Raw genomic sequence first — 283,217 nt, forward strand, 5'->3', positions numbered from 1 at the left:
AGACTGCCTGATGAGAATTTCTGGCTTCGGATCTGGACTGGTCATTACAGGCCTGCACTCCCTTCTCCGTTCAGCTGGCCCTACTGACCTGGCCTCTGTCTCTGCAACACTTCATGTTTTAGCCTTTCAGGTGAAGGCCATCTCTGAAGCCATGGGTCCCAGGGATATGGGATACCACCAGTTTCTAAGGATGAAGCAAGGCTAGTAAACAACCTAGTCTTTTTATTTGCCCAAGGGCAGCTGTAGCAGGCATGATGTCCCAGATTTCCAGAAGGGATGGAGAAAAGGGGGGCACAGTCTTCTGTCTACTAGGTGCTGCACACCCAAACCCTGCTTGTTTCAGGTTGCACAGGCTGAGGCCCCGCCCCCTCTGTCTAAGGTTGGGCTACTTCCTTCCATTCTCTACAGAATGAGTTGTAGGCAGCCTGGAGAGTATCTCAGGAGCCCATCTGGTGGCCTATGTGGGGGGGAGGCCAGCCAGGGTCAAGGGCTGGGATGGGGTGGGGGACAGGAGGAGGGGTGTGGCTAGGAGAGCAGCTGCTGGGTAGAAGGGAGGGAGGTGAGTACTGAATAGGGGACCCCAGCTGGGGTTCCATAATAATACCAGTGGGGGACAAGCAGAGCCTTCTGTGTCCAGATGGGGAAACTGAGGCGGAGGCCCCTCTAATCTCTGGTGATGGAGGGGTTTGTCATCAATTCCTCTAGTCCATCCATCTTCCCCATGAAGACGTCTGAGGAACTGGAGTGCCTTCCAGGCAGTCACTCAGTGCTTAGACACACCAAGACACAGAAGTGGCCAGCAGCTGGGTCACCTGGGCATTGAGCCCCTCCACTCCTGACACATCGCAGAAGCACCCTCCCCCACCTCAGCTGCTGGGAGGAAGGTTGGGCTCATGCGGTTACCCTCCCTCCCTGCTCACGTGCCTTGCCCAGAAAGGCTCATTTTTAGCACCTGGCCTCTTTTCCCTGCCTAGAGGAAGCTCAGGGGTACAGCAGGGAAGGAGGCAGGCAAGGGGACCTGGGACCTGGAAGCAGAGCCCAGGAGAGCTGTGGCTGTCCTGTGCTCCCCTTGCAAAGGTGCCTGGGCTAACACAGGAGCCCTCAGCCGCCGTGCAGTGTGGAGATGAAGAGGATGCTGTCCTGGTCCTGCAGCTGGTAATCCAGCTCCCCCTGGGGCAGGAAAGAGGGACAAGGGACCATCAGAACATGGTCTAGCTCACTGCCAGGTGTTGGGACAAGTAGGAGAAAGGTGGCTGCTCTAGGAAAGAAAAAACAACCTCACCAGAAAACCCGACACATCAACTCTCCAATCTCCAGGAGGGGTGAGCTCCCTTCCCTCCCTAGCAGCCATTCAGTCCCTCCTCATGGGAGATGGAAGACAGGAATAAGATCATCGGGGGCTGGGGGTGGGGGCTAGGGGTGGATGAGGCAGATTTCCCAGCCCCCCACCTGGGCTGATCAGAGGCCCAGGGTTTCCCACTGGAGCAGGGAAGGCAGGGGCTGGGGAGGCGTGTCACTGGAGGTACTGACCAGCAGTTCCCAGTCGGCATCATTAATCAGCACCAGGATTCCTGGCCGCCTGTGGGAAAGAGGGCAGTGAGGAGCAGAGAGTGGAAGGCAGGAGGCTCACTCAGTCTGTGGGCTGCACGAGTGTGGGGGAACCTTTCCTCCGGATTTCCCAATAAGTGGAGGCCAGTCTGCATGGTCGGGTAACCAGGTAAGACACCCATGGTCTTGAGGGTGTCTTTAAAAAAAAGGGGTGGGAGGCAAAGGTCAGCATCACCTACCACCCGGGCTCCAGGGAAGGCGTTTTACTTCTCTGAGCATCAGCTCTCTTCATGGGAAATCAGGGCCAGTTTTAATGCCTGCCCCACAAGGTCTGCTGAGGGGTACAACAAAATGGTATGCAGGGAGGGCTTGCTTGCAGCTATGTCTCAGGACCAGGAGGAGCCTACTTTACCCAGTGTCTAATCTTACTCTCCTAAAAGAAGCCTCCAGAAGCCTACCCTAGGCAGGAGCAAGCTCAGCTCTCCTGGGTCAAAGAAGGCTGCCAGCAGCACCAAGCACCTGAGTGCTTGAGCGTCAGTCCCGGCTCCTACTGGCAACAGTCCAGGGAGCACTCATGTCCTTGCAGGTGGCTTCCAGGACTGCTGTGCCAGAAACTGGAGGCTGGAGATCAGTTGTAGGCCATGGGGTAACCTATGCTGGAGGCAGAGCAAAGAGTCTCGCAGTGGCCCACCTCCTTTACCCGGGCCATCCTTGTTTAGAAGTGAAATGGCTTGGCATGAAGAACCCGGCCCTTTGCTGGCAGGATGGGGAAGCTATGCGTGTCTGTGTGGACTCACTTCAAGGGCAAAGAATGGAAATGGAATGTTGTGAGCCTTTTTTAAATGTAACTTTTAACTCTGTGTAAGTGTGTGTAGCAGGCGCAGCAGAAGCTGAAGCAGCCAGAGCTGCAGTTACAGACAGTGGTGAGCTACCTCATGTGGGTGCTGGGAACCAAACGCAGGTCCTCCGGAAAAATAGTGCTCTTCATTTCTGATCTAGCTCTCCAGCCTGTGTTTGAGTTTTAAGACAGGGTCTTGCTTTTATATATATATATATATATATATATCTTCCAGATTATCCTCAAGCTTGTGGATTCTTCCACCTGAGCCTCCCCCTCGCCCCAAGACAGGACTTCTCTGTATAGCTCTGACTGTCCTGGAACTCACTCTGTAGACAAGGCTGGCCTTGAACTCAGAGATCCACCTGTCTCTGCCTCCCAAGTACTGGGATTAAAGACGTGCACCACCACAGCCTGGCTTGAGACATGGTCTTACTATGCAGCCCTAGCTATCCTGGAACTGTCTATATACACCAGACTGGCCTAAAACTCACAGAGATCACCTGTCTCCAACTACCAAGAACTGGGATTAAAGGTGTGCCACCATACCAGTTAAAATGGAGTTTTTTAGTCACACTGGTCAACTTTGAGGGTTCAATCAGCCACAAGTGGCAGCAGCTACCACCAAAGAATGCTTCTGTCATCAGGAAGAGGTCTATGGGACAACTGTCCTAGATCAGCATGAGGGAGACCTTGGGCAGTATGGCTTTCTTAATAGTTTCTGTGCAGAGAATAACTGATGCCCAGGGAAGCAAAGGGACTCACCTAAGTTTCTGCATGTGTCATGTCTGTGTAACCAGAAGCATAGTTCAGTTTTTTGGGAAATTTTCCAAGCTCCGTTCACATGGGCTTTTAAGAACCTCAGACAGGGGCTAGAAAGGTGGCTCGGAGGTTGAGAGCACTGCCTGCTCTTCCAAAGGTCCTGAGTTCAATTCCCAGCAAGCACATGGTGGCTCACAACCATCCATAGTGAGATCTGCTACCCTCTTCTGGCCTGCAGGCATATATGAAGGTGAAGCACTGTATACTTAAATAAACAAACAAACAAACAAAAAAAAAAAAAAAAAAAAAAAAAAAAAAAAAGAACCTCAGCCAGCCAGCCTAATGTGGTAATAAGAAAACTAGAGATAGACCTGAGTACACCTCTTTCCTCAAAGGAGTACGAGAAAGTAGGGACCAGAGGACTCATGGGGATGAGACATCAGAACCCTGGACATGGGCTAAGGCAGCCTTCCCTCCCTCCCTCTGCCCTGCTCAGGGACAGGTGGAGGGGGGGAGGGGGAGGAAGAACTCACACACTGTCTCCCTGGATGAACAGCTCTGGCCGCTCTTTTAGCAGATTCTTCTTGATCCAGACAAGGAGGTTCCGGATGTCCCCTAGAAAGGAAGGCACAGAACAAACTAAAGTCAGACCCAACTCCTTCCTATGCTCCCAAGCCTTGCCTGGCACTAAAGTGAACACGGGGCTCACTGGGCACAGAAACCTGATCAGGAGAGGCCAGTGACCTGTCAGAAGGGTCTTCAGAGGAAGTGGCCAATGACACAGCTGAAGACACAGTGGGTCTCACAGGGGCTGGACAGATGGCATACTAGTTCAGTTCCCAGCACCCACACTGGGTAGCTCAAGGCCACCTATGCCTCCAATCTCAGGGACCCAATACCCTTCTAAACTCTGCATGCACTTACACTCAAATGGTTAGTCCTACATATATGTACACATAATTATAAAGAATTGAAAAAAAGGGAGGGGGGCTGGCCTTGGTGGCACAAGCCTTTAATCCCAGCACTCGGGAGGCAGAGGCAGGCAGATGGCTGTGAGTTCAAGGCCAGCCTGGTCTACAAAGCAGGTCCAGGACAGCCAAGATAACACAGAGAGACCCTACCTCAAAAACAAAACAAAACAAAACAAAACATATAAACAACAAACAAAAACCTTGGGGACTGTGACCGTGGGGGCTGAGCTGATGCTACCTCAACAAGGCTGCTTAGAGGGCATGAAAGAGCCACTGCTACCTTTCTCTCTTGCCAGTCCAGCTGGAGGGACCTCAGCTTTGCTCACGGGCAGGGTCTGCATATATTTCCCTTTGTAACAGAGAAAAACAATTGCTGAGCTGATAACATCAGTTAATTTCCTCTAGCAGAGGGAGAGAAGGCTCCTCACAGGCAGACACTGACAAATCACTGCTCACTACCCCCACTTTTGCAGAGCCCCAGAGGATGGCCACCTCTATTGGCAAGGCAAGAGGTTCTGGGCTGCAAGGGCCTCTCCTGTTCTGCTGAACACCCGGAGGTACCTCTTGTGGGATGGGTTCTGGGTGGCACCAGTCTGTGTAGCATGTGGCCATGCTCTCCAGGGTTACCTGTCCCTTCCTAGGAGCAGAGGGATCAGCCTATAGCAAACAGACTGTTCTGCATCTATAAACCCCTTGTGCCCAGGACCATCACCACCTGCTCTTCACTCAGATTGTTCCTGGGGCTCTTAGAGGTCCTGCTCTCAGAGGTGACTTGAGAACAAAGGTCCTAGAAAACAGCTGGCATTTAGGAAGCCCTAGGGGGACTGTCCCGAGTCAGTGTCTTAGAGAGGTCTGCTGCCTTTGACAGTGCCTGAGACAAAGCTCTGAGGCTAAGCGGAAGCAAGGTGAGAATGTGGCCTGAGAAGTCCCGCCTAGAGCCCAAGACCTGGAATAGAGGGCTGCTAGTACACAAGGAAGCTCCCTCTGCCCCCATGCGGGCTTCACACTACAATGCATGTGCAGGTCTAGGCTTGAGTAGGACCAGGAGGTGAGAAGGTGCAGTGTGGACCTTTCTGCTGGACACAACCACCCCACAGGGCAACATGCAGCATTGTTCATGGACTAAAACTGTCATGTCCCCAGTTTTAAATTCCTTTTAAACAAAGCAAATGTGCAGTCCCCAAGGCAAGGAGGAAGGGTGCTGCCTCCCCCAAGCTGCCCTTGGACCCTGTGGGCTCTCCCTCAAGGCTCAGGTTGTAAAGGCTTCCCCTTGGCCATGAATCCCCTTGGCCTCCATCTTGGCACTGTCTGGTGGGCCGCCAGCCCATACATCTTATGGCCGTTCGATAGAACCACTGGAGTCTGACACATCCATCAGCCGGCCTCGGCAGCCAGGGCTGTGTCTGTGTGCTTGGACACAGGAAGGAGGACTGGGAAGGTTTGCCCAGTGACCATAGGCTTTATCTGACAGTTCTGGCTGGCTGGTATAGAATCGGGATTCTCCTGGGGAACAGCCCTGGCTCCCTTCAAAGAGAGGGTGCTTCTGCTCCACTCTAGATAGTTTGGGAATAGGGGAGGGCTAGTGGTCATGTTGGGGTCATCCACGTGATGACACTGTCATGGACTCCCAGAGGGGTGGGCTGGGGGATGAGTCTGCTGCCCAGTGCTGGCTCATTTATCATGATGCTCCTATTTGCTGAGGTCACTCCCTCCCTCTTTTGCCTGCCCCCCTCCAGGCCCGCCCACATTTTTGATAGCTTGTTACCATGGTGAGCCTGCTGCATCACAGCCGCCTGTATTGTCCCTGTGCCTGGATTTGGGGGTGGGGAGAGGTGGAACTCATGGCCCCCTTCTCAGGCTGCAAGGGCCACTCAGCCTGGCCTGAAACGCACCCCGGGGACATCTTGCTTGGCTTGCTGAGGCCCAGACAATATGCAAATGGGCTCCGGGCCAGATGGTCGGCTTCCAAAGGCGCCCAGGGGAGGAGGAAGGGTTAAGCAGAGCCAGGGACTGGTGGCTTGGGGTGGCCCTGGGATAGATGGGGTAGAGAGCTGTACTTTCACCTTCCCATAGTTACTTCTCACGCCTCCTGAGCCCAGGTCTCTCCTGGGACTGCCATTCACAAGACAAACATTTATTGAGCAACTACCCTGTGCCAGGCATTAGGGTGATGGTGGCCAGCAAGATGGAGGCAGAGCCTTCCTTGTGAGAGAGGGCAGCAGAGGCGGCAGACATTACTTAATTAGCGGTGGTGCGCGCTACCTCCTTTGGGAGCAGGAAAGGCCTTTCCAAGAGAGCTAGCCTGCAGGATGAATGGGCGTGGGTGGGGGAAGCTTTCCCGACAGAAGGAAGCACATATGGAAGGGGCTGAGGCACCATGCAACTGGCAGAGTCAAGGCAGCAGGTTGGAGAAGGCAGGAGATCAGCGCTGGAGGACCGCCCCCCCCCCCCCCCCGGCCCCGGAGAAGGGCTGCTCTGGATGAGGGGGCTCCCTCCTCCTGATGAGGTGAGCACCCCCTGGCCCCATGTCTCTGTCCTGTGGAGTCTGAGGGCTCAGCGATGTTGCTCTCACACCTCTACCCCAAGATGCCAGTGGAGCAGCAGAGGGAGGAGAAGATGAAGAGCATGGCGGCTGGGACTGGGCAGTGCAAATTGTTTACAAGAGCCTCATGCAGCCAGACTGGCCTTCAACCTGCTGTGTAGCCGAGAACTCCCAATCCTGGGGGCTCCGAAGTCTTGGCTGGAATTGCAGATGTGCATCACCATGCCTGCTAGTTTTAGTTTTGAGTTGGATTCTGTATATAACCACAAGAAAGGAATCCTCAGAGCCTCAGCTTTTTTTTTTTTTTAAAGGGGTGGGGGGTGGACAGAAGAAACAGCCAGGTGCAGTGGCTCCAGCACTCGAGAGGCAGAGGCAGGCAGATCTCTGTGAGTTCGAAGCCAGCCTGGTCTACAAAGAGAGTTCCAGGACAGCCAGGGCTACACAGAGAAACCCTGGCTCAAAACACAAAACAAAACAAAACCAAAAAGATTTAAAAAAAAAAAAAAAAAGAAAAAAAGAAAAGAAAAGAAAGAAAGAAAAAGAAGAAAAGACTGCATGGTCCTGGGCTGGAGAGATGGTTCAGTGCTTTAGAGTGCTCGTTATTCCGGAGGACTAGAGTAAGGTTCCCTGAGCCCACACTGGGCACCTCACACCCACCTTCAATAAAGCTCAGGGTGTCTTTTTTTTTTTTTTTTTTAATATTTTACTTATTTATATTATGTATATAAGTGCCCTATCTACATGTACATCTGAAAGCCAGAAGAGGGCATTAGAGGGTATAGATGGTTGTAAGCCGCCATGTGGTTGCTGGGAATTGAACTCAGGACCTCTGGAAGAGCAGGTAGTGCTCTTAACCTCTGAGCCATCTCTCCAGCCTGTGCTCAGGGTGTCTTAATACCTACCGTACTTCTGGTCTTCTCAGGCAGGTCCTCCCCGCCCCCTCTCTCATATACACACATATATGAAAATGAAAAATTTAAACATTGAAAAGAGAATGTGGCTGGGTGTGGTGGCACACGTCTTTAATCTCAGCACTCAGGAGGCAGAGGCAGATGGATCACTGTGAGTTCAAAGCCAGCCAAAGTGAGTTCAGAATGTGGATCTGGAAAGATGGTTCAATGGTTAGGAGCACTAGCTGCTCTTGCTGGGGACCCAGGACTGATTCCTAACACCCACATGGCATTTCACAATCACTTGCAACTCCAATCCCTGGAGATCTGATGTCCTGTCCTGATCCCCATGGGTACCAGGCAGGCACATGGTGCATACACATATAGACAAAACACCCACATACGTAAAATTAAAAATGTTTTTGAGAAAACAATGTGTTGTTATGAGATCAGGTAAGAAAGTCCATAACATGATTCCTACAGCTGTGCCTAGACTACCAATGATCCCTGAATCCAGGGAAGAAAGTGGCTTCTCTGGACTCTCCAGTATGCTGGCTTTCTACACGCTATGCCCATCGCCCAGAACCCTAATCAGATACTGCTGGGTCTTTCTGTAGGATGGTATATTCTCCAGATATCAGTAACACAAATAGAAGATGGTAGAGCCAGGCAGCGATGGAAGCAGAAACAGGTGGAGCTCTGTGAGTTCGAGGCCAGCCTGGTCTACAGAGTTGAGTCCAGAACAGCCAGGGCTACATAGAAAACCCTTGTCTCAAAAAAATCAAAAGAAGGGGCTGGAGAGATAGCTCAGTGGTTAAGAGCACTGACTGCTCTTACAGAGGTCATGAGTTCAATTCCCAGCACCCACATGGTGGCTCACAACCATCTATGATGTGATCTGATGTGCATTATATACATAATAAATAAATAGATTTTTTAAAAAATCAAAAGAAAAAGGAGAGGGTGTGGAGCCCACACACTAGTCTATTTCCCAGGTTTCCCAGGCTGGCCTGAGTTCCTGTCTCAGCCTCCCACGCAGTGGGGCTACAGACACATACATGCCACTTCTCCCACCATCTTCCTCCCATTTTTGGTGTCCGGAAATGTAAGATGCCAGTGATTGGTCAAGCTCCCGGGCAAGCTGTGTGGGAAGACTCACATTCCAAGGCTGTGCATGCCACAGGCAGCCACACACTCAAAGCTGGGGAAGAAGGAGGTCTCTAATGCAAGCCTTCCAGTGCAAAAGGCCCCTGGCCCGCAGTGTGGGCACAGCGGGGAGAGGAGCGCCAGCTGTGAGGATCAAACAGGGAAGGCTCACACTGAGGGCAGGAAGGCACAGCACCTCAGTGCATTAGTACCATTCACGCTGACAAATGTGTGTAATAATCCACACTCCAGAGCGCTGCTGTGAGGACTAAGGCAAAATGGCAGCAGCAGGACCCTGGCATCAAACACACAGGGAACACTCCTCAGACAGGTGCTCTAAGCTGTGGACTCAAGTGAATTGAGTCCTCATCCTCTACAGCGCCAGAGTCCTCACCTACAGGTGGCCATGCTGTGCCTTCTAGGAGAACAAGTATGACGCCGTTCGCAGGGCTAGCCTCGGTGGAGAAAGCCAGTGATCGCGCACTGGGAGGCTGAAGCAGGAGGAGCAGGCTGTCCCTGGCCACCCAGCAAGTTTACCGGCCAGCCTGGGAGCCACAAGACCTTACCCAAAAAATGACTTAGTGGGGGTCACAAAAGGGAAGGACTACCTCAAAATGGTCTTGGGTAACCTTGAATATAAATTTTTTTTACAGGGTGAGGGAGACAAAACCAGGACAATCTCCAGCCAGACTCCCCTGTAACCCTTCCTTGTTTAGGAGACACTGATAACCCATACCGGCAGGACTCCTTAGAGCAGGTTCTCAACCTGTGGGCTGCGACCCCTGTGGTGGTATAGCAGCCCGCCTATCACACATCTACATTATGATTGCTAACAGTAGCCAAACTACAGTTATGAAGTAGCAACAAAATAACATTATGAAGCCGGCACGGTGGTACACACCTTTCATCCCAGAGGCAGGACAACCAAGGCTACACAGAGAAACCCTGTCTCGAAACACAGACACAGACACAGACACACACACACACACACACACACTTATGGTTCGGGTCACTACAACATGAGGAACTGTATAAACGGGTCACAGCACTAGGCAGGTTGAGAACCACTGCCTTAGCGTGTCAATACCAGCCCCGCAGAGCTGGGGACTGACAGTGAACCCTGGCTTCAACAGGGCCTGAGCCAGCCTCTGTGAGCACAGGGAGGACAGGTCAGTCTTCTGCCACTTCTGTGCACCAGGCCTGCTGGAGCACAGGAGCCACACCAACAAATGTTTTCTCACTTCCACCTGGGCCCCTAAACCTCATCCGTAAGTTAAGCTGTCCCTTCCCTATCAAGTACACCAGCTCCACGGCAGGAGGGCTCTTCGGGGATTCCCACCCTAGGCCTGAGCTAAAGGGAGAAGAAAGAGCTGGCTGGGAGGAGTGAAAGAGCAGAGGGTGGAGGGGACCTCAGAGGCTGCATTTACAAGTGAATGGGGGCAAGAATGGAGCAGTTTGTGGGCTAAACTGGCCTCAGAAGGAGGTTTACAGATGTGTGAGGGGACGCTCCTCATTGTTTAATTAAGCAGAAAGTGGATCTTTTCAAAAGCAATTTTGCACAGGGACTGGGAGGGGAGGGAGGAGGAGGGAGGGAGGAAAGGGATCAGCAAACAGGCCTGGAGAGCAGAGAAAGGAACAGCTGGCCCCAGAGAGGCTGTGAAATGCATGCTAAGCAGTTTAAAGCGCCCAGGAACTGCTGCTCAGCTCCTGCCCTCCCCTGCTAGCTCCCCTTTAACTGACTGGAGCAGGAGTGGAACATGTCCATGATGGCGCAGCAAAGGAAAAGGACCAGCCTGGGCTACACAGAGAGCCCTCCTTTGTCAGCCAGTCACCGAGCCAACTCATCAACCAGTGCAAATGGCAGCCACTCCTAGGTCAGCAATGAGCAGGAACCAGAGTAAAGATGTATCAAGGACACTACCAACGTCACCGACAATGAAAGGAGTCCTACTCAAGTGCCACCTGCTGAGTATTTAGTGAGCGAGTGACAAGGGATGGAATTGTGAAAACGTGTGTATTTTTCTGTCAAGCAAACTTAGGAGGAAATAAACCATAACTTGTGGTATTTTATTTTGGATATAGTCTCATGTATCCCAGGGCTGGCTTTAAATTGGATATAACGTTGAACTTCTGCTTATCCTGCCTCCACCTCCTGAGTGCTGGCATTACAGTGTCACACACCTCACCCAGTTTTAGCCCTGACGGGGCTGGAAAAAAGAGCTTTGTGCATGCTAGGCAAATGGTCAGCCCAAACTGGTTTGTTTTATTTTGTTTTTTTTTTTGGGGGGGGGTTACTCTGTGTAGCCTTGGCTGTCCTGACTTGCTTTGTAGAACAGGCTGGCCTCGAACTCAGAGATCTTCCTGCCTCTGCCATCCCCCAAACTGTTATCTTAACTCCTTTTTTTAACTGGACATGGTAGTCCACACCTTTAATCCCAGCACTTGGGAGGCAGAGGCAGGTGGATCTCTGAGTTTGAGGCCACCTTGGTCTACAGGGTGAGTTCCAGGACAGTCAGGGTTACACAGAGAATCTCTCAATCTCTCTCTCTCTCTCTCTCTCTCTCACACACACACACACACACACACACACACACACAACTCCAACAACATAAAAACTCCTTTTGTTGTTTTTTGACAGGGTCTCACTATGTAGCTCTGCCTGTCTTGTTCTTTTTTTTTTTTTTTTCCCTCCAAGTTTTATTTATTTATTTATTATGTATACAGTGCTCTGCCTGCATGCACAGCTGCAGGGCAGAAGAGGGCAACAGATCAAATTACAGACTTACAGATGGTTGTGAGCCACCATGTGGTTGGTGGGAATTGAACTCAGGACCTCTGGAAGAGCAGTCAGTGCCTCTGAGCCATCTCTCCAGCCCATATTCTTTCGCCCCACCTCCCCTTTTAAAAATAACATACTTACTTTTATTTTATGTGCATTAGTGTGATGGTATCAGATCCTTTGGAACTGGATTTACAGATAGGCATGAAATACCATATGGGTGCTGGGAATTGAACCTGGGTCCTATGGAAGAACTGACAGTGCTCTTAACCACTGAGCCATCTCTCCAGCCCTATCTTTTTCCCCTTTTATTACTCCCTCCCTCCCTCCCCCACCCAGAGAAAGGGTTTCTCTTATAGTCCTGGCTGTCCTGGACTCACTCTGTAGATCTAGCTGGCCTTGAACTCACAGAGTTCCGCCTGCCTCTGCCTCCCAAATGCTGGGATTACAGGCGTGCACCCCCACACTCAGCCTACATTTCTTTTATTATGTATGTGTGTGTGGCTGGACAATGGTGGTGCACACCTTTAATTCCAGTGCTCAGGAGGCAGAGGCAGGAAGATCTCTGTGAGTTCAAGGCCAGCCTGATCTACAGAGTGAGTTCCAGGACAGCCAGGGCTATACAGAGAAACCTTGAGTTGAACCTGACCTCCCGCGCCCCCAAAAAAAGACAAGGTCTCACAATGTAGCCCCCCTAGCCTGAAACTCTCTATGTAGACCAGGTTAGCCTCAAACTTAGAGATCCACCTGCTTTCCTGACTCTGCTTCCCAGTGCTGGGATTTAAGGTGTATACCACCACGTCTGGCTTGTATGAGTGTTTTGCCTGAATATGTGTTTGTCAGTGTACCTCATGTGTGCCTGGTGCCCACAGAGATCAGAAGAGGATCTTGAATTCCCTGATACTGGAGATACAGATATGTGGGTGCTGGGAACTAAACCTGGGTTCTATGCAAGAGCAGCCAGTGTGCCTAACCAATGAGCCATGGGGTCCAGCCATTCCCCATGTGAAGACCAGCTTCCCACCCCTTGCAGAGCTGGCCAGCCACAGCAAGGAGGGAAAAGGATACTTCCCAGTCTCTTCATGCCTTACTACCGGCCAGGGGGGCCCTAACCTTTCCACTTATACCACATGGCCCCAGAGAGCAGCCAGGAAATCCAATACTCACAGGGTCCGTCTTGCCCAGGCAAGGTGACTTGATGTTTTTTTACTCCATCAAACAGGAGCTCTGCACCACCTCTGCAAAGGAAGGCCAGAGAAAAACAGCTGGGTAAGTGACTGCTCATAGGACCAAGAGGAGTCTGATAACTGCGGTCTGGGCTGGTGATTGATGAAAGCTGAAGAGATGCACAGACAAGGTTCAGCAGCAGCAGCCGACTGACCACTGCCTGCCTCTCAGCATGACCTTCTACTGTGACAATGAGGATGGGAACAATCTCCACTGTTAGTGCAGCACCCAAGTCTGCCCTGTGCTTTGCTGCTCTGCATTCGTGAGAGGCAGGTTAGAACGCGGAGGTAGGACAGAAGCTTCAGAGCTGCCAGCCCACCCCTGCCTGCCAGTCACACCTGGCCAGTCTCTTTTTTGGTTTTTCGAGACAGGGTTTCTCTGTGTAGCCTTGGCCATCCTGGACTCACTTTGTAGACCAGGCTGGCCTCGAACTCAGTGATCCCCTGCCTCTGCCTCCCGAGTGCTGGGATTAAAGGCGTGCGCCAATACGGCCGGCTCCACTTGGCCAGTCTTATTTCCACTATTGCTGAGCCACTTTTCTGGGGTGCTCTGGAGACCCTGTGCACTTCTTACCAGGTAAGGGTGGAAGGAACCCTGTTCCTGCTCAGCACCATGGCACTACTGAGCACGTACAACAGCCACGGAGGCCGAGAGAGCCCACTGGGCTTCACACTGCTCAAGAACATCACTTTGTCAGTTATAGCATGGCCTCATCCCAGTTTTTCCTCTGGCCATCCCAGCAAAGGAGGGAGGAGGCAGACATTGTGAATTCCATCTGATAGAGTGGACTAAACCCAGAGAAGTCAAGTAACCCCAGAGACTTTTTTTTCAGAAAGCCCCCAAGGGCAGAGCCTGGTTTGTTTCTGTGTCCCACCCAGCACCTGGCCAAGGGACAGTCAAGGCAGCAGAGATGCTCAAAGCCAAGGTCAGAAGCCAGGATTTCTGGTGTGGGCGGTAAGGCCTTCAGTGCCCCACACTACTTCTTCTGGGTTTCCTGATTCCCAGCTTACTTCATGTGGGGCTGCTCTGAGAAGGCCATGACAGACTTTTGGTGGATGTGATGTTTCCTACCCCACCACTCTTTTCCAATCTCAGGGAACAGAGATGTCCTGAGGCAGCCACACTAGGAGGCAAAGGCAAGGCAAACATTGTCATGGGGGAAACATGGGGCGACTGTCATCTAAACAAGGTCATGCTTTGTTGATGCAGAAGTGTGGAGGGGGAGCAGAGGCCCATCTGTGGCTGTGTGCAGGGCCATTTCAGCTGCAAGCGCACACAGAACCTCCATTTATCCCCTTCCAAGAGCCTCATTTTCTGCTGGGTAGGGGTTGGCACATGCAGCAGCTGGGCTGGGGGAGGGTGATAGGCAGGAGGTTCAGGACTTGAAGGGCAGAGAAGAGGGGTGGGAACAGGAGGCAAATGATCCAGAGTGGCCAAACCTGGTAGTGCCAGGCGCCTAGGCCCAGCCTGTTTTTCCTCCATAGACAGATGATGAGCAAACCAGTAAGGCTTTGAGTGAGCTAGGCCCTGAAGGAGGGCTTATACTTCAGTCAGCACACGTGCAGTGAGAGAAGCACACCTAACCTAGGGGCTGATTTAGGGAGGCAGATATGGGGGCTGTTGGGGCCCCAGAGACCTGAGGCCACATTCTATTCTGTTTTTGCAATTCCAACTTAACCAAGATACCTCCATCCTCTCTCAATACCCCAATTCCTGGTGCTAATACCAGTGGCAGGTATACATTTCTCTAGTTGCTTTAAAAACTATACATCTACGTAAAAGTTAGCCATGGTATCACATGCCTATACTCTAGCACTTGGGAAATAGAAGGAGAAACAAGGGGTCAAAGACATCTTCACCTACATATTAAGTTTAAGACTAGCTTGTGTTTCATGAGACCCAACCAATAAGCCAACAACAACAACAACAAAAATCTACCCATCCACATTGAGTTTCCATCCCCCTTATGGAACACAAACAGGCTTTAAATGAAAGAAGGCCTGGCATAAAGCAGGAATCTAAGTCATATTTGCCACATCGATAAATATGACTACCTCTCCCAATTCTCTGACCTCAATATCGTGTCCAGCCTCCCTCCCCAAACTTATGGAAAGGGAATCTCACATGTAGGTCATGACAACCTGGAAACGAGGTACCCCAAAACACACCTGTACTAGACTTCCAATTCTGTGTATCGGCAAAGCCCGCTCTGCTGGGCCAGAGTGGCTCAGTTGGTAAAGTGTCTGCTGTGCACACAGGAAGCCTTGGGTTCCACCGCCAGCACTGTATGAACGGAGCATGATGGTACATGCCTGGAATCCTAGCACTGGGGAGACGGAGGCAGAAGGGTCACAAGTTCTAGGTCATCTGTAGTGACCTACTGAGTTGAGACAGGCCACCCTGGATACCATGTCCAAAAAAAAAAAAAAAAAAAAAGAAAGAAAAAACCAAAAAACACAAATAAGCCTTTTAACCCAGTGCTGAGGCAGGTGGATCTCTGAGTTCAAGGACAGCCTGGTCTGCAGAGCAAGTTCCAGGACAGTCAGGGCTACATGGAGAAACCCTGTCTCAAAAACAAACAAACAAAACAAAACAAAACCGCCTCTGCCAGCAACAGTCCAAGAGGCATGCCATAAAATGATAGGATTGGTCCTCACAAGAAAAAGATGAGAAGCCTACAAAAGATCTTAACAGAGGTACTGGTACCAAGAGGATCACATCTGCTCAGGGCTTGGAAGCAACAGTTTCTAGACGTCTAGGAACAGTGAGGAGAGAATGATAGGCACTGTAGCTCTTCTGAAAATCCTCTCAGATTCATAGTACAAGATGAAGGATAACTGTCAAATGTCAGTTAATCAAAGGTTACAGGTAAAAAAAAAACAAAAAACAACACGTAAGATGACAGGCAGGGAGGCACATGCCTGTAATCTCAGCATTCAGGAAGCAGGAGGATCGAGAGTTCAAAGCCAAGCTACACAGGTGAACTCTGTCTCAAAAAAAAAAAAAAAAAAAAAAAAAAAAGAAAGAAAGAAAGAAAAGGAACGGAAAGGAAAGGAAAGAAAAAAAGAAAAGAGTTCAAAGCAAGCCTCAGCTACATAGAAAGTTTGAGGCCAGCCTGGGCTATATTATGAGCTCCTGTCTCCAAACAAAACCAAAATGGGAGGACAGAGGGAAGGCTTCTGGGTTTGGCAAGCAATTGATTGATTTATGGAAGGGTCGCTCACTATGTAGCCCAGCCTGGCCTCAAAATCAAAAGGCTCCAAGTGCCCCTGCATTCCAAGTGTTGGGATAACAGACAAGAACCAGCATGCCCCGTGAAGCTGCAACTCTGATGGGTCACTTATGTGGGAGACGTGGCAGGAGACGGACAGGTGGGTAAAGGACGTTGTCCTGTCTTGCCAAAGCTCAATATTACTCTTAGAGGCAGGGAAGGCTGAAGCCAGAAAAGCAGCAACTGTGTAGCTCTGTAAGCTCTGGAGGGCCAGGGCTTATTTACTTTATGACTTCCTCACTGTTGCCAGCACAGTGTCTGGCAGATAGAATGCACCTCTACTGAATAAGCACCATGTCTGACTCACTGAGAATAAAAGGCAAGCTGGCTATGGATAAACATTAACACTGAGTGCCTGTAGCCCCTTCCTTTGCAGTTCTGCTGAGGCTGCGCAGGGCATCAGGAAGCCACCTCTTATCCCCTGGCTGGGAGGTGGGAGGGTATGGTGTTAGCTGGGCTAAGGATCAGAGAGGCAAAACAGTCAGGAGGCCAGACCAATGTAGTTCTTTTTGGTTTTGTTTTGTTTTTCAAGACAGGGTCTCTCTGTGTAGCCTTGGCTGCCCTGGACTCGCTTTGTAGACCAGGCTGGCCTTGAACTCACAGCGATCCACCTGCCTCTGCCTCCCGAGTGCTGGGATTAAAGGCGTGCGCCACCACCGCCCAGCGTACCAACGTAGTTCTAATTGGATCCAGGGAGCCAGACAGTATCATCAATTAAACTGCACTTAACATTCATGAGACTACCCCCTTCCAAGGGACAGAAATGCTGAACACTGTAGGCAACAGACAGAGTGCTATTTATCTTTGTATCCTTGGTGTCTGGCTCACTGCCTGGCCCATGGTAGGCACTCAATAAATGACTAGCCAATGAACTATCCAGTGAAGGGAACACATAGAAGGGATGGGGGGCATCCCATGGGAAGAAAGGCATTTCCCTTCACATCAACCCTGGCTTGTTCTCTCTCTCTCTCTCTCTCACACACACACACACCTAGCTTTTCCATATGATTCTAGAAACAACCAGCAACCCTGGCTTGTTCTCTCTCACACACACACACCTCTAGCTCCTCCATAGGATTCTAGAAACAACCAGCCATCTCTGGAGGCCTCAGTTCTGTGTCTGTCCTCAGCTCCTAAGTCTGTCTGCTGCAGAACTCGAGACCATGACAGACCTTCCATGTGCTGAAAGAACAACGTAGGGCTTTGAGGAGATTGTCAATCCTCCCCGTGTTCCGCCAAGTGATGATTCTGCAACTTTCTACCTTGTGCGAAATATACTGCCAACGTTGGTGGCGCGGTGTCTTATTTATGCCCTAATCTCCTCTCAACTCCAGATGTGCAGAAGGCACTCACCAAACTCTTACGCCAGAAAGTCAAGTCTGATTAAAAGTCCCGGGCTTGAGAAAGAGAAAGGAGTGCTGCCTTGGCCGCACCTCTTCCGAGAAGAAACTACGAGTGTATTTGCTGCCAGGAGACAGAGCCGAAGGATTATTCAACAGGGAGACTCGTGATCCCCTTAGTAACCCAAATGTCGGACAAGGTGGGTCCGGCTCGGAATGACGCCGGTAAACCACACTACAAAACTACCTGTTTATTTTACTGTCAACGCCTCCGAGTCCTACATGACACCGACCAAGGCGAGGGCCTCTCAACCTCGGCAGGTCGTGACAGGTCCAGCGTTTCAGACCCTATGGCTTCGCTCTTTCCCCACGGAGCCCCGGCTCTCACTCACCCGAACTCCACCTCCACACATAAGGGCGCCGCCATGTTGAGGAAGCCAAGCTAACGGGATACGCCTCTCAACTTCCGGAGCGCCCACTTATTTCCGGTCGCTGCCAAGCAACGTGAGCGGAAGAGGCGGTAGTTTCTCAGCTATTGGACAAAGGCGCCGGTGGTGTAGGCTGGGTAATTGTTTTCTCAAGTCTTTTTGCAGACCTAGCGGTAAAAAACAAAAACAAAACAAACAAACAAACAAACCAACCAAGCAGGAAGGAAGACGGCAAAGGGGGAGATATTCATCTGCGTCCGATGGCACAATTGTAAGCCACGTACAATGTTGATCTTTCATTGGTCACAAATCTGTTTTCAAGTCAGGCGTGATGGCGCGTCTATGTGAGTGCAAGGCGGCCTGAACTACATAGAGAATTCTAAGACATCCAGGGCTACATAGTAAGAGTCTGTCTCCTTGGGCTGAAAGTTCGAGGCCAGCATGGTCCACAAAGCGAGTCCAGGACAGCCAAGGCTAACACAGACCCTGTCTCAAAAAACCAAAATAAAATAAAATAGAAAAAGGAAAAGTATGGTGGCCAGGGCCTTGCATCCCAGCACTCAAGGAGCAGGCTTGTTTTGTGAGTTGGAGCCAGAGCTATGTAGAGAAGTCTTGTACCAAAAATAGTAACACTGAACCAGGTGGTGGTATAGTGCACGCCTTTAATCCCAGGACTCGGGAGGCAGAAGCAGGTGGATCTTTGTGAGTTCGAGGCCAGCCTGGTCTACAGAATGAGTTCCAGGACAGCCAGGGCTACACGAAGAAACCCTGTCTTGAAACACAAAAAAATAAAATAATAATAATAAACAATAATACTAACACAGGCTGAGAGATGGCTAAGAGGTTAAGAGCACTGACTGTTCTTCCAAAGGTCCTGAGTTCAATTCCCAGCAACCACATGGTGGTTCACAACCATCTATAATGAGATCTGGTGCCTTCTTCTGTTGTGCAGATGTAATTACATGCAGGTAGAGTACCCTATACATAATAAATAAGTAGATCTTTAAAAAAATAATAAGAATAGCTGGGCTTGGTTGCGCACACCAGTAATCCCAGCACGGGGGAGGCATAGGCAGGCCGATCTCTGGGTTCGAGGCCAGCCTGGTCTACAAAGTGAGTCCAGGATAGCCAGGGCTACACAGAGAAACCCTGTCTCAAAAACCCAAACCAAACCAAACCAAATCCAAAACAGAAAAAAAACTAAATGTTGCCAGGCACAGTGGCGGCTCATAACTTTCATCTTAGCACTCAAGAGGTGGAGGCAAATGGATCTCTGTGCATGCAAAGCTAGCCTATCTATATAAATTTCAGGACAACCAGGCCTACAGAGATTCTGTCTCAGATGAAAATACGAATAAAAATAAAGCTGGGTGGTGGTGGCGCATGCCTTTAATCCCAGCACTCAGGAGGCAGAAGCAGGTGGATCTCTTTGAGTTTGAGGCCAGCCTGGTCTACAGAGAGAGTTCCAGAATACCCAGGGCTACACAGAGAAACTGTCTCAAAAAACCAAATACATATTTAATAAAAGAAGTTAAAATAAAGCTGGCCAGTGGTGGCTCACACCTTTAATTCCAGCATGTGGCAGGCAAAGGCAAGCAGATCTCTTGAATTTGAGATGACCAGCCTGTGCTATAGAGAGAGTTCCAGGACAGCCAGGGCTACACTGAGAAACCCTGTTTTCTTTCTTTCTTTCTTTTTCTTTTTTTGGTTTTTCAAGACAGGGTTTCTCTGTGTAACCTTGACTGTCCTGGACTTACGTTGTAGACCAGGCTGACCTCGTCGCACTCACAGTGATCCTCCTGCCTCTGTCTCCCAAGTGCTGGGAGAAAAAAAAGGTTGTTTGTTTGGTTGGTTGGTTTTTCAACACAGGATTTCTCTGTGTAGCCTTGGCTATCATGGACTAACTTTATAGACCAGGCCAACCTTGAACTGTTTTGTTTTTTCTTCAAGGCAGGGTTTCTCTGTGTAGCCCTGGCTGTCCTGGGCTCACTTTGTAGACCAGGCTGGCCCCAAACTCACAGAGATCTACCTGCCTCTGCCTCCTGAGTGCTGGGATAAAAGGTGTGCGCCACCACACCCAGCTTTTTTTTTAAAAAGTTTTTATGAACTTTTATTATTATACTTTTCATTATTACATTTTTATTACATTTATGTGTGTGCGTACGTGTGTTCCTCTACATGCCACAGCCTATGTAGAGGTCAGGTTTCTGGGAATCGACTCTGTCCTTCTGTCTTGTGGGCCCCTAGAACTGAGCTCAGGGCAGCAGCTATTTTTTTTTTTTTTTTTGGTTTTTCGAGACAAGGTTTCTCTGTGTAGCCTTGGCCATCCTGGACTCACTTTGTAGACCAGGCTGGCTTTGAACTCACAGCGATCCGCCTGCCTCTGCCTCCCGAGTGCTGGGATTAAAGGCGTGCGCCACCACGCCCGGCTGGGCAGCAGCTATTAAGCCATCCCACACTCCCAATGTTAAAGTTGTTTCTCTCTCTCTCTCTCTCTCTCTATCTATCTATCTATCTCTCTCTCTCTCATGATTCTTTTCTTTTTAAAAAATATATATTGGGAAGCCGGGCGTGGTGGCGCACGCCTTTAATCCCAGCACTCGGGAGGCAGAGGCAGGCGGATCGCTGTGAGTTCGAGGCCAGTCTGGTCTACAAAGCGAGTCCATGATGGCCAAGGCTACACAGAGTAACCCTGTCTCGAAAAACCAAAAAAAATAAAATAAAATAAAATAAATAAATATATATATATATATATATATATATATATATATATATATATATATATTGGGGTTTTGCCTGCATGTCTGTATGAGGGTGTTGGAACTGGGGTTTCAGACAGTTGTGAGCTGCCATGTGGGTGCTGGGAATTGAACCCGGGTCCTCTGAAAGAGCAGCCAGTGCTCTTAATCTTTGAGCATCTCTCTAGCCCGCTCTTTCTTTCTTTTTCTTCTGGGACTGTAGTTGTACGCTCCATCATGCTAAGCTTAACACCTCTGGTTATTTACTTTTTCTCTTTGGTGCTTGGCATTGAACCCAGGGTCTCATACACACTACATACATGTTACATTACTGAGGTACATGCTCCCCTTCCCCTCTCTAATGTGTGTGTGTATGTGTGTGTGTGTTTACAGGCCAGGTTAATCTTGTGTCATTCCTCAGGAACCATCCATCTTAATTACAATTTCTGAGACAGGGTCTCACTATGAAGCTCTGGCTGGCCTTGACTTCAATATATATAGACCAGGGTGGCTCAAATTTACAGAGATCTCTACCTGCCTCTGGCTTCTGAGTGCTGGGAGTAAAGGCTTGGGCTAGCTACTAAGCGTGCCTTTTCTTTTAAGATTTATTAAGAAGGGCTGGAGAGCTGGGCGTGGTGGCGCATGCCTTTAATCCCAGCACTTGGGAGGCAGAGGCAGGCGGATCGCTGTGAGTTCGAGGCCAGCCTGGTCTACAAAGTGAGTCCAGGATGGCCAAGGCTACACAAAGAAACCCTGTCTCAAAAAAAAAAAAAAAAAAAAAAAAGAAGGGCTGGAGAGGTTAGGAGCACTGGCTGTTCTTCCAGAGGTCCTGAGTTCGATTCCTAGTAACCACATGGTGGCGCACAACCATCTAGAATGAGATCTGGTGTCCTCTTCTGGCCTGCAGGTTTACACTGTATACCTCATAAATAAATAAAAAAAGATTTATTAAGGAGGGGTTGGAGAGATGGCTCAGCAGCTGTACTGGCTGTTCTTCCAGAGGACTGGAGTTCAATTCCCAGCCCCCATATGCTGGCTCGTCGCAACCATCCAAACTCCAGTTCTAGGAGGTCCTAACAGCCTCCTCTGACCTCCTAGGGCACCCGCTACATACAGGGTACACATACATATATGCAGATTAGGGTAGGCTGACGGGCCAGTGAACCCTGAGGACCCCCTTACCCCCACCTCCCCAGCACTTGGCTACAGAGTGAGTTCTCTCCTCAGTCCTTCTTTGCACTGTTTTTAGATTTCTCTGTGTGTCAGAATGTTCTTTATATTCATGTGGACACCTGCTGAGAGCAGAAGAGGGCGGATCCTTGGAGCTGGAGTCGCAGGTTATCGTGAGCCACCAGACATGGCTGCTAGGGACCACATGGTCCTCAGAGAAAGCAGCAAGCACTCTTAATCACTGGGCTGTCTTTCCAGCCCCTAAAAATCTTTTTTTAGTAAACTCCAGCTTTCTCTCATACTGACTAGTGCTGAAACTACTAGTATAAATCAAGAATCCATGCTAGGCAGTGGTGACACCCGCCTTTAGTGCCAGCACTTGGGACGCAGAGGCAGGAGGATCTCTGTGAGTCCAGGACAGCCAAGGCTCCACAGAGAAACCCTGTCTCAAAATAAATAAATAAATAAATAAATAAATAAAATAAAAAATAAATAAAAAACCTGGAAAGAAAAGAAGAAAGGGCCGGGCGTGGTGGCGCACGCCTTTAATCCCAGCACTTGGGAGGCAGAGGCAGGCGGATCGCTGTGAGTTCGAGGCCAGCCTGGTCTACAAACTGAGTCCAGGATGGCCAAGGCTACACAGAGAAACCCTATCTCGAAAAACCAAAAAAAAAAAAAAAAGAAGAAGAAGAAGAAGAAAGGGGCTGGAGAGATGGCTCAGAGGTCAAGAGCACTGACTGCTCTTCCAGAGGTCCTAAGTTCAGTACCCACCAACCACATGGTGGATCATAACCATCTATAGTGTGAACTGATGTCTTCTGGCCTACAGAAGTGCTGTATACATAATAATAAATAAATAAATCTTTAAACAAGAAAAGAAGAAGAAGAAATATCATCATCATCCAGGGCTAGATGAAGCTCAAAAGTTAAGAACACTGGCTGTTCCAGAAGACCTGGGTTTATTCCCAGAACCTACATAGTGGCTCACAACCACCTGCAACTCCAGTTGGGGCAAGAATCTTCTGCCCTCCCTCCTGTCCTCCAACAAGACTGTGCAGTGTACACACCTGCACACCAAACACCCATACACATAAAATAATAAGATACTTTTAAAAAGAGAGAAAGGAAGGAAGGAAGGAAGGAGACTGGGCTCAAGCTGGGCATGGTGGCATATGCTTTGTTTTGTTTTGTTTTTTCAAGACAGGGTTTCTCTGTGAAGTCTTGGCTGTCTTGGACTCCCTTTGTAGACCAGGCTGGCCTCCAATGCTCCCCCCCCCCTTTTTTTTTTTTTTTTTTTTCAAGAGACTGGATTTCAGTTGGATGTGGTGGCCCACACCTTTAATCCCAGCACTAGGGAGGCAGAGGCAGGTGGATCTCTGTGAGTTTGAAGCCAGCCTGGTCTACAGAGTGAGTTCCAGGACAGCCAAGACTACAAGACAAACCCTGTCTGGGAGGGAAAAAAAGAAAGAGAGAAAGACAGGGTTTCTCTGTGTAGCCTTGGCTGTCCTGGAACTTGCACTGTAGACCAGGCTGGCCTCGAACTCAGAGAGATCCATTTGCCTCTGTCTCCTAAATGTAGGGATTACAGGCATTCCTGTCACCACTGCCTGGTGGTTGCATATGCTTTTAATCCCAACACTTGGGAAGCAGAGGCAGGTGGATTTTTGTGAGTTCAAGGTCAATCTAGTCTACATAGTGAGTTCCAGGCTATCTAGAGTTATATAGTAAGGCTGCTCTTCCAGGGGACCCAAGTTCAGTTCCCAGCACCCACATGGCATTGTTAACCCCTGCAAAAGAAGAAAAACAAACAAACAAAAATTCCAGTACTGTCTGGTTAAAACAAGCTGTATTTCAGCCTGGTCTACAAATCGAGTCCAGGACACCCAAGGCTAACACAGAGAGACCCTGTCTCAAAAAACCAAAAAACCCAAAACAAAAACCAAGCTGTATTTGGAGGTGCACAGGGACTAGCACAATGGCTGCCTCACCTTAAATTGGGATTTCCGAGTTCAGCTCTCACTGGCTTTTTTTTTTTTTTTTTTTTTTCCTTTTCTTGGTTTTTCGAGACAGGGTTTCTCTGTGTAGCCTTGGCTGTCCTGGACTAACTTTGTAGACTAGGCTGGCCTCGAACTCCCAGCGATCTGCCTGTTGGGATTAAAGGCGAGTATGCCACCACCACCTGGGCCACGCCCTCACTGGGTTTTGAGAGCCCTTTTTTGGGAGAGGTTAGGGCTGATAAATACAGCTGTCGATAATTGGCTGTCAGCACCTGGACAGAGGAGGGAAAGGTCTCAGGCGGCAAGTGCAAGAATAGATCCCGTGGAAGGGGAGTCTTCCAAGGTACAGAGACAATAACAATGTGGCTCCTGTTTTGGTTTTGCAGCAGATCACACCTGTCTGTAACCCAAGTTCCAGGAATCCCACACCCTCACACAGGCATGCATGCAGGCAAAACACATTTTAAAATGTGCACATTAAAAAAGTGTAAACCGGGCCACCACGCCTTTAAATCCAGCATTCAGGAGGCAGAGGCAGGTGGATCGCTGTGAGTTCCAGGCCAGCCTGGTCTACAAAGCTAGTCCAGGACAGCCTGGACTACACAGAGAGACCTTGTCTCGAAACAGCACCACCACCACTACCACCAAAAAAAGAAAGAAAGAAACAACAAAAGTTCAGCATGTGTTTCCTCAAGAAGTGCGCTCTGAGCCCTGCCGTGCCTAGGTCCAGCGGCTTGACTGCTGGAATACACCTCGTGTGTTCCTCCCATTTCTCGGATGACAAAACTGAGTCTCAGAAAGCCTTGCCTTCGGGATCCTACCCCTCCCCTCTGCTCTTCCCTTAAGGCCTGAGTCTCAACCAAATAACTTTCCCCTAGTATCTCATGCAGTCTAGGGTCTGGGGCCCCAGCCTGCCTGCCAGGGCGTAGGCCTCCATGCTCTCTGAAGCTCCGAGGGAAACAATGGCGGGGTCGCGGGCAGAGGCGAGGGCGCGGGTGCCCCCCTGCCCGCCGCCCTTTGTTTTCCCGCCTGCCCCTTCGCGCGCCCCGGGAGGCTGGGAGGCGCCTCTCGCAGGCTTCCTCCTCCCATTCTTGTGCTAATTGGGTGTCAAGCTGAGATCAGTGAGAAAGAAATCCGCCCTGGCTCGGGTTAAACTGCCGCCAAAGACGAGGGCTGAGCCCAGAATATGATTAGGCCTGGAGGAAGCCGCGGCCCGGGGGAGGGGTGGCTGTGCTTTGAGGCCCCCTTTGAAAGTCACTCGGTTGCCCCCCTCCCCCCGCCCTCGCCACAGCCGCCTCTATGGGCCTCTGGAAGGTATTTAACCTTCTTCCTAGGAATTGAAAGAGATAGGCACGCATTGGTCTGGGCAGCCACTTGCCTGTCCCGAGCGGTGCGGGACCTCCAAGGATGCCGGAGGCTGGCCCCTTCCAGCAGCGCCTGGTGCAGGGGGAGGCGGGGCGGGGCAGGGCGGGTGGGGGCGCCTACCTCCAGGCTCTGTGGTGCCTACAGAGGCTTTACCCGTCCTAGTCTCTGGTTCCTCATCAGTGGGATGAGGATAAAATCGTACCTGTTCTATGCTTGGTGGCCGTTAAAGAGTGTATGAGGGAGTGGTTGACCTCCAGTCTCTGGAGACTTGAAATGCCATCAGGAAGGGTTCACTCCGCACGCCCTTTCGGCAGTGCCCCCCCCCCCAACCATGCAGCTCCATTGGCCTTACCGGTTTTTATTTGTTAGGCTAATTATTTTTAATTACGTGTATATCTTTGTGTATGTGCATGTGTGAGTGCCGTGCCTGCAGGGTCCACAAGAGGGCATCAGATCCCCTGGAACTGGAATCACAGGCAGTTTTGAGTCACCATGATGCTGGCTGGAAACTGAATTCATGTCCTCTGCAAGAGCAATAAGAGTTCTTTTTGGTTTGGTTTTTCGAGACAGGGTTTCTCTGTGTAGTTTTGACTATCCTGGACTCGCTTTGTAGACCAGGCTGGCCTTGAACTCACAGCAATCCGCCTGCCTCTGCCTCCCAAGGGCTGGGATTAAAGGCGTGTGCCACCACCACCAGGCAGCAATGAGTTCTTAATCTCTGGGCCACTTATCTAGGACGTTGTTTGTTTTGTTTGGTTGAGACAAGGTTTCTCTGTGTAACAGCCTTGGCTGCCCTGGACTCTGTAGACCAGGCTGGCCTCAAACTCACAGAGATCCAACTGCCTCTACCTCTGGAGTGCTGGGATTGAAGGTGTGCATCACCATGCCTGGCTATATTTCAACCACTTTGATAGCTTTTTCCAGCTTTTTTTTTTTTTAAGATTTATTTATTTATTTATTATATAGACAGTGGTCTGTCTGCATGACAGAAGAGGGCATTAGATCACATTATAGATGGTTGTGAGCCACCATATGGTTGCTGGGAATTGAACTCAGGACCTTTGGAAGAGCAGTCAGTGCTCTTAACTTCTGAGCCATCTCTCCAGCCCCTCTTTTTTGTTTTTTGTTTTTTTTTGTTTTTTTTTTGAGACACGGTTTCTCTGTGTAGCCTTGACTGCTCTAGACTCGGTTTGTAGACCAGGCTGGCCTACAGATCACAGTGATCCACCTGCCTCTGCCTCCCCAAGTGCTGGGATTAAAGACATGCACCACCACACCTGGCTAAAATAAAATAAAAAAAATTTTAAAGTAGGTTATATTTCAGAGGGTAAGAGGAAAAGGCTAGCCAGTCATGATGGCATATGCTTGTAATCCCACTATTTGAGGAGGCAGAGACAGGTGAATGTTGTGAGTTAGAGACCAGCCTGGTCTACAAAATGAGTCCAAGACAGCCAAGCATACCCAGAGAAACCTTGTCTCGAAAACAAACCAAGATTTATTTTTATTGCATGTGTATGAATGTTTTGCCTGCATAAATATATATATTTTATAAATGGGTGCTGAGAACCTAGGGTCCCCTGCAGTAGCAGAGCAGCAAGCTAGCCACTGAGCCTTCTTTCCAGTCTGCCCTGCCTATCTCCCTTGACAGTGTCTCACTATGCAGCCCTGCCAGGCCTGAAACTCACTATGTAGACCAGATCGACTTGACAATACAGAGATCTACCTGCCTCTGCTTTCCAAGTGTTGGGACCAGAGGTGTAAAGAACAGTGCCCAGCTGGTCTACTGTTCTTCCTGGAATGCTTCCTTGAAAGGCCCCCTGTTGCCAAGCACTGGTAGCGCCAGCATCATATTCCCAGCACCTGTAGTGCTGGGAGGCAGGAAGATCCCTCCCTGTAAGCCACAGGCCAGCTCAGGCTACACCAGGAGAACATTCCAAAAACAAAAAGAGAGCAGTGCACCTCTGTGCCCCCAGGGCACACCTCAGTCGGTCCATCTGCAAGCGCCGCCACTGCTCTGCTCCATGAAGGTGGACCGGGGCCCAGATCTCGCTTCCATGGCAGCTTTTTAGAATCTGCCGGAGTGCACTGAGCAACTGTCAAGTACTCAGTAGGTGTGAGGAAGTGCCCGACAATAGCAGCTACTGTTAGTTAGCTTTACAAGCGTGTGCTGAGCTACTACTGTGTGTACGGAGAGGGCTCGTCAGCAGGGTCTGGAGAGAAATCAGATGCGGGTCCAAGAGCTGCCAGGCCCTCAAGAAGGGCTTGGAAGGAGTCCCAGTACAGAAGTGGGAAGGAAACGGCTGTGTTGGGATGTTTTGTTTGATGACATTATTTATTATTGACTATGTACAGGAAGGACAAGCTACAGAGTCAGTTCTTCCTTCCCACCGTGTGGGTACTGCTGATCACACCTAGCCTGACAAGCTTGGCAGCAAGCATTTTTTACCTACTGAAGCATTTCACCAGCCGGTTTTACTTGTTTGTTTTTTTGAGACAGAGTCTCATTATGTAACCCTGGATGGCCTAGAACTCTCTTTGTAGACCAGGCTGGCCTTGGAATCAGATATCTCACCTGAGTGCTAGAATTAAAGGCATGTATCACCATGCCTATTCTTTTGTTTGTTTGTTTTGTTTTGTTTTTCAAGACAGGGTCTCTCTGTGTAGCCTTGGCTGTCCTGGACTCGCTTTGTAGACCAGGCTGGCCTCGAACTCACAGCGATCCACCTGCCTCTGCCTCCCGAGTGCTGGGATTAAAGGCGTGCACCACCACCACCCAGCTATTTTTTTCTCATGTACACTTATATGTTTTGCCTGCCCATATGATGTATGTATGTTTGTATGTATGTATGTATGTATGTGCACCATATATGTGCACTGCTCAAGGAGGCCAGAAGTTTTGGAATCTACTGAAACTGGTGCTGGGAACTGAACCCAGGTCCCTTATTTTGCTTTTGAGATGGAGTTTCTCTCTGTAGCCCAGCCTGGCTTGGTCTCATCGAGGTCCTCTCACCACAGCCTCCTCAGAGATAGATTACAGGTATGGGTCACCATCTGGCTAGATTTTGGGGGCGGGGGGCAGGGGTGTTTCAGAGACATGCTTTCTCTGTGTAGCCCTGGCTGTCCTGGAACTCACCCTGTAGACCAGGCTGCTCAGAGACCCATCTGTCTCTGCCTCCTGAGTGCTGGGGTTAAAGGTATATCCCACCACTGCCTGGCAAGATTTTTTTTTTTTTTTAAATACTTTTATTTTCTTTTTCTGTGTAGCCTTGACTTTCCTGGACTCCTTTTGTAGACAAGACTGGCCTCGACTCAGAGATCCACCTGCCTCGGCCTCCCTAGCACTAGGATTAAAGGTGTGTACCGCTCATTTTTTATTTTATGTGTATGGGTGTTTTGTGTGCATTTGTGCACTGTGTGTGTGCAGTGACAGCAGAAGCCAGAAGAGGGCATCAGAGTCCCAGGAGCTGGAGTTAACATGCTGGGAATCAAACTGGGTCCTCTGGAAGAGCAGCTAGAGCCCTTAACCACTGCATCATCTTCACAGCCCGTGGTGTGAGAGTTTGACAACAGAAATGGTTCTTTTTCTCATCAAGCCTAAGTCCTTGGAAGCCTAACCGAAAGTCATCAGAGACCAGCCTTGGGATTCAGAACGTCACAGCAGCTCAGTGGTGAGTCAAAAAAGCACACACACAACCCCCCTTCTGCTTCCTCATGTGCCAGGAATGCAAATCTTGAGCCCCTTGCTCCCTCTGCTGGCCATCTTTGGCATAACACCTAGCCCTGTTTCACACCTGCCCTTGTGTATAGTTCTCTGACCTCTCTCACTTGGTTTGCTTTCAGAAGTATTTCAACTTCAAAGTGTTCCCGGCCGGAGGCACCAGCATTTCTCTCTTACCTTGGCCACCCAGCCCCTGAGTTGTCAGCTGCAGACCCAGGGTGTGGCCCAAAGCAGGCTCCACAGGTTTGTGTGGAATGGCACTTTCCGTCTTCCTGCTGCCGTCTGTACCATGTGGCAGGGTGGTGGTGCAGGGAGGAAAGCATGGGCTGGGGCTTGCATTCCAGCCCCCACCACCCACGTGACTCAGAACCCCCTCAGTCACCTGCCTTGAGATCCAGTTTGGCTCCTAGTACCCATCGCCTTTAATTCCAACTCCAGGGAGTTCTGAGGCCTCTGGTCTCAAGTCTTGTCCACATAACCACGCATATAATAAGAAACAACAAAAGGCCGGCTGGTGGTACACGCCTTTTTTAATCCCAGCAGGGAGGCAGAGGCAGGAGGATCTTGAGTTCGAGGCCAGACTGGTCTACAAACGAGTCCAGGACAGCCAAGGCCACACAGAAAAACCCTGTCCTGAAAAACCAAAAAAAAAAAAAAAAAAAACAAAAACAAAAACAAAAAAAAGAAACAACAAAACCACTCAAGCCAGGCATATGCTGTTCATCACAGCACTTGGGAGGCAGAATGACCTTGACTTCAAGGTCACCCTCATCTATATACCGAGTTAAATGCCAACCAGGACCACATAAAACCATCTCAGAACTCCCACCACCTCACAGATACAGGGTGAAGGTGAGGACACTAGTGGAGACAGGTCCCAGGGCGTCCACTCTGGGTGGTTGGGACCTTTTGCGCTTCCTGCGGATTCCCAGGCTGGGGGACTCTGGACCACAGTGCCGCTGGCTGCTCAGCGTTGTCCAGGCAGGTCGGACAGTCTGTCTGTCTGGATGGAGACATCAACCTAAAGGAGCCTGTCAAGTCTTCGCTGGAGCGCAGACACCTCCGGGACCAGATGTAGCCTGGCACTGGGGGTGGGGTGGGGTGGGGAGCAGCGATGCCCAGGCACTGGGGCACAGGTAACAGCCCTCAAAGGCCCTCAGTACCCCCTTACTTGTAACGTGACGGCTCCCCTTAGCTTTCGGATCCTCCCAATCTCCCCGTTATTCAGGAGTCTGGGCCACTTTGCCCAAAACTTTTTTTTTTTGGGGGGGGGGTTTGGTTTTTGATACAAGGTTTCTGTGTAGCCTTGGCTGTTCTGTAGACCAGGCTGGCCTCCAACACACAGCAATCCACCTGACTCTGCCTCCCAGGCACTGGGATTAAAGGCATGCGCCACCACACCATGCCCGGCTCTGCGTGCTTTTTTATAAAGGTCAACTTTGCAAGTTTAACATCAGATTTTGGGGGGGGACTGCTCCTAAGGAGGTATGGGGGGGCAGATCTTTGGGAAGGAGGAGGGGTGTGGCAGCTACTGGCCTTATCCCACAGGCTAAGTACAGGGGAAGGAGGTAGGCAAGGAGCCAAAGTAAGAGGAGTCAAGGCAGAGTTTATTGGCCCTGAGCCTTCCCCTCAGGCCTGCTCCGCCCAGTCAGGCTAGGACAGATGGAGAAGGCAACACAGACTCACAGACAGGCGGGAAGGCTGCATCTGAGACAGACACCCCCCTACCCCCTCCCCCCCGCCCTCCCCGAGACAAGAACACAGGGAATCTGAGGAACAGGAGTGTGATCCTGACTCCTTGGTACAGGGGCCCAGCGGCCACATGCTGCCCTCCTTCCCCAGAGGCGCAGGCAGGGATAGGTGACTCTTTGGCAGCTCCGAACCAGGACCCTCTGTGGACACTGGATGGCTGGCCACTTGGCTTCCTTCCTGAGTCTGGAGGCTCTTGCCTTGGCCTCATTTGTAAACTCCCTTCCTTTCAGAGGGAGCCTGGCTACTCTGCCACTCCCTGCCCCACTGGACTGAAGACATCATCATCCTAAAGGGCCTGTCAGTAAGCCTGGGGCCCAGAGGCCTCGCCTGGACCAGAACACAGAGCCTGGACGTGAGACTTTCACAGAAAGCCTCAGGAGCATTGGGGAGGCGGCAGTGAGTCACTTGGCAGTTTGGGAGGGAGGGGATCAGCACCTAGGGGCGGAGGTGCGGGCCCTGCTAGCTTTGGTCTGGCATTGCCCAGGACCCGTCTGGGGTGGAAGCTGGGCTCTGAATCCAGTGTCCTCTGGCCCTCAGAGGGATGCAGGGGTTTCACAGCTTCTCCTCGCCTGCCTGGATGCGGGTATAGGCTTCTTGGTCCAGGGCAACATAGCAGCCCTTCCGGGCATCCAGATAGAACAGCGGGTCTTTCACAAGAGCGGGGTCAAAGCCTTCCTTCCGCAGCTCTGTCTTCTGGAACTTGAAGGTCCCTAGAAAGCAGAGAAGAAAGAAAGGTGTGGCCTACAAGCACTGCTCCCTCCATCTCCAGACAGTTTTGGCAAGGGGTGGCAGGGGAAGGTGGACACACGGACACTGCTGAATGACAGCAGAGCTGAGCAGAGCTTGGATGCAGAGGCTGCAACATCTGGAAGCAGGTGCTCAGCCATATTCTAGGATGTGTGCCTTCTTTTTTCTTTTGGTTTTTCCACATAGGGTTTCTCTGTATAACAGAATCCTGGCTGTCCTGGACTCACTTTGAAGACCAGGCTGGCCTTGAACTCAGAAACCCTACCTGCCTCTTCCTCCCCAGTGCTGTGAGTAAACGTGTGCACCAACATGCATTTGTTACTGATTTATGGGCCCAAGTCACACAGCTAGTAAATGGTGGAGCTAGGATTTGAACCTAGGTATGACAGAACCCCCATCCCTGTATCTGCTAGCCTCGGAAATGTTAGCTATTATTCCTGACAGAAACTGCGCTCTCCCTCAAACTCCCCAATCCAGACTGGCCTTCTGGCTTGCTCTGAAGCACAGCTGGGGGATTTATGAGTGAATCTAGGCCTCCAAGGGCATTTCCACTTCCACCTCATGCTCTTGGTGGGTGCCTTGAGCCCAGACCAGCCTTGGAAAGACCAAGAAGCTATGTGAAAGAGAAAAACCACCTTGGGTGAGGCTCCTGGACCAGCACTGCTGTTATGTAAGTTCCTAACTCTACCTCAAATGCTCAGTCCCTCCAGAGTGCCACCACGGTGGACAGGACAGACGCCAAACATTCCTACCAGCACAGGAAGTACTGCTGGACAGGGCTGTAGAAGAGAGCAGCTATGGCCTCTCAGCTCAACTAACCACCTTACAGTTGCGTTCAAACCCCAAATCACTAACCCCAGAACTGTGACCTTTACAGAGACCTCTGCATGTAGCTCATTCTGCATCAAGGCACCGAAGTCACGTGTTCAACCCTCAGGCAGTTTAGTCTCAGGCAGTAAGGAGAACATGGGTGGGTCTATATTGGAGTCTCCACACAGGGAACTCCTGAGAGCCACCAGTAGACCAATAGAAGGATGTCACTGTCCTACCATGCAACCATAGACCTACAGCTCACTCTCAGACAACACCAACTCCTGAGACACCTATAGTGCTCTGCCGTTCTACTCCCAGCAGCTGGACATCTCTGTGGAACCTTACCAGTTACACCCTGCTCAGCCACTCTGAAAGCTCCCTACTGTTTCCAGGCTATCCGACTTCCATCCTGTAAGATCCTATAAGCTCCGGGTCCCTCATGGCTCTCCTCTCTTACCCATGGTTCACTACTCTGGTGCATACAGAGTTGGAGGTCTCTTCTCCCCCCGTTCAGTTCATCGGTATACCACTGTATGCTCTGCTATTAATTCACTTATTACTGCTTTGCTGTGGTGCTGGCAACCGAACTTAAGGACCATGTACTCAGTAATTCATACAAGCTCTATCACTGAACCCTGTCCCCAGTCTCTTGTGCCTTGATCTCAAGTCCACTTTGTTTTTTGCTGCTCTGTTGTTGAGACAGGGTCGTGTGTATTGTAAAGCAGGGCTGGCGCATCAGGACTGCAGGGTGTGTTATGACATCCAACCCGTTCCGTATCTCTAGAATTCCTTTGGAATGTTTCTCCTCTGGGTCTACAAGATTCCAAGAACCTAAACCCTAACCAGACTGGTGTCTCTGAACCATAGTATGGCAGCCATGGATTGGTGCTCATTCTAAGGTACACTGAACCTTCTCTGAAGGTTGGGTTTGCACATTTCCACACAGGAGGGCAGCATCTCAGTCCTGGGGCAAGGCTGTGTGTCAAGGTCAGAGAGCAGCCAGCCCTGGAAGCCAGGGGTTGGAACCAGAGACAGACCTGTTTTGTGCAGCTCAGGCAGGAAGCGCAGGAAGATGGGACGGGCGTACAGAGGCAGCTCCTTTCTCAAGGTCTGTGCAAAGCTCTCCAGGTCACAGTTGCTGGCGTGACTTGCCACAGCAGCCATTCCTGCTCGGCCCTCAGTTCCTGGGAGAAGGAGGGCACGGTCAGTGGTTGGCAGCGTCCTGACACGCCCACCATCCTCCCCACACGTACCTGGCACCTCAACACCATACACTGCCACATCTGCCATATCAAGCAGGCGGCTGAGTGTGCCCTCCACTTCTGTGGTAGACACGTTCTCCCCTTTCCACCGGAATGTGTCCCCTGTGCGGTCCCGGAAGTACAGGTAGCCCAGGTCATCCATCACCAGCACGTCACCTAGGAGGAGGCAGTGAGTCATGACGGGGCCAGCGTAGCTACTGACCCAGGTTGAGCCAGGCACCCATCACTGAAGCCCGATGGTGTGTGCTATCATAGGTCTGGGCTCGGGCGTCCAGGGATGTGTTCTCTGAAGCAGCTGGAAGCTCTCATTTCTCCTGTCTCCTCTGGAAGGGGCGGCAAAGAGCAGGGGGCTCACCAGTGAGGTAGGCTTGGTCCCCCTTCTTGAAGACGTCATTGGCAATCTTCTTGTTGTTGGCACCCTGGTTGAGGTAACCATCAAAACGGCGCAGGGGGTCCTGCTGGATGATGCGACCCACCAGCTGGCCTGGCTGGCCTAGGGATGAGAAAGCAGGCAGATGTGGCCTCCTCTGCCTGTCTTGTCCCACAAAGGCACCCTGCATCTTGAGCAGACTTAGTGCATGCTGCCTGTCACAGAAATGTCCTATTTATTGGCTGTGCTTGTAGATCAGTCAGTAGAAGCATGTGTCCTTAGCATGCACAAAGACCTGGATTCAACCTTCAGCACTACCACAAAAAACAAAACAAAACAAAAAACCTTAAACAGCCAGGACCACAAATGCCCCTTTGTGTCCCGGATGGGAGGTGGCTGAGAGCAGGGGCCATCTGTCAGTGGGGAGGGTCCAGTGAAGCAATCCAGGGAAGAACAAACTCTCAACACACACAGGCTCTACTAGGCACCTGGAGAAGCTGGCACCGCTGAGCCTGGGCCCACCCTGGCTCTCCTCAGAGAGCTGCACACTCTTTACCACACATAAGCCTCAGGTCAACCCAGGTCAGGCACTGCCATCAGCCCTGTGTGAAGTTGAGGAGCTTGTGTATGAGGCCGGCTGTAGTACAGTGTGGGCTAAATGCCTAAGCCACAGTCAGTCGCAGGTGACCAGGGCAGCCTGGGAGTGGTGGTGGTGGTGGCCTTCTTAGGAAGGCATGCAAATGGCATGGTAAAGTGACGGCAGTGGACATGGGAAATGAGTAAAACAGAGCCCACTGCTCAGAACAGGTTTTTCTGTTCATCCACACTGGCTGACTACCCTCCAAGACCAAGACCTCTCCCCTCAAATGCTCAATTCCCTTGGGGGCAGACCTGGTTGACAAGGAATGCAGACGCCATCGGGTCCCCGGATCAGTTCCATGGTATCCTCATTGACTCGTACCAAGCGGATGGGGTACACAAAGGACAGTATGCGGCTGTTGAAGCCACAGGCCCCCACCTGCAAAGGCCGAGAGACTTGGGCTCCAAGGTGTCCCCAGTAGACAATGGGGCTGGAGGGACCCTGGTTGGTACCCACTCTCATGCTGGCATTCTGCTTACCCCCCTGCAAGCCTAGGGCGTATTGTGGCCCATCCCCACAGCAGCCTTATGCGCCCCAATCTGGACCTTACCTGGCTGTCAAAGTTGCCCAGGCTACAGTTGCACTCAGTGGCCCCATAGAACTCGGCCACCTGGGGGATGTGGAAACGGCTGGAGAAGTCGGTCCAGATGGATTGACGAAGGCCATTGCCCAGTGCCATCCGCACCTTGTGCCGAGACTCAGTCTCACGGGGTGGCTGGTTCAGGAGGTAGCGGCAAAGCTCGCCAATGTACTGTACAATCTGGGATGGGCATGGTGTGAGTCCATGCTCCAGGGAGGTGGCCCCCTTCATCACCTCCCCACCCTTCCAGCCCTCCCCACCAGGGGCGGAACAGTCCCTTCCCTCTCTGGGCCTCAGATTTCCCATCTGAACCAGGAAATGTTGCCCAAGGAGCCGTTCTGAGCAGTGTCAGCTGTTAGATGCTCCAGTGTGTGGGTGGCAGGAAGGAGACAAAGGGACGAGGTTGCTCGTGCCTGTCCCTTCTCACTCACTGTGCAGTTGTACTTGATACAGTCATCCCAGAACCGGGAGGCTGAGAACTTCTTCCGGATCACCACAGTCATGCCATGGAGTAGGCACTGGCCGATCCCCACGATATTTCCTGAAGTCAGAGGGGCCTGGAGGCTAAGGCGATGGAGACCCGAGCCCAGAGCCCTCCTCTCATTCAGGCTGGCCTTTTTGAGATGGGTCTCATATGCTCCAGGCTGGCCTCAAACTCCTGATTATCCTGCCTCTGCTGCTCCAGCGCTGGCTTGCAGGGATTCAGCACCACAACCGACAGGCTGCTTCTTCTCAGGCCCTCCCCCTGGTCTCCTTCTGCTCTGCTCTGCTCCACTAACTGGCCACCCCTCTTCCCTCCCTCCCGTGTCTCTGCAGTGTCTGTGGGATCTAGCCCACACTTTTTATTTATTTTTTTGGTTTTTTGAAACAGGGTTTCTCTGTGTAGCCCTGGCTGTCCTGGACTAGCTTTGTAGACCAAGCTGGCCTCAAACTCATAGTGATTCACCTACCTCTGGGATTAGAGATGTGTGCCACCACGTCCGGTTTAGCCCACACTTCTTAGACTGTCCCAGGTCTGCACACCTACCATTCAATCAAACATGACTGCTCTCCTACCTAGTCTCTGTCTCCTCTGGCGGGGGGTGTCTCCTCAGCACCCACCGCTAGTATTCCTGTGTAAGACGCTTGTGCTGCCTGCCCTTTCTAAAGTGAAGGTAAAGTGTCTTCCTGAGCATCAGGTAGGCTCCCGATGTCCCCCTGTCCCCTTCAAACACACAGACCTTCTTCAATTCTGACCTTGGAGGTCAGAATGACGCTCAAGTGTCCCCCTCGTGTCCCTGTAACCAAGCAGCGATCCTGAACATGTCTACAGAAACCAACCTCAACACATAGTAGGCATCTCATGTAACCACCGGCGGACAAGAGGTGGTGGCAATGGCCCTGCCTGAATCTGAACCCAGATTTGAGCTCTAGTGTAGAAAAATGGGGCTCCTAAAGACACAGGGCACTGGCAGCTGGGGGGCAGGCGCAGGCTTACCTGCTGAGTGGTAGAGGGGGAGGCAGTCATAGACAACGTCGTCAGGCCGCATGCGGAATCCGTAGTACACCAGGGCGGCCATACGGAAGTACCTTCAAGGGTACAGGGCAAAGAGGTCAGAGGGACCCTGGGCCGGCAGGAGGATGCTCCCCAACCCTCCCTCCTGGCCTCCATCCTCGGCACTTGTCCCTTACCTGCTGTGCACCACAATGGCAGCCTTGGGGAGCCCCGTGGTGCCCGATGTGTAGATATAGAAGAGCTTATCTGAAGGAGACAGACACGCAGTGCAGGTCACCGAGCGGCCAGCGCAAGACCATGCAGGGGGTGGAAGGGGCATGCCCATCAGCCTATTGGCACCCTTTTCCAGGGAGACCTCCTGATGACCTCAACAGCACCCACCCTCCCAGGCCTCCCCCTGAGCCAGGCTGAGTGAAGGAGCAGATGACGACAGAGCTGGTCCCTGCTGAGTGGGACATGCGGATGAAGAAGACACACCAACACCAAGCCTAAGCATAGGAGCACAGGGTGGAGAGACCAGGCAACACCAGCTGACTCGGCTTACAGGGGCAAAGGTGGTACCAAGACGGCTTCTGCAAGGAGGGGATGCCTGCTTCAAGGCTTGGCTGCGAAGGCAGTGTCAGCTGGGGGCGGGTGGTGGTATACAACTTTAATCTAGCGCTCGGGAGGCAGAGGCAGGAGGATCTCTGAGTTTAAGACATAGTGAGCTAAAGGGCAGTGAGAACTACACAGACAGATACCGTCTCAAAGAAAGGGGGCGGGGGCGCCCCGCTGGGCAACGTGGCCTTTCATCCCAGCATCTGGGAGACTCCCAGCAGAGGAGCAAACTTCTGTGAGTTCAAGCCAGCCTGGTCTACAGAGTGAGTTTCAGGACAGCCAGGACTACGTAGAGAGACTCAGTTTCAAAAACCAGGAAAAAAGGATAAAAAGGAGCAGGTTTTATGGCCACTCTGCACCAGGGATGTCTATTTGCCCCACCCAAAGATGCACTGTCAGGAGGCTCAGCTCTATCGGGGTGTGTGTGTGTGTGTGTGTGTGTGTGTGTGTGTGTGTGTGTGTGTATTTGTTTCTCTGGAAGTTAAGAACTCCACTGGATGATAATGACAGCAACCACCTCAAGTGGTGTAGCACCTGCTGTGTGCCAGCCCTGGGCAGTCTGAGGGCACAAGGTTGGACCAGCCACAGTCCCTGCTGAAAGTAGCTTAAGAAAGCAGTTAAGAAATAAGGGATAGGGGGCTGGAGAGATGGCTCAGGGGTTAAGAGCACCGTCTGCTCTTCCAAGGGTCCTGAGTTCAATTCCCAGCAACCACATCGGTGGCTCACAACCATCTATAATGTGATCTGATGCCCTCTTCTGGCCTGCAGGTGTACATGCAGGCAGAACACTGTAAATAAATCTTTTAAAAAAATTTTTTTAACCTAAAATAAATAAATAAATAAACGATAGGAGAGGCTCAGCAGGAGCAATGACATGTCACAAGCCCTTCCAGCCAATACCCTGCCTCAGGGCTGACTTTCAAAGTAAACCCATAAAGTAGATTGCTGCTTTCCTTTTTACTGCAGGGGAATGAAGCTCAGAGGGCAGGTCACACAGGGAGGGAGCAGAGCCAGAACAGAGTTCAGGTGGCACCAGCAGCCCGAGCTTTGAGCCTCCACGTGGTAAAGCAGGCCGTGAGAGCTCAGGGAAGAGTAACAAGAACAGCAGCTGGAGGGCTGGCAGGCACCAGGATAGAGGAAGAGCCAGGGAGGCTTCCTGGAGGAGGGGGCAAAGGTCAGGACCTGGCAGAGCCCACACTCAACAAGCTGGAAGGGTAAGCTGAGGTTCTCACCCTCCTCCTCTCCACCTCAGCTCCTGGCTGAGACTCAAAGCAGGCTGCAGGGTGCACCCAGTCCTACACACGAGGCACTACTGTGGGTGACTCCACAAATCCAACCATTTCACCTTACCTGAAACCACATCATATTTCCCCGGATGGAAAAACGGGAGGTGCCACTATCCTGGCCATGAGGCCAGTGTTGTGTTTTAGGACATTTCAGACCCTACCCGAATAGCGGAAGGCCCACCTGTAAAGCCCTTGTCAGGGTGGCTGGGCAGCTGCTTCGGAGCATCTTCTAGTAGAGGGTCCAGATGCTCTGTGTTGGCGGGCACTGTGCTAGGCTCCCAGGGACCAGAGCAGAAGAGGCTGAGCGAGGGGTCCAGGCTGGCATGAATCTCACAGACAGCTGGAGGGGAGACACTGCAGGTCAGCAAGCAGGCTAGGAAGCCCGTGTGCCCAGGACCTTTGTCATACAGGGCTGACTGTCAGGAACACTGGCAGGTGTGAGGAAGTGGGTGCAACGCATGCACTCCCCATGAACTGTGAGTAACCACACAATGCTTTACCCATAGGGTGAGGCTCTCACATCAGTCCCCGCCTCCCTGCCCTCCAACCCTATGTATTTGGCTATATACTGCTATGCCATCCAACCTCCTGCTTCAGCCTCTGAGTGCTGGGGTCACTAGTACGACATCATGCCAGCGACCATCGATGCCAGTGACCATCAGTCCATTTACAGGTGGGGAAAGTGATGGTGAGGATGGAAGAGATGGCACCATCTCACACCAGGCCTTCTGTCAGGGACCAGTTAGAGGACAAGAGCTGAGCAGAGGCCCCTACTCCCAGGACACTTTTTCTCAGGCCTCCTGGAGCCACACAGACTCTGTTTACCCTGGGCATGAGACAATCCTGGCCTGTTGGTTCTGCTTTTGCTAGCATTAAGTTCTTGCTTCAGTGCTAGGAATGGGACCCGGGGCCTGGCCCACGCTAGGAAAGAGCGAGGTCCTCAGTCTCTTGGGCTTCCCTGTGTCTCACCCAAACTTCTCTCACTGCTGTGTTCTTCCTTCTCCACTTGGGATATCCTAACACCTTTCCTAGCACCCCATGACCTCAGCAGTATGAGAAGAAAACAGGGAGACAGACTGTGGACCAGCCCAACATCAAGTCCTTAGCCCAGCTGCGTTTGTAGACTCTGGGTGAATGCCGCATTTCCCTCCGAGCCTGTCACATCATCCAAAATCCAAGACACCAGTCTTCACCCTCTCCTCAGTCTCAGTTAAGATCAGAGCTGCACAAAGCGCCACGCTCAGCACTTTCCGTCCCTGACTCAGCAATAAATAAAACCCAGGTCTGAGAGGAGAAACTGGATTCCTGTTGGCCTTGTACTGCAGGCGGGGAAACTGAGGCTTAGGGGATCTGTTATTCATAAAGGCTTGCCTGCAACCCTGGCAGGGTCCAGACACTCTGCTGCCCAGCGACTCACACCACCTCCCACAGGGCTAGAATGGAGTTGTCATCTGTGCAAAGCCCCATGGGTCCCCCATTTAGAGCTCACCTGAAGCCATCTCGCTGCCAAAGATAAAGGCTCGTGCCTTTGAGGTGTCCAGACAGTGGCGCAGGGCATCGCGTCTAAGGTTGGTGTTGATGAGAGCCGCCTCCACACCTAGCTTGGCCATGCCCAGCCAAAGCCCCACAAACTCATTACGGTTCTCCATAAACAGGGCAACTACATTGCCCGAGGCCAGGCCCCGGGCCTGCAGGAAGTTGGCCACCCTACTGGAGTAGTCATCCAGCTGGCGGAAGGTCCAGTGAGTGTTGGTGCCCTCGAAAATCAGGGCTGTCTTGTCCGGGTGGCGCCGTACCGTTGAGGCAAACAGCAAGGGCACTGTCTTCCGCTCCCGAAGGTACCGTCGGACCTTTGCTTTCACCTTCAGGAGCACCATGCCACCGCTGTGTGGGAGCAAAGAAGCCATGAGTGCTAAACTAGGCAGGCTGTGCTCTTGCCATCTCAGCTAGCTGCTGTCCAAACAGCCCAAGTCGCAGGAACCAGCTTTTGTTTTTCTTTTTGTTTTTTTTGAGACAGGATTTTTCGGTATAGCCCTGGCTGGCCTTGAACTCACAGAGATCCACCTGCCTCTGCCTCTGCCTCCCCAGAGTGCTAGGAGCTGGGATTAAAGGCATGTGCTACTACATCAAGGGTTCCACTCTTTTTTTGTTTGTTTTTGTTTTTTCGAGACAGGGTAGCTCTGTGTCGCCTTGGCTGTCCTGGACTCACTTTGTAGACCAGGATGGCTTTGAACTCACAGCGATCTGCCTGCCTCTGCCTCCCAAGTGCTGGGATTAAAGGCGTGCACCACCACGCCTGGCACTCTTACTCTCTTCTAAGTCTGCTGTTCTGTCAGAAGCCCAAGGCCATAGTCTAGACTTCTAATCTGGAGTCTCCCTTGGCCCTCACTGCCATAGGAAATCAGGGACGAGTCTTTCTGCCTCTAGGCAGAGCCAGGTATCTGTCATATATACTACTTTGTCTCCTAGTCCTTCTCCATGCTGGGCCCAGGGAAAACAGCCAGTGCTTGTGGAATCATTTTCACGCCCAACCCTGAGCTGCTAACTTCTATGTCTTTGTCAGTTCCAGGTCCTTGGGCTGTGCACTGCCCTCCCTCTGCCACCTACATAGCACCTTTCAAGGCTTCCCTCCAGGAGACTTCCTGGATCCCTAGCCCAAGTTCCTTGTCGAAGGCTCCCACAGCTCCTGTAGGGGCCACCTGATACCTCCTTTTATAGTCAGCCCAGACTGGCAAACACGATTCTAGGCAAGGCTCCCTGTTCTGGGTACTACAAGACAGGAGTGAGGAGGGCTGCGAGGGTCTCTGTAGCAACGGCACTGGTGGTTTAAGGAGTTACTTCAGTGTTTCCTCACCTCCTGACTAGTCTGAGCTTTGCAGATGGAGTCTGCCTTCTTCCTCTCTGGCTTCCAGAGCCAGCCTAGCACCTGGCATAGAGCAGCTGGCGGTGATTTTCCCCCAGCCATCTAACTCAGGGCTCGTGCTAGCACCCAGCACCACCCTGGGCTCTCTCAGGCTGCGGCAACCTGAGAAAAGGTGTCCTTTCGCACTGGGGTCTACTTCCATAAGCCAGTGTGTTTTCAGAACCCTTCCCGGACATCTCTTCAACAAGCCTGCCCCAGGTCAAGAAGTCTCCCGGTTTAAGAGATTCCTTGAGAGACTTTGACCTTGGAGATGAAAGAAAGACGAGGTAGGACTGTCAGGGGAGAGATGTGGAAAAGAAGCTATCCCTCTGTGAGCCTGAGGTCCTAAACTGGCAGGAATGTAATGGCTGGGAAAGCCCAGCACAGTTGGGACCCCAAGAAAGGCTGGATATGGTACTCACAAGACATCGCGCTTGATGGTTTTGATGAAGAGCCGGATGAAGCGCCAGCCGCCAGACCCCAGGTATAGGAGCAACAGGGAGAATCCCACCTGGGTCCAGGGCAGTTTCAGCACCAGCTTTGAGAACAGTAGCACTCCCACCAGAGACGCCCCAAGCAGCATTGTGACCTGCGGGTGCAAGGTGGTTAGGGGGCTTAAGTAACTCTTTCTTTAGGGCCTCCCACCCTGAGACCAGCAGCCACTTCAGTACGACCCCAAAGGGTCAACCTAAGGGGATTGCTTAGTCACCTCAAAAGAGGTGGCTAAAACACGGTGGAAGGCTCTGGTGCCATGTCAAGCTGCAAGGGACTTGCGGTGTAAAGATCTAGCTCCTATTCCATCTCAGGCCACCTGGCCAAGTGACCTTGGGCTAGCCCTTTTTCTACTTCAGGCCACAGCCACCCTTTGGGTTAATAAGACTTGTTCTTAGAACCTTCCCAGCCCAGGTAGGACAATCTACTCACCTACATTCAGATACCCTAACCAAGATGGCTGCAAGCCTCTGGCTTGACTCCTCTCCTAGGGACCCCAGGAGATGACAACACCTAAAAGGGCAGCTACTTTGGGCCCTGCACGGTCTCTGGCTACAGACTCTAAGCAGCGTTGTGCCTCTACTTGGTCCATAGAGGGCGAGCCAACCAATGGGTTAGAGGCAGGAGGGGCCTGACAGGTGACAGCCCAGGGATAAGGTGGAGGATGACTGTCCGACAGGAAAACGATCCCGGAGCACACACCTATACCCACACACTCAGCAAACCACTCAAACGAATCTTGGGAGAAGAAGGAGGACGGCTGTGTTGAAGTACAGGGCAGAGATTAAGGCCGAGGTTCTATTCCTACTTCGTTACAGATTTAGTGAAGAGGACAGCTAATGGATTGTTTTTCTTGGGGTTTTCCTTTTTTTTTGGGAAGAGTTGAAGGTCAAACATATGAACCAGTCTGAGTATCTCCAAGCTAGGAGGTGGATGGACCACAGGGAACCCCTATATAAGACTGCCTTCTGGCGAAAAGCATTAAGCTACGGGTGGGAGGGCTATTGCTGATCGCTAAGATCCTTAGCCCTTTGACTTGCTAGACCCAGACAGAAAAGAGGCTAGGAAGCTGGTCCAAGATCGCTTAGAGAGGAGACAGGACAGGAGGGATGCGCGGACCGACCTGCCTCTAGACAGCCAGGACATCAGAGCGCAGGGCTGGGAGAGCGAGGGCGCGCCCCTCAGCCGGAGCCGGCGCCGCCGTCTCTCCCTGCTCGGGCAGGCACGTTTTCCCCCTCGCTCAGTTAGCCGCTGTCCCCCGCCTTGGCTCACCCGGCTGCGGCTGCGCCGCGCGGCGCCCCGTCAGGATGCGGCCCGGTTGCGGCAGCGGAGTGCGGAGCGCTGGGGGCATCGGCCGCCCCGGGGCACACACAGCCGAGCCTCGGTGCGCTTGGCCCACTCCGCGCTCTTGTAGGGTCTGTACCTCCGGCGCGCTCCACCCCCGCCCGCCTCCCGCACCTGTACCGGCTGTGCCGGCCGGCAGCACCGCCTCCCGCGCCGTCCCCGCAGAGTGCGAGCTTCTGAGCCGGTGCAGCTCAGCGCAACTCAGCCCCAGCGCTCCCGACACCGCCCAGCCCCGCCAGCCCTGCGCACGCCACTGCCTCCGCTGCCGCCCGGCCCTCTGGGAGTGGTAGGTTGGGCCGCACGGCATGCTGGGAGTCGTAGTCCTGGTAGCCTCGCTTGTTCTGGCTGCTGAAATTGCTCCGTTCAGGCAGTGTGCAGATCTGCTCCTTGTCATCCCTCTCTGCAATTCTCTGGACCAGGAGACCCAGAGAGTATATATTCACCAGCATGGCCATTAGAGAATCCGGAGCCAGAGCTGAGGCCCAAGTAGTTTAAATTTGTTTGCTTGCTTATTTGTGTTGTATGGAGGCATATGTCAAAGCCGTTGTGTGGTCAAAAGACAACTTGTGGGAGTTAGTTCCGTTCTTATACCATGCAGGCTTCAGGGATCAAATCCAGGTCATTAGGCTTGGCCCTCAGGCATGGTGAGAAGCACCCTCCCTGAGCCATTTGTCAGTCGTGTTTGTTTTTTGAAACAGGATTGTCACTCTGTAGTAACTTTGTCCTGAATTTTTGCTGCAGTCAATCTACTTAAGCCCTGAGTGCTGGCATTGCAGGCATGAACTATCACACTTGTCTTGGAATAGAATTTCTAAAAATAATTAATTTTATTTGCATTGGTGTTTTGCCTGCATGTATATATGTGAGAGGGTGTCGACTCCTCTGGAACTGGAGTTACAGACAGTTGTCAGCTGCCATGTGGGTGCTGGGAATTGAACCCAGGTCCTCTGGAAGAGCAGCCAGTGCTCTTAACCGATGAGCCATCTCTCATGAAAGAAAAGGCTGGATTCTGGCTGAGGTAAACTGCCACAAACCCTATTTATGGACTCTGGCAGAATACACATTGAGCTTTTATTTTTTATTTTTCAAGACAGGGTTTCTCTGTGTAGCCTTGGCCATCCTGGACTCACTTTGTAGACCAGGCTGGCCTCGAACTCACAGCGATCCGCCTGCCTCTGCCTCCCGAGTGCTGGGATTAAAGGCGTGCGCCACCACGCCTGGCTCCACATTGAGCTTTTAGATCATCCCAGAGTGACCATTTACTCCAGTGTAGTATGACTGTCCCCTGATCATGTTTAACGTTTTCAGAACTGAAGAGCCAGGAGTGGCTGCTGCAGAGGCTTTGCAGATAAGCACCCCTGAACACTGTTTCCCTTGTAAACCCAGGGCTTGGTCATACCACCTGCCTAACCGTGGGCGAGGGTTCAGACTCATAGCCCATGGGGTTCAGAGCCTCTGTAAGGTTTTGGGGTGACTAAGAACCCTGCTCATCTATTACTGCCACTTGTCCTTAAATAGCTCCTTAAATGACTCAGCCAAATAAAGTTTGTAAAAGGGGAGGGGAAGTCTTTAAGGTTTGTTTATAGGTGTTATAGATGAATTTTTGGGTTGATGATAATTTGGGCCGATTTGTTCAGGAGTGTGTCCTTTAGAGGGCCGAGACAGTAAGTTTTTTTTGGGGGGGCGGGGGGATTCGTTTCGAGACAGGGTTTCTCTGTGTAGCATTGGCTGTCCTGGACTCGCTTTGTAGACCAGGCTGGCCTCAAACTCACAGAAATCTGCCTGCCTCTGCCTCCTGAGTTTAAAGGCGTGCACCACCACACCCGGCTCAAAGATTTATTTATAATTTATACAGTATTCTGCCCAAATGTGCACCTGTACACCAGAAGAGGGCACCAGATCTCATTGTAGATGGTTGTGAGCCACCATGTGATTGCTGGGAATTGAACTCAGGACGTTTGGATGAACAGCAAGTGCTCTTAACCTCTGAGCCATCTCCCCAGCACGGGACAGTAAGTTAAAGGGACATCTCCAGGGCTATAACAGAAGGTAGTAGTGCCCATGTTTATAGGCATGGGCATTACACACCAACAGGGGAATTCATGTTCTCAGCAGAAAATTCAAAATCTTATGTGTTAAAAGTGGGCTATAGGGGGTCAGGCATGGTAGCCCACACCTTTAACCCCAGCACTTGAGAGGCAGAGTCAAGTGGATCTCTGACTTAGAAAACAGCCTGGTCTACATAGTGAGTTCTAGAAGAGCCAGGGCTACATAGTGAGACCCTGTCTGTGGGAAGGACTGTAAGCTTTGTCACAGGTGAAAGCAGTCTTGGCAGGCTTTGTCCTTGGAAGCACCACAGGTACTCCCTGAGATTAACCTTGAGATAGACTGGGTGGAGCCATCCTGGGCCTGGAATTCAGGAAGGGGGCCTGGGGACTCCACCTGGACTACTGTGTTTCTAATCAACCCTCAATGGGAGAGAGAGGCCTTGGAGAGGACTGAGAAGAGAAACAGGTTGAGACCTGGCTTGAGCACACGTGGATTGGGAAGAGGATCAGTGAACAGGCCAGAGACACCTAGGGACCCATCCCGTGGAACAGATACCTGAAGGTTCACTTTTGTTTACCTTTAACCTTTTTTCCCTTTTGTGTAAGCTACTTGGGTTGTATAATAAAGTTTAATTGTTAAAAAACAGAGCCAACACTGTCTCAAAAACAAACAAACAAACAAATGACCTCTCTCAAAAGTGAGTTTGGAGGCTGGGCAGACATGGTAGCACATACATATCTTTATTTCCAATGCTTGGGAGGCAGAGGATCTCTGCAAGTTCGAGGCCAGCCAAGGCTACATAGGGAGACTTTTGTCTCAAACAATATGTATATGTGAATATGACTCTAGGGCTCACCTCACTGCATTGGTCTGCAGATTCATGAGGCAGTGCTGGCATATTTATTATTACAGTTTATAGGCTCTCTGACCACAGAGAGCACATAAATGTAACTCTAGGAGGGTTTATGGCTGCCTATGTTTGGATTCATTGTGAAATATATAGGGTGTCATGCTAGAGCTGGGCATGTAGGCTACTTAAAGAGCCCTGCCTAGCTTGCCCAAGGCCCTAGTTTGAGCTCAGCACCAAAACAAACAACCCAATCAATCAATGAAAAAGTCAAGCAGGCCTTTACAGCACATCCTTTTCTCCACTACCGTGGGTGCACATGGCCCCTGTGGCACACACACACTTTTAGTCTCTACGCTCAAGACCCACAGGCAAGCAGGTTTCTGTGATTTCAAGACCAGCATGTTCCACATAGTGAGTCACAGGCAAGCCAGGGCTCCAGAGAAACCTTGTCTCAAAGTCAACTGAAAAAATCAGGGCGCTTCGGAGCCGATGCAGGAGGAGAGAGCACTTGTTGCTCCTAAGGACCTAAGTCTGGTTCCCAGCGCCCACATCCAGCACACCACAATTGCCTATACCTCCAGCTCCAGGGATCTGATGTCCTCTGTTAGCCTCTGCAAGCATGCGTACACATCACATGCATGTATAAATAGAAATACATTTTTTTTTTTAAAGGAAGGATGGACCAGGCCAGTCTAGGCCACATAATATAGCAAGACTGTATCAAATAAAAACTCTGGGTAGACAGCGGGCGAGGTGGCGCACGCCTTTAATCCCAGCACTCAGGAGGCAGCGGCAGGCGAAACGCTGTGAGTTCAAGCCCAGCCTGGTCTACAAAGTGAGTCCAGGATGGCCAAGGCTACACAGAGAAACCCTGTCTCGAAAAACCAAAAAAAAAAAAAAAAAAAAACCCCAAAAAACAAAAACAAAAAAACTATGGGTAGGTTGGACGAAGTGACGCATGCCTTTAATCCCAGCACTTAGGAGGCAGAGGCAGATGGATCTCTGTCAGTTGGAGGCCAGCCTGTTCTACAAAGCGAGTCCAGGACAGCCAAGGCTACACAGAGAAATCCTGTCTCAAAAAACAAAACAAGACAAGGTATCTCTGTGTAGCCCTGTCTATCCTGGAACTCACTCTGTAGACCAGGCTATCCTGGAACTCAGAGAGCCACCTGCCTCTGCTTGGATTAAAAGTGTTGCCACCACTCTTGAGTCCCAGATGCCTTTCTAAAATCCTACAGCTCTTACCTTCCTGCTACAATGGACTGAAACTGTGAGCTAAAATCAACCATTTCTCCCTTACACTGCCTTTTTTTCCCCAGACAGGGTTTCTCTGTGTAGTCTTGGCTGTCCTTAACTTGCTTTGTAGACCAGGCTGGCCTCAAACTCACAGCGATCCGCCTGCCTCTGCCTCCTGAGTGCTGGGATTACAGGTGCACGCCATCACGGCCTGGTCCCTTACACTGCTTCTGTCCCTATTTTACCTCAGGGGTTGGTGGGGGTGGGTGGATAGGGGGGTTCACTGCAGGGCTCTGCTGCCCTAGTTCTTTGAATTTCTCCTCCTTTGGTGTTTTCTCTGTAACAGCTGCATGGGAGGCCAGAGGGTCTGAAGAAAGCCTTGAGAGGCCTTTGTATGCCAGGCTGAGTGTCTGTCTGGTCTTGTCACTTCAGCAACAGGCTCTGGGACCCCATCTGTTCCACATGAGGGAGCTAACATGAGCGAGTGTTGAAGCAGTAAACTTATCAGGAATGGCTCTGTGGACTCCCAGGGCCTGGCTCAGAGGTGCTAGCTAACCAGCCACGCCCCATGTTTACCTCATACACTTTCTGCTCCTTTGGCAGGAGGAACTGAGGGGTGTAGCAATCCTCCTACTTTAGCTTGACTTTGCCAGTGGGGACTTCAGAGCTCTCATAGACCTTCCTGCCAATGATAACGTCTATTGCCCAAGTGCTCATGATGTACCAAATGCCACCGTGGGCCATCTTATTGAACCTGCCTTATGATGTGCATTTAAAGTTGGGAAACACAATTTCAGGAGGTGAGGCTGCTGCAAAGACCGCCAGGAGGTCAGTGGTGGGCTGAGGCCTGCCTTGGAACCCTTGGTGTCCAAGCACAAACAGGGCTGTGCCACTTACGGTGTTATGTGTGTAGCTGTGGTGTTGGGAGATCAAACCCAGGACCTCATGCAGGCTAGAGGAGTGCTGTACCGCTTATTTATTTATTTTGGTTTTTCGAGACAGGGTTTCTCTGTGTAGCCTTGGCCATCTAGGACTCACTTTGTAGACCAGGCTGGCCTCGAACTCATAGCGATCCACCTGCCTCTGCCTCCCGAGCGCTGGGATTAAAGGCGTGCGCCACCACGCCCGGCTTGTACCGCTTAGTTATAATCCCCAATACTTCACTGTTTATTTATTTATTTATTTACTGAGACAGGGTTTCTCTTGTGTAGCCTTGGCTGTCCTGGACTCTTCTTTGTAGACCAAGTTGGTCTTGAACTCAGAGACCTGCCTGCCTCTGCCTCCCGATTGCTGGGATTAAAGGTGTGAACCACCATGCCTGGCCTTTAATTTTTTTTTTCTAAGAGAGGGATTTGAAATGTAGGTATAGCTGTCCTGGAGCTCACTCTGTAGACATGGCTGGCCTGGAACTCACAGAGATTTACCTGCTCCAGCTGGGATTAAAGGCGTGTGCCATCACCTCCAGACCATTAAAAAAATCTGTAAAGATTTATTATTATGTATATAGTGGGTTTGGTGTTTGTTTGTTTTTTTGCTTGTTTTGTTTTTTCGAGACAGGGTTTCTCTGTGTAGCCTTGGTTGTGCTGGACTCGCTTTATAGACCAGGCTAGCCTCGAACTCACAGCGATCCACTTGCCTCTGCCTCTCTGGTGCTGGGACTACAGGCGTGCACTACCACGCCTGGTTTGTATAGTGCTCTGCCTGCGTGTACACCTGCAAGCTAGAAGGGGCACCAGATCTCATTATAGATGGTTGTGAGCCACCATGTGGTTATTGGGAATTGAACTCAGGACCTCTGGAAGAGCAGGCAGTGCTCCAGGGAATCTGAAGTCCTCTCTTAGCCTCGGCAAGCATCTCTCCGGTGCCCATTTAAATTCTTAAAAAGATTTATGTGTGTGAACATTTTTGTGGGCATGTATTTATATGCACAGTGTGCCTGGGACCCACAGAGATCAGAAGGCAGCATCAGAGCCCAGAACTGGAGTTAAGGTTGGTTATGAATCACCACATGGGGGCTGGGGATTAAGGCCTTGTCTTCTGTGACAGCAACAGGTGTCCTTTAGTGCTGAGCCATCACTCCAGCCCATCATTTTGTTTTGCATGTATGAGTGCGCTCAAACTATGGCACATACATGATGGTCAGAGGACATAAGAACTTGTAGAAATTGGTTTCCACCTTCCACTATGTGGGTTTTTTTTTTTTTTTTTTTTTTTGAGACAGGGTTTCTCTTGTAGCCCTGGCTGTCTTAGATTCCCTTTGTAGACCAGGCTGGCCTCGAACTCACAGCGATCCACCTGCCCTTGCCTCCGGAGTGGTGGGATTAAAGTCGTGCTCCAACAAGCCACTGTGTGGGTCTTGGGGATGGAACTCAGGTCTTCAGGCTTGTGGCAATGCTTTCACACTTACAAGCCTCTAACAAGCCCTGTTTAGTTGTCGTTGTTCCAGTTTTGAAGTTTCATTTTGGGTGAGCACATGTGAGGACGCGGACATGCGCATGGTGTGTCAGACGCTGGCAGACACCTCATGGGGACTGTTCTCTCTACCATGTGGGGCCTGGGGCCTGGAATCACGTCATGAGGCTTGGTGGAAGTGCCTTTACTGCTGAAGCGGCTCACCGCTCACTTGCTTGGCCTTCAGCAGGGGAGGCAGGAACAGCTCTTGGCTCCTCTCATCATCGTTCCTCTCCTGGTGTCTAAAGCCTGGCTTAGAAAGAGAAGGGACTTGCTGGTTTCCTGTTGGCTGGGGACTTGATTCCTAGACTGTTTGACTTCAGACCCAATGACAGTGACAAGCAACACCAGACTAGGCCTGATGAGAGCTTTATTCAGACAGCAGAGACGCCTTCTACTCTCGCCCCCCCCCCAACTCTTCTCAGGGCTTTGGAACAGGATGTAGTAGTGGCCGTCAAGCCTTCAAAGACAGAGTTTGTCAGAATGTTCTGTCAAGAGTAACCATCCAGAAGAGAGGCTTCAGACGCGAACAATCCAGTATGATCCCAGACAGCTGTTCCAGGCACACGTACTTTTGGATAGCTCACAGCACCTGCCTGGGACCCCACTGCCCTGCCTGCTCTCTCCTGGGCTGGACCTCAAGGCACATGACAGCAATGCCTATAAAAATTATGATAAAAGACTCTCTGAGTTCAAGGTTCAAATAGAAAATCAAAGGCAGTGCAAGGCGCTCCCTTTGGAGACAAACCCCCAGAAGGCAGTGTGTGGCGAGGCAGGCTCAGGCTACAGCAGGCCCTGGATCTGTTTCGGGGGAGGACTGATGCCCAGCTCCTCCCGCAGAGCTGTCAGGGACTGCTCCCAACGCTTCTCGTAGTAGATGTTGAGGACGCATGGGGCCCTGCGCCCGTTCTGAATTGCCCAAGGGATCAGCTCAGACAACAGCACTGGCAGGCTCCTGGAGGGCAGTGGAGGGAAGAAGAGACACACGGTCCCCAAGGGCACAGCAGACCCACGCAGACCCCAGTGAGGAAAGCCAAGCTCCCACGCCTCATGGCACACGCCCCGCACATGATGAAGCTCAGATTTTGTTTTGTTTTGGTTTTGGTTTTTTGAGATGGGGTTTCTCTGTGTAGCCTTGGCTGTCCTTTGTAGACCAGGCTGGCCTCGAACTCACAGAGATCGCCTGCCTCCGCCTACCGAGTGCTGGGATTAAAGGCATGCACTACCACACCCGGCTTAAAGCTCAGATTTAAATATAGCGCTGTCCAATTGCACAAAGGTCACCTTCACGTTGACCCTGCTCATTCTGATCCAGTCCTTGAGGCCTGGCCCGAGAGACCCCAGGGTTTACTGACTCAGTTTCCTTTTCTGCCCCATTCTTCCCATGTTTGCTTGCTGGAGAGGCATGAGGCACCTGCATGCTCACCCCCACTTCCTGGAGTCCCAGGCCTTCTGAGGTCTCCCTCCACCCCCAGAAAACTTACTGAGCACGGAGGCGGAGGGGTCCGAAGAGTGCTCCCAGGATGCACATGGGGAGGCCGGTCTGCACAGCCTCAAACCACTTTACCACAATCTCTCCTAGAGGTAAGGGATGGGGTAGGAGGTGAGCAGGCGAGGGGGGTCAGTGAGGCTGGAGTGGCCCCAGTGAGGCAATGCTCTTTCACACCTCTAGGGGTCATTTGGTGGCGTGTAGTCCCATCCTATATGGGCTGTGGGAAGGCCCAGGACAGGAGCCATGGGAACAGCATGCAGAGGCGGTCTTACAGGCCACAGGCGGTGCTGTGGGTCTCAGAAGTAGAGATCTTTGGTATCTAGATGCTGAGACAAGGGCCTCGGGGCATGGAGGAGTGAGGATGCATGGCAGGGATGCGACCAGGATGCACATGTAACACAGAAGGCAGGAACTCAGCTGGTCAGTAAGGAAGCATAAACAGTGCCCTGCCTGGAAGAGACCTGGTAGGGTACCCTGCCATCGCCCGCACAGTTGGCTGTGCTGCCGACACTCACCCAGCATAGTGGTGGGCATCCCCAGCAGGGTGTGGAGCATGTCGTGCACCTCACGGTATCTCTGGATCACATAGGCTAGTTCTTCGTCGTCCACGAACCGAGTAGGTGCTCGTGTATCTGGAGAGACCCTCTGGCAAATGCAATCCTTCCCATCAGTCCCCAGGGCCCAGTGACCTGTTATTAGTTCATTTTCAGCTATTCCCACCAAACTCATGCCCTATCTGAGAATCCTGGTCTTTTAAAAAATTTTGTGTGTGTGTGTGTGTATGTGTGTGTGGTCTTGTTTTTTGATTTTTTTTTTTTTTTTTTTTTGAGACAGGGTTTCTCTGTGTAGCCTTGACTGTCCTGGACTCATTTCGTAGACCAGGCTGGCCTCGAACTGACAGTGATCCACCTGCCTCTGCCTCCGGAGTGCTGGGATTAAAGGCGTGTGCCACCACGCCGGCCCTTGTTTTTTGATCTCTAAGGTTTTTCGAGACAGGGTTTCTCTGTGTAGCCCTGGCTGTCCTACACTCACTTTGTTTTTTTTGTTTGTTTTTTCTGAGACAGGGTTTCTCTGTGTAGCCATAGCTGTCCTGGACTCACTCTGCAGACCAGGCTGGGCTCCAACTCACAGCGATCCACCTGCCTCTGTGTCCCTGAGTGCTGGATTACAGGCGTGTGCCACCATGCCCGGCTGAATCCTGTGGTTTTTATCCACACCTGCCAACAGGGAAGCCTCAGGTAGGAATTATTGCCACCTCCACCCCCACCTACTCAAGCTCAAACAATGTTGGCAGCCTGCTGGAATCTACAGCTTTAGTAAGCATGTTTTGTAAAACAGAAAGTTCTGGGAACATCTTAAGCGCTAAAGAGATTAACTTGGCCAATAAAGTGATTATTGTGTAAGCATGAGGACCTGAGCTCCACCTCCAGTGCACGCGCACACACACGCGCGCGCGCACACACACAGTTGCTGAACTATAAACTTAAATGGTTGCAATGGGGTTGGGGTGTAATGGAGTTCAATTGGTCAAGTGTGGGCCTGGTACTGCCAGGTGGTGCCAGGCTCAGTGGCACACAGCTGTAAGTCCAGCAGTTGGAAGGGCAGAGGCAGAAGGATCAGGAGTTCAAGGGATTAAGCAATATAGAGAATCTGAGGCCATCCTGGGCTATGAGCCTGCCCCCAAAATCAAAATAAGTAAGTAAATGCCAAAATGCTATTAAGCTAATTCTATCTGCTTCCCTTTGCTTGTATTCAAGGGGCTATTAGAAAGCTTTAGATTCCCCATGAGGCCTGAGGACAGGGTTGGTCATTTCACTCACCCTTGTGACTCTGGTGCCAGCGCCCTGCTATGTGACAACCATATATGAAGTCCTTTACATACACTGTCATATTCTACCCTTACAGTAGTTGATGTTATCACTAACTTCAGGACTAGGTGAGAAAAATGTGTCAAGGAGGATAAACTGTGGGGCCCGAGATCGCACACACAGCTGAGGCAGCTGCAACAAAGTCTGTTGGTCTCCAAAGCCTGTAGCCTTGACATCCATGGTCAATCCGCCACATTAGTGGCCTGAGGATCTGTCCTCTTTCTGTGGAGGATTTGTGCAGGGCTGAGACTGGCAAGAGAGGAGGAACAGTACCTCTCTCTGTTCCTTTGACTTGCCAAAGGCAGGCCACACCTTTCAACAATGCCAACCTTCGCTCCTGTGGCTTGACCCTTCACCCAGATCTCTGTAAGGCTCAAGGTGTTCCTTCTCATTCTGTGTGGTTGATTTCTTTGTCCCAGACTGCCACCACACTAGGGAATGCTGGGTAAGATGCCTAGGATGGCCGTAGTAGACAGCCCTCTCTCCCCAGTAACAGGACTAAAGGCTGTGGGGAATGCAGAAGCTGTCCCTCCCAGGGTGGCATTTGGGGCTTCTCACTGATGAAATAACCTGCATCCAGGTGAAACTAGGGCAAGCGGCTGCCCTGCCAAGGCAAGGTGCTAGGAGAGGCCAGGAGGCAGGCTGCTGTCTCAGGGCAATGCCTTTACTGAGCAGCGGCTCTCACTTGCTCATCGTCTTTACAAGGTCCAGACATTTCAGTTTGCTACTGGGTGGATGAGGGAGTCAATTGTTATTTAGGAGGTATAGGACAGGGACGCTGCTAAAGGGCCTCCAAGGTACAGGACAGGTTCCCAAGCAAGAACCGCCCAGCCCACGGCAATAAGTCCAGGAAATCTTGTTCTAGAGTGACTTCTAGTCAACCTTGTCCTCCTTCAGCCTGGCTGGCTTCTGGCCAGAGAGCCACTTAGCTTCAGTGAGATGTGCACATGATGGAGGGACGAGACAGGTGGAATAGGACAACCATATTATAGTTCTTTGTTTTGAGAGAGGGTCTCTGTGTAGCCCTGGCTGTCTTGGAGCTGTGTAGACCAGGCTGGCCTCTCGAACTCAGAGATCTGCCTGCCTCTGCCTCCTGAGTGCTGGGATTAAAGTTGTGAACCATGATGCCTCGCTCTAAGGTTCTTTTATCAATCAAGTTGTGTTACTACTTTTTTTAAAACGTCCCAATGATGTTTAATGGCTCCTGTTACAAAATGCTGTTTCTTTCCCAAGGCCCCAGCACAAATATCAGCCTATTCGTTCCTGATTCCTGGTTGAGAGTTTTGTTTATCTATGTACTTACGCTGGGGCTCAGGGCCTTATGCTCGCTGAACTACCACTGAGCTATACCCCCAGGCCCTCCAATGTTTTGTCAGTTTCTTCTTTTAATATACGATGGCTGTTCTCACATGTATATATGTCTATGTACCAAGTGTGTGCCTGGCGCCTACAGAGGCCACAGAGAGTGTTAGATCCCTTGGGAGTGGAGCCAGAGAAGACTGAGCTGCCATGTAGGTGCTGGGGACTGAACCTCTAAAAGAGCAAGAAACTCTCTTATCCACTCAGATGGCTCTCCATCCAGCTGTGTGCCTGGTTTTTGTTGTTGTTTTCCAAGACAGTGTGTCTCTGTGTAGCCATGGTTGGCCTTGAGCTTAGAGATCCTTCTGCTTCTGCCTCCCTGTCTGCCTGTTTTGTTTTTTGTTTTTCGAGACAGGGTTTCTCTGTGTAGACTTGGCTGTCCTGGACTCACTTTGTAGACCAGGCTGGCCTCGAACTAAGAGATCCACCTGCTTCTGCCTTCCTGAGTGCTGGGATTACAGGTGTGCGCCTTTTTTGTTTTTGTTTTTAATAGACAAAATCTTGCCATGTAAATATGAAAAGCATGGTCACTCCCTACATAGCCAAGGTTGGTCTTGAACTCAGTGGCAACCCTCCTGCCTTAGCCTCTCAAGTACTGGGCTTGTACATGTACATCAAAGTGCTTGACTTTCTTTCTTTTCTGACACATGTGTTCATATGCATGTATGATGTGTGTGGTGACCAGAGGGTGCTGTTGTGTCTTCCTCACTCTCCACCTTAGTTTCTGAGACAGGCCTCTTAACTGGATCTGGAGCTCCCTGAGTCAGGTCAGCAGGCTGGACAGCGAGTCCCTGGGAGCAGCTATCCCTACCTCCACAGTGCTAGGGTTACAGCAATGAACTGCCAGGTCTGGCTTTGCACATGAATGCTAAGGATCCAAACTCAGGTGCCCATGCTTAAGCAGCAGGCAGGGTACAGCAGAACCATCTTCCCAGGCCCTGCACCATCCTCTTAGACAGTCTTGGAGCTTGCAGATTCACCAGCTTAGCATGCTCTTTCCCAGAACTCCACAGAACTGACAATTCCCAACCCTTCCAAGTCTCGCTGCCGAGGTCTTTCCTGACTGCTGTACTGGCTCCCTATGCCACGCACACAGGATGATGGGTAGCAGGTGCAGAGTAGAGAGTTTTTCAATAGTTGGGATCCCCATAGCCTCTCACTGTCTGCCTTGCCAGGTGCCAGAGAGGACCACACTGGCCACACACCACAATGGTCCAGAGGACTCTGGGATCCAGAGGACACCACCCTGGGTCGCACTGGGGCTGTGAAGTTATCAAGGTTTCACTGCTCTGTGCCCGAGTCCTCATCTCTTACAAGAGGATGACAACAGAACATACTAGACAGGGTCACTGGAGGATCCAGACAGATCACGTACCAGCCTGGCAGCTGGCCTGCAACAGGACCTAAGTACCACCACTACTTGGTGCTGGTATTTGGGATGACATTCCTAGCCTATGGGCCCATCCCATAGAAAAATAGCAAAGACTGAAGAGCACCTCTGTCTTAGTTGGCAGCCTGGCCATCCTCCCGCCCTCGGCTGTATCCTCCCATGCCACTCCTCTGCCATGATTGGATGCACAGGCTGGAAACTCACGTTCACGTCCAAGAAGTGAAGATACTCACGGCCCAGGGAGCCTTCGGGAAGGCTCTGGAGCTTGCTTAGGTCAAGGGTGGACAGGGAGATCCGGGGACGATCTCTGAAAGACAGGAGATAGGACTGGGAGTGTGTCAGCCAAGGCTAGTGAAAGGGGTACATAAATGAAGTTGGGGTGGACATAGGGCCACAGGACATCCACGTAGCCACAAGCCCTAGTGGACCACTGTGGTATTAGGGTCTGTGGAGACCATCACAAACCTTCAGAGGCATGATCTAGTCAGAGAAGGGCCACAGACGTGACACTGCAGGAAGGAGACAGCAGAGCACCTTTGGAGGCATAAAGCTAGCCACTGAGAGCTTAATGGAAGCAGTCTTGAGGCTGACACGGGACTAAGACACCACATGCGTCTTAGTACATGCCTACATATGTGTAGGTACACACATATGTTCCTGTGGACCATCCATGGTCCTCTGAAGAGCTCCTTATAGGATGAGTCCTGACACACCCTGGCCAAATGGCAAGGCAAAGTTGGGACCTACTGTAAGATCTGGGCACCCTCTGGATGGTTCTTCATCTGGTCCCTGAGGAATGTCAGGGTTCCGCATCCTGTGGTTTCTCCTAGAACTGCAACCATGTCTGAAAGGACAGAAATGGGCAGAGTTGGAGGATGGAATGTTTTTGTTTGTTTGTTTGAGACAGGGTTTCTCTGTGTACCCAGCCTTGGCTGTCCTAGACTCGATTAGTAGACCAGGCTGGCCTCGAACTCACAGAGATCTGCCTGCCTCTGCCTCCCGAGTGCTGGGATTAAAGGTGTGCGCCACCACTGTCCGGCTGCTATTATTCTTAACATTACTAATTTATTGGTGTATGGTATGAACCACTTTCCTATCCAATTATCGAAACAGATTATCATGTTTACACTAATTACTGCTGGCCCTGAGATTAAATAGTGATGAAGGTTGATGTAACTAAGCTGACAGAGAGCTTGCTTAGCTCACTCAAGCCCCAAGTGTGATTCTTAGTATCATGTAAAATGGGTATGGTGGCACACACACGTGTAATACTGCCGTTTACGGGTAGGGAGACAGGATGATCAGGAATTCAAAGTCATCTTTGCCTACATAGTGAGTTGGAAGCTATCTCAGCCTCAACAAAACAGCCATTTACCCCCAATTTTTGAGATAGGGTTTCTTTGCGAAATAGCCCTGGCTGTTCTGGAACTTTCTTTGTAGACCAGGCTGGCCTCAAACTCACATAGATCCACCTACCTCTACCTCCTGAGTGATGGGAAATTTTTTGTTTTGTTTCTGTTTTTTTTTTTTTTAATTGTATTTATTGCATATGAGTGCTTTATCTGCAGAAGAGGGCATAAGATAACATTATAGATAGTTGTGAGCCATCATGTGGTTGCTGGGAATTGAACTCAGGACCTCTGGAAGAGCAGGCGGTGCCCTTAACCACTGAGCCATTTCTCCAGCCCTTGTTTCTGTTTTTTGAGACAGGTTTTTGTTTTGTTTTGTTTTGTTTTGTGTGCATATCCTTGGCTCTCCTGGACTTGCTTTGTAGGTCACAGGCTGGCCTCGAATTCACAGAGATCTGCCTGCCTCTGTCTCCCTGAGTACTGGGATTACAGGTGTGCACCATCACATCTGGCTAAAACAACACCTTTAAAAAAAAAATAGTGCTGGTCACTAGATAGGTGGTCCTGTATACACCACTTCATGTCTTCTTTACTTTCTCTGAACAAAGACTAGCTATGTACTGAAGAAGATGCCTGTTGTTGTTGTTGTTGTTTTTGGAGACAGGGTTTCTCTGTGTAGCCTTGGCTGTCCTGGACTCGCATTGTAGACGAGGCTGGCCTCGAACTCACAGGGATCGGCCTGCCTCTGCCTCGCGAGTGCTGCTGGGATTAAAGGCGTGCGCCACCACTGCCCCGGCAAGAAGCCAGTCTTAAACTGATCCAGCAAAGAAAATCCTGAAGGCTGTCAAGGTCCTTGACCTTACCAAGTTTACTACCCAGTGAGAATGTTGTAATGTGGAATGTACCTAAGTCATTCAGCCCACAGATTAAGATGCTTGGATGACAGACTCTCCCAAGATTACAAAAAGGCAGACCTGTAGATTTTATACTTCTTGCCTCTTCTCTTCCCCCTGAGCAGCAGATCCGTAACAGTGATTTTTGGCTAGAACCGTTCCTGAGGACGCAGCCAGGTTCTTTTTTTTTTTTTTTTTTTTTTTTTTTTTTTTAAATTAATGCCAGGTTCTTTAACAGAGGTCATGACAGGCCCGGGGAGCGAACGGCCTTACCATGGCGATAGGGATTGTAGAGCGCCATCCCGGCGGAGCCCGCGGCCAGCAGCATCTTTTGCAGCGGGGTGGTGGGGATATGGTCTGGGTACAGCAGACGGGCGCCATGGATCCTGGCCCTGAGTGGCACATCTGCGTGGCAGGAGAGGGGTAAAGGTGAGAGAAGCCGGGTTCCTCCAATCGCCGCGGACACCCGGGTCAGAGCGGCTCACCTACGGCTGGCCGGGAACCGCGCGGAAGACCGTGGCGGAAGAACAGGGAGCGAAGCAGCGAGGTCGCCATGGCAGCGGATGTCCACTGTGGGTGGGCGGGGCTCTGCTGGCACGACGGAAGCCGGAGAAGTCAAAAGACTCTACGGGGACTGGACTGCAGTCCCTGTGGCTTTTTTTTTTTTTTTTTTTAAATCTGAAATGCAATATGGACAGGATCATGAAAAGGAAAGCCACATGGTCTGTTTGCCACCGACGTACGAGAACTGCTGTGAGCCAGGCGTCATATGCCTGTCAACTCAGTTCTTGAAAGCTGGAGACCGAAAGATCAGTTAGTTAGTTCAAGGTCCTTTGAGACCTTTTCTCAAAAACCCAGTCCGGTGTGAATTACCCCTGTCACTGTAGCACTTGGGAAGTGGAGATAGGAAACTTGGAAATTTCGGCAACATAACAAGTTTGAGGGCAGCTTGGGATATATGGGAAAAAAACAAAACTCTTGAAACGGATTCCAAAAAGAACATAACCGAGAGCTATGCTGTTCAACATTCGGCCCTATTTCTTTCTCCACCTCATAGTTTCCTCCGGATAACAACAAGAGGAGAACCTCTTCCGGTCGCGGGAACTGCGGCGCCCTACAGTAGGGACCACATTTGTTACGGAACCACAAGGCACTTCCGTTCGCATCGCAGCTTCTGGGAGATGTGGTCCTGTTGAGCTCCAGCCATGGGGTCTTCTGGCCTGGCTCGACTGCAGGGCCTCTTCGCGGTCTATAAACCTCCGGGGCTGAAATGGCTGCACGTGCGTGAGACCGTGGAGCTGCAGCTGCTTAAAGGTGCGCGCTTCAACACGACCCCTTGGTTCCGCGTTAGCTCCATCCCGAGTCCTGCGTGGCTATGAAGCCACGTGACCCACGTGCCTGTTCTTAGCGGTTTCCTCTTGTTTATGGTTCGTCGCTCCCACTTTCTGCTATTTTCTGTTAGAGAAATGCATTCAATAGTATTGCTTTTCGCACAGTTACTATTATAGAGTTAGAGTTTGAACAATTTTTTTTTCTTGGCTTTTTGAGACAGGGTCTGATGCAATTAATTAATCCGGCCTTGAATTCTGAAGTTCCTGTCTCCACCTGTCAGATGCTGAGGTCGCAGGCACGCACCACCACACAGAGCTTGAATCAACATTCTTTCTATTTTTTTCCCCTTTCTTTTTCCTTTTTAAAAACAACTCTCATGTAGCCTCAGATTTGCTATGTAAGCTGAAGATGATACCCTTGGACTTTTGATCGTCCTGCCTTCGCTCCCGAGGGCTCAGATCTCATCTGTGTACCACCACTTTCCATTACTGGGTGCTGGGGATGGGGAGGCAGGGCTTTTTGCAAATTGTGCAAACAGTCAAGTGTCTCAGCTACATTTCCAGTCTGGTCTTTCTTATGGACTCCTGTGAGGGGGTTTCCTCTTTTCTCTCTTTACTTTTCTTTTTGTTTTTGTTTTTTGTTTCCAAGATAGGGTTTCTTTGGGTAGCCCTGGCAATCCTAGGAAATCTCTCTGTAGACCAGGCTGGCCTCGAATTCAAAGATGTGCCTGCCTCTGCCTTCCCAGTGCTGGGATTAAAGGTGTGTGTCACCACACCTAGTTTCTTTCTTCCTTTTTTTTTTTTTTTTTTTTTTTTTTTTTTTGGTTTTTCAAGATGCGGGTTTCTCTGTGTATCCTTGGCTATCCTGGACTCGCTTTGTAGACTAAGCTGGCCTTGAACTCACAGCGATCCGCCTGCCTCTGCCTCCCAAGTGCTGGGATTAAAGGGGTGCGCCACCACGCCCGGCCCACCTAGCTTCTTAAGGCCTCTTATTCCCTACAGTACACAGATCTATCTTCCCCTAGGGGTTTGGAGAATACTGACTTGCTGGTGTGTTCTTTTGTGTTTAGGTCTCAATGCAGAGAAGGCGCCTGCTCCCGAACAGCGGCGTGTCCGCTTCTTGCTGGGCCCTGTGGAAGGCAGCGAGGAGAAGAAGTTGACTCTCACAGCCACCAGTGTGCCCACCCTCAGCACTCACAGACTCGGTAAGGCAGAGTCCGGCAGGATGCTACTGGCTGTCGTGTCACAGGAAATCCCTGGCCTGAGGTAGATTTCTAGCCCAGGGACTGGCCACTTTTCCTAGGGAAAGCAGGGAAGATTTTAAGGACTTGAGGCCTTACCGGCCATGTGGTTTCCTCAGCACTGCCCAGCTTTTCCCATCTATATATGTTAAAGGAAGGAGTGAGTCTTCTCTTACTCCAGTTAAGACTGGAGAGCAAAATAGCTATTGGAAGCAGTTGTGCACACCCGTGTGTGCACCACAACCCGTGTCTTCTAGGGGACACTGAAACAGAAGGGTCAGTCCAGCTCAGGAGTTCCAAGCCAAACTGGGCAGTACAGTGACACCCAGTCTCAAAACAAAGCAGACTTGATGCTCTGACCTGTGGACTATAGTCTGTGGACTCCTAACTATTCTAGGACTCTGTATGGGAAAACTAAGAACTTCAGGTAGACCCGTGTAGTGATTCAATACCTGCTCTGTACTAAAAACCATGTTACCTTTCTCCTGACCACAGTTCAGAGAGGTAGGTCCTTTTTGTTTGTTGTTGTTGTTTGTTTTGGGGGTCAAGGTTTCTCTGTGTAGCTCTGGCTGTCCTGGACACGCTCTATAGACCAGGCTGGCTTTGAATTCACAGAGTTCCGCCTGCCTCTGCCTCCCAAGTGTTAGAATTAAAGGCGTGCACCATCGTGCCCGGCTGGTAGGTCCTCTTTTTAGAAACCATATGATTTGTATGTTTGTGTGTACATGTATGGATAATATCGAGGCGTTTGTGTGGAAGTCAGAGGGCATCCTTTGAGAGTCACTTCTCTCAGACCACCTAGGATCAGACTGACGTGATCACGCTTGGCAGCAAGTACCTGTACCCACTGGGCCACCTCACCAGCCCTTGTTTTTGCATTTTGAGACATAGCCTCCTGTAGTCCAGGCTGGTCTTGAACTCACTACATGATTGAATATGACCGTGAAGTCCTGAGTCTGATCCTTTTGGCTCTGCCTCCCAAGTGCTGGGACACGTTAGGCTGTATTCAGTCTTTCAGCGGTTGAAAACCTGAATCTGGGGCCAGAGGGCAGCGTTGTAGACAGACAGACCTAGGTCCCGCCGTAGGGAGGCCACAGACTCAGTGGGAGAACGGCCAGCTTTTCCATTAGCAGACACTGTGCAGACAGCCCCGTAATCTTGATGTCCGGTGTAATGCCTGGCCTTGAAGCCTCTTGTGGGGAGAATGGTGATCCGCAGAGTTTGCTCTTTTTTATTTTTGTTTTTCGAGACAGGGTCTCTCTGTGTCATCCTGGCTGTCCTGGACTTGCTTTGTAGACCAGGCTGGCCTCGAACTTGCAGTGATCGCCTGCCTCTGCCTCCCGAGTGCTGGGATTAAAGGTGTGCGCCACCACACCCAGCGGTTGTAATAAGCAGAGTAAGAAGACTCTTGGGTTGCCCTTCCTGTGGAGCAGGGAACCTGCAGAAATAGGCCTGAGCCCATCTTCCTTGGAGGGGAAGGCTGGGAACCCAGCCTGTCATTCGAGCCCCTAGCTGTTCTGTTCTGGCAGTGAAGGCCTCACGCCAAAGCCATCCCCGGGATTTAATAGTTGAGGGGATGAACTGGTTTTGTTTTGTTTTCCAGTACGTGGTCCAGCATTCACAAGCCTGAAGATAGGTGTCGGACACCGCTTGGATGCCCAGGCTTCTGGGGTGCTTGGTAAGTGATGCGCTCAGCCTGGGGACGTGGTGCTCTGGGCTTGGGAAGAGTCGGGAAGTGATCTGAAGGCCAGCCCCTGTCCTGTCCGCCCTGACTCTCTCACTGCTCCCCTCTCCAGTGACTCCACATGTCTCATCAGCTGGGCCGATGATTTGGTGCAGGGGAAAGTATATTCCAGTTCTGTCAAGGGATTCCTGTGGCTCAGGGCCTTTTATGGGCGTTTATTTACCGCACCTGTGGCAGATGCTGTGTGACGTCATGAGTAAAGAGGGCAGGACTGGAGCTGAGGTCACCTGGCTGGCAAACGCCCACGGTCCCCAGAGGAGCCACCGTCAGGTTAGGGTGCAGCCAGGCATGTGGCTCTGTCTCCTCTGGCTGGCTACAAAGCTCCAAGTCACAAGCCATCTGTGGCCTGGAGGCCATATGCAGCCACATTGTCCAGCCTCCACAGTCTTGGTGCCCTTGTCATTCTTCCTGAAGTACAGGCAGTCAGACGCAATCTCATGTCCTCTCCCTGTTTCCCTCTCTAACCGTGAGTGGGAAGCCATTCATTTCTTTAGACAGATGAGGGACTAGGCAGGAGGTGGCCCCATAGACCATATATGGGTCCTTCCTTTGTGCCATTAGCCTCCTGTGCGTTGCCCCTCACAGTCTGTGATATACACAGGCCTGAGCATCCTTATCTGTTTCACTAACTCAGAGCTTGATGGGCAAAGACGTTAAAAGTTAAGACTCAGAAAGCCTAGGTATTTGTTTTTGTTTCCTGAGCCAGGGTCTCAGTGAGCCAGGCTGACTTCCTGCTTGCTGTGAATGACCTTGAACTTCTGACTCACTTGGGACTGTAGGCATGTGTCATCTTGACTTGAATTCCCACCCCTCCCCCCTGACAGGGTTTGTCTATGTAGCTCTGGCTGTCCTGGAACTTATCCCATAGACCAGTGTGGCCTCAAACGTAGCGATCCACCTGCTTCTGCCTCCCAAGTGCTGGGATTACAGGTATGCCTCCCCTCCACTCCCAAATGTAATTGCAGTTTGGTGGAGCTGGGACAAGGTCTCTTGCTTTTGGGAGGTTTCAGAACGCTCCGGAAGCTTCCTCAGGCACTTAGGTCTATTCCCCACCGTGAGCCAGGTGCCGTCCTCGCCTGGGCCCTGGAGACCAGTGTTGGTATCTGCTCAGGGGCCTGCTTCCCTCGATGCCACAGCTCTCCTTGTTCCCTTCCGGCCACAGCAGCAGGAGAAGGGAGAATGCTGGGTGGCAGGGAGCCGCAAGGGTAGTTCCCAGGCAAAGGGAAAGGGACTTTCAATATAAGAGAGGGTCTGGCTGCCTTTCAGTGCTCGCCGTGGGACATGGACGCAGACTCCTCACCGACATGTATGATGCTCACCTCACCAAGGTATGGCAGTCTACAGATACAGGAACAGCGTGTTTAGCCCTCGGTCCTTTCCCAGAGGTCAGTGACGGGGACGGCCCGTTTTCTGCTTGCTGTAACTCGGAAAGGCGAGTTACCCACCAGCACATTTCTCTTCTGACCACCACCAGGAGCTGTGTGTGGATCTCTCTGGAAGCCTCGCCCCACTTAGCTCTCTCCCATTTTATAGTTGAGTAGATTGAGGCTCAGGGAGAAGGGCCCTGGCCAGGCTCACAAACTCCTCGAAGCCTTAGGAGCTGAAATTTAATTTGGATCTGTCGCACACCACAGTCGGAGCCTAGCACTGTTCTGTTCTCAATGCAGGACAGATGTGGGTGTCACCATCCTGTCCTTTGGCTTCCTTTAAGACTGGGCAAGGCCATAGACCATGGTACTGTGAAGTCTACTGAAGGGACACTTTCTGTAGCTGTCTTTAGTGCCAGATGAAAAGGCTGCAGTTCACAATCCCAGGTCAGAGCTGTGGTGAGACACTTGCCCAATGTGTACAAGGCTTTTCATACCCAGGACACAGGTGCGCGCACACACACACGCACGCACGCACACGGCAGAAATCCATCCTCTACCCCTCTGCCACGGGTATCCATTGTGGATTGCTTAACATCTTTGTGCCTCAGTTTCCTCAAGTCATGCATGGGAATGAAGAGAGCATTCTCTGAGACGGTTACTTTGGGGGTTAAGATGACTTTATGTGGCACCTTGGCTCAGTCCCTGGTACACAGTACAGGCTGAATAAATCAAGGCCACCATCATAGACATCTGAGTGCTCCTCACTGTCATCACTCCGGGAGGAGGCGGTTGTCTGCACAGAGCTGGAGTTGCGGGTTCCTGTGGGCAGCTAGCATTGCCTTGACATGGGCGTTGAAACTTAGCAGAGGCTGGGAGGAAGCTCACAGGACATAGTGGTGACACTGTTTAGTTTGGCTGGGTGAGTGGAGACTAGTGCTGGCACTGTGTCCAGGTTGTGGGGAACAGAGCACAGACAGCTGCCCCAAGTGACAGAGCAGAGCCCATGTCCTCCCTCAGGGCAGGAGGGCAGCAGGCATGCTGTGTGTGGAGCGCCATGAGGCCCCAGCCAGCATCAGGCTGGTTCTTAGCGCCAGAGCTTAGAGTGGGGACTCCACTGCCCTGTCCCTGCAGGATTACACAGTACGCGGCCTCCTGGGCAGAGCCACAGACAACTTCTGTGAAGATGGACGGCTGGTAGAGAAGACAACATACGGTGAGAGCCAGGGGTCGGGCAGGAGAGGCGGTGGCCTCGGCCTCCCCTTACTTCCTGTCTCCTTGGTCTCTTTCCTGACCTTTCCAGGCCACATTGGCGCCTGTTGGGTTGGGCACACCTAAGCTCAGACTGGAGCCTTGCGCTTATTCTGCCTCCTAGAATACCCTGCACCTGCTTCCTTTCCGGGGTCACGTGTTTCTTCCGCAGGGAGCCTTCCCCACTCAGTCTTGCCCTAGCTGTACTGATTGGAAGCCAGCTGTGAGCGCTTGCTTAGGGTCTGCCTTTTCACTGTCCTTGTGTTAGATGCACTAGGAGGTTCTCTTGTGGCTGCAAATGTTTCACTGGGCCAAGGATCTGTCAAAGTGTGGGTGTATTGATGGAGGACGGAGGATGGGTGGTTTCCACACCAGCCGTATATTGTAAGACCTGCCCTGGGACCTAGTCCATGTGTTCACTTGATAACAGATAGTTCTGAGCACCAGCAACCCGCCGGGCATGAGGGGGACACATGATGGATCAGATGCGCCCCAATAGTGGTGACTTGGCTTCACATAGTCCTCGCTGGTAGCAGGTTGAAGATCTCTGCCGCAGTAAAGCTGTGTCTGTGCATTTGGTGTGTGGCAGCATCCAAACACCTAGAAACAGCGAGCAACTTGGTGCTTCCGGGCAGAGGAGGCAGGAATCTGCAGGGAGAGAGAGAGGCTAATCTGTAATTTTGGGTTTTTGAGACAGGGTCTTGCTGTGTACCCCAGGCTGGCCTCAAACTCACAGCAATCTTCTGTCAGCCTCTGAGTGCTGGGGTTACAGGTGTGTCCAACCTAACTTTTCTAGTGTGTGTGAGTGTGTGGGTGTGGGTGTGTGTGTGGGTGGGTGTTTGTGTGTGTGTGTAGAGCTGAGGTAGGGATGCCATGGCACACATACAGAAATTATAGGACAACTTCCTGATGATGGTTCTTTCCTTCTGCCATGGATTCAGGGATCAAACTCAGCAGGGGCATTTGCCAACTTCTAGTTGCAAGGCAACAAAATAGGGACCAAAGGCTCATGTGCTGAAGGGCCTCTTGACCCTCGTGTTGGGCTGAGTTCCCAGCTGGTTGCCAGTTTTGTGCAGCAAGCACTTGTACCCAGTACCCCATCCTGCCAGCCCTAAGCCAATCTTTTTTGGAAAACTGTGTAGCCCAGGCTGGCCTTGAACTCGTGGAGATCTACCCACCTCTGCTTTGCCTCTGGAGTGCTGATTGTATAGGCACCACTGCCATGCTCCACCTAACCTAAACATTTTAAAGAAAGCCAGGTGTGGTGGTACACACCTTTAATCCCAGAACCCAAAAGGTAGAGGCAGGAGCTCTGTGAGTTCAAGACCATCCTGGCCTACATAATGAGTTCTAGGACAGCCAGAGCTACATAGTGATACCATATCTCAAAAAAACTAAACTACAAATAATAACGGCCACAATAACTTTTGAGTATGTGTGTGTATGGGGGGGGCAAGGGTGAGATGGTTTCTCTATGTAGCCCAGTCTGTCCTGAAACTCACTCTGTAGACTATGCTGGCCTTGAAATCACAGAGATCTGCTTGCCTCTGTCTCCCAAGTGGTGGGATGAAAGATGTGAGACATAAAAACACATTAAAAAAAATTTTTTTTTTTGAGACAGCATTTTTCTGTGTAGCCCTGGCTGTCCAGTGTTCTTTTTAGACCAGGCTGGCCTTGAAACCACAGAGATCCACCTACCTCTGCCTCCCAATGCATGCACTACCACGCCAAGCAACAACAACTTTTTAAGGGAGATTTGTACTTTTTTTTTTTCCAGTATGTCCTGTTTTTTTAGTATGTACTGAGGACCACACGCAGGGCCTTATGCTTGCTTTACTATTAAAAAATCCGCCAGCTCAAGCTTTAATCCCAGCACTTGGTAGGCAGAGGCAGGTGAGTTCAGGACAGCCAAGGCTACACAGAGAATCTCTGTCTCAAAAAAACAAAGAAAAAATCCCCCAACTCTTCATATGCCAATTACATAATTGAAAAGTACATTAGGGGGCTGGAGAGATGGCTGAGAAGTTAAGAGCACTGACTGCTCTTCCAGAGGTCCTGAGTTCAATTCCCAGCAACCACATGGTGGCTCATAACCATCTACAATGCGATCTGATGCCCTCTTCTGGCTTGCAGGTGTACATGTAGGCAGAGCACTGTTTTTTTGTTTTGTTTTTTGTTTTTTCAAGACAGTTTCTCTGCCTTGGTTGTCCAGGACTCACTTTGTAGACCAGGCTGGCCTTGAACTCACCTGCCTCTGCCTCCCGAGTGCTGGGATTAAAGGCATGCGCCACCATCCCCGGTGAGCACTGTATTCTTAATAATAAATAAATAAAATCTTTAAAAAAATTTTAAAAGTACATTAGGTGTTGGGAAAGACCCAGATGCAGAGCAACTAAGGAGAAGCTAGGGGAACTGGAGGTTAGAGGGTGGCTTCCTAGAGGAGGAAGAAGCTAGGAGATCTGGGAGGCTTCCTGGAAGAAGCAGCACTGAGTTGGACTTGTCAGAGGGCAGGGAGACAGTGGCAGGTCGATTCTAGGTAGCACGATGGTTGGATGGTTCAGTGCAGTCAGGTAGGATAGAGACAGCACCAATGAGGCTTCAACCTGCGCTGTTCCCAAATCCTAGCACTGCGGAGAAGTTGGCGTGTGTCTCCACTGTGCCCCAAGGCTTCGGCTTCCTGGTAGCTTGTCAAAGTCCCAGGCTTAGTTGCTCAGTCCCTTAGTTGGTCCTGGTGGCAGAGTTGCTCTTCCCTCAGGCAGCTGCTTCTGAATTTGCCCAGGTGCTGCCTCCTACGGTCAACAGCATGGACAGCCCCAGACCAGTGCGAGTCTCATAGTGTGTGTTTGCCTTTTGTTGAAGAAGCTCTTCAGATGCTATGAATCCTCTTGAGAAGAGAGGCCACTTATCTTTTTTGTTTGGTTTGGTTTGGTTTAGTTTGGTTTGGTTTTTCAAGGCAGGGTTTCTTGCTGGACATGGTGGCGTATGCCTTTAATCCCAGCACTCAGGAGTAAAGATGTGTGCTACCACTGCCCAGCAAGAATAACTTTGTGTGTGTGTGTGTGTGTGTTTTCCTGGGTGTACCAGTGTACCATGTGTATACAGGAGACTGGTGGTCAGGAGCATTGAACCTTCTAGAACTGGAGTTACAGATGGTTGTGAGCCTTCATGTGGACACTGGAGACAGAATCCAGGTCCTCTGTAAGACCAGCCAGTGCTTTCAACCACTGAGCTGTCTCCTCAGCCCCTTTGTCAACTTTTCTTTTTTCTTTTTATCTTTTGAGACAGTCTTAACTTTGTAGCTCGGGCTGGCCTTAGACTTACTCTGTAGACCAGGCTGGCCTGTCACTCACAGAGATCTGCCTGGCTCTGCCTCCCGAGTGCTGGGACTAAAGGTGTGCACCACTACAGTTGGCAACGTATCTCTTTATTGAGTCAGAGTCTCACTGATGAAGCCCTGGCACAGAACTCGATATGTAGAACATGCTGGCCTCGAACTCACAGCTCCATCTGCCTGCCTCTGCCTCCCAAGTGCTGGATTAGAGACACATTGCTATGTTCAGTCTCAGTTGATTTTGCTGTGTAGCCCAGGCTGGCTTCTGACCCTCAGGTGCCAGGGTTACAGGGGAGCCCCCAATTGCAGACATTAAGCTCTTTTTAAAGGACTATGAACAGACCCAACCTCCTGTGGCAACCCCCCAAAGTATGCTCTGGCCATTTCCAAAATGGGATGCTTTGGGGTAAAAGGTGCTTTCCTAGATGCTGTGGTCTGCCGTCTGGCCTTCTATAGACTAGTATTCCTCCTACCCCATGCCTCTTTCAGACCATGTGACCAGAGAGATGCTAGACCGCGTCCTGGCTGTGATCCAAGGCTCCCACCAAAAGGCACTGGTGATGTAAGTAGACCTGAGAGGTCCACCTGCCCTGCTAAGGGGCACGGTCTAGAGGGGAGGAGCCTGGAGTACACGCACGCACGCGCGCACACACATACACATACACACAGCCGGACTTGGGGTGGGAGAGGGTGATGGAGTCACCTAGTAGCCGAGAACTTGGCTGAGAGCCTTCTGCCCACAGCTCATGACTCATGACTCCCAGGCATAAGCCCTGTGGCTCCCAGGAGACTAACCAGCTGTTTGTAAATGGGACAGACATGTACCTGAGCAGTGTTCCAGGTAGGGACAGGAAGGCAACAGGGCAGAGCCTCCTGGGATTGTAAGAAATGGCTTAAGGAACAGTGCTCAAAAGATTAGCAGGAGCCGGGAAATGGCCAGTTGGGCTCAGAAGCCAATACTCAGGGCTTCAGGTGGGAAGGGCTGGGGCAGGATGAGGCTGGCCAGGGCCTCAGGGAACGTGGTCTCCTTGGGGACCCTGTGAGGAAGGCCAGGCATCAAAGGAGGCCAACTGTGAGGGGTATGCCCATTGGTTGAAGCTTGGAGGCAGAAGAGAGATGACGTGAACACAGGACAGAAGGGACCAGTAGGACACTGGGGCCCTGGACCTGGGGCATTTGTTTGGATGACCTTGGAACGGAGGTGGCATTGAGGTCCCATGGGGTTGCACTCACTGGGTGAGGTAACTGAGGGTGGAGCGCAGTGCACAGGGAGGGGCCAGGATTGCTCAGCCTGTGATAGGTGAAGCCAGGGGTTGACAGAGGATGCTGCCTTTGGCTGAGAGGGAGGCTGCTCTGAAGGTGGGTGGGGAGTGTGGAGAACAGTGGCGATGCATCCTTTATGGTGGGGCAGGTACCCCACACCAGTCTCCCATGCTGGCCCTTCTGTCTCCCAGGTACTCCAACCTGGACCTGAAGTCCCAGGAGGCCTATGAGATGGCTGTGCAGGGTGTGGTCCGGCCCATGAACAAGTCCCCGATGCTCATCTCTGGCATCCGCTGCCTGCACTTTGCACCTCCCGAGTTTCTTTTAGGTAAACTGCAATGATGCAATGGAGCCTGCATTCTGATCATGTGTGGCATGCCAAAGCCTGTATGTACAGCCCCGATTGGCTTGCCATGTGTGGCTTTTTTCCATCAGGTCCAAGGTCAGCCTAACCCAGAGTAATAGCACAGAGGCCGCCCTCTGTCTCCTGTCTCCCCAAGCCTCTGAAGCCAGCCGTTAAGAAACAGAGGCTGAGGCGGGCATGGTGGCACACGCCTTTAATTCCAGCACTTGGGAGGCAGAAGCAGGCAGACCGCTGTGAGTTTGAGGCCAGCCTGGTCTACAAAGTGAGTTCAGGACAGCCAAGGCTACACAGAGAAAACCTGTCTCAAAAAACCAAAAAACAAACAAACAAAGCAGAGGCTGGGGGCTCAGAGGATGGCTCAGAGGTTAAGAGCACTGGCTGCTCTTCCAGAGGTCCTGAGTTCAATTCCCAGCAACCACATGGGAACCATCTATTTTACAGTCTGGTGCCCTCTTCTGGCCTGCAGGCACACATGCAGGCAATCTCATGAAGGATGTTCCTTGGGGAGAGGTGTGTAAGGGAAATGGATCCAGATCCGCTTGGTCCCTGGAGTTGTTCCTGACGGTCATGTCTGTCCATGTCTGTGTCCCGCAGAGGTGCAGTGTATGCATGAGACACAGCAGCAGCTGAGGAAGCTGGTGCATGAAGTTGGCCTGGAGCTAAAGTCCACCGCTGTCTGCGTGCAAGTGCGGCGAACTCGGGATGGCTTCTTCAGGCTGGATGATGCCCTCCTGAGAACCCGGTGGGACCTACACAGCATCCAGGATGCCATCCAGGATGCTGCTCCCCGGGTGGCAGCAGAACTGAAAAAGAACTTGAGCCTACGCTTGGGTCATCAGCCCAGTGCTGGGCAGGCTTGGGCCTTCAAGGGCCCAAGCTCCACTTTGGAGGGGGAAAGCTATGCAGGGCAGTGAAAAGCCAGGCAGCTGCCTGATCTGGGTGGGCAAAGACAAAGGCTTGTCACAAGTCAGAACTGATGACTATGCAGAGTGAGAGCAAGGGCCTTGAGCAGTGGTGCACGCCTGTCATCCCAGCAGAACAAAAAAGTAAAGAAGTCTCTCTACAGGAGATACAGAGTGACTGAGGAGGTGAGCCAGGTGGGCTCAGGCTAGAATCTTGTCAGATCAAGGCCAGCTTAGGGTTACTTAGAGAAACCTTGTCTCAAAAAACCAAGACAAGCCAGGGGAGGTGGTGCACACCTGTAATCCCAGTACTTGGGAGGCAGAGGCCAGCCTGGTCTACAAAAGGAGTCCTGGACAGCCAGGGCCACATAGAGAAACCCTGCCTCAAAACAAACAAAAAGCCAAAAAACAATCCATCAAACCAGAGTCAGGCATGGTGGCTCAGGTCTGTAATCCTAGCACTGAGGAGGTAGAGAAAGGAAGATCAGGAGTTCAAGGCTAGCCTGGGCTACTTCCAGTGTTCAGCTTTGCACACCGATGGGGAGTACCACCTCAACACTTACTGACCATTGGTGGTTTACCTAGATTGATATGACTGATTATCTGAATATGTTTATACACTGGGGAAAAGCCTTTTCACTGTTTCAAGGTGGTATCTCACACCCATGGTCTCACTGCTGCTCAGCTGAGGTAGGAGGATGCCCTCAGTTTGTCTGGAGTACTTTGTAGTGCATGTCAGTATTTAATCCTTCTGCCAGCCATGGTAGTACAAACCTGTGATCATCACCTGGGGTGGTGGAGGCAGGAGGATCAGGAATTCAGGGTCATCTTTGGCTATTAAAAGGTTCATTTTTATGTGTGTACGTGTTTGCATCTGTGGTGTGTGTGTGTGTGTGTGTGCGCGCGCCCCATGTATCATGAAGCCTAGAAAAGGGTATAAAAGCCCTGGAGCTGGCGTTACAAGCAGTTGGGAGCCGCCGTGGGGATGCTGGGAATAGGCCACTGGTCCCTGGGAGAGCAGCCATCTCTTAAACCACTCACCCCTCTCTCCAGCTCCCAGAACATAACGTGGTCTCCTGCCCTGTGATGTACTTCCTTGTAACTGTCAGGTCCCCTGGCTGTGGACAGTTAGAGGCTGGTCACTGTTCATGTCCGCAGTACAAAAACCAACAAAGCAGCAGAGGATTTCTCAGCGGGGTGCGGGTGGAAGGGTGCTGCGAAGACACAAAAGGCATGTATAATATAGGTATTTTTTTATTTGAAAAGGACGTACACAGTGTTTTGATTACCCCCTCCAACTTCCTAGTCCCCCTCCCTAGCATGCCCCCCTCTCAACTCCATCTTCTATTTTTTTTTATTTTATTTTTTTGTTTTTCAAGACAGGGTTTCTCTGTGTAGCCTTGGCCATCCTGGACTCACTTTGTAGACCAGGCTGGCCTCGAACTCACAGCGATCTGCCTGCCTCTGCCTCCCAAGTGCTGGGATTAAAGGCGTGCGCCACCACGCCCGGCTATCTTCTATTTTTTTTTTTTTTTTTTAATAAGCCCCTGAGACCAACTAGTGTTGGACACATGCGTGGGTATGGCCCAGCCACAGCCTACCAGGGGCCACCAGGTAGCACTAGGGCCTCAGGGTGGTGGGTCCCATGAGCCCCTTCCATCCTTGCTGGGGTGTTGACTGGCTTGATGCTGTGCTGACAGCAAGGCTGTGTGAGACTGCCACACCCAGAAGACAACGTTCACAGTAGTGCCTCCAGTCCCTGGCTCCTGCCTCCTTCCTGCACTCTGTGCTGCGCCCCAAGCCCTGAAGGAGATGGTACGATACAGATGTCCGTTTAGGGCGGTCACTCCACAGTCACTTTGCACTTTGACCATCCATGCATCTCTTGTTAACTGCCCTCCACCAAATGGAGAGTGCTGAGGTTTTTATGAGGCCTGAGAGCTTCCCTGGGTAAAGATAGGCATTTATAGGGCAGATGAGGAAGATAGCAACAGTAGCTTCTCTTGAAGGACCTATGGCCTCCTCAGCCATGCGTCCTTGGCGAGGTTTACAGTACCAGTCCCTCCTATGGAGAAGGCCTTAAATCTGAACAGGAAGTAGTTACCTCCATTAATAGTAATGCAGTGCCACCATTGCACTTATAGACAGTCTTGCCAGGATGTCTTGTTTGTTTGTTTTTTGAGACAGGGTTTCTCTGTGTAGCCTTGGCTGTCCTGGACTCGCCTTGTAGACCAGGCTGGCCTTGAACTCAAAGAGATCCACCGACCTCTGCCTCCCGAGTGGCCAAGACGTCTTTTACTGTCACTTGAGGGTTCACACCTACATCAGACTGTCGGTTGGCCTTTCTCCCCCAGCAGCCTGCATAGCACCTTCCAGCCCTATGAGTGGAAGTTTCCGGGTCTGGGCTGGTCTGACTTCTTCATGTGCTATGACCACAGTGTAGTGTCTTCAGCAATAAGATCTGTCATGTTCTGATGGGTAACCAAGAGCAATAGTGGTGTGGTGGCGCACGCCTTTAGTCCCAGCACTTGGGAGGCAGAGGCAGGCAGATCACTGAGAGTTCGAGGCCAGCCTGGTCTACAAAGTGAGTCCAGGACAGCCAAGACTACACAGAGAAACCCTATCTTGAAAAACAAAAAACAATGGGGCTGGAGAGATGGCTCAGAGGTTAGGACCCCTGTCTGCTCTTCCAGGGATTCTGAGTTCAGTTCCCAGCAACCATATGGTAGTTCCCAGCAACCTATAATGAGATCTGGTGCCCACTTCTGGCGTGCAAGCTCACAATGCAGGCAGAACACTATAAATAATAAATAAATACATCTTTAAAAAAAAAGAAAAACGGCCGGGCGTGGTGGCGCATGCCTTTAATCCCAGCACTCGGGAGGCAGAGGCAGGCGGATTGCTGTGAGTTCGAATCCAGCCTGGTCTACAAAGTGAGTCCAGGATGGCCAAGGCTACACGGAGAAACCCTGTCTCGAAAAACCAAAAAAAAAAAAAAAAAAAAAAAAAAAAGAAAGAAAAACAAAACAAATTTATTTTCAAGACAGGGTTTCTCTGTGTAACAGCCCTGGCTATCCTGGAACTCACTTGTAGACCAAGGTGGCCTTGAACTCACAGAAGTCCATCTGCCTCTGCCCTGCTGGGCATTACAGATGTGCGCCACCATGCCCGGCTATATAAAATAAGTTTCTATGTGGCTTTTTAAATATCCTTAATGTTAGTTTCCCCTCTCTTTGCCACCTAGGAATTTTTTTAAAGCTGTTTTTCTCACTAATTTCATTTCTCATTACTTTGGCCCCACATATAGATTACCTTCTGGCTTTCTTTGACTGGTGTTAACATATATTTAGAAAAAATATTTTGTACTGGGAGAAAGCCGGGCTTGGTCATGCACATCTGTTATCCTAGCACTTAGGGACAGCGGCAGGAGGATCAGGAGTTCAAAGTCATCTTCAGTTACTTAGGTTGAAAAGAGCAAATAACAAAATGACTCTTTATTTGAGGGGGGATGTACATGTGTTTGGAGACCAGAAGTCACATTTTTCTTTTCAAATGCTCCCCACTTTGCCTTTTGAGACAGGAACTCTCATGAACCTGGAATTCACTAACTGGATGGCCAGGAAGCCTCTAAGATCCCCCATCCTCACTTCTCTTGAGCTGGGAGTACAAGTGTGCCTTTCCCCGCTTTTTAAAAACCACAATACTGGGGATCAGATCCGAGCTAAGTGATGAGGAGCACTTTGACCAACTGTGTCTCCCTCTGTTTTTTGAGGCAGGGTGTTAACTCTGTAGCTCAGGCTGGCATCAAACTTGCAACAGGCCTTCTGCCTCAGACTCCTGAGTGCTGGGTTCACAGGTGTGAGCTACCACCTGAACATCCATTAGCATACTTATGAACCCCTAGGTCTGAAAGGAGGCCGTCCTCAAAAGGGAAGTGCCCCGAGGCCTCTTCATGGTTTCCAGGTGGCTGTGGGCCACTGTGGAAACTGCCTCTGACCACTATCACATTTCGCCCTTTCATGATGTCTTCTAGGGCAGCCTGAAGCTCCAAGCAATACATGTTCAGTAGGCTCCTGGCTGGACCACCTCACACACTCAACTTCTCCATCCACGGGATGGGAGTAATGACATCACCCAGCTTTCGAAGTCAGGTGTCTGGTGCTGTGGTCCGGCAGATGTGTATGCCCTGTCTTCTAAGCACTGACTGCAGAACCAGAGCAGTGACAGCAGACAGACACAGAACCAGGCCTCACCTCTAACTCTTCTTTCTGTGGTATCAGTGATCTGCCTGGTAGGTTTTTGATAAGTAGAACCTCAGCCAGGCAAGCTGATGACGTAAGTCATGCTGACAAGTGTGTGGTAACCCCGGCCCCTTCTGCAGTCCCTCCAATGACCCACGATCTCTCTGTCTTATCATCAGATAAAGGAGAGGCTCTGGGGGAGCAGCACACACAGTATCACATTATCTGACTAATGTCTAACGCAGGGGCAGACTAAGCACTGTCCCGGCAGAGAGGAGCCTAGAGACAAAATGGCTCAGTACAGTATCTCCTGGGTGAGGCTGAGAAACAGAACAAAGGTCGCGAGGCACAGCTGAGGAAGTGGGGTTGGCACTGGACTTCGACCGACCCGCAGTACTCTTTGGCACACACAGGCGGTCACAGATGCAATTCACAGTACTATCAGTATCATCGGAAAACAACATAAGATTAGTTAGCTGGATATGATGTCAAGCATCCTACTGCTACAATGAAAGCTGAGTCAGAAAGGTCAACAAGGCAACTCCGCGTCCTTGTCTTAAAAAAAAAAAAAAAAAAAAAAAAAAAAAGTCTGTTGAAAGTCTGAAGTGATGACTCAGCGGTTAGGACCACTGTCTGCTCTTGCCGAGGACCAGAGTTCGGACCCAGCACCGATGCTGGCTGACTCACAGCTGCTTGTAACTCCACCTCCAGGGAGCTGGATACTTCTCTCTGGTCTCCATAGGTGCCTATATGTGTGGCATGAACAAACTCACACACACATAAGTTTTTTGAGTTTAGAGAGGGTGGCTCAGTGGCTAAGAGCACATTCCGCTCCTTTGAGAGTCTTGGGGTTTTGGTTCCCAGCAACCACATTGTGGCTCGCAAACATCTGTAACCCCAGTTTCAGGGGATCCAATGCTTTGTTCTAACTTCCTTAGACCCAGGAACACAAATGGTATAGAGACACACATTCAGGCAAAACAGTTGCATAGCTAAGAGAAATCTTTGAAAAAATGGGTAAAGTTGCTCAGTGCTGTGGCGCATGCCCATAATCCCAAAATTTGGGGAGGTAGGGGCAGGCGGATCTCTGTGAATTTGAGGCCAGCCTGGTCTACAAAGCAAGTTCAGGACAGCCAAGGCTACACAGAGAAATCCTGTCTCAGGAAAAAAAAAAAAAAGTGAAGTCCAGTATGCCAGCACATGCTTTTAATCCTAGCACCCAGCTGGGCAGTGGTGGCGCACACCTTTAATCCCAGCACTCGGGAGGCAGAGGTAAGTGCCTCAATGTGAGTTCAAGGCCAACCTGGTCTACAAAGTGAGTCCAGGACAGCCAAAATAACACAGAGAAACCCTGTCTCAAAAAAACTAAAACTAAAATAAAATTCTAGCACCCAGGAAGCAGAGGCAGATCATCTCTGAGTTCAAGGACAGCCTGGTTTACATAGTAAGTTCCAGACAAAGGCTACATAGCGAGAAGTTGTCTCAAATCCCCCTCCTCCACCCCCAGCCCTGGCTGTCCTGGGACTCACTTTGTAAACCAGGCTGGTCTTGAACTCACAAGAGATCAGCCTGCCTCTGCCTCTGGAGATGAAAATCACATACCAGCATGTGGCTGGTTGTTTTGTTTTTACCACATGGGATGTATAGTCTCTGTACACAGTACATTGCAACCTGCGTCTTTGACTCAGTGGTAATGCATGGCTAAGTTCCATCAGGCTGGGGCTTTCCTTTAGGCAGAGCCCTTTGTGGTGATTAGAGACTTAGGCCATATAAGTCTGACCTTTTCCTTCTTTGGACAACTTCCTTCCTATTAAGCAACTGTTGCCGCAGGATGAGTGACTTTCTCAAAGGCCCGGTTCCAGTAAGTTTACGCAACCCCGCGCGGGCCAGTGTCAGTCAGTACTTGCTATTATGTTATGGGCTTTTGGAGTACATGAGCACACAGGAGAGCCAAAACCCGGGGCACAAAATCTGATTGAGTAAAGGCCAGAAGACAGAGCCAGGAAGTACAGAAAGTGATTCACTGGGGAAAGACTGAGCTATCTGCAGAGTGGTTCCATGTCTGGGAAGCGAGGAAGATCACTAAGGCCTTTAAACCCTGACAGGCAAGGGCTAACTCTTGGCTTGACTTAGAAGCCCCGATGCCCCTCCCTGCTTTGGGGTCTGTGTATTTGGCTGAATGTCACAGCCCAGGCTCATAGCTGGCCTGGCCATAGTGACCTGCTCCTCCAGAGGCTCAGGTGTGCTCGCTGGCCTTTGCGGAGCCTGTTATATCAGCAGGCCGGCCCGGGGTGGCATGGAGATCGTAGTGAGAGCACTGTTATTAGTGACTCTGGCTGTCATTAGCTGAGGGCTTCGGGTGGGCGCTGATTGCTTTGTGTAGCATATTGGTTACTCGCCCCTTATCAGGAGCAGATGATGTCATTAGCCTCAGCCAAACCTACGTACCTCCTACATTGTGCCCCAAAGGCAGCGTCAGCTACGGGGGCTCGAGAAGCTACACACAGTGATATCCACCTGCCCTATGATCCTGTGGATGGGGAACCCAGAGCAGGGTTTGCTTTGGTCTCATTCTGTAGCCCAGGCTAGCCTCAAACTCCTGGTTTCAAGCGAACCTCAGTGGCCTTCCTTTTATTCACCGAGGCAGGGAACCCAGGGCTCGGCAACAGCTGGTCTAGCTAGCTGAGTCCAAACATCTTCTGTCTCTTGGCCTCGTGAACACTGGAATTACAGGCAGGCTGCCGCACCCAGGGTCTGGTTCTGGGGATCCGAACTCCGGTCCTCACCTTTGTTGCTTTGCCAACTCCTTAACTGCTGGGACATTTTCCCAATCCCTAGCTTTTTTTTTTTTTTTTTTAAAGATTTATTTGTTATGTATACAGTGCTCTGCCTGCATGTACACTTGCAGTCCAGAAGAGGGCATCAGATCACATTATAGATGGTTATGAGCCAGCATGTGGTTGCTGGGAATTGAACTCAGGACCTCTGGAAAAGCAGACGGTACTCCCAACCGCTTGAGGCATCTCTCAACCCCACACCTCCTTCTTTTAAAGGCAGGGTCTCACTATGTAACAGTGATGGACCTGGAACTTTCCATCAGACCAGGCTGACCTTGAACTCTGCTCGTCTCTGCTTCTCTCAAGTGCTGGGAGGAAAGACGTGCTGTCACAGCTGAGAGCCAGTGAGATGGCTCAGCAGGTGAAGGCCCTTTGCTCATCGTTTGGGGTCCAAGAATTGAACTCAGCCTGTCAGAGTTTTCACAGCAGAGTCAAGTAAGCTTTGGTTCCTTCCGTTACAAAGTCTGCCCTCAAGACCACAAGCAGTGGGACAGAACCCAGCACTCAGGGAGGCAGAGACAGGCAGAGCTCTGTGAGCTCAAGGCCAGCCTGGTCTACAAAGTGAGTCTAGGTTAGCCAAGGCTAAACAGAGAAACCCTGTCTCGAAAAAAACCCCCCAAAACCAAAAAAGAGTGCTGGCTAGTCTCCTGGAGGGCCCACATTGGGTTTGGGCACTCACAACCACCTGTAACTCCTGTTCCAGGTGCTCTGGTGCCCTCTCTGGCCTCTGAGGACATCTGTACATATGTGTGGGTACCCTCACACACATTTTTAAAAAAATGTTATGTTCTATTTTCTAGTTTTTCTTTATTTTTTTTTTAAGATTTACTTATTTATTATTACATATACAGTGCTTTGCCTGCTTGTACCCCTGCAGACTAGAACAGAGCATCAGGTCTCATTATAGATGGTTGTGAGCCACCATGTGGTTGCTTGGAATTGAACTCAGGACCTCTGGATGAGCAGTCCAGTGCTCTTAACCTCTGAGCCATCTCTCCAGTCCTAGTTTTTCTTTTTTAGTTTTTCTTTTTTAATATTTTGTTTGCATTGGTGTTTTGCCTGCATGCACGTCTGTGTGTGGATGTCAGATCCCCTGGAACTGAAGTTACAATTGTGAACTGCCATGTCGGTGCCAGGAATTGAGCTCAGGACCTCTGGGAGAGCAGCCACTGCTCTTAACTGCTGAGCCATCTCTCCAGCCTCTATGTTTTTGGTTTTTCGAGACAGGATCTCTCTGTGTAGCCAGTCCTGGATTCACTTTGTAGACCAGGCTGGCCTTGAACTCACATTGATCCATCTTCCTCTGCCTCCCCGAGTGCTGGCATTAAAGTGTGCGCCACCACACCTGGCTTCATCCACTTCTAAGTTTGCCAGTCACCTGCCTGGGTGACAATGGCATGTGGAGGAGGGGTGTGGCCCTGGGCTTGGGTCATTGCTATCTCTAGTGTGACCACTTCCCCAACATGAACTTCAGACCCGACTATGGAGTGCTTGGATATATATGCTCTTCTCTCACTTTGATTTTTGTTGTTGTTGTTTTGAGACACAATCTCATGTAGCCCAGGCTGGCCTTGAGCTCCTGGTCCACCTGCCTCAGTCGCCCAAGTGTTGGGGCAGCGAGTGTACCACCAGCCTGCATTAATGTTCATTCTCATCGCCCGGAACTTAACCTGTGCACACCCAGATCTCCTTCCCCTGAAAAGTGCTCTCCCGTGGACCAGAACATGGCGAGGGAGAGATGGCTCAGGGGTTAAGAGCACTGATGCTCTTGTGGAGCACCCACATAAAACAGTTCGCAACTTATCTGTAATGTCAGCTGCAGGAGGGAGCTGATGCCTCTGGTCTCTGTGGGCACCAGGACCCATGTGCACAAGACATGCACACACACACACACATACACACACACACAATTTTAATATAAATGTTTAAAAACTTGGTGAATGCACAAATGAGTGAGTGAGTGAATAGATAAATCTGAATGACCCCTGGATACCTGTGGCTTCCTGTTGTCCTTGTCTGCTGTCTCACCTCTCTGTAGCTGTGGGCTATTGGCTCATTGAGATCCTAGTCATGGCCCCAGGGCCTGAAATGTGCTTAGAACACAAATGCTACCATCTTAACCCTCAGCTGACATTAGTGTCTGTGCAGTCATTAAGGCAGCCAAATTTGGCCACCACATCTTTTATCAATCAAGAAATCAGGCCTAGTGAGACGAAGCCGTTGGTGCTGTCCCTGTATCTCTTTACCATGCTGAGCAGTGTCTTCAACCACAGCCAAACAGGCTAAAAGCTGTGCTAGTTTCTTTTCTCATGACAAAAGGCCTGAGAAAAGCAACTTAAGAGGTGGCCACAGAGCCAGGCGTCGTGGCGCATGCCTTTAATCCCAGCACTTGGGAGGCAGAGGCAGAGGCAGAGGCAGAGGCAGAGGCAGAGGCAGAGGCAGAGGCAGAGGCAGAGGCAGAGGCAGGTGGATCACTGTGAGTTGGAGGCCAGCCTGGTCTACAAAGTGAGTCCAGGACAGCCAGGGCTGTTCCACAGAGAAACTCTGTCTCAAAAAAAACCAATAAATAAATAAATAAATATAGAGTCCAGGACATCCAGGGGCTACATAGAGAAACCCTGTCCAGGTGGCCATGGTGGCCCACTGCTGGCCTTCAACCCCAGCACTCTGGAACTGAGGCAGGCTGAGTTCCATGAGTTTGAGACCATCCACAGTGAGACCTTGTCTCAAACAAACAACTTAAGCTAAGGTTTATTGCTGTTCACAATTTGAGAACACAGCTGTCCTGGCACAGGGGCCGTAGTAGGAAGAGGTCACACCGCACCCTCAGCCAGCAAAGAGACAGAAAATTCTTGTGCCCAGCTTTCTCTTGCCTTGGATTGGCCCTGCCTCCCAGCAAATGGAGCAGAACTGTTGGCATTCATGGTAGGTCTTCCGTTCCTCAGTTCAGTCTCTCCGGAAACACCGCCTTGGCCACAGGCCTGTTCCCATGATGATCCGACATCTAGCCAATTTAATGAGATCAGTCGTTGCTTCTGGAATGATGGTCCATACCAGTAATTCCAGCACTCAGGAATTTGGGTCCTGTAGGTTTGAGTCCAGTCTGGGTTGCACAGGGAGACATTCTCAAAAACAACAAAAACAAAAACAAAAACAAAAAAACAGAGAAGTAAACAAATCCATACCCACTGTGTCAGCACCCCACTTATCTGCAGCCTCTCCTCAGCCAACTGACACCTCCTTTCCCCTCCCCCCCGAGACACACACACACACACACACACACACACACACACCCTTAGACTATCTCGGGGGGGAAGTTCAGGCCCTTCTCTCAGAGATGGGATGCGTAAGAGGAAGCTGAATATTAGTCATGCCTAAGATGTCTGGTCTGGCAGGGATGGTGGCTGAGGAGGCTGTGGGGTGGTGGAGGCGGAGAGATAAGTATCTCAGGTGGGTGGCCAAGGTGTGACTAATCAGGCCAGTGCTACTCATCTGGAGCCCCCCTCCCAGGACCCCCCCAGAGTCTGCGGAGCAGGTTGTAGTAATTTTTTCCTACATGGTCCCACTTCTGAGCCCCTCCGTGTCCTTTTTCTAGTCCTGGTAAATGAGAAGTCAGAAGAGCTCAGCACCTCCCTGGGAAACCAGCTGGGCAGGTTCTCTGGTGCCAGGGGGAGGGAGGTGGAACAGGTCACCTCCAGGGAGGGAAGGCAGCCAAGGAACACCAGGGCCCGTGAGGCAGCATGGGATAGCAAGATCAGGTCTCTTCTGGGTCGTGGAGAGCTGAGATGGTGCGGGCTTTCAGGGTTGAGTGGCACTGGGTTTGGGGGTGGGTGAGTGAGTGTGTTCTCAGGAGGATTTGTCAGGACATTATTACCGCTTCTTGGCAGCCATTTTGTCAGGCACCAGAGAACATGCAACGGAGGGGAAAGATGCTATCAACACTCAGGGAAACAGCCCAGTGGCACAGGTCTGTAATCGTAGGTACTCAGAAGGCCGAGACAGGAGGATCATAAATTCAAGACCAGCTTGGATGGCAGAGTGACTTCAAGGCTTGCCCAGTCTCAAAATGAAAATAAAAGGGCCGGGTGTGGTGGAGCACGCCTTTAATCCCAGCACTCAGGAGGCAGAGGCAGGCAGATCGCTGTGAGTTCGAGGCCAGCCTGGTGTACAAAGTGAGTCCAGGATGGCCAAGGCTACACAGAGAAACCCTGTCTCGAAAAACCAAAAAAAAAAAAAAAAAAAAAAAAAAAAAAAAGAAAAGAGAAAGAAAAAGAAAATAAAGACGGGCTGGGGGCTTCGTCTAGTAGTGGAACATCTGTCTGGCAGGCACAAGGCCCTGGATTCAATACCTAGTACCACAAATGAATACCCACGGAAGCCGGCCTGGTGGATAGGCCTTAGGAAGCTGAGGCAGGCAGGAGGATTACACGTCCAAGGCCAGCCTGGCCTACAGGGTGAGTTCAAAGTCAGCCTTGGCAACTTAGCAAGATGCTATCTCAAAGTGAAAATTAAAAAGAAACCTGGGAATGTATCTTAGCAATAAACTGCTTGCTTAGCTCATGTAAGCTGAAGTTGGGGAGATGGCTCAGTAGGTAAAGTGTTTGCCATATAGGCTTTAAGGACGTGAGTTCGGATCCCCAGCACCCATGTAAAGGCTGTATGTGGCAGCATGCTAAAGGATAGTGACAGGCGGCTCACTAGAACCCGCCGACCAGCCTTCTTAGACCTTGGCTCAAAAAATAAGGTGGAAATGCCATTATAGGACATTGATGTCGCCGGGCGTGGTGGTGCATGCCTGTAATCGCAGCACTTGGGAGGCAGAGGCAGGTGGGTTGTTGTGAGTTCGAGGCCAGCCTGGTCTACAAAGCGAGTCCAGGACAGCCAAGGCTACATAGAGAAACCCTGTCTTGAAAAACAAAACAAAACAAAACACATTGATGTCAATCTCTGGCCCCCACTGGTATCTGCATGCATGTGGCACACATTCATACCACACACACACACACACACACACACACATACACACACACACACACACACACACACACATACACACACACACACACACATACACACACACATACACACACACACATACACACACACACACATACACACACACACACACATACACACACACATACACACACACATACACACACACACACACACACATACACACACACACACATACACACACACACATACACACACACATACACACATACACACACACATACACACACACACATACACACACACACATACACACACACACACATACACACACACACACACACACACACATACACACACACACCAAAATTCAAAAACTGTGATATGTGTGTGTGCCTGCCTGTGTGGGAGCACACATAGACACTAGGAGTTGATACCCTGGACCTGGGGTTTTAGACAGTTGTGAGCCACCATATGTGTACTGGCAATCAAACTCAGTTCCTTTAAGAACAGGCAATGCTCATAACTGCTGAGCTATTCCTCCAGCCCCAGACAGCTAACAAACATGGCAGAGGTTTGCAACCCAGGCCTCAATGCCTAAGGGCCAGGGAAGTTGTGGGTCCTTCCTCCCTCTATGCCTCCCTTGCCTTAGGTGGGAACCAGGCATCTGGGCGTGGTTCCACTGCTTGGGAGATAGAGGCAGGAGGGTGAGGAGTTCAGGGACATCCTGGGCTACATGAGAACCTGTCTCAAGATATCCAGTTCAGTGGTTAAGAGCACTGACTATTCTTCTAGAGATCATGAGTTCGATTCCCAGCAACCACATGGTGGCTCAAAACCGTCTATAATGTGATCTGATGCATACTGTATACATAATAAATAAATCTTAAAAAAAAAAAAGATATCCAGTTCCAAATAAAAGGTCTTATTACATAACCTTGGCTCTTCTGGAATATGCTATGTAGCTCAGGCTGGCCTAGAACTCACAGAGACCTGCCTACCTCTGCCTCCCAAGGGCTGGGATTAAAAACGTGTGCCACCACCATACCATTTTTAAGGCTGACCTTTGCTAGGGAGGCAGCTCTGGAGTGAAACCACTGCCCGATCAGATGTAGTGTGCCTCATGCTCTGTACCTCAGCTGGCTCGGTCTGGGAATGGGTGTTCTACAGGGCCTCACTCCATCGCTGGGGCCAATGAGATGCCTCAGGTGAGCTGCACAGGCCCTGCCGAGCCACGGACTTGTGTAAATGTTGGTTATTGTAGTTCTCAATCCTTGGCTCCTGAAACCTCCTTGTAACTGGCTTGGGGGTGTGACTGTCACCCTTTACCTCCTCTTCTATGTCTGTCTACCTGGAGGACTTTTCCTCACCTTGCCTCTAGGGAGCAGGCTTGGAGCTCCACCTCCTCCTCACTACAAGACCCTGGGTGCTTGGCCTGGCTCTCTTTACATTGTCACTGGCATGTACCCCTCGAGTTAGAAAGGCTGGATAGGGTGAGATTTGGTGGCCCCATCGTGTGTCAGTCACAAATTCCCCCTTCCGGTTGCCTAGGCCGAGTGGCGATTATATTGCACTTTTGTTTTCAGCTCCACAGGTTCAGCATGAGATGTATAAAATTTTAGGGTTTTTTGTTGTTGTTGTTGTTGGTTTTTCGAGAGACAGGATTTCTCGGTGTTAGCCTTGGCTGTCCTGGCTTCGCTTTGTAGAACAAGTTGGCCTTGAACTCACAGCGATCCACCTGCCTCCAGAGTGCTGGGACTAAATGCGTGCGCCATCACGCCCAGCCTAAAATCTTAGTTTTTAAAGAAAATTTTAATTGGAAAAAAAAAAAATTGTGGGTTTGTGTACTGAGTGAAGTGCTCCTGGAGGCCAGAAGAAGAAAGAGAACCTGGCTTCTCTGCAAGAGCAGCATAGGTTCTTAACCACTGAGCCGTTTTCCAGCCCTTTAGAGGGATTTGAACTGAGCTCCAACCCCACTATTAAGATGTTTTCAGGTAGGGCTCACACCAGATATGACAAGGTCTGTGTGTATACGTGCCTTCTCAGTCAGGCTCTATTTTCCAACCATCTGGCTCCTTACTGCTTTGTTACTCATCTCTTGAGACTCCTGGGAAGACAGCTAAAAGATCCAACTTTTGGCCAGTGGCCGGGGAAGGCCTGCACAAACAGGACCCACGGGACCCACAGAAAGGTGGCTGCCCAGCTGTTGGGCACATCTCTGAGTGGACACTGCCCCCTTGAGGATGGTGCCTGCCATGGCACATGAGAAAGCCGTTCTCACACAGACCTGAACCTAGAGATGTTTGCCTTCTCAGTGCCCTAGGTACGTATGATTGATGCAAACGCAGGGTCTAGCTAGATGTGACTGGGTGACCTCTTGTCTCATGCCAAGGGTCCGAATGGACCAGCCTGCCTCTAGGAATTCGTGTGTCGTGGGCCCAGAGAATCCTGCCACTGGTTTCTGTACCCTGTCTCCAGCGAGTACTGTCCATAGCACTGTTGCCTGTCTGACTTTCTACCATACAGACATCAGTGTTTCTCCCCTGGATGTCTCCCAGGTTTCTTAGATTGGTCAGGTATTGATCAAGCATACTCCTGTAATCCTGCGATGACATGTCTGTTTTGTTTTGGTGCTGGGAATCGAACTCAGAGCCTTGTGCCCGGTAGACAAGAATGTAGCCACTGGCCTACATACCCAGCTCCTTACCCCCACGACATTTCTGAAACAGGCTCTCACGTATCCCATGGTCATGCTGGAAGATGTGAGGCCCTCCCCGTTGATGTAAGAGGTAGACTAGGAGAGACAATACCTCACGTGGAGATGCCCGTCACCCTCAGTGTCTAATCCCTCCAGCCTCCTTGCGTCCCCCCAACTAGCAGACTCTGCCTTGCTGCACCTCACACCCTCTCTGTGCCTCTCTCCTCATGGTTCTCACCCCGCCATGGCTCAGCCCGCCCCTCAACAGCTGTCCTCTCACACTTTCCACACCAGGATAAAATCACTCGCCCTGTGGTCCAAACCCAGGTCGTTTCCAAGTATGACAAGAGCCTCTCATGAATTAGTCTCTTGAGAATTGCTGCCTCAGTTTTTTATTTTTGTTTTTTGAGACAGGGTTTCTCTGTGTAGCCTCGGCTGTCCTGGACTCACTTTGTAGACCAGGCTGGCCTCGAACTCACAGAGATCCGCCTGCCTTTGTCTCCCGAGTGCTGGGATAAAAGGTGGGCACCACCACACCTGGCTTTGCTGCCTCAGTTTCTACCAAACTCTCCTTTCCCCGCTGCCTTCTTTCTGGACCCCAATCCTGTGGTACCTCAGACACAAGGCCATTGAGCTGCTGAGAAAGTTGTCGCAGACTCTCAGTTGATGAGAAAGTTCTGGGGAAGGAGACATAAGGTCAGGGGTGCAGGTAGTTTGATGGGCTGGGGTTCACGGGCAGAGGCCTGACTCCCTCAGTAGGGGACACTTACTTGGTCTCCTCCGTGAGGTTAGAGCAATTGCCAGCATCATGGCTCTGTGTGGGCAGAAAGAAATAACGCACCACGATTCAGTGTCCCCTCACTATCACACAGGGACAGGATGGGCCAGGCTCATCCCACCACCCATCTCCACCCCTCCCCATGCCAGGCTCCAGGAGCCTTCCCTGGACCAAGCTACCTGAAGAGAGAAGAGAGTTCAGAGAAGGTAGAGTCCTTCGGGAAGTAGACAGGAGGACAGCAGGCAAAAGGGAATGAGCACAAACCTGAGGTGATGCCATGCTAGTGAGATCAGCTTCGGGGGAAGGGACAACACCAAGAAACATAGTGTCGTCAGCAGCAGTTGGCGGTGCGGGAGCGGTGAGGTCTGTGGGCACCTGCCATAGAACAGAGCAGGGGTGGGGTTAGAAGACCATGAGGGAGAGAGGCGCCTCACCGCCATGGACGGGAGGTGATGGGGCAAGCAGGTTAGCACAGCAGCAGGCACAGGACAGTCACACATGCTGGGAGCTCCTGGGGTAAAGACATGGCCTGCCCAGGCTTCAGGCCACTTGGTAGCATTTTTTGTTTTGTTTTTCGAGACAGGGTTTTTTTTTTGTTGTTGTTGTTGTTTGTTTGTTTGTTTTTTGGTTTTTCAAGACAGGGTTTCTCTGTGTAGCCTTGGTCATCCTGGACTCACTTTGTAGACCAGGCTGGCCTCGAACTCACAGTGATCCGCCTGCCTCTGCCTCCCGAGTGCTGGGATTAAAGCATGCACCACCATGCCTGGCCTCACTTGGTAGCATTTTGAAGGGCCAGAGAGCAAAGCAGGGGCTGCAGGGTCTCCTTCCTGAACACCCCAGGACCTCTTTCCCTCTGGAGCTCTGACCTGTGGCAGCCGCAGCAGGTAGGAGGAAGTGCCCACGTCCAGCAGCCAGAGAGCTCGCCTGCCCCTGACTGTGCCCCTGACTGTGGGCCCTGCTCCTGGGATGGACTAGCTGTCATGGTCAACATAACCGGTCTCCCCTTTTCCTCTAGCGTTCCTGCCTTCCCTCCTCCCAGACCCACGCACTGGCTGTGTTTGTTGATTCAGCAACAACTGGATAAAGCAAGGATCAGTGGCTGCTCTTTGGCTTGCAGCATCCTAGAGGCAGACTCTAATAGAGAAGAGCAGGGGGGCAGCTGGCCAAGCGTGGACGTCAATTGTGTCAAGGGGATGGAATTTACGTTTGCAGGCTTTGCATCAAGTGCCTCTCCCACTGAGCCATCTCGCTTGCCCAGGAAGACACCCAGTATTATCAGAGACACTTAAAAAAAAAAAAAAAAAAAAAAAAAAAAAAAAGGGCTGGAGAGATGGCTCAGAGGTTAAGAGCACTGACTGTTTATCCAGAGGTCCTGAGTTCAAGTCCCAGCAACCACATGGTGGCTCACAAGCATCTATAATGTGATCTGATGCCCTCTTCTGGCCTGCAGGTGTACATGCAGACAGAACACTGTATATGTAATAGTAAATAAATAAATCTCTTTAAAACAACAACAACAAAACAAGTCTTCAGCTTCAGAGAAAGGCCTGGCCTGACCGATCTCTGAGGATGCGAGAACAGACCAGTATTTTCCCACTGAGGAAACTGAGGCCTCAGACCCCCTCCACTGTCCCTTTAGGATCACAAAAGTCCAATGTGTGATTCTCAGATTGCCCTAGGCATTCCCTTGCTTACCCTCCCGGCCTCCCCACCTTCTACCCCCACCTCTGGGCTGACAGGTTGTATCCCAGCACCTGAGACGGCCAGAACACCTGGCCAGGATCAGCTTTGATGATGGCAAAAGCGTTCAGCGCCAGCTGAGTGGCTTCATCTTGTGTCTCTCTCTGCTCTGCTTCCCAGACCCAACTCCAGCAGGATGTGGCCCTTGCTTGGACAGCCTCCTTCAGCCGGGTCGAGGCCCGTTGCTTCCGTCTGGCGGATGCCTCTTGGGGAATAAGAATCACAAAGGAAGCACTAATGTCGTGCCCAGAGCAAGCCATCCCTGTTCCACCTGGAGTCACTGTATCTGAATGCTGTCTGTGAGCTCACAATGCAGCTATGAGCTCATGGCTCCCTGCACCCCCAGCCACAGACACCCACTTCTGCAGCCTTGAGTCCATTGGAAACCAACTTACCCAATTCAGCACATGAGATCCCACTACACCAGGCATCCTGGAGGAAGCATAACTTCCCTCTGTGTGCATTTTTTTTTTTTTTTTTGAGATGGGCAAACACACGTGTATATGCAGTGCATGTGTGCCTGTCACTATGTAGCCCCAGGTGCCAGGTGGCTGGCCTGGCATTTGCCATGTAGACATGTTTTCAACTCACAGTGATATGTCTGCCTCTGCCTCTTGAATGCAGGATTAAAGAAGTGCACCACCACACCTGAGTTTGAGATTTATTTTTATAGCAGGTCCCTGTCGTGTGTGTTGTGCGGGTGGTGGCCCTGCCTTCTGGTACTCAGGTGGAAAGGGGTCCACAACTCTGAGAACTGGGAAGTGTCCCAAGGGTATCCTGAGGCGTGAGAGCCTAGGACCTCACAGCTCTGGGAAGGGTTGTCCCTAAGCCCCGAGGAGCTGAGGAATGGAGGAGCCTGGGCTCCACTCCTTTGTTTCTTCTCTTGTTCTCCTTTCTTCCAATGTAGGAGTCACAGCAGGCAGTAAATCTGGGGGGGACAAACCCAGGAGTGGCTGCCTCTGTTCCCTGGAGGAGACAGCAGAGTTCTGGGCAGACACAGCCTTTATAAAGGGTTTCTTAGGCGCGGAGCTTTCTTGGGCAGCGATTTCCAGAGTGTGGATTGATGGGACTTCAACCCTGAGCTAAGGGACACTCAGGGATTGGTGGGTTTTTAATCCAGATTTCTCATCCCAAAATAGCATAATTTGAGATGAGTCTCCTGCTGAGGGGCTGGACATGGCAGTTACAGAGGTCTGAGGTGGGGGGCGCAGGTGTTGGGCTTCTGGAGCTTTCTCAGAGGTCTGGCCACTGTTCGGTCTTTTCTAAGTAGTCAGCTGAGGCAGGAATGGTCACCATGGACAGCTCCCACTGAGCCACTGACTGGAGCCACCATTTTGTCTCCACAGCCCCAGAGCAGGAAGGAGAGGCTGATTGCCCTGAAGGAGAACTGGCAGCAAGCCACTTTAAACTCTAGTGGCCAGCTGCTCCAGGGCTAAACATAGCTTTTGGGGGTGGTGATACTGTGGGCCCAATGACTGAGGGGGGCAGTGGGCTCCCCGAAGCTTGGGGAAGGTATCCTGTCATAGGGTTGGGAGTGGTGGTGGTGGTAGGCACTCTGGGCTGTCTCCATGGAGGCAACAGCAGCCTTGATCAGCTGTGGCTGTAGCCGTAGCAGCAGCAGAGAAATCCCTAAATGAGTGTGTGTGTGTGTGTGAGTGTGAGTGTGAGTGTTTGTGTATGTGCCTCTGTCTCTGTGGTAGAGGCCTTGACTGAGCCGCAGCTGCAGCAGTGGCAGTGGCAGTGGCAGCAGCGGCAGCAATGGTTGTAATCTGGTCACCACCCTGGAGGCGGCCCAGGTGGTGCCTTTGATCTGGCCTACGACACACCAGTAGCAGAATGCCTACAGGAAAGGTGTTGGGTTTCCACAGAGCAGTGGGCTGAAGTAGGAATAGTCACCACAGACAGCTCTGCTGAGTTGCTGACACGAGCCTCTGCTATTTGTCTTGTCTCCACAGCCCCAGAATGGGAAGGAGGGGTTGGCTGCTCCCCCGATTCACATGCACAGAGAGAGAGAGACAGAGACAGACAGACAGACACAGAGACAGACAGAGACAGAGTGTTGGACCCTGCTGTTAAGGTCAAGGTCTGGCATTACTGGAAAGCCTCTGAGTTCGGTGCTAATATTTTGGAATCCTTCCTCTGCTGGGTCCTCTTCTCTCTGTTTGATCTGGGACACCCCAGATCCTCTAGGGAGTGTCACATTGCCCTCAGAGAGATTACAGGCTTAACCCTTTCCTGATTTAAAAAAAAAAAAAACTTGCCGGGCGTGGTGGCGCATGCCTTTAATCCCAGCACTCGGGAGGCAGAGGCAGGCAGATCGCTGTGAGTTCGAGGCCAGCCTGGTCTACAAAGTGAGTCCAGAATGGCCAAGGCTACACAGAGAAACCTTGTCCCGAAAAACCAAAAACCAAAAACCAAAAAACAAAACTTGTTCAGAATTCCCAGCACTTGGGGGGCAGAGGCAGGTGCCTTGGCTGTCCTGGACTCCCTTTGTAGACCAGGCTGGCCCAGAACTCACAGAGATCTGCCTGCCTCTGCCTCTAGCGTTGCTGGGATTACAAGCCTGCGTGCGGCACTGCGCCCAGATCTCGATGTCTTTTGCATGTCTTTTCTCTGCTGCAGAATTCCATGCATGGGATCTACCTTTCTACTGTTATACACACGTCACTCCAAAACTTGATGGCTTAGTAGACAGGTTGACATTTCCCGTGGTTCTGGGTGCTGGCTGGCCCCACTACAATCCCCCGTGGGATTACTTCTTCAGTGGCAGTCGATGTCATCATCAGGCACGGTAGAACAGCACATCTGGAATGACACACACAGTTGCCATTGATGCTCCTGTTGGCAGGGGCTGTCGATCACACTGTCTGCAGTGTCAGTCGCCCAACATGCTTACCGTGGCCTCTCCTGTGGCATGGGTACCTTATTGAATGGTAGCTCAGGTCCAAGAAAGTTTGTCCTCAAGTCTTCTGCACTTCTCCACAAAGGCAGTGGCGCCGGGCGTGGTGGCGCACACCTTTAATCCCAGCACTCGGGAGGTAGAGGCAGGCGGATCACTGTGAGTTCGAGGCCAGCCTGGTCTACAAAGTCCAGGATGGCCAAGGTTACACAGAGAAACCCTGTGTCGAAAAACGGAAGAAAAAAAAAAAAAAAAAAAAGGCAGAGCCGGGCGTGGTGGTGCACGCCTTTAATCCCAGCACTTGGGAGGCAGAGGCAGGCGGATTGCTGTGAGTTCGAGGCCAGCCTGGTCTACAAAGTGAGTCCAGGATGGCCAAGGCTACACAGAGAGACCCTGTCTCGAAAAACCAAAAAAAAAAAAAAAAAAAAAAAAAAAAAAAAGGCAGTGGCTTCCCAGAGTCTTTCTGTTTTTGAGACTGAGTCTTATGGATGCCGGGCTGCTGAAGATGACCTTGAACTTCTGATCTTAGCCTCAGTCTCCTGAGCGACGGGACTGTAGATGTGCGCCCTCGTGCCATGTTTTTGTGTAGCCAGGGCTTCGTGCAGCAAGGTAAGCACTCTTTCAACTGAGCCACGCAGACTTCTGCTACCACAACTTTAATTCCCAGCAGTTGTCTACCTTAAAAAAAAAAAAAGATTTATTTATTTATTATGTACACAATGTTCTGTCTGCATATACACTGCAGGCCAGAAGAGGGCACCAGATCTCATTATAGATGGTTGTGCACCACCGTGTGGTTGCTGGGAATTGAACTCAGGACCTCTGGAAGAGCAGGCAGTGTTTTTAACCTCTGAGCCATCTCTCCAGCCCTTACCTTTTTTTTCTGAATGGTCTGTTTCTCCTCTTCCCCCTCCTCTTCCTCTTATTGACTTATTTTTAAGTACAGCATCTTGTTCTTTGTTTGTTTGTTTGTTTTTCGAGACAGGGTTTCTCTGTATAGCCTTGGCTGTCCTGGACTCGCTTTGTAGACCAGGCTGGCCTGGAACTCACAGTATCCACCTGCCTCTGCCTCCCGAGTGCTGGGATTAAAGGCATGTGCCACCACGCCCGGCTCTCCAGCCTTTCTTTCCCCTATTTTCTTTCTATTTCCCACCATATACTTTTCTCTATTTATTCTTCTTTTCTTTTCTTTTTGGTTCTGCTTGTAGAATCAGGCAAGCTGCTGCTTATTCTTTTTTATATTATTATTATTATTATTATTATTATTATTATTATTATTATTATTATTATTTGAGACAGGGTTTCTCTGTGTGGCCCTGGCTGTCTTAGTACTTACTATATAGACCAAGCTGGCCTTGAACTTGGAGATCTGTTTGCCTCTGTCTTCCGAGTGCTGGGATTAAAGGCATCTGTCACCACGATCTGGCCCTTACAATTTTATTTTTAGTTATGGGTCTAGCTGTGTGTGATGTTTTGAATATGCATGGCTCCTGTAGGCTCATGTTTGAATTCTTGGCCCGCAGTTGGTGGACCGAGCATTTTTGGTTGGGAAGGATTAGGATGTGTGGCCTTATTAGAGGAAGTGGCTGCCTTTGAGATTTCAACTGCCATGCTGACTCCCAGCATCCCTCTGCTTTGCAGGCTCCTGTCCTCTCTGCCCCCTACTGGGAGATGAGGATGTGAGCCATGCTCCTCATCATGATGGTCATGAACTCACCCTCTGGAATTCTTTTTATTTTTATTTTTTTAATATTTTTATTTAATTTTTAAATTTATGTGCATTGGTGTGAGGGTGTCAGATCTTGGAGTTACAGACAGTTGTGAGCTGCCATGTGGGTGCTGGGAGTTGAACCCAGGACCTTTGGAAGAGTAGACGGTGTTCTTAACCACTGAGCCTCTGGAATTCTAAGCCCCCAATTATTAGGCGGCTAAGTCCCTGGCCAAGAGGGAACCAGGCCCTTTCGGGAAATAAAAGCTTCATTTTCTGCATGTCTTGGAAATCTGACCCAAGATCACAGCACCCTGCTGCCTTAACTCGCAAACCTTGGCTGTCCTGGACTCGCTTTGTAGACCAGGCTGGCCTTGAACTCACAGTGATCCGCCTGCCTCTGTCTCCCAAGTGCTGGGATCAAAGGTGTGTGCCACCATGTTAAACCATTCTATAAAAAGTCAAACTACCTTTTTTTTTTTTTTTTGGTTTTTCGAGACAGAGTTTCTTTGTGTAGCCTTGGCCATCCTGGACTCACTTTGTAGACCAGGCTGGCCTCAAACTCACAGAGATCCGCCTGCCTCTGCCTCCCGAGTGCTGGGATTAAAGGCGTGAGCCACCATGCCCGGCTCTCAGACTACCTTTTGTCGAGGCTGCTCTCCCTTCTTTCAGAGATGGGCTGGCAGTTTGTACCTCAATAATGCCTCATTCTTTGGCCTTATCACAGCTCTGGTAGTCTCACTTTGCAGTAAACCTTAGGCCTATAAATTCTATAAATTGCCTCTGTCATGGGGTTACTTCATAGCAACAGAAAAGTAACTAATACATTGTATTTGTGCATATGTGTGTGAGTGCAGTGTCTTTAGAGGCCACAAGAGGGCATCAGATCCCTGGAACTGGTGTTGCAGTTGGTTGTGAGCTGCCCTATGTGGGTGCTTGTGGGGAGCCATGCCAAATTCTGCCATGTCAGAAATCCCGTGCTTAGGCTGCATGCTGTGACCTTCGAGTTGCTGACCTTTGCCAGAGGAGGTCTTGTGTTCTAGGCTATCCTTGGACTAGTTACCTTTGAAAGAAGTAGGGAAGTCCCAACTGGGAACCACCCAGAGGATCAAGGAAGTTCTTACAGGGAGCAACTCAGAGAAATAGGAAGTTATACAGCGAGCAGTTCAGGCCATTATATTCTTGCCTGGGGGCTAGGGAGAGTGGGATTAGAATAGACCCTGTTGACCTTGCTGTGTAAAATCTTATCAGAAATTTCCAAATATTTCTCGCGTCTCTGTACCCTACTTTCAATCTCCACTCCCTCTTTCAGGTGAACCCTGGTTCGATTTGTCCCTCAGGCTGGGACACATCAGGTGCTGAGAACCAAACTTAGGTCTTCTGCAAGAGAAGCAAGTGCTCTTACTGGCTGAGCTATCTCTCCATTCCTTCCTTTTAAATTAACTCATTTATGTATGCTGGCTTTTTGAGACAAGGTTTCTGTGTAGCAGAACTCATAGGTTTGCCTGACTCTGCCTTCTGAGTGCTTGGATTAAAGGCTTGCACCACCACTGCCCTACTCCCCGCCAGCAACACACTGTGCTTTGTTTTTGGTCTTTTTGAGCCTTGGCTGTCCTGGAACTCACTCTGTAGACCAGGCTGGCCTCGAACTCAAAGATCTACCTGCTTTTGCCTCCTGAGGGATTAAAGGTGCCATCACTCCCAGCTCAACTTCTCCCTTTTATTTTGAACATATTTTTAGTTTAAGAGCTTCTGGATCTTACGGATGAGCTGAGCTTGAACCTTGAATCTGCTTGTGGGGAAAGCTCATTTCCGGTTCTAGAAGCTCTGCTGAGACAAGGCCACCTCTCCTCATCTCAGCCTCAGTCTCACCCACCCAAGCCTCAGGGCAGTGTCAAGGCCAATTTGAAATTCAGCCGGTGGGGCTGGAGAGATGGCTCAGTGGTTAAGAGCACTGTCTGCTCTTCCAGAGTTCAATTCCCAACAACCATCTGTAATGTGATCCAGTGCCCTCTTCTGGCATGTAAGTGTACATGCAGACAGAATACTCATAAAACCTAAAAATAAATATATTTTAAAAAAAAGAAAGAAAGAAAGAAAGAAAGAAAGAAAAGAAATTCAGCGGTGACCAAGGCTGGCCAATTGTGCCCTCCTCGGTCTCAGTCCCGAGGCATTTTCTTCCTTGTCTGGGAGCTTAGCTGAGAATATACAGAAGGCGGCCAAGCATACCTGCATTGTGAGTGTACTTTTTTCAGGTGACTGGGTTGGGGCCTGTCTTTGGCCTGGTACATCTCAGGTAAGGTGGAGCACATGTTGTAAATATCACCTCTTTTATGAAATCCACACTCCTGGCTTCTCTGGGGGTGGGGAGCTGATGGGAAAGGGGGAAAAAAACCCTACCTATACTATCCTGCCTTTGGGTTACAGGTATATTCAGCTTCGTTTCCCAGGTAGCCCAGGTCCCCACCTCTCCCTACAGTTTCTCATCCCGGTGGGAATTGCCCTGCCTCTTGCCTGCCCTATTGTCTTCAAGGTTGTTACCTCCTCAACACCCAGGCGCGGAGGCTCCACAAAGAGCCCGATCAAGGCTCCACAGAGCGGATCCTGCCCTCGGGGATCCGCCGCAGCGCTAACTGTCCCAGACCGGGAGGACGCAGACTGGGTGCCTGGGTGCGAGCGCCAGGGCGCGAGGGAGCGACGTGTTGACACAGCCGTGGACAAACAGGGCGGTCAATTATTAACCTGCCTGAGGTGCGGCGGGCACCAGGAAACCCGAGCCGGCGCCGTCCACCGAGTGGGGCGGACCGAGGCCCGAGGCCCAGAGTAGCAGAGCCCGCGTGCACCGGCGCGGATCCGGCCATGGAGGCAGGTGAGGGGCGCGAGACACAGGGAACACAGAGCAGAGGACTGAGGGTGTGGACAGGAGCGAAGCATTGGGGTAGGGACAAACTCGCACCGAGAGTCGTGACAGGGCGCGCGCGCGGTGTGTGTGTGTGTGTGTGTGTGTGTGTGTGTGTGTGTGTGTGTGTGTGTGTGTGTGTGTGTGTGTGTGTTTTCAAGAGGCTGTGGGGAAAAGTTCAGAATATCCCGCCCTTTCTTGCACCGCCGCTTCGAGACAGGGAAGGACCGGCCCCAGGTGGACAGCAGGTGTCCGGGCAACAGCAGGTGGCTTTGCATTTCCCGCCGGGAATCTCCTGACTGCATCCTGTGTTTGCTGGCTTTGTTAACCCTCCGGGACCAGGCTGCTGTCCCCCAAGCAGGGTGACCGACCCAGCAAGGCAGAGCGGGGGATGGGTGGGTGGGTTGGGAGAGACCTCACAGGCTGTATGGGCAGGCGTGGATGTTCCATGGTAGGATCCTATCCAGGCCAGACATCTGAGCAGGGGACCCTGCCGGTGTGTGTGTGCAAAACTGCGTCCCTGAGCCGGGCAGTGGTGGCGCACGCCTTTAACCCCAGCGCTCGGGAGGCAGAGGCAGGCGGATCGCTGTGAGTTCGAGGCCAGCCTGGTCTACAAAGCCAGGCCAGGCCAGTGAGGGCTTCACAGAGAAACCCTGTCTTGAAAAACCAAAAAAAAAAAAAAAAAAAAAGGAAAAACCCCACAAAACAAAAAACTGCGTCCCTGTGTCCCTCCCCACCAATGGAGAGTCCCATGGCTGAGGGGAATGGGGTGGTGCCAGGACGTGTACAGAGTTTTGATTGGATGCCCTGGGTGCCCCTCACACCCCCAGCACCTGTTGCAGAGGATGCCAGAGTGAGTAGCAGAATTCTCCCCTGTCCCACCCCCTTCTAGAACACCTCAAGCCTTGTCTAGGCCCCCTCCCCTCCCCCGTCTCGGCTGGACTGTCGCCACAGGCTCGGGTGTCGAGAATTGGAGAACCTGAGGCCACAGAGCCGGGTGCAGCCAGCGGATTTATTTACTCCGTGGCCCCTATCTCGGTGCCATCAGGTCCGGTATTTGCACTGGCGGGATCCAGGGAAACTGCGGTTTTTGTTATGATAACTGGGACAGGGGCCTGGCGGTTCTGCCCTTCTGCGGTGGCTCTAACTTGTTGCCGAGCTTGCTAGGCCCTAGGTTCCCTGGCCCAAGAACTAAGGAGGCTCCTTAAGACCTAGGAAGGATCTGAGTCCAGGGCCCTCCATCCCCCCCCCCCCGCACCTGCTTCCTGTCATGTTTGTAACACCGTGGTTGCCATTATCCATCCCTACACAACCCTAGGTGGGTTCCAGGGCCCATGTGCGCACCCTCAGAGCAGAGGCTCCTGCGACTGACAGGCTGTGTCCAGGAGTTGTCTAGGAAAAGGCTCGCTCTGGCTTATTGGCTGTGGGGGTGGGGAGCTCCAACGTGCCAGTGATGTGCATGCGTGTGTGTCTCAGTACATGCATACGTGGATCCACAGTGGCACAGAGGCTGGGCGGCGATGGCACATGTCTTTAATCCCAGCACTCTGGAGGCAGAGGCAGGCAGATTGCTGTGAGTTCGAGGCCAGCCTGGTCTACAAAGTTTCTTACTGGCTTTTGGTCATTAGGCTAAGGTGGCTGGCTAGTGAGCCACAGGGATCTGGCAGTCTCCGCTGCTGGGATGGCAAACTTCTGCTACGATGCCAAGGTTTTTATGTAGGTTCTGGGAACTGAACTCAGGTTTTCTGGTTGCACAGAAGGCACAGCACCAACGGCCCTTACAAGACCACAGTTAAGAGACCAGCTGGCAGTTTCAGTAAGTCCTGTACTTACCGCATTGTGAGTTTCACCTCCCTTCAGGTCTAGAAGTTCTTGGTCACCCGAGCAGACCCTCCATGCCACTGAGCACCCCTCCCCAGCTCTAGTGACAGAGCTTGGCCAGTACCCTGGCCAGAGAAAGCGTCAGGCTCCCTCTGGGTTCTAGAGGGCGCACCACCTGAGCTCTGGGTGCGACTAGCTGCCGAATCTGTGCTTAACAGCAGCCGAACATCAAATCCCTGCCTTTCTCTCCAGGTTCCGACGCCAAGGTGGGCGACAGGCCCGCAGGCCCAGAGGAGCCCCCAGCAACCCAGGACCCGCGCAGCACCGCGCAGCCGTCGCTCCCGCAGCTCCCTCGCCGTCCGCAGCTGCTGGACGAAGATGCGGGGCCGGAGGAAGATCGGGCCGAGACCGCAGAAGGCAATGAGCAGGCCCAGGGGGACCCAGAACCCGCGTCCGCGTCGGGCGAGGCAGGGCCCGCGCCGAAAGCCACTAGCGGCACCGTGCCGCCCATCGGCTTCGTGGGCGAGCCCCCGCCTTACGCGCCACCGGACCCCAAGGCAGTGGCACTGCTTTACCCGCCCTTCCCGCAGGTGCCAGTGCTGTTCCAGCCCGCGCCCGGGCCCGCCGCACTTTACCCGCCGCCGCCAGGCCCGCTCTTCCCACCCGCAGCCGGCGGAGCCTCCTTTCCCTTCCCCACGGTGAGCGCACCGTCCCCTCAGCAGGGCGAATCCAGCAGGGTTCCTAAGGAGCTATCCTGGAAGGACACTGCGCACAGGCTGCGGGGGTGGCCAAGCCAGGTGTTCTGGGAAGGATGGGTTTGTTTTGGTGGTCAGAGGAGTAAGGAAGGTGGCATCAGTGAGGTGATAGCCTGAATGAAGGGAAAAAAAATTTAAAAAGAATTTTATTTTACTTTTTTAAAGACAAGGTCTCATGTAGCTCAGGCTGACCTGGAACTCACTATGGAGTTGAGAATGCCTAACCCTGTTGTCTTCGCTTCCAAAGTGCAAGGGCTAAGGTGGCCCAAGCCTTTAACCCCAGGAGAGGCAGAGGCTGGCAAAGCTCTAGTTTCAGGCCAGCCAAGTGTGCACAGAGAGACACAGTTGACAAAATGAAGGCAGGCAGCCCATGGGTTGGAAGCAGAGGAGAGAGGCGGAGGCCCCAGGCTTCCCAGCTCCTCTCAGATAAAAGTTGTGGTAGCCAGCTTTGGGCTAGACAGGGTGTGCAGGGCAGAGATGAGGGGACTTCTGGGGCATGGGTGGGGGTGAGGAGGGAACGCTGTCAGCACTACCTTCCCTGGTTTTTCATGTAAGTGGTTCTGCCCCCATAGTATGGCAGCCCTGTGGCGGGTGGGCCAGCCCCCATGCAGGTGGAACACAGGCCTCTGCCGAAGGACTTCATGATGGAGTCGGTGCTGGTGACCCTGTTCTGCTGTCTGCTCACGGGCCTTATAGCCATTGTCTACTCCCACGAGGTAGGTCCCCAGGAGGGACGCAGCAGCCTCTGTTCCTGTGGGGAACTTTTTGTGGAGCCTGGCCTTTCTTGTCTGTTTTCCTCTCGTTTCTCACCGGCGACCCTCACTACTAAGGACCTGTTCTGGCAAATTTTAAAACAACAACAACGTATAAATGATGGATCAGGCCCAAGATGTTGCCCATCCCTGTGCGGGGTATTTCAGCAGCCTTTAGTCTGCGCATCCGTCCCGCCTCATCTCCCCCTCCCTCCCACTAAGACAACGACTCTATCAATTCAGCCACCCACCGTCCAGGAATCCAGCTGCCCACTTCCTTTTTGGTTACTCACCTGCCGGCTCTCTCTCCCTGTTTATTCATCCATTTACACAACTATCCATCTCCACCCACCCTCTCCTCACTAGCTCCTCCCTCCTTTCTCTGCTTCCCTTCATGTACCCCACACATGTCTCGCACTGGTTATGCCGTGGGGGTAGGGGGCAGGGCTCTCATTGAGGAAGGTGCCGTGGCATTCTGACTAACAGAAGGCAAGTCTGGGGGTGTGTCCTGCTCACAGGTAGTAGCCAGGCCTTGAGGGGGAAGTGGGGGTAGTTTCCAGGCCCCAGGTCATCACAAGCGAGGACTGAGGGGAGCAAGCAGCTCAGAGGTAGGACTGTGGATTTTGGCTTCCCCATCCGCTGTGTGACCCAGGGAGGTCATTAAAGTTGGCTGAGCTTTCATTTCATCATCAGCAAAGTGGGGCGTGATGAGCCCCACTTGAGAGCTGCTGTGAGGGGGCCTGAGAGGAGCCCGAGGGCATTCCTTACTGCTGGAGGAACCTCTGCCCTTCATTACTCCTGCAGCTCTAAGCTGTGGGCTTGGTTCCCGACAGTCTCAGAATGTCACTTTTTGCTTTTCAGCGTGCACCTGACCTTGAAGGTGTGCTGGTAGGGTTTGCGGTGGGTGGAGGGGCTTGATAGTTAATGAATCTCACCCAGGCCTCTCTTGTTACAGACTCGCGCAGCCCTGGGCAGGGGTGACCTGGCACAGGCAGAGGAAGCCTCAAGGAAGGCCCGCTCACTGGTACTCTTCAGCCTGCTCTTCGGGGTGTTTGTGTCTACCAGCTGGGTCATCTATGTGGTAGTCGCCCTCTATCTCCCTTGAGGCTCAGGACTGGTGGACCAGGCTGTACCCTTTCACTGGACCCTGATCCTCACTGTAGCCAGCTGTTGCTCACACAGGGCAAAGGGGAGGTGGGGTTAGAAGCCCTGGCCATGGGTGGCCCACTGAGGCCTTGGCTGGGATCTTAGTCTGAGTGACACAGACCCATACAGCCTGGAAGTCTTCCTGAGATGCGTGCCTTCACCATTACTCCTGGAGAACACAGAAGACTAAAGCCCTCACTGGCTTTAGAGCCTTCTAGAAGAACATGGCTACCTCCAGCCCAGCTCAAGGATCTGGCTCCAGTTGGTATGGACTCTCCCTGGAGTTCCTACCTGGTCTTGCACCCTTGCCTGTGCTGGGAGAGATCAGGACTACTCTGTCAGTCAACAACATGTGGCAGAACTTCCTGTCACTACTTGAGAGGACACTGCTACTTTCTGTCTACCTTCTGTGTGCAGCTGAGTCCCCTTCTCTGAGCTGTCTGATGCTCACACTTTGGGCCTACTTACCCAGGACGCCTCATTTCCTGAGATCCACTTTTCTCTAAGTGTCTCTTTTTTCCTTACTGCTCTGGCTTCTGTTGGCCACCCGTCTGAGGTTTTTGGCTTCTGCCCCTCCTTCCTGCTCATTCTGTCTTTACAGTCATCACCCAGATAGGTCAACTGAGGGGTTGAGGATGCGTCTCAGTTGACTGAGTGCACGCATGGAGGCCTGCGCTCCATTCCCAGCACTATGCAAATGGGGTGTGGTGGCACACATCTGTAAACATGGAACTTGAGCCGGAGGCGAGCCTGGGCTATATGAGACTGTCTCAAAATAAACAAACAAAAGGTCCCCAGTTAGGGAAGAATGACTTGACTTGGGAGAGCTCTCGTGTCAGGCTGCCCCAGATGGTATGAAACACCTGGGGACTAATACACAGCAAGTTCACAGCGTGTGCCCTGGGGCAAGTCCAGCTGGCTGTGAGAAAGACTGTTGTCACAGGAGTCCCATCTGTGGGAAGGACACTAGAAGGAACTGTAAAGCACAGGCAGCTCCTGATGCAGGCTGGCCTCCCCTGCAGGCCCTGCCGCACGCAGCCCCAGCCCAGCAGGGACAGATGTAGAAGGCAGCAGGGAGATCCAGGACACAGGGCTGTTCTGGGACCTGACCTTCAAAATGCTTGACAGCCACAAAGAGGAGGAAAAGACTTTCTGGCAGGCTGATAGATGCCTCAGAAGTACCTCACAGTACCCAACAGCCAACTACATCGTCCTCATACACTTTTTAAATAAGTCACAGTGAGCCTGGCAGTGGTGGAGCACACTATTAATCCCAGTATTCAGGGTAGGAGTGGGGGGAGTGTTCGGGGGGGGGGGGTGGAGGGGCAGAGGCAGACAGATCTCTGAGTTTGAGGCCAGCTGGGTCTACAGAGGGCTAGTTTCAGGACAGCCAGGGCTGCACAGAGAAACCCTGTCCCAAATAAACAATCACTGTGGGAAGGTGTCTAGAAGGCTCTTTTGGAGGTCCTGAGTTCCCTGGGGTTTGGTTTAAACTGCTGCTGCTTCAGGACACCTTGGGTGGTGATTAATAAAGCTGCCCAGAGTGCGGGCCCGGGATCTTACCATGCAGCTCCAGTGTCTGTTACCTGATGCTGTTGTGAAGTTGCAGCTGATACGAAAAACAAGGAAGTGGAGTCTGGACTGTAAAGTGGAGGAGATGGAATTCAGCACTGTACAGTGAGCAGTCACCAGCTAAAGTGGGGGACAGTTCAGCACTGTGTACAGTGAACAGTCACCAGCTAACGTGGGGGACAGCTTATTAGGTAAAGGCATTTGCCACCAAGACTGACAACCTAAGTTTAGCCTCCGGAACACACGCGTGGTAGATGGAGAGAGCCAACTCCTCAATGCTGTTCCTTTAGCGCCATATAAACTTTGAGGTACGTCCACGCACATCTGCCCATTCACACCCCTCCCAAGATAAATAATAAATAAAATATGTTAAAGGAGAAGAAAACCAGAAGAGATGATTCTGTAGCTAGCATATCATGAAAAACAAACAAAAAGAACAAAAAGCCAGAAGGCAACTCAGTAAAGTGGCTGGATACAAAATAAATATACAAAACCCAACCATAACCACTTTGTTTGTTTTGTTTTTTGATACAGAGTCTCTGTCTTAGCCTTGGCTGTCCTGAACTCACTTTGTAGACCTGGCTGGCCTTGAACTCACAGCAATCTTCCTGCCTCTGCTTCCTGAGTGCTGGGGTTAAAGGTGTGCGCTGCCACGCCAGGTGTACCATAACCACTTTTAAGTTGGGAAATTAAAAATGTTGCTCAGAATAGTGGCAGAACCTGGGTGGTGTCACACACCTTTAAAGCGGGCCTCAAACTCACAGAAATCGGCTTGCTTCTGCCTCCTGCATGGTGGGATTAAAGGCACAAACCACCATAGTGAGCAAAAATGGAAAAAAAAAAAAAAGGCTAGGCAGTGGTGGTGCTAAAAAACCTCACAGAGATCCTTCTGTCTATGCTTCCTGAGTGCTGGGATTAAAGGTGTGCACCACCACACCAGGCTGTCTCTCCAGCTCTTTTAGTCAGGCGCTGGCTGTGAGCTGTCCTCCCAAGGTCCAACGACATTTCATGGCTTGTCTTCCTCAACACTTGTAGGCAGAAACCACTGTAAAGGCAGTTACTTCAAAGCCTGGTGCTTGAATCCTACCCTGGGAGTCCCTTTTCCCAGGGTAGAGTAGTGCAACTCTTGGGTATGCATGGCGCTTGCATATTCACTTTTATTTTTTCCTCGTGTGAACGTGTGTGTGTGTGTGTGTGTGTGTGTGTGTGTGTGTGTGTGTGTGCGTGTGTGCGTGTGTGTGTGTGTAGGCTAGAGGATGACTTGGAGGAGTCAGCTCTCTCCTGTCACGTGGGTTCCCAACGCCTACCAGAGCCCTAAGGACCCACCTTACCTGTCCCCTTCAGCTAGGTCACAACACAGCCTGCACACAGACTTGGCATCAGACGGGCTTTGTCTGTTTATTTTTCTTTCATATAAAAGTTTCGCGCTTGTAACGTCTGTAGGAAGATGCACTGTCAGACAGGTTAGTGGGGGTTTATGTTACAGCATCACACTGGGGGGCATGGGGCAGGTGTCTCGGTTCAAGGGTCAGCCAGATGTGGCCTTTTTATGCCCTCGCCTTGGCCAGGCCATACCTGCAGGAAGGGCTGGCCTCTGCTAGGAACCAAATTGTCCGTGCTGCTCAGTGTGCCTACAAAGACCGATCCTCATAGCTCTCCCAGCCCCCCACCCCCAAGAAACAGACACGTGGAAGCCAGGCTGCAGTGAGCACTGGGCTCAGCCACAGCCAGAGGCAGGTGACTGGGGAAGCCTGTTGGCTAATAAGTTAAACCCACACATCGCACCTCGAGGTCCCCACACCGACACTCCAGAGCTGCCCTGGCCCTGTGCTTAGCCTGCAGGAGGGCCTGGCAGCTGAGCCTTCCTTTCTGCCCGGCTCACGCTTGGGAACCAGTAGGTGCCAGACCACAGACACGCTCTGTCTGCTACAGCACCAGTAAGCGAGGCCCGATGTTGGCCTGTGCTACGAGAGGCTGCAGGGGCCTCTCAAGCGCTGAAAGGAGGGGCCCTGTGTGCACAGTGCTCCCTACTCCCACCCAGCAGCACTCAGAGCTGCTGAAGGACAGGAAGCAGGATGCAAAGACTGAAATGAAAGGACCTGAAAAAGAGGGACAAATCAGACTCACACGACGCGGCTCACGAGCCTGACTCCATACACACTCCTTAAAACAAGCCAGCGGCGGCTGCTGCCAGAGGGGCGCTGGCCAAGGGGCTGTCCATAGAGGTCCCCTCTCTATTTACAGCACAAATAAACAGGAGAGGGGGGAGAATAGCCCATAGTCCCTTTTTGATAAGAGCTGCTAAAAGACCCAGGAAGGGTTCAGAGTGACCGCCAGCGCTCTTGCTCTTTTCTTCTGCTGTGAAAACTGGGTGGAGGAAGCACAGGGATCCTGGTACCCACTTGACCACACACAGCTGGACTGGAGGCATGGGGCAGGGCCAGCAGCACCTCTGGATTCTGACCTGCACCCTGCCAACTAGCCTACAGTGGGGCCATGGCCAGGGAGAGCCCAGAACCGAACCCTGACTAGATTGTCAGCCTCAGCAGCAGTGGCTGGCTCTACACTGGGGAGGAAGCCTGCCTGGAGTCAGGAGGGTCCTGAGGCCCTGGCATCCCAGGCCTGTTCAGCCTTCTCAGGGACAACAGGCATTCCCAGGGAGCAACAAGGGCCCAGGACCTGCTGGCTGCCAGGGGTCAGGCGAAGTAGGAGGGAAGCCTATAGGCCTGAAAGGGACAGGAGATGGCATTTAAGGCACACAGCAAGCATGGAGGGGCTGCTTGCCTCTCCCTAGGTCACTAAAGATTCTCACTCTCTGACCCACTCAGAAGCACAGCCTTGGCCCCAGCTTAGCATGAACTCTCCCTTTTGCTTCCTCTTCCTGATCCGCAAGAGTGCCAGTGATGTGGGCTGGGGTTGGACCAGTGGTGGGGGCAACAGGATGGAAGGTGCTACTGGTGGTGCTGCCACGGCCCAGCAGGTGAGCCTTAGCGGGCCATGAATGGTAGGAAGGCCTGGAGCCAGTACTGTGAGCAGTGCCAGCTCCGTAGCTGTTGCCTGTCACCCCTCATGCTTCATGGGCCAGGCCCACATGCCTCATCCTCCACGTTTAAAAGGCGGGGAATGGACAGCAGAAGATTCCTGCCGTGGCCCTTTCCCACCATCTCTCCCCCGGCTCCAGGTGCCCTGGAGGGCAGCCCACCCAAGGGGCCGGGGGCCTCTACTCTTCTGTCACTTGAGAAGGCTAGGGCAGCTTTGGGAGGGTGAAGTCTACCATTTCCCTGGTCTGCTGCTCCCCAGCTGGAGAGGGACAGTAGGGAACAGGAGGGAGCCAGACCAGGGGCCACCAGTACACAAACCAGTCCTGAGGCCTGCTGGCCATCTCATGGTGAACCCTGGGGCTTCAGCCACAGGGAGGGAGGCAGGAAACCGGCCAGCAGGATCAGGTGCTGCCACACAGCCAAGCCATGGACAGGCTCTGAGGCTGGGACGGTCCAGGTCCTCCCCTGGCCGCTCGAGCGTTCTCACAGCCAGTCTGCTCCTAGGTCTTTTCTTCGCGGTCTGTCTTCCGCCTTGTTATGTTCCTGGGCTTGATCTTCAGAGAGAGTTCCCATAGGGCCTCCTCAGCCAGGTGGTCACTGAAGTCATTGAAGAAGTTTATGATGTCGTCATTTCTCCGGATTTCATAGTGCCTGGAGGGAGAGGGGCAGTCAGAGAGGCCAGAACCTATGGTGGGGTGCAACCCAGATCACTGTCCCCAATAGGGGACAGCACAGTGTGAGCAGCCCACTGCAAGCTCCAAGCCTCCAACATCACTCCAGCAGTGCCTCATGGGAAGCCTGGGCAGACTGCTCTGGGACATGGTACACTCAGGCCATCCTGAGTGGGCTGTGAGCCCAGGCTGCCCCTACTGTCCTAGACCCAGGTAGGCTACATTGTTAGCCTCCTGCTTCCTGACTTGTAATTGGAGGACAAGCTGGCCACAACCATAGGCCAGGCCCTGGCCATGGACCACACAAGGAGTTGACCCCTTATGTGGCTCTACCCATGCTGTCCTGATAAAATCCAGGGGGAGCAGGGACTAGACTCCACCGCACAGATGCAGGCTCCTGGCCCTCTGGCGTGCCCTTCCCTGCAGCGGGGCCAGGCTGGTCCCAGGCAGCACTTACACCTGCTGGAAGCATCGCATGCTGTCCAAGATGTTGAACTGTTGCCACCTCTTGGAGAAGTTCACTTTCCCGTCAATATAGTCTGGGTTTCCCAAGTGTACGAAGGTCAGGTCCTGCAGGATCAGACCTCTGAGGGGATGAAAACAGAAGGCAGTTACTGTATTGGGGGCAGACTCAAGAGGCAGCTGTTTTGCCATGAGTTGGCTTTGCCGCCAGAATAGGATGACAACTGTGGCCCATGACAAGCAGCTGCTGAACCCTGGAGCAAGCCTGAGCAGATCAGGAGGTCTTCCAACCCACATGAAACCTTGCCTTCTGCCCTCTGGGTGAGAGCCTCCTGTGGACCCTCAAGAATGAGCACTGAGCAGCCTGGAGACGGTAAATGCTGGCTATGGAGGACTGAGGCTGACCTGGCTGCAGAGTTAGACAGGGGTATGGTTGCTAGTGTAAAACTGAAGTGTCAAACAGATTAAAATAAAAACTGGAGCTGTAGAGATTGCTCCATGGTTAAGAGTTTACTGCCTGTGCAGGACCTGGGTTTGGTTCCCAGCTTCTAACCTCTGTGAGCTACTGTATACATGGTACACAACCCCCCCACCCCCACCACACACTTAAAATGCAAATTGAAAGATGGAAAGAACAAAAAACTCCACTAAAGCTGAGATGTCTGTATCATCAGGTGTGCTTTGGGAGGGGAGACAACTCACAGGTACGGGATACATGGGGGTTCCACCTCTGAGAGGGCGGCCCGGTAGGCTCGGAAGGAGGATGAGCTGTCAATCAATGTGCAGTACTCCGCCAGGCCCTGCAGGAGGGAAGTGGGTCAGTGATATGTGGTGATGCCAGGTGCCCATAGCATGCCAGACTCAGGCCCTGTGGATGCCCGTTAACGGTGTTAGCTGAGGCTCTGTGGCAGAGGGCCTCAGGCCTATTTGTGTGAAATGCCCTCGTGAGGTGTGAATACATGTCGTCAGAGACGCCCCATCTTGTGGGCTCACTGGGCCTTTCATCTAGCACTCATTTTGCTAAAGCCCAGAGCAGCCACTGTGGATGGACTCGGCAGGAAAAGCCAAGGCCCAGGCCACAGAGTTGATAACCCCCCCACACCCACCTGTGAAAGCCCTAGCACCCGCGGACTGGAGAGACCAGACACGGAAGCTGAAGTGGGTCTCACTGGAGTGAGTGGCCGGATGCGGATCCATGCTGGTCTCACTCAGGTCCACTCCGGCTGCCCAGACTTCCCAGCGCCTACCTCTGAGGTCTGCCTCTGCCACTCCAGTCTGCGGATGGGTGCTGAGTCCAGTGCTGAGAGGATGGCCAGGTAGGAGTTGAAGTTGTTTAGCTTGCGCAGGTGCTGCAAAGAGAGGCAGGGGTGAGGGGGGGGGGGCGGCGCAGGGCTGAGGAGGCGTGGGGAGAGCTCTGGGCACCTTCATGATCTTGATGAACTTGAGCAGCAGCCTCTCCCGGTCCTGGGCCTTCTCCTGCAGCATGATGATGGAGCGCACCCTGCGGGAAGGGCCAGGTCAGTGACACGCGGCCACCACCCTCCACAGGCTTGGTGGCCCTGGCCGGTGGAGCACGTGAGCTCCTGGAGCCTGAAGGCCAAGCATGACCCTGATCCCCGATCTCAGGGTGCTCACTGCACCCAGGGGTCCAGAATAGAGACCTTGGCTTCTGCGCGGAGCTTTGGGGATTGAAGCATCTTTCGGCAGAGAGAGAGGCGTCGTGGGGCCTGGATGCTGGCTCAGAAACCAGCTGCCAGATGAGCAGGAAACCACTGAGCCCTTCAATAGGGGATGGGAACTCAGAACCTAGCAAAAAGCCTCCCCTGTGCCCTGGTGGCCTCGTGGTGCCTCAGTCTCCTGTGGTTCCCAAGGGCCACTGCAGTGTTACTCAGGGAGAGGTGTCACTCTCTAGTCACCTCTCCAAAGGGTACAGCTGGGGCTTCCTGAAGCCAGTAACAGACTGTGGCCAGGAGGCTCAGCAGCTCCTGTCTGCCCTAGTCGGCAGCACACTCAGACTGCAATGGTGGTTACTGCTGAGGGGAGGGCACTTCCCATGAAGGGGGCGAAGCAAGGCCCCAAGAAGCAATAAGACCTTTCCCTGGGGCCATGGCAGGCATGTGGGGCAGGGCCTGGGGCATGCAGTAGAAGGTGGTGGCACCTGGTCACATGTTGAAAAGGCAAAATGACCCGGTGATATACACACATGGACAGCCTTCATTTTGCTTTAAAAATTCAGAGACAAGCTGAGTTGGTGGCCCAAGCCTTGAATCCCAGCACTCTCTGAGTTCTAGGCCAGTCTGGTCTACAGATCGAGTTCCAGGACAGTCAGGGCTATGTAGAGAGACCCCCCCCCAAAAAAAAGAATTCAGGGACAAATCAAAGCCTTAACTATCCATTCCTTTGCTAAGCAATCAGGCAATCAGGTGCGCTGTAGCCCTCGTGGCTTATGGGAACTGCAGGGTAGCAATGAGCAGCACACGGTGAAAGAATGTCTCCTCCTTGCAGACATTACTAATCAATTCTGGCACTCCTCTCAGAACTGCAGAATCTATGGTGCCACCCCAACCAGCTCTGCCTTCTGTCTGCTGCCCATACTTAAAGGCTAGTGTCCAGGGTTCTGGAAAGATCCGAGGACTGACCATTCAACCTCTCTGCCAAGGAGGCTTGGACTGCCCCACCCAGACCGCCTGAGCAAGTGCTGTGGCTCCTTCTCACCAGTAGGACATGTTGTTGAAGTGCTCAGTGAACTGGGTCAGGTTGGGGCTCTTCTCCTCATTCTGCTCTTTGGCCCAAAGCAACACTTCAGGGATCTGTTCGGAAACAACAGGTGGCACTGTGGCCTCTGGTGCTCCTGGTCTGAGGGCGGGGCTCTCCTTAGGGACAGCCAGCAGCAGCAGCTTCCAGGCAGAGAGCCGCCTCCCCTCGCAGGGCCACTCAGTACATACCTCTATCTTATAGAAAAGCTCAGCGTCCAGCAGTGTCAGCTGCTCTGCGATCTCATGGCTGTGAAAATCATGTAAGGTCCCTGGCCTGGAACACAGCGTGAGAGGCATGGTTGGGGGCAGTGCTGCAGGCCTTAGCTCCAGGGGCCCTTCGGGGCCACAGGGCTGCACTCAGGGTAACTGGCTTCCTTCCTCTCCCTCCCCTGCCTACCTACACCTACCACCCAACACCCCCCACCAGCCAGGCAGAGGGCTCTTAGGAAGTCAGGGTGGTACAGGCAGTAACATCAGTCCAGAGCTGACCACAGCCCAGAGAACATTCATCTCCTGTCTGTGCAGCTCCAGTGTTTTTCCGGCAGTACATGATGCCATGCTCCACAGGGATCGTGGAGGCCCAGCCATGGGAACCCAGGGTCTGTCCTCACCACAGGGCTGTGGGGAAAGGCAGCTGCTGGGCTCAGCTCTGACCTGCAGCGTGGGGCTGGCTGAGACAATGGCTCCTTACCTGGCTGCGACACCCCTGGCTGCCAGAGGCTGGTCGGAGTGGGCACACCTGAGCAGCTTCTTCTGGTCCACTTTGTCCAGAATGTTCTTCCGAAGTACCCTGGCCAGGCTGAGCTCCCCGCTGCACACTAGGCGGAAGACTAGCTCCATGAGCAGCTTCAGGATCTCCTCCGTCAGCTCCACCAGGCTAAGGACCAAGGGCACTTGGTGAACGGCAGGCCAGGGCCCCAGCTGGGGACGCACTTGCAGCCTCCACAGCTCTGGGTGTGGCCTTTCTGCAACAGGTCCCTGCGAATTCACTCAACATACTGCCACTTTCTGCCTTGAGGAAGCCCCTGGTCTAAGCCCACAGTGATGAGATGTCAGGCAGGAGCCTATAGCGACCCTCATCTCCCCTGAGCTCCTCCATTCCTGACCTTCACACCATATAGGCACCACACAAGAGCAAGAAGGCACTGGAGGGCACACCCGGTGTGGAAATGGCAGGAATCATGGCTGTGGTGAGTCTGGGAGACGCAGCCTCCATTCGGCCCCACTATGTGCTGAGTGTATCTTACTGAGAACTGAGACAGCACAGGAAGAACAGTCCCAGCTACAGCAGGGGCTCACCCTACAACAACTCCAGCACTAACACCCGTCCCACCCCGTCTGTCACGCTCAGAGCTGGGGAGAAGGGATGAAACAGCGGCACCAGGGGGCAGCACTCTGTGCTGGGGTGCACACGCCCACAGTGGGTGGATTCAGGTGAGGGGGCCTGCAGCACCCCCATGGCTTGCTAGCGGCCTACTTCATGCACATGGGTTTGAGCATTTGCCAAGCGCTCCTGGGACTGCGGGGCAAGGCACTTACTTACCAGAGTTCATCCACCACTCGCACCAGCACAAAGAATGTGTTCTTGCTGACTCGCTTCTTGAACGTGTCAGCAAAGGGAGAGAACTTCTCGTATGTGAAGTGTGGGTTAAGGTCCATAAGGTAGGGGTTGTATGGCACGCTAACTTTGAGCCTCTCCCCCGCCCCTCCCTGCTCCCGCTCTCCCCCCCCCACCCCCGCCAGCCATGATGGTGCTGGGAACCCTGTGAGTGAAGGCTTAGCTTATGGACGCAAAGGCTTGGGCTATGTGCATTGGGAATATTGGGAATGTATAGAGCCAGAATCCGGCCCAGGCTGCTGGCTGCAGAAGCTGTTCCTGAGTGCTACATTGGAAGGTCTGTAGGATCATCGCTGGCACCATCCAGGCCGTCTGTGTGGTGAACTGAGTGCTGACACACTGAGAGTCATGGTGGTGGACCTCAGGGGCAGTGAGCAGGTCCCTGTCCAGACATCCGTAAGACCCAGGGCCCAGAGAGTGAACAGGCCCCGAAGGCGTCCTCTGCATTCTATGGGCTTCTACCTGGAGATCATTTCCACATTCGCGAGGCCACAACGGCGTGGATGCTCCTGAGAGCTCGCGCCTTGGAAAGGCAGGCTGGCGCTTCCTTCTGGAGGCAGCAGACTCTGCGGCGTCCCCAGTCTCATGATAGCCTGACGCATGACTGCTGAAGCCCGGGTCTACTTTCCTGCTGTTGCTCTGTCCCCATCAACTCTTCACACTCCTCCCTGTGCCCAATGATTCTGCGCTTTGGCACTCAAGGGGAACCATCCCCAGAGGGGTCTACCTGGCCCCCAGCAAAGTGTGGCCCCACGTCTTGAGGAGGAAATGCCTCCATGAACTTGCCAGCTGAGGCTAAAGGGGGAAGGGCTGAGAAAAAGGGCGGCAGTAGAGGTTGGAGGTGGGAATATGCAGGCCAGCCACTCGGTCTTGGTTTCAATGGTGCCATTGGAAACGGTGTAACAAAAATAAAAATGGTCTTACAGCCCAGTGGGATCCCACATGCAAATACACGTCGGGTTTGACATGTTCATGGCAGATGTATTTGACAGTCTTCGTTAGGCCAGGTTGAGCAGGTGCTTAGAGTCCACAGACGGGAAATGACCACACATGTCCTGACAGACCCAGGAGGTTAGTCAGTAGAAGCCTGGGCAGAGGAGCACACAAGAAGGTGGAGAGCTGCCCCTGTGACAGCGGCTGTCCAGCAGATGGCAGTCACAGACTATGTGGCTGGGAAGTAGCCTAGTAGCGTGGTTCCCAGGCAGGCCCAGTACAAAGAAAGGAGAAGAGTAGGCTCTTCAAAGACCACAGGGTCTCGGCCACTAACACAGGGAGTGACAACCCCCGAGGATGGTGGAGGAGCTGTTTGCTACATGCCCAGGGCAGGCAGTAGGCGCCAGGTCTGCGTTGAAGTCATTGACACACTCTCTCCCCTCCCCTCTCCTCCTTCTCCTTTTCCTCCTCGGTTTTGCAAGACAAGATTTCTCTGTGCTGGAACTCTGTCCTGGAACTCACCTTGTAGACCAGACTGGCCTCCAACTTACAGATCTGCCTGCCTCTGCCTCCCAAGTGGAGCCAAAGGTATGTGCTACCACACCTGGCTGAGTTTTCCTCTCTAAGTCCACTGGTCTCCATCAACTGGACATCCAGGACTCAGTGTGAGAACCTGCAGGAAGCCCTTGGCAGGGCCACCTGCCTCCTTCCCTCCTCAACCTTTCTCAGGCTTTTCCTGAATTACCCAGCGGTCTCGCCCACCCCCAACAGTGCAACATGTCCCCCATGTCATTTCCCATTTTCCTCAACCATATTGTGAGAGTGAGGCCAGGACATGGCTGGCTGGGGTGTGAACTGGAGCCCCACTGCAAAGGTGAAAGCGCTACCCCAGGTCTTGAGGGGGCAGTGCCTTCATGAACAGGCTGGTGGCCTGGTCCTAACCCAGGAAGGGCTGGTGGGACTATGCAAGTCAGTTACTTCAACATGCCCAGCCTCGGTTTCCTCAGTGATATAATTAGAAACGGTATGAAAGAAATCAAACCAGTCTCCCAGGCTGGGAAGGATATCGATACTGCAGCTTCTTGATGAGCTCCTCCGGGCTGATGAAGGTCCTGTAGGTCGTCAGGAAGGCTTCACAGTACAGCACCAGATCTGCAGGGACACAAAGGGCCATTTAGGTAGGGCCCAGGGTGTGGGCTGTGGCTTGCAGCATGGGTCCGGCCTGTGTCCTGCATCCTTCATCTCACAGGCACTGGCTACTTGATGGGCTGCCTGGGAACTGCACCGTGGGAGGGCCTGAGGCCCAGTGAGGGAAACAAACTTCATTTACTCAGTGAGCCCTGTGCGGGGGTAAAGGGCAGATGCTACCCTAAGGCTAATGGCTCAATGGCCCCTCACTGCTATGGGAAAAGATAGTGCAAACTTGCCTGCAGGTCCTCGTAGTCAAACCAGTGGCAGTACTTTCAGAGGACAGAGTCTAGTAATTAAAAACTTTGGGGAAATTCCATTCTAAGTCCTAAGGGGAGGCTGGAGTGGCTGTGTGCTAGAAGGCTTGCTGCCCACAAAGGGCAAGGGCAGCTGCGAGGCCCAACACCCCAAGTAGCTGGAGGCCTTAGGCTGGTAGCACCCACCCCTTCCTAAGGGAAAGGGTATTGCCAACCGAGGACTCCTGCTTCTCCAAGGTCCCTAGAGCCCCGTTGACTGCTGTGACTTATGATGTCATGTGAGACAGAGTGGGCTAGCTCAGGGATGGCTGTGCTCAGCACAGTGGACCTGAGAAAGCTTACCATATGGCTGGGTGCATACCAGTCCTATCTGCGCTTTACTTTCTGGGCACAGAGCAGCCTCCCTGCCCTTCTCTCACACCTTCCCTTTTTCTGGGGTGCAGGCGTTTCAAGGCTGTGCATGGCACTTTATGCCATTACACGGTGGCCAGGAGTGTCTGCTTGCTCTTGCCCTGGGGCTGCACAGGGCCTGGTTCCTGCACTGTGTTCAGCCTCATAGTTGTTCTCTAAGTAACCAACTCACTTTATGCTGGGATTTTCTAGAACGAGTGCCAGGCAAGAAATCAGAGATGGGGGCTGGAGAGATGGTTCAGAGGTTAAGAGCACTGGCTGCTCTTCCAAAGGTCCTGAGTTCAGTCTCAGCAAGCACATGGTGGCTCACAACCATCTATAATGAGATCTGATGCCCTCTTATAGTGTACATGCAGGCAAAACACTGTGTATATATGATAAATATTAAAAAAAAAAAAAAAAGAAAAGAAAAGAAAAAGAAATCAGAGATGGGGCCAAAACATACATCTGTTTCTGGAAGAATGCATACAGTGGAACCAGTGGCATCTTGCAGGGTGTGTGCAAGTGTGCTGCTGAGCACCAGGCCCTTATTACACAGGCTGGAAGTTAAAGAAATTCATGTGTGAGACAGAGAGTAGGCTAGACTTGCTTGGTGTGGTGGCACACACCTGTAATCCCAATACATGGGAGACAGAGGCAGGTGGATCTCTGGTCTACAGAGTGAGTTACAGGACAATCAAGGATACACAGAGAAACCTTGTCTCAGGGAAAAAAAAAAAAAAAAGAGGAGGGAAGACTGAAAGATGGCTGTGCTGTGCCATGCTGGACACAGGCCAGGCCTGCTGGCACTAGAACTCTTAGCATGAGCTGGCTGCGGACTCTGGGCTACGGTACCGCCTGGCTTCTGGGTGGAAGCCTGAGCCACTCTAGTGCTCACATGGCATCCTGCTTAAGGTCCTTTTGTCTCCAGTGGCCTTCAGAGGACTAGAAGCTTAGGCCAGGTGACAGGTCTAGCACACAGGTCCCAAGGAAGAGCCAGGATCTGAGCTTAGGCCCAACAGCGTACCCAACCTGCCCCTGTCCCACTTGTCACAGTGCCACCTGAGAGAGGCGCTGTGTAATGACAAGTGTGCCCTCCTTCCTGCTTACCTAATGGGCCTAGCCTTGTTGTCACAACTGAGTCCCAGACATATGAGCCACGAAGCCTCCCAGGCTTCATGTATCACGGGTGCAGAAAGCCACCTGCCTGAAGAACTCTGCCCTCTGCCATGGCACCTTGTCCACTGTGGTGTGGCTCATGGCCTCTGTTTCAGGTAAGATTCCCAGGTAAAACCACTTGTGGTTCTGCAGGGACCCAAAATACTACAAGTCTCCTTTCAGCAGTCCTAGTGGGTAGACCAGAAGGCTTTTGGGCTCCCTGTCAGACTGCCCTTGGGCCAGGCCACAGCTGGCGGCGGCTGGCAGCGCAGGAGAGTTAGCCTTACATGACCAGGCCATAAGTCTGCTCACATCCTAGCTTCTGGATAAAATGAGGTGAAAATGGCTACTTTGTCAGGATGTCCTGAGGTGCCAATGAACTATCCCTGGGCCTTTACCACCCCCCCACAACAGGTCAGGAAACCAAGGCCCTAGAGGAAAGGTCTGTCCCGTAGCTGTGAAACTGTGGTGGGCTTCGGACTGAGTCTCCTACACTGCCCTCCTATCCTGGTGGGAAAAAATGAGTGAAGAATTGCTGGGGAGCAAAACAGCGGCTGAAGTGAGGGTGACCTTGGATGTCCTTCTCCCTTTTCAGTGTCTGCCAGGCAGACAGTTTTGGTACTGCTCTCTTAGTTCAGAAGTGTCCAGAACCACTTTGTGTATTTACTTTGGGTCTGGGTAATTTAAAACAAAGACACACCCACACCCAGGAACGCACACACATTAGAGCTTTAAGTCTGGAGTGACCTCTCCCATAGTTTAATCAACTTTTCAGTCATTTTTTCCTTTTCTCTTTTCTTCCTCCCGGTGCTGGAGCCTGGCTCCAGGGCGTCATTCATGGCTGGGCAAGTGTTTATCACTGGGCCATAACCCCAGCTCCTTTTGCTGTTGCTTTGCAATGTGGTCTCTCCATACAGCCCTGGAACCTCACAGATCACCTGCCTCCCGACTCCTGAGATTAAAGGCGTGGATGAGCATGCTCTGTCCCCTTTACATCCTTTAAAAACATGTGGAAGGAACACACACGCTGCCTCAAGAAAGAAAAGAAAGAAGAGCAAGAACAAGAAAGTGACTACGGAAGAAGTAGGCCCAGCAGCCTGCCAGGGCGGGGCAGAGACTAGCACTTCCTCTGAGGCCAGGCTCCTGGGAGGTCCCTCTACTAGCAGGGCCTTCATAACCCAGGCTTCCAGGTAGGGATGGCCCTGCTGCTCAGCCCTCTCACATGATCAGAAGGCAGAGGGGATGGCAAGGTTGGGGCAGCTCTTGGACAACAAAGTTTGTTCCTAGGAACTAATTAGTCACCTACATGAACTAAGTGCATTGGAGAAAAGATGGACTTAAGTACAAGGAAAGGTAGAAGAGGCTGCTCGTTCACGTGCTATTGTAAAAGGTTTTTTTTCTTTCTTCCTCCTGAGTGCTGGAATTATAGGTGTGTGCCACTGTAACTGCTGTTGCTTTAACACCACTGTTAAACATGTCGCTATCCAGTGGGCCACTAGGTACCAAGGACTGTGCTCTCCCTCAGGATGCCCATAGGGCCAAGGGTATCATCACCTTGCCCCAAGAAAGATGCCCAGGCACAGCTTTGGCAGGATCAGGGTCTCCCGAGGTGGCCTCTCCCTCCTCTCACTGGGTACCATCAAGCCCAAAGTCCAACCCAGTCACGGTGTTTGCCATGAGAGAGAACAGTACAGTGGGGTCATGTGATGCTTTGGTGGGGCACAAAGTCAGCACAGTGGGAGCTGCCATACCTTTTCTGTCTGTCTCAGTAGCATGGACCAGTAAGATGTCTCCTGAACCTCCACGAACATCTGGCCCATCATCACCCTGGAGTAAAAAGAGCATTAGGCAAGGCTGCGGGGACAAACTCACCATGCTTCAGGGACCCCGAGTCCCTTCTGCTCTCAGCTCAGCAGCAGCAGGCAGCACTATGTACAAGAGACAGCCTTTGTGGCCCCCCTGCTGCTACAGACTTTGTAGACACGGGTACTGGTCAGAACTCTTACACGCGGAAGCTGTCCAGATGCTGTGAACACCCAGGGTACATCACCTGCCCGAGGCCATGTGGTGTCGGGGCACTATGGCTTCAACCCCACCTCTACCTCCTGGCTCAGGCTGAAAGGCAAGACTCCTGAGGAAAGAGGCAGTCCCTCAGCCTGGGAGACAGGAGGATGGTGGCCAAGCCTGCTTCTGCTCCCCACCTGCAGCAAGCTGCCTTTGGGCTTAGGCCCTTTCAAGGTGGAAGCAGGATTCGTGAGTGTGGGCACACCCCACAAGTTCCTCTGGGAAGAACTTCGCTACAAGACTGCTTGTGACATGGGATGCTTACACAGCAACCAAAGCCAGCCGGCCAGTGGGAGACCAACTCTATTCCCATAGGCAAAAAGCTTTAATCTTGTCTAGAACAGGGCTGTAGGTGGGGCTGGAGATGGAATCACCAAGGTCCTATGTGTGCATCCCCAAGACTGCCATTTCCATGTGGACTCCAGAGTTCTGAGTATTCTGGGACTCACACCTGGGACAAGGCTGGCGATGGTCATGATCTGATTTTCCAGAAGGAATTTAGCTTTTCTTTCTGCAGAGGCTCTGTCTGATACCTGAAGTGCTGATGTCTTCCTGGGCTGGTAGGAAGCCACTCAGGCTGTACCTGTCCTATGTTTGTATGTTACAACCATCAAACCAGTGCCCAGATGCACAGCTGCCCAGGGGCGAAGATGTCCCATTAAATACTAAGTTCCTACAACCAGACAGAAGCGGCAAGGCTCAGGCCCAGCTTCTTCCTCTTTCATGACATGTCTCGGTGCTGTTCTTATCAACAGGGCTCCTCAAACAAGGCACAGCTCAGCTGTCTAGGCCTCAGTTTTCTTTTTTTTGGTTTTTCGAGACAGGCTTTCTCTGTGTAGCCCTGGCTGTCCTAGAACTCGCTCTGTAGATCAGGCTGGCCTTGAACTTACACGGATCTGCTTGCCTCTGCCTCCAAGTGCTGAGATTAAAGATATGTGTCACCACTGGCCAGCTTAGGCACCAGTTTTCTTTCTTTCTTTCTTTCTTTCTTTCTTTCTTTCTTTCTTTTCTTTCTCTTTCTTTCTTTCTTTCTTTCTTTCTTTCTTTCTTTCTTTCTTTCTTTCTTTTTTGGTTTTGCGAGACAGGGTTTCTTTGTGTAGTAGCCTTGGCTGTCCTGGAACTCACTTTGTAGACCAGGCTGGCTTCGAACTCACAGCAATCCACCTGCCTCTGCCTCCCGAGTGCTAGGATTAGAGGCATATGCAACCACCCCCTGGCTAGCACCAGTTTTCTTAATAGACAGAGACCAGGAAGGGGAGGGGCTGTGTTATCAGCAGCATATACATGGCTCACACTGCTGAGGGCTTCCCATGCAGGCTACATTGAGTACTGCTGGGTGCTTTTCTTACTGCCCTCAGAAGTATCTGCATGAGGCTCAGAGGGGCTCTGCACGAGCCAAGGTCACTTTGGGGAAATCGCAAGAAAGGGACAGCACGAGCTTTCCCTCAGAACCCTGGTTTCCCACTGGAGCACCCAAGGCCACATTTTTCTATTCCCGCTTCCTTCTTGCTTGGTGGTTATGAGATCCAGGTCTGGGGAACCCTTACCTCTTGCTTGAGTGTCAGCCTGGCCATAATTTCATTGTGGTCAATGAGGGACAGTTCATCTACTTCTTCTTCTGACTGGGCCGACTCCAGGGCATCCAGTGACTTTGGGGACCTGTGGGGAGAAGTTGTTGGTCCCTGGAGGCCTGCAGGCTGAGGCAGTGCAGGTTGATGGGTGATCTTATTGTCAACCTAAGGAGACCGAGCAGCGTCGGGCCTCTGTGTGTGTCTGCTTAGCTTAGGTGAGGTGGGCAGACCCACTCACTGTGGGTGGTGCTATGCCCTACGCTGAGGCCCTGGACTGTCTAAAAGGGGGAGAGTGGGCTGAGTGCCAGCATCCATTATCTCTGCTTCCTGACTGGATGAAGTGGCCAATGGCCCAAGATCCTGCTGCTGTGACTGTAGGCCAAAATAACTCTTTCTCTCTTAGGTTACGGTTAACATGGTAACAAGGACATCTGTCTAAATTTGGCCAGGGTGACAACTAGACTCCTGGGTCTGCTTGGGGACACTTCTATTCTTGGGACCTGGGCGAAAGACCTAGGCTGCTGAGTGAAAATGGTCCCAAGCTCTCTGTAGTGGTTCCAGCCATTCCTTGGCCAGCCCCATCACACACACACACAGGACAGTACTTGCAGGGAACTAAAGCTACATGGTCCTCCATGCCACCCCTAAGCTTCTCCCAGGCCCGAACTCTACAGACCTTCTGCTTAGCAGTAAGAAAAAGCTGTGACCCAGCAGATGCAGCCCTATATTGTCAAGCGCTCAATCTAAGAGATGGCTTCTTCTTCTTCTTTTTTTTTTTGCGGGGGTGGGGTGGGGAATGGGGGATGGGAGGGGGAGAGGTGTTCGAGACTGGGTTTATCTGTGTAGCCTTGGCTGTCCTGGAACTCACTCTGTAGACCAGGCTGGCTTTAAACTCTGCTGCCTCTGCCTCCCAAGTGTTAGGATTAAAGTGTGTGCCACCATGTCCGGCCTTAAGAGATGGCTTTTAAAATAGGCAGCAACTGCACTGAAACAAGAGGGAAGGCCCTTGTTCTGGACAGACAGACTTAAAGCATGGAACATCTGGCCAAAGGAAGAGGATTCCCAGGCCAGATCCAGTGAGATACTGGCCAGCCATTAGGTTGTCACAGGGCAACACACAGACACAAAGACACACAGACACACAGACACACACACACACACACACACACACACACACACACACCACTAATTATATGTTAATTTATCTTGCATGGGTGCTCATGCATACATGCTACAGTGCAGTGCATGTGTGCTGGGCAGAGGAAAATGTGCGAGAGTCAGTTTCTCCTTCCAGTACTGGGTCCCTAGGACCCACCTTGGCAGGAGCACCTTTATCCACTGTGCCTCTTGCCTTAGGGTACATTTGCTCTGTAGCTGAGCTGCAGGAATCTGTGCCATCAGTAAGAACGAGATGGGCCTGGGGAGAGCCATGCTTGCTGGCACCTTAGGCTAGCCAGTGGTGTGGCCTTTACGCAAGGCAGACAACATCCCAGGAGTTCTTTCTGACCGCCAGTGTGCTCATCTTTCTGACCATTCCACTGTCAGAAGTCTGCTGAGCTCTGAGAGGAGCTCTTGGGAAAGTCGTCCCTTAGGAGGCGGGTAACCTGAACATCTCCACTCTGAACATGACACCAGATTCCAGTGGAGCAAGTGATGGAGCCCACAGGCTGCTTTTGCTTAGCACACACACGCCTTTCTGGCCAAGTGATATAGTAACACTTAGGGACAACCGGCCTGGGGGAAGTTATCAGACAGACTTAACGGCAATGAGAATCCAAGTGGCCAAGATGCAGGTGGCTTCACCCAGAGGCCTGTCCGAACAGCTTGCAGATCTTTGCCTTTTTAAAACAAAACAAAGCACCTTAGCGCTTGTGCCAGGCCTGCCCCTGACAAGCAGGAAGTGTGCTAAGATTATGAGGCCTCAGGTGACCAGTTCTCAACTTAAAAGGAGAAGCCTGACTAGCTGGTCTCTCCCTCCCATGGGAAGGTGACACCAACACTAAGCAGTAGGGGATGCTCACTGGCAGCTCCTCACACTACACTAAGTGGTCCAGGGATCTGCAAGTGTGACCACCATGGGGAAGGGTAGGGACAAGGTGTGTAAAGGCACTGCAAATCTTTGGGTCATAAAACCAAAATATGATGTAAGACCCTCCTGGGGGAGGGGCTGTGGCTGCACTTATCTAACACATAGGTCAGGCCCAGGGGAAGGGATGGGCGAGGGTCTTGCTTTCCAGACGAACCTTTTCTGTCACGGGTGTGACAGTGACATTGGGTCACTATTTCCACTTGTCAGGAGTGGTATGATGGTTACTTTTGGGCTGAGGGTCACAACACCTGCAACCTTTCAAAATATATGTATTTATGACTAGAAACAACCACAGTGACAAACTGTGGGTAGGAAGGTCTTTTACACTTCCTATGTGACCTCAAGTTAGAAGAAACCAAAATCAAGGAAGGTGGGGCTGGATCTGAGACAAAAAAGGAGGCCCAGAGTGAGTATGGGAAGCAGACAGCATAGGGGTGATCAGGAAGGCACACTGGGTGCTGTAAAGGCCATTGAGGGCAGGTTACTAGTGACCTTCTTGTTTGGGGCCTGGATATTTCCTGTTCACTTCCTACCTCTCCCCATTTTCTCTGCTGTCTTTCCCGGATGCACTGCTGACCGAGGGATCTCTGGGATGTCCGTCCTTCCCAGATGGTAGTTCCTGAAAAGAGAAGAAATAGTGGAGTTTGGACAGGCGGCCCATGCTGGGGCGATCTGTCTTCTCAGCACTATGGAGCAGCTGGAGGTGCGAACAAGTTAATGATGAATGGGGTTAATTATGAGGAACACAAGCCCTCGGGAGACCAACACCTGCCTTTGCAGAGACTGGAGGTGCCATTCCTTCTAACATCTGTCACCCACCAGCTTGGGTCCAGACACTATCCCACTTCCTGGGTGTTCCTCTCTGAGTGCAGGGTGCTGGACTGAGTGCTCTGCACCCTGCTATTCCTTCACTCTCATCAAGAAGCGACCACCACCATCCCTCCACTCCACACAGAAACTGACTGCATGGAAGCCAAACAACAGACAGTAGACTTGAACCCTTTAGAGGCTGTCTGCCTCCAAAGCGTATATCCTTAACCACTGTACCCAAACTTCCCTGACTTTCTACAGTCTCTAGGGTCATGACCCTTAACCAGTGACAATTTCAAGGAGTCCAGCTGCTCAAACACACAAATGTGAACTGTTCTGGCAAACTTGCTGCCCCCACACCCACTGATAATACAACTATACAATGTTCCTGGGCTGTCATGGAGGTACTGGTGAAGAATGGCCTTGTCAACGCAGGGACTGTCACCAGGAACATACCACGGTGGGGCTGGCACTGCAGGGGGCCCACATGCGGCCTGGGCACCAACTCCCTAAAGTACACTCAGAGATGGAAGATGCTGGTGACACAGGTTACCAGTGGGTGGGGATACTAGTTCAGCTCTCACAAACAGGACCAAATCCCACCAAAGGGAGAGCTTATGTTGTGCTGGTGTGTGTGTGTGTGTGTGTGTGTGTGTGTGTGTGTGTGTGTGTGTGCGCGCGCGCGCGCGCGCGCGCACGGCACCTTTGCATAGACATCTAAGAACCCTAGGGAATCATGGCATGGCTGCTCCTATGGGATGGCCATGCTGTTCAGGCTGGGCTTGCCCAGTGCAGTAGGGTGACCCTGGTAGATCACTGTTCCTTGAAGACCTGACCTCATCCCCTAGAAGAACTTGTCTGTCTCTGGGGGACAGTGACCTCTAAAACTTCTTAATTTGCCCCTGTTTTGCTGAAGCCAAACTTGGAAAGCCACCTGCACCTGCTCAACAGAAGCTTTGCACCCCGAGGCCACAAGCTGGGTAGCAGCATGATCAGGCATGGACCTCGAGGAGTCTGCTCACAGGAGGGCCTAGTGTGGATATCCAGCAGGGCTCCCATCACTTGCCCTGCTTCCTTGGGAGTAGCTGAGGGCTGTGGGGCATGCTGGGAGGATCTGGAGGCCAGGAGTAAAAGCATCTCTTGGAAGAGCGGCACTAGAAAGATGAATGGGAGGAGATTCCAGGGAGCTGGGGCTAGGGCCAGGTTCTGAGAAGTGCCATGCCCACTGAAGCAAAAGCAGGGCAGACCTCTACCTGGAAGCCATATTCTCTCCCATAGGATGGGCTGGCTTCCAACAGGCTAATGGGGGGGGGGTTCAGCCAACAGAAGCAGCTACCAGGAAAGCGATAGTTAAGGGGGGCAGTGCTGGCCCATGCACAAGGCCACCCACCGAGGTTACTTACTCCTCGAGAGGGCGCCAGCTCCTTGTTGGTCTGGCCAGAAGAGTACAGATTGACATATTCACCGCCACCAGCTTCCTCACTGGTGGCATTTTCACTCTAGGGAGACAGGGTAAGAGGAAAGACAATGGGCCAGGCCCTATGGTCAGCTCCACAGCTTAGAGAGAACAGCTGCAGGGCAGGCCTGAGCACCACCTCAGCTATCCCTGGGAAGTGTTTCCCCAGTTCTGAGGGCAAAGCTGCTCTCACCATCTCCTGTCCCTGGGTTAGCTAGGTCCCAGTCTCCTGCTGGGTCTTTTCCAAAGTGTTTAGAGCCATTCTGGAAACTCCCAGAAAGCTGCTTCATTTGTAGCCTAGAGGGGTCCCCAGGGTAGGGGGCAAGAAGCAACATACTTGACAACTCAAGATACTGGGAAATGTCTCGACCTGTCAGACGCTCCATCTGTGCCCTTCGCTCTGTAAAGCAGTTCCCCCGTGTTCTGATGATGCACAGGGGCCCTTGCATGGGCTCTACAGGCAACCTTACCTCTGTCTCTTCCATTCCATGAGAGTGCACAGACACACAGTGTTTTCTATTTTATCCTTGTGGCAACTTACTGTTCTAAATGGTCACTAGCGCAATTCCCAGCATGGTGGGAATTCTATATAAAAGATTTGGAATCAGGTGGACCACTATTACATTTGAGGCCCCCATAGCAGCCCACTCAGTTGTGCTTCGAGTGGGCTCACACCAGCAGCAGACTGGGCCGCAGGAGGGAGGACAAGGCCCTCTGTGAGCAGCATCATCATCTTCTAAAACCCTGCAGGCCAAGGCTGCAGATGCGCCCAGATGTGTGTGTGCTGAGTTCTCACCGAGTCAGTGAAAGAGGTTTCGGAAGGAAGACGGATAGGGTTCCCATGAAAGCTGTTGTCCTGAGGAGACGAGAGAGGCCCGTCCACGGTGCTGGGAGGCGGACTGCTTACGGTGGGCACCGCTAAGTCCGAGCTCTGGGACGCGTGGACAGGTGGGAAATGTGGAGAGGAAGAGGAGGTAGGCGGAAGGAAAGGTTGGACGGAGGCTTGGTGGTGAGGCATGAAGTCCTGGGAGTAAGACCTAAACACAGATTTGTACTGCAGAACCCAGGCAGAAAACACACAAACAACAAGAATGTGGGAAGGAGAGAACAGACAAGAGAAAAGGTGGTTAGGTTAAGCTGTGGCTCAGCGCTGATGATCTGTCTTATCTTCCTGGGGGAGGGGTTACTGGGCATACCAGACACCTCCTTACAGACTCCCACGTCTACACTGCTTCCAGAAAGGGAGCTTGAGGCTGGAAACGGAGCAGCAGCATATGACCACAGGATGTGCACAGTGAGTTTCTGATGTCCAAGGACAGGACACCCCCCCTCTCCATGCTGATGACATGTGCCTCTGAGGCGGAGATGGAATGTCTACTACCCGGCTCTCAGGGCCCTCAGGGCTGAACTCAAGCCACAGGCCCTTATTCATTTGGAATCCTACCCCTTAAAAGACAAACATGCCACCTTGTAAATGCTGAATGCACCCCAGGCCATTTTAGAAAAGAGCAGGAGCCTCAGAGATGACTGGAGGAGCTGCAGGGACTACGGGCTCCTCTGAGCTCCCTCCCTCCCTGCTGCTCTTTGTAGTTTTAACAAACGCAATGATTGTACAACCCTTTTGATGTCACCTCAGAGCCACAGGCAAGACTCCTCCAACTTCTCACTTGACAGAGAAGTCAGATGGCAGATTTAGAGGTGTCCCTAAGTCTTCACAGCTTCTGAGGCCCAAGGAGCATGCTCCAGGTCCCCAAGCTGAGGTGTATTGTCACTGTGCCTGTGAGATGCTTGCCAACACGGCCCTAACCACCCCGTGCCCTGGGAGACCAGTGTGAGGACCAGTGTGAGGAGGGGACACCTGCATCCTGTTGGCCTCATGTGCCCATCATAGGTGCCAACTGAAACATGCACATGGCTCACTCAAGGGCTCGGCACAGTTTCTGTGGTGCAGGATTTTCAGAACCCATGAAAATAAGAAAAAAGAAGAAGAGATGAAGCTGTCAGCTGATTGGAGATGTGCTCCCAACAAGGATTCTGTGCTGAGCACCTGGTCTCCAGCTGGAGCTGTGCTAGGATGCTGTGGAACTAGCTGGCAGAGGCGGGCACTGAGGCAGGGCTGTGAAGGTCATACTGCTGCAGGTTCTGCCTCATCATTCTCTTTGGTTCTGGGTCAGCTGTGATTCTCAACACGGGCTGCAGAGCCTCTGACCCCTCCCCTGACTCAGGGCATCCACACCTTGTTACTTTTCCATCTCTGTGACTTTGGACAAATCACTCTCTTCATCGTGAGCCAGTTGTGGTGGTGCATGGCAGTAAGATTTACTAAAGGAAGTGGAGGCAGGGGATCACAGGTTTGAGGCCAGCCTGGGCTACAAATTGAGTTCCAGGACAGTCAGGGCTATGTAGAGAGACCCTATCTCAAAAAGACAAACACTCCCAACACCCCTCCCCTTGCCAAAACCAAACCAAACCAAACCGGGTAAAAGGACAACCCTTCTCTCGGAGGACAGCTGCAGCTGCAGCTGGCCAGTGTGACAGCCTCAGTATGGCTGGTGCAGGAGGCCATATCCAACACTTGCCTTCCTTTTTTTGCTCCCAAGAACATAGGAGAAAACACTCTAAATGCTAGGGTTGGGAGTCCTCACAGGACTGCTGGACTAACAAATGCTTAGGAATAGATTTATTATTTTTTTTAAAAATTTCATTTATTTACTTATTCATGTGTGTAGGAGCATGCCACGGTGCACGTGTGGAGGTCAGAACTGATTCTCTCCTTCCACCATGTGGATACTGGGGACGCAACTCAGGTCATCGGGCTTGGTGACATGCACCTTTTGTTGGGATTCTGCTTCAGTCTGCCTACCTGTGATGTCATCACCTACCTGCTATGAGGGCATGGCCCTGCCCAGGGATATATAAAAGGACAGTTCTACCTCACCCCTCCCTCTTACTCTTCCTCTCTCCCCTCTCTTCCCCCCTTATCTCTTCCTGTCTCTGTGTCTCCCCCCCTCTCTCTGGGGTACCCCTCCCCCCTTTCCTTCTCCCCCGATGCTCATTTAATAACCCTCATATACTATATCTGCTGCCTGGCATCTTATCATCTTATTTTTAAATCATTACACCTTTACCTGCTGGAACTTCTTATTTTGAGGTGGAGAGATGGGGAGATGTAGTCTTTGATGTCTGGAACTCACTATGCAGACCAAGCTTGTCTCCACCTCATAGAGAGCTGTTTACCTCTGCCTCCCAAGTGCCAGGATTAAAGGTGCGAGTCACCATACCTGGCTACTGCTAAGCTGTCTTGTCAGCCTCCAGTATAATTTTCTTATTGAGACAGGGTCAAGATATGTAGTCCAGGTTGGCCTCAAAGTTGTAATCTTGTCTCAGTCTTGTGAGTGTACCCATGTACCACTATACCCAGATACTGTTTTTTTATTTATCTATTTATTTAAAAGAGTTGCATGTTTTTTAAAAATTTATTTATTTTTTCTTTTTCTTTTTTGGTTTTTCGAGACAGGGTCTCTCTGTGTAGCCTTGGCCATCCTGGACTCACTTTGTAGACCAGGCTGGCCTCGAACTCACAGCGATTCGCCTGCTTCTGCCTCCTGAGTGCTGGGATTAAAGGCGTGCGCCACCACGCCCGGCTTATTTATTTGTTTTTTCGAGACAGTGTTTCTGTCTTAGACTTGCTTTGTAGACCAAGCTGGCCTCAAACTCACAGAGATCTGCCTGCCTCTGCCTCCCAAGGGCTGGGATTAAAGGCATGAGCTACCGAAGGCTCAAGATTTTATTTGTATGTATTTACTTTATATGTATGAGTGTTTGCCTGCAGAGACCAGAAGAGGGCATTGGATCCTCTACGACAGTTGTGAGCCACCATGCGGGTCTTGGGATTCCAACCCAGGTCCTCTACAAGAGCAACAGGAGCTCTTAACTGCTGAGCCATCTCTTCAGCCCGTTTTTATTTTTTGAGAAAGGATCCTTTGATATGTTGCTCAGGCTGGGCTGGAACTTAAGACTCCTCCAGCCTCAGTCTCCCCATCAGCTGGGGTGGCAGGTGTGTCACACACTGCCTGGTTCTATTGTTAATTAAGGCATGGGACCATTGCCAGGCCCACGGCAGCATCTCAGCTGTGAGTGGGGATGGAAAGGACGAGGCAGCAGCAGTCTCTGGGACAAGGGGCCTGGGTGTCCCCTCCCTTCCAGCCCTCTCCTAGCCAGCTCAGGCATTTCAGTTATGCAGTCCTGCTGGGGCAGGAGCCAGGCTTGAAGAGGTGCTGGGAGGTGCCGGGAAGGCTCGCCAGTCACCACGAAACACTGCTGGCCTTGGGCTGCCCTCCTTATTCTAGACACTGTGCAGGGGGCGGGCTCACAATCACACTGTTTTTATCGCCCTGGATCTGTCAGACCCTTCAGGGTCCTGCTCATCCCCAGGGCAGGGAGAAGGGCACAGATGGCCATCTCAAAGCCACCCGCCCCTGAGCAGCCTGGAGTCTATTTTTGGATATGCGGAGTGCTCGGTTTTGCCTCTGAGATCCCTTTGCAGCAGGAATTCCTATTTATAGCCTGAGAGAGGCTTGTCTGGGTTGAGGATTCTAGGACACTCAGGGCTCCTGTCTGAGACCTGCACACTTCAGAGGGGATAGAGTGAGTGGTGTCAGAGGAAATGGAGCACCAGGAGAGGCGCTGGTTCCAGTGCCAGACAGTGTCAGCACGGGACACCTGAGGACCTGGGCAGCCACGTTCAGCGTGCTGGTGTGGCTCATCTCCTTTAGCTGACAGAAGGTGCTGCTCTAATCTTTCTGACTGAAGCAGAAGAGACCACCTCCCTAACGTCCTGTGCTGGTAGGGGGTGGCACAGGGTGGCCTGTATCACACTGGGATCGGAGCACCAGGCCCTCACTATCTATCCTGATTGGCTCAGGGGGGCCCTCAGGGGAGCCCTGTATGATGCTGGGCAGGTCGTGTAAGCCAGGGATGGCTGCAGAGAGCAGAGCCCTGACTGCCAGGTAGAAAAGACGAAGCAGCAGCTGGCTCCTCTGGAAAGATATGCCTGAAAGAACAACTGACTTTTGGAGTGGGAAAAAAAAAATAAATAAATAATGGAGGCTGATGGACAGCCTTCTGTTTGCTTGTAGCCAATTCACTAAAGTCAGAGCCACCTGATGCTGGTCAGGCGCCAGTGACACTTTCTGCTAGTCCTGGCACAAAAAATGCCAGGGGGCGGGGCCTGGGCTGGCGGGACAGCAGGACAGCATATTTCCCAGCTCCTCCACTTAATTCCTCTGGTGGGCAGGCTGCTCGGGTTTGAGGGCGGCCTTTACATCAGTGGTGAGGGATCTGACCCTGCCCTGCCGAGTGTCAGGGAAGGCTGCAGAGGCAGGTTGTCCCTGCAACAAACATGCTCAGGGTGGCTAGGCTTTGGATGCTCTTAGAAACAGGAATATGATGAGCACGCCTTTAATCCCAGCACTAGGGAGGCAGAGGCAGGTGGATCTCTGTGAGTTCGAGGCCAGCCTGGTCTATAAAGTGAGTTTAGGACAGCCACAGCTACAAAACAAAATTCTGTCTTGAGAAACCAAAAAAAAAAAAAAGAAATATGAATATGAGGGATGGAGAGATGGCTCAGAGGTTAAGAGCACTGGCTGCTTTTCTAAAGGTACTGAGTTCAATTCCCAGCGACCACATGGTGGTTTATAACCATTTATAGTGAAATCTGGTGTCCTCTTCTGTCATACAGGCAGAACACTGTACAAATAAAATAAAATTTAAAAAAGGAAATATGAATAAGAGCAGGGCAGTGGGGCATGCCTTTAATCCCAGCACTTGGATCTCTAAGTTCGAGGCCAGCCTGGTCTAGAGTGAGTTCCAGGATAGCCAGGGCTATGCAGAAAAACCCTGCCTCAAAAAGCCAAAGAAAGAAACAAAAAAGAAAAGAAACATGGATAACTCACTGCACAGCCGCTCTTTTAAAAGGCAAGGAAGTTGTTTTCATGACTTGGGAGTCTTTCCTCGGACTCTCCCTGGGTGCTGTGCTCAGAGCCACAGACTCCAGCAGGGCTGGCCAGCAGCACAGCTGGCAGCAGCAGGCCAGGCAGGAAGCCAGGCTTCAGCTGCTACCAAGCACCCAACAGTCACCTGGGGAGACTGTCATGGCTCCTTTGGAGATGGGATGTGGTCACGCCCAGGGTGCCGGGCAGGGAGGGTCCTGAGTAACACCGCTCCCCACATCATCCCATTTACCAATGCCCATCTTGGGGCTGTCCTACCTAGGGCAGTTCTCTTGCTTGAAGCTCTTCTGCTAATTTTAGGAACTACATTTTACAACAAATGGAGGGTTTCAAAGCCAAGTGGTAGATTCAGAGGCTGATGCCATGAGCCTCTAGACCTGTCACCGGCTGCTTGCCTTTGTTCCTGGCAAGGAAAGGCGCTTCTGTAGTCTTTAGGCATCAACCTACCAAGAAGGGTGACATGAGCATCAAGCCATGTCCAAACACTCTCCCTGTTAAAAAGAAAAAAAAAAAAAAAAAAAAAAAAAAAAAAAACAAAAAAAAAAAAAACAAAAAAAACAAAAAAACAAAAAACAAAAACAAAAAACCCCCAAAAAACCAAAAACCTTCTTGGGGCATTTATTTTGAAAAATGATTTAAAAACTCTAAAAACAAAACCATAAAAGAAGAGAATTGTTTTGCCTGAGTGAGTTCTGTGTAAGTGGACTAAGTGTAAATACTGACAAAGTCACTTCTGTGACACGCTCCTGCAGCTGTGGGGACAAAGCCCTTGTTCTTCCACACAGGCCCTGGAAGCCCAGCACATCTCAGGGAGCTGTGTGCTCCCTGGAGGACAACCTCAACGGCAGCCTCAGCCCCAAGATGTAACCCAGGCCAGAAGGGAGCTGCGCTTGGCCCAGCAAGCCGGTGGACTACTCTCCTGTGCTTGAGGCTTTGGCAGCCTGGCAGCCTCTCACCTGTCTGTAGAGCTCTCATCACATCTGTAGCTCCTTCAGCTACACTTGACAACACGAAGGACAAACACACGCACTCCTTCAAGGCAGCCAGGAGGCATCTCTAACCAGCTGCACTGGATCCCAGGAGCTTATCAAGGCCACCTTAGCACTGTGCTCTTCATGAAGGGGATCTGGGTTCTGAGCTTGGTCCTAGCTTGACACTATGAGCACATAACTTAGCTTCTTTGCCTTGGTGCCGCCACGTTCTGAGTGGGAAAAACACTGTTACAGAGGTCCTGGATAGGAGGTCAGGCAGTAGCCACCTGTGTGGAGCAGTGCCCTTGGGGGTCATGTCACCACACAACCTTCCTGGAACCTGAATTCTGGTGTCAGATGGGGCACAGAAGACACAGTAAGCCTAGAATTCTAGTGGGATGGTGGGGGGCACTCTCAGAAACCCAGCTTGTGAAAACCTCAAGGAAGGAGCACTAGCCTCTGGCCCCAAGTTGGGCTCTATTTATTCCCTGGCCGTCCCCAGCAGTGAGGCAGCCTGGTCCTGCCCCTGCCTTCCCTGAGCTAGGAATTTACACACCTCTCTTCAGGTGGGAGATACATGGGAGGAGTGCAAGTGTGCAGGGCACATCTACCATTCTAGGAGGCTTCAAGTGAGGTGAACTCAAGCAGTGCTGGCCTGTGGCAGCCTGGGGCTTTTCTGTAAGGGCAGAAAAGTGCACAGCGAGTTACTGCAGGGACCATGGCTTACTTCAAGGGCCAGCTGGAGCCTCAGAAGACCGTGTGAGTGCTGGCCCTGGAGCTGCAGGGTTGGGGGCATTTCACCACAGAAGTGGGGTGCTGGGGGAGCAAAGCAGGGCATGGCTATGGCAGCAGATGGGAGAGGAAGGCTCTGTGGCACTGGAAGGACCTGGGGGCTGTATGGATGCTGAACATGGGGTACAGGGGGTGTTTGTTGAGCATTACAGAAAAGAAATGGTTGGGGAGACAGGAGTGAATACTCAGTGACGACCCGCTACAAACTGGCTTAGAGCTGATTGGTAGGTAGAAGTTGGCAGAAAACTAGCTAGAGATTCTTGGACACCAGATCTGGGCTTGTGGACTACTGTCCTGCCAAACTGCAGCCGGTGAGACAGCGGTCTATGAAGTGGCTTTTCACAGAACAAGCACTTCCTCCCTCATAAGGAAAACCCTCCTGATGTGAGAAATGCAAGAAACCTTTCATGGAAACCAAGAAGCCAGGCAGGCCCAAGCTGGAACAAGCCGGGAGGGACGTGGTTCTGCCCCTGGGGCACGGGGTCTTACCCCTCCATCCCTTCTTCTCATGAGTTAGTGTGCTTTGGCCTTGCTTAGGCCAGGAAGTGATAAAGACAAGATGAGATGGGACAAGGAAGGGTTGCTTGTGTTATGCCAAGCCTGAGCCTCTCTTCATGCCCCATAGTGGGCAGTACCCTTTCTTGCCCACCCTAATTCTCCTATTTCCTCTCTCACCTCTCTGTTTGGTTTTTAGATCAGGTGGTGTGCCCATGGTGTCTGTGGTGGCCTTTGGGTGATTTTCAGATATTGTTTATGGCCAGGAGAGACACAGGCACAGTGGTGGAGGGTAACGATCCAGCCCTGCATCTCAGGGGGTGGCTCCGGAGTATCTATGGCCACAGCACAGAAGCTGTGCTTATATGAGGCCTGGGCGTTCTGTGAAGGACACATGTGTGATGCCCCTAAACCTGGATCCAACTGCTCAGAGAAAAGAGAGAACAGCTGCTTTACACCCTTTTCAGAACACTGAGGTCCATGACAATATACATGTAGCTTTCTTTTTTGGGGGTGGGGTGGGGTGAAGGGTTTAAGACAGGGTCTCTCTGTGGAACCATGGGTGTCCTAGAACTTGCTCTGTAGACCAGGCTGGCCTCAAACTCAGAGCTACCTCCGCCAAGGCAAGAACCACTGTGCCTAGATACACTTAGCTTTCACATGCCAAAGATTTTTGTTTTAAGTCATAAACATCACTATGGGATTTAAACCTAACCTCTCAAAGTGGAACCAGTGAGCTGTTTTATGTATCCAGAATTGGATGGGAAAGAAACCTGCCAATAGTCTAGCACCCTAACAGGTTTCTTGTTGATGGCAGCATCTGGAATGGGTGCTAGTAAAGAAAGGGGGCATGAGCTGGGCGTGGTGGCGCACGCCTTTAATCCCAGCACTCGGGAAGCAGAGGCAGGTGGATCTCTGTGAGTTCGAGGCCAGCATGGTCTACAAAGTGAGTCCTGGACAGCCAAGGCTATACATAGAGACCCTGTCTTGAAAAACAAATTAAAAAAAGAAAGGGGGCACAAGACAGTCTGGGGAAAGGGAGAGGTGATTCTCTACTGCCTACTCCGCAGTATCCAGAGGGACTGGGCATCCTCGTGGTCAGAGTCTCAATGCTGTCACTACTGCTCAAGGACAATGTAAATATGGACCAAATTCATTGTTCAGGATAGAGAAGAGACACACAACCAGATGGCCAGGACATAGGTGAGGAGAGAGCTGGTAGGAAGGTAGGAAGTTCCATAGCTGAGCTACAATGAGGACACACCAAGGAGCCCACAGAGTGACAGAACCTAGAAAGCCATGGAGGGAGTCTAGGACAGAAGATGTGCCACCCTGAGGGCTCAGGTAGCTTGGTAGCTTTGGAAGGCCAGGAGGATACATCTCAAGTGCATGCACAGGGCAGGCCTGCGGCGCGATGAGCCGTGGTCAGGAGGGCCAGCAAAGGCCATTCCTTCCCATCCTCATGCTTTAGTCTCAGCCTCATGTTTTTCAGCACCTTTTCTGTCAGGCAAGTTTAAATGACTCTGAAGACACAATTTTCTTGGCTGCTGTTCAAATCTTTGGGAGCAATACTCACATCAGGAAAGCATGGGAGGCTGTGGGCAGGCTACAGCCCACCTAGAGACCAACTCCCAGGCTCAGCCAACACTTAGGGCCCTGCTCAACAAAGGAAGCTGGGACTGGTTCTTACTGGGTGTGGTCCTGGGGAAACTTGGGATGGCTGGTTCTGTCACTGATCACTGGGCCTGTGACCTCGGTCCCTTTGCTAATGCTCTAGATGGCTCTTCAGAAAGACTGCTGGGCTTCCTGGCTACCATCCGTGAAGCAAGGCCTTGGGTTTGAAACATGTTTCCTTGTCATTTGTCTCTGAGACACAACTGTCCTTTAAGCTACCGATCAACTTCTCTTTCTCCCCATGTCTTTCTAACTGTGGCTCCTGCTGTCATTCACACCTTAGCCTAGTTTCTCTCAGCTCATTTGACTGCGTCCCTTTCAGGTATAGGGGCACCCATTTCCATCCTTCTTGTAGCTAAGCCACATGTGTTCTGACTGCAGTGTGGAACCCTGTGTCTAAGTTTATCTTAGACTTAACCAGAGACTGTGAAAGAGCTGCCAAGTCTCTTGATCACTGCATGGGGCTCTGCCTGTCAGCTGACACACGCCAAGCATGTAAGCCTCCACTCATGTGCTTGAGGCTCTTTCCTTTCACTGAAACAACATATCCTTTTAGTGTGGCCCCTTGGACTCTCTCTTGGAGCTGTAGCTAATAATGTAAGCTGCCTCAACATTCCACAAGTGTGACACATGCCGACCCAAACCTAAGAAAATGCTCTGGTCTGCAGTTCTGTAGCACACAGTCCAGGTCACCTACAGTTCTCTGCTAACAGTTCAGAAGGAATAAGGAGAATTCCCAAGGGTGTGTATGTGTGTGCACGCCTGTGCGTGTGCATTAATAGCCAAGGGCCAGGACTGTCTAAAACCAAGGTTGTGCAAGGTTGGTGGAGGGAGCTTGCTAGAGATGCCTTCTGAGGAACTAGGCTATCTGTGTCGTAGGGCAGAGGTGACTCAGCCTGTCCCACATCACAGCACTGCTGAGCCCTTGAGAAGGAGAGATTCTACACTACAAGGCTCCCCTGCAGGCCCTGGGCATTGAACTGCAAACTCTAGACAAAGGCAGACAGGAAACAAAAACCAAACTGGGGACCTGGGCAAGTTTTATGGTCACCTATCCAAGCTTTTCACTGGGTGAGATGGGCACTGGGTGGTTGAAGTCATCCGCTCTACTCCTGAGCACAGGATGAGAGGCAGGACAAGACCAGATGGGCAGTGACCCGGCTTCACACGGGGCTTCATGTGATTGCTACAGCTCTCTCAATCACTCTGAGATCCAGGGAGATGTCAATATTTGAGCTCAAGCTGCTTTCAAGGGAAGTGAACTTGGCTCTTCTTTTTCACCTGAGAAGGTCACAGGAGTAAGTAAAGGTGGTTGCTTTGGCTCTGGGGCAGATGAAGACTCCAGAAAGCAGGGCTTTCTTCTGTGTCACTCCCGAGCTATCTACACACTGGTGAGCCCTCCCCACACTGGCTTGTGTCAGGGTGACAGGCAATACTGCCCCTCAGGAGCAGGGTCTCCTCCCCTTACCCCCCAGCCAGGGATCCTTGTGATCCCATGTGGTGACCCTGCATCAGTTTTGCGCTCAGGCTGCAGGGCACCTGACACTTTTTCATTTGTTTTGTTGCCTTGGAAGCCGGCAGCTGCTACAAGAACAAGCCCAAACCAGCCTGACAGTGGTGACAAACTAGCCCAACTGTCCCCGCTCAGGTCCCAAAGATATCTGCATGCACACCACTCTCCTAAGCTGAGTCCTGAGCAAAGACGAAGAAGGGTCACTGCTGTAAGCCACAGGCACACTGAACCACTGTCACTCCTGCACCTGGTTACCTGTCTGCCTGCTTCCTATATGAGGACCAAACCCTCTTAATTGCAGCCCAGGCCCATGGGAGGGCAGGACACAAAAGCAGAAATGGCTGTGCTCTGTACCAGTGTCCAGACAGGACAGCCCATACCTCCACTCCCATACCACCCCCAACCACAGTCCCCAAGGCCCGAGGAACCAAGCATTTGGATTCTTTCCTGTGGACAGGCAGGGATCTGCAGAAGGACAGGGCTAGTGACAGGTGGCAGCAGCATCCTGGAGGCAGAGGCTTCAAGTGAGGAAGAGCAGCGGGGAGTGACTCACCGAGGGCACAGGCAAGCTGCCGTGCCGGTTGAGAAAGGAGTTAGACACGGATACACTGAGGCCCTGAGCGGCACTGCCGTCCTCGGGGGTGAAGGCCACTTTAGTTTGCTGGACACAGTAGGAGACAGAGAAGGAAGAAGCAGCATAGGAGGCCTGCTGGGCAGAGGGTGAAAGGGAAGGCAGGGAGGAGGAGAGAGTAGAGAACCGTCAGCATGGGCAGTACAGCTGAGGGGTGTCCTGCAGGGGATGGCTGCCTGGCTCCCCAGAGGCCGTCTAAATGAGGGGCCCTGCTACTCTGTCTTATGGCAGAGTCTAAAGCAAACTTTCAGAGGCCAAGTGGGCCGAGACCATGCAGACTTGGGCTGCTCCAGGCCCTGAGCTCTTCAGAGTTGGGTAGACCTGGGAAGTCACTTTGGCCTCAGAGCTCAGGCCCGGGTCAGTCTACCTGTGCTTGAATCTGGGCCCCTTGGAGAACACCTGCTGGCACTTCTTAGAGAGCTCAGTGGTCAGAGTCATCATCTGAAAACTATGAGGAACTCTTGCACCTTCCGTGTACATTCGGGGGAGGGTCAAATGAGGTCCTGTCTATCACTCCGTGTGAAGAAGTGTAGCTGCTGCTACCACATTTGTATACAAGATATGCACGGCTCCCGTATGTGTGTGCAAGCAGCAGCTGGCACAGCCGGTCAGTGGTAGGTCAGGGCTCACCTGGAGTGGGCTTTGGATAGCTGTGGCCTGGGGATAAGTTCTAGTCCCCAGCCTCTCTTTATGCGCAGCTGTGCATGAAACTGTGGTGAGGACCCTGTGCACCTCACCCTGCCTGGGAGGTCCCTAACTGGCTGGTCTCTCCTCACTCTGCTGCATGGTGGGTCAGGCTGTCTCCCATCTTTGGAATGGTTCTGTTCCACATGCATGTGAGGAATCTGCTTCCAGTTGTTCACAGTCTATGGACTTCCCAGTACAGAGGTGCCCAGGGAAACCCACGGGCCATGGAGGAGTAACCTCAGTAAGGACTGGTCAGCAGTCCTTCCTAGGCCAGCTTTTGTACTTCCACAAAGATAACCTGCGAAACAACTGCTGAGTGGCATCGGTTCCCATTAGCACCATGGACAGGGCTGGACCCCCAGGCTCCCAGTTCCCAGCTTAACCTTTCCTCTCTAGAAGAGGTTACCTCCTACAGCACAGAGCTTCTTAGGAGAAGCAAGTGCCTGCTTGGCTGGCTGGCTATGGCCTGGGAAAGCTGAACAGCTCCTGCATGTGTGTGCTAGGCTAAGCTCTAGTAGGCACTACAGGGCTCACTTCCTCCTCTCACAACACACAGAAAAGGGCACCCAAGTCTCTTGCCAGAAACTGGATTGGCCAGCAAGGCGCCAAAGTGGCCCACACAGCTCTGCAAAGGTTAAGACCTCCCCTCTGCAGAGTTTGGCTGGCCCAGAGAATCTGATCCTGAACCCAGCTGAGAATAAGGCTGGAAGAGCTGCGGTTCAGTGCTCTGCCGCCCCCTGGTGCGCGCGCGAGCTGAAGATCCATCACAGAGGTGAGGGAAGGATACCGCTGGCTTTGCAGCACAAAGTGGCTCTGTCTGGAGCCATCCCGCTTCAATGGAACTTGCTCCCAAGGGGCCGTCGCTAGCCAGGGATGGGGTGGAAGTCACTCCATACAGTTAGGCCCATTATGGAAAGTCAAGTCCACAGATGGCCGCACACAGACAGCGCTCTGTGTGTGATTGAGTCCCTCCTGTCTGTGAGGTCTATGTTAGAGCAAAGAAGCAAGGGAGGGCACAAGAGACTGTCAGCAGAGTGATCACACATTCTGAGCACAAGTCTTTGTGCCCAGGGTGGGAGGACAGCAGTGTGGGGGACAGGCTGCTGCTGAGCATCCAGGAAGGAAATGGAGGCACCAAATGGGACACAGGGACTTGAACACACCTAAGACCAGGGTCTCCACTTCTTGGAGGCCTGCCAGGACCGGAAGCTCTAGTCACCTGCTGCAGAGACAAGGACGCAGATGGGGAACTGCTTACCAGCTGCCGCTGCTTGGGGGGCAAGGCGGGTGGAGGGGCCAGCTCCTGTGTGGAGTCGCTAGCGCAGAAGGAGTCGCTGAAGCCGTAGACCTCCATGAGCATCTTGTTCTTCTGCTGGTAGATGTGCTCACTCTGCGGCGTCTGGTAGAACATGGAGGGCTGCGGCTCTGAGTAGTCCTCCAGCAGCTGCATGTAGGCCAGCACTGTGGACAGAGGGGGCTGCTGTTCTCTCACCAGAGCGGAGCCCACAGAGCCACCCCCACCAGCCCTCACGCTCAGGTAGAGCTCGGGGCCTCACAGAGCAGGGATGTTACTCTGGGTGCCATTATGAAGACAGACACGTGTCATCGCCCAGCTGGTCTTATTCAGAGCGCGGCGGGCTCTGAGTGTGATGACTGTCGGTTAGGTTCCCACTCTGCCGGGGTATCGGCATTGGGGAGGCTATGAATATGGGAAATTTCTGTACTTTCCATTCAGTGTTGTGAGCCTAAAACAGCTCTACAAACAAGGTTCTGTTAAAATAAGTGCAAGGGGCACTCTGCTCCCTTCCTGCAGGTGTCGGGGGTTTCCATGCTCAGCAGTACCTGAGGTTCTGCAGGACTGTTCAGCCTCAGCTTGCCCTTGGCTATCTTCTCTTGTGCCAGATAATGAACACACATAGGGCTCCTGTGCCCAGGGGCTCCCCATCCATAGTCTTCCCACCCAGGTCCCTCTCAACTCTTCCTATAGTTTGTATGTAGCAGTCTGCGGCCTTTCCTCACTCACTGTTTATTGAGCATGCAGTACTATACGTGTAGGCACGGGCACAGGTGCTGGGAGTGCGCAGGATCAGCAAGGTGAATCCTTTGCCTTACGGGGCTCATACTCTCTTTGGGTCAGCAGAATATACACACGCACAGGTATGGTGTAGTAGCCCCACAGAGAAAGAAAAAGTGTGGCTGTGGGGTACGACTTTAAACTACCTAAGGATGATGTGAGGACAGGACAAAGCCTTCTACTCTACTCCACAGGTGATACAAAGGCCCAAGACTAGGGAAAGTGGCAAGGGTGGGCAGGGCACAGCACACAAAAGATCAGGAGAGGGAGGCTGGGCAGCCCCAGAGAGGCCGCCTGCAACAGGCTCTACCCCAGCACAGGGTCCACCCACAGCAGGCTCCTCTTGGGAGTATCTGGGCCTCCTGCGGTAACGTGAAATGACTCTAAGCCTATTTAGTGAAGATCAGGAATATAAGGGCGCTGTGGTGGGGAGACAGTGATGCGGAACAGAGCAGGGAAGAAGCAGATGGAGCGGGATTTACCGCCTTCCCTGCCAGGAAGGAAGCTGTAGCAGGGCGGGAGCCACGCCTGACTCCACAAACATTTGTAGCCTGGGTGAATGAAACGCGTTCCCAGCAAACATCTCTAGGGATTTGTTAGCTGGGCTTCCTTCCTAGCTGAAGGGACACAGGCCAGACCAGAAAGAGGGATGGAGGGTGAAGGAGGAAGCACACAAATGCTGGCTGACACATCTTCTCACCCCTGCTCCCACCATTCTTGCTCATGGAGACTAAGTGATGTCCCCCAGCTAAGCTGTCTATCATAACCTGTCCACCTGGTGGGCCAACCTCGGCCTCAGCAGGGACCTCATGTGCCTGGGGAGTTGAGAAGCCAGAGAGCCAAAGCTCAGCTGTCACATCTCATGATCTCATTCTTGCAGGCACCTCTCCACACAGCAGGTGCAGGGCTGCCAGCCTCACATGGTGAGTCAACATGTGCTTTGTCTCTGAGTTACCTGGGCCCTACTGTCCACAGAGCTAGAGGGTTCTGGAAAAGGGAAGGAGCACTTTGCCTAGGACTTGAACGCTGCTCTGACATCTGAGGGGAGTCAAGGCTGGCCTTTCATCTGTGTGCAGACCCATCTCTACCCTGGGCACTGGGACCACCCACACACACTGAAGGACTGGTAGAGAGGACATTGTTAGCCCTTTAACACCTAGTTAGGACTGAGTATCAATCCACTCAGAGAGAGAGAGAGAGAGAGAGAGAGAGAGAGAGAGAGAGAGAGAGAGAGAGAGCACGAGCGAGAGAGAGCGCAAAAACGACAGCTATGAAGTCAAGGACCCTGGGCTTAGGACCAGAGGATCTAAGTCAATGTGTGGCTGACACATGGACAGCAGCCTTTAGCCTCTCCCAGGCAGATACTTTCTCCTTAGGGCACACCCCAAGTGCTAGGAGCATATGTTCTGCAGTATGAATATTTTTCTGATATCCAGGGTTGGGGGCTCAGAAGGCAGAGGAAGGCAGCCTGAGGCAGGAGTCTATTTCTCCCTGGCAGCCATGTGGCCCTAGGGTGTTGGCAAAGGTGCTCTCTTGGCAGCTCTTCCTGGTGTTCTTGCTGAAAGGCAGGCAGCCATGTTTATTTCACAGAATACAAGAGAGCTTGTTGGTTCTGTTGTACACTGACAGAACATGGCTATGTTCCCCATGGCTGAACATGGAAGAGGAGTGCTCCCCCTGCTCCTCCAGCCCCACAGTGGTGCTGCAGTATCCATGTTCAGTCACAGCTTAGGGGTGATCTCAACCCCACGACTGGCTTTCCAGAAGGGCCAAGCAACCCCCTCTACCCAATGTGCCCAGGCCTTTAGGGACTCCAGATGCTGAGGTCCTGGTAGAGACCTGTGAGCTACACACGAAAGAACAGCAGTGTGGCTCACCCTCCCAGGACTGGACGACAGTCCCTTTCCATATTGGGCAGTGCCTCAGATGCCAGAGCAGCCAGCAAAGTGGGGAATGCTTGGCTGCAGGCACTTCTTCAGATATGGGCTCTGGGAACATCAGTACCTGGCAGTCCTCAGAGCTACTCTTAACAAGGAGAGCCGGGCACATCATGATGTTGGGGCACCCCTCTCAGTGAAGACTTGATGGCATCAGAACTGCCCATGTATGAGCTTGCTTTAGAGGTGCCAAACACAAGGGATGACGTTCACTCATTCTTTCTCCCAAAACAGTTCTGTGAGGCCTCTCCCCCACTCACAGGTGGGACTCTCCAATGGTCCCTTCAGGGAGTGAAGGGCAGACTCTGGACCAGAACTGAGCTCAGGGTGCTTCAAGTTTGGGGCTTTTTCACTAAACACAGAAAAAGGACCCCGCATGGGAGTTTAAAAAAAAAAAAAAAAAAAAAAAGACCTCTGCTGAAAACACAGCAGGTCTTAAGGATGGAGGGCAGAGGCTTTCCATGTGGGCTTGGGTATACTCAGACCCAGGCAGGCTTGAACCCCATACTGCCTCTCGTCGGCAGCTCTGAGACCTTGCCTGGAAAACCAACTACATAAGCTTTCGCTGCTCAGAGCCATCACCTTGAGCCCTTGGCTGTCCTAAGGAATCTGCAAGAGAAAGTGCTCTAGTCACAGCAGGACAGAGCTTTAGTCACTTCTCATGCCACCGGAGACCATTTCAGCCACTTGAGACTTGAGATGAACATAAGTAATGGCCTCTCTCCCGTCTGTCTGCCACTACTCTCTCAGCAGGCTCTGCTTGAAGGTGCTGGCCCACACCTGTTCTAAGAGCCACAAGCAGGGGGAGGCTTCCCATTTATCTGGTACAGTTTAACAGACACAGTCCTGTTCCACACCTAGTCCACGGGGCTCCCTTGATGGGAAAGAGGGTGCCCCCAGTGCTAATGGTGCTCTGGCAAGGTGGGTGGACGGAGACACAGAGAGATCTGCTCCCAACTGCCTTGTCTTTTCACAGCAGAGCTCAGTCTGTAGCAAGCCAGCTTACAGGACACGTGGAATGACATCATTAGTTTGCCGAGCAGTTCTCTCTCTAGCTGGGGACCACCCTACCAAGGCCGTGACAAAGCGGTCAGATGTCTTGGGTGTGGGGAGTGTGGTTAAACACTAGGCTGCTCTCTCTGGTCCTGGGATGGCTCTCTGGGCTGAGTGAGGCAGGTCTTCCTCTGGGAGTGGGAGCCCTCAGTGCAATGTCCAGTGCTAGGTGTTCGTGCTGGATTGTACCAGGGTGAGGGGACTGTGAAGCTGTGCAGCTGATGTGGCCACACACATCAGAAAGGGACATCTAGTCTGCAAGGGAAAATCTGAGAACAGTGTTGCTGAGGCGAGGGAGAGGGTGGGGCAGTGTGGCCTGCAAGTTTCCCATGTGGAACAGTTGGGGAGGGAGGAGAAAAGATGGAATGTCCAGAATGTCCCTTAGTAATGCTATGGCAAACTTGCAGCTGGAAACTATCTAAATACAAACATTCCGCCTCCCAGATCCAGCCAGCCTAATAAGATCTATCTACTAAAACATCCAGTCCAGGCACTGACCTCAGCCCTCCAGGCAGCAAGCTCTGATCTAGGTCACTGCGAGCACCCTGTCTATACGCAGGACATCCCTCCGGGGGCTAGACAGGCTCTGCTTATACACATGTCCACTTCATGCGATACCACAGCAGTGCTGCTCTGTGTGCCATGACCCTGTGCCACTGTGTGTTCAGGTCACAAGGGTCAATGGATGGGATCTATAGGAGACACCTGGGAGCATCAGGCCTGTAATTTCAAGACCACAAAGGAGAGATGAGCTAACCAGACTTTTGAGGACCATCAATAACAGTGATAGGATCAGGCCCTGGAAACACCCACATGGACCTATGAGCCTTATCCTACATGAAAGAATGAGGCACAGGCTTGCCTTTGGTCCCGTGTTGGGCTGAGCAGAACACAGAGGGTTACACACTGTGGCACTTACTGTGTTTGTTTTTCTTCTCTGGTAGAGGAGGTGGCTTTTCTGGGTCACCCGCTGACTCAGGAGCACTGAAATCTCCCACAAACTCAACAGGCGCTGTGGAAGCTCTCTGCTGAAAGGGAGGGACAGCAGCAAAGGGCGTGTAGGGCATGGGCTGGACTGAGTTCTGCAGGTCATCTTCTGAGATGTTGTCATACTGTGAGGGGTGCCGCTCATAGGACACCCTGCAGCCAGAGCTGTCCGTGGTCTGGGAGGCTGCACTCCTGCGCTTCTTCTCAGGAAGGGCAGGTGGAGTGTCTGTCTTCTGCCCCTCCTGCTGGGGACAGCTGCCCAGAGGCAGCTGGAAAGGATGGCCAAGTAACGGAGGCCCAGACTCCCCCAGGGACTCCGGTAGTGGGCTGAGGCTGCAGGCCGCCTGTGGAGGGGTCTGGTCTGCGTTGGAGAGGTCTTGTTGGAGGAATTCATAGTCGGGGTCATAGTGATCTGCAAACCACACAGGAAAATACCCATTAGCTGCGAGGCAGCTGCTCTGCTCCGTCTCCCTCGCAGAGGACATGGTGTGTGCCTGATCTCTCCTATGGGCTTCTTCTTACCTGGCTATTCTTTATCTGCCACGAAGTGTACAAGTTAAGGAGGCGGGAGATGCTGCTGGCTATGCTGCTCTCTATGTCTTTGTACTTTTATACATGGTCACACACAGATCCACATACAGCCACAAACATATGCACAGACACACTCACACACACATAGACACACACAGACAGACACGCTTACACAGACATGCTCAAACAGACACATAGAATATGTGTCTTTCCTTTTCTGGTGCTTTTGGGGATAGAACCCAGAGTGTGAGCATATATTCTATCACCAAGCTATATCCCCAGCATCTTATTACATTTTACAACTTGGGTATTTAAAAAAATAAAAGATACTGGGCCGGAGAGATGGCTCAGTGGTTAAGAGCACTGTCTGCTCTTCCAGAGGTCCTGAGTTCAATTCCCAGCAACCACATGGTGGCTCACAATCATCTGTAATGAGATCTGGTGCCCTCTTCTGGTGCAGGTGTACATGCAAATAGAGCACTCATATATAAATCCTAAAAATAGACTTGATTACTGAAGAGAAATGGAAAATAATCATGAAAAATAACAACTCAGAGCTACTGTCCTTTTCCCTAGAACCCTATCCCCACCCCCACCCCCGAAACAGAGTTTCTCAGTGTAGCCTTGGCTGTTCTAGACTCAGTAGACCAGGCTGGCCTGGAACACAGAAGTGCTGGGATTAAAGGTGTGCACCACCACACCCAGCTAGAGAATCAGATTCCATTACAGATGATTATGAGCCACTATGGGAACTGAACTCAGGACTTCTTGAAGAGTAGTCAGTGCTCTTAACCGCTGAGCCATTCCCCACTTTTTTTTTGTTTGTCTTTGAGACATGGACTATGTAGCCCTGGCTGGCTTGAAATTCTCTATAGACCAGGCTGGCCTGAAGCTCATAAAAATCCTTTTACCTCTGCCTCCCAAGTGCAGGGCTAAAAAGCGCCCTCTTCTGCTCCTTTTTTATGGTACCTAAGAAAACAGCATGTCCTTGGCCTCAGAGTCTGTCCATGTACCAACACCCATAAGTGACCTTCACTAGCTACAGGCTATCCCATCAGAAGAACAATGTCCTCTCATCCCCACTAGTGACTCCAACAGTGGCTCCAGACTACCAGCAGCTAATTCTTTGCAGGTTAGCCCCTCAGACAGGAGCCTGGTCAGCAAGTCCTCCTTTGTGCTTAGGACACCTTCTTAGGAGGGAGAAGGATCTAGTTCCCAGGACACAAACAGGCTGGTACCAGCAAGCTCCTGCCAAATGGTCCTGCAACCTTGGTCAGTAGTGTCTGACCAGATAGGGGGGGCTATTTGATGCTTTCATGCTCTGTCGACACCCTTGGAAGCTCCCTCCCACATAGAAGCAAGCGTGTGGGCTGAGACAGCTGTCCACTGCCAGGCTGCCTGCTGTGTGACTGCACTGTTATTTCATAGACTTTTCAGGCTCTTCCAGAGCAGATAGCATCTTCATTTTGTATATGGGGAAACTGAGGCTGGCTCAGGGCCAGAATCGAAGGAGCCTGGGGAACCTTAGAGGAAGGAGGAAGGCTGTGATGGCTTACCTAGTGTTTCACAGCTTGTGTTCCTCGAGCACTGCCCGCTATCCCTGTCTAGGGAGGACAGCTGCTCGTCTGACCGGCTGAGCTTGCCGGTGCTGCTGCAGGGGGACAGGCGAGGAGACTCACCACCACAGGAGCGGCTGCCTCCCGACAGGCGCCTCTGGGTGTAACAGTCAACATCAAAGTCCTTGGGAAGAAGGAAAAGCAACTTCAGTCATCCTGGTGGGAGGCAGCAGAGACTCAGAAACCCCTGCCTAGCTCAGAGGCCTCTCTGATGTCACTGCAGGATCAGGATGAGGCAAGGAAGAAGCTGGAGGAGTGGGCGTGTCCTTGGGAGATGTCCACGTTACTCTACTGCATATGTCACAGGGGGCGGGGCGGGTGGGGGACGGGGGGTGGTGGTGGTTGTGGTGGTGGTTATGGATATGACTAATAGTGGGTGTAAAGACTACCAGGCGACTCAGCTTTAGGACTCTACATCCAAACCCCAATTCCATCGCCCGCCCCAAAAGAGAACAGGAGTGCATTACCTGCCTGTTGATTCCAACAGGCAAACTGGAGCCGCTGGTAGCTCGGCTCATAGGGGCTACCACAGCCACTCGGGTAGGGGATGGAGCTGACTGCCTCTTCTTGGGCGGCAGTGCTGGTGGACTAGAAGAGACAGAACATGCAGGCAAGCTGTACATGGCAAACAAGAATGCTTCCGAATGGTTTCGGGCAACAGGACATGAGTGAAGCTCTTTCCACACCTAATCTCCACCCGTTACCTGCCTCCTGTTCTCCTCTTGCCAATCACTCTACTAATGCCAGAAGACCGGAACCAAAAAGGTTCTTTTCCTTCCACAGTAAATCATGCCTGCTTTCACTGGATAGAGACCTAAGGCAAGCTGTAAGAACACAGAGCCTGTGACGGCCCAGGGCCAGAGCCTGGCCACCTTCAGAGACAGTCTTTCCTAACAGTGCCAAGCCACCAGAGCATTTAAGAGACTGACGTCCTATGTCATAGCCAAGCACACTTTATCCTTTTCGTTCAGTCTACCAGCTCCTCCCCACACTGGGGAAAAAATCCCCTCAAAGAGTTTACAATTACCTGTTATCAACCACCCGGATTCCAGGTAAAGGGGGCTTGGGGGGCGCAACCTCTTCACTAATGGAGTCTGGGAGCAGTTCGGTGGATGGTGACACACCTGTCGTCTTGTTCAGGATCTCCATTTCTCGGTCTGTCAGAGGGAGCTCAGGCTGGCTGGAAAGATGGAAAGAACTAGGGATCACACACAGCTACTGAGAGTGATGGGGACTAAAGAGATGATGGGCCTGAGGAGCCCCATGCAAGTCCTGGGGCTCCCATGGATTTCCACTACTGACCAGCTACCAGGTATACTTAACATGGGCCAGTACTTGAAACCAGTGCAAAATAGTACGGTTGCCCACAAGGTCGTCCCTCAGCAAAACACTACTCTACTGGCCTTGGAGTTTGCTCACATATCAACATCCCATTGACTGAGTTACTATTAAAAAAACAAAACAAAACCCACCAGGCCTGGTGGTGCACACCTGTAATCCCAGTACTTGGGCAGGTAGAGGCGGGCTAAAGCACCAGGTACTCACCAGAACTCATCACTAGAAAGGGACCAGGGCTGCCCACAGCCTCTCCATTCCCCTCACTGCCCACCCTGCCTCCCAATCTTTGTCAAGTGTGGGCTCAGTCCCAAAGTGTGTACCTGGTCCCCCTGGGACCTCAGGGCTCTGCCCAGACTTACCCGTCAGGCTTGCTGGCTGGGGAGCTGGGCTTCACTGGGCTTGTTGGTGATGGCCGTCCCTGTTTCTCAATGGTTAGCCTCACTAGCTCCTGCGCTCCAAGAGAGAGAGGGGGCAAAACAGAGGAGGAGGGGTTAGGTCACTGCACCTTTAGCAAGGGGCGGGGCTTCCGAGCCCCACTTTTGTGTCCACACATGTCCACACACAGGGTAATTTGCACAGGTCCTAGTGTGCTTCTTCCCCTCTAAAAATATCATTACAGCACACTGCAAAGTTTCAACCGCGTCATGCACTTCCTCTAGAAAGGGGAAACGGTGGGTCCGGCTCTCTAGATGAGTAGGCCATTGCGTACTTGTATTCCTCTGCAGTCTGGGGCGGGGGCAGGAGATGTTTGTGCCTCCCTAAAGCTGTCGTGTTATGCACACAGGTGCGCTCAGCCATCTGTTTTCTGATTTTTAGTATTTTGCCAATGTGCACTTGCTTAGTTGAGGCAGGAACTGGAGCCCCTGTGGGCTGGCTGGGAACCTTGTCAATGGACAAGGCTTATGCAACTCAGCAGAGGGATGGTTTTGAAAGAAAAGAAAAAATGATACTTTGAAATAGCAGAAAAAGAGGGCAGATCAGGAGTATACTAACTCAGCTGGGACACATTCACCCAGAGTGAGGGACCCAACTTTTCCCTAGGTGCATGCTATGCTCCTCTCGGCATGAGCGCCACCTGGGGCATGAAGAGCACTTCACTCTCCCTTGCTCTTCCCGTCCACTGGCCCAGCGCTCTTCTCTGCTCTGGGTTACTGTGGTCTCCTAGCATGGGCACAGTCCCTGTGCCGTGCACATTACCCTGGTTGTCCCATGGACTCCACAGAAACAGAACTGCTGTGTACATTTCTGTGTCCATATTCCCTTTTTTGGTCACAGGCATGTGAGTGTGTGTATGTGTGTGACATATCTATGGCTGTACGCTCACATGTGCGGGTGGAGAAGGATGTTGGCCTTGGGTGTTGTTTTGAGACAGGGTCTCTCACTGGCACCTGAAGATGACTGAGTAAGTGAGGTCAGGGAATGCCAGGGATCCAGCTGTGTCCTGGCTCCCTAGTGCTAAGATTACAGTTACGGCCACCACACCTGGCCTTTTGCCTTCTAGGGACTGAACTCTGGTCGTGACTGTGGGAATGACAGAATGAGCCATCACTCCAGCTTCATTTTTTAAAACCGTTGTGGACATAGAGTTCACATACCATGAACTTCACCTACTCTAAGTGTGCGAGGACATGTGCAATCCTTAACAGTCAACTTTGGGACAAAATTCTGTACCTGTAGCCCCCTCATTTTCCTGCACCCCTGGTGACCACACGAGCTGCCATTTGGGGAGCCTGGGTTGGTCCTTTTCGCCGCTGAACAGTGTTCTGGTACACTGCTATACACAATCTCCTCACTGCTCTCTGCTGACGGCTTTTGGTGATGGGCTGTAGGCATGAGAGCCCACATTTCCTCTAAGGATGCAGAGGTGAGTAACCTAGCTGTGCCTCACTGACCAGAGACTAAGAACTAGCATCTCCCAAAATAGGTTCCTTTGACAACACAAAAACTAGGAAAAAAGATAAACATATAAAAAGAAATATTAAAGAGGAATTTCACAAACGGGAAGGATGTCACGGTCGCGAGAGCCTCTCGAGTTTGATGGCAGCAGGCACAGGGTGGGGAGGGGCAGGGCGGGGCAGGGTGGCGCCAGGGAGAATGAGGCATCACTGCGGGCAGCTGACAGTGTTCAGTGGATGACCTGCTAGTATGTATCAAAAGCCTCAAGTATCTGTTAGGAGAATTCTGTCTGAGGAAAATGTCATGGCTATATGAAAAGTTCAGCTACGGAGGATATCATCACAGGCAAACTGTTCAACAGTCTAGTTAAACACTGGCCACAAGTACCAAGTATGCAGCTGTGACAGAACCCATCAAGGGGGCTCTCTACAATCAGTAAGAATAAAGTCACAGTGGGAACCCGGGTCACAGCATGGAAAGATGGTGGAACACTGGGAATACTGGGCACAGAAAAGTCCTACTTGCTTTGGTGGGGTACACTGTAAAATTTGGAAGCAAGATAAAAATCCCTTCTTTTGTGTTATTTATTTATTTACTTATTGTATCTTCTAAAATTTCTAAAACAGACATAGAGTACTTCTGAGAAAACTGCCTCCTCCAAAACCATGGTCCATGGAAGCAGACCCAGGCTCACCCCGGGCTGTTCTTGGAGCCATATGGGAAATAAGATCTTTGGGAGCCTGAGGCTAGCCCAGGAAGAAGGCCTCTGCTAGTCACCACAATTCAGAACTCAAGGCGAGAGAGGGATGGAAAGAGAAAGCAGGCAGAGGGAGGCTGCCTCCTTACCCACTGCCAGGAAGAACGTCAGGAGTGGCAAAGACAGCTCACCCTGAAAGCCCCACAGCCTTGGCTGGGACCAAAGCATCAGACCCAAGAGACTTGGAACCCCACATTCAGGTTCATATTGATGTAGCTTGGGCTGGCCTTGAACTCTCAATCCTTCTGCCTCAGTCTCGTGAGTACTGGGAACGCAGACATGTGTCACCATGCTAAGGCAAACTCACTCCAGCAAGCAGGATGAAGGAGTGCAGAGAAGTCTGCATATTTTTATTTGCTGACACAGAACAAATCCCAGTTTCTCCTAACGCAGGAGCAGGCAGGGGGAGATGCTGTCCTCCTGGGATGGCAGCTGTGACCTCCCTCAACTAACGAACAATGGATAGCTAAAGGCTTCTGGGATGACAAGCACACACATGCAAGTGTGCTCTGAAATTCCAAGACCACACCATGACACAGCAGGGGCTGGCAAAGGGGCGGGCAGCTTTTCTTTCTCTGCCAACTTTCCTGCCCAAACAGAAGGGCTTTGGTCTTAACTTGCCTTAACGATGACACACAGAATGCTCTGGAAACCTCTTCTACGTAGGCACTGCCAATACCCTGGTCTCATTGAGTGCTCACTACCTTGAGGAAAGTCAAATCTCTGTAAGGCTGCGTTCCTTGAGACAGGTCTTCTCAGTAGTTAGAGTCCCACATTAAAAGGTAAGTTAGAAAAGGTAGCTCTGGACTCTTCTGCCAACAACTATACATGAGACCAACATTCAGTTCACCGAAAATCAGTTTTCAAAAGCCACAAATTATATATGGAAAAGAGTTCCCTAAGAACATGGAACTTTGCTTCCATGCTCATTTTATTCATATTGACCATGACTGCAGAGACGGGAATGCTTAAATAAATGACTTTAACAAGTCGGCCCACAGCTCCAAGTCTGAACATCCCGGTCCCACCTTCCTCTCTACTTTCTCCTGAGGATGACACAAAGAACCCCAAGGACAGCATGGTGGGTAGTGTTCCCTGGGTTCTCACATTGGGGACCACTCCACTGGAAGTACCCCAGCTGCAGCCTGGGCCTTTCATTCCAGCTCAGACCCCTCCTATCACCCCATTACTCTCTGGGTGCGGTGCCACAAGGCTCAGTGCCACCGTCTAGTTCGTCACATACTGTGGGAGAGGGTGAGGTCTGGACTGACAAGTGAGGAACACACTGCCCTGTGGGGGTGGGGATAGATTCCTGCGGCAGAAGCTACAGGACATGATCACAGGAGTGTTCAGCCCCAGAGTGACTTTGTTGTTGTTTTGCTTTGTGTTTTTGAGACAGTGTGTATGTATTCCTGGCTGTTCTAGAGCTTTCTATGTAGACCAGCCTGGCCTCAAACTCAGAGATTCTCCTGCCTCCGCCACCTGAGTGCTGGATTGGAAGTGTGCGCCACCATGGCCGGCTTCAGAGTGACTTATAATGGAGACAAGAAGGGCCGTTCTCTGCCCAGACCTCAAGTGTCGGTGAGAGTGGGGAGTGGAGGAAGTATTCTCAGTGCACACGCAGCCTAGCAGCACAGGGCTTGGCACAGCAGGCACAGGTGGAGATGGGCAATGACTGGCATTCCTCACACTTTAGGCACCACCCTGTCACTGGGATGACTGGGAAGCAGCGACAGCCAGGGAGCTGCATACTTGTTGTTTTTCCCCCAGGCAGGGTTTCTCTGTGCAGCCCTGGCTGTCCTGGACTCACTCTGCAAACCAGGCTGGCCTCGAACTCACAGAGATCCACCTGTCTCTGCTTCTTGGAGTGCTGGGATTACAGGCGTGTGCCACTCCGCCCGGCCTGAGCTACAAAACATTTTAAAACTAGTGACCCAAGGGCAGAGGATGCTATGAAGCACTGCTAACTATGAAAACTGTACATATAAGGAAGGCACCAAGCTTTGTGTAACAGCCACAAGGGGCTCTTGATGGAAACTGTCACAACCAACAGTTACTGCTCCCATCAAGGGCATAGCGGAAGCACAGTGCTGTTTAGGAAGCTTCCTTCCTCCACCAACAAGCTGGGAGGGCTCTGGCCTCCAGCTTTACAGGATCCAAGGGGCAGAGGGGCTCTCTGAGCAGCACCACGAGGGTATGGCTGACAAATTCTACACTGCTGACTTTCAGGAGCAGTAACTCTAAAATAAGTTTTTTAAACTTTTAAATGAACAAAACGATGGAGAGATGGCTCAGTGGTTAAGGGCACTGGCTGTTCTTGTAGAGGATGCAGGTTCCCAGCACCCACCTCGGGAGCTTACAACTGCCTGTAACTCTGGTTCCAGAGGACCTGATGCCTCCTCTGGCCTCTGTGGGCACTGCACACATGTGGCACACACACATGGAGGCACACATACACATAAACAAAAATAAAAATTTTAAATAAACCAAAGCCCCAAAGTTTCGAGAAGGAGTCACCCACCTGCTGCTGCTGCACACTCACTCTATCTGGGTCCTGAATTTTAAAAAGCAAATCTCTAAAAATTGCAAACCACACACTGAAGGCCAAAACCAGCCCAGGACTTGTTTCTAGAAAGCTCTCAAGGTAGGACTGTCAAACAATAAAAGAACCAAACAAGGAATGTACAACAGATTGTAGGCTGAATGACTTAAAGTATTTGTCACCTGACCCTGGAACAAGCACGCCCTGCTCTAATGGGCATGTGGAGGTTCCAGGAAGGAGGTGCCACTCAGGATTTGCATCCTGAATCTGGGGAGCCAGTGAATAAGGAGAGACGACCATACTGGCCATGCATGCACAGGTGTCAGGGGGAACTGGTGGGACTTGATGCAACTCTGGCCAATAAAATGTAAGAGAAATTCTATGAGGAGCTCTAAGAAGCCTCCTTAAAAGGAGAAGGTAACCTTCTTTTGCTTGTCTGAAATGTAGCCATGGTAACTGGAGAGAAAGCAGCTACTCTGAATCACTGTAGGATCTGTGTTAATGACAGCAGGAAAGTGAGTTAGGAGCATCCCTAACCACCCTGAGGAAATCTATTTACCTCTGAATTTTTCATATGAAACATAACATTCTATTTGTGTCTTGTGTGGAGGCCAGAGGCTAATTGCTCTCCACCTCACTTTTTGAGATAGGGTCTCCTCTTGGATTGGGAACTTGCCTGAGAGGCTAAACCATCAGCAAGCAACCAGAATTGTCTGTCTCCATCTATCTATCTATTGTGTGCATGCATGCGCATGTGCCATAGTTCTCATGTGGAAGTCAGAGGGCAGCTCCAGGGAGCCAGTTCTCTCTTTCCGCTGGGTGGGTTCTGAGGGTCAGATCAGGTCAGGTTTGGTGGCAAGCACCCTTCGCTGCTAAACCATCTTACAACCACATAAGCTCTATCTTTAAAACCTGCTTGTTTGAGTTTTTTGGCCTACCTGCTATAGTTAAAAAACATCCCTGAGTCTGCCATGCAAGCTCAGTTCTGGGAAGTGACAGTCAAGTGACAAAACCGTGAGTCTCCACATGGTTTCCCCAAGGCTTTCAATGGAAGAAGGTATTAATTTTTTTTCTGGGTGTGTCAGTGTGCATGTCCGGATGCACAGAGGTTAAGAAAAGGGTGTCAGGTCCATTTGAGTTGGAGTTATGAGTGAGCCGCCTGATACGGATGCTTAAGAACAGACCTTGGGTCCTTGAGAAGAACAGGAAGTGCTCTTAGTCACTGAACCATCCCTCCTGCCCTTACTATTATCTTGAATTATAAAATTTTAGTCTATATGAGTGGCAGGAGGCTGGGGATACAGAGGCACACAGGGTGGTTTGGCATCTCCAAGGGTAAAAGGTGTCATGTGTGAGGTCAGAAGAAAAGTGGGCATTTAACTGACACAGTCCCCAAGATCTGAAGCTTGTGCGCTGCCCCAGAGGACGCCACAGTTCCTGTTCAAGACTAGCAAATGTGGCCTAAGCTGGTGAAGGTTTCCAGGGTAAACAGTGCGCACCCCACCTGCTGGCCACCCAATACCTGCTAGGTACCTCATAAGCAGGATCTTATCTCTCCACACACATTCAGGGTATTTAGAACCCTAAAGATTCTCAGGAGTCACCTGTCCAAAGTTACACAGCTAATGAGTGGCATCTACATGAAGGCTTACATGCAAATGACAGTGCTCATGTAGGAACAATGACACCAAAGTCATCTGCCGTTCAAACAAGCTTTCAGTCTTACCTCCCCACCTCCTAAGTTCCATTTAACAAGTGAATGAGCTCCTTAAGGGGGGGTGAGTCATTCAGCAGGAATGCAGCGGCTGCTCTCCACCAAGTGGGATGAAGACAGCCTGCTAAAGCATTTGTGCCTTGCACGCTCCTGGCCCTCCCCCACAGCAGGACACAGCTATGAGGTGCCCTTGGGTTGAATCTCCTCGAAGTGGGCAGCAGAGGTGACTAAGTGCCCAGCTCTAGCAGGCACTTAGTGTGAGAATCAGGAGCCTGCCACCGACTAGCTCGCCTCAACCTTGGTTGGCCCAGCAGTGAAGGTGCCTACATCAGAGGGCTGCTACAAGGATAGAGCTGGGCAGTGTAAAAGAGCCCCCATTAGTTGTTTGCTATTGCTGTAAGATACGAATTGCAGTGCCCATGGTGACCAGTCTCACTCCGTGACTGACACCCTCTAGAAGCTTTCATGGAGAGGCCAGCTGAGTGGCCTCTCCGTAGGGATGCTTCTCTGACCTCCGTGTCCTTGCATTGGCATGTATACTGCTGTGGCATGTAGTATCCCTTGGTCTAACTGTGGACTTTTATTTGTCAGAACTAGAAGCCCCCAAGGCCAGGGCCTGTGCTGCTGACACTCATCACTGTGCAGCCCTGTCACACCACAGGCACACATGAGGCTCTCCTTAAATGCTTAATAATAAACAAGACAAAATCAAACAGAGCCCCTCACCTCCTGGATCTTTGTTCTGGCTAAAGTATCTGTACATGCCCTCCTGCGTTTGTGCATGTGTCTGCACTTGTGTACATGCTCACCTGCATGGTTTCTTGTTTCAGCTGTTCTAACTGTTATGACGTTTCATCAAGATCAATATGGTGGAAGAAAACCTAAACAATGTCACCTGGAAAATAATTTTGACTTCCAGAGGTGGGGACAAGAGCAGCAAGGGTGCTGGCCGAGCTCTGGGAAGGTCATGTCTCACACTGAGCAACGACTGGCTGAAAGGAGCTGCAGTAAGAACTGAGGGAAAACTGACTGTACCCAAACTTTACTACAGTCAACACCCACCAGCCTCAGTGGTTAACACTGGTGATACAGTCTGCCTGCTCTGTGACGAGAGAGCATGGAAGCCGTCAGAAGAGACGCTTGATGCTAGCCTGTCATATCTTCTCCCCAAAGTGAACCCTAAGTTCCCTGTCCACACAGCAACCTCTCTTTATGTTAAAGGTGCTGGGGTTTTAGCTAACAGCCCACTTGGGAGTGATTTCTTTCAGCAAGCAATGCCTCTGTGACCTTTTCTCTGTAATTTAGTTTAAACCATTCGGGGAGCCTCTGTTCTATTTTTTCAGAGCTTCTAAAGAACATCATATGTTTTAGGAACCTAGTAGCTGGCTGACCTTGGCTAAATAATGCAGTTATAATTTTGGATTGAGGGTCTATAAGCGGAACACAGCTAGGCCAGGTGTGCTGGCGCACGCCTTTAATCCCAGCACTGGGAAGGGAGAGGCAGGTGGATCTCTGTGAGCTGGAGGCCAGCCTGGTCTACAAAGTGAGTCCAGGATAGCCAAGGCTACACAGAGAAACCTTGTCTCGAAAAACCAAAAATGGACGCAGCTTTTCTTTTTTGTTTTGTTTTTTCAAGACAGGGTTTCTCTGTGTAGCCTTGATTGTCCTGGGCTGGTTTTGTAGACCAGGCTGGCCCAGAATTCAGAGACACTTGCCTCTGCATCCCAGAGTGCTGGGATTAAAGGCATGTACCACCACATCTGGCTGGACACAGCTTTTCTAAGCCACATCTATAAAGCATGCATTTAGCACCACATAATTAATAACGAACAGCAATGAATGCTTAGCGTATTCTAGACGTTGTTGTAAAGCATCCCAAATTGACTGATCTAACCCTGTAATGCTACAACACAGGGCACTGCTGCACACCTGCATGTGGGTATGTTTATGGCCATCATCAAGATAAACTAAGGTAGTAAACTGCCCAAGCCCACAGACTACTCAGAGTTATGAACTTGGGATTCAAAGCAGAAGACCCTAGGCCACCTCTTTGCACCACATAATAAAGGCTCTTAGAACAGCTCCTCCTGCCCGTAGGAAAGCCCATGCCATTTCGTGCCCTCCACTCATGTTTGCTTCTCACCTACTAAGATTTATATTCTAGTTGGCTTCTGGGCCGCAATTCCAGCCTTCGCTTTGCACTCCAATTGCACCTCCTAATCACCCATGAGGCTATTTGCAATGCCCCAGATAGTAAACATATGGAACACACCATAGAGAGCAAGTACATTCAGCTTCAACCACTCAACCTTGCTTTTCTATCCAGAATCCTAGATGTTCCTATGACATGAAAAGGCAACGGTTGATATACTGGGGGTTTTGCTAAAAGCCAGTTCAATTTCCACTGCATCAAGCTGGGATGTTTTCTGCCACACCTGGGACATAAGGCCCAGAGGACTGAACGCCAGCAGGAAGGGCCGATGGTCTCTGAGAGCGAAGCCTGTGAGTGAAGTAATTACTGGACAGAACTGGCCCATTACCACAGCTTTTGGAAATTATTCACCCCAGTATATGGTCTTAAAAAAAAAAAAAATCAAGATCTTAGGTTGTAGCGGGCTGGCTGCCCCTGATTAGGGCTGCAGGGAACCTGCCGTTACCTTCACTCCGTCCAGCACAGCTTTGATGACCCCCTTCACAGTCGTCACCGTCTCTTTATCTTCTGAGTTCACGCCCTCTAGCATCACCTGGTCAGACCATCGGATGAGGTTGGCGAGGCTCTGGTATACTCTGCTATAGCAGGAGGAGAGGGCTGAGCTACAGGGAGGAGAGGGTTAAAAGAGCATTAAAAACTGATCTGCATCATGACCCTCATACCTAGAGAGCACACAGGCAGGGCAAGCATCTTAGTGGGTCAGCGGACACTTCTTTTTATAAAATCCACGATTGTTTTGTTTTGCTTTGCTTTGTTTTTTTGACACAGGGTCTTACTCTTTGGCCAAGACTGGTCTTGACTTGACTTTAACTCCTCTGCCTCAGTCTGTTGGGTGTTAAGATAATAGTTAAGTACTATTGTGCCCCAGTTGATTTGTCTTAAACATTTTTTTGAAATTAGTGTGTGTGTGTGTGTGTGTGTCAGAAGACAACCTGAAGGAGTGGGTTCTTTTTTTTTTTTTTTACCATGAACGTCCTGAGAATAGAACTGAGGGTGACAGGCTTGGATAAGTACCTTTACCCATGGAACCATCTTGCTGGCCTCAATGACTCCTTTAACACAGATCTTTTCTTCCTACACTCAATGGAGGTTTATATTCCAATCTGTTGAAATCTGGTCCACTCTGCTGTGTGTGTGTGTGTTGTGTGTGTGTGTGTGTGTGTGTGTGTGTTATATAAGCATGTGTGTACACAGAGTGTGCCAATGTGTGAGTGTGTACACAGAGATGGGAGAAGGAGTCCTTATGTCCTGTTCTGTCACTCTTCTCCTTATTTCTTTGAGACAGTTTCTCAGTGAAACTGGGGCTAGGCTAGGGGCCAGCAAGCCCCAGTGATCCTCCTGCCACTGCCCCCAAACAGTGGGTTTTGTGTAGATGCTGGCTCTGAACTCAGACCCTCACGATTGCACGGGAGGTGCTCTCACCCATTCAGGCATCTTCCCAGCCCCATATGTATTTCTCAAACATAACAGAAATTCCACCATAGCAGCTTCTCAAACTCCCTCTATAACATTCTGAGAACATCTCTTTCCTCCTTTCAGTTGCAAACCACTGGCCTGGGTCAGGGCTCTGTGAGTTTGACCATCATTTTGGTGGATCACAGAGTCAACAGGTTTGAAGGATTGTGGTGTAGGGCTAGCCATCCTTGTGAGAGCAGCTGTGGTTTCACAGAGCCTTCTTATCCTCGCTCAGTGTCAGCATACTCATCGATGCAGCTGTGGCTGGGTGGAGATGCTTTCAGGGACTGCGTCAGAGGTGAGTAGTCTGTCGTGTGCTGATACAGTGTGTGCTCGTGTGTGTGTTGTGTAGAGCAACAGCCTCCACTCACACTACACTGGCCTGGAAATGATGGTGTAGACCAGCTTGGCCTTATAGACATCTGATTGCCTTTGCCTCCTGGATCAATATCTGTGCTGCCATGCCCAGCCCCTAAAGACGTGTCTCCTAAAGGAATTCTAGAAGGGGCTACTGTTCTCATTCCACACTTTACACACTGTAACAGAAGAGCAAAAATAACCACTCCCTCAGACACTTAGAAACCAAGGGTACAATTTAGAGAAAGCGACACAACACTGTAGGATGTGACTAGCTGGGGTCTTTGGGCACTACACTGTGATGGTCTGTCAACACAGCACTGTAGGGCATGACTAGTGGGGGTCTTTGGGCACTACACCGTGATGCTGTCACCACAACACTGTAGGGTGTGACTAGCTGGGGTCTTTGGGCACTACACTGTGATGCTCTGTCAACACAACACTGTAGGATGTGACTAGCTGGGGTCTTTGGGCAGTACACCGTGATGCTGTCACCACAACACTGTAGGGTGTGACTAGCTGGGGTCTTTGGGCACTACACCGTGATGCTGTCACCACAACACTGTAGGGTGTGACTAGCTGGGGTCTTTGGGCACTACACCGTGATGCTCTGTCAACACAACACTGTAGGGTGTGACTAGCTGGGGTCTTTGGGCACTGCACCGTGATGCTGTCACCACAACACTGTAGGGTGTGACTAGCTGGGGTCTTTGGGCACTACACCGTGATGCTGCCACCACAGCACTGTAGGGTGTGACTAGCTGGGGTCTTTGGGCACTACACCGTGATGCTGTCACCACAACACTGTAGGGTGTGACTAGCTGGGGTCTTTGGGCACTACACTGTGATGGTCTGTCAACACAGTACTGTAGGGCATGACTAGTGGGGGTCTTTGGGCACTACACCGTGATGGTCTGTCAACACAGCACTGTAGGGTGTGACTAGCTGGGGTCTTTGGGCACTACACCGTGATGATGTCAACACAACACTGTAGGATGTGACTAGCTGGGGTCTTTGGGCACTACACCGTGATGCTGTCACCACAACACTGTAGGGTGTGACTAGCTGGGGTCTTTGGGCACTACACCGTGATGCTGTCACCACAACACTGTAGGGTGTGACTAGCTGGGGTCTTTGGGCACTACACCGTGATGCTGTCACCACAACACTGTAGGGTGTGACTAGCTGGGGTCTTTGGGCACTACACTGTGATGCTGTCACCACAGCACTGTAGGGTGTGACTAGCTGGGGTCTTTGGGCACTACACCGTGATGCTCTGTCAACACAGCACTGTAGGGTGTGACTAGCTGGGGTCTTTGGGCACTACACCGTGATGCTCTGTCAACACAGCACTGTAGGGTGTGACTAGCTGGGGTCTTTGGGCACTACACTGTGATGGTCTGTCAACACAGCACTGTAGGGCATGACTAGTGGGGGTCTTTGGGCACTACACCGTGATGCTGTCACCACAACACTGTAGGGTGTGACTAGCTGGGGTCTTTGGGCACTACACCGTGATGCTGTCAACACAACACTGTAGGATGTGACTAGCTGGGGTCTTTGGGCACTACACCGTGATGCTCTGTCAACACAGCACTGTAGGGTGTGACTAGCTGGGGTCTTTGGGCACTACACCGTGATGCTCTGTCACACAGCACTGTAGGGTGTGACTAGCTGGGGTCTTGGGCACTACACACCGTGATGCTCTGTCAACACAGCACTGTAGGGTGTGACTAGCTGGGGTCTTTGGGCACTACACTGTGATGGTCTGTCAACACAAGCACTGTAGGGCATGACTAGTGGGGGTCTTTGGGCACTACACCGTGATGCTGTCACCACAACACTGTAGGGTGGTGACTAGCTGGGGTCTTTGGGCACTACACCGTGATGCTGTCACCACAACACTGTAGGGTGTGACTAGCTGGGGTCTTTGGGCACTACACCGTGATGCTGTCAACACAACACTGTAGGGTGTGACTAGCTGGGGTCTTTGGGCACTGCACCGTGATGCTGTCACCACAACACTGTAGGGTGTGACTAGCTGGGGTCTTTGGGCACTACACTGTGATGCTCTGTCAACACAGCACTGTAGGGTGTGACTAGCTGGGGTCTTTGGGCACTACACCGTGATGCTCTGTCACCACAACACTGTAGGGTGTGACTAGCTGGGGTCTTTGGGCACTACACCGTGATGCTGTCACCACAACACTGTAGGGTGTGACTAGCTGGGGTCTTTGGGCACTGCACCGTGATGCTCTGTCACCACAACACTGTAGGGTGTGACTAGCTGGGGTCTTTGGGCACTACACCGTGATGCTCTGTTAAGTGCAGCACACAAGAAGGAACTGCACCTCTGCCAGCGTGGCTGTACTCTGCATGCACCAACAGAGCAGCTGGTAAGAAGGAGAACAAACTTTTCCAGCCCTCGAGAATGAGCAGAGTCGGCCAAGCTCAAGGGCTCACAAGGATGAGGTGAGGGGGGCTGCCCCCGCCCGCAGAAAGGGTGACCCAGTTCTGCAGCCTGTCTGGCAGGTGAGGTGTCCCTGGGAGCATCCTGGCATTAGCCTCAGGTCCTCTGAGTGTTTTGTTCTTCTACCCCCGCCCCTCATCTAGCTGCTTTCTCTTCTTCAGCATCTTCTCGTTCCCCTCCTCTAGGAAGCAGGGCAGGAACCCTGAGCTCTCTCACTGCCTTCTTCAGTGTGTACCACATAACCCGCACTTCATCGCACAACAGAGGAAGGATAGTGTCTAGGGGTAGCTGTCTCCATATCTGATGGCCTAATGTCAGGCTCTCTGGCTCAAAGGAGACCACTGAGCCTTCCATGGGGGTAAACTAAGGGAATGCCACAGTACAGGCAGCAGCACCAAGCATAGGGAGCCAAAGGCCACAATCCCCAGGGGCCAGCCAGCAGAAGCTGGAAATATATAGACACACAGCTTGTTATATCACTCAGACAAAAAACAAAACAAAACAAAACAAAACAAAAACTGTGAACTTCATTGCCAAATTCTCAAAGCCATTTTTAAAAGCTCAGTCTCATGGGGTTAAAAGGACATTAAGCTGCCTTGAGAAATCCACAGAGATGCATTGATTATGAACACGCACCATGGACAAACCCCAGGCTAGCCAGCCCTCTTCAAAAAAGTTCCTGCCAGCTTGGAAACTGCTTCTAGCACGGCTTTCCTTCTTATACTTAATAATAAGCATAGGGCAAGCTAGCCTGTAAGAAGAAAATGCTGGGACATCTTGGCCTGGCTTAGGCAAGGGCGTCTCCATACCTTACTTTATCAGATGATAGTCCCAGCTGCTGAGGACTTGTGTGACAGGACTGAAGGCCACGGTAAGGGGAGATGGAGGCTCTGAGGGTACGTCCAACCCAATATGGTCACTGCTAGTGAGCTAATGCAAAGGATACAGCCACAGGCCAGAGTGGTGGCATCTGCTAGGAAGTACAGTTGCCAGCATACAGGCCTCTGCAGGAGCAATCGCTTCAAGGGCGGGAAGTGGGAGCAAGGGGAAGGCTCCCTTCTCCTCACTGTGTCAAGTGCCCCGAACCAGTGTGCCCTAAGCCTCCCACTGCTGTCACAGCTGAGGACCTTCAGGGGGACTCACCTGTGCTGGATCCGAGGGTCGGTCTGCACCAGTGGTAAGATGGCCTCTAGCACCTTGCTGGCTGACCCTGGGAGCATCTCCAGAACCTTCTTATCAATGGCCATTTTGTCCACAATGGTCTTAAAGTAGCGCAAGGCACTGACAACCTCCTTCTCTTTCTCCTCCAGCCAGCACAGGTTCTGAAAGGGAATGTCACGCTTAAGGAATGAGAAGAGATTAAAGGGAGCTATTCTGAAAACAGTGAAATTTATAAGCTAGCTCGACACTCCTGCAAATGGAAAACGTGCTGGTGGCAGAGAGCAAGCCAGGTGGTTTCTCTAAGGACCATGATCAGGACACAGGCTAACAGGAAGAAAGACAGGCTTAGGACTAGCAGGGTCACTTAGAGACTTGGGGATTCCCTTCCCACACACCCAGATACTGAAAATATTCTCCTCTGCTCTGATTTGCTACCTTAGATAGCACTTCCTATCTCCCAGTGTGTGGTGAAGCCTCGGGGAGGACGTGAGGGAGCAATCGTCATGTCCCAGGGCACGTGTACTCATCCCAGAAGCAGACCCAGGATCCAGAGGTTTGAGGAACTGGCAGCATTCACAGCCCACCCATCACCTAGATCGCCTGATTCAAACAGTAGCTCCCTTCCCATTAAAGACATGTGACGTCCACAGGACTCTCGTCCCAGGGCTGGCAGGAGGAGATGAGGAAGCCAGAGCCAATGACTACTGGTGCAAGGGTTGCTAATGCATTCGGGCATTCAGATTCTAAGGAAAGCTACCCGGAAGGAAGGGAAAAACAAAAAACAAAACCAAAAACACAGTGCCCGTACTTTCCAGAACTCACCCTTCTAACCCCAAATTTTTCTTTCTCTTGGACTTTGGGTAGCCTTGGATCTACACCAAGCAGGCCATATAGCAGTAACTTCTTCTCCCCAACTTCCCTTCTGCAGTGGCCCAGAGCCCAGGGGTGCGCGGGCACAAGCAGACACTAAGACCATCTAGACTGGATAGTCCCACAAATGGACACCATACAGGACGGATGGAGGCGTGTGGACAGCTGAAGCCACGTGTGGGCTCCCTAAGGTCCAGAGGGTGGGAATAACAACTGAGGGCATGAGATTTAAGCAATAATCTATACATATATGGCAAAAATATTATAAAAAGTGATTATTCTTTTGAATACTAAATCTCCCCCATCTCCAGATAATGTCAGGGAATATAATTTAAAACTCTAAAAAAAATCTAGTATGGGGAATATTTCATAGGAATACCAAAAGAAATATCTCCGAATGGATGGAATCAAGTAAACAGTACTTGAGCGAGACAACTTCCAAAGGCTCTTCTTGGCCTGCTCTGCAGACCACCAAGAGCCCTCACCCTTCCTTATGTCCTTCGCCATTTTCCTCCTGTCTCTATCTGACATGTTCGTTTCTTGTCTGTCTCCAAGAGGCTGAGCACTGGTTTCTCTGTTGCCTGGATAAGAGTGCTCAATGTCGCTGTAACACCCCTACCCCCATCCCCAGTAATCAGGACACACAGTGCTGCTGACAACATGCAGAGCAGTCAGGCTACAGGGGACTGTGAGAACAGACACTGCTGTCTTGGCACATCAGAAAGTGCTGGAAGGCAACAGTGATAAACTTGGTGAGGAAACAGGAAGTATTTTAGGAAAGCACAGTCACACACAGAGGCAAGAGTGAAGGGGAAACTGGGAGCAGCTGAAAGTGAAGGGACATTAGAGCAGAAAGTCTTTTCCTGTCACTAGGAGAGATCAAACCAGCTACATACGAGCCAGACTAACTGGACTCAATAAGGGAACCCAGTGAGGGGACAGCAAAGTAAGGCAGCATCTGTCCCCTTCTACCAATTCCATGCCTTATTTCATGGTCTCTTATGCTCTGCATTCCCGGAGCCCTTGGTGCTCAGCTGTGGTTAGCAGTCAGAACTGGGCTATAGAGTCACCTCGGAATGACAGTCAACCTGTATACCTCTCCCACCCCAGGGGAGCAGTTGCTACCCCGTGTCCTCAGAAACTTGGTAACCCTGTGAGGCTGTCAATCCTGGGAAGGGCCTACAAGGCCAGGCTGGACTTGGGACAGTAGACTCCACCTCCTTGTCTGTGGGGCAGGTGACTGCATCTGCCCTGAGTTACTAGAGAAGGCAAAATGGGTGGCCGAAGCTGGAGCCTAGCGTAAGAAAGGCGCAGTTCCACAGCGTCAGTGTGAAGGCAGAGGAGGGCAAAGGCTGTGCAAGCCCGAGCGGGGACGAAAGGGCCAGGTCACAGCTGCCACCCTGACACTTCAAGACACCCACTGAGCACTGCATTTGTTTCCATTCAGGCTGTGACCTCCCCACAGAACGGATGTTATTAATTCATAAATGGGGAAACTGAGGCTAGGTGGGGAGTGGGTAGGATAGGTAGCTTGCTAAGATCCCATAGCTGAGTGATGAAATGAAAACCAAACCTGATATGTTTCATTTCACAGTGTGGACAGTGCCAAAAAAAAAAAAAAAAAAAAAAAGGCAGATCAAAAGTGTGGTGGGAGCTGGTGTGGTGGTGCACACTCGTAATTGCAGCACTCAGGATGCAGAGGAGGCGGAAGTACAAGTTTGAGACTAAGCATCATGGTTAGACCTGCCCTCACACACCTGGTCCCAGGAACACAGGAAGATAACTGGGGATCTGGGAGAGCCTAAACAACATAGCAAACAAACCCCGTAACAATGCACGCAGGCACGTACATCCTGGAGAGCCCTGGGTTCACAGCTCTTATTTAATAAATAAGTAAAGAGGACACAGGTTAAGTGGAAGCTGAAGTTACTTGGCTGGTAGTGGTGACAGTGCAGTACCTGTGCCTTTCTGCCCTGAGCCACTGAACAGGACAGGTAGAGGAAAAGAAGGACTATAAAATGGCCCCAGTCTTCAGCTACTGCCTCACATCAGAGGAGCAGTGGATACTTAGCTTGTTCCTTTAGGGCCCTGTTGTCTACCTCAGTCCTGGTCTCTACTTCATGGAAACTAAACTGTGCTCACAGCACCACAGCACAGTGAGGAAACCATGGACCGAGTCATGGGTGGGGAGCAATTAGAACCGGCATGTAAACCCTGGAAGGGGGAGGGGGGCTGACTGTGCGTGCCTTTAATGCCTGCAAACGGGAGTCAGGGGTAGTCAGTCTCTGAGTTCCAGACTAGTCTGGTCACATAGCAAGTTTCAAAACAGCAGGGCTATAACAACACAACACAACACCAAAAACCTGGAAGCAGGATCTTGTAAAGACAAGTCAACATTTTTCCTCCTTCTGTACTCGACAGCCAGGCCCTGCCTGCTTTACGTGAGAACTGCAGAGCTAAAAGGGAAACCCCACAGGAGCCACCCAGGATCTAGCCAATGAAGGTCGGAGACCTCACCTGATCCAAGCCACTTCTGGAAGCTGTTAGCTGATCGTATAATGATGGTTAGCTTTCGACTCTCAGAATGTGACTAAACTTTCTCTGCTATTTTCAACCTACAGCTCACTGTTAGTCTTGCTAAAAGGTTGTAAAAAGAGCTGACATTCTTTTTCTATGGGAAGCCTATTGTGTTTAGATGAAACCAGGCTAGAAAGACAGTGGAATACAGTGGACAAAACAGGCTTAATTAGAAAACGTGGCCCACAGCCAACATTGTCTATTAGAAACAACTTAAGCCCTCTCCACATGGCTAGGAAGAAGAAATAAAACACAGGTGTGAAACCACAGGGACAGTGGCTGGACAAAGAGAAACTGAGGGCATGGCAATAGTCTGGATCTGCACCGGACTCATGTACTTAACAGGGAAAGGCACAAGTGGGATAACAGGAAACGGCTATGCAGATGCTCTGTAAAAGGTGACAGAGAATGACAGGCACACACACTGACAGGCAGCAGCAATTTCCCCACACCCAAGGTTTCTGGACGCTGTCCTCTCTCCTAGGTGCTGTGGCAGGTTCCATCCCGGGGCCTGCACTAAATAGCAGTCACACTCAGTAGGGGCCTTGGGACCAGAAGGGTTGAGTTTACCGCCCAGGCTGTACCTGCAGCTAGTGCTATAGGGCAGGCCTCTAGGGCCTTGGGGAGATGCCCTGCTGCTACAGGATGTTCACAGCACTGCTAGACCCCACCTACTAGATATCCAGCAGTGCCAGCCTCACCCTCTGAAATGACAACTGAGAATGTCTGAGATGTTGCTGGAGCTTGCAGACGCCTTGCTGAGTCAAGGGTGCACTTATACCAAATGCTCCTCCATGACCTTTCTTTGGACAATGCATAAGAAAAGGATTCAAGTGCTGAACATTTTCCTATCAGCATTCTCTTGCAGAGTCAGTTAGGTGTGAGCTAAAGAGTGCGCTGTGCGTGCTGTGATACAGACCAAACCTCTCTCTACTTCTATATGAAAGTAGTGCCAAGTACTTCCCTCTTGCGCATAGGGAGCAATTCACTCAAGGTGATCCGCTTGTCCACATAAACAGGGTAGTGTTTGTGAACCACGTTAAACTGACAGTTATGACAGCAGCTCTGCACTCAGTTGCCCTGGGACAGTTACAGGGGCAGGGGACCAGTCCATCTGCAGACCTTGTTTTCATTTTATATTGGACATAATGCAAGACATGAACAAATACTTGATTTCTTACAGAAGACACATAGCAGCTGAGTACAGTGGCATACACCTGGGATCCTAGCATTCAGGAGGCAGAGGCAGGAGGATTGCACTTTAAGACCAGCTTGGGCAAGAGAGCCATGCCCCATCTCAAGCAAAGCAAAACAAACAAAACCCAGGACTGAGGCTGTAGCTCGGCGTAAAGCTTTTGCCTAGGATGCACAAGGCCCCATCAGACCCTCAGCACCACAAAAGAGCCCCAAAAAGTCAGTTAAGCACCGCTTTGTGGCTTTAGCTAAACTCCTCCATCTTTAGAGATTCTTTTTAAGCAGGGCAGGTTTCTCTGCCAGGGCTGTTGGGAAGAGAGGGGTAAAGTACTCAGCACAAGGCAAGGAAGAGGCCCAGTCAGTGCTGCTGCTGGTGACACAGACGCCCCTTGCTGAGAACCTTGCAGTTGGCTGAGACAGTGTCCCAAGGCTTTAGAAGCCTTCTCAATAAACCATGCACCTCATCTCAGCAACAGAGAGAGAGCAGCCACTCTGGAAAGGTGATACGTGCCCGTCAGTCCCAGTGTCTGCTGGATCCCACTCTGGAAAGGACCCAAGCTTTGGCTGTGGAGTCTGAGCTCCCTCCCCATCAAGACCACTCAGACAGATGATCAAATACTTGAGCCCATATAGTTGCCACCCAGCTAAGACACAATGGCATCACCACAGGTATTTTTCCATTCCCAGACCATGGACCAGAGTTCTGCAGTGGAAGGCAAGGCAACCCCAATTGTTCTTAATGTCACACTGACCTTCTGCCTCTGAGACCTGGAAGCCACAGCACTGGTGGACATAAATTCTACTGCCTGCTGCTCCAGATCCAAGGGGATAGGGTAGCCCTCTGGTAGAAATCTGTCTCTTGCCTCCTGGAAGAGAGGAAACCTGGATTCCTACAGAGCTTGAAATGGACGTTGCAGGCTGGAGGGAGGGGGTGATGAGAATTAACAGCTGTTCCACACATCTGGCTCAGCTGGCCCTGCTGAGCTTATTAGTGTTGGAGGATGTCTTTAGATGGGATCCAGGGGTTTGTGAATTTCAGAGGCCAGGCCCTGAGGGTGAATGATGGTTTAGGCCATCAGAGGCCCGTGTGAGTTCCCCAGGGCTTCTGGGTGGGAGGCAGCACCAGGGTGAGCACAGTGCTCTGAGCTACTTTAAATGCCCAAAGGATGATACATGACTGCCCAAGCCACTGGCCAGACTCATTAGCAGGACAGGCTCGCACCATCCTAGAGGTCCCAGGTCCCAGGGACACAGGTGGCCCTAGAAGCGCATATATACACAGCGCAGCCCATAACACCAGCCGTGGGCTGGGGCCAGGAGGGACACCAGAGATGCAGCTTACTTTGCTTACGGGCTTCTCAGGAGTCTTTGACACCTCGGCTGGCTTTCCCTTCTTGGATGGTGTTCTCTTGATTTTAGGAGAGTGGAATTTGTCCATCAGCTTCATGGTGAAGGAGGAGAGATGAGAACGCTGAGAGTCTGAAAACACAGAGGACAGACTGTTAGAAGAGGAGGCAGAATACACTGTAGCCAACGCTCCAGCCCAAAATTTATATATGTATTTTTTTTAATGTGCTCTGTCTGCATGGACACCTACATGCCAGAAGAGGGCATGCGATCCTTTTATAGTGAGTGGTTGCTGGGAATTGAACTTAGGACCTTTGGAAGAATACCCAGTGTTCTTAACTGCTGAGCCATCTATCTCAGCTCCCAGAATGGGCATTAAGAACTTGTATTAAAATGTCCGAGTGACCTTCTTGGTTCCATCTGAACATCTAATCAATGTCCAAGAGAAACAGTAAGATTCCCATGGAGTCAGAGAAGTGTAGGTGTTAAAACCTAGCAGGAGCTGGGTGTGATGGTGCACACCTTTAATCCCAGCACTCAGGAGGTGGAACTCTGTTTCTGGTCTACAGAGCAAGTTCCAGAACAGCAAGCGCTACAGAGAAACCTTGTTTCAAAAAACTAAGCCAAACCAAACCAAAGATACCCTGGCAGAGAAGGCCCTGGGAATCAGCCTTGTTCTTTGGTGCAGGGAAGTACACGCGACATAGGCCAAATCCTGGGGTGGCAGCAAAGACAGAAATCGAAGCAAGGTGTTCAAACCCTCTGGTTTAAGATAAAGACTGAATGATTGCCTAGGAGCAGGGCAAGTCAGGGTGCCTGGTGTCACTGCTCCTGGTTGGCACTGCACTGGGAGCTTCTTTCAGGGTAACTGGTCAGGAGGGAAAAGGCCCTCAGCTCAGAAGAAGATGCAACACTTCCTTCCTGTCTGTGTCTCCTTTAAATAGGGTCTCACTGTGTGGCTGGAGATGGGCTCGTGGGGAGTCTGCCCCAGCCTTTGGAGTTCTGGGCCGCTAGTATGCAGTAGCACACCCAGCTCTCTATTTTCAGAGCTGGTTCTGTGTATGGAAACTCTTAAGCAATCCACTGGGTAGAGAGACAGCTCAGTGGAGAGTGCGGTGGTTTTCTTGTGCGTTCATGGCCTGGGCTTCACCCCTGGGACCATAGTAGATAAATAAGTAAGTAAAACAGGATGGCTTCGTGTGGCTGCACATCTTTAGCAGCAGCAGCTGGCCGGCAAGGCGGAGGCCGGCAGAGCTCTGCGAGACCCCGGCCACTCTGATCTACACAGGTGGGCTCTCTGCCGGCCAGTGCTACATAATGTGACCCTGTGCCAAAGCAAAACAGAACGACAAAAACTATCAGTACTAACAAATTCAGTAAGGCCACCTGACACAACGTCGACGTATAAAAACTATTTGTATTCTTATACTGTAGCAATGAACATCCAAAATGAAATTTTAAAAACCTTTCAATCATATCCAAAACAAAATAAAACCTCCGACCTCCTTGGACATAAATTTGACAAGACAAATTTCACACTTATACCCTGCGAACTATAAAATACCGCTGAAATTAGAGACAACCAAACTATGTGGAAAATATCCCATGTTCTTGGATCAGAAGGCTTAATACTGTTCCTAATAACAATTTTCCGTCCCAGAGCACTCTGCCAGCTTAACCCTTCTGGTAAGGGACAACACTCTAACCCTAAAATTAGGAAGGAAATGCGAGAGATCCAGAACAGTCGAAACAAATAGCAAAGCCAGAGGACTGACACATCTCAATGTAACAATTAAGCCACATTAGTCAAGACAGTACACTGCCAGCATAAAGACAGACACACTGCTCCCAGCACAGACTGAGACTCCAGGAATAAACCCACATGTCTAAGCTAACTGACTTTCAACAAGGATATGGAGCCATTGAATGGGGAAAGGACCAGCTATTTCAACAAGCGGTGTTAGGGGAAGTAGGCCTTGTCTGTAAGAGATTGAATTGCCTTACGTACACCACAACAGGCTAAATGAGCTTCAAATACGCCAAAGATCTAAATATAAGAGCCAAAGCCAAAGCTATGGAGTTAAAACACTCAGAAGAAAGTACACGTGGTCTGTGGCCTTGGATTTGAGCCCACTTGTCACTGTAACAAAGATACAAGGAACAGAGGTAAAAATCGACACATTAGAGCTCTTTCCACATTAAAATCCGTGCTGGCCGCATCAAGGAAATGGACAGGCAGACTGTAGGACGGAGAAAATACTAAGAGATTAAGCATCTGATGAGGGACTGTGTGCAGAGAGGAAAAGCGCTCCGGGGAGCTGGAGGCCTCATGGTGTGTGCCCCAGACTCCAGCACTCTGGAGACTGAGGCACCAAGATTACAAATTTGAGTTCAGCTTAGGCTACACAGCTAGACCCTGTCTCAAAAAACTCCAAACAATTAAAAAAAGCCAGTGGGGTGTGGCTAATAGAGAGTTTGCCTAACTCAGACATGGCTCTACATTCGCTATGCAGCCCTGCAACAACAACAGTAACGACAATTAAACTTTTACAATTCAGCAGCAGCAGACCCTTAAAATGAACAAAAAGGCAGAAAGGAATACTAAAAACAACAGCTATCACTCAGCAAGTGCTGGCGAGGACTGGGTGAAATGGAAGCCTCACAAGCTGATGCTGGAACAAAACAGTTGCACTGGCAGTTGCCTGGCAGGTCCTCAAAATACTGACCACACCATTCTAGCAAGTCTATTCGTAGGCTTATGTCCAAGAGATGTGACAAGAAATATCCACAGGGTATGCACAGGAAAGCTCAGAGCAGCAGTTTCATCACGGCCAAAAGGTGAAAATAACTCAAATGCCCAAGTGCCTCGGAATGAGTAAATAAGATCCAGTATATCTGCCCAGTGGAATGCTATTTGATAATACAAAGAAATTAACCTGGACCTCGTAACAGAAGGGATAATCTTGAAAACATTATGCTAAGTGATGGCGATCAGACAGAACAGACCACTTATCCTGTGATTCTGTTTGTCTGAGATGTCCAGAATACTTAAGTCTACAGAGACAGAAAATAGGTCAGTGGTTGCCTAAGACTGCAGTGGGAAGCTTGTAACCCCAGCCCTCAGGAGGCAGAGGCAGGTGGATCTCTGTGAGTTCGAGGCCAGCCTGGTCTACCACAGCAAGTTCCAGGACATCTAGAGCTACAGAAACCCTGTCACAAACAAACAAACAAACACTACCAAGGCCATACCTGTGTGACAGCATATGGCCCGCAGAAGATGCTCAGCAAATAGTTCTTCAACAAATGATCACCAATACCCGCCCCCCCCCCCCCCACACACACACACAGACACAAGACACGGCTCTGCTTCCAGCAACAAACAGCAGAGAGCCACAGACAAAATACTTAAAACTGGCTGGGAAACTAAAGAACAAAACATTCCATGTGTCATAGGAAAGTAAGGCATCTATAATTTTGAAAAATAAAAAGTACTCCCTCAAAATTTCCAGCAATTTAGTGCTAAGGTAAAAGTCTCCAAACAAAAAACACAGTAGCTATATTTCAGGGCTGCTACTGTCCTCACTGTTGCATGCAACTTAAGATCAAAGTTCAGTTTCTTGGTCAAAAACACTCCAAGTGGTCAGGCAGGATCAGATAAACCCTGGCCTATGAAGATGGCCAGGGAGCCCAGAGGCAGGCAGCGCCACACTGAAGAACCCTGGGCCTGCACTCAGCCAGCAGCACCAAAGCCCGCCTCAGGCCAGTGCTCCAGAGCAGCAGGAAGCCCTTGGTCACCAGGCTGAAGGAAGCACACCTGGCCCACTGGCTGAGAGGACTCAGCAGCTTTTGGAAGTCAGAGCAGACCGAGTGGAATGGTGGAATTTTCTGGCCCTCACTTTTCCCCTCCATCCCCATCAGAGCAGAGCAGGTCCATTTCCAGCTGACACTTCCTTCGTTGTACTTGAAGGCTGTGACACATGTCATGCCTGCAGTCAGAGGGCTTAGGCAACACAATGACGGCACATGTGGGAGGCCCTGCACTTCGCGTGCTGGCCACATTCTGTGCTAAGGCGAATGTGGTGTGCTGCACTCTTGCAAGGCTAGGCAGGGACAGGAAACAACCGGTGCTCTTCAGTGAGCTGTATGGCGGCACACCCTTAGATACAGGGATTCACTAAGTGATGGGAGAGGCTTGCAGGCAAGGTATCCTATTAGGAAATGGGCTTCCACTGGAGGCCTCTGCCAGATGTAGGCTAATATAATAAGTATTGTGAGTGTGTGTGAGGCAGGCTGGTCTGGTCTACAGTGTTCTGTGAGCTGGAGGCCAGGAGATGGCACTGGATGCCTTGAAGGTAGGTTTACAGGACTGTGCAACAAGGGCTCTCAACTACTGAGCCATCTCTCCACAGAAACAGAAACACACAGATCAATCAATTACTTCGTAAAGACTTCTTTATTTTTATGTGTACAAGTGATCTGCCTGCATACATTACAAGCATACACCATGTGGGAGTCAGAAGATGGTGTCAGATTCCCCTGAAATTGGAGTATCGATACCCATGTAATCACCAGTGGGTACTGGGAATCGATCCCAGGTCTTCTATTAGAGCAAAAAAGTTCCCTGACCCATCTCTCCAATCCCATGGGTAAATAAATAAAATAAGTCTTTTTTGAAAGTGTGTTTTATGCACCCATCTCACAGAGCACCACAGCGCAGAGCAGACATGCTCAGAACACTTACATCAGCTGCCCTATCCAAATGCACTTCTGACTTGTATTTTCAGCTGGAAATGGGTACGTTGCGACAGGGCTTCACTTATCAACAGGCCTGGCGCAGGGCAGCTGCTCAACACGGAAGCTAGCCAGTCCATACAGCTTCAATGGATGGCGGGTGAAGCAAAGTCTGAATCCACACAGCCCACACCTCTTCATCAGGCTGTTGTCTAGCACTGACATACAGCTCGCTCTCCTGACTAGAGGGCCTCGCTAGTACTCTCTCCTCTTCATTCTCAAGGAAGAGGCACACCTGCTCTCGTATCAACCTCACTGCTACTCCGTCCATCCCATTCCTTCTGATGCTGGCCTTGTAACATCTTCCAAAAGACAGCATACATCTATCTCGCCGACAGGCTGGATGGGATGTGAAAGCAATTGACTAATCTGCCCAGACAGGTTGACAGAAGAGAAAGAAAAGCAGGCTTGAAGGGGAAGTCTGGGCAGGTTATGTATTTCTTGGGTTTACTGTGATGGTCAAGTTCCTCTGAGACTTGGCTGGGTGAGCCAACTTTCTCTTCTCTAGGCTCTGCTGCTGCCCTGGGGTCGGTAGGGAAATTTGGGGTTAAGGGACTGGCCAGACTCAGAGCCAACTGTCATTACCAAGGTGGGACCAACATGGAAAGGAAGTGTGGGAGTCACTAAACCCCCAGAGGAGCATGAGGGCAGGCTGGCTGGCCCTGACCATAAACCAGAGACTCCAGATAGTGTCATCAAAGGCAGGAAGTGGGCAACAGAACTCACTGCACCTTTGCCTGCCTGGTCCTGAATTCAGTTTTTGTAGGGACACAACCAGGAAGCTGTGGTGACATTTTGAGGCACCTGTCAATACATCACTCTTTTCAGGCCAGTTAGTGGGCACAAACAACCACAAGTCACATAGAGAACAGAGATGATTTGTAATGACAAGCAACCTCCCCAATTCTGGAAATCAGGACAGCAGGAACTAGGCTTTCCCTGGAAATGATGGGCCAACAGCTCAGGTTTCAGGTGGCTTTCTGAATCCCTCAAGCTGCGCTATGAAGTACAGATGAAGTCCTTTTGTCCTGAGCAGCAGTGGCGGGTATGTAGGAGGCAGCAGGTGGCATTTGCGTAAACACTGCTGCTAGGGTAGTTTTGTCCACAGCTCCAGCCACAGGTGCTCACACACTCAAGCAGGCTCTCCCACACACTTACTGACCACTGGAGTAGGGAGCAGCGCCCAAGAGCTCCTCCCACAGTACAGCAGCCTCCGGTGGCTCCTGCTCTCAGACTACTTCCTGGGGTTCACGCTGGGAAACTATAATGGAAATTTTATAAATGTCTTTGTAAAGGCTTTCTTTCTTGTTTTGTTTTGTTTGCTTGTTTATCGAGACAGGGTTTCTCTGTGTAGCACTGGCTGTCCTGGACTCACTTTATAGACCAGGCTTTCCTGGAACTCAGAGATCTGCCTGCTTCTGCCTCCCCTAGTGCTGGGATTACCACCACTCTCAGTTCTGTAAAGACTTTCTAAGACTAACATTAAGACAAAAATTTAAGTATTGCATACATGTAGACAGGTTACTGAGGATGAGGTCAAACCTACACACCCACTACCTGTCGAATAACACTGCCTTCATGCAATGTTGGTGTGCTTCATGCCATAGTAACATGGTGGCCACTTGGCTGGGTGTGATGGTTTGAGTGAGAATGGTCCTATTCATAGGCTCATATGTCCTAATGCTTGGTCCCCAGTCAGCGGAACTGTTTGGGAAGGAGTAGGCAGTGTGGTCCTGCTGGAGGAGGTGTGTCACTCAGGGTTTCAAAAGCAGACACCATTCCCAGTTAGCTAGCTGACTTGTGTTCTCTCCCTCCCTCTCCCTCCCTTCTTTCCCTCTGTTTGTAGATGAGATGTAAGCTCTCAGCTAATTCCTGCTCTGTCAGGAATGCCATGGACTCACCCTCTGAAACTGTATGCCTCAGTAAATGCTTTCTTCTTTAAGTTGCCTTGGCCATGCTGTCCTATCAGTGACTGAAAAATAACTATGGCACAGTACTGATGGCACAGCCACAAAGGAGGTGCCGCTCTGGAGTTCCTGTGCCATCGCTACTCTCTTGTCATAGAGAGCCACCCTGTGGTTGTGTGGGCTATCATTCCTCTTCCTAATTTGAATCCACATGCGTGGTTTAACGTGTAAGCCCGACCGTCACACACAGGAGCATTCTGTATGGAGTCTCTCCGTAGGCCTGACAGCTAACCACTCACATGACTTAGATAGCCTTGCTTTTGTCCGTAATACCGTTTTGTCTGCTTATTCTTGGCTGTTGGCTTTTATGAACAACGCCACACATTCAGTATGTCCATGCAGGAGAATATCCTATGAGTTAAACTGACAGACACAGGGCATGTCCCTTACTTACCTTTGCAGACAGTGTTAAACAATTCCAAGGGGCTATATGATTTTACATTTATATCAGAGAGGTTAAGGGACCCAGTTGCTGTAAGACCTGAAACAACTGTGTGCTGAACCATAGGGAAAAACGCCCCTCCATGTGGAAATGCTAAATGCTAGTGCACTGTGATCTATCTGCACATCTGCAGAAGCCTGGAAGGACACTAATAGAAGCTAAGGTTGAGCCCCTCATTGTTCAGCGGGGCATTCACCCAAACGTCAGAGGTTTCCAAGGACTAATATTCTAGTTGTTTTCTCCCTACCTCCCTACCAAGAGCAGCTCATGTGACATTATAATCTCTGGGTAGGCGACAACAGCGCTACTAAAACAGCCACTTTAGTCACCTGGATCACCCATGAGCTGAATGTCCCCTACCTAGAAAGAGGGGTGAAGGAGAGCACCCGCCTCCTCACAGGATCAACCTCACAGAGCTGGCCAGTGTCTTCCAAGCGCCCTGCCTGGTGCCAGGATTTCATTCTCAGATCAGCTTGCCCCTCGGCAGGCCTAGCAATGATGTTTGTCTGCTGCTGACAAATGTGCGATCAACTGGCCTTTCAAATGTCACTTGCAGCAGCAGCTGGGATCCCAACTTAGTAGCAGTTTCTGTCAGGGCTTAATTCCACCCTGGGATAGGAAGCCTCGAAGCAACGCCCACACCAGGGACCACAAAGTCAAGGTCACCGTGGACAGGCTCACGGCAGCAGTTCCGCGATGCCTGAAGCCGCGCTACAGCTCTGGCCTTTGGGTCCTTACTACCTGTCCTACACTAGGCTCAGTACTGCAACCTGGGAAGGATTTAGATATGGCTTACTTCGTCCAACACCCTTGCCCCCTCCCCTGCCAGAGGAGTACGGACACGTGGGTGGAGAGTGGCTGGGATAGATACAGGGAAGAATCCTTTTGAATAGAAGGACTCCATTTTAAGTGTGCAGATTGTAAAGCAGGGATGGAGATGAGGAGGCGGAGAGCATCATGGGGGCACACAGCTGTGGAGTCAGAGGGTCTGGTGTAAACCAAGCTTGGCCACCAACACGGACACCTCTCTGGGTCCCTTTCCCTCCCTCTTCTACCTCTTCTTGCCTAACTGCAAACCTACCACCTCCTCCTCTAGTGCTGTGGGGATATGTAACCCTGTGGGTGAGGGACCTGACCCAGAGCATATTAAATGGCAGCCATCATTGTCATCTGGCAACATGACCAGAACTCAGCCAACACTCCATAAGCAAATGCTACAAACAGCCCCAGCTGAGGGGGCTGAAAGCAACAATTTCCACCTAAAACAAAACCCTGTCTTATTCAACATAGAGAATTCATGTGAGGATGGAGGGAAGATGGTGTTGGAAGTTTTGCAACCCCACAGGCCTGTCCCGAAGCCCACACCCACACTGTGGACGCTGAGCATGGAAATACTAAGCGTGTCATCTTCCCTTCTCAACCACGAGGGTGAAACAAGCTCTTCATTCAATCCAGCACTAAAGAAATAGGAAATGGCAGGAACCACTCATGGCTTCTCATATGGCCAAGCTAGATTACAGCACTTGTGTTTTTTAAGCTTTATTTTTAATTTATGTGAGCTTGTACTCCGTGTGTGTGTGTGTGTGTGTGTGTGTGTGTGTGTGTGTGTGTGTGTAACTGTACATAGAGGCCAGAGAGAGCACTGGAGCTGGGGTTACAGGTGGCTCTGAGCTGCCTAATGTGGGTTCTAGGAATCAAACTTGGGTACCATGGAGTAGCAAGCACGCTTAACTGATGAGCCATCTCTCCAACTGCTTCCCTCAAATGTTTTGTTTTTATTTGTGTGTGTGTGTGTGGGTGGGGTATGCCATGTGTGTGCAGGTACCTTTAGAAACCAGAAGAGGGCATCAGGACCCCCAGAATGTCACCTGATGTGAGTGCTAGGAACTGAACTCAGGGCTCTAGAAGCTCAGCAAATGCTCTTAACAACTCACCCATCTCTAGTTCCAACCTTTGTTTTCCCCCATTTCCCGCCCTGCAGCTCCTTCTCTATCCTTGAGACAGGGTCTCACTATGTAGTTCTGGCTGTCTTAGAACTTGCTCTGCGGGACTGGAGAGATGGCTCAGAGGTTAAGAGCACTGGCTGCTCTTCCAGAGGACCTGAGTTCAATAGGCACCCATCCAGGCAGAACATTGTATACATAGTAAATAAATCAGAAGAAGAAGAAGAGGAAGAGGAAGAGGAAGAGGAAGAGGAAGAAGAAGAAGAAGAAGAAGAAGAAGAAGAAGAAGAAGAAGAAGAAGAAGAAGAAGAAGAAGCGCAACAACAACGACAACAACAACAACTTACTTTGCAGACCAGGCTGGCCTCCGCCTCACAGAGATCTGATTAAAGGCGTGTGCTACCTTCAATCCTTGTTTGTTTTAAACAAAGTGATGAACTCGGGCAGTTTCCCGTGAGCACAACTGTTTGACAGTTGAATAACAGTCGGCTGGAAGGCAGATAATGTCTCTCTAAGCAGCGGGTCTCCTGGCTGGTGGAGTCTAACTTCCATACAATACTGCATGGACATACACTTCTTTCTGCTTCTCTGTGTGCTTACATGATGAAACGCTGAGAACTAGATCTGCAGTTTATAGAGAAGAACAGGGAATCTGGAAAACTGCCTTTTAGCCAGGCACGCTGCAGCCAATGGCTGCCCCAGTGAGGCTCTGAGTGGTGGTGGGAGCAGTGAGACAGAAGGGAAGAGGCTGGACCCACAGCACCCCTTCTCATCACCACAGGTTTGGGCTCAAATCTGAGCACCTCTATTTTCATTTCACTTACATAACTACAGGGGTTAAAAATATATTGAGAAGCCAGGTGTGGTGGCACACACCTTCAATCCTAGTACTTGGCAGGCAGAGGCAGGTGGATCTCTGTCAGTCTGGTCTACAGAGTGAGTTCCAGGACAGCCTAGTCTACAAAGAGAGAACAAGACAGCCAGGGCTACACAGAGATACCCCATCTCAAGGAAAAAGAAAAGAAAAGAAAAGAAAAAAAACCCCAAACCAACCAACAATAACAAAACCCACTGAGAATTAGATAGACATCTCTCAAAAGGTGATACCTGAATGACCAATAGGCACATGGCACAGTGCTCAACCGCATTTGTCATCAAGAAACAACACATTAAATCCACAAAGAGACAAAGAGATGTCAATACGCGCATGCCTATGTGGATCAAAGGAAAAGCCAAGCCAGGTATGATGGCACATGTTTGTAATCCCAGAACCAGGAAAGACTGAGGCAAAAGGATTGAGAGTTTGAGACCACCTTAGGCTATAGAACAAGATCTTGTTGCAAAACAAAACAAATAAGGCAAATAACAAGGAAGGAAGGAGAGAGAGAGAGAACATGCTAGTATCAATGTATCTGAAGCTATGCCCCCAGTTCACCATAAGACACATTGCAGAAAGCTGGGCAGTGGTGGCGCACGCCTTTAATCCCAGCACTCGGGAGGCAGAGGCAGGCAGATCACTGTGAGTTCGAGGCCAGCCTGGTCTACAAGTGAGTCTAGGACAGCCAAGGCTACACAGAGAAACCCTGTCTCGAAAAACAAAACAAAACAAAACAAAAAAGACACATTGCAGAGTCTTGAGTAGTGCTGCAGGGCTGCTTGAGGAAGGCAGATGGGGTAAATAAAGGCAGCTTCAGGAAACGGAATCCCACCCCACATGAGAGTGAAGCATCTATTTCCACCCACCGAGCACAGATGAGGCACACAGAGAAGAAAGGCTACGTACAAGAAAAGCACGCACCAAATGAGCTTCTAACAACTCCACAGCCAGGCAAAGCACAGCTACTATTCGGGGAGTCAAGAACGTGGTTGTGTTTGAGGCAAGGCTGCTATGAGGCAGGGACACAGGAGGGCATGCACTTCTGGGGACACAGCTCTCAGCCCACCAGTTCCTGCCATGTCTGTCTTCAATGTGTTTCCCACACTGGCCGAGGCAAAGCAACTGGGAGTGGGGTCCACGTCAGGAAGCTCACCTGGCCTTTAGCACAGGCCTGACCTCAAGGCAGGTGCATCAGAAGCTGAGGTGGCAACCCTGTTCTCCATCTCTTACTGCCTCCCTTCCCTTCCACTTTCAGAATTAGGGGAAAGGGACTTCTGCTTACTTGACCCTTGAGACCCCAAAGAGTACACGGTCTTATTCACCTTGCACTCAGACACTTAACTCAGTAGCTGGTGCAAGTACACATAAATAAATATATGCTCATTAATAAGCACAGAAGAACCAATGAATGAATTCTGTACCCTGAATAACCACTGCATTCACAGCACTGAGGGTACCACCTAACTGGTGGCAGCTCTGTGTTCGAGCTAGTCTAAGCAACAGAGAAAAGCTGTCCCTCCCACTTCCGCTAGCTCTCGAGAGAATGGCGGATGCTTTGGGGCCTGACTGGGCAGTAGAAGCCCAATGGGAGCCACATCTACAGTTTATACCACTTTCAGCCCATTTTACCTACACTGTCACTATCCAGCCGACAATTCAATTCCTGAGTTACTTCTTGTTTTTCTTATATTCCACTATGGTATAGAGTTTACACTTCCAGCAAGTTCTCTTGATAGGGCAACCATGGGCCCTCCCTTCCATGCCAAGCAAGTTCCCAGGACTAGGCTGGCTGTAGCTGCTTCTAGTTACCCTCTAGTAGCTCACAGCTGTGGAAACCAAGCAGATCTGCTCACCTTTAGCTGGGCTCCAGGCTAGGAAGCCCTCTCTCTCCACACTTCCTATGCTAGCTATTGCAGGGCCCAAGAGCGAATAGCACTGGATGGGCAGAATGCTGGACAGACTGCAGCGGGCCGGGAGATGAGGGCTTTTATTCTCTCATGAATCAATCCTGCCCCACCCTTCCATTCTCCCTCGGGGACACAGAATGTATCAGGCCATGCCGAGCAGGCACTAAGCAGCATAGCTCATTTACTCACTCCACACCTAGAGCCAAGAGGAAGCTCCAGACTTGGCCTCTTGGCCAAAGCCAGCATGGTTCCTTCCCCAGTCAATGAAACAGAATCACAGGCACTCCTCCTTCCATGAGGTGTCTTCACCAATGCCAAGTGTTCCAAGTGCAAGTCATACTGATTTAGACAAAGCCAGACTTCACTTCATTCCCAGCCAAACATGATCATCACCCCCACCCCACCCCCACACCCCCACCACCACCACCACTGTGTGCACAGCACTGTGTTAGGTGTGGAGTTATGCATGGCCACGTGTTGTCCAGGTAGTGACAAGGCCCTAGACCATTTCCGACCAGAGGCTTTCTGCAGCCTTATCTCATTTGATCCCAAAGCCACCTTCCAGAGTGGTTGTGTCCACATTTCATTCAGAAACCTTGAGGCTGAGGAGGTATGGCAGTGAGGGGATTTGAGCCCAGTCTTGGCGCATTTCCCAATCAGCAGTGTCTGCTTAGTAGTAGGAGAGTGGTAATGCACCCTGCAGACGGCTCAAAGCTGACCCAGTCCAGAAATGGGAGGGCTTGGGGTCTGCTTTTGTTCCTGGAGAAATCTTACTTCCTCTGGGTCAGCTCAAACTGTTATTTCCTTCCAACAAACCAGCACCTACTAGGTGCAGAGTGCAGGGCCCACCCCCACCCAGTTACACACAGACAGACACCTAGCATGGAAGCTGACTGTTGGATGTGCTCACTGCCTTGAGCAGGGAAGCAAGTCTCCACTGGACCAGAGAGACGTTCCAGCCAGCAGGGCTTGTAAAAGTGAAATCAGCTCCTGGCATAGTAGCCTTCGACTGTTCTGTTTCACAGTAGTGAACATCAAAGGCAGAGGGCTTGGGAGGAGGAGCTGCGGCCACACCCTGCTCTTAGACTAGGAGAGGGTAATGGATAGGGGCTGGACTTTATTTTTAAACCTCAGCAGGGAGAACAGTTCAGAGATGCCTAGCATTGCCAGCATGCGGCTGGAAACGGGGAAGGAAGGTTTTTCTGAAGTTGGTCTTCTGTTCAGCATGAGCTAAAGGCTGAAGAGGTAAATGGCTTACTTTTGAGAGATCTAGAAAAAGTTCATGAGAGGATGTGAGCTGAGTCCAATAGACAGTGGGTCTGGGAGGGCAGGGTCTGAGCTGTGTGAAAACATAGACCCTGAGAGACACACGGACCCTGGCCACCTGTATGTGTGGCTTAGTCCCACCGCTACCCTTCCTTACAGGTCACAGGTCACAACAGAACCCAAAGTCAACCTCCAGGCTGAGCCATGAAGCAGAGCAGGCAGCAGGAGTGGGGCTGACGCTGTCTGGTGAAACTTATTTCAGTAGTGAGCAGCTGGGACTGAGACAGCCCCTCCTGCTGCTGGCACAGTGAGCTGCTGCAGTGAGCCAAGGGTTGGAAGATGACAGATGTGACTTTAACCATGTCACGTCACAGGCTGCGCTTCCTGCTCGGGCCTGGAACCTGAGGACTACGATGAGCACACAGGCGAAGGGGAAGAGCAGATCAGAGACAGAGGCTTTAGATTGTGTGAGAAATTATTACGCTTCATGCCACAACCAAGAGCATAAAAGCTATGAGACACCTGGAAAGACCCCACTATTTTACCAATTCTATGACAAGTTAGCTCCATGGTCTCTCAACCTTGTAGGACAGGCAAGTGTCACCAGCTCTCACTAGTGACCCTGGAGTTCCAGAAGCAGTCTCTTAGAAGACTAAGATCTAAGGGAGAGAGACAAGGCTGCAGGAAGAGGAGGGACTCACACACACAGACAGATAGTGACTGACAGCAAGGAAGTTCTCATTTCAGGGCTGAGACCCTCCTTGTTGGGATTAGGGCTGAACGCAGAGAAGGTCTACATTAGCACTGGGCATGTAGGAGTCCATCCAACAGTCCCAGCTAACAGCAGTTACCGCAGCAAGGAAGGAAGGTCAACCAAGGACTCTATCACAGGTAGAGCATCAGGTGGCCTACAGCACTTCCTGCAGGTTTGTTTCCTTGACAGTGGGTGATGACGACGAACGCGTTTTGGAGCAAAGGGTCATGGAACTCCCTCTTACCTGGAGACGTGTTTGTATAGCCATGGTGTTTGCTAGTACCTGCTCTGGGCTGGGAAGCATGCGTGTTGTCCTCAGGTCCTGTTCTAGGGCAGTAATTCTCCAGAGAGACCAAGGGGGTCAGAATGGCAGAGTTCCTGGGCTGCAAGACTGCACCCCAAACCTAAGCACTTTCATATGTACAATCAAGAAAGCAATACATGCAAACTGTTTCTTCTGGGAAGTCCCAGAGATAGTCAACACAGAACAGAGGGTGAGGGAGAAGGAAAAAGGAAAGAGAGATAACCTGTCCAGAACTGGCCTGGGGAAGAGCCAAGAGACTCAAGAAGCTGGCTCTGCATAGGAGCAGGCCAGAGGCTGGAGGCTCAGCCCTGCACCCTCTGCTGACCAGACCTGCAGGCTAGCTGCATCCTCTGTGGAAAACAAAGTAATATGAAGCCCCTCTAACACATTCCAGAAGGAAACTGATCTTACACTTGACATGGAAAATCTTGGTGTTCTCAACAGGAAAACAAAATCAACTGCGAAGGAAAGAGTCTGCCAAGGGCCCAATAGTCCAAAGTAAAGCACAGTCCCCCCAGATCTGAAGGAAACAGGACTCCTGACCCAGCATGTGAGACCCCAGCAGTCCATCCTCGGGGGAGGAAGGCAGGGACAACACGGCCCACTGTGCTCAGTGGAAATTTCCAAGAACCATGAACCGACCATGAGAGGAAACATAGCACTTCCTCTTCTTCCAGGAAGCCTGGGTCTGCCGTGATTCAGCACTGTGGTCTCAGATCCAAGAACATCTTAACCACAGGCACCTCATCAAAGTGTTGCAGTGCATGTCTGAGAGGGCACCCACATTCTTGTCCTGAATCTGTAAATGGCTTTATGCCTCACAAGAGAAATACCAGTCAGTAAACTATATTTGATTTTTTGAGGATGCCTGTTAAATAATTTTCAGTTCCAACTGTCTTTACAAATTAAAGCACTACCAGAGAACAGAGATTGAAATATCTAGTTTCTTTCTTTCTTTTTAAATTATTTATTTATTATGTATAACTGCACGCCAGAAGAGGGCACCAGATCTCATAGATGGTTGTGAGCCACCATGTGGTTGTTGAGAATTGAACTCGGGACCTTTGGAAGAGCAGCTGGTGCTCTTAACCTCTGAGTTATCTCTCCAGCCCCAATATCTAGTTTCTTTACAGTGATGTTTTTATGTTCTTTGTAGCAGGGGTTGATAGCAGTGTTTTGTGTAAAGTCTTGGCTCTTTACCTTTAAAGCAGCAATGGAAGGTGGGCTGGAAACACTGCAGCAGGCAACTGCCTCCACTCAGCCCAGGAGCACGCTGTCTAGCTTTGGACTCTAAATCATCTCACCCAAAGGTCAACCTGAAATGAGCTCAGATTCACGCCTCAGAGTGCCAGAGGCCACTGATGTGAAAGGCTGCGGTGTGGGGGAGACCACGGCTGTAGGGGTGCTTACTCTCTAGACAGCCGCTCCTGTGAAGGGCTCCTGTGCGGGGAGTGAGGAAGGAGGCAGAGGAGAACTAAGCAGAGGTACCTTTCTCCGCCTTCCTTCTACACAGGAGTCTGCAGTGGATCTGAAGTACACTACGCTGGGGTGGGGAGTTAGCAGAACATGCGAGGAGGGGCGAGCAAGCTGGGTCAAGCAGAATGGGCACAGAGTAGCTCGCAGGAGTTTAACTTGGGCTGTAGGATGTGCTTTCTTGACTGCCATCAGAGAGCCAATTCAGAGTCTAGACACGGCTGCTAGAGGCACACCTGCCCTCTAATGAAGAGATCTGCCATTCACATGCCCTGGCTCTGATGCTTAGACAACACGCAACTTCCCTTAAAGGAGGTAAGGCCTGTGTGCAGGCAACCGATGCCTGGAATGGCACTCTTGGCTTTGCGTGTCCTCGAGGTTGTCAGACGGTTGGAAGTGAAGCCCAGAAAAACAACTGGGCACACAGTCGTCAGCACCACAGCTGCCTGCTAGCCATGAAGACTGGGATACAGTTTTCCCTCCTGAGTAGGAGGTGAGACCTTGTTGTTAGTATTGGTTCAGTCACTAACTCATTTTGTCAAGCAGGCAAACACAAATTGCCCTGGCCTCTTCTCATCTGGAAATCAAGGGCATCAGCCTATACCAGGAGTTCTCAAAGTGTTCCTCTGACTCAGCGAGCAGGAACTGCCCCCCAGAGGACTTCCTACAAGTCATGTTCTTGGGCCGGAGAGATGGCTCAGTGGTTGAGAGCACCTTCTGCTCTTCCAGAGGTCCTGAGTTCAATTCTCAGCAGCCATGCGGTGGCTCACAACCACTTATACTGGGATCTGATGCTCTCCTCTGGCATGCAGATAGAGCACTCATCTACATTAAATAAAATCTTTACTCACAAATCATATTCTCAGCCATACACTGATCAGAAGCAGGGCAGCTCCTGAAGCTCTTCACAGCCCCTCAAGGAGAGTCAGAGCCCAGGAAGTTAGAAGGCTCTCTTTCTACTATTTTACAAAGCCATCTTTCCCTGTCCCCCCTTTCTACCTGTGCCCCTACTGACTTCATTATCACCTAATAAATGCACAGTGTCTACTGCAAGCTAGGTGGCCAGGACAAGGGCAGAAACTCCAACCTTCATCTTCGTCATGGGCCATGCTTGAGTTCCCACGGCATGGGTTAGCACGTGGCCTGCTCGCTGCCTTGTTCCTGGTATGTAGCCCAGTTGCCTTTCCAGTCACTTTTTCTGACCCATGATCTTCCTAAATACGCTATGCCTTTAAGCAAGGTGCTGTGTACATGTGGACAGGCAAGGTGGGGCCTACATAGTATCCCAGGGCCGCTGCCCTGCTACAGTGAAGGAGTGGGATACGTAGATCCAGCTGGGGTTGGTTTGACTGCTTTGTGGTGCTGGGGGTAGAATGTAGACAGGACGGGGTATGTGCCAGACAAAGGCTCTGCCACTAAGCAGCAGCACCAGCGCTAAGCATGGCCAAGGAAGCACTGAAAATCTACTGAAAACAGTCTAGAAGAAACACGGACAGCAATAGCAGATGACACTTCTGCCTCACACTCCTTTAATGACTCATTGTTTCACAGGTCTCAAATGTTATTCTAGGCACAAAAATGACAAATACCAAGTGACATTTTCAGCAACCCACTTTGCTTCAGGAGTTACACACAGGAAACGCAAGAGCAAAACCAAACTCTAAAATGCTCTGCCCCAAGAGGAGAAGACAAGACAGCTGCCACAGCCACAAGCAGGGGGTCAGCCTCCTCTCTCCTCTGCCCACTAGGCTGTGCAGAGGCCAAAGGGAGAGGAAGTAGGCCCAGCTGCTGCTGAGCTGCTGGGAACAAGAGTCTTGGTCTGCACCAATCCCATTTTCTCTCTGGGGCAGAAGTAAACCCTCCTAGATCAAGACAGCAGTGGGGTTTTGCCCCTGGGGAGAAGCGGAAGCCGGAGTTCACCAGTCAGCAGCTCTCATTAAACAACTCACACAATAATTAGAGTAACGCGTACATGGCAGCTTCTGCTCTGAGCAGGGTCAACGCAGACCATAGTGATACCACAGTTAAAGACAGCTCTTCCCTGGATGGCTGGGTCTATTTAGGCAACACAAAACCCTAATAAGATAGTTTAAAAGCAAGCAACAGCAGAAGTGTAAAGACAGATACACTGAACCAGCTGGGGTTGTTTGGCTCTGAGTTTCCTGGTGGCCAAGATAAAAAACGGTGAGCAAGATGGGTTAATTCTGCCTGCTAAAAGAAAGCTCTGAACTGAAAAGGGGGTAACTTTTCCTAGTACAACATTCTAGAAGGAACTGCAAGGAAGATGTAAAGAAGCTATGAACTTGGTCTTCAACTTGGGTTTCTATGAGTCAGTAATTGTCTTCAAATACTTACGGAGTTACTAGCCTGACGACATCACATCTCAGACATTTCTTAGGAAATCGATGCTTTTTCCAGGAGTTAGCAGAGAAACAACTCTGAGAGAACTTATTGGACAGCTGCTGCCAACGGGGCTCACGCGTGGAGTCCCTGTACTTGAAGGGCTACAGAGGGATTGACAGGTGTTTGATTCTGGCCTGGGCTACACAGTAAATTCTAGGCCGCTCCAGCAATAGAGTGAAACCTGTCTCAAAACCAAACCAAGCCAGACCAAACTTGAACTTAGTGAGAATGTCTAACCCCATCTGTCTTTGGCAGAAGTGACAAAGGGCAGTAGTAAGCTCCATCCAGGCCCAAGGACAACTTTTAAGGGAGGCCCTAGTGTGGGTTCCTGTCCTGGACTTCACGTTAACTGTGTTCTCCTTTCGGTTAGTGCCTGCTTCTCACACACCTGGTTCCCATTGCTGCAGAACAGTGTCCTAGAATTTCCACAGCTACAGCCACACACATGAGCCTTGGTTGGTTTCTGAGGGCCAGGGATGGGAGTACAGGCTAGCAGGGGCCTGAAGGCTGCGCTGTTCAGGTGCCCTGGGACTTGGTGCTCACCTGGAGGCATCACCAAGTAAAGGCCCAAAGGTGCCATCCCTAACAGCATTCTTGGCATGCTGTCACTGTACACCATGAGCAGTTTCTAGAAAGTTGTTCTGGTGGGACACATCTGCATCCCAGAAGAGAAGCCACTCTGGCTCTGCAGGATCACTTTCAAGATGTGACAGACTTTATCTGACTAAGACAACCTTTTCTCCCCCCCCCTTTTTATTATTATATTTATTTTTAACATATACATTTATATCATTACACATAAATAAAATAAACTACATATAGCAGAAGAAGCACAAAACAATCAGTAATTATATAACTGTTTCATTGATAGTGATTTGGCTGTTTATATTTGGCAAACTTGAAATAAACATATTTCCTATCTTGTTGAGTCTAAAATTCTGAATGAAAATCAGTATCTATCATATCTCATCTCTATTAACCTAAAACATCTATCTGGAAGGACAACCTTCTCCTGCAACACGGTTCCTCCCTCTGTATCTGTGTCCCCCCTATACATCACAGAGGAGGAGCTTCAAGCTCCAGATCCTATCTGAGCTCATGTGCTTTGTGAACAGCAATTGCCCTCTTAGGGCCTCAGATTTTAGGGGACCTGGTGACCACACAATTAAACATGGTTTCTCCTGTCATCCTGTATATGTCAACTTGAACTCTGCCCAGTCAAGAAAGTGTCCACTGTTTAAGGAAGCCAGTCTCCCCTTTACAGCTAAGGGATTAAGGGCATCACTTTTATGGAGTATAGACTGGAGGCTACCCTCACTTTCTCCAGACAGCTTCAGAGCAAGTCTATGTGAGGCAGTTGTCTCTGATAACCTACGAGCGACAGCTCATCACTCTTACCACACTGGACCCTTAGAACACGGGCACCACAGAGCCACATTCTTTTAGCCCCTTTCACCATCGAATCAAATCTATAATTAATGCAAAGAAAGCCTGCCCTGGTGTAGATGAACAGCTCTGTCTAATGGACAAGGTGTTCTCTGTGTCCTAGGCTTCTCTATCAGGCTGAGCACATGGGCCATGCTGTGGGAGCCAGAGGGAGGTACTTTGGGGCCGCTATGGTTGGCGGTCAAGATGACAACCCATTTTCTTCCCCTCTGTCTCCTGAAACGACTGGGCCACCAGTTCTTCCCAGTGGTGGAAACCACCGTGAGTCCACCTCGTACCTGGCCTCTGCTCTCTTCTGCAGCCCTCTGCTGAAGCAGCACAGAGAACACACGGTAGGTCAGGGCTGTGCACTCAGACCGGAGGCGAAGGATGGGGAGGAGGGAAGCACCTACAACAGCCTGACCCTAGCTGAGAGTCAGAGAGGAGACGCAGAGTACAGTCCTTGTCCCTTACGCCGCCTGTGGTGGGAATGGCTCTCACTCGGGCATAGTTGTGGTAGTTACAGACCATTTTCCTACCTTCTAGTGCTCTGTCTCCCTAAAGGGAGGACAACAATTACTGCTGGCTTTTGAACCACACAGTAAAGCCACTCAGCTCGACTATGCAAGTGAGAAAGCAGCAGGGATACACGTACATGAGTCTGGATTTCAACATGTTTTCACAAAACAGGCAGCCAATTAGGTTGTGGACTACAGTTTGCAATCCCTGCCCTGAAGAGAGAGCAGCTTTACTGGTCTTCAACTGGGACTAGAAGGTGACTGACCACACATCATTGTTGCTGTGCACCTTTACTGGTCCCACCCCCACCGACGCAGAATATACTTTACTACATGCCTGCCTGATTACATTAAGAGCTGCCACTTCCATCACTGTCAAGTTGACATCCAGCCCATCTTACTATGCCTGGCTCAAACCATTCTTTTCCTCTCTAGACTTTTGGGCCTTCTAGACCAGGTGTCTGTCTTAAGGTTACTATTGCTGTGATGAAATACCATGACCAAAAGCAAACTGGGGAGGAAAGGGTTTATTTGGCTGACACTTCCACATCGCTGTTCATCACTGGAGGAAGTCAGGACAGGAACCCAAGCAGGGCAGAAACCTGGAGGCAGGAGCTGATGCAGAGGCCACGGAGGGGTGTTGCTTACTGCCTTGTTCCACATGACTTGCTCAGCCTACTTTCTTATAGAACCCAGGGCCACCAGCTCAGGGATAGCTCCACCCATAATGGGCTGGGCTCTCTTACATCAGTCACTAATAAGAAAATGCCCTATAGCTGGATCTTATGGAGGCATTTTTTTTTCAGTTGAGGCTCTCTCCTTCCCAGTGCGTCCAGCTTGTGTCCGGTTGACATAAAACTAGCTAGCACACCACGGAACAGGCAGGAACTTTCTGCTAAACTTGTGTTTAAACCCCACTGTGTTGTTATGTTCACACGTCCCCTCCCCTAGGCAGCCAGCCTGGCAGTCCTCATCAACAGACTGCTGGCTGCAGTGGGGCCATACCCAAATGCCACAGCACCGCAGTTATTTAGGTGCACTTTAAAGGGAGCCCTGGTGACAATGAAGGTCTAAAAGAACATCTCAGTTCCCGAGACTCAAAGCCAAGCAAAATTATGAAACAACCGACTGCACACATTTTGTTAAATTAAACATGTTGAGTTAAATCATGGCTGGCCTCTGACTTCTCTGCAGCACTGGGAAACCTGGGAAGGCAAGCTGAGGGATCTGATGAAGAATCTGTTAGTAACTGCCAAGTGGCCAACAGAGGACCGCACATGAATGTTGGTCCCTCCCTGGCCGCACGGGGCTGCTCAAAACTAACTGTGTCTCAGAAGAATAAGGCGTCCTTAGCTTTGTCTCAACTGAGGAAGCATGGCAGGCACTGCTACAGCCATCTGCTGGGGACCCTCATCACTCAGCACGGACACACCCCCTTAGGTTGGTGATGTAGCTGACTAGTAGTTTACACATCACTGGCCACAGGTGCCAGGGCAGAAACATCATCTCTCTCCACAGCACACACACTCCCCAAGATGCTCCACCACCACGTCTGACAATTTGTTTTCACATAAGTAGGAAATTCCCCTCTCAGCCTTGACAGTGCATATACATTGGTCCCCAGAGCTCGATGACAACACCCTGTAGGCTGCTACAAGCAACTGCTAGTTAAACAGAATGAGGGCACCTGGTAGAGCAGTTTGGCAAATCATGGGAGTCACTCATGGATGGAGGCTTCCTGGGACCTCCTAATGAGAACACTCTCATTAGGAGCCCAATTGCCCATGAAAAGAAAGAAAAATGAGCCACAAGGAAGCCCTCACTCCTTAGTCAGTCTGTGTAGTTCCCTCGTGGGGCACAGCTGCCTGGAGGGGATGTGCAGAGACTCGGCGCCAGCAAGAGAGAGCTTTCTAGGTGGCCTGGACACACTGTCTCATCAAGCTGCACCTGTTAAAAACCCATGCCCTGTAAGTTAAGAACTCTGAGGAAGAACTGTTGTTTCATGCATGTGAATGCCTACAGACAGCAGTCCCAAAGCCCATGGTGATGAAAACGGATGAAGTTCTCCAAGAACCGGGTTCAATATTTATAGATAAACCAGATAGCAACCTGGGTCCTCTACTAGTCTACGTCTCAGTGGCTGGTGACCACCCTAAGAGCCAATAATCTTGGGCAAAATTCAGGCCCTGCCCAAACCCTGTTCAAGCCAGATCCACCTACCTTCATCCCGCTTCTATCTATGCAGGGACTCTGTCCCACTAGCCCTGTCAGGAACTGTCTGCAATGTAACTCAACCGAATTCCATGAGTGACTGACTCTCTTGCACTTTCTCCCATGCCAGGATACTCCTGCCATCTCCTCAAATCACCAGTCCAGTCTCTCAGCACATATCATAGGCACACATGCTACTTAGAACACTTCAAGACTGCTCAGCTTGACAGCCCTTAAGCTCAAGGCTGACAGGAAGACAAGCCACCACAGCTCCACCTCACAGGGCGTGAGTATATAGGAGGATTTCCTCCTCCTCCAAGTGTCACCTCCTCCCTCCCAGGGGCCCACCTGACCCTTCACCTAGTTAAGTGTGACTTGGCCTTCAGATGTGAGCTCTGGTCTTTCATGGTGTTGACTGGTCTATAATTATGTACCATCCTAGCTATTTCCACTTCTCAGCCTGGCTCCCCTAAGACTCTAGAATGGTGGTGTCAACCTTCCTGACGCTGTGACCCTTTAATAAAGTTCCCCAAGTTGTGGTGACCCTGAACCATAAAATTATTTTTGATGCTACTTCACAATTATAATTTCACTACTGTGATGAAATGTAATGTTAATATCTGTGTTTTCTGATGTTCTTAAGTGACTCCTGTGAATTGGCTGTTTGACCCCAGAGGGGTCAGGACCAACTGGCTGAGAACTGCTGCCCTAGAGCATCTGCTGAAATAGTGAATCACAGCGATTTCTCAATGCATCACAACACCAGCCATGTGTCATGCCCAGAAGATTTGATAAAGCAGGCACAGTTGATTCTGGGTCCTGTGGTTCAGACAAGGGGCTCAGATTTCTGTCTAAAAGCACTGCCCCTTAGGTAAAAATGAAACAAGGACCTAAATTAGCTAATGAACTACCGCTCAATGCCTCGCTTCCTGTCATTACGAAGCCTTGTTCAATCTCTCACGTCTGGGACCATCTAAAATACACAAGTACACCAAACACCACAGCAGGGTGAGGCCAGCAGCTCCTCTTAAAGGGCAGTGAGTCCCACTGGAGCAGAATGCCAAGCTATCTGGAAAGCCAGGAAAACCCTGGTGGTCCCTGCCTGTGAAGATGGAAGACACCACTGCCCTAGCCATGGCTCTTTTGGCAGCAAAGAATGAAAACCCAAGGCTGGAAGTAAGGAATGTAAGGAGCCCTGGGGAACCACGGAGAGGTGCCCAGCAGAGGGCAGGAAGGGCCAGATGGAACCTGTAGCCTTCAAACCAGTGCCCACCTCACTCTCACTGGCTCTGTCCTGGGCTCTGCTATGCTGGAGACTCCTCTGTAGGAGTGCACCCATGCTGTGGCTCTAAAGATAGTCTATGCCAGTGTTCCTTCATCACCCCTCCTGCCCAGATCTCATGCATCTGACCATCAGCATTGGTGTGGGGCATCTTACAGATACTCCCAACAGATTAGGACAAAGGTGACAGGCTGGTCTCCTCCCAACAGTCTTCCCAACCTGAGCCACGGCAGCTGCAGCCTTGTGCGATGTGCAGTTTAGAAGCCTCATCCATCCTTGGCACTTCTTTTTATTCCCAAATCCATATCCAATCCATGAGGAAACACTGCTGGCTCTAACTTCCAAGTCCTGCTTAGACGCAGCCACATGCCCAGCATCTCTTTCCAATCTGTGTCACTGCACCAGCACAAGGGCCCAGCTGCTCTGCCCTGCACTGTACACTCAATCAAGAGTGCTCCCCTTAAAGCTCATTGGCAGATCATATGTCTAGCACTTGCAGGGTTCTGGCCTCTATCTCTAGCACTGCATAAAAAGAAAAAAGACTTGCTGCTTTGTTCAATCCTGCAATGCCACTATCTCCTGCGGCATAGGTCAAAGCCTTTGCTTATCTTTCAAAGCCAATGAGATCTTGCCCACTCTAATCTGCCACACCCACTTCCCTGCCATTCCTTGGAAAATCTCCCTCATCCTCCTGCCTAGGATGCGTAGAAGTCCACTTAGTCAGCTCCTCCAAGACTGACTACACAAAGTCTACCTCATCAGAGAGGCCCTCACTGCCTTATTTAACTCTAAAATGGCCCTCACTCTGGGACCCCCGATGTCCATGGCACTTACCACTTTTTCCTATATTTTATGTGTAACTCACTAATGAATAATGCTTACTGTCTATGTTGCCATTCTAGATGTGCACAGTCCGACAGCTCCTCCTGGTATGCAGCAAGTACACACTCAACATCTGTCACATAGATACATGCAAGCACATCTTCTGAATACTGCTGCCTTGACTTGAAGGCACCTCTGGGCTGCCTGGCTCCTATCCTGCAGCAGCTCAGATGTCCACCAAGGACCGCAATGCCTCTTTAAAACTCCCGACTTAAAACTAACTGGACTGGCTCATCTTCCTAAAGCCATTACATAGGTCAATGGCTACCTGCCCAAGGGATCAGCCAGCAAGGGCAGGGGTCCTCTGGGAAAAAAACTGGAGAAAAACAAGGCCATCTGGTGCTCACTGGTGTCTGTATATACTCTCATGTCTCACAGAAGTGAGCACCATTCTGTATTATAGTGGTTTCCTGATGCCTTGGACCCCAGATCCTGACCTTGAGGAGCTTTACTGAGGGCATGAAGGGACTTGTCCACCGTACCCACTGCACCCTACCTGTAGCTGCCTCGCACAGGCATTCACACTGAAACAACTATGGCAAAAGCAGTTTACACTCCCAGACAAGCACCATTCTCTAGACCTCAGTGCTCCCAGCCTGCTGAGGATGCTCTCACTGCCTCACAGGCAGGGATGTCTTTTTTTTTTTTTTAAGGGATGTCTTCTTTAGGTCAGTTTGTCCCTCTGCTGGACTCAGGCTCTCAAGAGGCTGTGGGGGAGGAGGACAGGAGCAGCAGCTCAGCTCCCGGTGTGTGTTAGTCAGGAAGCCTTAGATGCCCACAGCGCCCCCCCCCCCCCCAGCATAGCATTCAGAAGAGAAGGAAGGCAGAGGCTTACAAGACTCTACGGGATATAGAGGCCAAGCCTGATCCAGAGGGGTCAGCTCATGCAGATCAATGTTTTTGTTTGTTTGAAACAGGGTTTCTCTGTGTAGCCTTGGCTGTCCTTGAACTCACACAGATCTGCCTGCCTTTGCTGAGTGCTGGGATTATAGGTGTGCAACACTGTGCCCTGGCTTTTTCCCTCTTTCTTTCTTTCTTTTTTCTTTCTCCCACCCCCGTTCTCTCTCTCCTTCCTTCCTTCCTTCCTTCCTTAAGAATTCAGGTCTAGGCTGGGTGTGGTGATGGTGCACAACTTTAATCTCAGGACTCGGGAGGCAGAGGCAGGTGGATCAATATGAGTTTGAGGTCAGCCTGGTCTGCAAAGCAAATCCAGGACAGCCGAAGATAACACAGAGAGACCCTGTCTCAGGGGGTGGGGTGGGGGTGGGGGGGGAAGAGTTCAGGTCTAGAGCCAGGCAAAGTGGTACATACCTGTAATCCCAGCACTCAGGAGACAGAGGCAGGAGATCTTTGTGAGTTTAAGGCTAGCCTGGTCTACAGAGTGCCAGGACAGCCAAGGCTACACAGAAAAACCCTGTCTCGAAAAACCAAATAAGCAAACAATTAATTAATTCAGGTCTAGTAAAAAAGGGTTTTTACATAGGCCAGGCCAGATTACAGCTTACAGCTCTGCTGCCTCTACTGTCATGTGCACCAGCAAAGCTGCTTAGGTGTTGGCATTTCAAGGGGACATAAAAAGAATAAAGAAGTATACATGACAGTGGCCCCATCCTGAGGATTCTGATGTGAACTGTGTTACACATGGCTCCGGGTCCAGGGGACTGTAACTCCATGATGCTCCCCTATGCTCCAACTGAGAGCTGGACCCTAAGCAAGCACCTCAGCAAACAGCAAATGGCAAACTGTAGCTTGGAAACTAAAGTCAGATACCAAGCAACACACATCTCTGCATAGGCTGGCAGAAAGGAAGCCCTCGAAGGCCTCAGTGTGTCTGCTAATACAAACTTGGGGAAAGTGAGGAAGAAACACAAGGGCAATTGTGTAAGGAGCAGTGGTGAAAGTGCGAGGGCTCTTAACAGGATTTACAACAAGAAGACAACCTGTGAAACCTAGGGAGAGGGCCTCAGCAGGGAAAGGTTTTTGGCTTCAAGCTGGAAGGCATGAGATTGATTGCTGGGAAACAAACAGTGTAAAAAGAGGACTGTCCTCTGGCACCCACACGTGTGCTGTGACAAGGCATCCCTAGGCCCACCCCTGACACAAATAAACATTGAGGTGTACGTAATAGACTAATTTCAAACACAAAGTCTATATAGTAACTGCAGTCAGAGCCGGCCCCAGGGCGAGCACTGTAAGCACTGACTCCTACTCACTCTCTCACACTCCTGGGGGATCTCAGCTGCTTCTCTCTCTACCGATGCACGAAGCCAGGCTCACGAGTAAGTTAGTAGCAGGGGACTTACTGTGACTGCTGGTGACCTACAGAAGAGAGAGCACCTCAGCCCCAGCACAAGCTGGCTCACAGCAGGCCAGGCCAGAGCAGAGCACCCTCAGGACCCAGTCCCTGGCTCTCCCTCCAAGGAGGGCAAAGCTCTTCAGCTCCACACACAGGCTGAACTAAAGGGTCCTGCAGCCTGACAAAACCTACTGATCAGCTCCCTCTACCCAGAGAGAGAGAGAGAGAGAGAGTAGTTGACATGTTTGCACTGAGATCTCTGTTCTCCAGAGACTGCATAGCCAGCCCTCCCCAGCTGCTTTCCTAATGGGATGACGCAGGTGCTGCTCTAAGTGGTGGGACACCCAGCTGGACGCAGGAGATGCGGAAGATGCAGGCATAGTGCAGCCACTGCAAGAGAACAGCCCTAGGTGCGGACGCTGCAGCCCTCCCACTCTGCCTGGCCTATGACACAGCCCCATCAGCACCTTCTTGTGGTCCAGAAGCTGAGGGGAAATGACTTGCCCAGGGATATACCTGCAGGGACGGAGCCAAAGTTCCTGGATGCCACTGCACACACCCCCACCTTCTGGATTCTGCACTTGGGAAGCTTGAAATCCAGTGTGCTGAGCAGATGGGGAGTCAATCACATGAGTTTTACAATGAGGAGGGCCACAGCAGAGAAGGTTACTCTCAGACTACATGCAAAGGGGCAGAAAGAAAGATGCAGGAATGAGACAGGGTAAGGGCAGACAGGAGACTTCCGGTGGGCGAGGAAGCTGGATGAGGCTCCCTAGGTGAGCCAGCTGACAAAGGAAAAGTGAGGGAATAGCTGAGATCAGAAATGAGGACATAGCCTTAACTAGACACACTACAGCGGCCCTGATACGGTTCTGACAAGGACAGCTGCCCAGTCCTATGTAGTGCCATAGGCAGGCCAACCCGCGGTAATCAACACTCCAGATCAATGTCCTGGACGAGACAACTACCAAAACATTAGTCACCTGCTCTAAAGGAGACAGGCACCATGGGAAGGAAAGGATTCAGATACTGGAGACCAGGCTCTATCTGTGCTCTGGGGCTAACACTGTGACCGGAGAGTTCCAAGAAGGCTCAGATGCTTTTGTTTTGTTTTGGTTTGGTTTAGTTTGGTTTTTGGTTTTCCAAGACAGGGTTTCTCTGTGTAGCCTTGGCTGTCCTGGACTCACTTTGTAGACCAGGCTGGCCTTGAACTCATAGAGCTCCGCCTGCCTTTGCTTCTGCTTCCTGAGTGCTAGGAGGCAGTCCCACCACACCAGTCTAAAAGGATTGAATGTAGCAGCACAGTCCCTGGTATGCAGAAGTGACCCAAAGCACTCCCATCCTTGCACCCACACACCTTGGCAAGGTGAGTTCACAATCTCCTCTCAGGAGCTGGCAGCGCAGCCTGAAGGCAGCTACAGAAGCACAGGCTGGATGTTAGTTATTTCAGTCAGCAGGTGAAAGGCGATGCCAGCCTTAAGGAGCGGGTCCGAGGGGTCAAGCTACAATTAGCTACCTTTCCTTTCCTACTGCAGACCTCAGCCGCACTACCACCTCACTCTTCAGGATTTCCCTTGGACCACCCTCCCTTCAACAACTGCTACTTCTTCACTCTGTGCAGTGAAGCTGCTGGAAAATTTGTGCATGCTTCTCCTAGTAGCTACCTCCTTGCTGGGACTCCCTTCACCCTCCTATTTTCAATCTCCATGGGGGCCACTTGGCATGGCCCCAGTGATTGCCAAGGTGCCAGGTCATGTAGTCAAGTCGCCGTCCTTAGGCACCAGAGCTCAAGTCAGCTTCACCTGGCACCTCGGCACCCTCCCTCCACAGCAGCACTTTCCACACTAGGCTTCCAAGCCCCAGTGGGCCTCTCATTCCTGCCCCCCCCCCCCCCCCCGCCCGGCTTCTCAGGAGCCTTCTAGGTGTTACCTGGGTTCTACACCCTATTTAATGCTGGAGGCTCTGTAGCTCTTGTCTCGGCCTCCACCTTCTCAACTTAATTCTCAGAGAAGCCTGCCCACCGTTATGATGACAACTTTCAAAGATCCAACTCTTTCCTGAACCTCCAGCCTTGGGTTGTGACTGAGAGAGAGAGAGAGAGAGAGAGAGAGAGAGAGGGTGTGTGTGTTTGTGTGTGTGTGTGTGTGTGTGTGTGTGTCTCATATGTGCACATATGAGAGTGTGTGTGTGTGTGTGTGTGTGTGTGTGTGTGTGTGTGTGTGTGTCTCATATGTGCACATATGAGAATGTTTCCAGAGGCCAGCGCAGGAGGCCCAGTGGACCGTTCCATCACTCTGCCTTACTCTCCAGACAGGGGCTCTCACTGAACCTGGAGCTACTAAGGCAGCTGGTAAGCCCCAACAATCATCCTGCCACTCGTCCTCACAATGCTGGGTAACTAGTGTGAGCATAGCTACACCTGGCTTTTTATATGGGTGCTCAGGATTTGAACTCAGGTCCTTCTGTTTAGATAGCAAGCATTCTTAGTCACTTAGCCCTCTCCTTAGCTGTGAACCTACATTCTTACATTGAACAGACTAATGGCTACCTCCTAGATTTTTCACAAACATCTCAAACTCAGTTCAGGTTCCGCCAGTCCCCATAACCGGCTCCTCTAGCCTCTTCACTCTATCTGTCCCAGCAGATGCACAGGCAGCGACTCTGGAGTTAGCCTTGCTGCTTCCCTCTTCCAAGTCCTGACCCAAGCTCTCCCTGTCCCCAAAGCTCTACTCTAACACCTCTGCAATTGTCCCCATGGCCTCATATGCTGTCACTCTGCAGTCTAGCTTGTCCCAGGATGCTCCTGGGTTCCCATGTTAAGAGCCTCAGGCTGTTCCTTCTAGAGCATTCTAGCACGGATATCCACAACATCTGGGCTCTCTTAGTGTTGGGCATCCACCTTTTTCCTTCTATAGAAAACTCACACTCCCTAAGCACAGAGCATCCTCGGACCTTCTCTACCATGTACAGGACACCTGCACCCAAGAGACACCCTTTCACTAGCTTGTTTGCAGGCTTGTAGACTCCAGGGGGCAGCAATGGTTGCGTTTTCTTTAGTCATCCCCTGAGCCTAGAACAGTGCCTGTGTCACACATTCCATGGCTATCCATTACTCTGTAATGAGAATAATGAAATAGACGGTTGTTTCCCCCCACTGAAAACATTTTACTTTGGCTAGAATAATGCAGGGAAGATGATTCCACTGGACTTAATACCCAGCCCATTCAATGGCAAAGGAGACACCAAAGCCTGGAGTCTGGGTAAGGCAGCCTCCCCTCCTCCTGACCACAAAAGCTTGGTTGTGTAGGGTCAGGTCCCCCTCCAGCTTGGAATTAACAAGATTCTTCCAGCTCCTGTGTGGGTGAGGAGCATGCTGCTGACTCCCAGAGGAGCAATGAGCACAGAGGAAACATCTAAACCAAGACACTCTGGAGGTCAGGGGTTGGTAAACTGCCTGTCCTCCAGAACTCCAGCAGCAGCCTGCGACCAGGAATGCTCTTCATATTTTTAAATGTTTATATAAACACTGACATAATGGTCTTGATTTCTTTTCTTCTAAAATACCACCTGGTCCTTTGTATTTACAGACGGTAACCCCGATGAACTGCAGGACGGACTTCTCAGCTTTAGCCCCTGGAGCCCAGTGGGAGACTGCGGGTGGCTGATGGCCACTGCTATCACAGCAGATAATGACAACAGCCTTCTATACAGCTGGGAAAGAAATCTCGAAACCCGGAAACATACTTTACGCACGTTCCCAGGGTGAAGCACACTCTACAGCCAGTGGCTCAGGACGGACATTGTTCTAAATTTGGAGCTATCTGATGACAGAGCCAAGTTTCCTTCCCTTTTCTTACCCACACCCAAAGCAACACCCACACTTCTCACGAGAAAAGTCCCTTCACACTTACAGTTTCCATTCCCCATAACTGACCTCTGCTGAATAAAAAAATCAATTTATACAAGGTTCAAGTTATACGCCAACTGTGTACAAGCAGAAGCCGCTGGCATTGCCTAATACTTACCTCCCGGCAGCCACTGGTCCCTGCGACAGATGCTACTGTGCTGTAGCACATATGGTACATGTGGCACATGCTGTACATTGTACTTAATAGACATCACACTCTACATATAAAATGTGTTACATGGTATAGAATGTTTATGCATGTAAATAGGAAGATGCACTATCAGTACTGCACATGTTATCCCGTCCCTGTTACAACAGAGGGAATGGAAGGTACAAGCTGCGACATCTCACATCCCACCTTGGTTCCTCCACTGCTAAAGTCAGGTAATCATTTTAGAAGACTTTTACTCTTCTAGCCCAAGACATGTGACTTCAAAAGCACGCTATGTAACCTTCTGTTATTAAAGGCTTTCCTCTCGTCATGAACCTCCTTGTGATATTACCAGACACGGCTTTGACCCTCAACTAGACCCTCCTCACCCATCACATGTACTCACATCCTGAGGTACTGCATATGCTGGTCCAAACTGCTCTGTGACCAGCTAATTAAGAGCACCACAGCCAATTGTTTCAGATGTGTTTATTTATAGGCCAGGTCTCAATACGTAGCACAGACTGGCCTTCAACTCAGGACCCTCCCGCCTCAGCTTCCTGTCTGGGACTACTGACATGTGTAATCATACCTCACTGATTTATTTCAGCGGTGCAGAACTGGCCCCTCATCACTTATAAACAACTGGGGAAAGGACAAGTTGGGTTGTTCGCCTTGCAGCCAGCCTAACACTAACACTAGCAATGTTAGGTCTCCTTGGCTCAGTCCACATCTCCCACAAAGAGAATATTTAATTGATAATCGATTGATTTTGTTTCTCAAGACAGGATTTCTCTGTGCAGCCCTGGCTGTCCTGGAACTCTCTTTGTAGACCAGGCTGGCCTCAAACTCACAGAGATCCGCCTGCCTCTGCCTCCTGAGTGCTGGGATTAAAGGCGTGTGCCACCACCACCTGGCAAGAGAATATTTTCTAAATAATCCATACTCTCTGGGAGACAGAAGACAAAAAGTGGCAACAATAAACAGGCATTCTTAAATAAGCTTCGTTCCTCTTTCCCTGAAACTTGGCACTTAAATATAACCGGGGAAAGCCCAGAGCAAAAAGCTGTGGGAAACTAGAACGTTCTAACAGTTTTTTCACACTACTGCTCATGGCCCTGGACCTACTCTCCTCAGATGACCCATCAATGAGGCACAGAAGTACAGCTGACAGTTCCGAAGAAAACCTCCAGCAGATGAGACTTGGATGCTGATATGCTCGTGGTTGGCTGGGGAACTTATGTCTCGCTTGTGAGGATGGTAACAGACACCTCCCCTTTGAGGAAGCGGCTCCTTTGCTCCTGGCTTGGGAATGCGACAGTGGGAACCTAGCCTGAGGAAACAGCATCACTCAGCTTGTCCAATAGCGCCTCAATGTTGCCCCACCTGCTGCAGCCAAACAGCAGCTTCAGTATTCAACAGCAGATGGCTAATTTAGAACTGCAACAGTAACAGGATGACCTGCCACCACCATTACAGGAGCTCTGGGGCCATACAGCAGCCTGACGTCAAAGGGGGAAATTACACACAGGCTTGTGACTATAAAAACCAGGGATGCATGTGCAGGGATCTCAAAACAACAGCAACGGCTAAAGCTTCTGTCCTCTTGCAAGGCTTTAGGTACTGTAGGAACTGAACACATGTTTTCTTCTGTATTTACCACTGCCCCCACTGTTTTCCTTAACAATGTAGCATCCTTGATGAGGGTGTAGCTCAGGGCAGGGTGCATGCATACCATGCACATGGCCCTGGGTTCCCACCAGCACCAGGAGATGGACAGGATAACAAATAATGTAAGATTATTTCATCTAAAGTAAAAAGCACATTCTTTGTAGTTGGCCCCCAAATAACTGGAAAATGAAGGAATTCAACCATGGCACTGTGGTTCAAAGTCATGCTCTTAGCCATGTGTAACTAGAGAAAAACAAAACAAAACCAGTACCCAGTAAGGGAAAATTGAGTCTCCTGGTAGTAACACAGGCACTAAACATTCTGTGAGTTTGCACGATAAACCATAGTGCACGTGGACACTGGTGGACACTGGTATTAACCCCAAAGGGCCCTTTAAGAGTGTCACCATATCTTCCCTCTGAGAAGAGGACATTGGTAAAGAATTATCCAAACTCACATGGCTGGTGGCTCCGGAGAAGTAGACTTAAGGTCTATGCCCACAGACCCAGCAAATGCAGGGTTCTTTCCAGTGAGCAATATATAATAGCAAGCATTTCCGGCAAGCAGTATCCGTGTACTAAAGCTACTGCATATTAAGGGCCTCATCACTGTTCCCCTTTGACACCAGGAAGCAGGCCTGCAATGTGAAGCTGGGTCAGTGGTCAGAGGGAGACTCTGCCTTGGGTGCTCCCAACAGACAGTTATGACTCGGCACATGGACATCCAGCTGTACCAGATGCCTCCACTGTGCATGCAGGTCTGAACACCTCTGCTGGCTGCAATCCAAACCTGTAAATCTACCCCTGAGTACACCCTCTGCCGGCCCAGTTCTTTCCCAGCATAGCAAGCCCCACTTAGCTAGTATGAAGATTCTCATTGTCAGCCCTTCCTCGGAGGGTGTTAATTTCCCTGGCTACCACCCACGCTGGGTACAAGCATGTACATCACTAGTGTGTCCACTCACTAACTAGCCCAGTGGCACTGGCTGCTGGGATTTTAGGAAGGGGATGGGGTAGAGAGATGGCTCAGTGGTTAGGAGCACTGGCTGTTTTTCCAGAGAACCTGGGTTCAATTCCCAGCACCCACATAGTGACTTACAATTGCTACTGTACCTGCCCACATAGGACTTCCTAGAGCCAATATGAGAAAGAAAGAGCCTGCAGGGCAGCAGAGTCAAGATGCCCACACACCATCACATTCTTCAATTTCCAAGTTCTCAGCCCACAATGTGGAAACAAATCAATCAGAAGGGGAGACAGGATTTCTTTACAAATAGCCTTTGGAATGCAACAAGGCTTGACCCTCACACACCATCCTAGGCTCTGGGCAAAGGCTCTGCTCAGAGTACCAGCCATCACAGGGCAACAAGCTGGGGAGAGTGTTAGAAGCTCCTCAGACTGTCCCAGCTGCAGCAAATGTGGACCCTGGATTTCCCATCCATGTACCCATTTCCTAGTGTGTCAGAGACCCCAACCGTGTGGCTTGCCTGGAGCCACTACTCATCCTCAAGGATCTCATCCCCTCACTGACAAAGAACCAGAAATGGCCCTGAGGTAAGGGGCCTGACAGATTTTAGATTGAGAGGATAAACTAGGACTCAGGGTGTACCCGAGATACACTAATCGACCCTTGGGAAAAGGTGAGTTAGAAAGCACGGGTCACAGTCGCTCTGCCTGCCATCCCCGTATCCTTGAATGAACTATCAACGATGGCCCTACAACTGCTCTCATTTTAGTAACTGAACACTGAGACCCCAAACCTTCCTGTAATGTTGTCTGTAAATAACCCAGTTATTTCCAAAGAAACATGTAAAGGTAAGTGAGCCTAGCTGCTGCTTGCTTTTATTTTAAACATGCAAAAACACACTTTAGAGGGCTGGGATGTAGCTTCGTAAGTACTTGCCTAGTACGGGTGAGGGCGCTGGCTGTGCCGCCAGGACTGTTAAGAGTAACAAGCGCACCGAGGACCCATCACCTGGCCCCCGGTGCTTGTTAAGGCTTCTCCTATTTTGCTCATCTGCAAGTCCTCACTTTCAAAAGCATCATTCTGCTGAATCCTGTCAGGCTAATTACGGTCAGCACAGCTCTGCTCTGCAAACACTCCAGCTCGACTATGCAAAACCTAGAGTGTTCTCCCACACTGCTCAGTAGCAAGGAGATAAGAACAGGGCCTGAGGGTGTAGCTCAGAAGTAGGGAATTCATTAGCAAGCTCCCAGCATTGGATTCAACACCCAACAAAGATGAGCTCCCAGCACAAGCCCCTACTCACTTCCTATTCCGTTTTGTTAAAGTGAAATCCAGTGGAGTCTCACTCAGAAGTATTCTTCAAAGAAACAGCAGACGCAAGAATGTTGAGGGCCGTTCAGAAAGGCTAGACCCTGACAGCAAACTAACATCCCACCTATTTTCCAGCTGCTCCTTCATTCACAAACACACACTCAGACAGTTACAGGGAGGGACTGTGACGCACAAGCATGACCACAGCTGTTAGGGAGACCTGGAAAGATGGCTGGGAGTGAGGCACACCTGGAAAGCCAGCACTGGGGAGCGGAAACACGATGAGACAGCAAACTTGGGACAAGTACAGGCTGAACAGTGAGATCCTGTCCCCAAGTCCTGCATGTGCCACCTCTGGCACACCTGCCAGCTGCTAGCCAGATGGGTCAGCACTACTGATACAGATGCCTGAGACAGAGACGCTGCCTCATGTCACTGTCGTAGTGCTAGGAATGCCATACTTCCTCCCCTCAGAGCTGCACAGCAGCCTGAGAGTCAGGCCAGGTGTTGAGAGGTTGCTGCCCTCAGCACAGTATTGAAAATAGGTAAACAGGACATGGTAACACACACACCTTTAGAAGACGATACATGCTTAAAAGCTTTTAATAACATCCTTTACACCAAAAATATCACAAAATTTTCCAACTCCAAAATACTGACATAGATTAGGTCTTTAAAATTTGAATGATGTCAGTGCAGGGTGTGGCGGCGCGCGCCTTTAATCCCAGCACTCGGGAGGCAGAGGCAGGCGGATCGCTGTGAGTTCGAGGCCAGTCTGGTCTACAAAGGGAGTCTAAGACAGCCAAGGCTACACAGAGAAGCCCTGTCTCAAAGAAAAAAAAATTGAATGATGTCACCAGGTGATGGTGATTGACGCCTTTAATCCCAGCATTCAGGGAAGCAGAGGCAGGCGGATTGCCGAGTTCGAGGCCAGCCTGGTCTACAGAGTGAGTCTAGGACAGCCAAGGCTACACAGAGAAACCCTGTCTTGAAAAACAAAACAACAAGCAAGCAAACAAACAAACAAAAAAACCCAAACAAACAGAACAATGTCAACACGGAAACAAAAGTTCCTGAGCAGAAATAACCATTAGCTACACAGTGCCTTTCAGCCCTTAGAAAGGCCACAGACTATGATTATTGAGCTCCGATCTGGGAGGTAGCTCCCAGGCTGATTCTGCTGGGCTACGGTCACCGCCCTGCCCCCCCCCCATAAGGCCACCTTCTTGCTGCCTATGAAGGAGGGTGCTGGGGGTAGGGGGCAGAGCTTTCTCACCTTGTTTCCAGGGGTACAGCTGGCTTTGTCTCAGGGGCTTCTGTTTTTCAACGGCATTGCCCATCCTAAAAGCTGGCTGATTAGAGCTCCTTTCCCAGCCCAGGCATCTTCACTGACTGACGGTAGAAACCAAGTCACTGACTGAAAGGGGATTCATCTCAGGTATAACCCACATGAGCCAGCAGCCTCAGGCATGGCCCCAGGAGGGCTGACACACCCTCTGGAAAGCAGGAACTCTGTCACTCTGAAAGGTCTCAGCCTCCAGCCTTTTGAATTCTTTGGAGGCCCAGGGAGGAAACTAGAAGAAAGGGCTGTTACCGCCCTGCCCTGCTGGTGGGCTGCAGTAACAGAGCTCTGAAGCAGCTATTCCCTGGGCCTCCTGTCACTACACCCCAGCACAGCAGCAGTTTGGGAAGGGGCTACACTCCAGTCAGTACTGCTTTCTGGGGCAAGGCTGGGGAGGTGGGGATCCAGAAACTCAAAGTCACAATGGGCCATTAGTGAGTAAACTTGCATAAAGCCACATGCCACGTCACACCTTCTATTTAAAGTCTGTCTCATTTTCAGCCCCATGACATGGTCAGAGGAAACAGACCGATGAGAATTAATACTGTGGCTCCAAGGGATGCAAGTGATGTCTTTATTCTAGAGAAACAAATGTCAATGCAGCCTTTGAGGGTATGTACCCTGAGTTCTAAACCCCCACTCGGTTTGGATAACAATTTTGCTGGAGAAGGTGTCATGCCACCTGGTTTGTCGAAAGAAAATAAGGGCATGAAGTCTGGAAAAAAGGAAGAAAACAAACAAACAAACAAAAAACCAAAAACAACAACAACAAAAAAACCAAGGTGGGGCCAGGTGTGGTGGCGAACGCCTTTAATTCCAGCACTCAGGAGGCAGAGCCAGGTGGATCTCTGAGTTTAAGGCCAGCCTGGTCTACAGAGTGAGCTCTAGGACAGCCAGGGCTACACAGAGAAACCCTGGGTGGGGATGGGGGTGTGGGTGACCAAGGTGGGTGTCAAGTCTAATTTATTTCAGCTCCCACAATAGGAGTTAGAAATGCTGCTAAGGGGTGTCAGGGTAAGAATGCCAGATCTGGGCCCAGCCAGAGCTCAAACCCAGCAGCCTCGGTTTCCTTGACTGCTAAGTGGACACACCACTAGTCACCTTCTCTGCTATCATCTGGACTAGACACATTTAAGGCTTGGCCATGTTCCTCACCACTGTCTCCTAAGCTTACACTCTAGAGCTACAGCAGGTCAGATGGAGAGCCTGGCTCCAGGTTGGCCAATGGCACACAGCAGACTGTTCTGTGAAGCTGGGTGACATGGAATGGAAGCAAACTGAAGTCACTTGAAGATAGCACTCGAAAGTAGACCCCTAGAACCATAGAAAAGCTTAGTGTTCTCTATGACTCTGGTGCTGCTCCAGCCAGCCCTGGAGAAGGGCCGTGCTGAATGACACAGGATGGCGAAGGGCCTCGCTACATCTCTAGGAGATCTTCGGGTACTATGATTTCCTCCACTGATACAGAAAGCATTTCAGAAAATCACAGTCTGGGCTTCCAAACTTGGCAAAACAAACTGTACCCAGTTCACCTTTCCAAGGTTGCTGCAGGCAAGAGCATGCAGGAGGATCCTGTTTCCACAGAGGCGTCACTCCCCCTCCCCCCCAAGTCACAGGGCAATACTGGACAAGCCAAGGGCAGAACCTCATGTCTGTGCAGCCCAGTTAGTCAAGATTGGTTTAAACCGGGCATGGTGGCTCACTCTTTTAATCCCAGCACTAGGGAGGCAGAGGCAGGTGGGTCAATGTGAGTTCGAGGACAGCCTGGTCTACAAAGTCCAGGACATCCAAGGCTACACAGAGAAACCTAGTCTCAAAAAATAACAAACAACAAACAAACAAACAAACAAAAACAAGATTGGTTTAAACCCAGCTCCACCCCTGCTAACCCACCTGACCCTTCATCTGTCTCCTTCTCATTAAACACCTGAACATCTTTTCTCAAGGAAGTCCCAGCTACAGACACACTACCTGATCTTGCTTCCTCCACATTATGTGATAATGTATGTCCAAAACTAACACGACAAAGAGGCTCTGGTTAGAACCTTCATGTTAACATCTTTCACTTTTTATTTTATCAGCATTTGGTAAATAGCTTATGCAGCTGCCCAGCTGGACAAGACCCTGTCATATGTCGTGCTTTGCAACACTGATGCATGGATACATGCGTAGATACATGGAGGACTGAACCAGTAAGAAGTCCCACCTGTTCCCCACATTAGAACAGCTTAGCCACACAGAAACATCCAGACTCCACGCAGGGCCTCTGCCCTGGTCGTGTTGCCTGCATCATTACTGCTCCTCCTGCTCTAGAAAGTCACTGATGCAGACACCTGATTATCACAGGTCCACACAGTGCACGGAGCCAGAACATGCCAGGAGCAGCACTGGGCTCAGGGTCAGGGGAGAAGCTTCAAGAGGTCAAAGTATTTGCCACAAAAGCCTGATGACCTGAGTTTGGTCCCCAGAAATCCATGGTGGAAGGAGAGAACTGACTCCTCAGCATTGTCCTTTGGTTGCTGCACATGTGCTCTTCCATCATGGCATGTGCAGGCCACACACACAACAACAACAACAGTAGCAGCAGCAGCAGCAAAATGCAAACAGAGCCGGGCTCAGGTTTTTGCCCTGCTAGTTCTGAGTTGTTACTCTGGGGCAGGGTTCCCATGAGCAAATGAACCCAAGTTCCAAGTAACACATCCACTAATGTCAGCAGCAAACAGACTGACTTTCTCAAGAGTACATTTTTCTTGAGGACTTGATGGCTCAACCGCTTCTGAGGCAGCCCTGCATCCAAATGACTCCAACCTGTACTCTCCACTGGAGTACGGAGACAGAACTGAAGAGTCTGTTTTTAAGCGTTTCTCCTGAATTGCCACGTCAGAGAAAGTACTCCCAGAAACACCCCAAAAGGAAACGATGCTTGTCAGTCAACACTGGCTGCCACTTCCCATGCAGGGAGACGAAAGGAGATGCTCACAGACAAGACGAATCAAAACCTGAATGACAGCTGGACACGGTGGCTCCAGCCTGTGATTTCAGCCCTTGACAGCGGGAGGAGGCTGATCATATAAGGTCCAGGCCAGCTAGGACTCCTACAGGAGAAACCGTGTCTCAAAACCGAAGCAAACAAAAGTCAGGGCCACCAAGGGGAAGGCTCTATCCACAGCCAGCAAGGCTATGCTTCCCCATGTCCCACAAGCACCAGAAGGCACTGGGACTACATGATGACCCCACCAAGACAACTTGGCCTTGAGTCATCACAGTTACTTCTTGAAGGTGACAATGCTACAAATCCCAAACCACATACTCGGAAGAGCAGAGGCTAAGCAGACTCAGACCACTTCCTCCTTCACAATACAGGTGTGGGAGGCCAGGCTGGACCGCAGCTATATAGCTCCTGAGAAAGCCTCATCCATCCTCCAATCTTCATCCTTGCCTAGGAAAAGGCTCGTTACCTCCTGACCAGAGAGGAAGGAGGGCAGTGGCAGAAACTGGCTTTGGAGGGCAGGCGGCCTAGTCTAAAGTCTCAGTGTGCTTCTGGCTAGTGAACTGCGAGACAGAAAGGGAACCTTTCTAAACCTTACTTTCTCCCGTGTGTAAGCTGTATACAATCAAGCCACCCAGCCACTCTCCGAAAGCAAGCTCTACAGGCGAAGTAAGAAGTTACAAAGTGTCGGCACACAGCAGCGCTCAATTAAGAACAGTTTCTGTTGCAGGCGGTGGCTACAACGGGAAGAAAACCACTCACCCAGGGCTGGCCCTTGCAGCTCCGCTCTGCTGCAGGGCTAAGTAACTCACTTCCATCACACAACAAACTAATATTGCAAAATCTGAGCCATGTAACACGGTGGCCTACGGTTTGAAACATTTTGGGGAGATTCCTCCTTTCCCCTCCCCTCCCCTCAGGAACTACTGGGTACAGAAGAAACCTAAATCCAGGTTGCCCAAGGCACTGTTCACTGCAAGGATGCCGAGATCGAAATGGCTCAGAAAGCGAAGGTCCTGCAGGAGGTGCCCGTGTGTGTAGCCACACAGGGCCAAAGAAACAGCACAGGACTCTTGGGTGTTGCCCAGGAGCTGACACCCAGCTTTGTGTGTGTACGTCTGGGAGGAGGAAAGTCTGATGTTGGTCACTTCCCTCCTGGAGAGAAACACAACAATACGAGGAAGCATCGAGCCTGGTGGGAATGTTCCATGGGGTGGGGGGCAGGGTAGCCTGGTCCTGCACATGCTCAAAGGGCTGAGCAGAGCAGGGGTCAGGTATCAAAGACATGAGGCAGAGGTCATGGGCCAAATTTTTGGGTCATCTGCTGACATCCTTATGGAGCAGGAAAGGATCACAGGGGCAAAGGTGCTAGAGTGAAGTGTGTCACAGGAAGCACCAGGAGTCTCTTCTGAGACACTTGCACACTCACCGGCCAGCTTCAGGATGAGGCTTAAGCATCAGCTGACACACACAAAGGTCATCTGATTACTGTGCTGAGGGGGATGTTGGGGAAGCATACTGCCTAATCCAATTAGAAGGCAGAAGGACAAGAACTGAAGAATGGACAGCAGGGATAGTGTGTGTCACTGAAATCACAGAAAGAGGTGGTGAGCACTGGATAGGCTAGAGCACTGGAGAGGTAAAGGAGAGTTCTTTTCCCAATGCGTTAGAACATACCATGCATTTTTCTGGTAAGAGAAGTTGTGGTTTTCACCACCTCAAAGGGTTCTCAAAAGCCAAGAATCAAGGCTGGAGAGATGGCTCAGAGGTTAAGAGCACTGACTGTTGTTTCAAAGGTCCTGAGTTCAATTCCCAGCAACCACATGGTGGCTCACAACTATCTATAATTAGATCTGGTGCCCTCTTCTGGCCTGCAGGCAGAATACTGTATAAATAAAAAATAAGTAAATCTTTAAAAAAAAAAAAAAAAAAGCCGGGTGGTGGTGGCACACGCCTTTAATCCCAGCACTCGGGAGGCAGAGGCAGGCAGATCTCTGTAAGTTCGAGGCCAGCCTGGTCTACAAAGTGAGTCCAGGACAGTCAAGGCTACACAGAGAAACCCTGTCTCAAAAAACCAAAGGGGGGAAAAAGTCAAGAACCATCAAGTTTGTCCAAATCATTACAATGAAATGGGGAGCCTGAGTGTCTTAGTTACGTTTCTATTGCTGTAACAAAACACCACGACCAAGGTGACTTATAAAGAAAGCAATTCATTTGGAGGCTCAGTTTCAGAAAGTTAGAGTCCATGGCCATCATGGTGGGGAGCAAAGCAGCAAGCAGACTGGTGTGGCACTGGAGCAGTAACTGAAAGCTGACACCCGAAACCACAGGTTGGGGGTGGGGGTGAGCAGCATGGAGGAAACGAGGGAGATCACTAACTGGGGTTAAGCCCCACCTCCACACACAGTGACACATGTCCTTCTCAAACAGTTCCCAAGATGGCAGAGAACCTGTGGCTGAGTCTCAGGAGAGTGTGGTCCACAGCTGGCTCAGGCTTTGTTTCTGCAGAGTACCTACCTGCCACTGTGAGCTCAGTCTGAGAGCAGGAGGTCTCCCAATGAGACAGTTGTGCTATTCCCTGGTCCCTCACATCCCAGACCCCATGACGTGGCTGGTCTCCAGGGACCTCTCGGCAATGTAGACTATGGGGACCATGCGCAAACTCCTGTGGCTCCTATAGACATGCAGCCTCCCAAGGCTGCTCCTCCGTCCTCCCCAGAGTTCACTAGCCAAGACCTGAGTCCAACTGTAAGGCCAGGAGAAGGAGAGGGTGATACCTGCCTGGACTCCTCGGTTCTGCCTGAACCGCAAGGAAGGCTTTTTGTTTTGTTTATCTGTTTGTAAACAGGATCTCATGTAGCCCAGGCTAGCCTTGAACTCCTGCCTCCACCTCCCAAGTTCCAGGATTACAGACATGCTCTATCACATCTGGCTTTGGAAGGAAGTTCTAAAAAGTGAACAGAAATAATCTCACATTTTGATGTTATTAAGCACATACAGAACCCTTCTCACACTCTCACTACTTTCGGAATACCAGGGAGAAAGTCTCAAATGTTGCTATTCAGAGGTCTTTGAAGCCTGGCCCCCACCCCACCTCCTACCCTCCTCCGCCCCTAGCCCCTCACAGCCAATGATACTTGCCAGTGGAGGGCTTACTTCTCACCTCTGCAGCTGACTCTCAGTGGCACACTTAAGGAGCTCCATAATTGGGGTAATGCTGCTCTGGGAGAGGCACAATACCTCTTCCAAGCCCCTCTGAAGCTTAGCCTCTGGCTCCCTCCCTGAGCCTCTCTTCACTTCCAGAGTCAGGGCATGCACAAAGGCTGAGTTATCAGGAGAGGATAAGGCATGAGGCTGGTGTGAGCTAAGGTCAGGTGGCTACAGGCACGCAAGGTGGGTCCAACCTACCCTCTAACAGCTGAAAGCTAAACAGACACTTCTGAGACAAGAATGGAAACCAAGTCACCAGTTAGAAGGGAACTGCACAGAGGCTGCGCAGCCTCATGGACCATCCAGGATAGTCAGAGGAGGCAAGGATGACTCTGAGACTTCTGAGCCTGAGCCATGAGTCCAAGATGCAGTGGACCCAGGACTGGCAGTATTGTAGTCCCAGAACTCATGAGGCTAAAGCAGGAGAATTCTGAGTTTAGGACCAGCCCAGGCTATGATATGGGACACTTGAGAGGATGCACACAAAGTCTAGACACATCTGCTTTGCTCTTAAGGATGTATGGCATGCATCTCCAATTCACAATGAAGTTGTATCCCAGTACATCCCAGAACATCTCATGAGATGCTTGGCTGGTGAGGACAGAGCCCACATGTGTGGGCATAGGGAGACGATCGCCTGTAAGGAACATAGTAAAAATGCCTTTTAGACATGTAAAGTAGCTTAGTCACGATTCCCACTGTACTCAAGGCTGCAACTAACTGATACTAGAACCCAGTGCTATCACTCACTGAAGGTAGCCAGGTACAGTCCTAGAACCCCATTACTCCCACTGTGCTCTGCTCTGCACATCTGGGAGATGTAATTTTGATCTGCCCTGAGGGTCCTGAGCTTGGAATCATTGACTTCTGTTAGAGACCAGACCTGACCCTCAGCTAAGATACGATGCACAGGTGAGCAGCCTTGGGGAGACAGACTTAGGACCCTAGCTAGGGATTTAGAGTGTGAATCTTGTGTGGTGACCCTCAGCATAATACAACAAAACTTTTGTTACAGTAACTACATGTATCTAGCTTCTTTCTTTTTTAAAAAAGATTTATTTATTTGTTATTATTTATACAGTGCTCTGTCTGCATGTACACCTGCACACCAGAAGAGAGTATCAGATCACATTATAGATGGTTGTGCGTCACCAAATGGTTGCTGGGAATTGAACTCAGGACCTCTGGAGGAGCAGTCAGTGCCCTTAACCTCTGAGCCATCTCTCCAGCTCCTAGCTTCTTTCTTGAGACAGGGCCCCTTCCATGTGAACAGGGCCCCTTCCACGTGAGGACACAGCAAGAAGGCACCTTGGACACCCAATCTGCCAAGGCTTTGATCTTGAATTCCCCAGCTCTAGGCCTGTGCAAGATGGATGTTTATAAGATATACTCAAGTTTAAGTTATTTCATCATAGCAGCCCAGACAGGCTAAGACCATATCCATGGAGAAGTGCTCAGCAGGCCACTGAGATCTGGCTGTGGACCAGAAAAATTGAGGGTCTGGAACAGATAGTTGGAGACAGACTCTGTTTTGAGCAGGGGTTCTCAGCCTTCCTAATGCTCAACCCTTTAATACAGTTCCTAGTGTTGAGGTGATGCCCTCCCACCATAAATTATTTTGCTGCTACTTTATAACTGTATTTTTGCTACTGTTACGAATAGTAATATAAATATCTTTAGAGACAGAGGTTTACCAAAGGGGTCACACCCCGCAGGTTGAGAGCCACTGGTTTAGCAACCCCAGTAGGCTGCCCAGAAAGTGGTAAGAGGTCTCATCCCAGAACAGTCCAAATGGAAAGTTTAAGAGGGTGATGACCCTGCAGAGAGGCTGGGAGGAAGGGCCTTCTGGGGAGCATCTAGACAGGAAGAAGCCTGTCAGCGTTCCCCAGCACACTGAGAGGGCTGCTGTGCTGGGTGGCTTCAAATGCAATTTAAACTTTGAGTTCAAACTAGATGCTTAGTTTTTAAATGTCTTGTTTATCATGATGACTAATACATCATCCTAATTAATTAGCGGATATCCCAAGGCACACTAAGCATTAAGTGGGAGATCCATCAGAGTTTGTTCACAGCGGCTAAACTCCCAGCCACCTTCTTGTCAGAGCTAATTAGTCAGCTGCTGCGGTCTCCCTCTGGTCTACTGAGGAAAGCAGGCCTTGCTAACCCGTTTCACTCTCTCAGAACCATCTTTAGACTGCAATGGTTTTGGGAGAATGCTTCAAGCTACTTCTCCGTATTTCCAGGCTTTGCTTCTGCACCAGGCAGGGGCTTCCACTTAGGTCTCCCATGTACCAGCAGGACCAGTTGTCTGAACCATCAGGGCTGCAGTCTGTCACCCACTCCTAGTGCATTCCCATGTGATGCTGGGGAGGGACACGCTCTGTAGCCTCTGTTCCTGTAGAGAGGAAGGGAAAGGGCTCCAGGGTCTGATCTAAGCAGTGAGAAGCTGCCCTTCCAGCAGGAGAATGACAGCACCGATACATACTTATAACCTCCCAACAATGCTGCCAGGAGAGACAGCAGCATTGTTACTTGGGCAACGAACTGAAGCTCTGACGATTCAACCAGCCTGATTTTAACCTCCAGCTCCCACATGATAGGAGCGCACTGACTCCTTTCACGTTGTCCTCTCACTCCACATGCACAGATATAGACGCACACACATGCACATGCAACATACTCAATGGACTATATATTATTAAAACCACTACAAATAATTTTTAAAAAATGTTAAGGGGACTTATCTCTCAAAGCAACCTGGCCCTTCAGCAATACAAGCTATGTGGGCACGTTTGTGACAGTATTTTCCATCTGCCCCTGGATGCTGAGATGGGTGGGATACTGGAACAGTCACCCTGGGGAAATCAGGAGCAGGCCAAGAGGAGCAGTCAACACTTCATCTGTCACGGACGCATGAGCAGGGGCCCTCAGTGGTTTTCTTCTTTGTGAAGCCATAATGGGCGGGGGGGGGGGGGGGGGGGGAGGAACGACATTGATAAGCAAAGATTCAGACCCCCAACTCTTGAACTAATGCTGCTCAGTAAGGCATGATGGCACCTGCCTGTGATCCCAGCATCAAGAAGTTGAAGCAAGGCTAATGCCAGCACTCAGGAGGCAGAGGCAGGTGGATCGCGTGAGTTCGAGGCCAGCCTGGTCTACAGAGGAACCCTGTCTCAAAGAACCAAAATAAATAAATAATAAAATAAAATAATTAATTAAATAAAATAAAAAGAAGTTGAAGCAAGAGGATTGTGAGTTCAAGGCCAGCCAAGCTGCAGTAGCAGGGAGCCCAGATCTGAGCAGGCGCCTAAGCTGCTCCTGTCATGGTTCCTACAGAATAGACACGTGGGAAGAAAGTGTCATTAGGCTCCAGTGTGTCCTGGATACATACTTTCTCGAAGCTTAACTTTGGAATCCAAGTGTGCTGTTTTACAATCCACTCTGCTAAAGGCTTTGTTTCCTGAGAAATGTTAGGAAACAATTAAACATTTGCTGCTGTCCACACAAGCAGCTGGTTATCACCTGGGACCAGGTCCACGGGGACCTGTGATGACACCCGTGGGCCAGAGACTCTTGGTGATCTCAGACTGGAGCTCTTCAGAGGTGCTGCCCATCTAACAGGCCCTGGAGGGCTGGAATTTCTGAGGAAGCCTTGGCCTTGCTTCTGTCTAGATTCCCCTCCCTCTGCCCCTCCCATGAGCCAGTCATATTTTCTTAGGAATGCCGCCAACAGCTTGGAACCCAGCCAGAGGTTTAGAGTGCCGGCTGCCTGCACTCTAAACCCGGAGCAACTGCCCAGTATGCAGCCCCGGAGAAATCCAGGCTTCAGTAGCTGCTGGCAGCACCCGGCACCACGTGCCAGACTATGGCAAGCCCGGAGGAAGTCCAGCTGCGTATTCAGATCCTGACACTTCCGCCAGCCATTCTTGGCTCTGATGGCCTTGGAGTATAGATACAGGACAGGAATACAGTTTGACCCAGAGCCTGACCCTGAGGAAGGGGCTGGGCTGAGGCCGCCCAGATACATGGTAGCAAGACCCTACCCAGTGGTCTAGTATCTGTTCTGCCTTAAAGGCTTCCTCCACACAGCTTCCTCAAGGGTCACACCCAGTCAGTAAAGGAGCCACTATACGCATACGGTCTTTCACCCAGTAGCCCTCCCAGCCCAGATTCTGCCTGTCAAGCAACAGTACACATGGCCACTCTTACAGCCATCACATGCTGCTGTTTTAAACTGTTTTGATATAATTTATTGTAGAAGGATACAGCCTAAGACAAAATAATATATTTAGATAAATAAATGGTGACACTATTCTATAATCATAGCATGTTTTGAAACTGAGGCATCTGGGGTAGAGCGTCATTAAAACGAGAGTGGTAAAATATATTTAAAGTGATAACCTAAGCCATGCTGTGTGCAGATCGGCCACAAACCCCAGCGCCATTCTGCTTCATCGATATTTTTACCAAATTAAGACCCTATGACAGTGCAGGCATATGGTACTTGCTTCTCTTCTTCTCATTCCACATGGCATGATGCCGTCAGGTTTACCCTGACGTGGATAGCACGTCAAACCACCCTTCTTTTATTCAGGCTAAATAGTCCTCCACGTGGAGAAGCTGCTTGTTTACGCAGTCACCTATGGATGGCATGTGAGCTGCCTCTACCTTTAGGCGATAATGACTAATGCTGCTGCAGAGGGGAGTGGGGGGGGGAGCGGCCTGCAGAGAGTTGTTGTTCAAGGCCCTGCTTTCCGCACTCCTCTCTGTGTTGTGTGTTAACTCTACTTCTGAGGAACTGCTGTCAGGTCTCAGACTTCATGTCCTGCCAACTTAAGGTTTCACTTTCTCCAAGATGGTGCTCCCAGGGTTTTTGATAGGAGCCACCCTTGTGTGGGGTGTTCTCACTGTGCTTTGAGTAAGGTTTCCTGGTGACTAATGGTTCTGTGCATATTCATGAGCTCATAGGCTTCTCTGTTCATGTTTTCATAGCTTCTCTGAGAAAATGCCTATTTGAATCTTTTGTCCAACTTCTTAAAATTAAGTTGTTTTTCGTGATCCCCTGCCATCTTTTACCTGCTCCTTGGATAATACCTAGATGGCTAACCAAGGTCAAATTCTCAAGCAGATAAGCCAATACGGTGGAATAGACCCAGCAATAAAAAGGAACAAGCTGAAGATAAGCATAGCCTGAGGAGGAGCAGAGTAGAGAAACTAGTGTCCACAATCCTGGCCGCATTTCCATAGCACAGACGGAAGAGAGCTGGGGGTTCCTGAGGGTGGAAGAGTTTTACTCAAAGACTTGGCAGGACTGCGGTGATTAAATGGCTGGGCATCCTGATGTGGGAGGGTTAAAAACACAGACAGGGTTACGGCGTGAGCTTTAGAGCTCCCTTTGCCCCCCCACTCCAACATGGCTACATTAAGGCACCATTCCCGGGATGCTAACCCCTCGGGGCACATGAACTCAGTCTGGCTGACCTAGGGGACATGAAGTCCTACAGAGCCAATGTTCACCCAGGAGGAGGGATTCATGACAGGAGAGAGCATGTGTCAAGTTTCCTTGAGGACTGACCATCCATACACGCTCCAGTCGACCACAGCCTCAGCTCACAGAGGGGACACAGAGGATTAGTGACTCTGCAGCTCCAGGCTCGCTGTCTTTGCACTGCCTGAAAGCTCCGTCCCCAGCCTAGTGGTGATGGTGACCCTCACATTCTGCGATGACCTCAGCCTACGTGGCCTCCTAGCAGAAAGAGTTTTCATCCTATCAAGCTGGGACCTCAGAACGCAAGCCACTGGCGCCCAGAGTGAGAGCACAGTACGGTGCATGTTCCGACCCCAGTTCCTGGGCTTCAAACACAAAAACAGCGCCTACAAGCTTTTGTGCTCAGGGTGGTGAAGGGAGGGAGACAAGGCCAGACCATGCAAAAAAGCATCCTTTTGATCCAGGCCTTTGGTTCTGTGATGAGCTCAGAGAACTAGTATGTGTAAGCTGCTCTGGACAAGTCCAGGCAGAAGCACAGATGACTTAGGTGATGCTATTGAAGAGAGAGACCCTGCTGCTCCAGGGCTGATGTTTCGTCTCCTGCACACACACACAGCACTTTATGCCAGCAGCATAGGGTCTACACACCCACCTGTAGGCAGGGGTGCCAGGAAGATGCACAGCATGACACAGGATTCCTGAGTCAGTGTAGCTGTGAAAGGTAACCCTGGGAAGAAAACGCAGGTCAGGGATCACCCTGACAGGACACTCGGTCATTTGTAAATTACCTAACACAAAGACCTGAATGACATTTTTAACAATCATAAAACAAAAGCAAGACATTGTGATGGTTTCACTAACTGAGTCAGCCCTGGGTGGGGGTCAGAACACATCTGCTGGGGGTGGAGCCCCACCACACAACCTTCAAGCTCATTTCTTCTAGACCAGAACGGCATAGCCAGGGCTATCCTCATCCCGACTGCAGTATGGCTAGCATGTGTGACAGAAGTGAGACCCAGATCCTCCCTCCATGCATGGGCATCTCTTCACAAGCCTAACCAACCTTACCCTTGGGAGTCAGCCTTCTCAGGAGAAGCAGGGGGAAGGAAGAGCTGGCTGGGACTCGGTGGTAGAGTGCTCTGTGTAGCCCTGGCTGTCTTGGACTCACTCTGTAGATCAGGCTGGCCTCGAACTCACAGAGATCCACCTGCCTCTGCCTCGCGAACACTGGGATCAAAGGCGTGAGCCACCACAGCCAGCTCTATCAATATTTATAAAGAACTGTTATTTTAGGGCAGAAGGGCCGTTAAATAAGAACAAGGCTAACCCTACTCAGCAGTTCTCAACTAGAGCCCTGAGGTGTCAGTAACCTCACTGACTACTCCTTCCACACTGCAAGGCAGACACACTAAAACGAGGAAGACTCCATAGCCACCTCTTGGAAAAGCTGGCAAAGAAAATCTGGCTCTGGGCCCCAAGGCCCACCCTCAGCCTCTGCTTTGTACCTGTGTGGCCTGTCACTGTACAGCTCACATGGCACTGACTCAGTATACTGGTGCAGTCCTGGGGTCACGAGGAAGATCCATTTTCTTGTGGCCCCTGCTCAGGCTCACCCTGCCTCTACCATTAAGAAATGTATGAATGGCTCAGTCTCCTGAACACAGGCACTGGCTAATAACTGTAGGACTTCTGAAGGCCAGGCTGCAGGCACTCAGTGACAGCCACCAGGGCCACTTCTCCCTCCTACCCCCAAGCTGCCTTTCTGCAGTGTTTCCAGTCACTTCTAAACAGACTTCTAAACCCACAGGCTGCTTTGCAAGTCTGTAGGCAGCGATGCAGGAAAGCCCCAGGGGAGTCCCAAGCTGAGCTGGTTCCAAGCAATGGCCTTAGTGGTGCCTCTGAGCCACCCCTGTGACTCAGCAGGCCAGTCACCTCCCTCTCCTCGGCTGTCAAGTGGTCCCGATAGGTGCCTATTCCCCCAGTGAGAAGAGACATCCATCAAGCACCTATCTGAAGGTCCAACTCCTAGCCCAGTGTCTGCCACATAAGAGAAAGTGGACGCTGGTCACCACCTTCCTCACTTAGACCAATGCTGTGCAGCCCTAACACCTTGGAGAAGACAGAGTCAACAAGTGACAAGAGGCTTGTCAAGTGAAAAGACTTACATTCATTTGTTCTGACTACGATGGGTGTTAAAGCCAAGCACTTCCACGGGGCAGAGGAGGTGGCTCGGCGGTACCAGCAAGCCCAGTACTGGGAAGCAAAGGCAGAAGAATCTAGGTGTGTTTGAGGTAGTCTCAGTTGGATAGTGAATTCGAGACCAGCCTGGGCTCCATGGTCCCCGGCTCAACAGGGCATGGAAGCAAGTACCAGTGACTCCAGTACTCTGAAGCCTGAGGCAGGAGGACTGCTCTGAGTCTGAGGTCAGCCTGTGCTACACAGTGGGTTCAAGGCCAGTCTAGGATACAAAGCAAACTCTTGTCTCAAAGACAAAACAGGGGCTGGAGAGATGGCTCCACGCTTAAGAGCACTGACTGCCCTTCCAGAGGTCCAGAGTTCAATTCCCAGCAACCACATGGTAGCTCACAAGCATCTATAATGTGATCTGATGCCCTCTTCTGGCCTACAGGGGTACAAGCAGGCAGAACACTGTATACATAATAAATAAATATTTAAAAATATTTAAATATTTAAAAAACAAAACGAACAAACAAAAAACCCAAGACAAAACAGGGAGGGAGAAAGGGGATGGAACTGCGGGTGTGGGCGGGTCTGGAGTGGAAGCGACTTCTTCCCAAGCTGCCTGTTACACTTCATCCATAATCCTTCAGCAGTCACCTCTCAGGCAGAGGGGTACCTGGAAAGGTAAGTCAGTCTTTGCCCACGTCACAGAGCTGAGACAGGTTTCCAGACCTAGGCAAGGAGTGCGCATGCCTGTGGGCTTTACCTCTGCCCCACTCCATGTGTGAGTGTACACATCTCAACTGCTCCAGAGCTCCCAGAAGAGTCTGTAGCTTGGAGCACTCTGCCAACGGTACAGCACCTTTCCTCCACTGTGAGGATGAAGTCACGTGTGGGGAAGGCTTTCGGCAGAGCCTGGTACTGGCACGTGGTCAGTGCCTAATGACTGGTAGCTGCTACTATTATTTTTACTTACTGAAAAGAGGGGCTGAGAGACATCAATTCCAAGGCCCCCACACAATCATTCATCTATCTGTTCACAACCAGCCACTTGAAGGAGGACGGGCACATGGGACTATCCATAACCAGCAAATAAATACCACCATTGTTTCCAACCAGGAGTCTCCTTTGTTTGCTCCAGGTCAGTGAAGTGGTGATGGGGAGCCAGCAGTCCATGAGGCGTCAGCTGTCCTGCCTTCTCATCTACAGCCACCTCCCAGCACACGGCGACAGCACCCTCCTGCTCTATTTTTAATCCTTATTACATTATCTGTGCTCTTGGGAGGCAGCACGGCGCACATGTGGAGGCCAGAGGACAACTTGTGGGAGTGGGCCTCTCCTCCCACCATGTGACCAGGGATCAAAGTCATGATGTCAGGCTCAGAGGAAGGGGCCTTTTAACCTGCTGGGCCATCTTGCTGTGTGCCTGGGAGCCACGTTGTCACACCACACCAATGGCAGTCATTTATAAAAGTTATGAAGTGGGGACTGGAGAGACAATTCAGTGGTTAAGAGCATTTACTGCTTATCCAGAGAACCTGGTTTCAGTTCCTAGCACCCACATGGTGGCTTACAACCAGTTCCAGGGGATTCGACGCCTTCTTATGACCTCCACAGGCTCATGCATGCATGTGGCGCATGTATGTACACGCGCGCGCGCGCGCGCGCGCGCGCACACACACACACATAAAATATTTTTAATGCTATAAAGTACTGCAATGGGCTCTTGTTCTTGGCCAGCAGACACAGTTTCCATGCTTTCAAAGCAGGATGGCGCTCTGACACAAAACTTAATTTGTAGTGAACTGACTGACTCTGGTGACTCTGGCAGGCTGGGGAAAGCAATGGGTGCAGTGGGCTAACTACATTGGCAGGACTGTGTCAGTAGGAGCAGGAAGGGCTCTGGGTCATGTATCAGGCAAGAAAGAAAGATGTAGACAAAGGAAGTGCCACCATAGAATCAGGATTCCTAGGCCACCCAGGCCATCCTCCACTCACACAAGACACCCAGGCCCCATGACAGAAACAGAAAGGGAGGCAGTGCCCACCCTCTCCTGCCCCTCAGGACAACAGATATTTATAGCCACCCATGAGGAGAGCCAAGAGATGCTACTGAAGAGCGTTCTAAGGGCAACTGAGAAGCTCAGCACGCAGACAGGGGACGCCTACTAGGGGCTCGCTTGGTACCATCCTGCGCAGGGTCGGCAGCCCCATTGCTGTGTAGATGCCAGCAAGTAACTGCTCGATGAAGGATGGGTATTACCCAAAGGTTCTTTGCTCCTTTGCAAAGCTGGCAGTGACTAAAATGGGGTTTGGGGTGTGTGCTGTCAAGCAGCGTTCTGTTAGCACGAAGTGGAGCTCTGCCTCACCCTGGCCTAGCAAGCTCACAATCTGCTTTTCCTCTTGCAATGTGGGGCTTGAATTCAGGGTCTGATTTTTTTAAAGACTTATTTATTTTTACCTATGTACATGGGTGACCTGTCTGTGCGTCATTTGCATGCTGTGCCCGCGGAGAGCAGAAGTGTGTCGGATCCTCTGGATCTGGACTTCTAGATGTGAGCCATCACATGAGTGCTAGGAACTGAACCTGGGACCTCTGCAAAAGCAACCAGAGCTCCTAACTACCGAGCCATCTTTCCAGCCCCAGTCTAGAGCTTGTGCATGGCAAACTTCTCTTCCCCCTTTTCTTTTTCCAGATGAAGTCTCACCACACTGCCCAGACCAGCCTCAAACACTAACACATCCTCCTAACCTCAGCTTCCCCAAAGCCAGGAATACAGGCAGGCCACCACGTGAGGCTCGGGGCCTTGCGGGGTGGTTTGCGTTTGTTTTTAAGGTTTTCCCTCTGAACTCTCCATCTTCTGGCCTCTGCCTCACCAGGAGCTTGGGAATCTGACTGCAATGCGATCAACTTTCAGATGCAGAAATGCTGACCATGTACACGGTTAACGCAGAGCCCCCTCCACTGGACACTCCTTGTTGGAAAAGTCCTACCAACTCTCCGAGAAGCAACTTTGGCAGCAATCTAAACCCAGAGGAAGCTGGATCTAAGTTAGTCAGGGCTGGGGTGTGGCCCAGTGGTACAGCATTGCTGTAGCATGTGGAAGGCTTCTCCTTTGATCCCTAATAAGGGTTAGGAGACATGAATTTATTCTGTGACGATATTGACTACGTTTACACCTTTTATAAAAAATCTTTCACTTGGATCAGCAGTGCTGGGGATGACCTCATGACCTTGTGCATGCCTGGCAAGCGCTATACCCCAGGCATCACTCGTTATTTGAATAAGTGTGGACTGGGTACCTACTGTGTGCTAAGCTGCCAGCAGTGGACAGGCACACCCCTCCCAGGAACTAAATATCTATTTAAGGCTTTGTTTGTTTACTGTTAGCTTGCAGACAGGAAACCAGGCTCTGGACTCTGAATGTGTTAAACAGCACCAGGGCTGTTGTGTGGTGCCTTTCCCCATTTTACTATCTGCAGGAGAAGAGAAAGCACCAGGCACCGTGAGGAGGAAGCTGTGAGGCCATTCTGGACATGGGTTTTCCCACTGTTGGCTGGAGGCACGTCAGGGAAGCCTCAAGGGCCACAACAGGGCAAGAGGAGCTGAACTCAAAGCAGCTCCCCGACTGTTTGTTATTTAATGGTTTGTTTCGTTTTCCAGCGCTGGGATCAAACCCAAAACCTTATTCAGGCTAGACAGACTTTCTGCCCCTGAGCTACGTCCCCAGCCTCCTGCAATTGCTCTCTTAGGGATAAAGGGGCCCTGCCATCTTAGACAGCAATCGGGGAACACTAATTTCAGAGTCCCAACCCTTCCAGGAGCTGGTGGAGAAAGTGAGAGCCTGAGAAGGGAAAAAAATCACCTGGGGATACATAAGGCTTCGGACAATCTCAAACAAACGACTAAGCAAATGACAGGCCCGGCAGATGACAGATCTCTTCTAATTCACAGGCTGAGGGCTGTGTTTATTTACTCCTAACAAAGCCTTTGGGGTGCTGTGGGTGACTGTCGTTGGCAGAACACCTGTCCCAGAAGCAAGGCAGGGGGTGGAGGTCACGTGGGTGTGGCAGGCGCTGTGGCTAGGCCTCTCCTCTTTCCACTGTGTCATTTTACTATGGCAACAGGCAACACACTGGCTGGACTGAGGTAAGACCCAGCCTGCAAGACGAGCAAGCTGCAATCTGGGCTAATTTGGGAAATGGTTTTTCTGCAAGCTCATACGTGAGTCATCTTTCCAAGCCTATCGTCTCCTGTCTCCAGGCTACAAGGAATCCCATTCAAATTGCTTCTGCCAACAGCTGCACAGAAGATCAGGAAACATTGGGGCTTGCTGTGGCAGATTTAAAAACACTTTTTCTCTTACTTCCCTATGGTGCTATGAATGTTGTCAAGTATTTAAAAAATCACAAGCAGCCTCAAGGCCAAGTTGAGGCTATGTTAACTGACTAGGTAGTTTGGAGCCATTTCTTCTCTCTAGGATCAAAAAAGAAATGTAGAAAAGGAAACTAAAATTGGGGCAGATGCTGCCGTGTCCCTCCCAACACTGGGATTCTGCAATGTCTCTGCACAGACAGAAAGGGGGGTCAGTTCCCCATTTCACTTCCCCAAGACTGTGGTCTTGGCCAGTAACCAAAACTATCCAGGCCTCTGCTAGCCACAGGTGCAACATGGGGATGGTCAACTCTCACACTCCGGCTGCGACAAAGCTGAAGTGAAAGAGAAGTGTCAACAGATGGCCCTATTTTGCTATTACCGCTGGCCTACCGCCATGGGAAGACCATCCCAGGTGCCATCCCACAGCACGGGGTGTGGCACAAAAGATTCCTAACTCAGGGGTAAGGAAAGCGCCAGCTGAGTGGTTGAGAAGGCTCAGCACCCAGGGGCTGCCCACCCAAAGGCCCTCTGAGGCCACAGAAACAAAGGGCACAGGCCTGACTTTCAGTATCTGCTCTGAGAAGAGAGTACTGACAGGTTCCACTCTAACTTTCCTTTCACTTGTAACAAAGGTGCCTATAGCCGGGCGGTGGTGGCATACTCGCCTTTAATCCCAGCCCTCGGGAGGCAGAGGCAGGTGGATCGCTGTGAGTTCGAGGCCAGCCTGGTCTACAAAGTGAGTCCAGGACAGCCAAGGCTACACAGAGAAACCCTGTCTTGAAAACAAAAACAAAAACAAACCAAAGGTGCATATAAACATGTGCCAAGCACAGCCATGGACTTTGAGACTGTGTTTACTCTGTCAGTGGGTGTGTTGGGGGAGCTTGTGGCCATCCCAGCAGTCCCAACAAACTTCACTGCAGCCCCAGGGGCCAGCACTGGCCAGAGAGTTCGGTAAATGATGATGCTTATGGGCAGGCTGTGGTTTAGCTGGGTCCGAGGGGGAGGAGCAGGTGAGAACACCATAGAACCATTTAAATTCCCCAGGGCCAGGTGGCCAGTAACTGAAGGACCAGAGCGAGTGGAGTGGGGCAGGCAGGAGTAGGGCTGAGTGAAGCCCCCGTGATCACTCCTCCAGCAGAGGTCATGCAGGCCATTCGCCACAAGGCAACTCCCTGCCCCTCAGCTTCACGGCCCAGTTGAAATCAGCTAGGTCCTTGAAATCTCTGTTTACTGTAGTAGGAGTTTTACAGTCACCACTATCACCCTGACACACAGGACACAGGCCAGTGCAGCCCTCACAGCAGGTCCCAATCTCCAGAGCCACACACAGCCCAGGGCAGAGCAGGAGCTCAGTCACTGCTGGATGAAGGGATGGAGGGACCAATCAATGAAGAATGGGGCAAGAGTCAAAGTCCAGATGACGGGCAAACAGATAGAATCATCTCAGCGAGGCAGGGTCGAAAATGTCAACAGTCCAAGTGGGCATGGGGGACTCAGTGATGTGGAGAGCAGGGAAAGGGACAGGAAGACCTGGCAGACAGCTCCCACATACAGGTACAAATGTGAGAAAGGACTCTGAGTTACCAGAGTCTCATCCTTTGGGAGAACTAGGGACCTGAGATTTCTGAGCAATTTCTTGGTTTTTAAGCACTGGCCAACAGCTCTTTACATCCTTGTGAATACACATGGCCCGGTGGGCTAAAGCCAGCTATTACTGACAGCCTGACATTAGGCTCCAAATATTTGGGGACACCAACTTTCCTCATCTGGGTCTTTGCTGGAAGAGCCACCATACCTGCTTGTACAACTAGAACCACATTAACATGTGCCCCAAAGTGTTTCTGCCCCGCACCCCCTACCCTTATCTTGTAACCTCAAAGTAGCTATACACATCCTCACTGGTTTCCTAGAGAACTCCCTCAGTGCCTGACCACAGTATACCCAGGAAGTGTCACCCCTCACCTCAACCTTCCTCTCCACCCTCCTAACTGACTGCCCAGCAAGACAGCCCTCAACTGAGACTGCCCTGGTCCTCCATGAGCTCTCGGAGCAGAAGAACATATTCAGGCTGCCTTCCTATGCCCCCATGAAGTGCTGTGATCTCTGATGACTGAGTGACAGATCCAGAAGCTCTGCCTCAGAGCTAACTGAAAAGTGCAAACAGGGCAGGCAAACTGACCGGAAGTTACCAGGGTAGGGGTGCAAGATTTCCACTCACTCAAAAATCCCTAAACCCACCCCCATACCAAACTCTGAGGAGCAAAACCAGCAGTCGCATTTTCAGAGGGACGAGTGCACTTCTGAAACAGCTTTAAAGCACAGGAAACAGCAGCAACTGTTTACTGGGCATACTCCATAACTACTGGAGACTTGTTACCCAGCTGAATAAAGGCATCTCCTCCCAGTCACACCATCTCTCGGGCTTAAGAGCAAGTCCACCAGCATCCTGATGGGAAATCGGTAGAATGCACACCGCGTTCACCTAGGATGACCCACAGAAGCTCCAGGAGGGAAGCCCTCCCTCCAAGCACACACCAATCCTCCTGGACAGGTGTATGTGGACCACAGCCAAAGAGCTTTGTGAGAGGGAGGGTTCACTCCCTGTCACCCCGTCTGTGATCTGCAGAACTCTCTCACCCCTAGCTGCTTCTCCCCAAAGGCATGGTCCTCCCAACCTTTCTGCAGCCACCTCTCGCTCCATTAAGACAGCCTAACCCTCTTTTCCCTGCCTAGTGAGCAGCATTCTCCAGGCCCTCCCTCTATTGGGCCCGGCAGCCTGGGTACCCTCCTAGCTCCCACACTAGCTCCTCTGAGGCGGGCACTACAGCGGCCCCTAGTAGAGGGCGGTGGCCAGAGAAGGCCCAGGCATGACCTACGCTGAAAGGGACCGGGATGGAGAATCAGAGGAAGGCCTTGTCAGCCCGAGCTGTGGAAGGAAGTCTGCGGAAGGAAGCTCATTTCATCCTCTGTTTACTTACTCTTCCATGATTCCCAATTTTTTCATAATGAGCACATACTATTCTGATAGAGAAAACTCTGTAAACGCTATTTAAAATGTATTTTAGATATATTCATTTTATTTTACTTTCAGGAAGTTTCGCCTGCCCATAGGTCTGTGCACCACGTGTGTGTCTGGTGCCTAGGAGGTCACAAGAGGGCATTAGACCCTCTGAAACTGGAGTGACAGATGGTTATGAGCTGCCACGTGGATGCAGGAAACTGAACCTGGCTGCCCAAGAGCAACAAGTGCTCTTAACTGCTGAGCCATCTCTCCAGCCCGTTAATGCTATTTTAAAATAAATTATCCAAGTTTCCCAACAGTGCAATTCAGATGTGACGCTATAAGGAGTTCCTAAGCAATGCTACACAAATGGACCGAAGATATTTCCAGAGCAGCACGGATGCAGGAAGGCGACTCATGGTCACTAGACAAGGCCTAGGGCGATAGGACAAAGAAGAGAAACCCTCCAGAAACAGGACCTGAAACCGGACAGTCCAGCCATGAACATGGTACCCAGCGTCTAGTCAGAAGGCAGGTGTCAACACCCAGCCTACTGCCCCTTGCTGGGTGGGCTCCACATTTTCACTGAGCCTCTCTGAGTCCTTAAACAGACCACACTCTCTAAAGCACCCTTCAAGTATTTTTTAATAAACAACACAACCAAAGGGACCAAACATAGAGTGAAGATTCACAGTGGATGGTCAATGAAGAGCAGCAAATCACACTTCCTCTGAGTAAACGAGAGCTGGAAAAGCTACATTCTTTGCTTGCTGGTCCACTGCTAATACACATCCCAGCCAAGTATCCCCAAGTCCACCTGTGAAATCGCAACTTTCAAAATTCAGTGCTACCGAACACCTTCTCAGCTTCTTACAAGTCTGCTTCTTTCCGGAGTTTCCCCGCAGTGACAACCCCCAACACCGGCCCTGGACCACTGCCTGCCTCACCTAGGAGTCAAGAATCCGCCCTCCCCTATAAGGAGTTCCTGCTTGACGGCTAATTAAGCACCGGGCCCCATATGCACAACAATAATTGACTCTCGGGAGTGTCTAACTCCCAGAATATGCAAGCCGGGAGGGGAACTGGGAGACAACTCCCCAAGATTTCCAGGAACACACAAAGAGATGAGGTTTGCATCAAGATCGCATCCACCTTCTCCCCCAACCCCAGTGGCTCCCCACTTGCACCGCTTGCAGAGCAAGGCAGAATACCGGAAGACAACTTGGCTGCGCCCTCAAACATCGGCTCCAACACACCCCAGCCTGCTTTCCTTTGAAGCCACCGAAGTGGCCACTTGTGGTTAAACTCGAGGTTCATTAGGAGTGACACGTTTTCTAACTGGGCTGCCGATCACCTTTGGAGCGCGCCTACCCTACTGCAAGCGGTCGGGGCCGGGCCTCCTCCGGGTCCCCGGCTCCAGCCTTTGTGGGAGGTTCCAGGGAACAAGGCTACCGGGTCCTCCACTCCCTCGCCTACCCCCACCCCAAGATCCCGCTAACATCACCGGCCCCCGGCGCCGGGCGGGCCCGGTCCAAAGATGGCCCTCGCGGCGTCACTGCCAGCCTGGGGCCCGGACCGGGGGTCGAGCGCACGAGGCCAGGAGGCGCGCCGCCCGCTCGCCCGCCTCACCTGCTTTCTCGATCTTGCCGGACATTTCCGGGCTGCGCCGGAGGCCGAGGCCGCTGCTCATCGGGCCCCGGCCGGGCCGCTATGGGCTAAGAGGCCGGCGCGCCCGCCGCTCTCCTGGGCCGCTGCTCGCCGCGCCTCACGCTCGCGCCGTCATGGCGGGGGCTCCGCGCGGCCGCGGCCCGTGCGCTCGCCGACCGCGCTCCAGCCCGCACCGGGCCTGCCGCTCCGCCGCTCCACCTCCCGCGCAGCCGCCGCTCCGGGGCCGCGAGCCGCCGGCCGCAGCGCCGCGCCGCCGCCCGCCCGCCGGCTTGGGCCCCGCGGCCACGGCGCCACCTGCCGGAAGCCCGCCGCGGCGCCCGCGCCATACCGCCCCCTGCCGGCTCGGAGGCGGGATAAGGCTGGCGCGGGACGCAGCGCCCCCAGCCGGCCTGGAGTCCCCCGCGCCAGGGCTCAGCATGGACCCCACCCCTTTTCTCAGAGAGAGGAGAGAAAGAGCAAGTCTATGACTGATCACCCCAATGCAGGACTCCTGCACGCCCCGCTCATCAAAGATGCAGAAGCCTCTGCTAACTCAGATTTTTCCGTTTCAAGTCGTGGACGGACTCCCCATGCTTATCACCCTGAATTCAGCATCCTCTGCAGGCTCAAGGCTCCAAACCAGGGCCTCTAACTGGCCCTAACCTACACTCAACAACTTCCTCACCGAAGACACAAAGAGCCTGCACACCAAGGCTTGGGACTGACACACACTTTCATGCCCCCGCCACCTGCCACCCGCATCCACCCTCCCACCTCCCACTCCCACCCCTTACACACTATGAGAAACTTAGGGACCACTGAAAGGGCGCACCTTGTGGCCAGGTAAGGCCCTGATCCTCTAAGCCTACACCCAAACCTGGAGGAACACAGCAACCCTGGCTTCCTCTCAAACAACCCTCTAACCGGAACATACAGCTTAGAGAGCAGTCTATTCTAGTATGCTAATGAGTTCATTTTCGGGGTTTTCTTTGGGGGGCCGGGAGGAGGTTTCAAAGAACCTTCTAGAGCTATGTCATATCCTACCAAGGCTAACACAATGGATTATTCCCTCCAAACAAGCTCACGCCTGGAGAGTCAAATCATGTGTTAGTGAGCAATACATTTTAGCAGCAGAAGAGAGTGTTTGAACACAGGGAAACTTGCTCCCCACACCCTGTTTTTAGCTAAGATGGAATTCACATCAGCCTCTCTCCCGCCTCCTCTTCACGCCCCCCTCCATGCCCCCCCCCACACATACACAGAGCTAGGCCAGGGACCATCCGAGATAGCTTAGCAAGCAAAGGCGCCTGCTGCCAAGCTTGACCACTTGAGTTTAGTCAGACCTACATCGCGGAAGGAGCACCAACTTTTGCAAATTACCCTCCGACTTACACACATGCAAATACATACTATGTAATTTTAAAACATTTGAAAGTAACTAGACAAGTTTTACCTCTAGATGTGTAAGCTAGTGGTGGGGACAGAATTTGAGGGGTGTGCAGGGGAAAGAAAAAGGGGAGCGGTGCCCCCAAAGGTTTCTATTTCAATCTCCCTCGCTCTAAAGGCTCACCGATCCTGCGGCTGAGAGCTGCCCACTGTCGGCAGCCAAACTTCCAGAGCCCTCTAGGGGTCAAAGGCAAAGCCAAAGATTGACAAATTCATTTCCCTTTTCCAGTTGACAAATGGCTGCTCAGGGCCAGAAAGACTCTGCTCAGCTCCGGTGGAAGCTATATCAGCAGGCAAACTTGGCAGGTAGTTCAAGAACCACCTTCCCAGCCCTCCCAAGGTGCTCAGTCTTCTAGGCTGCTGAGCTCAGAAAGCCAATATTTCACGCCCCAAATTCTGAAGGAAAAAAAAAAAAAAAAAAAATTCAAACTGCATGAATATAGGTGCAGTCAAGTTTAACATTCCTATGAACAAAATCGAATCCATGTGATAAATTGCTGCAGATCAGATGGTGAGGAATTTGCAAAGAGGAAAGTGTTGATGCCAATCCGACTTACACAGCTTGCTTCCTAAGGGTCTAGGGTGTTGATAGCCACAGCAGAGCACACACAGGGTTAAGACAAAGCTAAGCAATGCTTAAAGCTCCGTCTTCCTTACCTTAGCTGTTCTCCTATGCTTCTTGTGCTGCCTAGAATGTTCTTGCCCTTCCTCTCCACTGGCTCGCCATCTTCTTTTGTGTCTCGGTTTTATTACTACTTGTCCACAAAACCTTCCCGAGGCCCCACAACACTAGCTCCCTTCTGCTTAGTAAGTAACTGGCTTTCACTATCAGAAAGTCAGGCAGGAGCTGGCTGTGGTGGCAGACACCGTTAATCCCAGCACTCAGTGGGCAGGGGCCTGTGGGTCTCTGAGTTCAAGGCTAGCCTGACCTACATGGTGAGTTACAGGACAGAGAGAGCTGCACAGTAGGAACCTGTCTTAGAAAAAGAAAAGAAAATGGCTGGAGAGATGGCTCAGTGGTTAAGAGCACTGACTGTTCTTCCAGAGGTCCTGAGTTCAATTCCCAGCAACCACATGGTGGCTCACAGTCATCTACAATGAGATCTGGTGCCCTTGTCTGGTATGTAGGCACACATTCAGGCAGAATACTGTATAAATAATAAATAAATAAATAAATCTTTAATAAATATATCAGATGTGAAGGGCTGGGTAAGATGGCTCAGTTGGGAAAGCGCTCGTCAGGCAAGCATGAGGGCCTGAGCTCAGATCCCTGGCACCCACACAAAAGCTGGGCACGGTGAATTAGTCCTGGGGCCTAGTCCTGGGGAGATAGAGAAGAAGATCCTGGAGGGTCACTGACCAAGCATCTAGCTAGCACATGGGATCCAGTTTCAATGAGAGACCCTGTCTCAGAGGAGAAAGAGTGATAGAGAAAGACCGAACACGGACCTCTAGTCTCCACACATGCACACAAGGGCATGTGTGCCTGCACCCAAAGGGGCACACGCATGTACCCAATTCATAATGTCCACACTGCGATGTCCTGAGGCACACTTGCAATCCCAGCATTAACAAGACTGAGGCAAGAGGGTCCTAAGTACAAGGTCAGGCTGGGTTATATAGCAAGGCTCCATCTCAAAATAAATAAAAATAAACACTTGGGAATTAAATTAACCAAAGAGGCAAAGGACTTGCCCACTAAAAACCACAACAAAGTCGAGCCAGGTATGTTGGGGCACATCAGTGATCCTTGCACTTGGGAATAAAAGCAGAAGCCTCAGGAGTTTGAGCCAAATCTCAGCCACATACTGAGTTCAAGGTCATGTCAGGGCTATGGGAGACAACAGATCCTGCTCAAAGTGAAAAGTAAATGAAGAAGTGAAAGTTATCACTATCAAATGCTTCTGGCAGAAAATTTAAAATGTAAAAGCATACAAATAACGTGGAGACGGGCATGTCCTTGTCTTGGAACACGCGGCATTGTTATTATAGAAATAGAAAACATTCACGGAAGCTCACGTGACTATGAACGTCTGTTTTGTGCCACCGTAACGACATGTCAGAGGCTGGGTTTTTTTTTTATGGAGAAACAGAGTTTATCTGTGTTACTTACCGGCTTAGTTTGCTTGTTTGTTTATGCAGCGCTAGCGTTAAACCCAGTGTCTCGCATATGATAGGTAAGTACCTGACTACTGAGTTACATTCCCGACCCTATTTTGGCTCATGGTCCAACTTCAGACGGCCCCACTGACAAAAGTCTCATGCTGAACATGTAGGCTGAACAGATGGACAGCTTAGATTTGTAATCCAGCCCTGACCCGTGATGGAGGGGTGGGCATGTTAATCTCTCTCCTCTTCCCCAAGCCCAATTACCAGCCAATAGTCCTTACCTCTTAAAGGTTCTACCTCCTCCCAATACTGATCCACTGAGGACCAAACTTTCGACCTGTGAACCAAAGGGCAACAAACAGTAGCTGACCCTAAAGCAATCCTGAAAAGAGTAAAACTGGAGGATTTACATTTCCCGGGTTCAAACTTTATTCAAGGGCTGGAGAGATGGCTCTGAGGTTAAGAGCACTGACTGCTCCTCCAAAGGTCATGAGTTCAATTCCCAGCAACCACATGTTGGCTCACAACCATCTATAACGAGATCTGTACACATAATAAATAAATAAGTCTTTATAAAAAACTTTATTCAAAACAGTAAGGTACTGGGTTTGAGATGCAGAGGGCTGAAGGCATAGCTCGGTGGTAGAATGTCTTCTTTTCATGTCTGTCGTGTCAGTGCATGCTGACAAAAATGCGACTTAGAGGAGAAAGGTCTCGTGGTCCATCATTCAATGGGAGTTAAGATGGTGAGAACCCAAAGCAGCTGGTTACGTAATGTCCACAGTCAAGAGGAGAGATGGGTGAAGGAAGAAGCAGCTATTGCTATGCTCACGTCACTCTTGTCCAGTCCCAGGGAACTGTCCAGAAAGGGCTGGGCTCTCCCTCATCAATTAACAGAATCAAGACAGCGTGCTGCAGAGTAGCCCGAAGGCCAGCTTGATCTGGGCAATTCCTTGTTGAAATCCTTCTTAGGTGACTCTGGATGGTGTGAAGTGGACAGTGAAAACTAACCACTGAAGGCCGGGCGTGGTGGCTCACGCTTGTGATCCCAGCACTCGGGAGGCAAAGGCACATGGATCTTCGTGAGTTCAAGGCCAGCCTGGTCTATAGAGTGAGTCTAGGACAGCCAAGGCTACACAGAGAAACCTTGCCTCAAAAAACAAAACAACAAAAACAAATAGAGAGTACTGGCTAGGCGTGGTGGCGCATGCCTTTAATCCCAGCAGTCGGGAAGCAGAGGCAGGTGGATTGCTGTGAGTTCAAGGCCATCCTGGTCTATAAATCGAGTCCAAGACAGCCAAGGCTACACAGTGAAACCTTGTCTCAGAAAACAAACAAACAAACAAACAAACAAAAAAGACCAAAGCATTCAAGTCATAAAGACTTTTTTCAAAACATGTAATGCTGTAGAAACTGGAGCCCGTAAGAAGCATGAAGTTGGACCCTTACCTGACACCATACACAAATACTAATGCAGAACAGGTCCGTGGCTTAAACACAAGGCACAGCACTCTCAGCAGAAAACACAGGCCGTATACTTTATGGCACTGGATTCAGCAACTGTCTCTTTGACATGGTACCAAAAGGCACAGGTAATAGCACGCGGCAAATCGTACATCATGAGGAACATTTGAGGCTTTGGGTACGGAACGATACTGCAAGGGGGTGTGTCCGTTTGCTTGCTGTTGCTGTGATAAACACCATGACCAAAAGCAACTTGGTTTATTGACTTATATTTCCATATCACAGTCCATCATTGAGGAAGCCAACAGGGAACCTGGAGGTTGAGGCAGAGACCGAAGAGGGATGCTGCTTACAGACTCTTTCCCACAGCTTGGTCAGCCAGCTTTCTTACACAACCCAGGACCGCCTTCCTCAAGGTGGCACCGCCCACAGGGGGCTGGGCCTTCCACATCAGCCATCAGTCAGGAAATGCTCTGCAGACCTGCCTGCAGGCCATCCGGTTCTCAGCAGAGAGTCTCTCTCTTCCCTTTAGTTGACAGACTAACAAGCACAGGGGGCTGGAGAGATGGCTCAGTGATTAAGAGCACCACACTTATCTTGCTGTGGTCCTGGGTTTGGTTCCCAGCACTCACATGATGGCTCACAACTTCCAGGGGATCCGGTACCATCTTCTGACCTCCAAAGCCTCCTGAATGCACATGGTACACAGGCGTACACTCTGGCACACAAATACAAGCAAAAATAAACGAATAAACATCTAGGAATAAGGCAATTGAGCAAGATAGCTTTCAACAGCCTTTGATCTCCACTCGTGTGACTGCACACGTCCACATATGCACCCCAGCACTCACACTGCTACTAACAGCAGAATAAATACTATTAGCAATGGGACAGAGGTGTCAAATGTTTTACTGGTCAAGGAATTAATTTGAACACATAGTCCTGAACTCTACCACCACCACTACAGGGTCAGAAGAACAAATAAATAACTGCCCCCTCCCCCACACAAAGGGGCCTAGAGGTATAGCTCAGTAGCAAGCCATAAGCTTGGGCAAAGCTTTGGGTTCAATGCACCAAAAGGTAAATTAAATGAATTGGGCAAACGATTTAGATAAATATCTCTTCTTAAAAAAAAAAAAAGAAAGTATATAAATGACCAGAAAGGCTGACAGTGAGCTGGACAACATCACAAGTCATCAGAGAACAAAGAGTGAAAGCAGAGGCAGATCCCACTTGGTCTTCATCAGCACAGAACAAGGATTGTCAAGAATGCGGAGTAACCAGACTCCTCATACAGAGCTGCTATGGGAAACGGTATGAAGGGCCCTCGCAAAACTTCAAAGTAAGCCAGGTGTGGTGCGGCATTCTATAATCCCAACGTTCAGGAGGCAGAGGGAGGAGGATTGCTGTAAATCCTATACCAGCGCCGCCCACATAATGTGCTTCAGGCCTGGCAAGGCTACGTAGAGAGAGCTATCTCAAAGAAAACAATAAACAGGGTTGAGCTGACGCTGTGGGTGAAAACACTTGCCAAGCAAACCTGACGATCCCTGGGATCCCATGGGATCCCATGTTGGAAGCGGAGAGTGACTTTTGAAAGTTCGACCACGATCTCTATACACACACAATAAGAATAATAACATTTAACTTCAATATAAGTTAGCCAGAACTCCAGGACAGCCAAGGCTACACAGAGAAACCCTGTCTCGAAAAACCAAAAATAAAGAAATAAATAAAATAAAATAAAATAAAAATAAGTTAGCCAGAACTACCAAGAGACCCAGCAGTTCCCTTCTGGGTATTTACTCCAAAACATTAAAGCCGAGTCTTTGCAGAATTGTTTTGAGAGATGCTGTCAATAATAGCTAGACTGTTGAAGCTGGCCAGTACTCCGGGATTGGTCAGTAAACACATGCAGTTAAATACCCAACCTTAGGGCACCGACACACTCTGCCTTGGATAAGCCTTGAGAACGTTATACAAAAGAAATGCTGTCGCAAATTGACCAGTGCAGTGGGCTCCTACTCTCACGAGGTACTTGAAGCGTCAGAGCTGGAGTCTTGAAGCAGCCAGTACCACCGGTGGGGGCTGAGGGTAGAAGGAGAGCCTTTCACTGGGTCAGAACTGGAGAGGGAGGCGGCCTCTGTACAGTGTAGGGTGTAGCCAACACTAATGAATTGTGTGCTTTAGAATGGTTAAGGGGTGGGGTCCTTCTTAAAAAGATGGGGTAAAATTTGAGGGTTACAACTGAAGCCTGCCAGCCTGAGAGGCCTGGGGGTCCTGACTTCCTCAAATGAGCCGGTTTACAGAGGGGTGGCAGGAACTGTAAATACCGAGGATGCATCTCTTCTGCCCCCTAGCGAGCAGCTAGAATTTTTTTCCCCTCTTTTTCTTTTCTTTTCTTTTCTTTTGGGTTTTATGCGGCAGGGTTTTCGCACATAACAGAGCCCTGGATGACCTTGAACTCACAGAGATCCACCTGCCTCTGCCTCCCAAATGCTGGGATTAAAGGCGTGCGCCACCAAGCCCAGACTTCTAAAGTAACGTTTACAAGTCTCCCCCACTTCCCTCTCTTTCTTCTCCTACTCCCTCCCCTTCTCCCTCTCCCTCACCCCATGGTTGCCCATTGCCCATGCTGTCCTCAAATCCCTCATCAAGCAATCCTCCTGCCTCAGTCACTGGGACTGTAGGTGTATGCCACCATACTGGGCTACAGATCTTTAAGTTGCCAAGTCTCGTGGAAAATATGTGTTCATTGTTCGTGAAGACATAAAACCGCACAGATATGTGAATCATAAAGTAAAAACTCCCACTTGAGCATCCTTCCAGATTTTTCTTTTTTAATAATAATTTTTAAATTAATTTATTCATATCCTTCCAGATTTTCCCTCTTAAAACTTCAAGAGCAGACGTCTGGCATCTTATACAAATGGCTTCGGTGATCCATATCAATTTGTACAAGAGAGGTCAGTTAAACGTTCATCAAATCCTTCTGTGGGTTGAACGCATCTTCTGGCTCCTCCTAGTGCTTGGGTATAGCCAAGTGTTCAAATCCTGGATAGCCACAGAACGTGGGTAACATTGTGACTGCTCCTTCCTTGCCTGGTCCATTATCTGAGCTACTTCCCTTCTCCTTCTGCTTCCGGGTTGTGCTGGAGGTAGAAGGAGACTCCCTGGATCAGGGCACAGCCCCTCCGGAGGATCTTCTCTGTACAGGGCTTTGAGCCAGGGCTGCATCCTGCCCGATGCAGTGTGAACCAACAGCTGCATCCTGCCCGATGCAGTGTGAACCAACGGCTGCATCCTGCCCGATGCAGTGTGAACCAACGGCTGCATCCTGCCCGATGCAGTGTGAACCAACGGCTGCATCCTGCCCGATGCAGTGTGAACCAACGGCTGCATCCTGCCCGATGCAGTGTGAACCAATGGCTGCATCCTGCCCGATGCAGTGTGAACCAACGGCTGCATCCTGCTCGATGCAGTCCCAGCCTGAGTTTTTCATCAACTGTATCTATGCGACATCTTTCATGCCAATGCATATTTGATCTTTTAGTCACTTCTTGGTGGGTGTTTATACTGTGCCGAGTTTTGTGGTGATACAAAGAGAACCCCAATAAGCCCAGTGCTGGGGGCTCCTTGTAGGGGAGCACCTAGTCCTCCATCAGTCACATCAGTGCAGAACAATCTGGACTCACTCCCCCTGGTTACGGTGGTATATTTGTGGTGGAAACAGAGCAGTATTTCAAAGTCTTTAAAAAAAAGGCCTAAGTTTGGGGCTGGAGAGATGGCTCAGCAGTTAAGAGCACTGACTGCTCTTCCAGAGGCCATGAGTTCAATTCCCAGCAACCACATGGGGGCTCACAACCATCTGCAATGTGATCTGATGCCCTCTTCTGGCCTGAAGGTGTACATGCAGGCAGAGCACTGTATACATAGTAAATAAATCTTAGAAAGAAAGAAAGAAAGAAAGAAAGAAAGAAAGAAAGAAAGAAAGAAAGAAAGAAAAGGACTAAATTTGCGTCCCAAGCCCTATCCTGGCTGAGCATTTGCCAGGAGTTTATCATCATCTACACTGCCAGACTCCATCTCCAATGGATCTGAACTGTCAGACTCCATCTCCAGTGGATCAGACACCCTTGTCTGGCCTCTGAAGGCACTGACACTCATGTGCAAATATTTATGTATGTGCACACATAATCATCTGTAACCTTAATTCCAACATATCTGATGCTTTCATTGGACCTCCATGTACACACATGGTCTATACACACACACACACACACACACACACACACACACAGGCAAAACAATCATAAAAATAAAGTAAAAATAAATATTTATAAAGTGAAAGATTCACGGCCATCTGTTAAAGACAGGGTGGGGGGGAAATGGGTGGGGCAATTAAGAAGAAAACAGGAAGAGCAAAGATAGAATGCTCTACATCTTATCTACGAGGTGTGAACATCCTGCTTGAGAGATGCAGTTCGGCTTGTGGTAAAACTCAGTGGTTCAACCAGCTCTTATAGCTTGGCCAGGGCATCCCCTGGGTCTGCGTGAAAAAGCAAACAAAGGGGAACTGTACACTGGGGCTGCACATTGGCATCAGGTGTGTGTGTGTGTGTGTGTGTGTGTATGTGTGTTTACAGCTACACATGAGTCTATAATACCTTAAAATAAAACGTCTTTTAATGCCGGTGATCCTGGCACCTGGAGGCCTACACTGTGAGTTGTAGGACACCATAGCTTACACAGTGATACCCTGTCTAAAAAACAGGGAACCAAATCACAAATGATCATAGAGAGTAAATTTCATGCTCTTGGGAGCAGCTACTGTTACTAATTTCTGTGCTCTGGTGTTTGTGTTTTTTTGAGACAGGGTTTGCTTCCGCCTCCCCTGCTGAGATCATAGGCCTTTGCCCTACAGAAGTGAAACTCCTGGTTTGGGGGGCAGTGGGGAGAGTTACACTTGAATGCTGTTAGGAGTTGCCATCTTGTCATCTAGAGAAAGCGTATCCATATGTACTGGGCTTTTTTTTTTTTTTTTATCCATTGTACTTTGCCAATGCACACTTTACATTAAGAAAGGCATAGAACACCTGCCTGGGGTGAGGGAGTGAGGGCCCGGGTTCTATATTGGGAGGTGGTGCAAATAAGAGTCTTGGGCATAGAATCGGGAGACAACCTAGGTGTCCCTCGACCGAAGAATGGATAAAGGAAATGTGGTACGTTTACTCAGCTATTAAAACCAAGGACGTCACGAAATTTGCAGGCAAGTGGATGGAACTAGAAAAGATCATCCTGAGTGAGGTAACCCAGACCCGGAAAGACACACATGGTATGTACTCACTTATATGTGGGTATTAGCCACAAAGTATAGAATAACCGTGCTACAATCTACAGACCCATAGAAGCTAAGTACAAGGAGGGTCCAGAAGAGGATGCTTGAATGTCATTTAGAAGAGGAAATGAAATAGACATCTGGGGTGGATGAGGGAGGAAACTGAGTGAGAGAGGGGGTCAAGAGGGGAGTGAGGGTGTGGAGCAGATGTGGAAAGCACAGGGCTGGGAGGGAGAACCAAAAGCAGTGGGTGAGGCATCCCCGGGACAAGGCGGAAACCTGGGAGGGGGGAGGCTCCCAGAAGTCTGTGGGGATGACTTTAGCTGAGACTCCTGGCAACTGGAGATATGGAGGCTGAAGTGGCCACCTCCCATAGCCAGGAGGGACTCCCAGTGGAGGGAGGGTACATCAACCATTCCACAAAACCTTCAACCCAAGATTTGCCCCGCCTACTACAAGATGTGCAGATAGACAGATGGAGCAGAGATTGAGGGAATGGCTAAACATTGACTGCTTCAACTTGAGACCCAACCCTTGACACTATTTTTTTGTTTTGTTTTGGAGACAGGATTCTCTTTGTAGCCTTGGCTGTCCTGGTGTCGATTTGTAGACCAGGCTGGCCTCGAACTCACAGCAATCCACCTCCCTCTGCCTCCCAAGTGCTGAGATTACAGGCATGTGTCACCACTTCCGGCCAACCCTTGACACTATTAATGATACTCTGCTATGTTTGCAGACAGGAGCCTAGCATAACTGTCTTCTGAGAGGCTTCATCCTGCAGCTGAATGCAGAGACCCACAGCCAAATAATAGGCAGAGCTCAGGGAGTATTTTGGAAGAGTCGGGGGCGGGGTGTAGCAATGATGGAGTCGGAGGGGTCAAGGACATCACAAGAAAAGCTACAGAGTAAACTAACCTGGGCCCATGGGGGAATCACAGAGATTGAACCACCAACCAAACAGCATGCATGGGCTGGCCCTAGGCCCCCTACACATATGTAGCAGATGTGCAGCTTGGTCATCAGATGGGTCCTCTAACAATTGGAGCACGGGTTGTCTCTGACTCTGTTGACTGCCTTTGGATCTATTTCATCTAGCTGGGCTGCCATGTCTGGTCTCAGTGGCAGAGGATGTACTTAGTCCTGCTGCGACTTGATGTGCTAGTGTGGGTTGGTACCCATGGGGGCTGGAGAACCTCTGAGGAGAAGGGGAGGGAGACATGTGGGGAGGAAGAGTGTATGAGGGTGAGACTGAGGAAGAGGAGGGGAGACTTTGATCGGGATGTTAAGTGAATAAATACATTAATTAATGGGGAAAAAAGAGTCTTGGGAAATTTTTATATCATTTGCAAAGCAAGTAATGCAGATGAGGAAAACAGTACTAACCCCAGCTCAAATACCCTTAATGCTCTTGGGGTCTGGCTTTGCTACCAATGTGGGCCCAGAGTCCACATGGGATGCCTCACTGGGGCAACCTCTGTTCTCATCTCTGGACATGGGTTGGCTTGCTTGGTTTTAAACATCATGGGATGGAACGTTTGGGTTTGACTTTTTTTTGGGGGGGGAGGCTAGACATCGTGTCTGTAATAATGTTTTATTATGCAGTTATTTTCCTGTTGTAACTGTCCCTTACCTTTATAATATCCCACCACATAAAACGCACACGACTGGCATGGGTTGTTCATTCTTTCCTGTCTTGATGGCCAGTTAGTTTGTTTTCAGGTTTGCACTGAGGCAGAAGAAGAGAAGCCTGACTTCCCCGCCTCAGCTTCTGCCGTCTAGAAATTGTTGGCTCCTTCCTGGTTATAACGCCGACTTGCTCGAAGCATGTGAAGGAAACTCCCCCCACAGGCTCCAGCAGTGTGGAGGGTCCAGCTCAAGCGTTTCCAGAAGCAGGCACGTTTCCCCAGGAGAGCCAGACCACAGGCACTCACCACTCTCCTTATCATCTTCCGTTTTCTCCAGTATGGCCTCATTCCATCTTAAATTGGACTAAAGGCCTCCAGGCTGAGCTGGTAACCCCGGGCAGCAGACTTGGTGGCAGCGAAGCTGTCGTTACTGAAGCACTCACGAGCCCTCTTAGGCTGCTTTAACTTATCTGTTCATGTATCTGTTTTGAGATGGTGCTGCTCAGGCTAGCCTCGAACTCACCACACAGCACAGGATGGCCTTGGGACTCTGATCTCCCCGCCTTTGCTGGCGTTGCCGATGTGTGCCACCACACCTGGTTTGCTCCGTGCTGGGGATTGGCTCTAGAGACTCATGCACATCAGGCAAGCCCTCTATCGACTAATCTGCATCTTGCCATCCCATAAAGTAGAACTTTGGGCCAGGCGGTGGTAGCGCACTGCGCCACCTTTAATCCCAGCATTGAGAGACAGAGGCGAGTTTGGTCTACAAAGTGAGTTCCAGGACAGCCGGAGACACACAACAAAAACCCTGTCTCGAAACAACAAACATGGTAATTGTGGGCTTTCTCAACTCCCTTATTCACGAGAGCTGTTTCTTCTCCACCTCCTTCCTGTTCCTCAGTGTGTCTAACCCACTGTGCCCGCCTTATGCAGCCTCCTGCAGAGTACATTCCTCCCCTGGGACCAGTGGTCTCATCTCTTTGCCCATCTCTGTGTTCACAGCCTCCAGGGGTGCCTTGTCATCCCAGTGAGTTCCACCTTGTGTCTTCCGGTCCTTTACGGAGTTCTCTACGCTCATACACCACCCCACACCCCACCCCCAGAATCCCAGGGGCTACTGCAGGGAGGCCAAGTATCAGGAGTCACACCACACCCAAGAATCAATCACTCAACCAGATGCCCAGGGCATGCAGAGGTGGGAGTCAGGAGGCTTTGAGCAGGCCACATCTGGCTGTCCCACAGTGGCTGGTCCCCAGGAGGATTTGCTTACGGTAGATGTCCTTGGTTGGTTGTCTTGAGAATGGAGAGGAAGTGGAGAAACAGGCCTGTGTCATGGGAGAGCTGACGCACATTCAGACAGGTGGAATGGAAAGAGTTCACTCTTGTAGGTGCTGCCCGGTGAATTCTGAGGAGTCCTGTTGGTTTACATGCCTGTCCCTGGGTTCCAGTGTGCAAAGATGCTGCAGGTAGTTGTGAAACAGAGCTGGAAAGCATTCTGTATTTTTCTGACCCTCAACCCCATTTCAGTGTTGCTTTGGATTTGCAGATAAAAAGGTGTACAACCTTCTGTTTCCTTTCACACTAATTTAGGCTGTGTCTGCGGGTTTCCCAACACACAGCAGCAACCATGTGCAAAACCACGTCAGTCAAGGCACCTGAACAAAGAGTCTATTCCTTGATCCACCACTGCCGAAGCCTTATTTCTAGCTACATCCTCATCCCAGTGCTAGGAAAGCCCAATTGGCTGCCCCACTCTGTGACTGACATCTGTTCTTGTCAAAGGTCATTGTGTGGTCCTCTCTTCATTTCAGATGATCCTAGGATCAAACTGGATGGTGATGGGTTGTTCCCCTCACCCCATCACACAACACACCCACACGCGCGTGCGCACACGCGCGTGCACACACACACACACCACACACACACACACCACACACACACACACACACACACACACACACACACACACACACACGGGCCTGGCAGCTGCAAAGTGATATGGGTGCAACCACTAGAGGGCAGCAGAGTCCACAGAAGCAATGTCTCGCTCCAGTGCCAGGGCCCGTGGGAGAGGACCCAGAAGGGTGTGTCTTCTTGCTTTTTACTGGGTAGCCTGGAGTCCACTTGGACCCCCATCTGGTACCTGGGTGGGTTGGCTGAGCCCATGGAGGGGGATCCAGAGAACAAGTCAGTGCCAGTTAGTGAGTCTGAGGCTGCAAAAATCATCCAAACCCTCTGTGGATGGTTCTGCACCTTTAAAACAGTAATAATGGGGGCAAGGGGTGGAGATGGCTGGAGAGATGGCTCAATGGTTAATAACACTGGCTGATCTTCCAGAAGACCTGAGTTCAATTCCCAGCACCCACATGGCTGCACACACCTAACTGTAACTCCAGTTCCAGAGGATTCAGTACTTCCAGTACAGACATGCAGGCAGGCACAACACCAATGTACATAAAATAAAAACAAACATTGGAAAAAAGGATTTAAAAATAACAATGATGACACCTCCACCCCCATGTTAGTTAATTAGTTAATGTGACCAGTGAGCACTTATTCCAGGCTGGACCTCAGTGGCTTCCAGCACCATCTCAGCTTTTCTCCCCTTTTAGTTCTCTGGGGAAGCTAAGGTGGGGATGGGAGCAGTGTCAACACCTAGTAGACACCCTGATCTTGGCTCAGTGCATTGAGCCCTTGGCATGTTCTGGTTCCAATCAGGCAGACTTCATGACTATTCATGCTAGACAGAAGAGCAAACCGGCCGGACAGCAAAAAAATGGAGGCCATGAGTCCAGCTGACCTGCAGGAGTCACACTGAGGTCCTCCCACACAGTGTGGCCTCAGGGCCCCTAGGAAGAGGCACCGAGTAGCATTGGCCAACCATTAGGAAAGCCCCAGACTTGCATACATGTAGCTTGGCTACGGTTCTCAGGCCTAGTGAGGCCCTAGTTGGCTTGATCGCCAGGGTTCCCTCCAGCTGCCTCTACCTCTGGAAGTTGAGATTTTAAATAGAAGATTCTTTTTTTGTTGTTTTGTTTTTGTTTTTCGAGACAGGGTTTCTCTGTGTAGCCTTTGCTGTCCTGGACTCGCTTTGTAGACCAAGTTGGCCTTGAATTTGCAGAAATCCGCCTGCCTCTGCCTCCAGAGTGCTGGGATTAAAGGCGTGTGCTACCACCCCTGGCCCTCAATAGAAGCTTCTTAATAGAGGCCTCGGCAGGCTGAAGTGGAAGAGGGATGCATGGGTGCCCAGCCCCCCTCCCCATTCCTGCCGAGCAACCTTCCTAGACGCTGCAATTTTATTCTTAAAGGGAAAAAAAAAAAAAAAAAAAAAAAAAAAAAAAAAAAAAAAAGATTGTGATGCTAAAATTAACACAACAAAAAAATTCTAAACCACCAGACTAGATAATTCCTAAGGCCCCTCCTCGTCCTAAATATTTTATGAAAACCTTTCTGGAACTATTTATATTTTTAGATAGTGCATTCGATGTATCTTTCCCCTATTGGGCAAAGACTTTTTTTTTCCAACCCTCAAATGATTTTCCTCCAGTTTCAAGTACTCCCCACATTATCTGTTATTTTCATTTTTTTTCCTTCCTTCAAATTTTCTATTAAATCTTAATTTTGCCCTGCTCTGGGCTGTTTCCAACTTCACCAGCCTCAGCTGTCCCTCAGTGTCCTCCTGTTCAGCACAGAGCATTCTCTCTGGGGCTTCGCTGCACAGCCACCACCACCATCTCCCCTTGTCCGCATCTACTATGTGATGTTTCTCAAAGAAATCAGTACCGGGAAGATCACGGGCATCCCAGGGACAGGTCACTGGAGCCCGACAGAAGGCGGTTTGCTATTAACAAGTAAGAGAAAAGAGCTGTTCCTGAGGCAAGAAAAGAAAGAGCGGGCTGCGTAGACGCACGCCTTTTCATCCGCTGTGGGTCTAACAGGCCCAGCGTCTCCCTTTGAATGCAGGGATAGATCCATTTTATTTTAATAAATTCCATATTTAGAGCAGTTTTCGAGGTGTGTTAGGAAGGGTGAGCTCTGACCCCAGTGCATCGGCAAGAATATTAAGCATCCTTTCTGCTGGGGTTGAAGCATCATGAGGGGACGAATTACTTTCCCGGTGAATGGACTCCCTTCCACTGCGCATGCACCGCATGTAGGGGGGGGGGCCACCTGCTCCAACCACTCCCCCTTCCTCTGCTGACGCGACACCCACCAGAGAGCGCCACCCATTTCCCTGCAGGAGATTAACCTAGTATCATCAGTCAACTAGTCATTAGTCCAATAAATCAATAAACCAACCCAGGAACACCCTTTCTCCTCAGGTGTTAATATCATGGGCGTGTTCGTGAGGGTGGGTGTGAGAAAACTAAGTGTCACCCCTCCCCACGTGTCACCCCCACAAACTCATGTGAAAGAAATCCCAAATTATAAGCCTGTTGTGACACCAGCCAAGGACAAGGCATGCGGAAGAACCAAGACTCCCGCTCAGATGGAGCCAATGGGCCTGGCAGTGGTGGCGCCCGCCTTTAAATCCCAGTGCTTGGGAGGCAGAGGCAGGCAGATCACTGTGAGTTCGAGGCCAGCCTGGTCTACAAAGAGAGTCAGGGATGCACAAGGCTAACATAGAGAAACCCTGTCTTGAAACAAGCAAACAAACAAAAACCACAAAACCAAAAAGGTGTGTGCCATCCTGCCTGGCTGAGAAGAGAATTTAGAATGAAATCCATATGCTGGTCTTAGCCACCAAGGTGTGCTTGCCCCTTGTCCTCCCCTGGCTCTCCTTCAGTGCTCATTAGCCTTGGTTACACACATCTCCTTTAGGCCTGCACGCGACTGGACTCTGGATCCCTCCCAGCCCAGTACACACGCCGTTTCTATTGCAAGCTCTCGGCTCCTCCCTAACCCTTGTCTTTGTGGTCATCTCTCCCCAAAGAAACTACCATCGCCACTCAATCCCTCTCCCATGACTCCTGCCCTGTGAGGACAGACCTGGGAGTTGGTAGGCGTCCCTGGCTGGCTTTGACTTGCCTTAGTTGTGGTTGTTTGTTTGGCCTGGCACAGGCTAATCAAGTGACCTACCACCAGGCGGCACCACAGTCCCCGCCTCAGCCCTTGGGGGAGGCAGAGTAATCAGGAACTTGGCTACATAACAAGTTCAAGACCAGCCTGGGTTACATGAGACCTTGTCTAAACAAACAGACACCCAAAGCAAGCAGACAACCAAAACAAGTAAGTAAATAAACCCTCACACATAGGAAGCCCTTCACGGGGTGGGGGAAGATAGCTCAGTGGATAATGTATAAAACCCCCCGAGTCCAGGTCCCGAGAACCCACATAACCCTGGGCACAGTAGCGCACAGCTGTAATCGCTGCACTTCCACGTGGAGATGGGAACCTTCGGAAGCTCTCCGTCCAGCCTGGCGCACGCACCAGACTTCCGGAAACGCTGTCCGAGAGCATACCCCGTGGCACATACGCATCTGGCCCCGTCCCCATCAAATTCACAAAGTCTACAAACTATGGAAGAGGACGCCTTTGACAACGCCTTTACCACAGAGAGGAGTGGCTAGGAGTGGACGCTTCCCCAAACGCTGCGGGATTTAAGTGAGCCGCTCAGATACTAACTCACGGTGGGGTTTTGTGGATCTGCTCTACAGAATAAGAACGGAAACTCTCTTAAACGCTCATTTGCACGATCTATTGAAAAGCTGTGTAGAGAAACTCAAAGAGAAGAATGTTTATTGGAGCGAGACTCTAGTTCGGTGCAGATCGGGCCCAGCTTCCTCTTGTGTTCCAGTCAGTTCATTTATTAAACAGGCATTAACCGAGTGCCCACCGTGGAGACCGGCCTCGCTCTGGGCTGTAAGCACAGTGGGCAGGGCTGCCGACTGGGCCCAGCTAGTGGGAAGGATTGAGCCTTACTGTCTGGAGGGCTGTGGGTTGTGAAGCAGCCAGGTTGCGGGAGGGAGGGGGGGGGGAGGCACGGGGCGGGGGGGGGGTGGATTCTGGAGGAAGGACACTAAGGCTCTTTAGTGATGGCGGATATGACAAGGGGGTGCTGTCAGGGTCTGTGAGGTCAGCCAAGTGTTCGCTACCCATCCGTTTCCTCCTGGGTTCTGGCTGTGGAGGGGAGGGGAGGGGTGGCATGGCATTTCTCCCACCTCCTCAGTCCTGCAGTGAGTTATAAAGCACGGGGTACCAGCAGGAGCTTTGGAGGGCTCAGCATCTTCCTGCAAAGGCAATTCCTGGAGATTAGGCTCCAAGTTCGGATCACTCTAGACTTCAATATTAATTTTGTTGATTGCGTTCTTTAGCTCAAAATGGGGAGATGTCCATCTCAAGGGGGGGAAACCCAATAAATTATAAATTGAAAATATTGTTCTAAAGGCATTGTCATGGGTAAGGAATTATGAACTACGGCGCAGTAGGGATTGCTTACAAAAAAGTCAGACAGATGTGTAAAACATGCTTCAGATTTAGAATAGCTTTTTAAAAATTAACATTGTTGCTCTTAAAAAATTGATCAGCTGGCCTGGGCTAGGGCCTGGGGCATCACGGTTAATTTTTTCCCTCAAGTCCTGTGATGTGTGTGTGTGTGTTTTAATCATAGAGGAGCCAGTCATGGAGGAGGAAGTGGCTGAACTGGGGTTTGAATCCTTTTTTTTAAAAAGAGCACATTTCCCAGGGAGCATCATGTCTCCCCTGGAATCTGTGAACAGGCCAGTCTCTGGGCTTATGTCTGGCAAGAGAATCCATAGCTTAGCGCTTTGACACCTACCAACCTCTGCTTGGTGACCATGATCCTAACATGTGGGACGGAACACTCCAGTTTGTCTTGTGTACTCACATGCAGAGCCACTCCATCCATCCATCCATGCATCCATCCATCCATCCATCCATCCATCCATCCATTCAGGCACCAGATGCTGGAGACACTGCCATGAATGGGAACCCAACCTGGGAAGGTCATGTTATGTCCGGAAGAAGGAGCGCTGGAGTCCGGTAAAGGAGGTCTGGCGTGCACAGCCTGGTCCAGGGCTTCCCGGAAGAGGTGACCCTGAGAAGCAGACCTAGGAGCTGGGCAAGACTTAGCCAAGCAAAGAGGTGGTAACGGAGAATATGCCGGAGCATGTGCAGGGCCTGGAAGCCGGGGGGGGGGGGGTGGGGGGGTGGGGTGCGCAAAAGCTCCTGGAGGCAGAGGAGGCAAGCGCAGTCTTGCTAGAGTGCGGAATGCAAGAGCCAGACAGCTTAAACAAAGCTGGAGAGGTGCTGGAGTGCTTTTGCCCAGGGATTAGTGCTCAATGGCAAACAACAAAGCTGGAGCTGTTACCTTACCAGCAACGAACAGTCTGAGGCCCTCTCTGCGTTAGCCCTCTTCCTGCAGCTCATTTCATAGATGGATAGGTAGTGAGGTGACCCAGGGGGGACATGTGGCCCAAGCCCAAGGATTTAACCCAAGTCGCCCTGATTCTAGAGCACAGCAGCCTATTCAGGTAGCAGGCCTGGCTTTGCTGGAAGGGCTCTGGGCTCTGGTGTCTGCCTTGGGAGATGGCCACGCTCTTTTGTCAGGCTCCACCCTAGCCTGCCCTGGCCCTCCTCCGCTGCCATTGCTGTCTCTATGGCCTCTTTGAGCTCTACCCAGACTGTGCCTCTGCTCTCTCAAAGTGGCATCTGTCCCTGTGTGTGGTATCCAGCGCTGAGCCACAGCTGCCCAAAGGTGGCTGGAGTCCTCCTCGCCTCCTCGTCTCCTGATCTCAGGCTTGCTGCTGCGCTAGAAAAAAAGAGCCCCATCGATTGGGGTCTCTCCAGGGTCTTGCCTTTCTTCTCTGTCTTTCTTTGTGGTCAGGAGACCCTCTGGCAGGGCTGGCGGGATGCCAAGTCAACCCCAGGCTGTCTCTGTGAGGACCCGTCTAAACAAAAACCTGACCAACAAATAAGCTTGCCTGCAAAGAGAGCTGTATTCCAAAGTGGAGGCACAAAAGCTGCTCAGAGACCCAAGGAGGCCAGTGTGAAGGCCTGTGGGAGGCTTGGCTCCCTCGGCTCTGCTGCTCCAGGGCAGGGATGGCAGTTTTGGCCTGGAGTGGATGGAGCTAATATGGATCCTCAGAATCAGAACTCTGTTCACTGGTACATACAGCACCAATTAGCTCTGGACCCTGGGGGCACATCTCTCCCACCTCTGGACATCAGTAGAAGAGATGAAAAACCTTTCTAAAGTTGCCAATCATCTGCCACAGGCTTTCCAGTTGGGCAACAGAGGTGCCCAGCTCCTGAACCCAAGAAAGGTATCATTGGGCAGGTCATGCAAATCCTCTTCCCTAAGCTCCGCCCAGCACTGAAGTGAGTTTTATAGAGCCAGCCTTCAGCGGTACATGAGTGTGTGTGTGTGTGTGTGTGTGTGTGTGTGTGTGTGTGTGTGTGTGTAGACCAGGACTGGAAGCTGTCTTTTGGCATTGTGGGTCTGGAAATGACAGCTGGGCTGTCCATCCTACCAGCTAGCGGCACCATGCCTCAGGAGACGACCACTCCTCAGCTGTATAAATGCCACCTGCTGACAGACTGGTCAGTTGCTGCCCGCAAGTTTGGTACCTGCATCTCCTCTCCTAGAATCATCCTTATTAACCACTTTTATTTTTTGTACTGTGGATGCTTTGATATCTTGGGTTTTGTTCATCTTAGAAGGACTGTTCTTTCTAGGCAGTAAAGACTTGCCAGTGGGCTAAGAAGAACCCCCAATCCAGAGCCACACCCTAATCACCTCCTTTGTGTATGTGTGTATAGATAGGTATGCACACATGTGTAGGCTTTGAACTTTTCTTTTTTTTCTTTCTTTTTTTTTTTTTAAGATTTATTTATTATGTATATATACACCTGCAGGCCAGAAGAGGGCACTAGATCACATTATAGATGGTTGTGAGCCACCATGTGGTTGCTGGGAATTGAACTCAGGACCTCTGGAAGCGCAGTCAATGCTCTTAACCTCTGAGCCATCTCTCTAGCCCAGGCTTTGAACTTTTTCAAACCTATTTTACTTGGATTTTTTTATGCTTACACCTCCCTTCCAACCCACCTACACAAGACAGGAGAGAAAAGAGGTTATTAGGAACAGAAGAGACAGACCTTTTTTATACTTAGTTCCTTGGAGTGATTCCGCTATCTTAGACATCAGGATTCCAATAGACCAGTTAAACAGTAAGCCAATAATTCGGTGAAGGTGACTGTAACTGCAGCCACTGGAACCTGGAGCAGCAGCCAGAAGCCTTTGCTGGAGTGGTTCTTTCTAGGAGATTCTTCAAGTGGAGTGATGAACAGCCAAGACCAAAAAGCCCTGCTTCTTGTTTTGGGCATATGTATATGCCCAAATACACACACACACACACACACACACACACACACACACACACACACACACATCTCCTCTCAGAGTCTGTACTAGGGTGTTTATCAGTTGGCAAAGACCATGTCCCCACAAGAGGCGGTTCATTTTCCAGTGGACAAACATCACCTGTTCTTTCACAAGTCTGTTTTCAGCGGAAAATCACCGCGCACTGTCACACAAGTCTGTCTCACATCTCACACTTGGGATCAAAACAAAAACATGTCTACATGTGCTACACACATGTGTGCATGTGTGTGAAGGTGTGTTGTTCCCAGTAGCTCTCCACTTTGCTTTGTTTTGTTTGAGACAGGGTCTTACCATATAACTCTGGCTGGCCTTGACCTCACAGAGACCTGCTTGCCTTTGCCTCCCGAGTGCTAGCATTAAAAGCTGCAGCATCCTGTCAGCATACCTTTTTTTTTTTTTTTGGAGACAGTCTCTCACTGGGCTGAGGCTCACCAATGGAGCTCCACTGCCTGGCTACTGAGCCCTGGGGATCATCCTGGCTCTTGTCCCCCCAGCACTGGGGCTGCACATGCAAACATCACGCCACTTGTGTGGCAAGCACTTGGACAATTGAGTCATTGCTCAGCTCCCAAACACTGCTCAGGATTGTAACAAGGGTACAAAAAGGCAAGTCCTCACCTAGTCCCCAGAATCAACTCAGATGCTGGCCAGTCTGCCGGGGAAAACTCACCTCACTTGCTTTTACCTGATCTAAAAAAACCACTGATTTTGGCCCCCACACAACTAGACTATATGTTCTCAGTTCCTACTAGCTTGCTGCCCAATATGTGGGCTATGCTAACAGCTGCCTAAGCTACTTGAAGAAATACAAAACATGCTTTTGTTAAAAAAAACACTGGCTCTTTACTTGGGCCAGATGGTATAGGAAATGGCCTTGGCACCTCTGCCTCCAGGTTGTGTCTGTGTGCTTTTCTGCCTTAACCCTTGGGTCAGAACTAGTCCAGCTTTGCATATACATGTTGGTCATTTAAAAAATGGTTTTGGGGCCTGGAGCGGTGGCTCAGAGGTTAAGAGCACTGTCTGCTTTTCCAGAGGTCCTGAGTTCAATTCCCAGCGCCCACATGGTGGCTCACAACTGTCTATAATGTGATCTGATGCCCTCATCTGGCCTGTGGATGTACATGCAGGCAGAGCACTGTATACATAATAAATAAATAAATAAATATTTTTAAAAAAGATTTCTTAAAAAAAAAAAAGTGGTTTGGAGAAGGCTTGGGGAGAGGATGGCTCAACAGTTAAGGATGCTTATTGCTCTCGTAAAGGATCTGAGTTTGGTTTCCTGTGCCCACATGGTGGTCCACAACTGCTTATAACTCTAGTTCCATGGGATCTGATGCTCTCTTGGTTTCTGCAGGCTCTCGCACATACATGGCGCACGTAAACTCACACAGGCACACATATGTACACATAAATAAAATAAATAGTTAAAATACAGTGAGGACACTTGCTATGCCAGTATGAGGACTTGGGTTCGAATCTCCAACACCCATATAAAAGAACAAGTCGGGGCTGGAGAGATGGCTCAGTGGTTTAGAGCACTGACTGCTCTTCCAGAGGTCCTGAGTTCAATTCCCAGCAACCACATGGGAGCTCACAACCATCTATAATGTCATCTGATGCATACTGTATACATAATAAATAAATCTTAAAAAAAAAAGAACAATTCATAGCTGTGTGCTATGGGGAGCAGAGATGGGGGTTAGGGGATCACTAGGATTTGCAGCCTGCCAGCCTAGCTCCAGATTCAATGAGAGACCCTGTATCAAGAAAATAAAGTAGAGAGTGATGGACACCTGAAATTTTTTGGCTTCTGTGTGCACCCATGCACCTCCTTATGTATGCAACACACACACACACACACACACACACACACACACACACACATACACACACACACACACACACACACACACACAGTATTTTGCCCAAGACTGTAATGCAGGAGGAGTTTGGCCTCTTCCCCATGAAGGTGATGTGTGTTTCTGCTGGTCCTACCCTCGTCTTCTCAGGAGCTTAGCGCCTCCAGCCTTGTCTCGAGGCCCACAGGAAGCAGTAAGGCCAACACATTTAGACAAGCTGCCAGACAGGCAGATGATGGCAGTGGCAGGAGAGACCCGGCAGTCCCTGGGCTAAGCCACTGCCCATTAGCCTGCCACCCCAAGGCCAACAAGATGTTTATGCACAGGAAGTAAAATGTCTTTTGAGTCTGTGCCTATAGCCAGTGAAAGTAACCAGATCGCCCACCCTACCAGATCAATGAGTGCGCGCTCAGAGGGCAGGCAGCCTGGTGACCTCTTTGGTTAGCCCTGGCTCCTTTGCTCTCCGGATGAAGTCTCAATGCAGCCTTGCCTGTCTTGTCTTCAACATTTGGCTCCATCTCATATCCTTGGTCCCATGTAGGAAGACCCCATCAAAATTATAGGGCCACATTGAAGTCACCTGAATGAGCTCACTCTCCTTCACTCGCCACTCCCAGGTGGAACACGAGGAAGGCCAGGCCTCTTTCTCTCACCCCCTGTGGCCCAATCAGTCCCAGGTTGTTCCCTTTATGGTCCTGCATGGAACAGGCCCTGCCCTTAGCATCTGTGAGCACAACAATCTGCCTTTCCCTTCCTCCCTCTCTCCCTCCTTCCTTCCTTTCCCCCCCCTTTCCCCCTTCCCTCTGTGTCTCCTTCTGTTTTTTATCAGGGAGGATGAAACCCAGGGCCTCATGCATGCTAGCAAGCTCTGCCACTGAACCTTGCAAGTAGGGCAGTCAGCATGCCCAACTTTCAGTGTTCTGTCCAAGGTGCTAAATGGGACTGGACCACCCACCTGGTTTACTCAGCTTTTTCATCATCACAGACCTTTTTGTTGGGATCCCAGAGGAAGTGACATCCTGACTCAGGGTGAAGAGTCTGGGAACCCTCTGCTCTCATGCTTGTGGTTGAGGTCTCAGCCCTGGGAGCTCTTGCTGTGGTCATAGTTGATAGGACAAATTGGGCACATGTCCTACCAATCCGAGTCTCTCATCCTGGTACTTGAAGGCAGGAGAAGGAGGTGATGGAGTTTGCGAGCCTCAGGGCAGCTGGTGCTATGGAGGGAAAAGTGCCAAGGGAGCAGTCAGGAGAGCTGAGAGCTAGTGTCTGCGCCCCATCTGCAAAACTCAGGAGCAAACAGCTCTGCTGAGGCAGCATGCCAGCGGCGAGTGCGGAACGCTGGGGCCATTTGAGAAGTCCCAGGAGATTTCCGGAGGGATGGAGCTGTCTACCTTGGAAGCTCTTGCCTGGGGCCCAGCCTGTGCTGTCACTCCAGCCACAGCTGCTTCTCCTGAGGAGAGAGCAATGACAGAATGGTAGCCAGGACATGGCAGGGCAGCCGGCCAGGCCCATCCCAGGGTTGAATGGGGACACTCTTTAGCCTTATGCGGATGTAGTCATCTTGTAGGAGACAAACGGTCCCCAGTGGCAGAGCTCCATCACCCCAACCACAGACCCAAGGAGTACTGTACGTATTGTCTCACCTGCAGCCTGTTTGCGACTGTCCCACGCCTCACTCTTGCTGCCGTGTCTTTCTGTCTTGTTTCTTTTCCCCTTTCATGACCTCCCCAACCTTCCCCTGATGCCTCATCAGAGCAAACACCTTTCAAAGCAGGATCAATACAAGAAGAGGAAAAAAAAATTTCAAAATAACAGGAGTCTTTAATTAAACTCTCCATAAGCTCTTAAATCTAGGAGCTTTCCTGGCTACTCAAGAGTCAGGCTCCATCCAGCCCCGAGTTTGAGATGGGATGACCTCTGACCTGAGGTGGAAGGAGACAATGACCTTTGTTCTTTAGGTCACAATGACAAGCTCCCTCCAGTGGGTGGTTTCCAGCCCTGCAGGGCTACCGCTCAGGGAGGGAGCTCTGCCCAGTTCTGTTGGCCATTCCTCACAGGGTCACTGTGGCCCTGGCCTTGTAGAAGGCCACACAGTTGATCTAGTGCTAGAAGGAGTGATGAGAAAGTGACAGCTCATGTCAATCACAACATATGAGCATGGAAGGAACTGGGCAGGGCCCCACTCAGACTACTGCCTGGACGCTCAGTGAGGGACTTCTCAAGGTCGCTGAGGGAGTTGGTGGCAAGCTTGAAGCCAGTCCTGTACATGCCCTTTTTATAATATAGTCTCATAAATACTCTATGAAGTGTGTACCCTCTTTGTGCAGGTAGAGCACTCAAAGATAAGTTACCAAAACTTACTTACTTACCCAAGGTCACTGGTGAGAGAGAGAGAGAGAGAGAGAGAGAGAGAGAGAGAGAGAGAGAGAGAGAGAGACAAAGAGACAGAAAGACAGAGAGAGAGACAGAGAGAGACAGAGAGATAGAGAGAGGGGAAATTTGCTGTGAGTGCCAAGCTTTTAGATTCCCCCAGTGTTCAGTTTCTCTCTTGAGAGAATGGGCATCTGGCTTGGAGGCATATTGGGAATTGATGGTGCCAGACTTAGAAGTCCTGAGGCATCCTTAGCTCCCTCCCCACCATGGACAAGGACAGAACACCTGCAGTCCCCCATGGAGTGGCTGGATGGCACACCCCTGTGAGGTGCCTGCAGCCTTGGGCCTCAGCCATGGGGTCAGTGCCAGCCCTACCACAGGCATCATTTGAAAGCGTCAGCAGGGCCCTGGATCCTTGCAGAACACCCACAGCGGCTCATACCAGCGTTCTTGTGGGATAGCCGCTCGGTGCCCAGACTTGCTCTTGGTGATGAGTCTGCCCCTAAAATGCCCACAGTCCAGTCCAGGAAAAGAGCTTGAGACACACGGGAGCCTTTTCAGAGTATAGGGCTGCTAACAGGGCAGACTGGCTGGGATTTAACTATCTCTGTCTACTTACTTGGAGGCTGGGCTGGGAGATGGACGGGACCAGCCCAGCACCACAGTCCGACAGCATGGCGTCTTGCAGTTCAGCACCTTGGAAAGCACCTGGACAGCTTTGGCTCCAGTGAAAGGTCCCACCCAACTTTTGGGATCACTGACAGGGTGTGCATCAGTAGAATGATGGAGGTGATACTCCAAGACCTGGAGAAGTGGTACCCATGACAGACTGAAGGAAGAGAGGAATGTCTAAGAGATGGAGAGGAAAGAAGGGAACAGGCTCAGCAAGAGTGAGTGGGAGGTTAAGGCTGAACCGCAGAGCTGTGACCCTTTAGAAGAGACAGTGAGTGGTGCACTTCAGAAAGACCTACCGCTCCTCCTCTTCCATTCACCACCTCTGCATCTGCCACCTCCTCTTCTCTTTCTGCCCATCTTCTTCCTCCAATATCTTCATTTTATACCTGCAAGAGTGCATCTTCAGGGGGCTGGAGAGATGGCTCAGAGGTTAAGAACACTGACTGCTCTTCCAGAGTCCTGAGTTCAATTCCCAGCAACCACATGGTGGCTCACAACCATCTATGATGTGATTTGATTCCCTCTTCTGGCATGTGGGCAGAGCAATGTATACATAATAATAAATATTAAAAATCTTTTTTTAAAAAGTGCATCTTCAGTTCTTAAGGAAAGCGCGCTAGGAGGCCTCTCATTCCTCACCAGGCCACGTCCCCAAGCACTCCCCACACCTATGATTAAGTGACTGGGTAATCCATTCCTGTCTCTTGTGCCAAGATGGAGGTTCTCCAAGGGCACAGGCCCCATCTGCCCACCTTCCAGCTGCTGCTGAGCGCCTGGCTGAAGCTGGGTCCAGAGGAGCAATGTGATCAACACATCCAGAATAAAGGGATGGATGGGAGAAAGGATGTGGAGCCCTGCGGATGGGCTCTTCCACTCTTGCCCCTGTAGATCTCAGAGCCCTCCAGGACCACGAAGCAAGCCCAGATGAGGATGCCAGGCAGGAGGTGTCAAGGACAATACCCAGGACGAGCTTCTATCAAGGCCGCCAGGGTAAACTTTGACAGAGGGCCAGCCTGACTCTGGTATGAGGTTAGCATGGTTTGGGCATCAGTGTCTCTTTCTCCAGCTTTTCTGAGCTGCTCTTGGGGGTCATTTGGACTTGCTACTTGCCTTGGCTTCTGATAACCTGCTGTCCTTCCACTTTCCCCCCACTTCCCTGTGCTCGGTGGAAGTGTGGTCTTTTCAGGGGAGTGCTTTTTGGGAGGCAGAACACACCGCCACCCACAGACACACACGTCCTAGTCTCCTAAGTGGAGTGTGCTGCCTGACACAGCAGAAGGCATTTTGCAGACATGATTAAATCAAGGATGTCAAGTTGCGGGGTGTGGTTTGAAGGTGAAATTTCCCTCGTGGGTTCATGTGTTTGGATGTTTGGTCCCCAGCTGTGAGGTTATGATGCTTTGGGGCTTGGACCACCACCTGGGGTGGACTTTGAAGGTAGGTCAGCACTTTTGGTCAGCTACTATCATATGACCAGCTGCTGAGCCATTCCTGCCACTTGCCTTCTCCTGACACCCTGAGCCAAAGAAAATCTTCTGGCACCTCAAGTTGCTTCACTCTGGCACTTTGCCACAGCAACAAGAAAGTCAGTGAATCCAGGAGACACAAGCCACTCACATCAACATGGCCTCCTGAGGCAGCCAAGCCCGAGGACATCACCAAGGCATCGGTCAGTGGCACAGGCGGCATTTGTCCACATGGATGTCAGGTTTCATCACAATTTGAGGAGGCAGCATGGACCACAGACAGCAGCATGGCCTCTGGTGGCATCATGGACCACAGTGGTCTTTCGATTGAGGAGGTCCAATCTAGAAAGTGAACATTCACCAGGGTCATCCCACAGCCAGGTTGTTTGTCACTGAGCAGTGACAACATGTCAGCCTTAGCCCTCTCTCTCAGCTCTTACCACCACCATGTCTCTAGTTTTCCTCCATAGCACACCAACTGCTTTGGTTTTTTCTGTTTTTCCTACCATTCTACCACATATTTGCCCATAATAGTGGTGCCCATCATCCTGCACAAGAGGTGGCAGGCAGACCCTGGGTCTTCTTTTTCTTTCCTCCTCCTTTTTCTTTCTCCTACTCCTCCTTCCACTTTCTCCTTTCTTCTTCTTCTTTTAAGATTTATTTATTATGTATACAGTTCTCTGCCTGCAGGCCAGAAGAGGGCACCAGATCTCATTATAGATGGTTATGAGCCACCATGTAGTTGCTGGGGATTGAACTCAGGACCTTTGGAAGAGCAGACAGTGCTCTTCACATCTGAGCCATCTCTCCAGCTCCTTTCTCTTTTTTTTTTAAAATGTGGGTTCTGGGGATCAGACTCAAGCCCTTGTGTTCACAAAGGCAAGCACTTTACCGACTGAATCCTCCCCACATGGGGTCCTGATCATGTGCCTAGACCCTAACTCTGGGGGAATCTATAAAAGTGCCCATGTGAGCCGGGCGTAGTGGCACACTCCTTTAATCCCAGCACTTGGGAGGCAGAGGCAGGTGGATCGCTGTGAATTCAAGACTAGCCTGGTCTACAAAGTGAGTCCAGGACAGCCAAGGCTAACACTGAGAGACCCCTCCAACCCCCCCAAAAGCGCCAATGTGTTTGCAGAGGACAGGGCAGGGCAGCAGAGGCAAGGACACCATCAAAGCCCTACACACACCCGCCTAGTTTCTACTTCTATTGTTGGGGACAGTAGGCCATATGCCAATGTTCAGCCATCTTGTCCAAGTGTGCACCTTTAAGTTTCTGTTTCTCCCAGAGCTTGCCTTTTACCAGAAACTAGCTGACCCTGTTATGGTTTAGCAGTTAGACTAGACAAAGATAGATCAAGATATTCTGTGTGGCACAGCGTTATGACCCTGCCTGGAATTCCCTGTGTTTTGAGATAGCCTGCAGATGGGTTGCCATAGCAATATGCTTCCCTGTCTCCTGCATTATAAAAACTAGTGCATGAAAAAATAAAAGTTTGAGAGCTTGATGAATATTCAGACTTGCTCTCCTTCTTTGTGTCTTGTGTTTTGTCCCTCATTCAGATGATTCTCCTCCCGAACTTTAGTTGAACCCCCGCTGGTCAGGGCATTCTATGAAGGCCAAGTTGCTTATTGTAGCTGTCAGGCAAAGACTGGCCTGTCACCATTCTGTAAAATAAGAATTTGCTGTCAGTGTATCAGATTTGAGTAATCTTAGGTTAAAATTCAGTTTGTGTCTCTTCTCAAAGACTAGAAAAAACCTGAGTCCAGAAGCCCAGTTCCTCCAATGTGGGCTGTTGGGGGGATCAGAAACAGCTGTGTTTCAGGCCTGGGCCTATGGTCCATATTTGCTACAGTCTTTACTGCTCCCAGGAGCTTCCTGTCTCCTTCTGTTAATAGACCTTCTGTCCCTATCAAAGCGTTCTGTTTGGTGACTCCTAGATTCTGTGCCCACTGCTACGATTCTCTGCTGAAACGAGGCAATGGATCTGGGGTCTCCCACTTCTCAGGGACTCTGTTTCTCTCAGGAGCTTTTAATGGCTGCTTTAAACTTGAACATGCCAGCCTTGCTTCTGTCTGACTTCTCGGCCAAACCCGTAGTCCCACTCAGATGTCCTGTCTCACTCAGTTCTTGCAGCGACCAGCACTTGCCACCTGTCCTCCTGCCCCCTGCCTCCCACCAGCTGCGCTGGCCGCAGGCTCTCATTCCTTCCGCGTCCTTCCATGTCCTCCCCCCAAATATCACCAGGAGGCCTTTCTGTGCCAGAGCTCACAACTTAACAAATCAATTCTGTTCTTACTACGCAACATGGGCTTGACCACCTGTAGCCACCTCATAGCCCAGGCTGGCCCTGAACCAGAAGCAATCCTTCTGCCTCAGCCCTCAGACTGCTGAGATTATAGGAATAAGCCAGTGCATCTGATCTGTGATTTATCTGCTTTATTCTAAAATTGTATATACATTCTATGTGGTGTTAGGGGTGAACTCAGGACCTGTTGCATGCTGGAAAAACAATACACTATGTGACATTCCTTGCTCTGAGTACAAAATATTCAGTGTGTCCATTTAAAAATAAAAACCAAAATTGTACTCCTTATCCTAGGCTTGCCTGGAATTCACTATACATAGTTCAGGACGGCCTTGAACTTGTGACTGTACTGCCCATCAGCCTCCAGACTAATGTGTTTACAGTAAAAAACAATCAGGTTCAGTTAAATAGTACAAACTCCTCCCCCACCCCCGGAGACAGGGTTTCTCTGTGTAGCCTTGGATGTCCTGTAGTTGCTTTGTAAACCAGGCTGGCATCAAACTTACAGAGATCTGCCTGCCTCTGCCTCCCGAGTGCTGAGATTATAGGCGTGCACCACCATTCGCGGCTCCAATAGTAAGAATTTTTAAACAGATTAAGAAACAAAAACAAAGGCCGGGCATGGTGGCGCACGCCTTTAATCCCAGCACTCGGGAGGCAGAGGCAGGCGGATTGCTGTGAGTTCGAGGCCAGCCTGGTCTACAAAGCGAGCCCAGGACAGCCAAGGCTAGCACAGACAGACCCTGTCTCGAAAAAACAAACAAACAAAACAAAAAACCAAAAACAACAACAACAACAACAAAAAAAAAAAAAAAAAAAAAAAAAAGAAAAGAAAAGAAAGAAAAAAAAAAAAAAAGAAAAAAGAAACAAAAACAAAACTAGGGGCTGGAGAGATGGCTCAGAAGTTGGGAGCTCTGTCTGCTCTTCCAAAGGTCCTGAGTTCAATTCCCAGCATCCATATGGTGGCTCACAGCTATCTACAACATGTTCTAATGCCCTCTTCTGGCCTGCAGGTGTACATGCAAGCAGAGCACTGTATATATATAATTAATAAAGAAATGCTTTTTGTTGAGACAGGATTTCTCTGTGTAGCTTTGGCTGTCCTGGACTCACTTTGTAGACTGATCTCCAACTCACAGCGATCCACCTGCCTCTGCCTTCCGAGTGCTGAGATTAAAGGCATGTGCCACCACCCCTGGTCAAATAAATCCTTAAAAAAACAAACAACAACAACAACAAAAACCCACTTTTTATTTGACTTTTTGTGAATTTCACATCATGCACCCCAATCCTACTCACATCCCCATCCCTCTGCATCCATCCTCCACTCTTGCAACCTCTGCACCCCCAGATTTAAAAAACAAAACAAAATCATCTCCTCATGAAAGCTGAGGGTGTCACAGTGTGTCCCACAGTACACCCTTTGCCCATGCGTTTTTACTTGCAAATGTTCATTGCAATGAGTCATTGGTCTGGTTCCAGGCCTCTGGCTGCTGCTACACAATCTATACTGAATCCTCACCAGGGATCCTCTCGGTACCCTGTTGTTGGCTTTGGATCTGCAGGACCAACCCCTTCACAACCACTCCAGCAATTCACAGATGCGGTAGTTGTTGGGGCGGGCCACCTCAAAGTCTTGGATCCCAGCCTGGGTAGTAGCTAAGTTGGTCAGCCCACCAGCTCTCCCATACCCACACCACCAGGGTGATTTCTCCAGCACTGCCCTGGCTCACTCACTCAATGCTGCAGCTGGCAAGGGGCAGGGCCAGGCCTCCTGCTCTCCTGCTCTCCTGCCCTCAGGATCAGCTCACCCATGCCCACACTACCAGGACCAGCTGTACTGGGACAGGGATCAGAACTCTCTGGTTCCCTTTGGGACTTCTGCCTGGCCCCCACCCAGGTCAGGCTGGAACAGCTAGCTTTGAGCAGTTTTCTCAAAAGGAACACTGAGGTCAATGTGGGTAAAGCTGGTGAGAGTCATAAGACCCACCCCTGGCCTCTCTGTCAGAATCTCTTCTCCTGATGTGTCTAGATTTGTCCCTTTGGTCCCCTGTCTCTGAGCTTTGAGGACTGACTGGCAGGCAGTATGGGCTGCAGCTGGTGTCAGTGTACCATGTCCTGGGGAGGGGAATAAGAGTATATGCCTTTAAACACAGATTAGCATGTCTTTCTCGCTCTCTCTCCCTCCCTCCCCTTTTCTCTCTCCCTCTCTCTGCATGTGCATCTTCCTTAAAGAGAGAGCTTGTCAAGGTCTGCATCAATAATAGATAATGGGCCTTCACCATGGCAGGTTCCAGCCAGAGGCTGTTTTGATATTTTCTAGAGAATTTGTCAGCAATCGGACAGTGGGGAGAGGATAGAAGAGGGAGAGAAGTGGGAGCATGGGGAGAACAGGGGGAGAGCAGGGGGAGAGCAGGGGGAGAACAGAGGGAGGGAGTGCCTTAATTAATTTGTCCTCATTTGCATTCTTGCTGTTAAATAATATATCGATTGGTCTCTGAGTCTCCAGCCCTGGCCCCTCCTCTGGGTCCTGGAGTCCATGAGGGATGAGATTACACAGGCTTTTGACAGCTGGGATGGAGGCAGGGCAGGGACACCTCAACAAGGACCCAGAGCCCCACAGAACCTATCCCCAGGACAACCATAGAGGGCTGCTCCCTGTCATCTGGACTATCCTTGACAGAGCTGGTTCTGGACTGAGTGACCTGCAAGGAAGCTGTTGTAAAGTCTTTTTTTTTTTCCGAGACAGGGTTTCTCTGTATAGCCTTGACTGTCCTGGACTTTCTTTGTAGACCAGGCTGGCCTCGAACTCACAGCGATCCACTTGTCTCTGCCTCCCGAGTGCTGGGATTAAAGGCGTGCGCCACCTGGCTTTTTTGTAAAGTCTTGAGGGAACCCCTGGATACTCATACTAAATCTGTTTTATAGCTGGGGAAAGAGTCTTAGAGGGGCGGATACACCTCACAGCCCACACAGCCAGGAAGTGATGGAGCCAGGATTCGCCGTGCAGATGTGGTATCAGGTCAGTACCAAAAATCTGCAATGCTCCCTTCACCTGCAGCCTGGAGGAGCTTGCGCACGCTGCTGGAGAGGTGCTCTGTGCTCTGTGCTGTCCGGGGCACTGAGAAGGTGGCAGGAGAGGGCCTCTTGGTGGAGATGTCAAGGCTCCTGAGGCCAAGAAGTTGTGACAGCCCACGTTCCCCAAGTGCGGAACGGACACTGGAGTGGGCAGGTTGTTAGGAGACGCAGGCGGCCTTGACCTTGGGGAAGGATGTCCTAGGGAGTTATGAAAATGGGATGTGACTGTTTTGTGAGCAGTCAGCACCAGTCACCAGGGGCTTTTAATAGAAGCTGTTGTCTGCTGCCAAGGTTGTCTTCAGCCAGGTGACAGATCTCTGCTCCAGCTGGGAGTTTGGTTCAATTAGGACCCACCCATATGGTGGACTATAACACGGCCAGTAAAAGGACATTGTCCATACATCTTTTTTAATGGGGGAAAAAGAAAAGTCCACAATGCTGGGCTAAAACCCAGAGTGGAGCTTGAGCCCTGCAGGACATCCAGGCTGGCGGTATGCTGTACACCATACGCCTCTCTAGCTGGTGGCTCAAGATGGCGGCACTTGGGCTATTCATTCTTTAAACTCTGTTTCTAAGTTTTATATCACCTTTTACTTGCTTTGGGGGCAGGGCGTGCGTGCTCTGGCCTGGACACGGAAGCCACGGGAAGTAAAACCCTTGGGAGTCAGTTCTCTCTTTCTACCATGTGAATCCTTGGGACCGAACTCTGTTTGCCAGGCTTTGCAGCAAGCTCTTTTACCCACTTAGCCATCTTGTCTGCCACGAACGAACGGTCCCAGCTTCTTCCAAGCAGCCCCTCTTGTGTGCCAGTCTCTGTCGGGAAGTCATTTGCTTCAGGTAGTGAAGACTTTAGACTTGGAGGGAGCGGAACACTTCCTTTGAGGATCTTCCCTTGAGCCCCTAGTGAAGAACACTGCCTCTCATGTGCGAGTGAGTTAGTCAGAGTTCTCTACAGGAACAGAATAGGGTTCTCTAGAGTTCCACTCTACCTATCTCCAGATATAGAATTCTATATGTTCATTACACAGAAATAAATATCTATATATTTCATTTCATACATGTATGTATGCACACACACACATATGGGCTTACTAGAGGGGCTTACAGGTGTGGTCCGGTTGTCTAAGAATGGCTGTCTACCAGCGGAAAGTTCGAGAATCCAGTAGTCGCTCAGTCCATGTGGCTGGATGTCTCAGCTGGTCTTCAGGATACGCTGGACTCCCGAAGTAGGCTCTGATGGCAGTGAAGGAATGCACTTGCCATGGAGAGCGGTCAGACGAAGGGCAAGAGCTTCTTTCTTCCACGTCCTCCTAGAGGCTGACGGCAGAAGGTGTGGCCCAGACAAAAGGCGGAGCTCCTCACCTCCAAAGATCTAGATTAGAGACGGGCCTACCCGCTTCCAATGATTTAATTAAGAAAACCTCCTCAAAGGTGTTCCCAGCCTCTAGGATTTTAGTTAATTCCAGATGTAGCTAAGTTGACAAGAAGAGCCATCACAAAATGTGTGTGTGCACATGTGTGTATATGCATGTGGAAATCAGGGGTCCTTAGAAGCCATTACCACATCCCCTTTTTTTGGTTTTCTGAGACAAGGTCTCTCTGTGTAGCCCTGGCTGTAGAACTCACTCTGTAGATCAGGCTGGCCTTGAACTTCTAGATAGCCTCCTGCCTCTGCCTCCTGAGTGCTGGAAGTACAGGCTGCCACCACCACTGCCATCTGACTCCCTTGCTTTTTTTTTTTTTTTTTTTTTTTTTTTTTTTAGACAGGGTTTCTCTATGTAGCCTTGGCTGTCCTGGACTCGCTTTGTAGACCAGGCTGGCCTTGAACTCACAGCGATCCGCCTGACTCTGCCTCCCGAGTGCTGGGATTAAAGGCATGTGCCACCACCACCTGGCTTCCCTTGCTTTTTTGAGCAGGGTCTCTCCCTGGGACCTGAGGCTGCCTGATTAGGCTCTTCTGGCTGGACAGTGCCTAGAGGTCTGCCTCTCTTTACCTCCCCAGTGGTGGGATTATATCTATGCTACCATACCCAACATTTTCACATGGGTTCTGGGATTCGAACTCAGGTCCCCAGGCTTGTGTGGCAAGCACTTTACCCACTGAGCCCTGGCCCCTGTCTCCTGGTGTTACTTCTGTCTGACTAGCCCCGCCCACCTTACCAGGACTGAACATAACAGCCCTTCCTTCTTTGCCAAGTCCACATCGATATCCTGGCATGGGTTGGGATACAGGCCTTGTACCTACCTTTTCCTAGGAAGATGTTCTATGGATCACTCACTCAGGGTCAGTAAAGGTGAAGCCCAGGGAGCCCCTGCTGATCTTCGCTTTGTGGGATGATGTCACCAGCCCTCTTCCTATCCTGGCACCAGATGTGCCAGTAGCCCAGAAACACATGGTGTGGCCTGGAGAAGTTAGGGGTTTGGAGGTGTTGCCTCTGTCAGGTTCTGGGCCATCCTTCCTATGGAACTGAGCCCCATCTTCTACCCTGGTCCAAACCAGTCTTTTCTTTTCTGGACTTTCATTCCTGCCTCTCCTCTTGTTAGGGTGCCATGGGGGAAGGGACACTTCTGCAAGCTAATGTATTGTCAGAGGCAGATCAGTTCCAGTCTGACATCTGGGGCCCCACAGGACTCTCCTTTTAGCCTAGGCTTCTACTGTCTGAATATGGGGGGGGGGAGCTTTGGGGGCTAACCTGCATGGGGTAGGTAGAATCGGATTCCATAACTGCTGGTGGGTTCCCCTCTCTGCCTGTAGAATCTCCGGCTGGCCTGTCAGTTCCCCTAAAGCCACCCAGGTTGGGTGCCCTATGCACAAGTGACGCTCTTATGGCATCACCCCATTTCACAGAGAAGTAAACTGAGGCCCGAAGAGGATAAGTGACCCAACAGAGCTCAGTTGCCTGGGTTTGGAGCCTGAACTGGGAATCCCACGCTGGAAGGCAGGGGGAAGCAAGAAGAGAGACACATTGTTGGGTATTCATGATGAAGGGACCTGAGCCCTTGGGAGCTAGCTGACTAGGGCTCACAACTTCATAGCATCTGCGGAACTCAGGGTGGCTTGCAGAACCCGGCACACGCGTTAGAAATCGAGTTTACAGATCTATACAGATTTAATAGAGGACACGGGGCGGGGAGACGGAAATGGAGTTTATAGACAAACATGTAGTTACAGCTGTAAAGATAATGACAGACCAATCATCTCATTTGTCTGTTCAGCAAAGTCAGCCGAGCCTGGTGGAGACAGCAGGCGGGGCTCTGGGATTATGCAGAGGAAGGAGCTGCAGTAGTACCCACTTGCGACCACAAGGGGAGCCCTAGGGCTGAGGGGAGGGCAGGGCAAGGTTGGCAGCTTCGGGGCCAGAAGAGAGCTGCTCAGTACAAGAAATGGTCTGAGAGGGGGAGCCTCTGATGCAGCTGGGGGCGAGATAGGAAAGGATCTCTGGAAGGGGAGAGGATTGAGGGTCTCTCTCTTCACAGACAGACAGACAAGCACGCAGATGAGCTATTATAGTCAGGTAGAATTAAGGCTCAATGAAATTTCATAAACTCTGTAGCATTCCCTCACCCTACACCTCCAGCTTATGGAAGAGTCTCTCTAACCGTTTGCATCACAACAGGACATTGCCATCTACAAAGCTGTTTACTGTCCTCTTGAGAATTATGTGATTGAGTTACATTAAATAAATAAATAAATCAGGCTGAAGAGCACTAGCTTCTCTCCTAGAGGATGTGGATTCAATTCCCAGCACCTACATGGCAGGTCAGAACCATCTGCAATTTCAGCTCCAGAGGATCTGATCTGACTTCTGGCGTCTGAGGGCACCTTCACATGCGTGGCATAGCCACAGAGACAGGCACACATACACATAAAAAATTATGAGAAACCCAGGAGTGGTGGCGCACGCCTTCAAATCCCAGCACTCGGGAGGCAGAGGCAGGAGGTTTGCTGAGAGTTTGAGGCCAGCCTGGCCTATAAAGTGAGTCTAGGACAGGCAAGACTAACATGGAGAAAAACTGTCTCGGTGAAAAGAAGTTATGAAAAAGCCTTATGTTTTAAGTAAGTTTACGGTTTTGTTTTGGGCTGCATTCACAGCTATCCTAGAACGCAGGTGGCCCATGGGCTGCAGGAGGCAACACCTGAGACGGGTCATCCCCCCTCTGTCTTTCCAGGCAAGGCCTTCCTCCACCCTCTGATGTCACCATGAGCCACTTTGCCCACTCTAGGCTGTGAGTGAGAGGAGACACATCTATTTCCTCTAGGGTCACTCATGTAGCTGGGCCACATCCCATAATAACAGGTCTTTGATTTCTGCACTGCCTTGCTGATGGACACTTGGGGCTGTTTCTGGGTCCTGGTCATTCTGACAAAGGTCCCCTGAACCTCCTGAGAAATCTTTCCCAGCTCCTGGGGACTTGTTGGGCCTTAGTGTGGGTATGTGTTTAACTGCCTAAGAACCTGCCAAACCGGGGCTGGGATGCAGCTCAGCTGGTAGAGCACTTGTCTAACTTTCAGGACATGCTGGGTCCAGTCCTCAGAACTGCGTAAAACTAGGGGTGGTGGCACACACCCATAATCCCTGCATTAAGGATATGGAGACAGAAAGGTCAGAAGTTCAAGGTCATCCTCAGCTAGGGGATTCAAAGCCAGTTTAGATTATGTGAGACCCTGTCTCAAAAACAAAGCAAGGGGGCTGGAGAGATGGCTCAGTGGTTCTGAGCACCAGCTGCTCTTCCTGAGGTCCTGAGTTCAATTCCCAGCAACCACATGGTGGCCCTCAGCCATCTATAATGTGATCTGACGCCCTCTTCTGGCCTGCAGATGTACATGCAGGCAGAGCATTGTATACATACTAAATAAATGTTAAAAAACAAAGCAAAACAAGGAAGCCATGCTAATGCATTCTGTACAGCGGTTGCACCATTCACACCCCTGTCAGTGTATGCAGTTTAGATGCTCCACAGCCTCATCAACATTTGAAAATATCAGTCTTGGGTTTTAGCCAGTGCAGATGTGGCTGAGTGGAGTCACAGAACCTTCCCTGATCCGGGGAAGGCAGATCCAGACAGGATCTCCACACGTGGAAGTAAGAAATGCCACAGGTGGGTGTGGGGGCAGCCAGGCCTCTGTGGGCCGCCTGTGACCACCTTAATGCACCCCACGGGGCCGGGGACTATGAATGTTCATCTAGGGTTTAGATCCATTTGGCAGTTTAGAACTTTCCTTGATGTTCACTGGGCAGTCAAGATCAGCGTGACCAGTGCTTTATTTACAGAAAAGAAAGTCTCCACTTGAGATTTCTTGTTCTGTCTGATGCAAATCTCTCATGCTCTGCTTCTATCAAGCTCCCTGGGGGGAGATGGATAAGGTTAACATGTGTCCTGCCCTCAAGGGGGCTTGCATTCAGGGGGCTCTCAATGAAATCGTTACAGGAAGCCAGTGTTATTGGGGTCTGGGTGTTGTTGGATGTTGGCACTCTGCACTGGCTGTAGAGTTAAATTTCAGCAACTGAGGAGAGTGATGCAGGACTACTGGGGCCTCTGAGTCCACACGGTGGAGAGCTTGGCTTGGGGTCCTTCTCCCTCGCACTGTCCTCGTGCACCCACAAGCAGGGAATCAGGATGCTTAGCTGGCCCCAGGTCAGACTGAAACCACATCCAGGAAAAGCACGGGTGCTCTTGAGAACTGTGACTGCCAGGAGACATGTCCGAGCCCCATCGCATTCCCGCTCTGTGGACATGAGCTCACTCAGAAATAGAATCTTCGTAGCTGTAGTAGTTTAATTCAGATGAGGTCATAGTAGGAACTGCAGGGGCGGGAGTCAGGAAAGGGCCGGCTGTGCAGGCATGAGGACCTGACTTGCGTCTTCAGAACCCAAGTAGGAAATGTGCGTTGCAGCAAGCTCACCGCAGCGCTGGGGATCGGAGGAGCCAACAGATCCCTGGAGCCCATTGGCCAGCTGGCTTAGTTTACCTGGGGAGTTCTAAGCTCAGTGAGAGAACCTGTTTAAAAAAAAAAAAAAAAAACGAGAGCAACTGGAGAGATGGCTCAGTTAAGAGCACTTGCAGCTCTTCCAGAGGACCTGGGTTTGATGCCACGTGGTGAGTCACAACCCTCCGTAACTTCAGTGTCAGGGGATCTGATATCCTCTTCTGGCCTCTTCAGGCACTGTGCTGCATACATGTGGTGCACATAATATATCTGCCGGCCAAACACTCATATACATATAATAAAAATAAATCTAAAATATTAAAATGAAAAATAAGATAGAGCGTGATCAAAGAAGATACCTGAGGTTGACCTCTGTACTGCACATGTATGTGAACACACACGAGTGCACACACGTCAGCCTCTATCTGACTTTGATCTCCGCCTTCCACATGCATGTGTACACACGTGAGTGCACGCACGTCAGCCTCTGGAGTACCTGCCAGTGCCTTGATTTTTAGCCTCTTTTTGGCTTCTTGAATGGAAAACATGGTTCCTTTGGGTTAAGCATCCGCTTTATGGGAGTTCGTTGCCTCAACCCTAAGACAACACACACAAATCCAGGAAGTCTCTGCCTTCACGCTAGACTCAACCTCATCTCTTTTAAGTCTTTGCTGAAACTAGAGAGGCCTTTTATCTTTAGTCTTCAACACTGCAGTATCCCGTGCCTCTGACCTTCTGGTTTTGCATTCCCTCAGTGGCACTAGCTCTCTGTCAACATCCTCTGTGATTGATCTATTTGCTGACAATGTTTTCTAGGAGAGAACCCTGCGCAGCAGGGGTCCATGTTCCTGCTAAATCTCCAGCACTTGGCATGGAAGATCTCCCGTTGCTCCCAGTGCTGTAAGAAGGATGGATGGGTGCTAGACAGATGCTTGCACCCTGTAGCAACTTGGTGGTTCTATTCAGGGTCCAGCTACCCAATCCTTACACAGTAAACTTGCCCCAGAAGGCACTAGCCTGGGAGCCAGGCTTGGGGTAGAACTTTCCTCCCAACAATGGATCCCAGAGATCATTTTTGGTTGGCTTTGCTGCCTCCAGGGTCAATGATTAGCACAAGGCTTAATTGGTCCCACAGAGCCATAGGTTAAGCGGTCTCTCTTATTTCTTCCCTAGCCCTCTGAGACCTCAGAGCCCAAATGCAACAAGAGCTGCCATCTCTTCAAGGAGAGGAAGGCAGCGTCCAGCCACTGGACACTCAATCCCTGAGAAATGAGGATGCAGGCTGGGAAGCTCCAGGAGCGAGGCTGTAGGCTCCCTGGATGTGGGACTTCTAAGTTCCCTCTGTAGTATCTGAACTGCACTGTCCATCGCTGTCCTGGCTGCCCAGCCAGCCCAGGAACATGCAGGAGTCCAATGTCATACAACCCTTCCCCTGGATTATGTGTGAATGGACCCTCTCTAGCTTGTGTGCCACAGGAGCTAAGTACAATTCTACCTCAACTCCTACTAGTTTTTAAAAAATGTATTTATTTATTATGTATACAGTGTTTTGCCTGCATGTACACCTGAACACCAGAAGAGGGCACCAGATCTCAGTATAGGTGATTGTGAGCCACCATGTGGTTGCTGGGAATTGAACTCAGGACCCTTGGAGGAGCAGCTAGTGCTCTTAACCTCTGAGCCATCTCTCCAGCCCATCTGCCTCTACTAGTTTTAAGCAGTGCTTGGGGGTAAAACCCGGAGTTCTTCCTGCATGCTAGCACTCTACCACCTGAGCTACCCCCGGGCCCCAGGATCCCTGCCAGGAACCTCAGTCAGTGTGCAGTATGCAACGAGGACACCAGCTCAGGCAGCTCCTCCCTCAGTTTCACCAGCCCCTCCAGGGACACTGCACAAGCCTGGCTTACCAATGCCTGCTCATGGGAAGTGTTCGTGTACTCTAGAGACAGCTAGCGTCAGCTCTTTTACAAGCTCTGTCTGAATCAGCTCCTTCTCTTTCCTACCTCCTTGTAGTCTCCCCTCCACTCCCACCCCACTTCCCACATGGTTTTCTTGGTGCTGGCAACTAGCCCCAAGACCCTTGGCCCACACTTGGTCCAGTCCTGCTCTGAGCTTGGTTTTGATCTCAAACAAACAGCAGTGGGTTCTGCTGGCTCATCCTACAGATGACGAAGCTGCAGTCCCCGGAAGTGGAGCAATTTATCTCGGGTCGTGTGGTCTGGAAGTGGCAGAGGGAAGGGTCTTCTCCCCATCCATGTGGAGCCTTCTTCTCAGGACTGCCTTTCCCTTGTGCTGAGTACCATAAAGGGTATGAGTTGCCCAGGATGCAGGCTCTGTGTATGGGGCTGGAGCTCCCTGGGGGAGAAAGGAAGGGGCAGGCTGTGCTCCCCAGACATGGAGCACAGGAGTCAGGTAGAACCTGCCCACTCCATCTCTGTCCCCATTATCTTGCTGCCTGTCACCAATAGCTTCCGAAGATGGTGAGTTCGCACCCAGCTAGTACAGGACCTAGCACAGGGAGAGGAGGATGCTGTGCGCGCGGGGGGTGGGGGGGGGTGGGGGGGCACTTTACAAACACTTCTGGAACTACCCTTCCCTACAGTCTGAGTCTGTCTGTGACCATCTGCATGAACGGCTGCCTTTGTTTTAAGGTTGGAGAGGGAGAAGCCAGGATAAGGTGAAGGTGTGGGAGAGAGGCCCTTGGGAGAATGCTGCGCCTCAAAGGGGAAGGGAGCAGGAAGCAGAGTCAGCTGATGGCCTCTGGAGCTGGCAGCCTCCCCCCCCCCCAGTCACATATCTGCTCCATAGGCAGTACTCGGAAGCCCCTGAGACTGAGGGAGTACCTGTAGGGAGCGCCCCCCACCTGCAATGCCCCCTGGTAGTTTGTGCAGGGTTGGAGATAAGAGGTCTCTGAAGGAAGGGTTGTGAGAAAGAACTAGGGTGCAGGGGGACATTGACCAAGAAGAGCCCATATGGTGGCTCTGGTGAAAACAGCTCCAGTGCCATGGACAGTGAGGGGCTGCGATCCTGGATCCATGCCCCTCCTAGTCACTGAGGAACGGTCCTGGCTTAAGAAGTCCGTGTCCTCTGATTCTGAAGCTGCAGAAGAGACAAGGAAGGGACGGGGCTGAGGGAAGGAGGGAGAAGCAGTCCAGTCTCTAGTCGCGAAGGTGAGCGGCCCTTCAGCTAATGAGTGGAGAGACAGCGATCACAGGAAAGGGCAGCTCGGAAAGAAAGGCTGAGATAAAATGTGTTGCAAGCGTGGAGTTAATGGAGCTACTAAGTGGTTCATATTTCCCAGCTAATGAGACCCCTCCCCGGGGGTGGGCAGGAGAGAAAGCACCGGGGCTGTATGACTGAAGGCGCTGGAGCTAATGAAGTCACCGGAGACTCGGAATTCCTTGGGCGAGTCTGACACGCTTTGTGGCGCTGCTATTTTAATTCAGTCTGGGGTTGACCAAAGGAGAGAAAGCCGGGTGTCTGTGAATGTGAGGAGCTTGGGGGACAGGAATGCTAACGAACTCTGGTTGGGGCTGTCACCTCACGCAGACCCAGGACAGAGGCAGGGACCGGGAGGAATGAGATTTCAACTATCCTGGGAGGCAGTGGGCACATTCCAGATGAGGCTCAGCGCCAGACTCCCTGCCCAAACACACGCACACCTGAACTCATCAACTAATATTTATATAGCATGGTGTGTGTGGGGGTCAAAGACCAGTAGGACTCAGCTTTCATGGGGATGAGGCCCAAGCATTCCAGGCCTAAAGCTGCATCTCATCCTGTGAGCATCATCCTGTGAGCATGAAGCTCCCCCACTGCTCACCTCTTGGGACCCATCTGGCATCATTCTCCCTGCCCCTGCTGTGCCAGCCTTCTGGGCTCTTTCTTCAGGTTCTCCTTGCTTCAGAGCTTTGCACCTGTTGTCTTCTCTCTGAGAATGCTCTCAGCTGCAAACTGTGAGGCAACCTTTAGGCATCAGGTCTTTGATCAAATGTCGCTTCCTTAGGGGCTTCTCCCCGACTCCTCAGACCACAGCAAAGCTTTTTTGACAAAACACTATTTTCTAGGCTTACCATAACAAATGACCATACACACTGTGTGGCTTAAAACAATAGCAATTTTAGCTGGCGTGGTGGCACAGCACTCAGGAGGCCGAGGCAGGTGGATCGCTGTGAGTTCCAGGCCAGCCTGGTCTACAAAGCGAATCCAGGACAAATGAGGCTATACAGCGAAACCCTGTCTTGAAAAACAAAAAGCAATAACAATTCTAGACGATTTTATTTTTATGTCTATGAGCCTTTTGCCTGTGGGTACATCTGTGTACCGTAGAGCATGTCGGATACTCAGAGCTGCAGTTGCACACAGCTGTGAGCTGCCATGTTGGTTCTGGGAACCAATTCCAGATCCTTGGCAAGAGCCGCTAGTGCTCTTAACCACTGAGCCATCTCTCAAGCCCCAAACAATAGCGATTTATTCTCTTAGTTCTGAAGGTCGAATTTCAAAATCAAATCAAGGTGTTGACAGGGCAATTCAGAGAACTTTTTACATCCCTTTGCTGGCCTCAGGCTTCTGCAGACCCTGGATTTTGACAGCACCACTTTGTTGCCCCGTTCCTCATTTCTGTGTGGCTGTTCCTCGTGTGTGTGTGTGCGTGTGTGTGTGTGTGTGTGTGTGTGTGTGTGTGTGTGTGTGTACAAAATATACAATATTGGTCACCAATGAGAAAAGTCAGGAGACACAAGAAGAACTCAAGAAGTAGTTTAAAAAGTTCAGATTCTTTGAGCTTAATTCTAAATGCCTTTGCAAGCCAGTCCTATCCTGTCACTGTTGCACCAATTCCAGAGCCCAGTGCACGAGAGAGAGTTCTCCATAGACACTGATGGGCCAGATGGATGGATGGGTGGATGGGTGGATGGGTGGGTGGGTGGATGGGTGGATGGGTGGGTGGATGGGTGGGTGGATGAACGGATGGATGAGGCAGCTTTTCTTGTTTGCAGCCCCAGATGCTGGCGTGTTATTAGACCCTGCATTTCCCACTCTGCTCCACTCTCCCTGGCCCCCATGTGTAGTTAGATCATTGACATTCACAGAATTCTTCCCAGCATTGATTGCTGAGACAGAGCACCCCTCCCTGAAGCCCCGTCACCTTTCCTGCCCCTCCCCACCCAGGGAGACTCCATCGAGCCTCCTGATTAATTCCCTTCCATGAATGTTCTGATGAAACTGCATGCTCATGCCGAGCAGCCTCTGTATCTAGGATCATTTCAAAGCCGTTTTGCTCTTTGTGGCTTGTATTCATTAGCTGTTGTAGAGGTCATGAGGTCTGGGCTGGCTCGGTGGGGCCACCTCTGAGCAGGCAGTTTCCCTGGAAGGGAAGTTCTTTCCAGCCTGCTGAGGGTGGAGAAGGTCATGCTGGCCAGACCCGGTGGCTTGGAATCTGTGAGAGGGAGCAGACGCCTGGCAGGAGAAAGGGTTGGTCTCAAAGGAACAAATATTAGACTGAGCCTTATGAGATTTCTGATATGTAGCCTATTGTGCCCCCGTGAGAGCACCAGGCCAGGGGAACAGGACCATCTGAGGTAGACTTTACAGAGGGGTTGGGGGAGGAAGAGTGAAGCTCTAGACAGAATTCAGGTTGCTACAGGAATGGTCGTTGGCTCCTGGAGGGTGATTTGGGGGTGCTTTTATTGGGGGTGGGGAAAGTCACCAGTATTTGAAGCCTTGGAGCCCAGAGGCCTGGGCTCTGGAAGCTGTCCTGTGCTGGACTGCAGGCCTGGGTGCTTCCTGCCCACCTTTGTGAAGGGATGCAGGGTCAGGGTGCTGTCCAGGGTGCTGAATCACTATTGTTGGTGGGACTCAGACACGTGGCTCTGGTGCTGTGGGAGACTTACACCCCTTCTCTCAGATCTCGGGAGCCCAGGGAAGAAAGTGGCAGAGGAAAGGGGTCAGTGTGAAAATAAGCGCTCACCCCCCCCGCCAAGAGGCACAGCTACTAGCTGACTTTGCTAGGAGGGTTTTAGTTTTCATTACATTGCAGTTGCTAAACTATTTATCGCCTCTGCGGACACATACTCTTTCCTACTAAGTTCTGGTGCCATCCTAAAGGCCTCAAATCAGTCCTGGGTCTGCACACCCTGTGTCTAGACTGACTCTCCTTCCTCTGGAGCCAGCTCATAGCAGGCTGCTTCATCCCTGCCGTGGTACCCCTTCCTTCTCCTCACCTGATCCCTCCAGCCCCTTCCTCACTATACCCTTACAGGAAGCCTCTCTTGATTACTTCAGCCCAGCCCAGCCCAGTGGCCTCTCCTTCCTCCGACCTCCTTCTGACCTCAGAGCTAAGTTTAGCAAGCAACAACGCCTTTCACGGCATTCTTTCTCAGCTCTCTCTTTCTCCTTACCAGCTGCATGCTCTCAGGGGACCTGGCTCTTGCTCTCTCCGTCCTTGCAGCAGAGCCAAGGCTGCTGCGTGCAGGAATATCAGTGGCAGCACCATCAGCCATCATGAGTGAGGGCGACTGCTGTGCAGGCACTTTTGTGTGTGTGTGTGTGTGTGTGTGTGTGTGTGTGTGTGTGTGCGTGCGCGCGCGCGCTATATCTCACCGAAGACTCCCAGGGAAGGAATCTGCAAAGCTGGTCCTATTGTGTCACCATCATAATAGGAGGCCCAGAGGGATCCAGTTACCTGCCTAAACCATAGAGGCATGAGAACCAGGGTTCAGCCGAAGGTCTGTCTGGCCCCAGAGACCAGCTCTTAATCACCAGCCACTCCATCTGAGTCATGGCAGTGACCCCACAGCTGAAACCCCTTCTGCTACTCCTGCAGAGTGAAACTGCACCATCGAGGGACCAGGCTTAGAGAGTGGGGGCAGTCATGAGGTTTTACCAGCAGGGAGCTTAGATGGCAACATCATTTTCATGCCCTGAACGACATTCTCATTCCCTAGTAAAGGCACTAATGGTTACAAACACTTATTGAGCACCACTGCATGCCCTGCACTATGAATTACAGTGAGGACTGGGTCAGGTAGCCGCAAGTACAACGCACATCAGCGGGTCAGTCAGTGATGGAAACTTTAAGAGGGAGAATTAGGAAATTATGTCACAGCTAAGCTCCAAGCAGGGGCCCCACCAATAGATGGCACTACCTTCTACGATTTCTTTTGGAAAGACCCTGGAGTGTTCTGACCGCTGAACGGACTCCCTAGAGACAAAGGGACACCCAGAGCTGTGGCTGTGGAATTTTCAGGAGACAGTGAGTCTTAGACACTACTTCTCTGGGTACTGCTTGGCTCTGGGAGGGTGTCGTCTGACAGCATGTGACCCAGAGGCCAGGCTAGGCCATGCATGATTGTGTGCGCCTGTATGCATGTATGCATGTGTGCATCAGTGTGTGTGCAAGAGTGTGTGCATGTGTCTATGTGTGAATGCACATGTATGTTCATGTGCTTGTATGGTGGATGAGCACACACATGTTTTTATGTGCCTGCATTTCTTTTCAATTAGAAATATATTGGCACTGACAGGGAACAGGAGCAGCAACATGGTGTAATCATAGGGCTACTGAGGCGTGGATGCCTGATGGGGAAATAAGATAAGCGGAAATCAATTCTTTCCTGGATCAGTGTGTGCAAAACTCCAGCCAGGGAGAAAGTGCTGCTTCCTCTGTGCGCCTCTGGAGCAGACTGGGCAGAACACAGCCTCCCTGGACCGCTCAGCTTTTAGAGTCTGCAGACTGGGTAACAGAGAAAGCAATGTGCTTGGCAAAGTGCCCCCCCCATAGACTACACACACACACACACACACACACACACACACACACACACAGGTCTCAGTCCCTGAGATGTGCCCCCAGGCAGTTACTTGGCTAACCAGGCCTCACCTTAGCCTATACTAAGTAGCAGACTTCGTGTTCTGATACCCTGGCCCCAGTTCCCCAAGCCAACCCACCTTGCATCTTTTCCACAGGCCCTGTCACCACATCAGAAGACCTGGTAGTTTCTAAAGAACCATTCTCTGCATCCTTTGATGTTGGCCTTGTCTCCCTCAGGTCTTCCAGAGAACAAAGGAATGACTGAGTGGTAACGGGTCCCTGGTGTCTGCCCTGAGTCCAGGCTCCTATGGCTGGGGAGAAATTTGATTGCTGGTTTACCGCTTTCTCCTCTTTTTCTCTGCAGGAAAGCCCATGCCCGTGGGCTTCCTGAGAGCAAGAAGGGCCTCTTAGTTGCTGCCACTCAAAAGCAGAGTGCTTCCACCCACCTGAGCCACACTGGCAACTACTGCGCGTGGATACTATTAGAGTTGAGGGGGATCAAGCAGCCGTCAGATCTTTAAACAAAGGCTTGACCTGAGCAGAACTTGGGATCTGATAGACCATGCCCCGATTAAAGAGACTTCAGGGCAAATCCAGGTGCTGTAATACCCTGAGCCAAGCGCTTAGCATCATCTCCTACATTTGGGTTTTCCATCTCTAAGAGGGAAACAACCAGAGTGCAGCAGCCATCTAGTACTACAATAGCACTCCATAGCAAACAGTTGCTAAATCTTGGTGGCGTGCAACGGCAAACCTTATTTCTCACACATCTGGAGTTGGCTAAGAAGAAGGGTCAGGGTTTGTGCAGCCTTGTAGACTTGTCTGGGGGCTGGCAGGCTCTTGGCAGGGCTGATTCAGGCGACCCGGACCTACTCAGCATGTCTTTCATCCTCCATCAGACCAGCTCCGTGTGTTCATGGGCGCAAGAGAGAAAGGTCCAAATCCTTCGAGAGATTTCTGTGCTGACACTGTGTCAGCCGAAGGAAGCTTCTTGGAGGACTGCAAAGTGGGACTGGAGGAAACTGCAAAGTTACACAGGAAAGCGTGCAGCGTGCAAAGCTACGGGAAGCGTCGGTTTTCTCCTGGGCCTTTCCTCTCAGGGCTGTTGAGGGCCGAGAGGAGAAGGCTGTGAAGTTCTCAGCCCCACACTCAGCTCCTAATAACACTGAACAACAGGCTCCCGGTAAATAGGATGGAGATTTGAAGTCAGGACAGGGTTCAGGGAGGTCTTGCTGTTGGATGAGTCGGGTGACTTTAAGGTGAGCTACGCTGGAGATACAGTCTCTTGGTTCTAGGCGCCATTTTCTTTCACCTGATGAAGGTTAGGGGTGTCTCAGAAGACCCTGCCTAGAGTCAGTCTCTGTCCACTTTGGTGACCTTCAACTCTCCAGGACCATCATGTCCAACAATGGCTCCAGGTAATGTGAAAACGTTCTTGCTGTCCAAATGCCACCATTTGAATGTGAAATATCCTCCTAGGCTCGTGTTTTGAGGTCTGGTTTCTCTATACTTAGGCTAGTTTGAAGGAGGTGGAGTCCTGAGGACGTTGGGTTTGGCTGGCAGAAGGGTGAGGTCATGGGGCTGGCCCTTTGATGTTTTATTTAGCCTGTATCTTTTCCTTTCTGGTGGGTCATAATGAAGGACCATCTTCCACATGGCTGCCATTGTGCCTTCACCATCATGAGGGGAACTCAGGATGAACCCAAAGCCCATGTGAACCCTTCTCCCCTTAAGTTGTTTCTGCTCAATGTTTTGTCACATAGAGGAGAAAAGGCTACACAAAGCTTCCCAGGGGTGAGGCAGGGGCGCAGGTGGATATTTCCCAGCCTCCATTGTGGCATCCTGAGTTCTGGGCAACAAGAGGTAGTAGAAAGGAATTATGCCACTTCCAGGTTGGCATAGGATTGGTGCAGCCCACCCTTTAGCAGTCCCTGTTGTACGGTGTGGTCTACGAAGCAAAATAGCAACCATCTTCCTCAGGTCTACTAACCATGCTTGCAAGAGAGCATGCATAAGCAGGCGGGGCTTATTGGCTGCTGACATTCCCTCACAGATGAAGGGGGTTGGGAGGGTCACTGGACTCTCCCCTGAGGTTCCGTCAGCTTCTTCCAGCAATTCCTCCCTAACTGTTTATAGCTTTGGTGGTCTAGGGAGACATCTAGGCTGGGGAAGGTTACCTGAGGGGCTTTCTCTACTCTGTTACGAAGAAGCAATCATCATGTGGGCACAGACTTTCTGGTGCAGCTGCTCTGAGGCCTTCCCACCCCCTGTGCTCTGGCCACTAATCCCTTACCCATATTCTTCAAATAAGCCAAATAAACTCATTGGTTCTCCCCCAGGTGAATTTTAGTGGATTTGTACATTGGTTTGTCATGGAGACCTTAGGAGGAGAAGTTACGTGCTGTTAGTCTCCTCAAGGAAGGAATTCTTCCAATAATTCTTTCGTTATCTCTTGTCTGGAGTCAGAGGGTCTGGTGAAAACATTCAGGGCTCTGGAGAAGTCAGGAAATTAAAACTCAACAGCTACAATTGGCCCTTGTTTTTGCTTTTGGAAATAAAACTTGATTGGAACATGGTGGTGTTGATTCTTCTTCTGGTATTTATGGCTGCTGGCTTTTCCCCGCTAGAGTAGTAGGGAAGAGTAGTTGCTGCTGCTACCTAGCTGGCAAAGCTTATGGTGGTCCTGTCTGGTACTAATCTGGGGCGGGGGGTGGTGGTGATGGGAATTGGGAGAAACCTGGCATGCCGGCTTTCCAGTAGCAGACTCTGAGCAAGACAGACACCCTTCCTGTGTGGAGTCTTTGAGGTGTGGGCTCTGCCTGGTTTTGAGGTCAGCCAGTAGAGCACTAAAGGTCTAGTTCTGTGGTGCGTGGGAACATATCAAGGTGCTATTACCAGCTGGGAAGCCAGCTCACCCGGGAATGAGACTTGTCTCCAGGTTGGGGTTTAGGCAGGAGCCAGACTGAAACTGCCTGGTCACTCAGACCCCTGACTTGCAATGCCATCTGGGTGATGCGTCTTGTACAGAGCAGAGGCCTTTATCTCCTCAGAAGATGGCAAAACAAAAAGATCAGAGAGGAAAGGACGTCCAGGGCAGCCAGCTCTGGTGCCAGCCTGCTGAGCACCACAGCCTCCAGGCTCCTGGGCCCATCGTGCTTGGCAACTTGAGCTCAGAGGCTTGTCAATTACCAGACGGCGCCGTCTACATGAGGCACTTAGCTCTCTCTCCCCCAGCCTCAGGTTACTACCTGTGAAATATGATCAGGATTGCCCAAGTCCTACAGTTGCTGGCATTGCAGGGCCTTCAGCCTCGAGACACACCACTGCCCTCCAAAGCCCTGATGGCTTGGCATAGCTGCTGGTACCTGGCAGCAACCTACTCATTGCAGATGGGGATGACCCATCTTTCTCTGCCTTTCTGAAGGCTGTGGCCTAAGCAGGGTTGAGGTGGTGGGTGAGCTTCTGTGTGGAACTGGTCACCACGGCGGGTCAATTGCCAGAGGGGTATAAAAAAGAACACAGAAAGAGGGCTGTGTCCTTAAGGAGTCTTCACGTCTCTGGGAACCGTTGGTCCAGTGGAACTTTCTGGGGCACTGTGCTGACAGCAGCAGTGAGAAGGCTAGCCACTTCCTCACCTCAGATTGGGCGTGTGTAACGTGTGACTTGGGGGATGGGGGGGGGACGACCCTGGGAATTGGCAGTAGGGGAGCTGAGCCTTCAGCTCACTCTTTGGGTTACTCTTCAACCACTTTGAGCTCCATGTGGCTGTTTCTCACCTCAGGCCAGAGAGGTGTCCTTGAAAACCTGGGGTATTAGGTCTGAGACTAGACCAGAGGCTGCCAGGGCTGTGATTGTGTGTGCTTGCATGGTCCCTGGTTTGCTGGGTGACCTTGGATAAGCTGGTTAACCTCTCTGGGTTTTAGTTGATTCAACTGGTGAGGCATAGAAAGGTCTTGGAAGGTGCTGGTATCCTGTGTGCCATGCTGTATACCACCCAAGGAGCCTAGAGATAGCAAGCAGTTTGCTTTTAATCACACAGCCAGTCGGAACAAACACAAATAAAGCTTAACTGTCAAAAACCTACTGGCTTGGCAGTTTGTAAAAGGAGGGAAGAAACTGCCAGAGAAGGTGTGAAGTCAGAGCTTAAAAAACAAAAGGCTCTGCGGAGCAGAGCTCTGAGGAGGGGCGCTGGGAGCTAGGGTACCTCAGAGTTCTGGGAGAAAACCCAGCCTCCCCAGGACCTTGTAGCCAGGGCTACTCTGGGGCTTTGAATCTTCCCTTTGTTCAGCAATTTCCTCTGAATTGAAACTTTCCCTCTAGAAGGGAAACTCCAGAAGTAAACAACAAATAAGTCCCAGGAAATCCCCAAAATTTAGAAGATGCCAAGGTCCCTCCCCTTCAAGGTTGTATAATCATTAATGGCAGCCGCAGCTGAGGAGAGGAGACTGCCCTGTTGAGTTGTGTCTGCCAGTCATGCAGAGAGCTCCAGGGTTTCAGTTCTTATGAGCTGTCTTCCATGGTGGGGTGGGCTGATGCAACTGCCTTTGAGTCATTTCTGCTTCATCTGTAACCTCAGTAATCTCATTGGTTTATCAAATTGGGCTTTAGTCTAATCTGTGATCACTGGGGTTGGTTTGTTCACATCTCCCCAGGAATAATGTCACACAGCACTTCTACCCTGAGATGCTGGCAGACTTGTATTCCTGTCCTATTTATTTATTTATTTATTTATTTATTTATTTATTTATTTATTTATTTAGTCTTGTCTGTAACACAGTAACTAGCTTACAGAGGCTGTGAGGGAGCATTCTTCATGCTGGTTAAAGTTGAAACATGCACACAGTAGGTGCTAAATAAATAACCACAGCTGGTGCAAAGTTGGGCTCATCAGAGAAAGCAAGGGTCTTGTTTAGTCTTCTGTGAACATATCCTCTAAGCTTGAGGGGGACATGGTGGGGGGAAGGGGGGTAACGAATGACCTTGGGCGGCCCTGTCCCTGAGGAGTGGCAGGTGCTCTGCTGAGAGTGAGAAGTGAGGCCTGCAGACCTCCAGTCTGTGGTTCCCTAGGAGCCACAGAAATCTTGCCTCTTGCTTCGCTGTTCCATCCTCCCAGAGCTCTGTGGAGTTGTGAGGAAATAGAGGCGCTGGGGAGGGAGGGAGGACGGGAGAGGTCTGGCTTCTCTCTTCTTCCCAGACATGCCCTGGGGTTCCCAAAGACTGTGAATTCATTAGCTGTTGCAGCTTTGAGAGTTGATTAAGAAGACGGTCCCCTCCCCCCTCCCCTCCCCCTCTTTTTCCTTTCTCTTTTCCCTTGGTTCTTTCAATTTGCAGCCAGTAGTCCCTGCAGGCACAACCAGTCTAGACGAGCAAGGCTGTGCCTGAGGGATAGAGACCAGAGGTCTCCTCCCTCCCTCCCTCCATCCCTCTCTCTCTCTCCTCCGCCTCCTCCACCTCCGTCCTTTTTTGCTCCTCCTCTCTCTCCTCCTCCCTTTCCTTCTCTCTGCTCCCTCTCCCCTTTGCACCCCTCTCTTGCTCAGCCCCAGGCCAGGGTTGGACACACCTGCTGTGCACAGCGGATGCCTGATTAAGGGCGGATTGATTGGCCTCGGCTCTCATTAGCATATAGTTAGCAGTGACCCTCTGCCTGGCCTGCTGCCTGGGCTGACCTGAATGGATCCACTGCTGGTGGGAAGATGAGAGCTCTGGTCGAGAACTCAGCTTGGAGACTGAAGGGGGCTCCTGGGGGAGGGGCCTGTGAACCGGAGAGTAGGCGCGCAGGAGGCTAAGCATGCTTTTCCCTCCTCTAGAAGGGGAGTTAAACGCAATGCTCTGTGGGAGGTTGGCCACACAGAACAAAACCCAGAAATGCTAGGGATAGATGGAATAGATGCACCTCCCAGAGACCTGGGTCAGAGGAAGTGTCCAACCTGGCCACTGGGGGCTATGAAGTTCTGAGGGTGGTGTGAGAGCCTCTGGGTGGGTCTTCCTCCTGTCTCCTGTGCAGAATGTATGGACAGGCTAACCTTTAACTTATGGTGATGGTGATGTGTGTGCATGCATGTGTGCACGTGTGCAGGTGTGTGTGTTTAGTTTCTTTGTAGTTGGCTTTAAAAAAAAAGATTAATATATTTATTATTACGTATATAGTATTCTGCCTGCATGTATACCTGCAGGCCAGAAGAGGGCACCAGATCTCATTATAAATGGTGGTGAGCCACCATGCGGCTGCTGGGAATTGAACTCAGGACCTCTGGATGAGCAGGCAGTGCTCTGAACCTCTGAGCCATCTCTCTAGCCCTGTAGTTAGCTTTCAAAGACTTGTTTTTAAAGTTTATGTATGTGTGTGTGCACATGACTCCAGGTGCCCTGGAAGGCCAGACACATGCGATTCTCTGTGGTTAGAGTTACAGGCAGTTGAGAGGCACTGGGAACTGAACCTGGGTCTTTGGTAGGAGGAATACACATGCTCTTAACTGCTGAGCCAACTCTCCAGGACACGGGCACATTCTCTGCAGACACATAAAAGGGGCAGTTGTCAGCCCCACAGTCACAGGGACCTCTTCTGCTGGTCCATCCCATCACCAGGGGCACCCATGCAGTGTCTGGGACGTGGATGCTGTGCCAGTGCTGGCTGAGTTAATACAGTTTAGACTCCAGATGATCTAGGGGTCTGTCTGTTGAGGGATCCTGAGCAGAGTGCCTGGCTTTTTTCTGTGGCATTGGCCTGGAGCTTTTAGAAGGTAACAGAGGGGAATGAACCGAAGCCCAGAGAAGCCTCTGGCAGGGAGACATTGGTGGAGAAGAGAGAGAGAGCCTGACAAGGGGTCCTTGGTCAACAAGGAACAGATGCCCCATTGAGCTGGCCAGATTCCACATTCCAAGCCATGGTCTGGGGTCCCTGGGAGGTGGAACCTCCTAGGTCATGTCTCTTCAAGCTCAGGCCCAGGCAGGACTGCAGAGATGGCCTTGTGAGAGCCACTGGCTTGTCCCAGCCTGTGGGTAAGCAAACAGGAACCCTCTGGAGGTAGTGGGAATTTTGGTTTCTTAAAAAAAAAAAAAAAAAACAAACGCACTTATGTGATGTGAATATGTTCTTTCCGTGCCAGGTGTGGGATATGGGGCTGCTTCGGATTGTCCACAGCAACTGGCTATGATTTGCCTCGTGCTCTAGGAGGGGTGTGATTTTTGCCAGCTGAAGACAGTTTACCTTTGGGATTCTGGGGACTCTGCAGAGGAGATATCAATGCCAGAACCCTAAGGGAGGCAGCAGTTGCTGCTGCTGGTCCCTGATGCCACTGTTGGCTGTTTGCTGGATTGCTGGTTGAAGATATCTTGACGACGAATATCAGATTTGCCCCCAAGGAATTTGACATCCCTAATCATCAGGAAGTAGTCTAAAGAGATCTACACCTCCTTTCCCCTCTAACCTTCTTTCTTGCCTACCTAGTGTTGGGGGGCAGGTTGGGAGGGATTGGGGTGGAGAAGGGTGGTAGACACAGGAACCCAACAAAGTAGACAAAAAGCTACCTGGGCCCCTGCAAGGCCAGACCTCAGGAACAAGGCAGGCCTGCGGGAGGTCAGCTTCCATCCTCAGCCTTATGGATCCTCTGGCAAAGCTAGACAGTGCCAGTCAAGGAGGTGAGGCAGGCCCAGCTGGCGGGGCCCGAGAGGCTTCCGGTGAAGTTGCAGCCCTTTGAGACACTGACTAATAAGCTCTCCTTCTCTTTCTAAGCCGAGTGAGTCAGTCACTTCATATAGGATCCCATCTGTCTGCTCCACCCTTGCCAGTCGGTTTCTAGGCCTCTGGCCAATTAAAAAAAAAAAAAAAAAAAAACTCAACGAGCTTTGTATGAATCTGCTGAACAGCTAGTCCCGGTGAATGTTGTTTTGCCTTTGTGGAAGGAGGCCTCTTGGCTGCCCTTGTAGATCCTGCCTTGGGGGGGGGGGTGGTGATCTCAAGTTGTGTGGACAGAGGGGACCAGGATGGGCCCCGTCTTGATGAACTAAGTAAGCCCCTGCATCATCAGGGGCTGTATGGGATGGGACGTGGAGATCTCACTGGGTTTGGGTCTGTTTTGAGTTTTGGTACTTGGCACCCTGGAAGAGACTCTAGACTCCGTGCCTGACATAACTGGGGAGGGGAACAGGGAGTACAGACAGGCTAGCCCATCTCCAGGACTGGCCACACGTGGGGTTTCAAGTCTCTTTTGTGCCTCTTTCGTGCAGTTGGCCTTGTTAACGCCCAGGGGTTGCCTGAGGCTGAACAAGCTGCTGAGGCCAAGGGCTTGGGCTGGGCACTTGATTGCTGCTGGTGACGGGTGACACGAACAGTTTCTTTAAGGGCAGGGAGACCTGTCCATGTGGACGGCTAAGGTAAAGATACTCCTCGGCGAGGACTGCGTGCTGGATTTCATAGCAAAAGCCTCAGCTCCAGGGGCTTCAACAGGCTCAACTTGGCCACCACTCCTGTACGGTGTGCCAACTGAAGAGGCTAGTGACGGTGAAAACAGACAGAAGCTGCTTCACCAAGAGCCCACACTCACCAAGGTACCCACACTGTGTAGTGCGGTCCATCTTCAGGGCATTGACATGAGCTTTAGCTCCTAATAGAATGGGAAAAAGTGGGGAGAGGTGTGCCTGACCCAGGAACTAAGAGTGCTCGCTAGGTGCTCTTGTGGGGTGGAGGGTGGGGCAGGAGTCGGGGGGTCAGGGAGTGGGACTCAAGTTCAGTTCCCAGCACCCAGATGGGTGGCTTGCAACTGCCTATAACTCCAGCTCCAGAGGATATGATGTCCTCTTTTGATTGCCATAGACACATGCACTCACACGGCATCCACTCTGACACAGAAAGAAAGTAACAGAAGAAATCATGTGCCTGCCTAGTCAGTCCTGGCCAGGTGTGGGCTATCTTTGCTGTTGTCTCAGGTCTGCAGGCTGCCCCCCAAGAAAGTTCTTATTAGCCGGCCGGTGGTGGTGCACGCCTTTAATCCCAGCACTCGGGTGGCAGAGGCAGGCAGGTTGCTACGAGTTCGAGGCCAGCCTGGTCTACAAATCGAGTCTAGGACAGACAAGGCTACACAGAGAAGACTTGTCTCAAAAAAGCAAAAAAAAAAAAAAAAAAAAAAAAAAAAAGAAAGAAAGAAAAGAAAAAAAGAAAGAAAGAAAGAGAAGTCCTTATTGCCTGAGGGGACAAGTGGTTTGCAGGAGGTGGACACTCCTGTTCCAAGGTATGTCCTCACCCCATTGGACAATGGCTGTCATCTGGCACTAGTCTGTCCTATGAAGCTCTGCTGTTTCTGGAATCCAAGGTGACTTCCCCGTTAGGACAGTGGCTGAAGCCTTTGGGTACCTTTATAGGGTCTGGGACAGGATGTTGAAAGCTGACAGTAAAATGCCTTGAAGGAGAACGAGAAGTTAGTGGTCTCCTGGTCCTTGACAGGTACTTTGTAAGTGATGTGTAAGTCTGCAGGAATGTGACCCATGTAAGATGGACAGACAGACATGGAGCGAAGGCACAGACGGATTCATCCTGCCTCCATTTACCTGGGTCTATGTGTGGGATCAGTTTTCGTAGCAGAAGTCTCTTCTAAGTGCCTTTACAAGTGTGTGGGAGCCCTGTGCCTAGTCTACCATGAGCAAAACATCTAATGAGAGTGCCAGTTAGAGGTAGCCGGGCAGCACAGATGAATATTGTCCACAGAGGAAGTGGAGACTGGAGCGTGTGTCTGGGGACCACTTAGCACATGCAGGTGAACCCCTAGGGGAACAGCCATCAGCCTGTACGTCCTGCTGCCCCCTCTTTCAAAACTTTTTTTTTCAGGCAGAGGCAGATGGATCACTGTGAGTTCGAGGCCAGCCTGGTCTACAAAGCAAGTCTAGGACAGCTGGGCTGTTACATAGAAAAACCCTGTCTGGAAAAAAAAAACAAAAAAACAAAACAAAACAAAACAAAACAAAAAAACAACACAAAAAACCAAACCAAATCAAACCAAAACAAAAACAAAAAAACAAAACAAACAAAAATAAAAACAACCCCCCCCACTTTTCCCACCATTGATGTGTGTGTGTGTGTGTGTGTGTGTGTGTGTGTGTACACACATGTGGGAGCTGGGGTATGAGTGTGTGTGGAGGTCAGAGGGCAACTTGTGGTAGTAGCTTCTCTCCTTCCACCATGTGGGGCCGGGAGTCATCAGGTTTGGTGCTAACTGCCTTACCAGCTGAGCCACCTCGGTGCCCACCCACTCCTCTTCTGGTCCCCTGTGGCCACCACCCATTCCTGGGTCCAGCAGGCCTCACCACACTACGTAAGAGCCTGGCCTGCTGCCCTACCAGCCCCACCTCAGGTTCCCTCTACCTCCAGCCGCTCTGGCCTTGTTCCCAGAATCTCCTCTGCCTCTTACCCATCACCCCAGGGCCTTTCCTTCTGTCCTTGAGCATTTTACTCCCATCTCTAGCTGCTGACCTTCCTTGTTCCTCTGGCTGGAAAAGCTATGTGGATTCTGTCAGGCCTGTGTCATCAGCTGTTTCTCAGACAGATGACAAGAGTTGTAGAAAGAGAACTCTGGCGCCGAGAGCCCAGCTGTGGACCCCCACCTGGCACAGGAGCACCATGGGAAACGCCATTCAGCTCTGGCTAGGGGCTGACTGGGGGCAGGGTGAAGGATTTTCTTTGGCTTCCCCAGAACTGTCCAACGCAGCAGCTGCCCCGAGCTGGCAGGGCGGACGAAGTCCTGTAGGGACCTGGAATGCATTCAGGCCACAGGCTGCAAGGCTCGGCTGGTGACGGGCTCTGCTCCAGGCGAGTGACCTCTGCCTCTGACCCCTCTGGGCATGCTGTGTCCTCAGGACCCCAAACCTTCTCTGTGCCTCCAGGGAACTTGGGGCTCCCCCACATCACCTCCCTTCATCAGTATTGATTAGGCCCTTGCCTGGCATCATCAACAGGAGCTGAGTATCTAATTTGAGACTGGATGCTCAGCTTCCTCATTTGTGCACTGTGCACAGTAGCCCTGACCAGTGGGATGAGGGTCCACATGGTACCCGGGTCTGAGTGGCCTAACAGTTAAGACATTTACTACTCTTGCAGAGGACCCCACTTCAGGCATATCAGAGAGCTTACAAGCACCTATAATTCCCGCTCCAGGTGACCTGGTGCTTTCACTCATATGCACATACTTACATGCAGAAACACACACACACACACTTTACAAAGTAAGTCTTAAAAAAAAAAAAGTTGCATGCCTTTAATTCCAGCACTTGGGAGGCAGAGGCAGGCAGATCATTGTGAGTTCGAGGCCAGCCTACAGAGCAAGTTCAGGACAGCCAAGGCTAACACAGAGAAACCCTGTCTCAAAAATAAATAAATAAATAAATAGATAAATTAAATAAAAATAAAAATAAATAAAAATTTAAGAAAGAAAAAGAAAAAAGGAAAAAGGTGTCTGGCACTCAGCAGGCTATGATGTTGTCAGCTCTCTGTCCCTATCACCTCTGCTCTGGAAGTACACTTCTCCTTTATTGCAGAAGTGGGTTTCCAGCCCTTCTGACAAACTGATGGTTTAAGATATCCGACAGACACAACCTCTTCACTCAGAGTGATCTCTGACATAGAAAGTGGACAATGATGTTGCCAAGGCACTGGGCATTCTGGGGGGTGGGGCCAGCCTCTGAGTCTGGAGATGTTCTCCCAGAGAGTAAAGGGCTTCGGGCGAAGAACAAGACTGCAGGAGAGAGAAACTGGAGCAACCGGGGTCCTCAAAACGTGCCACAGGAAGTCACAGCTTCTCCATTGCCAGGCTGTGTGACATTGGCCAAGTCTCTTAACGTCTCTGTCCTTACTGATCTCTGAAGCACAGGCAATGCATAGGTGATTCTTGTCACTGGAGCCCTTCAGCTCCCATCATACCCCAGGCACATGGAACCACCTCCTCTTGTTCCTGTGAGGATGGGGTTGGTGGTCCATCCAACAAATCCACAACCCTGGAACCCAGCTCCCCAGAAGCATGGCTGAAAAGACTTCAGCAGAGGCCTGGGGACAAGCAGCTGTGTCCAGAGGCCCATGGTCCGAGACCAAGTGACAGGAACAGACCAGGGAGGCAGAGAGCAGCAGGCAGGGAGTCCTCTGAACACCCAGCAACACAGAGCATGAGGTGGCTGGAATGTTCCAGATGCTGCCTGCAGGAGTGGCGGCAACCCTGGATGGCCTGCCACTCAGCCAGACAGCTTCCGAAGGTCTCAGGAGAAGCGAGGGTACCTAGAAACAAGCTCTTGAGGCCAGGCTCCACAGCTGCCCAACTTGAGCCTTCTGGTACCCAGCAGGAGGAAGCCTGAATGGGGACTGGGAGGGCAGGACAAACAGCAGAGAGCCTCTGTCCACATGTCTCATATTCTCAGTGCTGGTGGGAGTGTGGAGTGTCAGAAACGCTAAATGAGGACGGAAGAGGCAATAGAGGTAAGTGGTGGTGGTGGGGGG

At 50.9% G+C, this 283,217-nt stretch overlaps 6 protein-coding genes and 1 long non-coding RNA gene across 12 annotated transcripts; 2 read left to right on the forward strand and 5 right to left on the reverse strand.

Annotated features, from left to right (window-relative positions):
* Window positions 1-75: 75 nt before the first annotated feature.
* Window positions 76-17,741, reverse strand: Urm1 (ubiquitin related modifier 1). Its single transcript, XM_051166294.1, has 5 exons — window positions 17,707-17,741; window positions 12,644-12,714; window positions 3,682-3,763; window positions 1,531-1,579; window positions 76-1,170 (listed from the first exon to the last, which is right to left on the reverse strand). The coding sequence occupies exons 1-5, from the start codon at window positions 17,739-17,741 to the stop codon at window positions 1,102-1,104; spliced, it is 306 nt and encodes a 101-aa protein (XP_051022251.1). The 3' UTR covers window positions 76-1,101.
* A 12,730-nt stretch (window positions 17,742-30,471) lies between these two features.
* Slc27a4 (solute carrier family 27 member 4) lies at window positions 30,472-43,235 on the reverse strand. Its single transcript, XM_051166854.1, has 13 exons — window positions 42,939-43,235; window positions 41,597-41,763; window positions 39,762-40,156; window positions 38,454-38,612; window positions 36,566-36,635; window positions 36,372-36,463; window positions 35,326-35,435; window positions 34,865-35,074; window positions 34,566-34,692; window positions 33,660-33,797; window positions 33,296-33,460; window positions 33,080-33,226; window positions 30,472-31,192 (listed from the first exon to the last, which is right to left on the reverse strand). Exons 2-13 carry the CDS (start codon window positions 41,755-41,757, stop codon window positions 31,035-31,037), a joined length of 1,932 nt encoding a protein of 643 aa, XP_051022811.1. The 5' UTR covers window positions 41,758-41,763; window positions 42,939-43,235; the 3' UTR covers window positions 30,472-31,034.
* A 7,143-nt stretch (window positions 43,236-50,378) lies between these two features.
* Coq4 (coenzyme Q4) lies at window positions 50,379-58,502 on the reverse strand. The gene is made up of 7 exons (XM_051166295.1): window positions 58,463-58,502; window positions 58,221-58,427; window positions 56,453-56,549; window positions 55,910-56,012; window positions 51,604-51,733; window positions 51,081-51,174; window positions 50,379-50,551 (listed from the first exon to the last, which is right to left on the reverse strand). Exons 1-7 carry the CDS (start codon window positions 58,500-58,502, stop codon window positions 50,380-50,382), a joined length of 843 nt encoding a protein of 280 aa, XP_051022252.1. The 3' UTR covers window position 50,379.
* Window positions 58,503-59,077: 575 nt separating this feature from the next.
* Trub2 (TruB pseudouridine synthase family member 2) lies at window positions 59,078-70,785 on the forward strand. Of its 2 annotated transcripts, XM_051166554.1 has the most exons (8): window positions 59,078-59,261; window positions 60,349-60,483; window positions 62,123-62,197; window positions 63,530-63,591; window positions 64,765-64,846; window positions 68,702-68,774; window positions 69,667-69,803; window positions 70,434-70,785. In XM_051166554.1, exons 1-8 carry the CDS (start codon window positions 59,153-59,155, stop codon window positions 70,751-70,753), a joined length of 993 nt encoding a protein of 330 aa, XP_051022511.1. In that variant the 5' UTR covers window positions 59,078-59,152; the 3' UTR covers window positions 70,754-70,785. The 2 variants fall into 2 exon arrangements, with proteins under 2 accessions (XP_051022511.1, XP_051022512.1); XM_051166555.1 differs by lacking the exons at window positions 59,078-59,261; window positions 63,530-63,591.
* Window positions 70,786-85,523: 14,738 nt separating this feature from the next.
* On the reverse strand, window positions 85,524-86,634 carry LOC127206856 (uncharacterized). Its single transcript, XR_007832897.1, has 4 exons — window positions 86,516-86,634; window positions 86,244-86,287; window positions 86,087-86,150; window positions 85,524-85,569 (listed from the first exon to the last, which is right to left on the reverse strand). It is a non-coding gene; the product is annotated as an uncharacterized LOC127206856 (long non-coding RNA).
* A 4,831-nt stretch (window positions 86,635-91,465) lies between these two features.
* Window positions 91,466-100,356, forward strand: Prrt1b (proline rich transmembrane protein 1B). Its single transcript, XM_051166296.1, has 6 exons — window positions 91,466-91,499; window positions 95,132-95,260; window positions 95,324-95,467; window positions 97,571-98,016; window positions 98,646-98,789; window positions 99,781-100,356. The coding sequence occupies exons 1-6, from the start codon at window positions 91,466-91,468 to the stop codon at window positions 99,928-99,930; spliced, it is 1,047 nt and encodes a 348-aa protein (XP_051022253.1). The 3' UTR covers window positions 99,931-100,356.
* Window positions 100,357-104,159: 3,803 nt separating this feature from the next.
* Rapgef1 (Rap guanine nucleotide exchange factor 1) lies at window positions 104,160-223,973 on the reverse strand. 5 transcript variants are annotated; one of them, XM_051166138.1, is made up of 27 exons: window positions 200,893-201,646; window positions 164,865-165,001; window positions 164,275-164,388; window positions 158,864-159,042; window positions 153,884-154,040; window positions 144,677-144,765; window positions 144,007-144,159; window positions 143,447-143,567; window positions 142,920-143,103; window positions 140,765-141,244; window positions 136,040-136,242; window positions 134,017-134,172; window positions 122,804-123,061; window positions 121,955-122,050; window positions 120,275-120,360; window positions 117,629-117,740; window positions 115,769-115,844; window positions 112,092-112,176; window positions 110,017-110,109; window positions 109,165-109,350; window positions 108,663-108,747; window positions 108,433-108,527; window positions 107,140-107,218; window positions 106,965-107,066; window positions 106,420-106,517; window positions 105,713-105,841; window positions 104,160-105,235 (listed from the first exon to the last, which is right to left on the reverse strand). In XM_051166138.1, exons 1-27 carry the CDS (start codon window positions 200,954-200,956, stop codon window positions 105,085-105,087), a joined length of 3,768 nt encoding a protein of 1,255 aa, XP_051022095.1. In that variant the 5' UTR covers window positions 200,957-201,646; the 3' UTR covers window positions 104,160-105,084. The 5 variants fall into 5 exon arrangements, with proteins under 5 accessions (XP_051022095.1, XP_051022096.1, XP_051022097.1 ...); XM_051166139.1 differs by lacking the exons at window positions 164,275-164,388; window positions 200,893-201,646 and adding an exon at window positions 223,838-223,973; XM_051166140.1 differs by lacking the exons at window positions 121,955-122,050; window positions 164,275-164,388; window positions 200,893-201,646 and adding an exon at window positions 223,838-223,973 and having other exon boundaries at window positions 134,017-134,169.
* Window positions 223,974-283,217: the final 59,244 nt, after the last annotated feature.

The sequence above is a fragment of the Acomys russatus genome, chromosome 24 (assembly GCF_903995435.1).
Source record: "Acomys russatus chromosome 24, mAcoRus1.1, whole genome shotgun sequence".
Lineage (NCBI taxonomy): Eukaryota > Metazoa > Chordata > Mammalia > Rodentia > Muridae > Acomys > Acomys russatus.

Coding starts and splice junctions, on each gene's coding strand:
- Urm1 (XM_051166294.1), bottom strand. CDS start 17,741: ATGGCGGCGCCCTTATGTGTGGAGGTGGAGTTCGG. Junction 3,764..12,643: donor GCCTGGGCAAGACGGACCCT/GTGAGTATTGGA, acceptor CTTCCTTTCTAG/GGGACATCCGGAACCTCCTT. Junction 1,580..3,681: donor TTCATCCAGGGAGACAGTGT/GTGAGTTCTTCC, acceptor TCTTTCCCACAG/GCGGCCAGGAATCCTGGTGC.
- Prrt1b (XM_051166296.1), top strand. CDS start 91,466: ATGTTTTTGTGTAGCCAGGGCTTCGTGCAGCAAG. Junction 95,261..95,323: donor ACCGGGAGGACGCAGACTGG/GTGCCTGGGTGC, acceptor GTGGACAAACAG/GGCGGTCAATTATTAACCTG. Junction 98,790..99,780: donor CCATTGTCTACTCCCACGAG/GTAGGTCCCCAG, acceptor CTCTTGTTACAG/ACTCGCGCAGCCCTGGGCAG.
- Slc27a4 (XM_051166854.1), bottom strand. CDS start 41,757: ATGCTGCTTGGGGCGTCTCTGGTGGGAGTGCTACTGTTCTCAAAGCTG. Junction 33,798..34,565: donor CTGCATTCCTTGTCAACCAG/GTCTGCCCCCAA, acceptor TCTCATCCCTAG/GCCAGCCAGGCCAGCTGGTG. Junction 31,193..33,079: donor GCCTGAGCTGCACAAAACAG/GTCTGTCTCTGG, acceptor TCTGCTTTCTAG/GGACCTTCAAGTTCCAGAAG.
- Rapgef1 (XM_051166138.1), bottom strand. CDS start 200,956: ATGGGCAATGCCGTTGAAAAACAGAAGCCCCTGAGACAAAGCCAGCTG. Junction 165,002..200,892: donor GCTGTACCCCTGGAAACAAG/GTGAGAAAGCTC, acceptor CTGTGTTTTCAG/ACTCTCAGCGTTCTCATCTC. Junction 123,062..134,016: donor GCAGCTTGCCTGTGCCCTCG/GTGAGTCACTCC, acceptor TGGGTTCTGCAG/TACAAATCTGTGTTTAGGTC.
- Coq4 (XM_051166295.1), bottom strand. CDS start 58,502: ATGGCGACCTCGCTGCTTCGCTCCCTGTTCTTCCGCCACG. Junction 56,550..58,220: donor CTACAATCCCTATCGCCATG/GTAAGGCCGTTC, acceptor CTGTCCTTTCAG/ACATGGTTGCAGTTCTAGGA. Junction 50,552..51,080: donor CCCCTCCGCCTCCGTGCTCA/GTAAGTTTTCTG, acceptor ACTGCCCTCCAG/GAGCCTGCCAGTGCTGTTGT.
- Trub2 (XM_051166554.1), top strand. CDS start 59,153: ATGGGGTCTTCTGGCCTGGCTCGACTGCAGGGCCTCTTCGCGGTCTAT. Junction 63,592..64,764: donor ATGATGCTCACCTCACCAAG/GTATGGCAGTCT, acceptor CTGTCCCTGCAG/GATTACACAGTACGCGGCCT. Junction 69,804..70,433: donor ACCTCCCGAGTTTCTTTTAG/GTAAACTGCAAT, acceptor TGTGTCCCGCAG/AGGTGCAGTGTATGCATGAG.